Source organism: Bombina bombina, chromosome 11, assembly GCF_027579735.1.
Source record: "Bombina bombina isolate aBomBom1 chromosome 11, aBomBom1.pri, whole genome shotgun sequence".
NCBI classification, from domain to species: Eukaryota; Metazoa; Chordata; class Amphibia; order Anura; family Bombinatoridae; genus Bombina; species Bombina bombina.
This window is the reverse complement of record NC_069509.1, coordinates 31,688,022-31,976,379: the sequence shown is the minus strand read 5'-3', so window position 1 is coordinate 31,976,379 and position 288,358 is coordinate 31,688,022. Positions and strand designations below refer to the sequence as shown.

The window sequence follows — 288,358 nt, the reverse complement described above, 5'->3', positions numbered from 1 at the left end:
TTTTTTTGGTTTGGTGCGGCTAATCATGCAGGCCATATAGACCTCCCACCATTCGGTGTTGTAACAGGTATTAAACTAATAAGAACAGCACTACCAAAATAAAGCCAATTAACAGGCTTTCAAAAGCCAAGGTTTTATTGTACTATGTTAGGCTAAACATGATGGCCATGTAGACCACCCCCGAGAGGCCTGGAAGTAACAGGGATGAAAGTGCTAAGAATAGTACTAATTTAAACAACCGAGTTAGCCATGGGTCTTAGTCCAAGACCGCATGTCTTTTTTTCTCTTGTTAAGTGTATCCAGTCCACGGATCATCCATTACTTATGGAATATATTCTCCTTCCCAACAGGAAGTTGCAAGAGTCACCCACAGCAAAGCTGCTATATAGCTCCTCCCCTAACTGCCATATTCAGTCATTCTCTTGCAAGCCTCAACATAGATAGGAGGTCGTGAGAGTCTGTGGTGCTTTATACTTAGTTTATTCTTCAATCAAAAGTTTGTTATTTTCAAATGGCACCGGAGTGTGCTGTTTATCTCAGGCAGTATTTAGAAGAAGAATCTGCCTGCGTTTTTTCTATGATCTTAGCAGACGTAACTAAGATCCATTTGCTGTTCTCACACATTCTGAGGAGTAAGGTACTTCAGAGGGGGAATGGCGTGCAGGTTTTCCTGCAGATAAGGTATGTGCAGTAAAATATTTTTCTAGGAATGGAATTGACTAAGAAAATACTGCTGATACCGAAGTAATGTAAGTAAAGCCTTAAATGCAGCGATAGCGACTGGTATCAGGCTTATTAATAGAGATACATACTCTTATAAAAATGTGTTTTAAAACGTTTACTGGCATGTTTAATCGTTTTTTAACGAACATTGGTGATAACACTGTAATGTTGGTATAGCCTTAAATGCAGTAAAAGCGACTGGTATCAGGCTTATTAATAGAGATACATACTCTTGTAAAAATGTGTTTTAAAACGTTTGCTGGCATGTTTAATCATTTTTTAACATATGTTTGGTGATAAAACTTATTGGGGCCTAAGTTTTTTTCCACATGGCTGGCTTAAATTTTGAATAGAAACAGTTAACTGAAGCCTCCAACTGTTGTAATATGAGTGGGAGGCGCAGTTAAAATTACAAAATGAATCATCTAGATTCCCTCAGCAGTCCCATGAATACTACAGGACATTTCTAAAGGGCTAAAAAGACTTCAAAAATCGTTTATAGGGAAGGTAATCCACAGCTCTGCTGTGGCAGTTTTCTTGTGTCTGTTTTTAAAAACGTCTATGTCGTTTTTTTGATCTGTTTTTTGCATTAAGGGGTTAATCATCAATTTGCAAGTGGGTGCAATGCTCTGTTACCTTATTACATGTACTGTAAAAATTTCGTTTATTTTACTGCCTTTTTTCACTGTTTTTCAAATTTTGACAAAATTTGTTTCTCTTAAAGGCACAGTAACGTTTTATATATTTGCTTGTTAACTTGATTTAAAGTGTTTTCCAAGCTTACTAGTCTCTTTATTAGTCTGTTCTAACATGTCTGACATAGAGGAAGCTCTGTGTTCATTATGTTTTAAAGCCATGGTGGAACCCCATCTTAGAATGTGTACCAGATGTACTGATTTTATGTTAAACAATAAAGATCATTTTTTGTTTTTAAAAAAAAAACAAACAAAAAAAAAAAACATTATCACCAGAGGATTCTGTCGTGGGGGTAGTTATGCCGACTAACTCTCCCCACGTGTCAGATCTTTTGACTCCCCCTTTAGGGACTCACGCTCAAATGGCGCCAAGTACATCAAGGGCACCCATAGCGTTTATTTTACCAGGGGATTCTGTCGAGGGGAAAGTTATGCCGACTAACTCTCCCCACGTGTCAGAACCTTCGACTCCCGCTTCAGGGACTCAAGCTCAAATGGCGCCAAGTACATCAAGGGCGCCCATAGCGTTTATTTTACAAGACGTGACAAAGGTGGTGAATAATACTCTGGCAGCAGTATTAGTCAGACTACCTAAAATTAAAGGAAAGCAGATAGCTCTGGGGGTAGATACAGAGCATACAGACGCTTTAAGAACCATGAATGATACTATCTCACAATATGCTTAGTCTGTGGGTGAATGACTCAGGGTAGATGATTTAACCTGATTCTGATATTTCTACATTTAAAATTTATACTTCAGAACCTCCACTTGTTGCTCAGGGAGGCTTTGGCTGCTCTGAATGAATGTGTACAATCATAGGGCCAGAGAAATTGTGTAGACTGGTTAAATAATATGCAGTGCCGGTGTGTGCTGATGTTTTTCCAATACCTAAAGAAGTTTACTAAAATTTTTTTAAATAAGGAATGGGATAGACCAGGTGTGCTGTTCTCTTCCCCTCCTATTTTTTTAGAAGAATGTTTTCTAATAGTTACCACCACACGGGAATTCTGGCAGACAGTTCCTAAGGTGGAGAGAAGAGTTTCTACTCTAGCTAAGCATACCACTACCTCTGGCAAGGACAGTTGTGCTTTTTAGATCCAATGAATAAAAAATGTTTATTCAACAGGGTTTTATCCTGCAGCCCCTTGCATACATTGCTTCTGTCACTGCTGCTGCAGCGTTCTGGGTTGAGTCTCTTGATGAGGCTTTACAGTTAGCGACTCCATTGGATGAATATATTTGACAAGCTTATGCTAGCCAAATTCCTTTGTTTTCTGATGCCTTTGTTCATTTGACTAGACTAACGGCTAAGAATTCTGTTTTTTTACTATACTGGCGCGTAGAGCGCTATGGCTTATATCATGGTCAGCTGTCGTGACTTTAATAAATAAGCTATTTAACTTCCCTTCAAGGGGCAGACCCTATTCGGGCCTGGTTTGAAGGAGATTATTGCTTATATCACTGGAGGGTGGCATCCACTTCCTCTAAGGCAAAACAAAAGGGAATTTTTGCTCAGTCCAAGGCGGTCTGGAGACAATCGGACCTGAAACAAAGATAAGCAGGCCAAGGAGCCTGCTGCTGCCTCTAAGGCAGCATGAAGGAACGGACCCCTATCCGGTAACGGATCCTATAGGGGGCAGACTTTCATTCTTCGCCCATATGGGCAAGAGATGCCCAGGATCCCTAGGCATTGGAATTTATATCCCAGAGATATCTTCTGGATTTCAAAGATTCCCCCCCAATAAAAAAGGGAGTTTTCGCCTTTCACAATTATCTGCAAACCAGATAAAGAAGGAGGCATTCTTACATTGTGTACGAGATCCATCCAGTTCCAAGAGAGGAACAGGGACAGAGTTTTTACTCAAATCTGTTTGTGGTTCCCAAGGAGAGGGAACCTTCAGACCTATTTTGGATCTAAAGATCTTAAACAAATTCCTCAGAATTCCGTCATTTAAGATGGAAACTATTCGTACCATCTTAACTATGATCCAGGAGAGTCAATAGAGGACTACAATGGATTTGAAGGATGCTTATCCTCACATTGTGATGCATAAAGATCACCATCGTTTTTCAGGTTTGCCTTTCTAGACAGGCATTACCAGTTTGTAGATCTTTCCTTTGGGATATCTACAGCCCCAAGAATCTTTATGGAGGTTCTAGGGTCGCTTTGGCGGTCCTTAGGCCGCGGGGCATAGAAGTGGCCCTTTATTTAGACGACATCCTGATACAGGCGTCAAACATCCAAATTGCCAAGTCTCATACGGACGTAGTACTGGCATTTCTGAGATTACATGGGTGGAAAGTGAACAAGGAAAGAGTTCTCTATTCCCAATCTCAAGGGTTTCCCTCCTAGGGACTCTGATAGATTCTGTTGAAATGAAAATTTACCTGACGGAGTCCAGGTTGTCAAAGTTTCTAAATTTCTGCCGTGTTTTTCATTCCATCCGCGCCCTTTGGTGGCTCAGTACATGAATGAAATCGGCTTAATGGTAGCGGCAAGGGACATAGTACCGTTTGCACGTCTACATTTTAGACCGCTGCAACTATGCATGCTCAGTCAGAGGAGCGGGGATTCCACAGATTTGTCCCCCTGTTAAACCTGGACCAAGAGACCAGAGATTCTCTTCTCTGGTGACTATGTCGGGTCCATCTGTCCAAGGGTATGACCTCCCGCAGGTCAGATGGGACAATTGTTACAATAGATGCCAGCCTTTTAGGTTGGGATGCAGTCTGGATCTCCCTGAAGGCTCAGGGATAGGGGACCTAGGAGGAGACCCTCCTTCTAATAAATATTCTGGAATTGGGAGTGATATTCCATGCTCTTCAGACTTGGCCTCAGTTAGCAACTCTGAGGTACATCATTCTCAGTCGGACAATATACACGACTGTGGCTTTCATCAGCCATCAAGGGGGAACAGAAGTTCCCTAGCGAGGTTAGAAGTCTTACAATAATTCACTGGACAGAGACTCACTCTTGTCTATCAGCTATCCATATCCCAGGTGTTGAGAACTGGGAGGTGGATTTTCTAAGTCGTCAGACTTTTTCTTCCGGGGGAGTGGGATTTCCTCCGGAGGTCAAGACCAAGCAGGAGAAGGCTTTGGTGTTTTTGACAGTGCCTGCGTAGCCACGCAGGACCTGGTATGCAGATCTGGTGGACATGTCATCCTTTCCATCACGGTCTTTGCTTCTGAGACAGGTCCCCCTACCTCAGGGTCCTTTCAACCATCTAAATAGAATCAATCTGAGATGGACTGTCTGGAGACTGAACGCTTGATGGTATCAAAGCATGGCTTCTCCGAGTCAGTCATTGATACCTTAATACAGACATGTAAGCCTGTCTCTAGGAAAATGAACATAGATATGGTGTAAATATCTGATTTTTATGAATCCAAGGGTTACTCATGGAGTAAAGTCTGGATTCCCAGGATATTATCTTTTCTCCAAGATGTTTTTGAGAAAATGGTTGTCAGCTTTGCTCTGCCATGGAGCTTAAACCTGGTTCTTAAGGTTCTTCAGGAAGTTCCGTTTGAACCTTTTTTTGTTCCATAGATATCAATCTTTATCTTGGAAAGTTCTTTTTGGGTAGCTATTTCCTCGACTCGTAGAGTCTCCAAGTTATCTGTGTTACAATGTGATTCTCCTTATCTGGTCCTTCGTACGGATAAGGTAGTCCTGCGTACCAACCTGGGTTTTTTCCTAAGGCGGTATCCAACAAGAACATCACTCAAGAGATATTTGTTCCATGCTTGTATCCTAATCCTTCCTCAGAGAAGGAACGTCTATTACACAATATTGGACGTGGTTTGTGCTTTAAAATCTTACTTACAAGCTAATACAGTTTTCATCAAACGTTCACCTTGTTTGTTGTCTATTCTGGACAGAGGAGAGGTCAAAAGACTTCAGTAGCCTCTCTGTCCTTTTGGTTAAAAAGCATAATTCATTTAGCTTATGAGACTGCTGGTCAGCAGCCTCCTGAAGGGATTACAGCTCATTCTACTAGAGCTGTGGTTTTCACTTGGGCCTTTTTTAAATGTGGCTTCTGTTGAACAGATTTACAAGACGGAGTCTTGGTCTGCGCTTCATACTTTTTCAAATTTAACAAATTTGATACCTTGCTTCTTCGGAGGCTATTTTTGGGAGAAAGGTTTTTTTTACAGGCAGTGGTAACTTCCGTTTAAGTACCTGCCTTGTCCCTCCCATCATCCGTGTACTTTAGCTTTGGTATGGATATTCCATAAGTAATGGATGATCCGTGGACTGGATACACTTAACAAGAGAAAACATAATTTATGCTTACCTGATAAATTTATTTCTCTTGTAGTGTATCCAGTCCACGGCCCGCCCTGTCACTTTAAGGCAGGTAATTTTTTCACTTGAACTACAGTCACCACTGCACCCTATGGTTTCCTTTCTCTGCATGTTTTCGGTCGAATGACTGAATATGGCAGTTAGGGGAGGAGCTATATAGCAGCTTTGCTGTGGGTGACTCTTGCAACTTCCTGTTGGGAAGGAAAATATATTCCATAAGTAATGGATGATCCGTGGACTGGATACACTACAAGAGAAATAAATTTATCAGGTAAGCATAAATTATGTTTTTTGGTTTGGTGCGGCTAATCATGCAGGCCATATAGACCTCCCACCATTAGGGGTTGTAACAGGTTTTAAACTAATAAGAACAGTACTACTTAACACAACCTAGTTACCATGGGTCCCAGACCGCATGTTTTGTTGTTGTACTTTGTTAGGCTAATCATGATGGCCATGTAGACCACTCCCGAGAGGCCTTGAAGTAACAGGGATGAAAGTGCTAAGAATAGTACTACTTTACACAACCGAGTTAGCCATGGGTCTTAGTCCAAGACTGCATGTCTATTTTTTTGGTTTGGTGCGGCTAATCTATGCAAATTCAACAAACCACATGAAGTTGCTAAAATCCAAAAGGCTTTATTTCCACATTTTAAAAACAAAGCGGCCAGCACATCTAAAATTCAACTCTTTCCCCAGGCCTCTGGACTTGTGGGATCGACCACCATCATACAGAACTCCTCTGTGGTTTCTCTGGACTCTCCCTGGCGAGACGAGGATTCCTCTTCTACCTACTGGTCTACCGGACGACGTGTGGTTCCGGACTGCTGGTATTGCACATCTGTGCTTTACACTTTGTGAGTAGGATTCTTCTACCATTTCTGTATTTACATCTGAATTACCTTATGATCTGCACCATGTGGCGCCCTCTATTCAGATTTGTTTAGGTATTAAACTAATAAGAACAGTACTACCAAAATAAAGTCAATTAACAGGCTTTCAAGAGCCAAGGTTTTATTGTACTTTGTTAGGCTAATCATAATGGCCATGTAGACCACCCCAGAGAGGCCTGGAAGTAACAGGGATGAAAGTGCTAAGAATAGTACTACTTTAAACAACCGAGTTAGCCATGGGTCTCAGTCCAAGACCGCATGTCTTTTTTTTGGTTTGGTGCGGCTAATCATGCAGGCCATATAGACCTCCCACCATTAGGGGTTGTAACAGGTATTAAATTGCTAAGAACAGTACTACTTAACACAACCTAGTTACCATGGGTCCCAGACCGCATGTTTTGTTGTTGTACTTTGTTAGGCTAATCATGATGGCCATGTAGACCTCCCCCGAGAGGCCTGGAAGTAATAGGGATGAAAGTGCTAAGAATAGTACTACTTTAAACAACCGAGTTAGCCATGGGTCTTAGTCCAAGACCGCATGCCTTTTTTTTTTGTTTGGTGCGGCTAATCATGCAGGCCATATAGACCTCCCACCATTCGGTGTTGTAACAGGTATTAAACTAATAAGAACAGTACTACTTAACACAACCTAGTTACCATGGGTCCCAGACCGCATGTCTTGTTATTATATTTTGTAAGGGTAATCATGAAGGCCACATAGACCTCCCCCGATAGGGTGAGTAACAGGTATTAAAATGCTAAGAACAGTACTACTTAACACAAACTTACCATGGGTCCCAGAGCATATGTCTTATTATTATATTTTGTTAGGGTAATCATGCAGGCCATATAGACCTCCCCCGATAGGGTGAGTAACAGGTATTAAAATGCTAAGAACAGTACTACTTAACACAACCTAGTTACCATGGGTCCCAGACCGCATGTCTTGTTATTATATTTTGTAAGGGTAATCATGCAGGCCATATAGACCTCCCCCGATAGGGTGAGTAACAGGTATTAAAATGCTAAGAACAGTACTACTTAACGCAACCTAGTTATCATGGGTCCCAGAACGCATGTCTTGTTATTATATTTTGTAAGGGTAATCATGCAGGCCATATAGACCTCCCCCGATAGGGTGAGTAACAGGTATTAAAATGCTAAGAACAGTACTACTTAACACAACCTTACCATGGGTCCCAGAGCATATGTCTTATTATTATATTTTGTTCGGGTAATCATGAAGGCCATATAGACCTCCCCCGATAGGGTGAGTAACAGGTATTAAAATGCTAAGAACAGTACTACTTAACACAAACTTACCATGGGTCCCAGATCATATGTCTTATTATTATATTTTGTTAGGGTAATCATGCAGGCCATATAGACCTCCCCCGATAGGGTGATTAACAGGTATTAAAATGCTAAGAACAGTACTACTTAACACAACCTTACCATGGGTCCCAGACCCAGAGCATATGTCTTATTATTATATTTTGTAAGGGTAATCATGCAGGCAGTATAGACCTCCCCCGATAGGGGGAGTTACAGAGATTAAAGTGCTAAGAATAGTACTACTTATAACACAACCTAGTTACCATGGGTCCCAGACCGCATGTCTTATTATTATATTTTGTCAGGGTAATCAGGCAGGCCATATAGACCTCCCCCGATAGGGGGGGGGGGTAACAGGGATTAAAGTGCTAAGAAAAGTACTAATTAACACAAGCTAGTTACCATGGGTCCCACACCACGTGTCTTGTTGTTATACTTTGTCAGGGTAATCATGCAGGCCATATAGACCTCCCCCGATAGGGGGAGTTACAGGGATTAAAGTGCTAAGAATAGTACTACTTAACACAACCTAGTTACCATGGGTCCCAGACCGCATGTTTAATTATTATACTTTGTCAGGGTAATTATATATCTAACAAATCTATCTATTTCTCTTCTATCGATTCTATCTAACTATCAATCTATGTATATCTATCTATCCTATCTATCTATCTATCTATCTATCTATCTATCTTCTGTCCGGACTGTTTTGAGACAGCCACTTGTGTTTTGGACAAATTTGAAGTAGGAGGACAGACCAATCACAGAGATTAAACTGGGAAGAATAGTAATACTTAAGAAAACCTAGTTATACCAGAACCACCATGGGTCCCAGACCGCATGTTTGGTTGTTAAACTTTGTCAGGGTAATCATGCAGGCCATATAGACCTCCCCCGATAGGGGTAGTTACAGGGATGAAAGTGCTAAGAATAGTACTACTTAACACAACCTAGTTACCATGGGTCCCAGACCACATGTTTTGTTATTATAGTTTGTCAGGGTAATCATGCAGGCCATATAGACCTCCCCCGATAGGAGGAGTTACAGGGATGAAAGTGCTAAGAATAGTACTACTTTACACAACTTAGTTACCATGGGTCCCAGACCGCATGTTTAATTATTATACTTTGTCAGGGTAGTTATATATTTAACAAATCTATCTATTTCTCTTCTATCGATTCTATCTAACTATCAATCTATGTATATCTATCTATCCTATCTATCTATCTATCTTCTGTCCAGACTGTTTTGAGACAGCCACTTGTGTTTTGGACAAATTTGAAGTAGGAGGACAGACCAATCACAGGGATTAAACTGCGAAGAATAGTAATACTTAAGAAAACCTAGTTATACCAGTACCACCATGGGTCCCAGACCGCATGTTTTGTTGTTATACTTTGTCAGGGTAATCATGCAGGCCATATACACCTCCCTTGATAGGGGAAGTAACAGGGATTAAAGTGCAAAGAATAGTACAACTTAACACAACCTAGTTAACATTAACAGTGGTTCCCAGACCGCATGTCTTGTTATTAGATTTTGCCAGGATAATCAGCCAGGCCATATAGACCGCCCCCGATAGGGGGAGTAACAGGGATTAAAGTGCTAAGAATAGTAAAAATTAACACAACCTAGTTAACAGTGGTTCCCAGACCGCATGTCTTGTTGTTATATTTTGCAAGGATAATCAGGCACGCCGTATAGACCTCCCCCGATAGGGGGAGTAACAGGGATTAAAGTGCTAAGAATAGTACTACTTAACACAACCTAGTTACCATGGGTCCATGACCGCATGTTTTGTTATTATACTTTGTCAGGGTAATCATGCAGGCCATATAGACCTCCCTTGATAGGGGGAGTAACAGGGATTACAGTTCTAAGAATAGTACTACTTAACACAACCTAGTTACCATGGGTCCCAGACCAGATGTTTTGTTGTTATACTTTGTCAGGGTAATCATGCAGGCCATATACAACTCCACCGAAAGGGGGAGTAAGAGGGATTAAAGTGCTAAGAAAAGTTTTACTTAACACAACCTAGTTACCATGGGTCCCAGACCGCGTGTCTTGTTGTTATACTTTGTCATGGTAATCATGCAGGCCATATAGACCTCCACCAATAGGAGGAGTTACAGGGCTGAAAGTGCTAAGAATAGTACTACTTAACACAACCTAGTTACCATGGGTCCCAGACCGCATGTTTAATTATTATACTTTGTCAGGGTAATTATATATCTAACAAATCTATCTATTTATCTTCTATCGATTCTATCTAACTATCAATCTATGTATATCTATCTATCCTATCTATCTATCTTGTGTCCGGACTGTTTTGAGACAGCCACTTGTGTTTTTGACAAATTAGAAGTAGGAGGACATACCAATCATCTTCTTCCATCTCCCGGTTCCAAAAATGCAGGCCATATAGACCTCCCCTGATAGGGGGAGTAACAGGTTGTAGTAAACTGCTAAGAATAGTACTACTTAACACACCACGGGTCACAGACCGCATGTCTTATTGTTATACTCTGTCAGGGAAATTATATATCTTTCAAATCTATCTATTTATCTATCAAATCGATCTAACTATCAAAGGTATCTATCAAATGTATATTGCATCTATTGATCGATGTAATTCGTATCTATAGAATGTATATTACATATTTTGGTTGATGTAATTCGTATCTATCAAATGTATATTGCATCTTTGGATCGATAACATTCGTATCTATCAAATGGATATTGCATCTATTGATCGATGTAATTCGTATCTATCAAATGTATATTGCATCTATTGATCTATGTAATTTGTATCGATCATATGTATATTGCATCGATTGAGCTATGTAATCTATGTATCTATCTATCAAATCTATCTATCTCGTGGTTGTGCAAATGGACTGTTTGCGGTTGTTTGCGGTGCGTTACACTTGGAGTTTGCTCTGTCACTGTGAAGCGGCCGTAACCCTTACACTACCTGATAGATACGACATCATAACTGATGTTTTAAAGCACGTTATTGCAAACAATTTGGGAATGTTAGGTGATTTAGGCCCTTTATGGGTTAAAAGCAGACTCTGCATCAACTATGTAATTTTCCATGGGAGTTTTGACATGGATCCCCCTCCAGCATGCCACAGTCCAGGTGTTAGTCCCCTTGAAACAACTTTTCCATCACTATTGTGGCCAGAAAGAGTCCTTGTAGGTTTTAAAGTTCTTCTGCCTATTGAAGTCAATGGCGGTTCACGCGGTTCGGTTTAAGTTTGCGACATCACTACTTAACACACCACTTATATCTAGTGGCACAGTAGATTGCACGTGCAGTGCCCCAAATTTGAAGCAGGAGGACCGACCAAGCATCTTTTTCCATCTCCCGGTTCCTAAAATCCATGCCATATACACGTCCCCTGGCGCCGCAACTGCTTCTGGGAACCTTACCATGGGTCCCAGACCGCACGTCTTGTGATTCTCTGTCTGGGAAATTATCTATCTATCAAATCTATCTATCTATCTATCAAATCTATCTATCTATCGTATCTATCAAATGTATCTATTGCATCTATTGATCTATCTATCTATCTAATCTATGTATCTATCTATCTATCAAATCTATCTATCTCGTGGCCGGACTGTTATCTGACAGCCACTTGTGTTTCGGCCATGCCATATACATATCCATGTCATATACACGTCCCCTGATAGGGGACGTAACAGGGATTAAACTGATCAGAATAGTACTACTTAACACACCACTCCTATCTGGTGGCACAGTAGATTGCACACGCAGTGCCCCAAATTTGAAGTAGGAGGACCGACCAAGCATCTTTTTCCATCTCCCGGTTCCTAAAATCCATGCCATATACAAGTCCCCTGATAGGGGACATAACAGGGATTAAACTGATCATAATAGTACTACTTAACACACCACTCATATCTGGTGGCACAGTAGATTGCACGCGGTGCTCTGACAAAATGCAGAAGGACATTTGGCAGACAGACATTTGGCAGACGGACATTTGGCTGACAGACAGAAAGCTAAAGAATGTTCCGATTTCGGCCGAGGGCAGATACGTTCCAGAGTGCTCTGTTCTAATCAGAGCCTCGGGCGCCGCAACTGCCTCTGGTAACCTTACCATGGGACTCCCAGACCGCACGTCTTGTAATTCTCTGTCTGGGAAATTATCTATCTATCAAATCTATCTATTTATCTATCAAATCTATCTATCTATCGTATCTATCAAATGTATCTATTGCATCTATTGATCTATCTATCTATCTATCTAATCTATGTATCTATCTATCTATCTATCAAATCTATCTCGTGGCCGGACTGTTATCTGACAGCCACTTGTGTTTCGGCCATGCCATATACATATCCATGCCATATACACGTCCCCTGATAGGGGACGTAACAGGGATTAAACTGATCAGAATAGTACTACTTAACACACCCCTCCTATCTGGTGGCACAGTAGATTACACGCGCAGTGCCCCAAATTTGAAGTAGGAGGACCGACCAAGCATCTTTTTCCATCTCCCGGTTCCTAAAATCCATGCCATATACATGTCCCCTGATAGGGGACGTAACAGGGATTAAACTGATCATAATAGTACTACTTAACACACCACTCATATCTGGTGGCACAGTAGATTGCACGCAGTGCTCTGACAAAATGCAGAAGGACATTTGGCAGACGGACATTTGGCAGACGGACATTTGGCCGACAGACAGAAAGCTAAAGAATGTTCCGATTTCGGCCGAGGGCATATACGTTCCAGAGTGCTCTGTTCTAATCAGAGCCTCGGGCGCCGCAACTGCCTCTGGGAACCTTACCATGGGTCCCAGACCGCACGTCTTGCAATTCTCTGTCTGGGAAATTATCTATCTATCAAATCTATCTATCTATCTATCAAATCTATCTATCTATCTATCTATTGTATCTATTGCATCTATTGATCTATCTATCTAATCTATGTATCTATCTATCTATCTATCTATCTATCTATCTATCTATCTATCTATCTATCTATCTATCTATCTATCTATCTATCAAATCTATCTATCTCGTGGCCGGACTGTTATCTGACAGCCACTTGTGTTTCGGCCATGCCATAAACATATCCATGCAATATACACGTCCCCTGATAAGGGACATAACAGGGATTAAACTGATCAGAATAGTACTACTTAACACACCACTCATATCTGGTGGCACAGTAGATTGCACACGCAGTGCCCCAAATTTGAAGTAGGAGGACCGACCAAGCATCTTTTTCCATCTCCCGGTTCCTAAAATCCATGCCATATACACGTCCCCTGATAGGGGACGTAACAGGGATTACACTGATAGGAATAGTACTACTTAACACACCTTATAATAACGCAGAGAGAGGCAATGCAGAGAGAGGAGTCTGAAGAAGAGGAGTCAGAGGAGGAAGGTGGCTTTGAGGAGGTGGGAGACCAAACACAGCATTCGTCCCAGGGGGCTTGTTGTCACCTTTCGGGGACCCTTGGTGTTGTACGTGGCTGGGTGGAGGAAGAGACCTTCAATGACATCAGTGAGGACAAGGAACGGGACATGGCTAACTTGGTATCCAACCTTGTGCAAATGGGGAGTTTGCGGTTGTGCAAATGGACTGTTTGCGGTTGTTTGCGGTGCGTTAAAGGGACAGTCTAGGCCAAAATAAACTTTCATGATTCAGATAGAGCATGTAATTTTAAACAATTTTCAAATTTACTTTTATCACCAATTTTGCTTTGTTCTCTTGGTATTCTTAGTTGAAAGCTTAACCTAGGAGGTTCATATGCTAATTTCTTAGACCTTGAAGCCCACCTCTTTCAGATTGCATTTTAACAGTTTTTCACCACTAGAGGGTGTTAGTTCACGTATTTCAAATAGATAACTCTGTGCTCGTGCACGAGAAGTTATCTGGAAACAGGCACTGATTGGCTAGACTGCAAGTCTGTCAAAAGAACTGAAAAAAGGGCCAGTTTGCAGAGGCTTAGATACAAGGTAATCACAGAGGTTAAAAGTATATTATTATAAATGTGTTAGTTATGCAAAACTGGGAAATGGGTAATAAAGGGATTATCTATCTTTTAAAACAATAAAAATTCTGGTGTAGACTGTCCCTTTAAAGGGGGAGTTTGGTCTGTCACTGTGAAGCGGGTGTAACCCTTACACTACCTGATCGATACTACATCATACCTGATGTTTTAAAGCATGTTATTCCAAACAATTTAGCAATGTTAGGTGATTTATGCCCTTTATGGCTTAAAAACAGACTCTGCATCAACTATTTAATTTTCCATGGGAGTTTTGCCATGGATCCCCCTCTGGCATGCCACAGTCCAGGTGTTAGTCCCCTTGAAACAACTTTTCCAACACTATTGTGGCCAGAAAGAGTCCCTGTGGGTTTTAAAATTCCCCATGCCTATTGAAGTCTATGGCAGTTCGCCCGGTTCGCCCGTTCGCGAACAGTTGCGGAAGTTCGTGTCCGCCGTTCACGAACACAAATTTTTAGGTTCACGACATCACTAATCCTAACATGGGCTCAGGAATACTTTGGTAAACCTTTGTCAGTCAACACCATTTGCTGCTGCATCCTCAGATGCAAGTTAAGGCTTTGCTATGCAAAGCAGAAGCCATACATCAACACTGTCCAGAAGCACCGCCAACTTCTCTGGGCTTGGTCTCATCTGAGATGGACAGTAGCACAGTGGAATCATGTTTTGTGGTTTGACGACACAACATTTCAAATAGTTTTTGGAAAAAACAGCCATCGTGTTCTCTGGGCCAAAGAGGAAAAGGATCATCCAAGCTGCTATCAGTATCAGGTCTAAAAGCCAGCATCTGTCATGGTATGGGGGTGTGTCAGTTCCAATGGCATGTGTAATTTGCATATCTGTGAGGGCACAATTTATGCAGAAAGATATGTATATATTTTGGAGCAACATATGCTGCCATCCAGATGTCGTCTTTTCCAGGGACGTCCCTACATTTTCCAGCAGGACAACGTTAAACCACAGTCTGCCCGAATTACAAGCACATGGTTGCCTAAGCAGAGAGTACTGGTGCTAGCATGGCCTGCCTGCAGTCCTGACTTGTTTCCGATTGAGAACGTGTGTCGCATTATGAAGTGCAAAATAAGACAACAAAGGCCCTGTACAGTGGCACAGCTGAAGACATGAATAATGGAGGAAGGGGGGGGAAATTCCACTTGCTAAACTTAACCAGCTGGTATCCTCAGTGCTTAAACGCTTAATAAGTGTAATTAATAGAAAAGATGATGTTACACAGTGATAAAAAGTCGACTGCCCAAACTTTTCTGGAACGTGCTGCAGTCATCAGATTTGAAATGAGTGTATATTTTCAAAAATACATTAAATTCACAAAGTAAAACACCAATTAATGTGTTAATAATGTGTTTTCAATTTAGTACAGGGTGAATTCAAATGACTATATATATATTTTGCATTTTCCATACTGTCCCAACTTTTTCAAAATAGGGGTTGCATTTTGCCCAATTGCTGTGCCATAGTGTGGGGTCTCCCTCTTCCCTATATTTTTATTTAGTCAGGTCCATCCCTTCCTCTCCCTCATCAGCGCAGGGTCCCACCACATCTCTCCCAAAATATTTTTCATAGTGTAGGGCCCCTCCCAGTCCTGCCTACTGCCACCCCCCTCCCGAGCTTAGCCACCAACCGACCTCCTGCCCACCCAAACCTCCAGCCGGCTCCAGGAATAATTTTTACAGACGGTGACAAATACTCAGTGTGTCAAACACAGGTGATAAATCACATATCGCTCGTGTGCAAAAGTTTGCGCTCCATTTGTAATCTGGCCCTTTATGGGTTCCACTATAATTTTTAAATTATAAATCATTTTTTCATTATTATGGCTATTTCTGTGAAATGTTTGAAATTATTTGTTATGCTCTTTATATTTCTTTTAAAAATTGAAAAGCAAATGCATCATTGGATTTGAGAGCACATGGCTAGATCTTCCACGTGGTAACTTTGTAAGTGGGCGCCTTATGTTTAAATGTTTTATATATAAGAGCTATGTTTGGATATTTTACATGTATGCTTCTCTAATAAAAAAAGTTTAAAAACTATCTAGAAATACTTATTAAATTTAGCACTTAATCCTCCTTTGCCAAATGTTATCCTTATCGCCAAAATGATCACAGTTACCACTAATATATTTTTCTTTCACACTCAATCCTTCATGAGTTCCCAAAGGTAAAACAAAAAACTCATATCTTAAACTTGTACTTTTTCCTCAGGGTCACAGGATATCTGGGAAAGTACTCTGTGGCTGTAACAACGCCCTTCCTGTGTATATTTTGATATAATAAATGCTCACGTATAAAGTCTTCAGAGCCTGCAGACAGCTGGATTGACATAACATACTGTACATGTCTTTAAAGAGACAGATGAGCCAGACAACTAGCAAATCATCAGACACAGAAGGGAAACTGAGTAATATATTTTGATGAATCTTTTTTAGTTCATATTAAATGTAAATGAAAGCACAATGATTATGTGAGACGTGTCTCTTTTATATAATTATTTTTAGTATTAGTGCAATTCTGCTCAAAAAGTAATTTAATGATTCAGCCAATTATTTTGTGAATTTCTTTGGTATCAAACTCTGACAAACAAAAAGAATCTGTAAATAGTGTCAGTGGTAATTAATGAGTAAATGGAAGAAACACATAAAAACAGAAATTAAAATACAGTAGTACAAGGCTCAGTAAGTATTAATAATAATAATAATAATAATAATAATAATAATAATAAAAATAACAACAACAACAATTTGGTTTCTCCTGTACAAAGATATTTTAATGAGTTATATCGAGTGACGCAGTTGTTTTTAGAAGATTGCAATGCAAAAACTTTCCAGAGGTGGCGAAAGAGACTATTAACAAACACCTATATTATGAGTTTTGCACTAAACAGGGTGCGAAACTAACGCCAAAAAAAGTTGCGCTATTTCACTCTTCATAGCGCTGCCATTTTGAGTTACTGAGAAGCCTCTTTGTGCATGCGATATGGTGGCGTTAAGCTCCATACCGCACAAAATCCAAGGGCTGCTATGAAGTGCTTGTGCACACTTTACCCCATAGACATCAATGGGGAGAGAGTGTTAGAAAAAAAACTAACACCTGAAATGCGGGATGGAAAATCTCCGTAACACAACCCCATCGATGTCTATGGAAAAAAAAGTTACTTTAAACCTAACACTCTAACATAAACCCTAAGTCTAAACACTGCTAATCCGCCGCCCCCGACATCGCCGACACTAATAAAAGTTATTAACCCCTATTCCGCCGCCCCCGACATCACCAACACTAATAAAAGTTATTAACCCCTATTCCACTGTTCCCCGACATCGTCACCACTATAATAAAGTTATTAACCTCTAAACCTCCGGCCTCCCACATTGCCGCCACTATAATAAAGTTATTAACCCCTAAACTTCCAGCCTCCCACATCGCCGCCACTATAATAAAGTTATTGACCCCTAAACCTCTGGCCTCCCACATTGCTGCCACTAAATAAACCTATTACCCCTAAACCTCTGGCCTCCCACATCGCCACCACTAAATAAATATATTAACTTCTAAACCGCCGACCCCCCACATCGCAAAACACTAAATTAAACTATTAACCCCTAAACCTAACACCCCCCTAACTTTAAATTAAAATTACAATATAACTATATTTGAATAAATAAAAACGTACCTGTGAAATAAAAATAAACCTAACATTAAACTATAAATTAACCTAACATAACTATTCTAATAAAATAAAAAATACTACCAATTAAAACATCTAAATTACAAATCTAAAAAAACTACGAAAATTTTTAAAAAAATCTAAAATTACAAAAAATAATAAACACTAAATTATGAAAAATAGAAAACACTAAGCTTACAAAAAATAATAAACGAAATTATCAAAAATAAAAACAATTACACCTAATCTAATAGCCCTATAAAAATAAAAAAGCCCCCCCAAAATAAAAACACCCCCTAGCCTACATTAAACTACCTATAGCCCTTAAAAGGGCCTTTTGTAGGGCATTGCCCTAAGTTAAAAAATACAAAGTCCCCCCAACAGTAAAACCCACCACCCAACCAACCCCCCAAAATAAAAAAACTAACTCTAAAAAAAACCCTAAGATACCCATTGCCCCTAAAGGGACATTTGTATGGGCATTGCCCGTAAAAGGGCATTCAGCTCTTTTTCACTGCCCTTAAAAGGACATTCAGCTCTTTTACAAAAGCACAAAGCCCTAATTTAAAAAAAAACACCCCCCCCAAAAAAAAAAATTCTAACACTAACCCAAGAATATCTACTCACGGTTCCTGAAGTCCTGACATCCATCTTCATCCAGGCGGCGAGAAGTCTTCATCCAGGCGGCGGCACCTTCATCCATCTCAAAACGTCTTCTATCTTCATCCCGGCGGCACGCGGAGCGGAGTCATTCTGGAAGCCTATCCCATCCTGCGCGGAGCGTCCTCTTCATACGGTCACCGCTGTACACTGAAGTTGAATGCAAGGTAACTGTTTCAAAATGGTGTACCATGCATTCCTATTGGCTGATTTGATTCTTCAAATTCAAATCAGCCAATAGGATGATAGCTTCTAAAATCCTATTGGCTGTTCAAAACAGCCAATAGGATGAGAGCTTCTGAAATCCTTTTGGCTGTTTTAAACAGCCAATAGGATTTCAGATGCTCTCATCCTATTGGCTGATTTGAATTTGATTAATCAAATCAGCCAATAGGAATGCAAGGTACACCAATTTAAAACGGCTACCTTGCATTCAATTTCAGTGTACGGCAGCGACCGTATGAAGAGGATGCTCCGCGCAGGATGGGATCGGCTTCCAGGATGGCTCTGCGCCGCCGGGATGAAGATAGAAGATGTCCCCGAGATTGATGAAGGTGTCGCCGTCTGGATGAAGACTTCTTGCTGCCTGGATGAAGATGGATGTCCGGTCTTCAGGAACCGTGAGTAGATATTCTGGACTTAGTGTTAGATTTTTTTGGGTGTTTTTTTTTTAGATTAGGGCTTTGGGCTTTTGTAAAAGAGCTGAATGCCCTTTAAAGGGCAGTGAAAAATAGCTGAATGCTCTTTGAAGGGCAATGCCCATACAAATGCACCTTTAGGGGCAATGGGTAGCTTATGTTTTTTTAGGGTTAGGGTTTTTTATTTTGGGGGTTTGTGTGGTGGTGGGTTTTACTGTGGGGGGACTTTGTATTTTTTTTTACAGGTAAAAGAGCTGTTTATCTTTGGACAATTCCCTACAAAAGGCCCTTTTAAGGGCTATTGGTAGTTTAATGTAGGCTAGGGGGTGTTTATTTTGGGGGGCTTTTTATTTTTATAGGGCTATTGGATTAGATGTAATTGTTTTTATTTTTGATAATTTCGTTTATTATTTTTTTTAAGCTTAGTGTTTTTTATTTTTCGTAATTTAGTGTTTATTATTTTTTGTAATTTTAGATTTTTTATTTTTTTCGCAGTGATAGGTTTTTTAAAATGTGTAATTTAGATGTTTTAATTGGTAGTTTTTTTTAATTTTATTAGAATAGTTATGTTAGGTTAATTTATAGTTTAATGTTAGGTTTATTTTTATTTCACAGGTAAGTTTTTATTTATTTAAATATAGTTATATTGTAATTTTAATTTAAAGTTAGGGGGGGTGTTAGGTTTAGGGTATAATAGATTAATTTTGTTTTTGTGATGTGGGGGGCCGGAGGTTTAGGGGTTAAAAACGTTATTATAGTGGCGGTGATTTGGGGGGCCGGAGGTTTAGGGGTTGATAACTTTATTATAGTGGCAGTGATGTGGGAGACCAGAGGTTTAGGGGTTAATAACTTTATTATATTGGCAGCGATGTGGAAGGCTGGAGGTTTAGGGGTTAATAACTTTTTTATAGAGGCAGCGATGTCGGGGAGCGGCGGATTAGTGGTTAATATATTTAAATAGTTTTGTCGATGTGGGTGGGCGGCAGATTAGGGGTTATTAGGTTTATTTAATAGTTGCGATGTAGGTGGGCGGCAGATTAGGGGTTAATAGGTTTAATATAGTGTTTACAGTGCGGGAGGGTGGCGGTTTAAGGGTTAATAGTCAGTTTATGGGTGTTAGTGTACTTTGTAACATTTTAGTTATAAGTTTTGTGAAACATTTTTGTTTCGCAAAATCCATAACTACTGCTCTCAGATGGCGGTATGGATCGTGTCGGTATAGGCTGTAACGTAAGCTTTTTAGCCGGAACGCACAACCTGTAACACCGGCTCTATGAAAATCCCACACAAAAACGTAATTTTTTTGAGTGCGGAATGGACGTTGCGTTACAGGCTAAAATGTTTGCGGTTTAGCTATACCGTCACGACTCGTAAATCGTAATATGCGTTCCTGGCCATTACGCTGGAATTGCCATTTTTCCACATTAAAAGCGTACCGCAACAGCCGAAATTGAGGTGTTATTTTTTTAAATTGCTTTAATTATTATTATTGTTACTACCATTATTAATATATGCTTCTCCTATTGCTCCCTTTTAACTTTCCATATTATCCCTACCACTACCCCTTTCTATTACATTATGTAACTCATCCTTACTGCTCAATATAGCTCTGTAACACCTTCTACTGCCAGATCTGCCAAGCCATATTGTGTGCCTATGAGGGTGATAGAAGGGTTTATCACTGCAGGTCAAGGGTCCTATATTATGTGAGATGGGGCTTCGGGGCCAGGGTTCTTATCTTGAGTGTGTATGAGGCTGATAGAGAGGTGGCAGGGTTCAGTGTCTGATCAGATGTGGGCACAAAGCTGACAGAAGGGGCGCAAGGCTAGGAGTCATTATCTAGGTATGAAGTTTACAAAAGGAATGCAGAGCTATGTGTCTTATCATATGTGGGTACAATTGTATCAGAATGGCTGTAGGGTACATATTCTGATCTAATGTGGGCATAAAGTTTAAAGCTGTGCTGCAGAGACCAGGTGGGCAGGTGGCTTATAGAGGGGCTGCAGGACCAAAGCTCTTTAGTGTATATAACAGACTTTCGGCTAGATTATGAGTTGTGCGTTAAGGTAAAAAAGCAGCGTTAACAGGTACTAACGCTGCTTTTTTACACCCGCTGCTATTATGAGTCTTGCAGGTTTAGGGGCACCGCACACTTGTTTGGCCTTACTGCAAACCGACTTACGTAAAATTCGTAAACCCTTTTTTCTATGGGACTTCCATATCGCCGGTATTACGAGTTTGTCCTGGGAGGCCAAAAAGTGAGTGGTACACCCTATCCCGTCAAGATTCCTAACGCATTTTAAAGTCAGTAGTTATGAGTTTTACACTACAACGTCGTAGCATAAAACTCATAACTAAAGTGCTAAAAAGTACACTAACACCCATAAACTACCTATTAACCACTAAACCGAGGCCCTCCCGCATCGCAAACACTAAAATCAAATTATTAACCCCTAATCTGCCGCTCTGGACATCACAGCCGTCACTATAATAAACATATTAACTCCTAAACCTCTGCACTCCCGCCTCACAAACACTAGTTAAATATTATTAACCCCTAATCTGCCGCCCCTAACATCGCCGCCAGCTACATTATACTTATTAACCCCTAATCTTCCACTCCGGACATCGTCACAACCTACATTATATTTATTAACCCCTAATCTGCTGTCCCCAACTCCCGCCGCCACTATTCTAAATTTATTAACCCTTTAAACCTAAGTCTAACCCTAACACCCCCTAACCTAAATATCATGTAAATAAATTTAAATAAAATTACTATCATTAACTAAATTATTCCTATTTAAAACTAAATATCTATAAAAAGGAAATTTATGCTTACCTGATAAATTGATTTCTTCTACGATACGACAAGTCCACGGATTCATCCTTACTTGTGGGATATTATCCTCCTGCTAACAGGAAGTGGCAAAGAGCACCACAGCAGAGCTGTCTATATAGCTCCTCCCTTAACTCCACCCCCAAGTCATTCGACCGAAGGTATAGGAAGAGAAAGGAAAAGCTAAAAGGTGCAGAGGTGACTGAAGCTTTTAAAAAATTAAATAAATTCTGTCTTAAAATGACAGGGCGGGCCGTGGACTCATCGTATCATAGAAGAAATCAATTTATCAGGTAAGCATAAATTTCCTTTTCTTCTACAAGATACGACGAGTCCACGGATTCATCCTTACTTGTGGGATACAATACCAAAGCAACAGGACACAGATGAACGGGAGGGACAAGACAGATACCTAAACGGAAGGCACCACTGCTTGAAGAACCTTTCTCCCAAAAATAGTCTCAGAAGAAGCAAAAGTATCAAATTTGTAAAATTTGGAAAAGGTGTGAAGGGAGGACCAAGTCGCAGCCTTACAAATCTGTTCAACAGAAGCATCGTTTTTAAAAGCCCATGTGGAAGCCACAGCTCTAGTGGAATGAGCCGTAATTTTTTCAGGAGGCTGTTGTCCAGCAGTCTCGTATGCCAGGCGGATGATGCTTTTCAGCTAAAAAGAGAGAGAGATAGCCATAGCTTTTTGACCCCTACGCTTTCCAGAATAAACAACAAAAAGAGAAGATGTTTGACGGAAATCCTTGGTCGCTTGTAAGTAAAACTTCAAAGCACGAACCACGTCCAAGTTATGCAACAGCCATTCCTTCTTAGAAGAAGGATTAGGACACAGGGAAGGAACAACAATTTCCTGATTAATATTCTTATTTGAGACAACCTTAGGAAGGAATCCAGGTTTAGTACGCAAAACCACCTTATCAGAATGGAATATAAGAAAAGGTGAATCACATTGTAACGCAGAAAGCTCAGAAACTCTTCGAGCCGAAGAGATAGCAACTAAAAACAAAACTTTCCAAGATAACAGCTTAATATCTATGGAATGCATGGGTTCAAACGGAACCCCTTGAAGAACATTAAGAACTAAATTCAAACTCCATGGCGGAGCAATAGGTTTAAACACAGGCTTAATTCTGAATAAAGCATGACAAAAAGACTTAACGTCTGGGACATCCGCCAGACGCTTGTGTAGCAAAATTGACAAAGCAGAAATTTGTCCCTTTAAGGAACTAGCTGATAATCCCTTCTCCAATACTTCTTGGAGAAAGGACAAAATCCTAGGAATCCTAACCCTACTCCATGAGTAGCCCTTGGATTCACACCAATAAAGATATTTACGCCATATCTTATGGTAAATTTTTCTCGTGACAGGCTTGCGAGCCTGAATCAAAGTATTAATGACAGACTCAGAGAATCCCCGCTTAGATAAAATCAAGCGTTCAATCTCCAGGCAGTCAGCTACAGAGATTTTAGATTTGGATGTTGAAACGGACCTTGAATGAGAAGGTCCTGCCTCAATGGAAGTTTCCACGGAAGTAGAGACGACATGTCCACTAGGTCCGCATACCAAGTCCTGCGTGGCCACGCAGGCGCTATTAGAATTACTGAAGCTCTCTCCTGTTTGAATTACTGAAGCTCTCCTTGTCCTCTCTTGCAATCACACGAGGTAGGAGAGGAAAAGGTGGAAACACATAAGCCAGGTTGAACGACCAAGGTACTGCTAGAGCATCTATCAGTACAGCCTGGGGATCCCTTGACCTGAATCCGTAACGTGGAAGTTTGGCATTCTGTCGAAATGCCATCAGATCCAATTACGGTGTGCCCCATTGATGAATCAATGATGCAAACACCTCCGGATGGAGTTCCCACTCCCCTGGATGAAAAGTCTGACGACTTAGAAAATCTGCTTCCCAGTTCTCTACTCCTGGGATATAAATTGCTGATAGATGGCAAGAGTGAGTTTCCGCCCATCGGATTATATTTGAATCCTCTATCATCACTAGAGAACTCCTTGTTCCCCCCTGATGATTGATATATGCTACAGTCGTGATATTGTCCGACTTCAATCTTATGAATTTGGTCAGCGCCAACTGAGGCCACGCCTGAAGCGCGTTGAATATTGCTCTCAGTTCCAGAATATTGATTGGTAATTGAGACTCTATCGTAGTCCAAGTCCCCTGAGCCTTCAGGGAATTCCAGACTGCACCCCAGCCCAAGAGGCTGGCGTCCATTGTCACTATAACCCATGATGGCCTGCGGAAGCACATTCCCTGGGACAGATGATCCTGTGATAACCACCAAAGAAGAGAGTCTCTGGTCTCTTGATCCAGATTTATCTGAGGAGATAAATTCGCATAATCCTCATTCCCCTGTCTGAGCATGCACAGCTGCAGTGGTCTGAGATGAAAGCGAGCAAACGGAACGATGTCCATCGCTGCTACCATTAATCCAATGACCTCCATGCACTGAGCCACTGATGGCCGAGGAATGGACTGAGGAGCTTTGCAAGTATTTAGAATCTTTGATTTTCTGACCTCCGTCAGAAATACAGGGAGTGCAGAATTATTAGGCAAGTTGTATTTTTGAGGATTAATTTTATTATTGAACAACAACCATGTTCTCAATGAACCCAAAAAACTCATTAATATCAAAGCTGAATATTTTTGGAAGTAGTTTTTAGTTTGTTTTTAGTTTTAGCTATTTTAGGGGGATATCTGTGTGTGCAGGTGACTATTACTGTGCATAATTATTAGGCAACTTAACAAAAAACAAATATATACCCATTTCAATTATTTATTTTTACCAGTGAAACCAATATAACATCTCAACATTCACAAATATACATTTCTGACATTCAAAAACAAAACAAAAACAAATCAGTGACCAATATAGCCACCTTTCTTTGCAAGGACACTCAAAAGCCTGCCATCCATGGATTCTGTCAGTGTTTTGATCTGTTCACCATCAACATTGCGTGCAGCAGCAACCACAGCCTCCCAGACACTGTTCAGAGAGGTGTACTGTTTTCCCTCCTTGTAAATCTCACATTTGATGATGGACCACAGGTTCTCAATGGGGTTCAGATCAGGTGAACAAGGAGGCCATGTCATTAGATTTTCTTCTTTTATACCCTTTCTTGCCAGCCACGCTGTGGAGTACTTGGACGCGTGTGATGGAGCATTGTCCTGCATGAAAATCATGTTTTTCTTGAAGGATGCAGACTTCTTCCTGTACCACTGCTTGAAGAAGGTGTCTTCCAGAAACTGGCAGTAGGACTGGGAGTTGAGCTTGACTCCATCCTCAACCCGAAAAGGCCCCACAAGCTCATCTTTGATGATACCAGCCCAAACCAGTACTCCACCTCCACCTTGCTGGCGTCTGAGTCGGACTGGAGCTCTCTGCCCTTTACCAATCCAGCCACGGGCCCATCCATCTGGCCCATCAAGACTCACTCTCATTTCATCAGTCCATAAAACCTTAGAAAAATCAGTCTTGAGATATTTCTTGGCCCAGTCTTGACGTTTCAGCTTGTGTGTCTTGTTCAGTGGTGGTCGTCTTTCAGCCTTTCTTACCTTGGCCATGTCTCTGAGTATTGCACACCTTGTGCTTTTGGGCACTCCAGTGATGTTGCAGCTCTGAAATATGGCCAAACTGGTGGCAAGTGGCATCTTGGCAGCTGCACGCTTGACTTTTCTCAGTTCATGGGCAGTTATTTTGCGCCTTGGTTTTTCCACACGCTGTTGACTATTTTGAATGAAACGCTTGATTGTTCGATGATCACGCTTCAGAAGCTTTGCAATTTTAAGAGTGCTGCATCCCTCTGCAAGATATCTCACTATTTTTGACTTTTCTGAGCCTGTCAAGTCCTTCTTTTGACCCATTTTGCCAAAGGAAAGGAAGTTGCCTAATAATTATGCACACCTGATATAGGGTGTTGATGTCATTAGACCACACCCCTTCTCATTACAGAGATGCACATCACCTAATATGCTTAATTGGTAGTAGGCTTTCGAGCCTATACAGCTTGGAGTAAGACAACATGCATAAAGAGGATGATGTGGTCAAAATACTCATTTGCCTAATAATTCTGCACTCCCTGTATTTTCATGTCTACCGAGTCTATCAGAGTTCCCAAGAATGGAACCCTTGTTTGTGGAACAAGTGAACTCTTTTCTATATTCACTTTCCAACCGTGAGTTCTTAGAAAAGACAACACAATGTCCGTGTGAGATTTGGTCAGATGATAAGTTGACACCTGAATCAAGATATCGTCCAGATAGGGCGCCACTGCTATGCCCCACGGCATGAGAACCGCTAGAAGGGACCCTAGCACCTTTGTGAAGATTCTGGGAGCTGTGGCCAACCCGAAGGGAAGGGCCACAAACTGATAATGTTTGTCCAGAAAGGCAAACCTTAGAAACTGATGATGATCCTTGTGGATAGGAATATGAAGGTACGCATCCTTTAGGTCCACGGTGGTCATGTATTGACCCTCCTGGATCATTGGTAAGATTGTTGGTATAGTCTCCATCTTGAACGATGGGACTCTGAGAAATTTGTTTAGACAATTTAGATCTAAAATAGGTCTGAACGTTCCCTCTTTTTTGGGAACCACGAAAAGATTTGAATAAAACCCCTGTCCCTGTTCCAGTTTTATAACAGGACAAATTACTCCCATGGTATAGAGGTATTTTACACAATGTAAGCCTCTCTTTTTGTCTGGTCTACAGACAAACGTGAAAGATAAAATCTCCCTCTTGGGAGAAATTCTTTGAATTCCAACTGATACCCCTGGGTCACAATTTCCAATGCCCAGGGATCCTGAACATCCCTTGCCCAAGCCTGAGCAAAGAGAGAAAGTCTTCCCCCTACTAGATCCGGTCCCAGATCGGGGGCTGCCCCTTCATGCTGTCTTGGTAGCAGCAGCGGGCTTCTTGGCTTGTTTACCCTTATTCCAGGTCTGGTGAGGTCTCCAGACAGACTTGGATTGAGCAAAATTCCCTTCCTGTTTAGTGGCGGAAAGGGAAGCAGAGGGTACTCCTTTGAAATTTCGAAAGGAACGAAAATTATTTTGTTTACCTCTCATCTTAAGAGGTTTGTCTTGAGGTAGGGCATGGCCTTTACCTCCAGTAATGTCGGAAATGATTTCCTTCAATTCAGGGTCGAATAGGGTCTTACCCTTGAACGGAATAGTTAAAAGTTTAGATTTTGATGATACATCAGCAGACCACGATTTTAACCATAGCGCTCTGCGTGCCAAAATGGCAAAGCCTGCATTTTTCGCCACTAATTTAGCAATCTGAAAAGCAGCATCTGTGATAAAAGAATTATCTAGCTTGAGAGCTTTAATTCTGTCCAAAATGTCCTCTAAGGGCGTCTCTACTTTCAGAGACTCCTCAAGGGCGTCAAACCAGAAAGCCGCCACCGTAATTACTGGAACAATGCAGGCAGTAGGTTGTAACAAGAAACCCTGGTGAATAAATCATTTCTTTAGAAGACCCTCTAACTTTTTATCCATAGGGTCTTTGAAAGCACAACTGTCCTCAATAGGTATAGTTGTACGCTTAGCTAGAGTAGATATTGCTCCCTCCACCTTAGGGACCATTTGCCAAGAGTCCTTGATGGTGTCTGATATAGGAAACATTTTCTTAAAATTAGGAGGGGGAGAGAACGGTATGCCTGGTCTATCCCATTCCTTTTTAACAATTTCCGAAATTCTTTTGGGAACCGGAAAAACATCAGTGTAAGTAGGTACTTCTAGATATTTATCCATCTTACACAATTTTTCTGGAGGAATTGCAATAGGTTCACAATCATCCAGAGTCGCTAGGACCTCCCTGAGCAACAGGCGAAGGTGTTTAAGTTTAAATTTAAAGGACGCTAAGTCCGAATCTGTCTGAGGTAACACATTCCCTGATTCTAAAAGTTCTCCCTCAGACAATAATTCCCTGACCCCCAATTCAGAGCATTGTGAGGGTACATCGGAAATGGCTAATAAAGTATCAGAGGGTTCAGTATTTACATTAATACCTGGCCTACTGCGTTTACCTTGCAAACCTGGCAGTTTAGATAATACCTCAGTGAGGGTAGTTGACATAACTGCAGCCATATCTTGCAGAGTAAAAGAATTAGACGCACTAGATGTACTAGGTGTCACTTGTGTGGGTGTTAAAGGTTGCGACACTTGAGGAGAATTAGATGGCATATCCTGATTCTCTTCAGGCTGAGAATCATCCTTAGACATACTTTCATTTTCTAAAATATGTTCTTTACAGTGTAAGGCTCTATCAGTACAAGAGGTACACAATGTAAGTGGGGGTTCCACAATGGCTTCTAAACACATAGAGCAATGAGTTTCCTCAATGTCAGACATGTTAAACAAAGTAGTAATAACCACAACAGTTGGTAAACACTTTATTTATTGAAAAAAATAATTTTGTAAAAAACGGGTACTGCGCCTTTAAGAAATAAAAGCGCACTATTTTTCCCCAACACACTTAAGAACGTCTATAATTGTTCAAAAACTAGGTATATATATGCTGAATTGCCAAAAATGATTGCATCCCATATGCAAGAACAGAAATTTACCCTTTATAGGAACATTAAAGCAAAAAAATACAATTTGCTAAATAACAATCCCTGCACCTCACCACAGCTCGGCTGTGGTGCCTACCTGCCCTCAGAAAACTGCCAAACGAATCGACACCAATCCGTATAGTATAGAACACAGATAGGGCCCAACCGGAGCTAATGTCTGCTGTCTCCTTCAGAGTAAACTGCGCACCTGAGGTGCGAAAATAGGCCCCGCCCACAATGGACGTCGCACTAAAAAATCAAACTACCGCATGGGAAGCAGTTATTAACAGCCATGTGGTCCCTAATAAATAATATATAAGTCCATCTTTTCTCAGTTATCCCCTATGATAAATATTAAAAAATGCCCCAGTGTCTGTATTCTTTGCTGCGTTTCTACTTGAGCTGCATAAATGTCAGAAAAAACACCCAGGAGAACAGTAACACCCTTATTAACCCCTTAATGACCACAATGTACCCTGTATGTCACTGGTCGTTAAGGGTTTTTTCAGGACATAATAGCACAAGTCTAGCAAGAACACGTTATTAATGCCCTCCCTCCAGCAGGCTTTGTGGAATAAAGCAGTCTCAACACTGGTGGCAAGACCGCGCTTTAAAACAATCAAGTCCCAAAAAAAGGCCAGTGACATACAGGGTACGTCGCTGGTTCTTAAGGGGTTAATTACAGGACTACTGCTTACCCTGTTCCCACTATAAGGAACCAAATCAGCCAGTTCTGATATAATAAATCTCCTCAGAAGTAAAAGGCTGAAACATACCTCAAATGCTGCTTGTTGCATGAGACTGTCCTCCACACTGAAGAATTTCCCCATATTACCTTCCAGTGGAGGCTCCTCCATATGTGCACTGTCGCACGTGAACCCCCAGCCAGGGGCAAGGAGGGAAAAAAAAATGAGGAAAAAAAAAATGAGAAAAAAAAATTGAGAAAAAAAAGAGTTTCAATTTTTTTTGAATAAAATATATTTTATAAAAATTTTTTATTTTATTATATTATTTTATTGACAAAGACACATTATTTATTAATAAATAACAAGCCAGGCAAGTAGGCAACGTTAACTACTAACATAGGATGCAGCAGGAGGCAGGAGCTAGGACCGGGTGACACTCTCAGTGACTCAGACAGAGCACAACAGTATTTTGCTCTGAGCCTGAGACACTGACTGACAGCTCGCTGACGTCACAGTCCTGTCCACCGCACCACCACGCTCACGCTGTGTTGTGTTTCAGAGGGTTAGTTAACCACTCCTCTCCTCAGGCTGCTGTGCACTGTCTGCCAGACTGCCACCCCCATCCGATCGCACGTGCGATAAGAGAGAGCCCTATGCCTGCACAGTGATCTCTATGCACTCACTGTGCAGGCGTAGCTCCTCCCCAGCCTCCTGCCTATAGAGGCTCAATCGCACAGGCTGAACTGTGCAACTAAATTCAGCCTGTGCTCTGTCTCCTCCCCCAGCCTCTGTGATCGGCTCTGATAGGCTGCACGGTGCACGTGATGGCCCCCACGAGGCTCCTCCTGGCTCAACGGCGTGAAAATCTCATTGTGGAGATAGCCGTTGAGCTGAGAAGAGCCTTTTTTAAGAGAGCTCTGTGTACTGTTCAACTGTGTTGTGGAGTGGTCGTTAATTTTATTCTTACCAAAAATTCTAAACATTGCTGCTGCAGCAGTGCAATGTTATAGCTAAAGTTTATTACTACTGCTAGACTAGTACTGCAGATCTGAGAGATAGATAGGGGGCAGGAGCCAGGCGGGGAGGAAGATTGTCTTGTTGTTGTGGTGGCCTGTCTGTGTGGGCAGATAATTTTTTTGGCTGCAGGCCTGCAGCTTATAATATAAATATAATTATAATTAGTTGAACTTGACACTGAAGTGTTGAACTTGAGCAGACAGAGTTTTAGTCTAGAACAGTCAGGACTCAGTAGTACTACTAGTACTAGATATAGACGGTGTGTAAAAAAAATAATTCATTTTTATTTTCTAATTGTTAAATTAGTCAACAGATACAGTCTGAGATAGATTAGGAGTATTTAAGTAGGACTACTGGACTTATAGGGAGTTCTTTTAAAACAATTTGCATTTGCTTTAAGTGGAGTAATTTGGGAGTAATAAAACATTTTTTTTTTGTTTTTAAATTTGCTTTATTAATTTCTTATTCTTTCTGACTGAGAGAGGGCCTGGGCCAGCAATCCGTTGATGGCTGTCACGGCTGCTTACTATTTAAAAATTTAAGTATTTTAGCAGATTAATTAATTTGCAGATTGCATTTGCAATTAGAAGTTTTTCAAAAAAAGTTACGTTTTTAAAAAGAAAAAAGCAGTTAAGTTAATATACTAGTTGACCGTTGACGGCAGTGTCACGGCTGATTGCTTACTATTTAAACATTTAAGTATTTTAGCAGATTAATTAATTTGCAGATTGCAAATAGTTTTGCAAAAAAAGGTATTTTTTTTTTTTTTTAAAAAAGCAGATAACTTCTGTGCTGCTGCTGATACTAGTTGACCCTGACCGTTGACGGCTGTCACGGCTGCTTAATATATAAAAATGTAAGTATTTTAGCAGATTAATTTATTAGCAGATTGCAATTAGAGGTTTTGCAAAAAAGGTAATTTTTTATTTTATTTAAAAAAGCAGTTAACTGCTGTGCTGCTGCTGAGCTAATACTAAAATTAGGCAGTAAACCTGCATATTTACCATTTTATATTTTATCTCTAGTGAGCTATATTATTATAATTATTGTAAGATATTACCTATTACTTCTAGTTGTATATTTTCTAACAGCTGCAGAGCTACCTACCTACCTACAAGTTATATATTAGATAACAACCGCAAAACTATTTAACTATTACTTCTTGTTGTATATTTTCTAACAGCTGCAGAGCTACCTACCTACAAGTTATATATTAGATAACAACCGCAAAACTATTTAACTATTACTTCTTGTTGTATATTTTCTAACAGCTGCAGAGCTACCTACCTACAAGTTATATATTAGATAACAACCGCAAAACTATTAAACTATTACTTCTAGTTGTATATTTTCAAACAGCTGCAGAGCTACCTACCTACCTACAAGTTATATATTAGATAACAACCGCAAAACTATTAAAACTATTACTTCTTGTTGTATATTTTCTAACAGCTGCAGAGCTACTTACATACAAGTTATATATTAGATAACAACCGCGGCAAAACTATTAAACTATTACTTCTTGTTGTATATTTTCTAACAGCTTTAGAGCTACTTACATACAAGTTATATATTAGATAACAACCGCAAAACTATTTAACTATTACTTCTTGTTGTATATTTTCTAACAGCTGCAGAGCTACCTACCTACAAGTTATATATTAGATAACAACCGCAAAACTATTTAACTATTACTTCTTGTTGTATATTTTCTAACAGCTGCAGAGCTACCTACCTGCAAGTTATATATTAGATAACAACCGCAAAACTATTTAACTATTACTTCTTGTTGTATATTTTCTAACAGCTGCAGAGCTACCTACCTACAAGTTATATATTAGATAACAACTGCAAAACTATTTAACTATTACTTCTTGTTGTATATTTTCTAACAGCTGCAGAGCTACCTACCTACAAGTTATATATTTTATAAAAGCAAAGGACTGTTCTTTGTGTGTAAACTAACAGTTAAGATGGCACTTAGTAAAATTAGTGTGTCTGAGCTAAAGCAATTACATTTTTCAACGTTGCCCATTGAAAGAAAAATTGAAATTAAAATGCTCAGGCCAACACCTATGCTTAACCTTACCCAGGTGACAAAATGTAAAACTAGAGATTACAAAAGAGAATTCAAACCCGAGGTATATGATAAATATCCATGGATTTGTGGCTGTGAATTATCTAACAGGCTCTTTTGTTTTGATTGTCTCCTGTTTGCAAAACAAAGTGGGGATTCAAGCTGGGTGAGTTATGGTGTCGCCGATTTATCACATTTAAGTAAAAAAAACAATAAACATAATTGCTCCCAATCACATTTAAACTCCACATTAGAGTTTAATTTGCTAGGAAGGGTTGATATTCGGCAACAACTTGACAGTGCATATCGTTTGAATATTAAAAGACATAATGAGCAAGTAACGCAAAATCGTTATGTTCTTTCCAAAATAATTAATTGTATTTTATTTTGCGGCGCATTTGAGCTTGCACTTCGAGGACATGATGAACGCGATGATTCATTAAATCCAGGCATTTTCAGAGGTCTTATAAACTTCTCAGCAGAACTTGATGCATCTCTAAAAGAACATCTCGCTAGTGCCACTGTTTTTAAAGGAACATCAAAAGAAATTCAAAACGATTTATTAGACTGTATGCTTACTGTTTGCCAGAACCAAATAAAAAAGGAAATCTCAAATGCAAGTTTTGTAGCAGTGATAGCAGATGAAACTACTGATGTTTCATCTGCCTTCCAATTGGTTGTTGTTTTTAGAAACATTATAGGTAACGGACAACCAGTTGAGAGATTCTGGGAATTCACTAATCCAGCTGGACATGATGCAGAATCTATAGCTACGTGTATTCAAGCTACTTTTGAAAAAGTTCTAAACAACCCAGAGAAACTGATATCCCAGAGTTACGACGGTGCAAGCGTGATGAGTGGTCTGCATGCAGGTGTTCAGGCTATAATTAAACGTACCTACAAGAATGCACATTTTGTGCATTGCTACGCACATCAGCTCAATTTAATTGTCAGCCAAGCAAGCAGTCAGAATCAACAAGTTTGAGTATTTTTTTCAAACCTAAGTGACATTACTAACTTTTTTAGTAACTCGCCACAAAGGATAGCTATTCTAGATGAAACTGTTAGAAGAAGGATACCTCATGGTTCAGCCACCAGGTGGAATTTCAAGAGTCGAACCGTCAATACAGTTTTTGAAAACAGGGAACAGTTAATTGAATGCATGGAAAAAAAAAAAAGTCAACATCGAAAAAAGAAATAGCTATAAATCAAGCAGGGGCTATTCGGCGTATGTTACAAGACTCAGTATTTGTGTTTTGGCTTACAGTTTTTCACAATATTATGCCACATGTAGATGTGTTATACAACCAACTTCAGAAAACACTAACAGATGCGGCACTTATTCGAAAACATGTTAACACTTTCCAGCAGACAATGGAAAATGAAAGGAATAGAATGGACACAGTGACCATGACGATATCAGAAACAGAGGAAACATCTAGGAAAAGGAAGAGAGAAAATATTCACATTACTCAGACTGTGGCAGCTAAAGAGATATGTGATGTTATCACGAATCAAGTAAAAGATAGATTTTCTTTTATAACTCACTACACGGCTGTTTCTCTCCTCCAAGCGGAAAAATTTGCGGATTACGAGAAAAAAAATCCAAATCAGCTTCTTGACCAAACATCAGCTGTTTATCACACATTACAGAAAGATCGCCTGAAAACTGAACTAGGAGTAATTTACAGAAGACCAAATTTCAGAAATTTGAATGGGGCCATTAGTCTTCTACAGTTTGTAATAGAAAATAACTTGGACAGTACTTTCTCGGAGACCTACAAACTGTTGCAAATTATTTCAACTATTCCCGTGACAACTGCTGAGGCTGAGAGATGTTTCTTAACGAGTTAAGACATTTCTAAGGAGCACCATGACTGAGGAAAGACTGACCGCTCTAGCCATGCTCACAATTGAAAAACAATTGATAAATGACATTCCTAAATTCAACGAAAATGTTATTAATTTATTTGCCTCAAAAAAAGACAGGCGGATTGACTTAATTTACAAAACTTGTACTTGAGTTATCAACATTGTTTTAATGTTGACCTTTGAAGTAAATTATTAAGCACTAGTGTAATAGAAATAATCTTCTTTTGTAGAAAGTAAAATGTTGGTGTATTTATCTTAATGTTGCCACTGCCTTTGGCTGCATTGCCTAATATTGAACACTGGGGGCTGGGGCAACGGTAATTGAAATGTGGTTTTATTTCTCTATAAAGTGGAAGGTTCTTTAAATCCAGGAATATATATATTTTCATAAATGTACATTCAATATACTTATTATTATTTTGCAGCTTTAATTAATCATTTGGTTAATATATATGTTATTATATAATTTAACTGAGCATGTATATTTTAAGATTAGACATGGGTATACTGAAGAGTATGGATTCTTGTATATTAATTTAAATATTAGACCTGGTCATAATATTAAATAATATAAATATATATATATATATATATATATATATATATATATATATACTTCATAATGATAATATCTTAAGAGATTAACTTAATAGTGATTTTGCATACAGGATCTTGTTTTTATTGTCTCCTGTTTGAAAAACAAAGTGGTGATTCAAGTTGGGTGAGTTATGGTGTCGCCGATTTATCACATTTAACTCCAAAAATATAAATAATTGCTACCAATCACATTTATACTCCCCATTAGAGTTTAATTTGCTATGAAGGATTGATATTTGCCAACAACTTGTCAGTGCATATTGTTTGAATGTTAAAAAACACAATGATCAAGTAACCACAAATTGTTATGTTCTTTCCAAAATTATGAATTGTATTCTATTTTCTGGCGCATTTGAGCTTTCACTTCAAGGACATGATGAACGCGATGATTCATTAAATATTGGGAGACTTAAAAGGATTGTAATTTAATACTTAGTATGATACTAATAATCAGCTATACTATTAACTATTTGAATTCAATTGATTAATCATTTCATATTCTGATATTACATTGCATTTAATTAGAATTCTGTAGTGATTAATTTATTGTAACAATATTTATATTTCCTTATTATCCCACTTTAATATAAATATATTCCATATTTGAAGTCATTCCTTAATAAAGTATAGGAGTATATAAAACTATATGAAAATTAGGTACAAGTCATTTCATATGAAATTTTGTCTTCTATATGCTTGCATTGATTCTGAGCTAGAAAACCTTTCCAGACGTATATGTGGATTCAGACCTTAAAAAGTATTGTTAGTCCCATCATTTGTATATCATACAAGTGATAATTACTTACTTTCCTGAATATTCTAATCTGAGCATATCTGAACTAAAGTATAGAATTGTTTCTCTGTCACCCCAGAGAGGTAACATGGTTATCTTGTTTGTAGAGATCTAATCTCATTACGCGATGAAGTAAAGAATCTTTTGAAGCTTAAACTTTAACAAATGTTCCCTTTGTATATTTTTTAGATATCCTGCCTGGGAGCTGTATTGGAGCATAGTATTTATATATAATTGATGTTACATTTCATAAAAATATATTTCATATCTGAGTACATTACTTTAATACAGTTTGAGTGCATGAAATCATATACAGTTGTATGCAAAAGTTTAGGCACCCCTGACAATTTCCATGATTTTCAGTTATAAATAATTGGCTGTTTGGATCAGTAATTTCATTTTGATCTATCAAATAAATGAAGGACACAGTAAAAATTCAGTAGTGAAATGAGGTTTATTGGATTAACAGAAAATGTGCAATATGCATCAAAACAAAATTAGACAGGTGCATACATTTGGGCACCCTTGTTATTTTGTTGATTTGAATACCTGTAACTACCTAGCACTGATTAATTGGAAGACAACATTGGTTTGGTGAGCCCATTAAGCCTTAAACTTCATAGACAGGTGTATCCAATCATGAGAAAAGGTTTTATTTTAAGGTGGCCAATTGCAAGTTGTTCTCTATGACTCTCCTCTGAAGAGTGGCAACATGGGGGCCTCAAAACAACTCTCAAATGACCTAAAAACAAAGATTGTTCAACATCATGGTTTAGAGGAAGGCTACAAAAAGCTATTGCATAGATTTAAGATGTCAGTGTCCACTGTGAGGAACATAGTGAGCAATGCATGGTGAGGATATGGAAGACCACAGGCACAGTTCTTGTTAAGGCCAGAAATGGCAGGCCAAGTAAAATATCAGAGAGGCAAAGGCAAAGGATGGTGAGAAAGGTCAAAAACAGCCCACAGACCACCTCCAAAGACCTGTACTGGGAATCTTGTTGAGGGTCTCATGGATTCCACTCAATATCAGCAGATACTTGAGAATAATGTTGAGGAATCAGTCACAAACTTTAGTTGAAGTTACCCCAGGGGCTGGATATTTCAAGAAGACGATGACCATAAACACTGCTGGTTCAAATGGGTGGGGCCATTTGAGGGGCGTGACTTTCTCAAAGGGGTGTGGCTTTAAAAGGGGTGTGGCTTTTTAAGGGGCGTGGCTTTTTAAAGGGGCGTGTTTTTTCAAAGGGTTATGGTTTTCTCATAGGGGCGGGGTCTTGTGCACCACCATCCTAAAAATTCACCAGCCGCCACTGTTACCTTCAGATCTGTGGGAACCATAATTGATCTTAGTAACTGCTGCTAAGATCATCAATTTCAGGGGGAAATCTTCTTCCATGTCCCCCCTGAGTAAAATAGTACTCACCGGTACCATTTAAAATAAAAAACTTCTTGATTGAGGGAATTAAAACTATAATTTTATCCTCACTATCACTTTGCCCTTCCTATTACTAGCATAGGCAAAGAGAATGACTGGGGGGTGGGGTTAAGGGAGGATTTATATAGACAGCTCTGCTGTGGTGCTCTTTTAAAGGACAAAAAACACTAGGGAGCGCTCAAAACGAGCTAAAGAGTAAAACTAGAAACTCACATCTAACAACGAACTATTTCAATATAATATATAGTATATAAAAATATAAATATTTTAAATAAATATCTTGTATAGTTAATGAATATAAAAAATATATAAAGAATATTTGATGCCAAATAAAACGTTAGAAAGTGCCGGTTACAAACACATACTTACATACCAAAAAAATAAGTATTGGAAAACTGTGCAGAGCTGTGTATAGGTGTAGGAAAGCCGTTCCCAGGTGAGAAAGCAATCGTAGCCGATGACAATGTATTCCTGCGGATAAGGGATCCTCTTAGTGTATGTCAAAGGTAAATGACAAAAAAGTATATCCGTACTCACATAATAGTTATCGAGATCCCTTATCCGCAGGAATACATTGTCATCGGCTACGATTGCTTTCTCACCTGGGAACGGCTTTCCTACACCTATACACAGCTCTGCACAGACCTGCTTGTGGGCCCATATAGTGACAAGTTGAAGGATTCTATTGCCTTGGATTCCGACTGCTATACGAACTTTTGGCTGCAGATGGTTGTTTTATATAGGATCTAATAATTTTATTTACTGTGTTTGATTTTATGATTAATATGTATGACTTTTTATAAATAGGTCGACCTATACTGTATTATTGTTTAGATGTAATTAAAAGTTTTCCAATACTTATTTTTTTGGTATGTAAGTATGTGTTTGTAACCGGCACTTTCTAACGTTTTATTTGGCATCAAATATTCTTTATATATTTTTTATATTCATTAACTTTACAAGATATTTATTTAAAATATTTATATTTTTATATACTATATATTATATTGAAATAGTTCGTTGTTAGGTGTGAGTTTCTAGTTTTACTCTTTAGCTCGTTTTGAGCACTCCCTAGTGTTTTTTGTCCTTATGTTTACTTCATTGTAGGTCTGAGAGGGTGTCCTACTTCCTCTAGTTGGAGTTTGTAGTAATTTACTTTTGGCGCTGGTCACTACATAACCTTCTTTTCCATGTGGTGCTCTTTGCCACTTCCTGTTAGCAGGAGGATAATATCCCACAAGTAAGGATGAATCCGTGGACTCGTCATATCTTGTAGAAGAAATAAACCCTAAGATAGCTACAATATAACTAATAGTTACATTGTATCTAGCTTAGGGTTTATTTTTATTTTACAGGCAAGTTTGTATTTATTTGAACTAGGTAGAATAGTTATTAAATAGTTATTAACTATTTAATAACTACCTAGCTAAAATAAATACAAATTGACCTATAAAATAAAACCTAACCTAAGTTACACTAACACTGAACCTTACACTATAATTAAATAAATTACCTAAATTAAATACAATTAAATAAATTAAATAAAATTAGCTAAATCACAAAAAACACTAAGTTACAGAAAATAAAAACCAATTACAGATCTTTAAACTAATTACATCTAATCTAAGAGCCCAATCAAAATAAAAAAGCCCACCCAAAATAAATAAAAACCCTAGCCTAAACTAAACTACCAATAGCCCTTAAAAGGGCCTTTTGCAGGGCATTGCCCCAAAGAAATCAGCTCTTTTACCTGTAAAAAAAATACAAACAACCCCCTCAACAGCAAAACCCACCACCCACACAACCAAACCCCCAAGTAAAAGCCTAACTAAAAAAACCTAAGCTCCCCATTGTCCTGAAAAGGGCATTTGGATGAGCATTGCCCTTCCAAAAGCTAAAAATAAAAACACACAATACACCATTAAAAAATCCTAACACTAACCTCCGCAGGTTCACTTACCGGGAGAAGTCTTCATCCAAGCAGCAAGAGGTTCTCAACGAAGCCGGCAGAAGTGGTCCTCCAGACGGGCCGAAGTCTTCATCCAGACGGCATCTTCTATCTTCATCCTTCCGATGTGGAGCGGCTCCATCTTCAAGACATCTGGCGCGGAGCATCCTCTTCAAACGACGTCTTCTTTGGAATGAATATCTCTTTAAGTGACGTCATCCAAGATGGCGTCCCTTAGATTCCGATTGGCTGATAGGTGTAATAGTAACTTAGGTTAGGTTCATTCTAACACTACACTACAATTAAATTAAATCCCTAAACTAAATACAATTAAATGCAATAAAATAAAATAAACTAAAGTACAAAAAACAAACAAACACTAAATTACAGAAAATAAAAAAAGGTTAGTATCTATGATTCTCAATTCCAGGTTCATTCGTTGATTTAGTTATTTTTGTTTATAAATAAACTTAATCTGAGAAGAATCACTATTTTGTTTAAAAGCTAATATTTAATTGTAAAATATTTATATAAGATTACTTACCTCGGCCAAACTATTGCTGTGGCTAAGGTCACCCCATGCAAAGAACTGGCTTCTTCCCTGGAGCCTGAACGAGCCCACTTTCTGTTTAGAGATCTATAAGAGGGTGGGTGTTCTGCAGGAGGGAACCGTGTTGCAGGTGAAGAAGGGATTGTCAGACCCCTTTAACCTGCATAAAGTGGGGGAGTTTGTACTCAGCTCCCCCACAAGCTTTCTCATGCCCACCAGCCCTCTGACCCATGAGAGTGACTTTATGCTTGAGCCTTATCTTCATGTTTGACAATCTCTTTTTCACCTGCAAGACAGTCCTCTGTTTGCCTGCCACTGCATCAACAGCTGCAGTGACAGACCTCCAGTCAATCACTACAAAGCTAGTCAGTCTCATCTGCTTCCTAAACAGCCTGGAGACTCTGGAGTAATAGAACACCAGGGTCAAGACCAGTGCCTCCCTTTCTTCGTTAGTGAACCTGGGACCAACCAAACCAAATCAGATGCGAAGACCAGCAGAGATTGATAAATCTGAAATCAGACTAGATGGTGTTAAAAAAACAAGGCCGCGATCCGATATAAATCGTCGCCCGCAAAAGCCGGCGCCTGCAAATTTTGCGTGGGTTTGGTATCCTATATACGGCGTAACCTAGAAGTTACGCTCGTATATTTCTGCCTTCGGCCGCGCAGTTTGGTATCCAATATACAGTGTAAGGACTTACGTGGGGAAAATGGAGAAAACTTACTCCATTTTCACCTCGCCACAAATTGCAGCCATAGCAAGCCTTACGCTGAGTATTGGAGCCCCGTAACTCCCTAAACTACCTGCAAAATAAAACCTAACACCTAACGCGTGCGCAATGTCTATCTACCTGTCAACCGCAATCCCCCACCGCAATCCCTAATAAAGTGTTTAACCCCTAAACCGCCACTCCCGGACCTCGCCTCCAGCTACATTAAATGTCTAACCCCCTAATGTGATCCCCCTACACCGCCGCCACCTATATTAAAATTATTACCCCCTAATGTGAGCCCCCTACCCCGCCGCCACCTACATTAACTATATTACCCCCGAATATGATCCCCCTACACCGCCGCCAGCTATTTAAACTATATTAACCCCTAATGTGAGCCCCCTACCCCGCCGCCACCTATATTATATGTACTACCCCCTAATCTGACCCCCTTACTCTGCCGCCACCTATATTTAAATTATTAACCCCTAATCTAATCCCCCTACACCGCCGCCACCTATATTAAAATTATTAACCCCTAAAATACTAAAATTTCCCTACCCTAAACTAAATTACAAACAGCCCTGAAAAGGGCCTTTTGCGGGGCATTGCCCCAAAGTAATCAGCTCTATTACCAGCCCTTAAAAGGGCCTTTTGCGGGGCATTGCCCCAAAGTAATCAGCTCTTTTACCTGTAATCTGACCCCTCTACACCGCCGCCACCTATAGTAAATATATTAACCCCTAATCTAATCCCCCTACACCGCCGCCACCTATATTAAATATATTAACCCCTAATCTGACCCCCCTACACCGCCGCCACCTATATTAAAATGATTAACCACTAAACCTAAGTCTAACCCTAACACCCCCTAACTTAATTATTATTAAAATAAATCTAAATAATATTAATAATATTAACTAAATTATTCCTATTTAAATCTAAATACTTACCTATAAAATAAACCCTAAGATAGCTACAATATAATTAATAATTACATTGTAGCTATTTTAGGGTTTGTATTTATTTTACAGGTAACTTGGTATTTATTTTAACTAGGTACAATAGCTATTAAATAGTTAATAACTATTTTATAGCTACCTAGTTAAAATAATTACCAAATTACCTGTAAAATAAATCCTAACCTAAGTTACAAATACACCTAACACTATCAATAAATTAATTAAATAAACTACAAATATCTAAACTAAAATACAATTAAATACACTAAACTAAATTACAAAAAAAACCAAACACTAAATTACAAAAAATAAAAAAAAGATTACAAGAATTTTAAGCTAATTACACCTAATCTAAGCCCCCTAATAAAATAATAAAGCCCCCCAAAATAAAAAAATCCCTACCCTATTCTAAAGTACAAAGTAATCAGCTCTTTTACCAGCCCTTAAAAGGGCTTTTTGCGTGGCATTGCCCCAAAGTAATCAGCTCTTTTACCTGTAAAAAAAAATACAATACCCCCCCAACATTACAACCCACCACCCACATACCCCTTTCCTAACCCACCCAAACCCCCCTTAAAAAAACCTATCACTAACCCCCTGAAGATCTCCCTACCTTGAGTCGTCTTCACCCAGCCGAGCCGAAGTCTTCATCCAATCCGGGCGATGTGGTCCTCCATCCGGGCGATGTCTTCATCCAAGCGGCAAAGAAGAGGTCTTCCATCCGGGCGATGTCTTCATCCAAGCGGCAAAGAAGAGGTCTTCCATCCGGGCGATGTCTTCCTCCAAGCTGATTCTATCAGCCAATTGGAATTAAGGTAGGAAAAATCCGATTGGCTGATTGAATCAGCCAATCGGATTGAAGTTCAATCCGATTGGCTGATTGGATCAGCCAATCGGATTGAGCTCGCATTCTATTGGCTGATCGGAACAGCCAATAGAATGCGAGCTCAATCCGATTGGCTGATTCAATCAGCCAATAGGATTTTTCCTACCTTAATTCCGATTGGCTGATAGAATCCTATCAGCCAATCGGAATTCGAGGGACGCCATCTTGGATGACGTCATTTAAAGGAAACTTCATTCGTCGTTAGTCTTTCGGGCCAGCTGGATGTTCCACGTCGGAGGTCTGAAGATGGAGCCAGAAGAAAGAAGATAGAAGATGCCGCTTGGAGGAAGACATCGCCCGGATGGAAGACCTCTTCTTTGACGCTTGGATGAAGACATCGCCCGGATGGAAGACCTCTTCTTTGCCGCTGTGATGAAGACATCGCCCGGATTGGATGAAGACTTCGGCTCGGCTGGGTGAAGACGACTCAAGGTAGGGAGATCTTCAGGGGGTTAGTGATAGTTTTTTTTAAGGGGGTTTGGGTGGGTTAGAATAGGGGTATGTGGGTGGTGGGTTGTAATGTTGGGGGGGTATTGTATTTTTTTTTACAGGTAAAAGAGATGATTACTTTGGGGCAATGCCCTGCAAAAAGCCCTTTTAAGGGCTGGTAAAAGAGCTGATTACTTTGTACTTTAGAATAGGGTAGGGAATTTTTTTATTTTGGGCGGCTTTATTATTTTATTAGGGGGCTTAGATTAGGTGTAATTAGCTTAAAATTCTTGTAATCTTTTTTTTATTTTTTTGTAATTTAGTTTAGTGTATTTAATTGTATTTTAGTTTAGATATTTGTAGTTTATTTAATTAATTTATTGATAGTGTAGTGTTAGGTGTATTTGGAACTTAGGTTAGGATTTATTTTACAGGTAATTTGGTAATTATTTTAACTAGGTAGCTATTAAATAGTTATTAACTATTTAATAGCTATTCTACCTAGTTAAAATAAATACCAAGTTACCTGTAAAATAAATATAAACCCTAAAATAGCTACAATGTAATTATTAATTATATTGTAGCTATCTTAGGGTTTATTTTATAGGTAAGTATTTAGATTTAAATAGGAATAATTTAGTTAATATTATTAATATTATTTAGATTTATTTTAATAATAATTAAGTTAGGGGGTGTTAGGGTTACACTTAGGTTTAGTGGTTAATCATTTTAATATAGGTGGCGGCGGTGTAGGGGGGTCAGATTAGTGGTTAATATATTTAATATAGGTGGCGGCGGTGTAGGGGGATTAGATTAGGGGTTAATATATTTAATATAGGTGGCGGCGGTGTAGGGGGGTCAGATTAAAGGTAAAAGAGCTGATTACTTTGGGGCAATGCCCCGCAAAAGGCCCTTTTAAGGGCTGGTAATAGAGCTGATTACTTTGGGGCAATGCCCAGCAAAAGGCCCTTTTCAGGGCTATTTGTAATTTAGGGTAGGGAAATTTTAGTATTTTAGGGGTTAATAATTTTAATATAGGTGGCAGCGGTGTAGGGGGATTAGATTAGGGGTTAATAATTTTAATATAGGTGGCGGCGGTGTAAGGGGGTCAGATTAGGGGGTAGTACATATAATATAGGTGGCTGCGGTGTAGGGGGCTCACATTAGGGGTTAATATAGTTTAAATAGGTGGCGGCGGTGTAGGGGGATCATATTAGGGGGTAATATAGTTAATGTAGGTGGCGGCGGGGTAGGGGGCTCACATTAGGAGGTAAAACATTTAATGTAGCTGGCGGTGGTGTAGGGGGGTCAGATTAGGGGGTAAGACATATGTAGCTGGCGGCGGGGTCCGGAAGCGGCGGTTTAGGGGTTAATATATTTATTATTAGGAGAGAGAGGGGGGATTGCGGATAGAGGGGTATACGCGTCGGGTTATTTTTGGGAGGTGTATTAGACAGTTACGGGATATTTAAAACTTTAGTAAGGTTTTGTAGGCGCCGGCAGTTGCTAATGTGCCGTAAGTCACTGGCGACTCCAGAAATTTGTACTTACGCTTATTTCTGGACATCGCTAGTTTATCCGACTTACGGCACTTTAGCATCTGACGGCGCAGTATATTGGATAGCTCGAGTTGCGAGGTGAAATTACAGGCGGCGCGGGTTCCCTCGCTTGCGACAAAAACTACGCCGTATATCGGATCGCGGCCCAAGTGTTCAAAATTTGTTTTGTACATCTGCAACACACAAAAAATACATATGATTGACTGCTGATCAAGGATGATTCCAAGTTTGTGCGTTCGTGCTTTAATGCTCAAAAAAATTGTAATTTCAGCGTTAAAACAGCAGCGCAGCCATTACAAGTCTTGTCGGTATAGCTGTACCGCAAGCCTTTTAGCCTGTAATGCAACGTCAGTCCCGCACTCGTAAAAATTACGTTTTTTCATGGGACTCCCATAGCACAGCCATTACGAGTTTTGCGGTGTGGCTAAAAAGCTTGCGTTACACCCTATAACGACAAGATTCGTACCGCCATCTAAAAGCAGTAGTTATGAGTTTTATGCTTCAAAACTGTAACATAAAACTCATAACTAAAGTGTTACAAAGTACACTAAAACACCCATAAACTACCTATTAACCCCTAAACCAAGGCCCTCCCGCATCACAAACGCTAAAATAAACGTAATAACCCCTAATCTGCCACTCCCAACATCGCCGCCACTTATAAAATGTATTGTCCCCTATTCCGCCGCTCCCCCGACATCGTCACCACTATAATAAAGTTATAAACCCCTACACCGCAAGCCACTATAATAAACCTATTAACCCCTAAGCCGAAAGCCTCCCACAACGAAATATACTAAATTAAACTATGAACCCCTAAACCGAAAGCCCCCCACAGCGCAATAAACTGATTTAAACTAGTAACTCCTAAACCTAACGCTCCCTAACTTTATATTAAAATTACAATTTCCCTAGCTTAAATTAAATAAAAACTTACCTGTCAAATTAAAAAAAACTGAGTTTTAACTAACAATTAAACTAAAATAACTATTAAACTAACTACCAATTAAAGAAACTAAACTACACATTAAAAAAATCTCAACACTACTGTAAAAATTGCAAACTATCTAATTACAAAAAATAACAAACACTAAATTACGAAAAATAACAAATGAAATTATCAAAAATAAAAAATCCAACTTTCCTTTGAAAAAGCTGTACGCTTGCGGTAAAACGTATGTCAGGAACATTAACTGAACACCACTATACGCTGTTTACAAGTAAGGTTGCCAGGACAGGTATTAAGCGAATACTACTTAGCCGGTGTGGCACGCTATTTCTCTCCACCCTACCAAAGGATAAGTTATCTCTCCCACTTAAAGCTCTGATAGTGGTTCAATACCCGAGTGACTGTATACGTATATACAGTATTTGTGGCTTTTAATGATTTTATGTATTTTAATAAATATTTTTTTTACCTGAAGTAGCTGTTTGCGGTTGGTATATACTGGTCACCTGGCAGTATAAAACCAGGTGTGCGCCTGTACCTAGAGCCTGGTAGGCTCAGCAAAGTGTGAGTAACCCCTTGGTGGGACTACAAATGTGAAGATAATATTTATTTTTAACCAAATTGTATTGCACTATATTTTTCTTATTTTGTTTTTGTGGCAAGAAACCACTTGAATCACTTCAATCACTGGAATTGAGGAGGACTCCCACAGATCACCCATATCCTTACACACTATATATTACTGTTACTTTTATATTTGTGCATTATTTAGTTTATCACTAATCTAATAGCCCTATCAAAATAAAAAAAGCCCACCCAAAATAAAAAAAAAACCTAGCCTACAATAAACTACAATAGCCCTTAAAAGGGCCTTTTGTAGGGCATTGCTCTAAGTTAAACAGCTCTTTTACCTGAAAAAACCCCCACAAAGACCCCCCAACAGTAAAACCCACCAGCCAGCCAATCCCCCAAAATAAAAAAACCTAACTCTAACAGAAACCTAATCTAGCCATTGCCCTGAAAAGGGCATTTAGCTCTTTTGCATTTGCCCTTCAAGCGGGACTTCAAAAACTGTAAGTGGAATGTTTTAGGTTCAGCACCATGGATAGCGCTTGCTTATTGGAGGCTTACATTTACCCACCAATAAGCAAGCATAACCCAGGTTCTCAACTAAAAATGGGCCAGTTCCTATTCATCACATTCCTGCTTTTTAAATAAAGATAGCAAGAGAATGAAGAAAAATTGATAATAGGAGTTTAGAAAGTTGCTTAAAATTGCTGCTCTATCTGAATCATGAAAGAAAAATGTGGGTTTATTGTCCCTTTAAGGGCCCTTGGTAGTTTATTATAGATTAGCGGCTAGATTACGAGTTTTGCGTTAGGCTGAAAAATCAGCGTTAACAGGTCCTAACGCTGCTTCTTTACGCTCGCTGCTATTACGAATCTTGCAGGTTTAGGTTTTTTGGCCTTACCGCAAAACGACTTACGTAAACTTCGTAAAGTCTTTTTTCTATGGGGCTTCTATAGCGCTGGTATTATGAGTCTGACCTGGGTGGCCAAAAAGTGAGCAGTACACCCTACCCCGTCAAGAGTCCTAACGCATTTAAAAGTTAGTAGTTAAGAGTTTTATGGTACAATGCCGTAGCATAAAACTCATAACTAAAGTGCTAAAAAGTACACTAACACCCATAAACTACCTATTAACCCCTAAACCGAGGCCCTCCCGCATCGCAAACACTATAATAAAAATTGTAACCCCTAATCTGCCGCTCCGGCCATCGCCGCCACTATAATAAACTTATTAACCCCTAAACCGCCACACTCCCGCCTCGTAAACACTAGTTAAATATTATTAATCCCTAATCTGCAACCCCTAACATCGCCGTCACCTACATTATACTTATTAACCCCTAATCTGCCGCTCTGGACATCGCCGCCACCTACATTATACTTATTAACCCCTAATCTGCTGCCCCCAACATCACCGACACCTACATTATTTTTATTAACCCCTAATCTGCCGTCCCCAACGTCGCTGCCACTATTCTAAATTTATTAACCCCTAAACCTAAGTTTAACCCTAACCCTAACACCCCCTAACTTAAATATAATTTAAATAAATCTAAATAAAATTCCTATCATTAACTAAATTATTCCTATTTAAAAACTAAATACTTACCTATAAAATAAACCCTAAGCTAGCTACAATATAACTAATAGTTACATTGTATCTAGCTTAGGGTTTATTTTTATTTTACAGGCAAGTTTGTATTTATTTTAACTAGGTAGAATAGTTACTAAATAGTTATTAACTATTTAATAACTACCTAGCTAAAATAAATACAAATTTTCCTGTAAAATAAAACCTAACCTAAGTTACACTAACACCTAACACTACACTACATTTAAATAAATTAACTAAATTAAAAACAATTAAATAAATTAAATACAATTAGCTAAAGTACAAAAAAAACACTAAATTACAGAAAATAATAAACAAATTACAAGATATTTAAACTAATTACACCTAATCTAATAGCCCTGTTAAAATAAAAAAAAGCCCCCCCCCCCCGAAATAAAAAAACCCTAGCCTAAACTAAACTACCAATAGCCCTTAAAAGGGCCTTTTCCGGGGCATTACCCCAAAGAAATCAGCTCTTTTACCTGTAAAAAAACCCCATAATTTATGCTTACCTGATAAATTTATTTCTCTTGTAGTGTATCCAGTCCACGGATCATCCATTACTTATGGAATATATTCTCCTTCCCAACAGGAAGCTGCAAGAGTCCACCCACAGCAAAGCTGCTATATAGCTCCTCCCCTAACTGCCATATTCAGTCATTCGACCGAAAACATGCAGAGAAAGGAAAAACCATAGGGTGCAGTGGTGACTGTAGTTCAAATGAAAAAATTACCTGCCTTAAAGTGACAGGGCGGGCCGTGGACTGGATACACTACAAGAGAAATAAATTTATCAGGTAAGCATAAATTATGTTTTCTCTTGTTAAGTGTATCCAGTCCACGGATCATCCATTACTTATGGAATACCAATACCAAAGCTAAAGTACACGGATGATGGGAGGGACAAGGCAGGTACTTAAACGGAAGTTACCACTGCCTGTAAAAAAACCCTTTCTCCCAAAAATAGCCTCCGAAGAAGCAAGGTATCAAATTTGTTAAATTTGAAAAGTATGAAGCGCAGACCAAGACTCCGTCTTGTAAATCTGTTCAACAGAAGCCACATTTAAAAAAGGCCCCAAGTGAAAACCACAGCTCTAGTAGAATGAGCTGTAATCCCTTCAGGAGGCTGCTGTCCAGCAGTCTCATAAGCTAAATGAATTATGCTTTTTAACCAAAAAGACAGAGAGGCTGCTGAAGTCTTTTGACCTCTCCTCTGTCCAGAATAGACAACAAAACAAGGTGAACGTTTGATGAAAACTGTAGTAGCTTGTAAGTAAAACTTTAAAGCACAAACCACGTCCAATATTGTGTAATAGACGTTCCTTCTTTGAGGAAGGATTAGGATACAAGCATGGAACAACTATCTCTTGAGTGATGTACTTGTTAGATACCACCTTAGGAAAAAACCCAGGTTGGTACGCAGGACTACCTTATCCGTACGAAGGACCAGATAAGGAGAATCACATTGTAACACAGATAACTTGGAGACTCTAAGAGTCGAGGAATAAGCTACCCAAAAGGAACTTTCCAAGATAAAGATTGATATCTATGGAACAAAAAAGGTTCAAACGGAACTTCTTGAAAAACCTTAAGAATCAGGTTTAAGCTCCATGGCGGAGCAACAGTTTTAAACACAGGCTTGGATCTAACCAAAGCCTGACCAAATGCCTGAACGTCTAGAATACCTGCCAGACGCTTGTGCAAAAAAATAGACAGAGTAAAAATCTGTCCCCTTTTAAGGAATTAGCTGACAACCCTTTTCTCAAAAACATCTTGGAGAAAAGATAATATCCTGGGAATCCAGACTTTACTCCATGAGTAACCCTTGGATTCATAACAATCAGATATTTACACCATATCTATGTTCAATTTTCCTAGAGACAGGCTTTCATGTATTAAGGTATCAATGACTGACTCGGAGAAGCCATGCTTTGATAACATCAAGCGTTCAGTCTCCAGGCAGTCCATCTCAGATTGATTCTATTAAGATGGTTGAAAGGACCCTGAGGTAGAGGGACCTGTCTCTGAAGCAGAGACCGTGATGGAAAGGATGACATGTCCACCAGATCTGCATACCAGGTCCTGCGTGGCTACGCAGGCGCTGTCAAAAACACCAAAGCCCTCTCCTGCTTGGTCTTGACCTCCGGAGGAAATCCCACTCCCCCGGAAGAAAAGTCTGACGACTTAGAAAATCCACCTCCCAGTTCTCAACACCTGGGATACGGATAGCTGATAGACAAGAGTGAGTCTCTGTCCAGTGAATTATTGTAAGACTTCTAACATCGCTAGGGAACTTCTGTTCCCCCTTGATGGCTGATGTAAGCCACAGTCGTGTATATTGTCCGACTGAGTATGATGTACCTCAGAGTTGCTAACTGAGGCTAAGTCTGAAGAGCATGGAATATCACTCCCAGTTCCAGAATATTTATTAGAAGGAGGGTCTCCTCCTAAGTCCACTATCCCTGAGCCTTCAGGGAGTTCCAGACTGCATCCCAACCTAAAAGGCTGGCATCTATTGTAACAATTGTCCCATCTGACCTGCGGAAGGTCATACCCTTGGACAGATGGACCCGACATAGTCACCAGAGAAGAGAATCTCTGGTCTCTTGGTCCAGGTTTAACAGGGGAACAAATCTGTGTAATCCCCGTTCCTCTGACTGAGCATGCATAGTTGCAGCGGTCTGAAATGTAGACGTGCAAACGGTACTATGTCCCTTGCCGCTACCATTAAGCCGATTTCATTCATGTACTGAGCCACCGAAGGGCGCGGATGGGATGAAAAAAAAAAAAAAAAAACACGGCAGAAATTTAGAAACTTTGACAACCTGGACTCCGTCAGGTAAATTTTCATTTCTACAGAATCTATCAGAGTCCCTAGGAGGGAAACCCTTGAGATTGGGAATAGAGAACTCTTTCCTTGTTCACTTTCCACCCATGTAATCTCAGAAATGCCAGTACTACGTCCGTATGAGACTTGGCAATTTGGATGTTTGACGCCTGTATCAGGATGTCGTCTAAATAAGGGGCCACTTCTATGCCCCGCGGTCTAAGGACCGCCAAAGCGACCCCAGAACCTCCATAAAGATTCTTGGGGCTGTAGATATCCCAAAGGAAAGAGCTACAAACTGGTAATGCCTGACTAGAAAGGCAAACCTGAAAAACGATGGTGATCTTTATGCATCACAATGTGAGGATAAGCATCCTTCAAATCCATTGTAGTCCTCTATTGACTCTCCTGGATCATAGTTAAGATGGTACGAATAGTTTCCATCTTAAATGACGGAATTCTGAGGAATTTGTTTAAGATCTTTAGATCCAAAATAGGTCTGAAGGTTCCCTCTCCTTGGGAACCACAAACAGATTTGAGTAAAAACTCTGTCCCTGTTCCTCTCTTGGAACTGGATGGATCTCGTACACAATGTAAGAATGCCTCCTTCTTTATCTGGTTTGCAGATAATTGTGAAAGGCGAAATCTCCCCTTTTTTGGGGGGGGAATCTTTGAAATCCAGAAGATATCTCTGGGATATAAATTCCAATGCCTAGGGATCCTGGGCATCTCTTGCCCACCGCCTGGGCAAAGAATGAAAGTCTGCCCCCTATAGGATCCGTTACCGGATAGGGGTCCGTTCCTTCATGCTGCCTTAGAGGCAGCAGCAGGCTCCTTGGCCTGCTTATCTTTGTTCCAGGTCCGATTGTCTCCAGACCGCCTTGGACTGAGCAAAAATTCCCTCTTGTTTTGCCTTAGAGGAAGAGGATGCCACACCTGCCCTGAAGTTTTTAAAAGGTACGAAAATTAGACTTTTTTTTTTTTTTGCCCTTGATTTAGACCTATCCTGAGGAAGGGCATGACCTTTTCCTCCAGTGATATAAGCAATAATCTCCTTCAAACCAGGGCCCGAATAGGGTCTGCCCCTTGAAGGGAAGTTAAGTAGCTTATTTATTAAAGTCACGACAGCTGACCATGATATAAGCCATAGCGCTCTGCGCGCCAGTATAGTAAAAAACAGAATTCTTAGCCGTTAGTCTAGTCAAATGAACAAGGCATCAGAAAACAAAGGAATTGGCTAGCATAAGCTTGTCAAATATATTCATCCAATGGAGTCGCTTAACTGTAAAGCCTCATCAAGAGACTCAACCCAGAACGCCGCAGCAGCAGTGACAGAAGCAATGTATGCAAGGGGCTGCAGGATAAAACCCTGTTGAATAAACATTTTTTATCCATTGGAACTAAAAAGCACAACTGTCCTCGTCAGAGGTAGTGGTACGCTTAGCTAGAGTAGAAACTCTTCTCTCCACCTTAGGAACTGTCTACCAGAAGTCCCGTGTGGTGGTAACTATTAGAAAACATTCTTCTAAAAAATAGGAGGTGAAGAGAACGGCACACCTGGTCTATCCCATTCCTTATTAAAAATTTTTTTTTTTTTTTTTTTAGTAAACCTCTTTAGGTATTGGAAAAACATCAGTACACACCGGCACTGCATATTATTTATCCAGTCTACACAATTTCTCTGGCCCTGCGATTGTACACATTCATTCAGAGCAGCCAAAGCCTCCCTGAGCAACAAGTGGAGGTTCTCAAGCATAAATTTTAAATGTAGAAATATCAGAATCAGGTTAAATCATCTTCTCTGAGTCACCCACAGACTAAGCATATTGTGAGGTAGTATCATACATGGTTCTTAAAGCGTCTGTATACTCTGTATCTACCCCCAGAGCTAACTGCTTTCCTTTAATTTCAGGTAGTCTGACTAATACTGCTGCCAGAATATTATTCACCACCTTTGCCATGTCTTGTAAAATAAACGCTATGGGCGCCCTTGATGTACTTGGCACCATTTGAGCGTGAGTCCCTGAAGCGGGAGTCGAAGGGTCTGACACGTGGGGAGAGTTAGTCGGCATAACTTTCCCCTCGACAGAATCCCCTGGTAAAGAAACGCTATGGGTGCCCTTGATGTACTTGGCGCCATTTGAGCGTGAGTCCCTAAAGCGGGAGTCAAAAGGTCTGACACGTGGGGAGAGTTAGTCGGCATAACTACCCCCACGACAGAATCCTCTGGTGATAATGTTTTTAAAGACAAAAAAAATGATCTTTATTGTTTAACATGAAATCAGTACATCTGGTACACATTCTAAGATGGGGTTCCACCATGGCTTTAAAACATAATGAACACAGAGCTTCCTTTATGTCAGACATGTTAGAACAGACTAATAATGAGACTAGTAAGCTTGGAAAACACTTTAAATCAAGTTAACAAGCAAATATATAAAACGTTACTGTGCCTTTAAGAGAAACAAATTTTGCCAAAATTTGAAATAACAGTGAAAAAAGGCAGTTAAACTAACAAAATTTTTACAGTGTATGTAACAAGTTAGCAGAGCATTGCACCCACTTGCAAATGGATGATTAACCCCTTAATACAAAAAACAGATTAACAAAACGAAAAATATGTTTTAAACAGTCATAACAGCTCCTACTTTTGAAGCCCTTTTGAGCCCTTCAGAGATGTCCTATAGCATGCAGGGGACTGCTGAGGGAAGCTGAATATCACTGTTTGTAATTTTAACTGCACCAACTGTAACTTTTATACTATAACAGTGGAAAGCTGTTTCTATGCAAAATTTAAGCCAGCCATGTGGAAAAAACTTAGGCCCCAATAAGTTTTATCACCAAACATATGTTAAAAAACGATTAAACATGCCAGTAAACGTTTTAAAACACATTTTTATAAGAGTATGTATCTCTATTAATAAGCCTTATACCAGACGCTATCGCTGCATTTAAGGCTTTACTTACATTACTTCGGTATCAGCAGTATTTTCTTAGTCAATTCCATTCCTAGAAAAATATTTTACTGCACATACCTTATCTGCAGGAAAACCTGCACGCCATTCCCCCTCTGAAGTACCTCACTCCTCAGAATGTGTGAAAACAGCAAATGGATCTTAGTTACGTCTGCTAAGATCATAGAAAAACGCAGGCAGATTCTTCTTCCAAATACTGCCTGAGATAAACAGCACACTCCAGTGCCATTTAAAAATAACAAACTTTTGATTGAAGAATAAACTAAGTAGAAAGCACCACAGACTCTCACACCCTCCTATCTATGTTGAGGCTTGCAAGAGAATGACTGAATATGGCAGTTAGGGGAGGAGCTATATAGCAGCTTTGCTGTGGGTGGACTCTTGCAGCTTCCTGTTGGGAAGGAGAATATATTCCATAAGTAATGGATGATCCGTGGACTGGATACACTTAACAAGAGAAATACAAACACCCCCCCCAACAGTAAAACCCACCACCCACACAACGAACCCCCCAAATTAAATACTAACTAAAAAAACCTAAGCTCCCCATTGCCCTGAAAAGGGCATTTGGATGGGCATTGCCCTTAAAAAGGCAGTTAGCTCTTTTGCGGCCCAAAGCCCTAACCTAAAAATAAAACCCACCCAATACACCCTTAAAAAACCTAACACTAACCCCCTGAAGATCAACTTACTGTTCTGAAGACCAGACATCCATCCTCAAGGAAGCGGCAGAAGTCTTCATCCAACCCGGCCGAAGTCCTCAACAAAGCCGGGAGAAGTCTTCATCCAAGCTGGGCGAAGTGGTCCTCCAGACGGGCAGAAGTCTTCATCCAGACGGCATCTTCTATCTTCATCCATCCGTAGCGGAGCGGCTCCATCTTCAAGACATCCAATGCAGAGCATCCTCTTCATCCGGAGTCTCCTTACTGAATGACGGTTCCTTTAAGTGACTTCATCCAAGATGGAGTCCCTTAGATTCCGATTGGCTGATAGAATTCTATCAGCCAATTGGAATTAAGGTAGAAAAAATCCTATTGGCTGATGCAATCAGCCAATAGGATTGAGCTTGCATTCTATTGGCTGATTGGAACATCCAATAGAATGTGAGCTCAATCCTATTGGCTGATTGCATCAGCCAATAGGATTTTTTCTACCTTAATTCCGATTGGCTGATAGATCATTTCGTTTGTTATCTTTTGTAATATTAGTGTTTTTTATTTTTTGTAATGGTAGGTTTTAGTGTAAGACAGCTAAGGTTTTATTTCACAGGTAAGTTTGTATTTATTTTAACTAGGTAGTTAGTAAATAGTTAATAACTATTTACTAACTAGTCTACCTAGTTAAAATAAATACAAACTTACCTGTGAAATAAAAATAAAACCTAAGATAGCTACAATATAATTATTATATTGTAGCTAGCTTAGGTTTTATTTCACAGGTAAGTATGTATTATGTTTTAAATAGCTATTATTTAGTTAATAATTGTAACTTTAGTTTAGCTTTATTTTAATTATGTTAAAGTTAGGGAGTGTTAGGGTTAGGTTTAGGGTAAGGATTGTGGTTAGGTTTAGGGTTAGGGGTTAATAGTTTAATTTAGGTTGTTGTGATGTGGGGGACTGGTGGTTTAGGGGTTAATAGGTTTATTTAGTGGTAGTGATGTGGAAGGCCAGAGGTTTAGGGGTTAATAACTTTATTTAGTGGCAGCAATGTCGGGAGCGGCCGAATAGGGGTTAATAACTTTAATATAGTGGCAGCGATGTTGGAGTGCAGCAGAATAGGGGTTAATAACTTTAATATAGAGGCAGTGATATCGGGAGCGGCAGATTAGGGGTTAATAACTTTATTTAGTGGCGGTGATGTCGGGGAGCGGCGTCATAGGGGTTAATAGATTTAATATAGTGTGGGCAATGTTGAGGTGCAGGGAAATAGGGGTTAATAACTTTAGTACAGTGGTGGCAATATCGGAAGCGGCAGATTAGGGGTTAATAGTTTTATTTAGGTGGCGGCGATATCGGGAGCGGCAGTTTAGGTGTTAATAACATTATATAGGTGGCGGCGATGTCGGGGGCAGCAGATTAGGGGTGTTTAGACGTGGGGTTTATGTTAGTGTGTTAGGTTTAAACTTAACTTTTATTTTCCCCATAGACATCAATGGGGCTGCGTTACGGAGCTTTTCATTCTGCGATCGCAGGTGTTAGGTTTTTTCTAACCCGCTCTCTCCCCATTGATGTCTATGGGGAAAGCGTGCACAAGCACGTCAATACAGTGCTTGTTTTTTGTGCAGTATGGAGCTCAACGCAACCATATCGCACGCACAAGTCGGCTGTTTCAAAACTTGTAATGGCAGCGCTATAGAGGGTTAAATAATGCAACTTTTGTTGCAATCGTTAAAAACCCTATAGCATGAATAACTCGTAATCTTCATAACACTCTGCATACATTTTTTTTATTTTTTTTATTTTATTTTTCTGTTCGGATTGGGCGGCTTACCGCCGAGGTCACGTGACCATTTTCAACCAGCCCGGCCGCACATCATGGCTTGAACAAGAACTTCCTTGAGTCAAGAGTTGAAGCCGGGAGTCACGCACGTGCGCACGTGATCTCCCAGACCAGGAGGCAACGGAGGTGAGTGAGACTGAGTCACGATGTAGAGCGGCGCCGGAGACAGTGATGAGCTGAGGTCTGAGGACAGTGGTGAAATGAGCAACAACTCAGGTAGGGATCCATGATCCAATTAACTCAGTCCGCTACTATTGATGCGATTAGTTTCTGTTAGGGTTAGGCACTGGCAGGCTAGACCACTCAATCAGGGCAGGCCAGGGCTTAATGAATATAGAGAGGCTGCACGGTGGAATGTGAGAATGCGGTCCTAGGTGGGATTGTCTGGAGATGCCTGGCTGTATTGTTGTTACTCAAAGCTCCAACTCTCCCCTCTACAGCAATATCACCACGGTCCATATTTATGTTAGCAACCTGAGGTAACATAAATATGGACCATGCTAGCAAATTATATTTTTATTATATATTCTCACTGCAATAGTTTCCAAAATGATATGCTCACTAAAACTTGTAAACTGAATATAAATCTGATTATAGCTTCAACTGTAATTTTAGTTGCATTTAATTTTAGTAAAATAGTTATGTTAGGTTAGTTGTTAGTTTAAACTTAGTTTTTTTTTATTTCACAGGTAAGTTTATATTTATTTTAAGATAGGGATATTGTAATTTTAATTTAAAGTTAGAGGGTTATTAGGTTTAGGGGTTAATAGTTTAATTTAGTTTTTTGCGATGTGGGGACTGGCGGTTTAGGGGTTAATAGGTTTATTTAGTGGTGGTAAAGTGGGAGGCCAGAGGTTTAGGGGTTAACAACTTTATTTATTGGCGGCAATGTCGGGGAGCTGCAGAATAGGGGTTAATATCTTTATTATAGTGTCGGCAATGTTGGGGTGCGGGGAATAGGGGTTAATAACTTTATTATAGTGGTGACGATGTCAGGGAGCGGCAGAATAGGGGTTAATAACTTTTATTAGTGGCGGCAATGTCGGGAGTGGCAGATTAGGGGTTAATAAATTTAATTTAATGTTTGTGATGCAGGAGGGTGGCAGAATAGGGGTTAATAGGTAGTTTATGGGTGTTAGTGTACTTTGTAACATTTTAGTTATGAGTTTTGTGAAACATTTTTGTGGCGCAAGATTCATAACTACTGGTCTCAGATGGCGGAACGGAACCGTAACGCTATGGAAATCTCATGCAAAAACAAAATTTACGCTTACCTGATACATTTCTTTCTTTCTAGACACGGTGAGTCCACGGAATCATCAATTACTGCTGGGAATATCACTCCTGGCCAGCAGGAGGAGGCAAAGAGCACCACAGCAAAGCTGTTAAATATCACTTCCCTTCCCATTCGACCGTAGGAAAAGGAGAGAAAGTAAATAACAAAAGGTGTAGAGGTGCCTGAGTTTTAGACAAAGAAACTGTCTGAAAAAAAGGGTGGGCCATGGACTCACCATGTCTAGAAATAAATACATTTATCAGGTAAGCATACATTTTGTTTTCTTTCTTAAGACACGGTGAGTCCACGGAATCATCAATTACTGTTGGGAATCAATACCCAAGCTAGAGGACACAGATGATGAGGGAGGGACAAGACAGGTAATCTAAACAGAAGGCACCACCGCTTGAAGCACCTTGCTCCCAAAAAAATCCTCAGCCGAGGCAAATGTGTCAAATTTATAAAATTTTGAAAAAGTTTGCAAGGAAGACCAAGTCGCAGCCTTACAGATCTGGTCTACAGAGGCCTCATTCTTGAAGGCCCAAAAAGAAGAAACAACCCTAGTGGAGTAAGCTGTGATTCTCTCAGGGGCTGCTGTCCAACAGTCTCATATACCAAACGAAAAATAACTCTCAACCAAAGAGAAAGAGAAGTGGCAAAAGCTTTCTGGCCCTTGTGTTTCCCAGAAAAACACACAAACAATGCTGAAGATTGGCAAAAATCCTTATTGAGGTAATGAGTAACAACAACAAAATAGAAAATATGTCCAGATACAGATCAGACTTGATAAGAACATCTATACAATTCTCATATGGAAAATAGACTTGATCTAAAACATTAAGGTACCAGTATTTCAGATATAATTACCATATCTAAACTGCAGCAATACGAAATATATGTGAATGAGAGCTTTTACTATACAATATAGCAAGTTCAATAGTAAGAGAATAGTTTCTGGCAAGGGTTATAACAGTATGTCTGAGATGTGGATCATAAAATGAATGATATATAGGGTTAAGAGTAAAAATAAAACTAGTGTGTGGCAGATATGGGTAACTGGAACATATAATAATGAAACCTCGTTTTATAACCTTTGACTTAGAAAGGATAAGAATGGTCCCCGAATTGCTGTGGAAACCATAGAATAATTTATCTATTCAAAACAAATTGGGGTAAAATAGGGGGTTAGTATCATGGTTTTTTTGGGGGGAAGGGAAATTCAGCGGGCGAGAGCCGCTCTAGATGAGAGAACAGGGAGGGGGGAAGAGTCAGTTAGCGTGTCAGTCTGGGAGAGCTTTTGGGTCTCTAGGTATATTGGATATAGAACAAGGAAAGGTAAATCCTGACGAAATTATGTGTAAGGGAGAAAAACTAATATATACTGTATGTTACTTGGTGTAGACACTCGATCAAGGGTATAACAAATATAGAATAGTGTGGAAAATATATTACTTAATGCAAATGTTTAAGCATGATACACAATCATAGTAATGGTAGTGAAGCGGTGAAAGAAACTTTGGCTGCCACTCCAAATAAGTATCAGGTATGCAGACTAAACATTATAAACATCAACTCTTCCATGTGCATAGATTTGGGCTTCTCATGGCTGGATCTGTACTGTAGGCTGGCTATAAGTAAATAGGGCTCCCTGATATCCCAAGATATACTTGAGTTACTACCCGCGACACAATCAGACAATGATATATAAAATTAGCTAGCGTAGTGTGAGTAGTTGCGCCATATATTTTAAAAATATGTTTGTCCCTAGGTAGCTATAGGAGGCAGAGGTAGGATAAAAGAAGATATATTCACTTGGGACTGGGGTAGGTGATATTTTAAGCCCTGACATGCTAATTATAGTTAATTATTAATGTATCACTAGGGAGCCAAGGGAGCTAGGCAAAAATGGCTATGTGCAAAGAGGGAGGTGGATAAGTGCAACTAAGCCTTTAGGTTCAAGTAGAAGGGTGTGCTAAAGGAAGGGGAATATGTCTAGATAGGTATCAGTATCAGACCAATGCTAGGTGTAATAAGGATGACGTGAACATGTGTGTTAAGTTCATGAAATAGAGCTTATTCGCAAATACTCAAAGTGTTAAACTGACATTTAGTTACATAGAATTACTGTAGATACAAAATCTGTTATACTGCTCTGGTAAATACATATTAAGCTACATGGTAATGAAGAATAGGCATGGAAACATAGCAAGGATAGATAAGAAAACTATGCCTCTCATGAGGAGACTCCGGAAATGGAGTTTAAGGAGAAAGTAGGGGGGCATATATACAGCCGATAGTAATATGTAAACTAGTATCCAGGGCACATTGGAGCGTTTAGTACAAAGATAATGGAACTACAGCCTCAATAGTATACCCATTCAGTTTACCCTGAACTATAATAGTCAATACACGCACATATATAAGGGTACAATATATGGGATACTAGTGGTTGCAGATATCCACTTTATAGACAGGCTTTTTAGGAATGTACAGTTAATACCGGACTAGTAACATTGAAACCTTAAATTGAGCTTCAATTTGACCATAGTAACTATTTTCTTTTGGGCCCTCCTTACATCGTCTAATTATTGTTGTTGAATATGAGGCGCTAATCTCGGGTTGAGAGTATATAAGAAAAAATAACTTGTACCAATGGGAGGGTCTACCTGCAGGCGGCTTAAGTGAACCTATGCTTAGTGTGATATCATGTCAACCTCATGGTGTATGCAGAGAAGGGATGGACATGGTTTGTGACTAATGTTGTCTAAACCTAATATTGCTATGTGAACTAGTAAATTAATGCAAGTAGGAATTATATATTCCTTAAATACCTCTGCTATATAGAGTAACTAGAGATCTTATTCATACACAACAGAGAAAATTAAGTAATAATATGGTCAGACAGGTTCAGGACCATCAACCGAGATCAGTTCCTAATAATTACACAAAGCTGTACTTCCATGTCGAGATACTGGTCTACCTCTCTTCATCAGCAAATATCTATGCCTAGGTAGAGTCCTGGTAGGTGGTATTGTTGTGCACTCTGGGTAAAACAAATGTTTATGTTTCTGTGAGGGGAGCAGTTGTCCTTATAATATAAACCATGGGCTTCAAGGGGAATAATGTTGTGGATCTCAAAGTTATATGTCTAGCATATCCGCATGGTTGATCAGATGGTTAACCTATATCTAGTCTGTGTGACGCTGACGGTAAAAGCGAAGCCCCCTCTGCTCCTAGAACCAGTCTGTGGTCCGTGACTGCAAATTGGTAGAGGAACGTCTTTGATCATTTGCCTTTTCAGCAGGGCGTCTAGTTGTTGTCTAACAGGGCTCTTTGCTGGCTTCCAAGGAAATAGTAATTGCCTCCAGGGAGTCAGCCGTTATGGCGTGCAAGGTATTGTATGTCTCCGGTGCGCCTCATCTCCATGGTTCCCGGGCCCTTCCATACACCGGCCTCCGATTCTAGGGGTAGAGGATACCAATCCAGGATGCTGTGTACTTCCATCTAGACAGCCGATCAGGGATCTCAAGACTCTGCTTGAGCCAGGGAGGCTGGCCGCATCGCTCCCGGCGTCAGCAGAGGGCTTAGTAGTGAAGAGTTTGGCTGCCGTGGGTCGGTGTAGTTGCAGGTTGTGTTCAGCTACGTCAAATGATGTGGCGCCGTGAGACCCTTGTTGCTTCTTATACCAGGTCTCATTCCTGGATAGTACACTGGTATCGTTTGAGGAGGAGGTGGGTATGTCACCTGTAAGAGGTAAAATCTCATTCAGAGGAGAAATGCCACTTTTCCGTACTTTGCAGAGTAAGGTAAGATCTGCAAACTGATAGTCCATTTTGGTCTCCAGGTCCTGTAGGAAAGATCTTATCATTATATGTAGTTCCTCCATAGCAAAGTAATGTCCCAGGCGTGATGTGCTCTGTAGGAGTTGTCACTTTAAATATGTGCCCAATTCATTTGGGATCTGTGTACACTTGGTTACAGCTCAATTGTCAGGCGCTGGGGAGATAGAGTGTTCAGAGGCCCCGGTCGGCGATGCGATCCTCAGTTTAATAGCTCACCATGATCCATTATGCAGAGAGAGGGATACAAGCTTTCTCTTCGTTGTCTCTGCTCATAAGTAGTGTTAGGTAAAGTCTTAGAAATATGGGCGCCATTTCCCGCCATTAGGCCTCTTCATGCTGGAGCTCTATTCCACTGAGACAGGTCTAAAGACGTGTCTAAACGTGCCTTCTTTATGGATGTTAGGGAGAATACTTGTCCGAAAGGCTATAGAAGAATAATATTCCCTTGTGAGCAGATAATTCTCAATATAATTAATTAAATTAAGATTATAAGAAAGAGCCACAGGAAAACACGTCTAAGTGCTTTAGTAGCTAGCTCCGCCCCACCGCAAATAAAATTTAAGAGCCCGCACAACATCAAGGTTGTGTAACAAACGTTCCTTATGAGAAGAAGGATTAGGACAAAGAGAAGGAACAACAATTTCCTGATTAATATTTCTGTCCGAAACAACTTTAGGAAGAAAACCAAACTTGGGAAGAAAGAAAAGCCTTATCTGCATGAAATATGAGATAAGGAGATTCACACTGCAAAGCTGAGAGCTCAGAAACCCTCAGAGCAGAAGAGATAGCAGTAAGAAACAAAACCTTCCAAGATAACAACTTAATATCTATCGAATGCATTGGCTCAAACGGAGCCTGTTGCAAAACTTTAACCCCTTAAGGACAAGGCCATTTTTCAGTTTCTTTCCCTAAAGGACAAGGGCTATTTTTACATTTCTGCAGTGTTTGTGTTTAGCTGTAATTTTCCACTTACTCATTTACTGTAATGGCTTTGGCATTGCTTTTTGGGTAAGTAGACGGGCCGCTAAATGCCGCTGTGCACCACACTTGTATTATGCCCAGCAGTGACAGGGTTAATTAGGTACCTTGTAAGGAGCTTGAAGAGTTCATTTTAGCTTTAGTGTTGAGATCAGCCTCCCACCTGACACATCTCAACCCCTGATTCCTCCCAAACAAGTTTCTTCCCTCCCCCACACCACAATTGTCTCCACCATCTTAAGTACTGGCAGAAAGTCTGCCAGTACTAAAAAAAAAGATTTTAAAAAATAAATAAATAAATAAATATTCTGCTGTGTAGGATCCCCCCTTAGCCCCCAACCTCCCTGATCCCAACAAAGAGCTCTCTAACCCTCCTCCCACTAACTATTTGCCACCATTTTGGGTACTGGCAGCTGTCTGCCAGTACCCACTTTGCAATCAAATGTGGCTTTTTTTTTTTTTTAAATATACCCCACTTTTTCTGTAGTGTAGCTGCCCCCCTCCATACTCCCTCCCCGATCCCTTTTTAAAAGTTATTTCCCCCCCTCCTCTGCAACCCACCACCCTCTCCCACCACTTCCAATTTGGCCACTGCTGGTCTGGATCGCAGGCGCGCACGCCCCACCCCCTGTCAGGAATCCCTGAATATCCCTTGACATGTATATATATCTTTTAGTAGACAACCTAAAGTATTGATCTAGGCCCATTTTGGTATATTTCATGCCACCATTTCACCGCCAAACACTATCAAATAAAAAAAAAAAACGTTAACTTTTTCACAAACTTTTTCACAAACTTTAGGTTTCTGACTGAAATTATTTACAAACAGCTTTTGCAATTATGACACAAATGGTTGTAAATGCTTCTCTGGGATCCCCTTTGTTCAGAAATAGCAGGCATATATGGCTTTGGCATTGCTTTTGGTAATTAGAAGGCTGCTAAATTCCGCTGCGCAACACACTAGTATGAGGCCCAGCAGTGAAGGGGTTAATTATGTAGCCTGTAGGGTTAATTTTAGTGTAGTAGACAACCCAAAGTATTGATCTAGGCCCATTTTGATATATTTCATGCCACCATTTTACCGCCAAATTTGATCAAATAAAAAAAAAAGTTCACTTTTTCACTAACTTTGGGCTTCTTGCTGAAATTATTTACAAACAGCTTGTGCATTTATGGCACAAATGGTTGTAAATGCTTCTCTGGAATCCCCTTTGTTCAAAAATAGCAGACATATATGACTTTGGCATTGCTTTTTGGTAAGTAGAAGGCCGCTAAATGCCGCTGAACACCACACTTGCATTATGCCCAGCAGTGACGGGGTTAATTAGGTACCTTGTTAGGAGCTTGAAGGGTTAATTTTAGCTTTAGTGTAGAGATCAGCCTCCCACCTGACACATCCCACACCCTGATCCCTCCCAAACAGCTCTCTTCCCTCCCCCACCCCACAATTGTCCCCGTCATCTTAAGAACTGGCAGAAAGTCTGCCAGTACTAAAATAAAAGGCTTTTTTTAATTTTTAAAATAAATAAATATTCTGCTGTGTAGGATCCCCCCCCTTAGCCCCCAACCTACCTGATCCCCCCAAAGAGCTCTCTAACCCTCCATCCCACTAACTATTTGCCACCATTTTGGGTACTGCAGCTGTCTGGCCAGTACCCACTATTGCAATCAAAAGTGGCTTTTTTTATTTTAAATATACCCCACTTTTTCTGTAGTGTAGCTGCCCCCCCTCCATACCCCCACCCCTTCCCCAATCCCTTTTTAAAAGTTATTCCCCCCCCTCCTCTGCAACCCACCACCCTCTCCCACCACTTCCAATTTGGCCACTGCCATTCCGTATTGCAGGCGCGCGCAACCCCACCCCCTGCGAGCGCTCCTGCGCGCACCGATATCGTCCACAAATGCTGGCTGGAAGTATGCCAGCAATGGGCCGCCCACCCGCTCCCTGCAGCTGCTCCCACCCCACCAACGATTGGCACCATCACTGGCCGATGCAGAGAGGGGCACAGAGTGTCCTCTGTGCATACCGTGTGCCAAAAAAGGTATTGCAGTGTATATCGAGGCATCCACAGCATTACCTTTAAAGTGGCTGGAAGTGATCAGATCACTTCCAGCCACTTTAAAACCCTAACGTTGTACAGGGTACGTCGCTGGTCTTTAAAGACCAGTTTGTGTCTGACGTACCCTGTACGCCGTGTGATCGTTAAGGGTTTAAGAACAAGGTTAAGGGCTCCAAGGAGGAACAGGTTTTAACACAGGGCCTGCATCTGACCAATGCCTGACAAAAGGATTACACATCTGGCACGTCCGCCAGACGCTTGTGTAGTAAAATAGATAGGGCAGAGATCTGGCCCTTCAGCCAAACCCTTCTCCAGGCCTTCCTGGAGAAAAGTCAAAATTCTTGGAATTCTGACCCTACTCCAAGAACATCCCTTAGATTCACACCAATAAAGATATTTACGCCATATCTTATGGCAAATCCTTCTAGTGACAGGCTTATGAGCCTGAATCATGATCTCAATGACCGACTCGGAAAAACCACGCTTAGCTAAAATCAAGCGTTCAATCTCCAAGCAGTCAGATTCAGAGAAACAAGAATTTGGAGGAAGAAAAGGGCCCCTGAAGTAGAAGGTCCTTCCTCAGAGGAAGTCTCCACGGGGGTTAGAGACGACATTTCTACTAGATCTGTATACCAGATCCTGGCAAGGCCATGCAGGAGCTATTAGAATCACCGACGCTCTTTCCTGCTTGATCGCGAGCAATGACTCGTGTAAGGAGAGCAAAAGGAGGAAACAGATATGCAACCTGAGTTCCAATGAACTGCCAGAGCATCTCTCAACCTTGAAACGTACTTTGGAAGCTTGGCGTTCTGATGAGACGCCATCAGATATAATTCCGGTAACTCCCATTTGGTTGTTAACCTGGAGAACACTTCTGGATTGAGTTCCCACTCCCCGGGATGGAAAGCCTGTCTGCTCAGGAAATCTGCTTCCCAATTGTACACTCCTGGGATATGGATGGCAGATAGACAGCAATTGTGAGCCTCCGCCCACTGAATGATTCGAGCCACCTCCCTCATGGCTAAGGAACTCCCAGGCCACTGATGGTTGAACAGCCGACTGAAGAGATAAGGAAGAGGATAGAATTTTGGCTCTTCTTCATTGATAGGGAATCGATAATGGTCCCTAAGAAGACCACTCTTGTAGCCCGGAACAAAAGAGTTCTTTTCTAAATTCACCTTCCATCCGATCAGATTCTGATAGTTGAAAAGATGGCGTCTGAATCAGAATGTCATCCAGATAAGGCCCACAGCAATCCCCGGGAGCCGAATTACAGCCAACAGAGCTCCCAGTGATCTTTGAGAAAATCCTTGGTAGCTGTGGCGAGCCAAATTGGATGCACTACAAATTAAAAGTGTTTGTCCAGATAGGCAAATCTCAGAAACCTGTGATGGTCCCTGTGAATGGGAACATGCAGATATGCATCCTTCAGGTCTATGGTCATCATGAACTGACCTTCCTGAACCAGAGGAAGAATGGAACGTATAGTCTCCATCTTGAGGATGACAATATGAGAAATTTGTTGAGAGACTTAGATCTAGAATGGGCCTAAAAGTTTCCTTTTCTTGGGCACCACAAACAGGTTGGAGTAAAACCCGAGACCCTGTTCCTGAATTTGGATTGGCACTATCACTCCAATAGAGAAATATCTGAATACATTTAAAGAACCAAGGAAGTTAAAATGTGATATAAATCACTGGGGGGGCGCTATATATAATACCCAAAATTGTAATACAATAGTGATAATACATAAAAAAAATCCAATCAATCAGGACTCTTAATTAACTATGTTCATGCATAGATACAAATCAAAGTCATTCAATCAAGTGAACAAGTCCATTTCATCTATCAGATGAAGAGATGTGATGTAGTAGGTAAAAGGCTTCAATGTGAATGAGGTGTGATGCAAGCAGGCACTCTTCCTTTCTCCTTTACAGGTGAGTCGTTCTAAAGATAATCCAAAGCAGAGAGGCACCAACATGTGTGTATCAATAGGTTATGAAGAGATTACACACAGTAATGGATAAACACAGGGTACTCACATGTAAGTCGAGCACACCAATGTTGCTCGTGGACACTGGCTGGTTATCGCAGGCTAACCAGCTAGCTGTTCTGGGCTTCTGGAACTGGGGAATTCAACGGTCCATTGGTTTGGTAGTGTGAAGCTCACAGTAGGGAGAGTGCAGACAGTGGTATCAAATAAAACAGTGTTTATTAAACACAATACAAAAAGATACCATAAAAACAATTCTACTGGATGAGCAATAAAAACAATTCTATTTTGCAACGCGTTTCTCGGCTCTAAGGCCGTTTCATCAAGCATAACTAAAATATCAATTTACCCGGCTTTTATAGCCGCACACTACCAAACATTTATTAGCACCTCTCCTACTGGGAGGAAATAAGGCAACCAATCCCTGTCGTCCAAATGGTGGGTGTGTGGAAATCACTCGTAAATGTACACAAACTTTATTTAATGCAGTAATTATATACACAGAGTGCAATAATGCACTTAAAAATTTACTATTATGTAGATCCCTAAAAGCGTCATTGGAGAAAAAAAAAAAAAAAGGATATCTAGTGAAAGGATGCGTTGTATTGTGATACTGGACTCGAGTGTATGGGAGTGATAATGTGACTTCACTGAAAGCTGTGAGATTATGTTTGTGAGATATTGTAATCTGCTTTGGACGACTTAATCTTTATAGCGGTCATGTTCTGTCTCTTTAAGGAACAATTAGTTCTGTTTGCTCCTCCCTTTAAATAGAGGTTGGACTTCCTGCACAAATTAGCTTGAATTTTTTCTGTGTTACATTCAGATCGTTTCTAGTCAACCTCTGTCTCAAGAATTTATTTTCTGCCTGAGTATTTTGTCTCCAGAATTTAAACTTCGGTAATCTTGTTTTTGTTACCATCAGAGTATCACAACCTTTGACTCCTTTAGCGTGTGTTCTGGAATCCTTGCCAGCTGAATCAGTGTATTGGAACTGATCATCACTACAGCCTCGTTTTGGATCCACTATCTCTCTCTCAGACTTTAAGCTTTTGTTTTTAACAAACACACGCTGCTGCAGCTTCCAGCTTCATGGTACAGATATCTGCAAATCCTCCTTGTCATATCTTGATGAAGCTTCCTTACAACTAACTAACGGCTAGATTTAGAGTTTTGTCGGTAAACGACCCGCGTAGCTAACGCTGCCTTTTTTCTGGCCGCACCATAAAAATAACTCTGGTATTGAGAGTCCAAAAAAAGGCTGCGTATAGGCTCCAAAAAAGGAGCGTAGAGCATTTTTTAACGCAACTTCAACTCTCGATACCAGAGTTGCTTACGGACGCGGCCAGCCTCAAAAAAGCTGCTTGTGCACGATTCCCCCCATAGGAAACAATGGGGCTGTTTGAGCTGAAAAAAAAAAACCTAACACCTGCAAAAAAGCCGCGTTCAGCTCCTAACGCAGCCCCATTGTTTGCTATGGGGAAACACCTCCTAAGTCTGCACCTAACACCCTAACATGTACCCCGAGTCTAAACACCCCCTAACCTTACACTTATTAACCCCTAATCTGCGCCCCCGCTATCGCTGACCCCTGCATATTATTATTAACCCCTAATCTTGCCGCTCCGGACACCGCCGCTACTTACATTATCCTTATGTAACACCTAATCTGCTGCCCCTAACAACCGCCGACCCCTATATTATATTTATTAACCCCTAATCTGCCCCCCACAACGTCGCCGCTACCTACCTACACTTATTAACCCCTAATCTGCCGAGCGGACCTGAGCGATACTATAATAAAGTTATTAACCCCTAATCCGTATCACTAACCCTATAATAAATAGTATTAACCCCTAATCTGCCCTCCCTAACATCGCCGACACCTAACTTCAAACATTAACCCCTAATCTGCCGACCGGAAGCTCACCGCTACTATAATAAATGTATTAACCCCTAAAGCTAAGTCTAATCCTAACACTAACAACCACCCCCTAAGTTAAATATAATTTAAATCTAACTAAATTAATTAACTCTTATTAAATAAATTATACCTATTTAAAAGCTAAATACTTACCTGTAAAATAAATCCTAATATAGCTACAATATAAATTATAATTACATTGTAGCTATTTTAGGATTAATATTTATTTTTACAGGCAACTTTGTAATTATTTTAACCAGGTACATATAGCTATTAAATAGTTACCTAGTTAAAATAATTACAAAATTACCTGTAAAATAAATCCTAACCTAAGTACAATTAAACCTAACACTATACTATCATTAAATTAATTAAATAAAATATCTACAATTACTCCTACAATTAAACCTAACACTACACCTATCAATACATTAATTAAATTCAATATCTACAAATAAATACAATGAAATAAACTAACTAAAGTACAAAAAATAAAAAAGAACTAAGTTACAAAAAATAAAAAAATATTTACAAACATAAGAAAAAATATTACAACAATTTTAAACTAATTACACCTACTCTAAGCCCCTAATAATATAACAAAGACCCCCAAAATAAAAAATGCCCTACCCTATTCTAAATTAAAAAAGTTAAAAGCTCTTTTACCTTACCAGCCCTGAACAGGGCCCTTTGCGGGGCATGCCCCAAGAAGTTCAGCTCTTTTGCCTGTAAAAAGAAACATACAATACCCCCCCCAACATTACAACCCCACCACCCACCTACCCACTAATCTAACCAAAACCCCCCTTAAATAAACCTAACACTAAGCCCCTGAAGAACTTCCTACCTTGTCTTCACCATCCAGGTCACCGATCCGTCCTGAAGAGCTCTTCCGATGTCCTGATCCAAGCCCAAGCGGGGGGCTGAAGAGGTCCATGATCCGGTCGAAGTCTTCATCCAAGCGGGGGCAGAAGAGGTCTTCCATCCGATTGAAGTCTTCATCCAGGCGGCATCTTCTATGGTCTTCCATCCGGAGCGAAGCGGCAGCATCCTGAAGACCTCCGACGCGGAACATCCATCCGGCCCGACGACTGAACGACGAATGACGGTTCCTTTAAATGACGTCATCCAGATGGCGGTCCCTCGAATTCCGATTGGCTGATAGGATTCTATCAGCCAATCGAATTAAGGTAGGAATATTCGATTGGCTGATGGAATCAGCCAACAGAAATCAAGTTCAATCCGATTGGCTGATTCGATCAGCCAATCAGATTGAGCTCGCATTCTATTGGCTGATCGGAACAGCCAATAGAATGCGAGCTCAATCTGATTGGCTGATTGGATCAGCCAATCGGATTGAACTTGATTCTGATTGGCTGATTCCATCAGCCAATCAGAATATTCCTACCTTAATTCCGATTGGCTGATAGAATCCTATCAGCCAATCGGAATTCGAGGGACGCCATCTTGGATGACTTCATTTAAAGGAACCGTCATTCGTCGTTCAGTCGTCGGGCCGGATGGATGTTCCGCGTCGGAGGTCTTCAGGATGCTGCCGCTTCGCTCCGGATGGAAGACCATAGAAGATGCCGCCTGGATGAAGACTTCAATCGGATGGAAGACCTCTTCTGCCCCGCTTGGATGAAGACTTCGACCGGATCATGGACCTCTTCAGCCCCCCGCTTGGGCTTGGATCAGGACATCGGAGGAGCTCTTCAGGACGGATCGGTGAACCTGGATGGTGAAGACAAGGTAGGAAGATCTTCAGGGGCTTAGTGTTAGGTTTATTTAAGGGGGGTTTGGGTTAGATTAGGGGTATGTGGGTGGTGGGTTGTAATGTTGGGGGGGGGTATTGTATGTTTGTTTTTACAGGCAAAAGAGCTGAACTTCTTGGGGCATGCCCCGCAAGGGCCCTGTTCAGGGCTGGTAAGGTAAAAGAGCTTTTAACTTTTTTAATTTAGAATAGGGTAGGGCATTTTTTATTTTGGGGGTCTTTGTTATTTTATTAGGGGGCTTAGAGTAGGTGTAATTAGTTTAAAATTGTTGTAATATTTTTCTTATGTTGTAAATATTTTTTTATTTTTTGTAACTTAGTTCTTTTTTATTTTTTGTACTTTAGTTAGTTTATTTCATTGTAGTTATTTGTAGATATTGTATTTAATTAATGTATTGATAGTGTAGTGTTAGGTTTAATTGTAGGTAATTGTAGGTATTTAATTTAATGATAGTATAGTGTTAGGTTTAATTGTAACTTAGGTTAGGATTTATTTTACAGGTAATTTTGTAATTATTTTAAACTAGGTAACTATTTAATAGCTATTGTACCTGGTTAAAATAATTACAAAGTTGCCTGTAAAATAAATATTAATCCTAAAATAGCTACAATGTAATTATAATTTATATTGTAGCTATATTAGGATTTATTTTACAGGTAAGTATTTAGCTTTAAATAGGAATAATTTATTTAATAAGAGTTAATTAATTTCGTTAGATTTAAATTATATTTAATTTAGGGGGGTGTTAGTGTTAGGGTTAGACTTAGCTTTAGGGGTTAATACATTATTAGAATAGCGGTGAGCTCCGGTCGGCAGATTAGGGGTTAATAATTGAAGTTAGGTGTCGCGATGTTAGGGAGGGCAGATTAGGGGTTAATACTATTTATTATAGGGTTAGTGAGGCGGATTAGGGGTTATTATAGTAGCGCTCAGGTCCGGTCGGCAGATTAGGGGTTAATCAGTGTAGGCAGGTGGAGGCGACGTTGTGGGGGGGCAGATTAGGGGTTAATAAATATAATATAGGGGTCGTCGGTGTTAGGGGCAGCAGATTAGGGGTACATAGCTATAATGTAGATGGCGGCGCTTTGCGGTCGGCAGATTAGGGGTTAATTATTGTAGGTATCTGGCGGCGACGTTGTGGGGGGCAGGTTAGGGGTTAATAAATATAATATAGGGGTCGGCGGTGTTAGGGGCAGCAGATTAGGGGTACATAAGTATAACGTAGGTGGCGGTCGGCAGATTAGGGGTTAAAAAAATTGATTCGAGTGGCGGCGATGTGGGGGGACCTCGGTTTAGGGGTACATAGGTAGTTTATGGGTGTTAGTGTACTTTAGAGTACAGTAGTTAAGAGCTTTATGAACCGGCGTTAGCCCAAAAAGCTCTTAACTCCTGTTTTTTTTCTGCGGCTGGAGTTTTGTCGTTAGATTTCTAACGCTCACTTCAGACACGACTCTAAATACCGGAGTTAGAAAGATCCCATTGAAAAGATAGGAAACGCAATTTACGTAAGGGGATCTGCGGTATGGAAAAGTCGCGGCTGGAAAGTGAGCGTTAGACCCTTTTTTCAGTGACTCCAAATACCAGAGGGCGGTAAAAACCAGCGTTAGGAGCCTCTAACGCTGGTTTTGACGGCTACCGCCCAACTCAAAATCTAGGCCATACTAAGCAATGTCTCTGATGTACTCTGTTTGCTTAAGTTAACTAAGATATATAATCCTACCTCCTTAACTTTTTATATACAATCTCTTTCTACCAGTCACTGAAAAAGCTGAATCTTCAATTTGTTTGCTGCGATATTTTTTTCCTTTTATTTTTTATACCGGTATAAGTTGAATAATTTATATATATTTATCTATATAGATACATGTATTCTCTTTTGATGCAGGATTACTCACTCTGCATACAAAGAAGAGTATTCAGGGAATAGTTAATATGCAGAATAATTGCAAACTGTTGTTCAGGTGTTAATTTAGGATTCATTAATGCTAAACATCAACTGCTACATTACTTTTATTTCAAATTTTTATTTTTTCCCTTTCATTTTAAAACTGGTTATTCTCTACATATAGATCCTCTCATTGAATACTTGACAATAGACGAATGTGTCTCAAAAATAATAATAATAAAAAGTGAAAATACAGTGATTGCGTGTGGACACTAACGGCTAGATTTGGAGTTTGGCGGTAGATGGGTTGTTAACGCTACGCGTGGTTTATGTCTAACGCACGGCATTGTTTGACTCCGGTATTTAGAGTTCAAAAAAGACCATCTAACGATGCTCCTAACGCGTGTATGTCACACGCGGAATCCTACCCGCGTTAGACAGTCTCCCATAGAGATCAATGGAAAACCAAAAAAATAGCTCTTTTCACCTAACACTCGATCTCGCGAGAAATACGCACGGCTCGGTCATATGACGCATACCACATCATGCACAACAAGAACACGCCGCAAATGTCACAACAACAATCAATCAACAAAGCACACAAGCATTACACATTCACAAACGGGGGGATTTTAAATTAAATTTCATACGGGTTATACGCATATACTTTAAGATGCGGAAATTCGCAAAATAACAACAAGGAATAAAATATATATACATACACTAGCAAAATAATCGCATTCAATATCACTATATATTAGGACAAACATACATATACAACACTTCACTAATAACACACCATCGCATTCAATATCACTATATATTAGGACAAACATACATATACAACACTTCACTAATAACACACCATCGCAAATTCACATTTAAAAAGAATACCATTGGACAATGTTAGAGAAAACGACCACTATGACATCATCGCATTCTACACATTCCACAAATAAGAACTCAAAATGAGCATGCGCACATTCACACACCTAATACACATTGCACAAATACGATTTGATAATAATGCACACCTGAACACAATGTACAACGCAAATAGGTACATCATTAAACATTTACACAGGGTATATAAGCAACACACAAGCATGGCTTCTTTGACTGTGTTGCTGGTGGGTCTTTGGAGATTGGAGGTTTAAGATTAGAGAGTTGGTGCATTATTGTGAGTGAGTTAGTGTTAGTGTGAGAGAGTCAGTTGGTAGTGTTATCGTGAGTGAGTGGGAGTTAGTGGGAGTGGGACAGAGTCAGTTAGTGGGAGTTAGTGCGAGTTAGTGGCAGTGTGATAGAGTCAGTTAGTGGGATTTAGTGCGAGTTAGTGGTAGTGTGAGTTATTGAGAATTAGTAGTAGAGTGAGTTAGTGAGAATTAGTAGTAGTGTGAGTTAGTGAGAATTAGTAGTAGTGTGAGTTAGCGAGCGAGTGATTTTTCTGTACACTTAACACATTGACACGCAAACACATTCAATACATACATACACTTAGCAATAACACTACATACACTCCATACCCCATACCCTCTCATACTACACTCCATACCCCATTCCCTGTACTCCCATTCCCTGTAATCCCATTTACTCTTATCCCATACCCCATACCATACCCATACCCTAGTTACATTTAGTTGACATATCCTCCTTTTAGTCTTCTTCTTCTTTTGGTTTATTTAAATACTCCTTACCCTCTTTGGTTTTTTACATCCCTCTCACACTTTAAGCACTTTTTTTGTCTTTTTAGTTCTTTATTTTGAACCCCTTTCATTTCATCACACTCACTTTTTGTTTGATTATTTGGGGTTTAGATTAGGGAACAGATGGAGGCCAGGCAGGGGAGAGGTAGAGGGGGGAGGAGAGGGAGGGGGAGAGGAACAGGGCAGGAAGGGGGGCAGGAAGGGGGGGCAGGAAGCGGGGGTGGAAGCGGGGGGTGGTCCCAGCCACTTGGTTCAAGATGAACAAGTGGCTGGGCCCAGTGGCGGACAGAGTAGGGCTTCACAGTCCGGGAAACAGAGGGCATCGTCACAGGGGAAGGCCAAGGCGACTAGGGAGGCGAGGTTTTCGATGGAGGAGAAGGAGACCCTCGTAGAAGCCTATATGGCCAGGTATAGGAGGCTGCAGCACCAGAAGACCACCCCGACTGAGAAGAGGAAGCTCTGGCAGGAGATAAGGAATGCAGTCAATGCAGTGGGTGGCCGGAACAGAGATATGGACTCTATAAAACATTGATACCGGGACTGCAAGATGGATCTCAAGAAAAAGTTAAGCCTGGAAGCACGACATGCCGCAGGAACCGGTGGCAGCCCTGCACTGGAAATCGAGTACTGCCGATGGGAGGAAATGTTGTGTCCCAGCATCTCCGAGGTGGATATATTCGGTATCGGAGGAATTGATACCGGGAACCTGCAATTCTCATCTGACGGTAAGCTCATTTAAGAATAAACTAACATACAAATGTATTTCAAGGGACACTATACGCAAACATTTACTTTCATGATTGAGGTAGCGAATACAATTTGACAAAACATTCAAATGTACTTATATTACCTAATTTGATTCATTCTTGAGATATACTTTAATGAAGAAATAGCTATGCACACGGTGAAACAATCACAGGAGGCAGCTATATTCAGCTAACAATCAGCATCTTCAAAGCATATCTAGATATGCTTTTCAGTAAAGAATATCCAGAGAATGAAGCTAATTAGATAAGAAAAGGACATTAGAAAGTTGATTATAAATGTATGCTTCTAAATCATGAAAGATAAAACATTGGGTATAATGTCCCTTTAAGGATAAGATTAATGCTATAACGTTATTTACACGCATTCACAATTACTTTGCGGTTACATAAGTATCTAGGCTATAGGTTAGGTGTGCATTTAAACAGACTGAAAACAAACGCTAAAACATTCAGATTTAACAGAGATATCACAAACACGGTTTAGAAAATGCGGAAATCGTATTGATTGTTAGATTTCAAAGTGGATTAACCCCTTAACGACACATGTCGTACAGGGTACGTCGCACACAACCTGGTCTTTAAAGACCAGCGACGTACCCTGTACGACATCAGGGTTTAAAGCGGCTGGAAGCGATCCTGATCGCTTCCAGCTGCTTTCAAGGTATTGCTGTGATGCCTCAACATTGAGGCATCACTGCAATACCTTTTTTCCAAAACCGATGCAGAGAGAGCCACTCTGTGGCCCTCTCTGCACCGGTAGCGATGGGCCCGATCGTTGGTGGGTGGGAGCAGCTTCAGGGAGGCGGGTGGGCGGCCCATCGCTACCCGGCATCCGGTTCCTGAATGTGCAATGTGCACGCCGGGTGCCGGGAGCGTGCGGGGGCCTCCAGGGAGCGCGCGTGCGCGCGCATATGTGCGCGCGATCGCGTAACAGCCACTGCCACCAATGAATTTATGAATGGGAGAGAGGGAGAGGGAGGGGGGGAAATAATTTTCAAAAGGATCTGGGAGGGGGAGAGGGAGGAGGTTATTAGGGGGGGCAGCTACACTACAGAAAACATTTAATTACATGCAAAAAAATAAAAATAAACATTTTTTGGAGGCAGATTGGGTACTGGCAGACAGCTGCCAGTACCCAAGATGGCAGCAAATAGGATGTGGGCAAGTGTTATAGAGCTGTTTGGGGGGGATCAGAGAGGTTAGGGGCTAAGGGGGGGGTCCATCACAGCTAAACATATATATATTTTTTTTTTAAAAATTCATAAAAAAAAAAAAAAAAGCCTTTTATTTTAGTACTGGCAGAGTTTCTGCCAGTACTTAAGATGGCGGGGACAATTGTGGGGTGGGGGGAGGGAAGAGAGATGTTTGGGAGGGATCAGGGGGTGGGATCTCTCAGGTGGGAGGCTGATCTCTACACTAAAGCTAAAATTAACCCTGCAAGCTCCCTACAAGCTATCTAATTAACCCCTGCACTGCTGGGCATAATACACGTGTGATGCGCAGCAGCATTTAGCAGCCTTCTAATTACCAAAAAGCAACACAAAAGCCATATATGTCTGCTATTTCTGAACAAAGGGGATCCCAGAGAAGCATTTACAACCATTTATGCCATAATTGCACAAGTTGTTTGTAAATAATTTCAGTGAGAAACCTAAAATTGTAAAAAATTTTACATTTTTTTTTTATTTGATCGCATTTGGCGGTGACATGGTGGCATGAAATATACCAAGATGGGCCTAGATCAATACGTGGGGTTGTCTACTACACTACACTAAAGCTACAATTAACCCTAGAAGCTCCCTACATGCTCCCTAATTAACCCCTTCACTGCTGGGCATAATACATGTGTGGTGCGCAGAGGCATTTAGCGGCCTTCTAATTACCAAAAAGCAATGCCAAAGCCATATATGTCTGCTATTTATAAACAAAGGGGATCCCAGAGAAGCGTTTACAACCATTTATGCCATAATTGCACAAGTTGTTTGCAAATAATTTCAGTGAGAAACCTAAAGTTTGTGAAAAAAAATTATGAAAAAGTGAATTTTTTCTTTATTTGATCTCATTTGGCGGTGAAATGGTGGCATGAAATATACCAAAATGGGCCTAGATCATTACTTTGGGATGTCTTCTAAAAAAATATATATACATGTCAAGGGATATTCAGGGATTCCTGAAAAATATCAGTGTCCCAATGTAACTAGCGCTAATTTTGAAAAAAAGTGGTTTGGAAATAGCAAAGTGCTACTTGTACTTATTGCCCTATAACTTGCGAAAAACGCAAAGAACCTGTAAATATTGGGTATTTCTAAACTCAGGACAAAATTTAGAAACTATTTAGCATGGGTGTTTTTTGGTGGTTGTAGATGTGTAACAGATTTTGGGGGTCAAAGTTAGAAAAAGTGTGTTTTTTTTCCATTTTTTCCTCATATTTTATAATTTTTTTTATAGTAAATTATAAGATATGATGAAAATAATGGTATCTTTAGAAAGTCCACTCTGTATATAATCGACTTCTATGGGACCGGGTCCATGGAGGCAGATTGTTTGCAGAGTGTGGGTTATAAGTGTGTGAAAACCACATCATCACATACCTATCCTTGTTCATGATATTGATTGGTTTCTGTGATGTGATGTCCAAACTGTTTCCCGAATCGCAAACAAAATTACCATTACAATTATCCATGATGGCATATTACTGTTTGAATGCCAATAACACAGCTTAAAGGGACAGTCAGAAAATTATTGATTACAAAGAAAACACTGTATTACGCATTATCAAGTTGGAAACAAAAAAACATGGAGAAATACGTGTGATTTATGTGCTTACCCTTGTATCTATGACTATGAAAAATGAACACTTATTTGTTGTTCTGACATAACAACATTTTAGATATAAATCATCAATACATGTTAAATAATATGCTGTATGAGCACAAGGTTTAACATATACAAATGCTATCCAAATGACCTCTAGTGGTCAAATTGTATAATGATTACATGCACTCTTCAAGCTCGAAGAAATGAGCACATAAAATAAAAAAATAAAATAAACACAGACAAATGATAAATTGGTGAGAAAACTTTGATATCATTGATATTACAAAATTGACTTTTAGAATAATGCAAAACATTATTTGTTTTCTAAACTGTCCCTTTAACAAAATTACATATCCTAACATATATTTGAAGATTGTTGGTATATCTACATGTACTTGTTCAAACAATAAAGATTGAAAACAGATTTATATTGACATGATAAATAAAGTCTATTTTCTTAAAGAGACATTATTGTGTTCATTTATTTTCAGAAAGACATTTGTTTTAACAATGAATATGGTTTAAAGTCCTTTTAGGAGTGGGGGGGTGAAAATATGCTAACAATAATAGATTTGGAGATTAACCAATGTGGAACTCATACATGATAAAAAAATTAACATTTGCATTAAAGGGACAGTATACTATATTTTTTTCAGAACTGTATGTAATAGACACTACTACAAACAACAAGATTAACATATACTGATATCAATATTAAAAAGCTTCAAACACTTTCAAAGAAAATCGGGTTAGCTCTATTGAAAATATAGATGAACCCCCATTACAACCGTAAAACAACACAATACACCATCATACACAAAACAGGAGAAAGCTGGAGATGGTACTCACATGAAACTTAGAGGCTTGGCGAGGAGTCTGATAATTAATTACATTTTATTTGAACAGAAGCAAAATGAAACGTGTATTTGTTAAACAATGGACTATCTAACTAGAGACCAAATTAAAAGATTTCATTTATAATGTGAGTGTCTAATGAACCTTTAATAAAATAATAGCGCAGATTTATTAATTAGATATCTTTTACATTAAACACAAAAGTCATTTTTAGGAAAAAGGAACATATTGTTGACAAACATATTAAACAACATGGACTATAGAGATTTGCACTTGCATCGAAATATCATATGCATGCAAACATTTTGCTTTGGTTCGTTTATTCAACCAGACATCCAGCAAAAGAGAATTTGGTGGTCTTTATCAGCTACGGGTCAACAATGTAACATGATGCAAATAATACATATTCGCAAGGTTATTAAAATTGGCTGCAGTCACAAACGTGTTTAACGTGCACAAACAAATATTGCGGGACTACGTAATACAATCAGACGTTTTTTTACCTTTGCATGTGACGTCTTAACATGGCGCTTCCTTGATCACGTAAGAACCCCATCCAATAAAAGGCACATTCTTGATCACGTATGAACGCCCAAAAAAAAGGCGCATCCTTGATCGCGTCAAAACGCCATCCAATAAAAGCCACATTCTTGATCACGTAAGAACGTCAGTCAATACAAGGAATCATTGGACAGCCTGGCAGGTGACGTCTTAATCAACATGGCGCATCCGAGATCGCTGAAAAACCGCAGCCAATACAAGGACTCAGTTGACAGCTTGGCATATCACTAAGAAACGTATTTATATTTTAGGAACTAGTATGTGTCTAGATTGCTATCTAGGAATGTCACGAAATCATGAAGTATCTTTTCGGACTTGACTGTCCCTTGAACTATAGCTATGGTGTATATCTTTAACATTTAAAAGATACACATGAGAAATACATATGCCATTGATGTTTTAAGATATGTTTTGATTGTTTGGGAATAACAATAATTATACATGGATTGATTAAACGTGTCATTTATTCAAGTTTAAATATGGTCAGCCTACCTATAGCCATATATGGGAGGAGAAGTATTTTGTTAACATATTTGTTAACAAATATTCCTCATCTAAAATATGCGCATTACACACAGAGATTGATTTGGTTACACTTTTACAATAAGATAGAATTGAAAATGAAATACATGTGCTGTCAACATTACAATAAGATTGTTTATTAATAAGATTATATGTCCTTGTTCATGTAAAAAGGACAAAAACGCTTTAGAAATGGAAATACATTCATTAACAATTGTGCTCACCATCACTTAAAGGGACATGTTTTTTGTTTTTAAAAAGAGGATACACATAGATAATAGCCCCATTGGAGACATATGACAAGGTAACACAGTGCATCACAGTCCATGAAGAGAGTTGCCAAGGGCCAGCATAGCCCCATTTGAGCCATATGACAAGGTAACAGAGTGCATCACAGTCCATGAAGAGAGTTGCCAAGGGCCAGCATAGCCCCATTGGAGACATATGACAAGGTAACACAGTGCATCACAGTCCATGAAGAGAGTTGCCAAGGGCCAGCATAGCCCCATTGGAGACATATGACAAGGTAACACAGTGCATCACAGTCCATGAAGAGAGTTGCCAAGGGCCAGCAATAGCCCCATTGGAGACATATGACAAGGTAACACAGTGCATCACAGTCCATGAAGAGAGTTGCCAAGGGCCAGCATAGCCCCATTGGAGACATATGACAAGGTAACACAGTGCATCACAGTCCATGAAGAGAGTTGCCAAGGGCCAGCATAGCCCCATTTGAGCCATATGACAAGGTAACAGAGTGCATCACAGTCCATGAAGAGAGTTGCCAAGGGCCAGCATAGCCCCATTGGAGACATATGACAAGGTAAAAGAGTGCAACAGGCACAACAATAAACTTGGAAAAAGGCCAAATGGCAACAATAAAACAAAACATCAACATGTGGTCAGAGGATTCTTATCTGCGACCTTGGAGCATCTCCAGATCCTCCACTTACTGGTCATCCTCTTCATTGTCCTGTGCATGTCCAGCTCCAGATTCAGGCCTTGACCTTAATCGCATTATTTCACGCAGAGTCAAGTCCTGAATCCGGAGCTGGGCCTGCATGGCGTCGTTTATCCCTCTCAGGCCAGCTGCGTTCCTCAGCACGGCCTGCTCCACTCCTGCTAGACCTTCTAGCATGAGCCATGCTGAGTCACAGCCTAAAATAAAGAATAAATTCAATATTAAGGATAATTACACAACAGACGAAAAATAAGCAAAGATACATTGTCATCATAAAGACAAATCATTCTTTACATCAATTAGTTTTAATTGATTCTTTACACATGAAATATGTTATTCAGACAGACTGAAATCATTAAAGGGACAGTTTACTCAAACATGTTGTCCCCTTTAATTGGTTTCCGATGATCCACTTATACAGCTTGAGTGTATAAAATCTTGTTAAAGGATTTACATTGTACTTACATTAGCAATTTAACTATTTTAATTATACTGTGGTAGGCACACCTATCCTGAAACATTTTGGCGTTGAGGACAAGCTGTGTAAACATAGCAACCTGAAGAAATTACATTCCCACTGGGTTAGACAAGAAATAATGTATCAACATTTGTACATAAATTGTTGGATCCAAGTAGTGGTGATTGGTATATGTAGTGATATCAAATTAAAGGGACACTGAACATAAATATTTAATTGACTGATTCAGATAGAGCATGACATTACAAATATTTAAAAATTACACATATTCTTTAAATGTTTGTTAGAATTCTCTAGCTAGATTTTGAATGCAAGAATGTCGGTTTGTAGGGCAGGCCATATTTGTTTATCAACTTTGTTTGTCCCTGCTGGTTGATGGATACATTCATCCAACAATAAAGAAATGATGTCCACAATTATTTTCTATTTAAAAATTATTCTAGGCATTTCTTTGTTTCAATAAAGATAGCAAGAGAATGAAGAATTATTCATAAGAGTATTAAATTATAAATTTGATTAACATTGCATGCTCTATTTGAATCACAATATAAAATATTTACCTTCAGTGTACCTTTAAGTATCTTATAATGTTGATTTTGAATGATACTTACAGCTGTGCCTGGGAAGGACAATCCGACACCCAGGACAATGAAGGTTGAGACAGGGGGGAGGGATGGGATTGTCTTGGGGAGGGATGGGATTGGCTTGGGGAGGGATGAGCTGCTGCTCCGGGGTAGGCCGTACAGCTGGGGAGTGGGGGAGTTTGGGTCTGGGCAGCTGTACGGCCCATAATACGGGGGAGAGCGGCGAAGGGGGGTGTAGGGGCGTTTTTTGGGAGGGACAGGATATGACGAATGGGAAGGGCCGGCAGGGGTCTGGGCATGGTCAGGAGTCTGGGCAGGGGCAGGGGTCTGGGCATGGGCAGGGGACTGGGCAGGGGCGGAAACCAGATGACCAGAAGTGGCGGATCCATCTGGAAAGAAAAATAACATATATTAACATCTCATACATCATGAAATCAAATCAACGCATTTCAAATTGATTATGTTTTCAATATACTTCGAAGTGTGTTTGAATTTGTAAACAATTATGAAATGAGGATATGGTATGCATATAGGCACTCAGATGAATATCAATTACTGTCTGTACAATTATAACATTATTATTGTGTTTTGGCCTGGAATATGCATGTGACATAATGATGGCATGAATTATACATTTTTAAAAAAATATATATTTTCATGCTGCCTGATATAGAAAGGGGGCAGTAGTGTATTTGAACAGACAAATAATATTCCTTTTTAAAGTGCAAAAGCTGTAGACTTTGAACGTCTTCAATAAAATGATTTCAAATAAAGCAACATGTTGGAAACATGATAGATATATTTCACATACCATCAGACTCCAAGGCAGCCTCTTCCTCCTCTGACACACATGTTAAATCAATCTCTGTAAAACATAACATGTTGTGTACACGTTAAGATCAGATATTATAACATATGTTACTCTTGTTCAAAGACACACATCAATGTTGCATTAAAGATATACACACCCAAAGTTATGATTTACATCATTTTGATGGAGCATACAAATTACATTAGATTTGTTATTCTCAATGATTCAGATTTTCAATGTATTGTTTGTATTAATTTCTAAATCAGAAAAGCATAGTACATAGAACATTTAAGATTTCTCATGTGTGTATCACTTGATGACTGTTGTCAAAAATGAACATGGAAACAAACATATGCTATACATCTTCTGAATAACAAAGGTGTAGACTAATAAAGTTGTAATTATTAATCTTTCAATATTCAAAGAAAATTAATATATAATCAGAAGAGAAAATTATATGTTTGTTTCAAATGTTATGCTTCATCAGAATCATGCTCATAATATTGATTACCAATACACCTTCAATGACATATAAATGAGTCAATGGACTTACCAGGGGACGGCAAAGGTGGCTCTGCGTCACTGCTGGATTCCTGTGGGCTCCCCACACCAACTCTCTCTATGAATGATATAGATATATATTAGTAAACACATTGGGGATATCACTAAATCACATCTGTATCTAATTTTATGATTAATCAACTTGAAAATTTGAAGAAAAGAGCAGTCATTAAACAAAAAAATGCTTGATTGAATCAAGGGGATTCTGTTTAAAATGATGTATTGAACATATGTTTAATTTAAGACTATATTAGACATCAAAATCATCTCATACGATGCTATTGCATATCTAAATATACCCATTGATCAATGTTCTTCAAAGAATACACACAAACCACATTTTGAAGAACAGCTGTTGACAAATATAAACAAAGACATGTGGCACATCGAGCCATTTGTGCAATGTACAGTAATCTTGTTTAGGACACAACACATATTGATCACAATACAAAACAAAATTGATTAGTACAAATATGTAATCATGGTGCTGTTAGAGTATGCTGATATAAAGTAACTCCAACAGTGAATATGTGAATTATATATCAATATTGTTTAATCCAAAGAATGTAAAGATGAATGAATCTATTGTTTAGTAAAGGGACACTGACATGATTTATTTCAATCATTGATTTCACTGTTCAAACTGTTCCAAATGATTTAACATTGACTCCTATTATAATTCAAATGTTGCTACATATTAATCTTAAAGGCAGATAAGCAATATTGGATTCAAGAAATATTGTTTGTTGAAGGTATCCACCAATCATCAATCAAAACCCAGGTTGGTCAACCAAAATTGAGATGCAGATAAACGTACATTCTTGATTTTAAAATACATTTAGCAATAGAATATTTCACATATGATTATAGTATTATATTTAAATGTTTATTAATATTGCATACTCTATCTGAATGACAACATTAATAATTTTAGATCAGTATCCCTTTAATCTAAAATTATATTGATTTGACAATGTTGGTGTTAATGAATTCTCTACTCCATATGTTGATGTAATGAATGGGATTGAGCATGCAATTCAAATCTAATATGTTATTTAAGGATATCCGAAGAATTATTTAATTTTCATCTATTAAAGGGACATTACATATAAATCTTGAACAATGTGGATTTAGTATGTAATGTTCTGTCCATGTTTCTAAGACAAATGTCAATTAAAATGAGACATACCATACTGTGACGAGCCCTGCCTTAAGGATCCAGCAGCAACATCCATATCTGTAATATATTAAATGAGGATTGCAGATCATTAATACAAATCATGCCATGTTTAAAATCTTTACATTATTAGCAAATCAATTTAAAACTATGAATCCTTTGGTAGTCCCATGAGTTAATTGTTTCCTCAATTAAATACATGATGAATATATCCTGTACTCTTATTTTCAATCAGTTGTGTTGTTTACTGTAGCTTTAATTAATTTTTGGTGTTATTTCATTCTCATCAATTGATGGGCATATGTTATAATTTATTTGGATTCTTCTTTTTTTATTATGTATAATATTGAAAATAAGAATACTGTATTCTTCACATATATAATAATTCACATTTCATTTTGACCAACATGTGTAAAGCAATGCCACTTACAGCAAAGCCATGTTAACGTGGATGCGAAATTCCATTTTCGCGATCATTGCGCAATGATTCCAAGCGGAATAACGCATCCGTCATTTGACCAACATGTGTAAAGCAATGCCACTTACAGCAAAGCCATGTTAACGTGGATGCGAAATTCCATTTTCGCGATCATTGCGCAATGATTCCAAGCGGAATAACGCATCCGTCATTTGACCAACATGTATAAAGCAATGCCACTTACAGCAAAGCCATGTTAACGTGGATGCGAAATTCCATTTTCGCGATCATTGCGCAATGATTCCAAGCGGAATAACGCATCCGTCATTTGACCAACATGTGTAAAGCAATGCCACTTACAGCAAAGCCATGTTAACGTGGATGCGAAATTCCATTTCCGCTCTGTGACGCATATTCTGTAGAGCGCAAGAAACATCATTCCTATTTCATGTGTCACTAATCTAAAATCAGATATCTAAACATCATATGTAGTGTATGTTGTGAGATCTGGATAGGTTTAGGATCTGACTATATACACATTTTTTGATTAAAAAAATAAAAATAAAGATATTATATGAAGTTGGATAATTACCTGGTTCAGATTCTCCATCTCCTCCCAGGCCACCGGACGGAGAAGCAGCTGCCCTGGCCCCCGCGTCAGGACTTTCAGATCCCGCAGCTGGGAGGGAAGAAGAGGAGGCCGAGGATGGCGAGGATCTAAATCTTTTGGGGACCCGGAGATTGAGGAGCTCGCATAAAGTCACCTCATAAGGGAGTAGGTAGAGTTTCCGCGGGGCCTCTCTTTTGCCACCTCTTTTACGGGCTTGTACCCACTCCCTTATGAGGTTGACTTTTTTTGATAAGCGCAACCTCATATCTCCGAATCTCCTCATGATCTGATCCTGGGTCCTCTGGATGTCACACACCAATCTAACGGCATTGGTGATAGACTCCCAGAGGGCCTTCTTAACAGGCGCATCTGTCAACCTCCTCTTGTTCCCAAACAGCTGGGGATAAAAGTCCTTGACGGCGTGGACCAGTGCAGCGCTCTCCTCCTTGGTGAACCTGGGAACTGACATGCCTGCTGGGTTTGATAATATATAAATATATATATACTGCCTGCAGGCATTAGAGAACTGACAAAGATGGCAACGTGTAATGGACTTTTATATGGTGAAGTAAACATGAGATGCACCATGGGACAAGTTATCTGTACATCTGATTGGATAAAAGTTTGAAATATTGTTAGAATGTCTGTGAGACCATCCTGACTCAAGTTGTGTTTGTGTGATGAACTTGGATTGGCCGTTCCTTAATGTTTCATATCTTAGTAACTTCCTTACACATACCTCATGGTGGTGCTGTTACTTCATATTTCATGTAGACTTATTAGTAACTCATGGGCCTGTCATGCGGATATGTGTGACGCAGATTAAATATCCGTGATCCGTTAAATATTAATGATTAAATTCTCTTTAAAATCTAATACTGTCACATTATTAAATGTTGTAGACATTTCTCGGTTTAATAACGGTCTGTTTCTTTAATACAAATACACATTTAATATTGTATGTCTTTATTGTTCATAAAATCAATTTGTTGACTTATTGTGAAGTATTGATATTGCTCTATTAAATGTATTTATAATGCACATTGATTGTGTGCTATTGCGTGACATTAGACTAATGTTTAAAGATGCTAATCTGGTGTTTCAAGATGCGTTTCCCACGCAATATTTCTTAATGTTCAAATTCAGGTTATAAGGTCAGTAACTTGGATAATCTGTTTATAAATGTTAAACTACAGGTTTGTTTGTTATTAGCAAATAAACCTCGAGCTTGTATTTGTCTGAAGTGCTCATATATGTTATTGTGCAATGGCGTCTTTATTTTTAAATAGACATTACAAACAAACAATTGTATCAAATGATCTGTAGAGATAGAAGATTGTTTAGACTTTAAAATGTAAATCAATTTATCTTAGTATTTAGATATCCTCAACAGAAGAAAATTAAATGCACATGGTTGAGCCAATCACATAAGGCATCTCTGTGCATCCACCAATCTTCATCTACTGAGCCTATCTCGATATGCTTTTCAAGCAAAGTATTGCAGGATAGGCAGAGAAGTAAATACACTATTTAAATCTCTTAAAGGGACACTGTCCATACAAATTTAGCGTTGGTGATTCAGATTGAGCATGAAATGTTAATCAACTTTATAATTTAATCCGATTCTCAAATGTTAAGAAATATCTTGTTATCTTTCTTTGCAAATCAATAATGATATTTTAGATGACGGACAATTGTTTCCAAAAACCTGGGTTGTCCTTGATGATTGTTGGATCAATTAATCCAACCAAAAAAAACAAGTTCTGTCCAGAGTACTGAAGCAAATAAATTATCTATTTAATGCCTTATTTTTAAAGTAATGATAGCAACATCACAAGGAGCATTCATAATCTGAGACAAATTTTAAAGTTGCTTAAAATAGAATACTCATTCAGAATGTATAAATCATTAATTTTTTAACTGTCTCCCTTTAAGTATATTTTGAGTTCATGTCCCTTTAAATAAACATTTCACAATAATGCTTAAAATATCATAAACCTAGGCACCTTCCTTTTGCTAAAGGAGTATAACATATGAGTAAAGCAAATTTAGATTAACTTCTGGATTGTTTTACACACTGACTGAAATATATATTGTAAAGGAGGTATTTTGGAGCCTTCAGCTTCGAGGGACATTAATCTATCTGCTATGTATGCATTTTGTATAAGATTCTAATATTTGACCAACTTAATATGTTTTGTTATTCAATCATTAGATTGTAATTATATATATTCTTGGATTAAATACATATCTACATAGGCTATTTTGATGCTGATTGTTGGTTGCACATAGATGCCTTATGTAATTGACTAAGATATGTGCATTGATGTATTTTTTTAAAAGTATATTTAAAGACTGAATGTAATTCTATATTACTTTCTAAATATGTTTAAATGCTTTTATGAATTTTTTAAAAAATCTATACACAATATACTTTGTGAATGTCCCTTTAAGGACCAAAACATTTGGAATGTTGATTTAACATTGTCAAAATAAACTAAAGGGGAATTAACATTAGATATAGATATTTGATGTCTAACCCAATATTAATAACTATAGTTAAATGACTCCACTAGAAAATTACATCGATTAACCTGGCATCCAATAACTAGCTTGTGAAAAATATCAAGTTAAATGACCTACCATTTATAAAAGTAAAATTTCCAATTATTTCGAAAATAATGTTTTGAGATACCTAAGGAAGATACAAGATCTTATCTAATTAATTTTACATTCAACAACACTGTCACTTTAATGTAATTGAACCACTTCCCCTTCTTAAAAGTGAAAACAAATAATTTATGACTAATTTTGACTACATATCCGAAATTAATATAACATCTAAGATTTTCCAAAGAAAAGCATCGATGGATCTCACTCCCCAATTAATGTTAAAAAAGATAGTTTAATGTAATATTCTCGAAATCAGTTGATTTTATAAAATTACTGCATTATTTGATCTTATGCATGTGCTTGTCAAATAGCCAACTACCAGTCATGGGAGTCAAACTTTTTTTTATTGACAGATTATATGCATATTTATTATAATCTGTTCAAAAGAATGTATTTAATAATAAAATGTTTCTTAACATTTAAAATAAAACATTTTATGAAACCAAAAAATATTCCTGGAAGTCATCAGATGACAATCTGAAATAAATAAAAAAAAATGGAACAAAGTTAATACACACGTTGTCAAATATTCATGAAATACATTTACAATCATCTTGTGTCTATGCTCTAACTTTGTTCTAAATTTTTTTAAGATATTTATTAAATAGTTTTTTAAATAAAAGGAAAACATACACCATTATATTGTGGAATAAAAAATAAATTTAAATATCCAAATTTCTAATTATACATAATAATGTATATCACATTTTAAGAATATATGTATGCTGAACATAAATGTAATATTTCATGTCCATTCAAATACCTCTATATCAACTATAATATGTATTCCTTTTTCTTATTGTGATGCCTAAATATCTAACTAACAACTAAATATGACTAATGTATGTAAGCTACTAATATTCAACAGTCTTCACTAGCATGCATTGGTACACCAACCTGGATAATGCATGGTCTTTGAAAGTCAATTCAGGGCTAAACAGTTGATCTTCAATAGGTGTCTTATTCATCACTTCATAAAATAGAGGACAGGGAAATACCATCTAGAAATTAGAAAATCATCTAAGTGTCTGATTGTGATGCCTAAATATCTAACTAACAACTAAATATGACTAATGTATGTAAGCTACTAATATTCAACAGTCTTCACTAGCATGCATTGGTACACCAACCTGGATAATGCATGGTCTTTGAAAGTCAATTCAGGGCTAAACAGTTGATCTTCAATAGGTGTCTTATTCATCACTTCATAAAATAGAGGACAGGGAAATACCATCTAGAAATTTGAAAATCATCTAAGTGTCTGATTGTGATGCCTAAATATCTAACTAACAACTAAATATGACTAATGTATGTAAGCTACTAATATTCAACAGTCTTCACTAGCATGCATTGGTACACCAACCTGGATAATGCATGGTCTTTGAAAGTCAATTCAGGGCTAAACAGTTGATCTTCAATAGGTGTCTTATTCATCACTTCATAAAATAGAGGACAGGGAAATACCATCTAGAAATTAGAAAATCATCTAAGTGTCTGATTGTGATGCCTAAATATCTAACTAACAACTAAATATGACTAATGTATGTAAGCTACTAATATTCAACAGTCTTCACTAGCATGCATTGGTACACCAACCTGGATAATGCATGGTCTTTGAAAGTCAATTCCGGGCTAAACAGTTGATCTTCAATAGGTGTCTTATTCATCACTTCATAAAATAGAGGACAGGGAAATACCATCTAAAAATTAGAAAATCATCTAAGTGTCTCCAATAGGATGCCTCCACAGCCTTATTCTATCAAATAGTTGTCACTTACCATGTGAACATGTCTTTGTATGGTTTTCAAGGTCAGCAGATTTGAAAGATAATGCCAGACATGATCCCATTGGTATACTTCAATCTTGGCTTTTTCCCCACTGTCAGTCTGGGCAATCTTCACTGTCAGGCTTCGAATTCTTCCCTTTCAGTCTTTAGATTAAGTCAGCTCCCTAATGGCAGAAAAAGTTTAATTAAAATTACTACAAGTGTGTGAATCATTTCTGTACCCCTCTCCCACCCCCCATTTCAGAATAAATTTCTGTCACTAGCTTACTAAGCGTGTGTAGCATCTTGTGTTATTTTCTATCAAGTGTGAAGATGAGTCATATTGAGCAGAACAAACCTCTAATGTGTGACATTGAACCATAGTCATGCTAGAGGATCCCTTTCTGAGTATTTACATTTTAAGTAATGTGTAAACTAAATACTAGTTTATAAAATGTATGCCATATGATGTATTTGTGTACAATTCATGCCAGCAACAGTCCATACATTTATACTTACCATCTGATGTCCTCTTTAAAAACCAGGTGGCAAAGACTCGCTACAGGACCCAATGCCCAGAGCATCACCTATATTAATAAATGAAAGACATTTTTAGCATTTGATGAACAATCCTAACATGTTTGCACAATTCTCTACTTGTCATTTCCCTAGAGTTCTCATCTATAGAAAATACTCCAGTCTAACTTCTATTCTTTACCGTCTAAAGTGGCGGTTGATGATGTCTGCTCTGACATTGAGCCCCTCGTCCCGGAATGGCCCCTCTAGAACAGGATGATCCTCCTCATCTCTGAGGAGGTTTCTGTCCACCGGGACGGCCTGCAGCATCCCAGCCCGCTGTGCAATATTATGCAGGACACTACAGGCTACAACGATCTTAGCCACCTTCTTTGGGTTGTACTGGAGGGCTCCTCCCGACCGGTCCAGGCACCTGAACCGCATCTTCAGGAGCCCGAACATACGTTCAACCACCGCCCTGGTTCTCTTATGAGCCCTATTGTAGCGCTCCTCAGACACATCAGTCGGGCTACGCAAGGGGGTAATGAGCCAAGGCCGGCTCATGTACCCAGAATCACCTATAAATTATGAACAGAACATAATTCAAACAGAATCCTCAAAATAGTATTTGGAGTCAAATAAAAAGTTTTGTACACGATAATCCAGTAACAAATTGGTTCTAAAAAAAATGAACAAATCTAGTTCTATATTATTCTCTATCTTCCCATTTCAGCTAAGACATGCTACATATGCTTATTTCTCCTAAACCAGACCTTGTGTAAAATGCTAACTAAATGGTTCCATTGCATTCTCTATCTGAGCATTTAAGGTAAGACATGCTACATATCTGCATTGAACTAAAAGTAGACATTAGCGGAAAGAGACAATGACATGGTTAAATTGCATTAGCTAATATCTTCCCATTTCAGCTAAGACATGCTACATATGCGTATTTCTCCTAAACCAGACCTTGTGTAAAATGCTAACTAAATGGTTCCATTGCATTCTCTATCTGAGCATTTAAGGTAAGACATGCTACATATCTGCATTGAACTAAAAGTAGACATTAGCGGAAAGAGACAATGACATGGTTAAATTGCATTAGCTAATATCTTCCCATTTCAGCTAAGACATGCTACATATGCGTATTTATCCTAAACCAGACCTTGTGTAAAATGCTAACTAAATGGTTCCATTGCATTCTCTATCTGAGCATTTAAGGTAAGACATGCTACATATCTGCATTGAACTAAAAGTAGACATTAGTGGAAAGAGACAATGACATGGTTAAATTGCATTAGCTAATATCTTCCCATTTCAGCTAAGACATGCTACATATGCGTATTTCTCCTAAACCAGACCTTGTGTAAAATGCTAACTAAATGGTTCCATTGCATTCTCTATCTGAGCATTTAAGGTAAGACATGCTACATATCTGCATTGAACTAAAAGTAGACATTAGCGGAAAGAGACAATGACATGGTTAAATTGCATCCTATAGCTGAACATGACGCTAACATTTTAAAACTACAGTGGCAATTGTCAAACTAATTAACCATGTTGTGCACAAATACTCACCAACGAGATAACCAGGGGGCATTTGTCTTTCCTCAAACTGTCTCCACAGGGACGACTGAAAGAGGATGCGGGCATCATGACAAGCTCCTGCAAAATTCGCACACACATGCATAATCCTCATCTGTGCGTCACAAACATACTGCACGTTGAGGCTATGAAAATGTTTGCGATTTCTGAAGGGCAAGTCATCAATTGGAGCACGCAGCGCAATGTGGGTACAATCTATGGCTCCCAAGACATTGGGCAATTGAGCAATATCAAAGAATTCCCGCTTCAGGCGCCTCCAATCACCATCATTTTGTGGGAATCCTATGTATTGCTTACTGATACGTACCATGGCGTCCAGAAAGTTATCAAACACCCCAGAGAATGTACCTTGAGCCAGGCCATGCATGTACAGTTCTCCGGATTGAAAACTCCCGGAGGCCAGGACGTATAGACAGCTTAGCATCTTACTCATGGGGGGAACAGCAGTCCTTATTTGTATACGTGGCTCCAAATGAGGTTTAAGAAGATCGTAAAGGCCAATGAGCTGTTCGCGATTGAGCCGATACTTATCATAAACCTCAAAGTCGCTCATGTTTTCCAAGGTGGGTCTCACCCTGTAGACACGAGGACCTCGAACCAGATGACCCCTTTGTCTCAGTCTGAGCCGCCGAGGCTGCCTGATTCGACCAACAGCTAGTTCGCCAATAGCAGCACCAGCAGCGTCTACCATGTCCTCGTCATCATCCATCTTTGAAAACAGCGTAACAAGGTAAACACTTGATCTGATGTGGATCACAAGTGATGCTTTGGCCATGTTGTTTGGGGGATTTATAGTACAATTAGTCCAATGGTAGTGAGTTTGTAATGATTGCTAATTGTATTCACTTGTTTGTATGTGAGCGGCGCGAATGCTTTCACAGTGGGCGTTTTTTTTGTTGTTTGCTGAAATGTTGTTTTCCCCCAATGAATCTCAATGTGAAAGTGTCAAATATCACACATACAGTGCATGTTCATATGCGTAATCGATATTTCTTAAACGCGATCTTATAGTAACAAGCACACGTCCAGGCTAACATGAATGAAAGTGCATAGTTGTGTATAATGTGCATCGAATGTGATCGATCAATGTTGCTGCAATATTGTTTGTAAACGATAAAGTAACATCTGTCATCTGTAGTATTATATATATAAGTGATTGCCGAGCTGTCAATATTGTATGCGTCCCTTTAAAATCGCAATAATTATTCAGAACTTCCCGTCTGCCATCTGTAGTATTGTATATATAAGTGATTGCCGAGCTGTCAATATTGTATGCGTCCCTTTAAAATCGCAATAATTATTCAGAACTTCCCGTCTGCCATCTGTAGTATTATATATATAAGTGATTGCCGAGCTGTCAATATTGTATGCGTCCCTTTAACATCTGCATAATAATTCAGAACCTCCCGTCTGCCATCTGTAGTGTTATATATATAAGTGATTGCCGAGCTGTCAATATTGTATGCGTCCCTTTAAAATCGCTATAATTATTCAGAACTTCCCGTCTGCCATCTGTAGTATTATATATATAAGTGATTGCCGAGCTGTCAATATTGTATGCGTCCCTTTAAAATCGCAATAATTATTCAGAACTTCCCGTCTGCCATCTGTAGTATTATATATATAAGTGATTTCCGAACTGTCAATATTGTATGCGTCCCATTCAAATGACACTAATACTGAAGCACTTCCGGCTGTCATCTGTAGTATTGTATATATAAGTGATTGCCGAGATGTCAATATTGTATGCGTCCCTTTAAAATCGCAATAATTATTCCGAACTTCCCGTCTGCCATCTGTAGTATTGTATATATAAGTGATTGCCGAGCTGTCAATATTGTATGCGTCCCTTTAAAATCGCAATAATTATTCCGAACTTCCCGTCTGCCATCTGTAGTATTATATATATAAGTGATTTCCGAACTGTCAATATTGTATGCGTCCCATTCAAATGGCACTAATACTGAAGCACTTCCGGCTGTCATCTGTAGTATTGTATATATAAGTGATTGCCGAGCTGTCAATATTGTATGCGTCCCATTCAAATCTGCATAATAATTCTGAACTTCCGGCTGTCATCTGTAGTATTGTATATATAAGTGATTTGCGATCTGACAATATATCTTAATTGTCCCATTGAAATCTCCCTAATAATGCTGTTCCAAACAGTTCTTTACGTATATGTTGTATTGTAGTATTGAGTGTTAAAGTTCCTAAAGGGGCGGTACAGTGGTGAATCTGTGATGTGTATGGTTGAATCTTCTAATGACGTCATGATATTATTAACCTGCCTATGTAGTTCTGAAATCCTCATTGTGTTGTTGTATTGTGCTACATTGTTATTGTGTGCTGAATAAAATCTAAATGTGTGCTTTGTGGTTGCGTGATGGGTGATGCGTGTTATGTACATGTACGTATATATTGTGATTGTGTCCCACATATGCTGACTTGTATATAGCGGTGTGGCATTGTTGTTCCTTCCCATAAAGTGACATCTGTAATCTTGTGTAATGATGTTGTTCTTGTACGTAATTCCTAATGGTTTATTGTGAGTGAATTATGATGTTAAAAGTACATTAAAATCCATATGTTGTGTTTTGTGATTCCTCTAGAGAATGTAATGTGTTTTTCCCCCATCATTTGAATGCACATGTATGAGTGAATGTTAAAAGTAATGTATGTGCATCCATGACTGATCATGTGTTAAGCCTATGTAGATATGCAGTTGCTGCAAGCATATGAGTTGAATAACTGAAATGCAATAATAAAGGTAAATGAGAGGTGTTTCCCATTGTGTACTGTTTGTGAATCCAGAATAGTTTAATTAATGTTTGTGTCCGTTTAAATGTAATATTTTTTTTACAAAATTTTGTTACTAGTTTATTGATTTGTAGTTGATGTAATCTAAAAGTGTGAAACAATTTAATGGTGTTGTGAATATTGAATAATTAAAATCCATAAATCCACCATAGGGAAATAGTCATTTCTTGATCTATTTATCCTAGCTGTGTCTAACGCATGAAATCATGTATTTTCTAGCGCTGGTATTTGGAGTTTTTCTGTCTACGCTATTTGCGTGCGTTAGGGAAATGTGGGTTTCGCGTGCACGAGCACGTCTTCCCAATAGAAGTCAATGGAGGCTCTAAAAATTGGTCTTTTTTTTTTTCTAAGACTGGTTTTCCTCGTAAAGTGAGTGACGTCATGAGCTTGTGTGAAAAAGTAACTAAATCGTGTTGTTTTTGTAATAAAAAAATATTTTTTGAATGTCATGTGGTGTATATTGTTTGTATGCATCGATGAGTGTATGTTTGTAATAATGTTATTAGTTAGATGTAGGTATATGAGGGTCTTTTCACGTGTGTCAATGTAAGTCAATGGGAAAATGGATTTGTGTTGTTTTTTTTTCTAACACCCCAGATCTCGCAACTTTGATCCTTTGTATTTGGATGAAAAATTATAAAATGATAATAATAAAAATAGTGTTGTGTTTGTATGAGTGTAAGTGTAGTTTGTGTAATATTTGTTTTGTGATTCGTGGCTGTTTATTTTGTCGGTATATGTTTACTACTGGTTCTGAGGTGTCGGTAGAAATTTGAGCGTTAGGTGTTTTTTGAGTGTCGGTAAATGAACTCTAAATACCGGAGTCCGTAAGAAACCCGCGTTAGGAGCCTCTAACGCTGGTTTTCACGGCTAACACCAAACTCCAAATCTAGGCCTAACTAAGTCGCTACACTGCTATAAAGATTTTATGAATCAATAGACGTTGCTAAGTGACCGGTGTATACTAGCGTGATCTCGCTACTATATGTCAGATTAGTGAGTGTAAAGGGGATATCACTAACATTGACATAACTGTGAATAGGAAAATGTGTCAATGTACCGAATTTGCTAAGTGTGTCCCAGCTATCTACATTCTATATATCTCACTCAATATATGTGTAGGAAAATAATGGAGGTCAAATTTATGAGGTGTATCCTATCACCCATATGGGTATCTAAAAAATATACATATATATATAGAACCTACTGTTAACTAGCGTGACACTTTACAAAAGTAGGCAAATTGATAGTGCAAAAAATAAATAAGTGGGGACCGTATATACTAAGTGTGTGTAATGTGGATGATGGATGTATATGTACAAAAACTAATACATCAATAAACGCATCAATATATGATGAGTGAGTCCAATAATATGCCAAAACACTTCTTTAAATTACATAGGTGTTGATGACATAATAATCAACAAAGTGTCTATTTAAACCAATATGAATGTAAGCAAAAGACCTTTGATCATATTGAAGGTAATAGACTAATTCAACCCCATGTTACATCACTACAAATGGACTCGACATGATATGTTGAGGTGCAGTGAAATAAAACTATTAAAGAATGGTAGGGGTATCACAAGAATTTACCAATGTGTAACACTACCCACATAGGAGGACTAACAGGTACTAATAACATATTTAACACAGAAAATTAAAAATAAAAACAAGCGTATGAAGAGAATAATATATATATAAGGTTCAATGAAGATCCGGTTAAAATGCAGCAGTATTTATGACCTCATTGAGCCCTGATGGAAATAATGAAACAAATTTTGTCTTAAGAAAGAAAACGTCATTTTTTTGAGTGCGGGATTGACGTTGCGTTACAGACTAAAATGCTTGCGGTATAGCCATAACAAGACTCATTATGGCTGTGTTATGGTTTTTACGCTGAAATGGCCCTTTTTTCAGCATTAAAACCGTAAAGCAAAACTTGTAAACTAGATAATAATCAGCACGTTTGTATCTGCAATTACTAACTTGTCTCAGGTACAGAAACATTATTTCCTGAAATTGTTACAATTTAAACTTGATACAATTACTAGAAAACAAATATCTCTATTAAAGGCAGAATACAAGGACAAATGTAATGATTTATTAAAAAATCAATTAGAATTAAAGAAACTAGAGTAAAACTACCAATAGCTCCTTAGGGGTGTAACATTTCCTGTGTGAGCTGGGCAGTTTTATGAGGCTGAATTTTCAATGGCTCAAGAAAAGCAAATAAGTGCAGAACAGAGACAATTTACCAGACTCCCAGGAATAGCAGCTGTTCTCCTGCTGGATGGGTTCCCATTAGAGCTGATTGATGGAGACGCCACCAACATCCCCCTGCAGTGGATAACTGATGTACTGACCGAGCTGGACAACAAGACAGGAGGATAATAACTGTTCTGGGGTGCAGAGCACAGGGAAATCTACTCTTCTGAACACCATGTTTGGGTTGCAGTTCTCTGTGTCTACTGGACGTTGCACACAAGGAGCCTTCATGACATAGAAACATAGAATTTGACGGTAGATAAGACCCAAAAAGGCCCATCAAGTCTAGCCATATTACATGTTGCATGTCCCAGGCATTTTTGAATTCCTTTACAGTCTTTGTGTTTACCACCTCAAATGGAAGTTTTTTCCATGAATCCACAACCCTTTCTGTAAAAAAATGCTTCCTCAAATTTCTCCTGAATCTGCTACCCTCTAACTTTAGATTGTGACCCCTTGTTTTGGTATTTATTTTTTTCTGAAAAATGCTTTCAGCTTCTATTTTATTAAGTTCCTTCATATATTTGAAGGCTTCTATCATGCCACCTCTTTCCCTTCTATCCTCTAAACTATACATATTTAGATCATAGAGTTTTTCGTTGTACGCTTTATTTTTTAGACCATGTAACATTTTAGTAGCCCTCCTTTGGACAGCTTCTAGTTTCTTTATATCTTTTTGAAGATATGGTCTCCAGAATTGTACACAGTATTCCAGATTTGGCCTAACTAATGATCTGTAAAGTGGCATGAGAACCTTGCTTTTTCTGCTACTAATACCTCTTCCAATGCAACCAAGTATTCGACTAGCCTTACTGGCTGCACTGCTGCAATTTGTACCAAAGTTTAAATCATCTAAAATACTGAAATAATAATTCCCATGTCCCTTTCTTCTTTAGTTACAGTCAGTAATGTACCATTGAGACTATAATTGGCCTTTGGGTTATTGGATCCTATATGCATAATTTTGCTCTTGGTAATATTAAATTTCAGATTCTATTTATTTGACCAGTCCTCTAGTTTTTTAATATCACTGTTCATCTGATCAACCCCTCCTAGAACTACCCTGTTACAAATTTTTAGATCATCAGCAAACAAGCAAACATTCTTCTTAAACCCACTTCCAATATCATTTAGGAACATGTTAAACAAAGCAGGCCCAAGAACTGACCCTTGGGGAACACCACTAGTAACAGACGCCTCATTTTAATGTACTCCATTAATTGAAACCCTCTGTTGTCTATCTTTAAGCTAGCATTCTAACCACTTAACAATCTTAGCATCTATTCCAAGGCAATACATTTTGTGAATAAGTTTGTTGTGTGGGACAGTGTCTCAATATACAACATCTATGGCTCCTCCCTGGTCTATAAATTTTAGTTACATGGTCAAAGAAATCAATTAGATTAGTCTGACATGATCTTCCAGCAGTGAAACCATGCTGTCCTTTGTCTTCTAAGCTGTTTGTCTGAAGGAAAGATGACACTTATTAAAGTGAGAACTTCAAAGATGAGCTGGGATGTAACTTTATTCTGGTGATCAACAATGAAGGTTTTAAAGCTCCAGAACTGGCTTCTCTGGAAGACAGTTATGAACATGACAATAAGTTGGAAACACTTGTTATTTGGTTAAGTGACATCACTATGATTAACATGGCCATGGAGAATACAGCAGAAATGAAAAACATTTTGCAGATTGTGGTTCATGGGTTTCTTAGGATGAAAGAAATAGGAAAGAAACCCCACTGTCAGTTTGTGCATCAGAACGTCAGCGATGTATCTGCTCATGATAACATTATGAGGGACAGGAAGAAACTTCTGGAACAGTTAAACGAAATGACAAAAATAGCAGAAAACATGGAGAAAAACAGTGGTATCCCAAAATTTAGTGATGTTATGGATTATGACTTTGAGAAAAACAACTGGTATATTCCAGGACACTGGCAGGGTGTCCCACCAATGGCTCCTGTAAACTCTGGTTATGGTGAAAATGTTTATAAACTTAAAAAATATTTATTTGAATTAATTAAAAACCAGCAGTGTGCTCATCACCCTCAGAACATACAATCATTTATTGAGTGGACACAAAGCTTGTGGAAAGCTGTTAAATATGAGAAATGTATCTTCATCTTCAGAAACAGCCTGGTCGGTGATATTAAAAAACCCAAGGAGTAGGATACGACAGGAGTGCCACTAAGGCTGGAGCTCCTATACTGGACAGGAAAGGGCTGAGTAGTAGATAATAGGGAAGGGGGGCTAGCTGGGGGAAGCAGAGGGTCAGGAGAAGAAAGGGGGAGGGTATCGTAAGAGACAATGGGAAGGTGTGTCAGGTAAATTGGGGTGGGGACTGAGGCTCAGGTATTATAAGGTGGAATAACAGGAAGTGAAGCACACTAAATTTTTTCTTGTTTTACAGGAGGACGTTTTTTGCAGATTTGAGACGATGTCGACTAGAAATCGTAGAATCCCCAAGAAATTCTTGAACGGTGACGACACCATCTTGAGTACAAGGGCTGTCCAGGCCCAAAGGAAGCTGAAGAAGCTGGAGAAGGAGAAGAAGAAGGCGGAGAGACCAGGGACAAGAGAGGAGAAAGGAGCAGTACCTTTAGCTAGGCAGGTGGATCAGGTGATGCCGGCTTTGGGAGACAAGGTCGAAAAGGTACGTGCAGGGGAGAGTAAAATGGAGGTGGATGCAGTGCCAGCCAAGGTAAGCCATCAGTGCGGCTCCGACAGCGTTTACCAACACAGAGGACAGTTGCGGAATCCCCGCTTTATTTAGGGTTGAGGCAGGCCCTTCTTCCCACACTATCCCCCCGGTCAGGTCCCAGCTAGTAGCAGGCCCCACCCCCCCCGTTCCCAAGGGCGCTGGCGGTAGAGGTGGGCATATTTCCATGGCGGCCAGATACGTTAGCGAGGAGGGGCCGCACGGGTAATTCCGCGTTAGTTAGGCGGCCATCTTTAAGTCCAAGGCAATGCAAGCATGAGGGGGGCGGGGCACCACGCTAGATCCCGGCAGCCATCTTTAAGTCCCTGTAGCATGGGCGAGAGGGCGCCGTCATATTGGAAATCCCGGGCAGGGGACAGTGAGCCTCAGTTCACCCAGCGAGGGCACATATTATTGCACAGCGAGCAGGACAATACACAAGCAGTCCATAGAGCAGACAAGGGCATTTACATAGTGGGCCAAGGGGTGGAGTATGGCAATGATGGGGGAACCCGGAGCAAAGGGGGCAGGTGGGAGGGTCCCGGCGGACCCAGCACATCAAGCAGTAGAGGAAGGGAGGAAAGAGTTGCAAGCGGAGAGTGGAGGGAAGCAGAAGAGCATCAAGAATACAGGAATGATAGAGAAGTGAGATTCAGGGGCAAGTCGGGGAGCGAAGGGGAGGGAGAGAGGAGGTGGGTAGATATATATGGCAGGGAGCATGATGACCAGAGGCCGCAAAAAAGATACAGAACAGAGGAGCAGAGGAAGGGGCAACCCCAGAACAAGAAGGGACATAGATGGGAATACTTATTTCATGGTGAAAGAGGATCAGAGAAGGGAATATAGGAGGAGCGCAGACATGGGGGCAGAAAAAGAGAGACAGAGGGAGGGGGAGTGGGGAGCAGAAGAGGAATCGGGGAAAAACAGGATGTAAAAAGATAACAATGTTAACATGAATGCATTGCAGAAGGAAATGACGTACGGCACAGCAAGGGGCGCAACGAGTGGAAAGGAAAGGGACCGAGATTCCCCGGGAGCAAAAAGTGGAGGAGAGCGGAAGGCTACGGGAAGTGCGGGAGGCACAAAGGACAAGGAGGGAAAACAGAAAGCTCAACTGAAACAAGGTAAGAAAATAATGTATTGCAGAGATGAGGGTTCAGACAGTTCATCTGAGTGGGACTCGGATGACGACAAAATTCAAGGGGAAGGTAATAGGAGAATTTTGAAATTAGTAAACAAAATATATCCAAAGCAGGGTAAAAGAGTGGAGAACGAAACCACAACAGATGGGGGTGATAGCGAAGGGGAATTTAATGCAGATGACGAGGTGACAGGGACAAAACTAATGCCATTGACAACGCATTTGAAAGCAAAAATTGTACTGAGAGCACAGAAGGGAAAATACATGGATGTGTTCAATATTATGAGGGAATCTGTGGCGCTAAAATATAGGAGTGAGGAAGGGAAAGGGAAAAAATTAAAGCAGTCATTTCCAGAGTGGGTAAAAGGGATGGTAATATATGCAGAATGCTTTCTATCTGAAAATCCGGGGAAGGTCAAGGGAGTGCTAAGATATACATTTAATAGAAGAGTGTTACACAACGTATGGGGGATTTGGGTAGAAGGACTACGACGGCGAGTTTAGAAGGGGTAACTTGCAATTGGGGGACAAAGGTAGAAAGGAGTTTGGAATAAAAATATTAGACATGTGGACGCGGTTGATAAAGCCAGCAGACAGCGCAGCACTGAGGCCAGTAGCACTAACACCAAGGAGAGTAGGGAAGGGAGAAGGGAAGGAATGCTGGGCATACAATGAAAAGAGATGCGACAGAGGTAAAGGGTGTAAATTCAGACACATATGCAGATATTGCGGGGGTTTCCATGCGGGGGTAGATTGTAGAAGAAATAATGGGGGGGGGCTAACAAGCAGTTTTTTTGTGGCCCAGGGAGAAATGGTAACGGAGGGACAATGGGGAATGGCCAGAACGCCGTTGAGGGTAGATAGGTTAATAAAGGAGCTAGTAAATTACACCATGGAGGATGATAGGGCATTACTGACAAAATGTCTAACAGAGGGATTTGTGGTACCAGTAAAAACGGAGGTTTGTGGGGCTGATAAATTTAGGAATCTAAAATCTGCAACAGAGTACCCAGCGGTACTGCAGGAAAAATTGAAAAAAGAGATAAAATTGGGTAGGATGGCAGGACCGTTTAAAGAGATACCTATACAGGACTTAGTCATATCACCCTTGGGCGAAGTACCTAAAAAAGAGAAGGGAAAATTTTGCATGATACACCACTTGTTGTATCCAAAAGGGAAGTCAGTAAGTGATGTGATTGATAGGGCGGACACCTCAGTGCAATACCAATCGTTCGATTCAGCAGTAAACATGATAAAGGAAGTGGGGAGGGGTGCATTAATGGCGAAAGTCAACATAGAATCCGCGTTTAGATTGTTACCTTTAAATCCGGAGAGTTTCAGATTAATGGGGTATAGATTTAATGGTCAATTCTACATAGATAAATGTTTGCCAATGGGCTGCTCGGTATCATGCTCCATATTCGAGAAGTTTAGTACATTTCTTCATTGGTTACTGGCAATAAGAACAGGCTCAGATAGAATTATACATTACTTGGATGATTTTATGGTAGTGGGCACAGCCAGGGATAGCTCATGCACAGAATTGAAGAAGGCTTTACTCAATATGTTAGAAGAGCTAGGAGTCCCGGTAGCAGCGGAAAAATCGGAAGGGCCAGAGATTGTCATTCTTAGGCATAATTATTGATACAGTGAAGGAACAATGCGAACTGCCTGGGGAAAAATAGAGAAAGTGCGACAGCTGCTAAAGGGAATGCTGGGGCGAAAAAAGGTTACACTCAGGGTGAAGCAGAAGTTGCTGGGAGTGCTTAATTTCGCTTGCAGGGTTATCCCAGTAGGAAGGATCTTTAAGAGGAGACTGGAGTTGGGAACAGCGGGGGTGAAAAAGCCCAAACATATGATTAGACTGACAGGGGCGATGAGGGATGACATGAGGGCATGAAAAAAGGTTAGGTGGGCATAGTCTTAGCGGGGTATCTTTTTTCGCAAAATTTAGGTGCGAAGAGGACATGACAAAATCATTCATAGTCAGAAAGGTGTTAAGAGCATGGCAAGTGGGCAAGGTAAAAAGGACAGATGACAGGGAACCAATTACGGAGGAGAGGTTGGAAAAAAATGGTAGGAGTATTAGGGGAAGTGTGCAGAGAGAAGAATGAAGCATGCCTGTTCAAAGCAGCCTTCGTTATGGCATTTTGGGGAGCATTTAGGATAGGAGAATTAGTCGCGGCAAGCAAGGCAGATGACAAAAATGGGGTAGGAGAATCAGATGTAAAAATATATGAGGATAATATAATGGTGCTGATAAGGAAATCAAAAACAGACAGAGAAGGAAAGGGGGCGTGGGTGTCGATGAAAGAAACAGGAAGCATGGCATGCCCAGTGGCAAGGGTAAAAGAGATGTTAAGGACAAAGAGCGCAAAGAGTAGGCTGTTTTTGAGGCACGCAGACAGGTCCAATTTAACAAGATTCCATTTTAAAAAAGTGATGGAAATGATCATAAAAAAGCTGGGGTGGGAACACCAACGGTTTGCGCCCCATTCATTCCTGATAGGGGCAGCGACTAGCACGGCGGAGAAAGGCTGTTCCGAAGATAAGATAAAAAAAATTGGGAGGTGGAAATCCCAGGCTTTTAGATCTTACATTAGACTAAAAGGAGAATAAATGGGAAGGGAACGTGATTAATGGTTCTGAATTATTGGCAACGAAGTTTGTGTTTTTTAAGGTTCATGAAATATTTATGTTTTATCTTACAGATGTAACATTGCGAGTATGGGTAGTAGGGCATTCGTACATGCATTGGGCACGCATAAGGGCAGTAGCAGCAGGCTTAGGGTCGCATCTAGGTTTCTCGCACAGGGAGGCGAATATCAGGTGGCTAGGAAAGAGGGGTATGAGATAGGAGGAGCTAGTCGCGACAATACAACAGGCAAGAAGAGGGTGGGGTTGCCCTGATACATTGATAATACATCTGGGGGGCAATGACATAGGCGCATTTCCTTTAAGGGAACTGGAGGACAAGATAAAGGAAGTTATTAGTTGGCTAAAGGTAGCATGGCCGCATGTACGAGTCATATGGTCCAACGTAATATCCAGGATACACTGACGCAACACAGATACGCAGAGGGCGGGATATAGATCGCGCAGAAGAGTTAACCAAGTTGAGGCAAATATAGTAAGGGAAACAGGGGGTAGGGTGCTGGAGCACCCACTGATCGCAGCTAAGAGAGAGGAGCTGTTTTGGGCAGATGGTGTACACCTGAACGAGGTCGGGAATGATCAGTTTCTGGAGGACATAAGAGCTATGGTGGAGGAACTGATTAAGGTAAGGAAAGGTCACATGGTTAGGTTGGCGGAAAGAGAGCATTTGTTGGCAGTGAAAATGGGCCTAGGACATGGGAGGGGCATCGAGGACGCGGGAGGATCCCACTGCATACTCGGCTTGGGGCTGATCTGGTGGTCTAGCTGCTGGGCAGGTTATGCAGCGGGTTCTCTTGTAATTCTTCGGGCCTCACCAAGGGGTTTTTTGTGGTCCTCCCCCTGATACGTGGACCCATGTTCGTTGAAATGCTTGGGCATTATGTTGATTTGTGGTGTTGAAATTGTTGGAATTGATTTATGGCTCTCTTATCTGATTTTAGCTGCAACAGCAAAATCTAGACAAATTAAAGTGACCTTTCCATTTTTATTGGTAATATTGGTGTTGTGTATTTATTTCAGGTAAATAAGGGAAAGTGTTGGGAAAGTGGTACATATATGGTACTGGTGTATAGGTTATGGAAGGTAAAATGGATCATCTAAGCCTTAAACCAACTGTCTATGAAGTATACACAATGGGATTGGGAATTCATCAGAAAAGTACACAACTTACTGATAAGGACAGATAAACTTAAAGTACAATCATGCAAAAGTTTTAAAGAAGAACTTTATATAGTGCTAGATGAAGAAGGAAAAAAAATGTCAGACTTGGTAGAAAAGTACTTTGAGAATGGATCTGAGAACGTTCATCTTATAGAAAAATATCGAGAAGATTTCTTCAGAAGTGTGACAGTTCTAAGGAAAGAGCTTGAAAGAAACACACTAGACAAACTAAGTGAAACTCTCCGTATACAGAAAGCAAAGAATGAGATTCAGAGTATACAGGATAAAGCACAGGAAGTGATTGAGAAGAAAGTCACTGACCTTCTGGTAGAATACAGAGCAAAGAAGTGTGAGTTAAATGAGTTAGAAATAGAAAAAGAGTTTGAGATCATGAGGCCCATTTATCAAGCTCCGTATGCTGCTGGTGCAATGCTGAATATGGAGAGCGTATCGCATTCAGTGAGCTCTCCGCATTCAGTGAGGTCTTGTGGACCTGATCCGCACTGTCGTATCAGGTCCGCAAGACCTTTGATACATAGGCCTCCATGTGGCAGAAGGCGCTATCAGATGTACAAATCCCGGCTTTAGAGCAACGCAATATCACTGATGTAATTCTACATCAACTGAGAAATGACATGAGCAAAAAAGGAGCTACTATAAATGAAAGATTACTAAGTACACATTTTTTACATGAATTTAAGATGGATAAAAAGTATATTGAGACAAAGGCATCTATTTATCAAGCCGTCAACCGCAAATATGCTGCAATTCCGAAGCGTATTTGTGACGAGCCTGATTCCCCTTAGTTATCAAACCCTACAAAACGGCAGAAGTAGAATTTAGTGACGTAACATACGATCCTCCAGTTTCAGTCTGACACAGATCGATGCTTACGTCACTACAGATGTTCCGAATGCAAATTCGCCACTATCTGACTACTTTTGCTACTTATCAAATAACTAGCAGGTACGCTCGCCACTATTCCGGCCCAGCGTACCTGGTTTTCAATCCCCCGCCCTAGAGGCGGCGGATGCCATAGGAATCAATGGGAGTCTGAAAGCGGCGAAAGCTTATGTTCGCTGCTGCCCGATATCCCATTGATTCCTATAGGAGAACAAAGTTATGTTTACACCTAATACCCTAACATGTACCCTGAGTCTAAACACCCCTAATCTTACACTTAATAACCCCTAATCTGCTCCCCTACACCGCCGCCACCTACATAATACTTATTAATCCCTAAACCGCCACTCCCAGAGCCCACCGCCACCTACATTATGTTATTAACCCCTAATCTGCCACCCCCAACGTCGCCGCCACTATTCTAAATGTATTAACCCCTAAATCTAAGTCTAACCCTAACCCTAACACCCCCTAACTTAAAAATTAATATGATTAACTAAATTATTCCTATTTAAAACTAAATACTTACCTGTAAAATAAACCCTTAAATAGCTACAATATAACTAATAGTTACATTGTATCTAGCTTAGGGTTTATTTTTATTTTACAGGCAAGTTTGTATTTATTTTAACTACGTAGAATAGTTATTAAATAGTTATTAACTATTTAATAACTACCTAGATAAAATAAATACAAAAGTACCTGTAAAATAAAACCTAACCTAAGTTACAATTACACCTAACACTACACTATAATTAAATAAATTAAATAAATTAAATACAATTAATTACAATTAAATAAAATTATCTAAAGTACAAAAAAACAAAACACTAAATTACAGAAAATAATAAAATAATTACAAGATTTTTAAACTAATTACACCTAATCTAATCCCCCTAACAAAATAAAAAAGCCCCCCCAAAATAAAAAAGCCCTACCCTACCCTAAATTACAAATAGCCCTTAAAAGGGCCTTTTGCCCCAAAGTAATCAGCTCTTTTACCTGTAAAAAAAATTACAAATACCCCCCCACATTAAAACCCACCACCCACACACCCAACCATACTCTAAAACCCACCCAATACCCCCTTAAAAAAACTAACACTAACCCCTTGAAGATAACCTTACCGAGAGACATCTTCACCCAACCGGGCCAAAGTCCTAAACGAAGCCGGGAGAAGCCTTCATCCAAGCCCGGCAAAGTGGTCCTCCAGACGGCACGGAGCTCGTCCATCTTCAAGACATCCGACGAGGAGCATCCTCTTCATCCGGAGTCTTCTTACTAAATGATGGTACCATTAAGTGACGTCATCCAAGATTGACTGATGCAATCAGCCAATAGGATTGAACTTCAATCCTATTGGCTGATTGGAACAGCCAATAGGATTGAGCTCGCATTCTATTGGCTGTTCCAATCAGTCAATAGGATTGAAGATCAATCCTATTGGCTGATTGCATCGGAATCTAAGGGATGCCATCTTGGATGACGTCACTTAAAGGTACCGTCATTTAGTAAGAAGACTCCGGATGAAGAGGATGCCCCACGTTGGATGTCTTGAAGATGGAGCCGCAGATGGATGAAGATAGAAGATGCCGTCTGATGAAAACTTCTGCCCGTCTGGAGGACCACATTGCCCGGCTTGGATGAAGACTTCTCCCGGCTTCGTTGAGGACTTCGGCACGGCTTGGATGAAGAATTCTCCTGGTAAGTCGATCTTCAGGGGGTAAGTGTTAGGAGTTTTTAAGGGTGTATTGGGTGGGTTTTATTTTTAGGTTAGGGTTTGGGCTGCAAAAGAGCTAACTGCCCTTTTAAGGGCAATGCCCATCCAAATGCCCTTTTCAGGGCAATGGGGAGCTTAGTTTTTTTTTAGTTAGTATTTTTTTGGGGGTTGGTTGTGTGGGTGGTGGGTTTTACTGTTGGGGTGGTTGTTTGTATTTTATTTACAGGTAAAAGAGCTGATTACTTTGGGGCAATGCCCCGCAAAAGGCCCTTTTAAGGGCTATTGGTAGTTTAGTTTAGGCTAGGTTTTTCTTTTATTTTTTGGGGGGGGGGGTTATTTTGATAGGGCTCTTAGATTAGGTGTAATTAGTTTAAATTTCTGTAATTTGTTTATTATTTTCTGTAATTTAGTGGGGTTTTTTTTCTTACTTTAGATAATTTAATTTAATTTAGGTAATTGTTTTTAATGTAGTTAATTTATTTAATTATAGTGTAGTGTTAGGTGTAATTGTAACTTAGGTTAGTTTTTATTTTACAGGTAAATTTGTCTTTATTTTAACTAGGTAGTTATTAAATAGTGAATAACTATTTAGTAACTATTCTACCTAGTTAAAATAAATACAAAGTTGCCTGTAAAATAAAAATAAACCCTAAGCTAGCTACAATGTAACTATTAGTTATGTTGTAGCTATTTTAGTGTTTATTTTATAGGTAAGTATTTAGTTTTAAATAGGAATAATGTAGTTAATGATAGGAATATTTATTTATATTTATTTATTTAAATTATATTTAAGTTAGGGGGTGTTAGGGTTAGACTTAGGTTTAGGGGTTAATACATTTAATATAGTGGCGGCGACTTTGGGGACGGCAGATTAGGGGTTAATAACATACTGTAGGTGGCGGCGGTGTAGGGGACGGCAAATTAGGGGTTAATAAGTGTTATGTAGGTGGCGGCGGTGTAGGGGGGGCAGATTAGGGGTTAATAAGTATAATGTTGGTGGCGGTGGGCTCCGGGAGCGGCAGGATAGGGGTTAATATGTTTATTAGAGTGGCGGTGGGCTCCAGGAGCGGCGGTTTAGGGGTTAATAACTTTATTTATTTGCGGCGGGGTCCGGGAGTGGTGGTTTAGGGGTTAATAACTTTATTTCATTGCCGCAGGGTCCAGGAGCAGTGCAGTATAGTGTAGGTGTTTAGTGACAGGGTACCAATAAAGCTGTGAAAAAGCCGAAGAGCAGCAAGATCAATGACTGTTAGTTAACAACAGTCCACTGATCATCGCTCCGTACTTGGTGTGCGGCTTTTTGACAGCTTTTTTGGTAACTTTAGAGAACGTATTCAGGTCCGCGGCAGCAATGTTAGGCGATCTTAGGTGAGCGTATTGGTGCTGTCGAATGCAAGTAAGTTGACAGCTTGATAAATAGATGCCATAGTCATTATCATGGAATCGCAGCACAGTGTACATTAGTTGTGAATATTCTGATAAAATACAAGATCTTGCTGATTCATTAATAGATACCTGCACTAAGTATATTGACGAGAAGGTAAACACAAATGAAGATTACAGTGACACCTACAGTCAAGAATTGTTACACATAATAAAGGAGAGGCTTGAAAAAGATGTTAAATCATTGCACATTTGCTCTTTGTTTGAACTGGACATCAAGAGGCCTATTTATCAAAGGTCTTGCGGACCTGATCTGACAGTGTGGATCAGGTCCGCAAGACCTCGCTGAATGCGGAGAGCAATATGCTCCCCAATCGGCTACCAGCAGGGGTGTGTCAATCAACCCAATTGTACTCGATTGGGTTGGATTGTGGCGATTCCTGTCCGCCTGCTCAGAGCAGACGGACAGGGTTATGGAGCAGCGGTTTTTAGACCGCTGCTTCATAACTGCTGTTTCTGGCGAGCCTGCAGGCTCGCCAGAAACATGGGGCATCAAGCACCATACGGAGCATGATAGATAGGCCCCTAAGCATTTTATCTTTGGAAGAACAGCTCCAAAGTTCCAATAAATGCACAATAACTATATCCAACACAATGATCCAATGATCTCTTTAGCAGAGTTAAAGCCTCTGTATTTTTCAGTCTTTAAAGATATATTTCGGGAAAAAGATGACTGCCAGGAAAGAGACAGAAAATTCTGTGAGATGTGTTTGAAGCCGGCAATAACAGAATACATTTATAGACATCTTGGTGGGAAAATGCTGGATGATTCTATATATGATCAAGGCCGTACGTTTAGCAGCCGAACCTTCTTCCAGTGTACTCTGCTTGAGCAGCTTTTAAATAAAGATTGTCACGCCGCGCCGCTCTAGCCGTTGCTAGGGTCGCAGCGTCTCCATGCATCTCCTTCCCTGCTCATTGCCAGGGGTTGTGTTGGGTCCGGATGCGTGCAGCGCTGACATCATCGCCGCATGCTCCTGATGCCGGTCGGACATCTGTGGCGCGAATCCTGTGCCTATGTATGTTCTTCTACAACAATCTGTCACTGCCCAAGTATAGGTGTTACTTTGTGTGCTCTTGGGTGTGACAGATCATTGTATCAATTTGCCTATTTTGTGTATGATCCCTACCTGTCTGTTTACTCTGCCTGCTAAACCCCTTAATTACTGGATTGATATACTGCTGCTGAACCCTGCCTCTCTGACTACTCTACCTGCTATTCCCCTTAATTACTGGATTGATATACTGGTGCTGAACCCTTCCTGTCTGACTACTCTGCCTGCTAAACCCCTTAATAACTGGATTGATATACTGTTGCTGAACCCTGTCTGCCTGACCATTCTAGTGGTGTGCCCTTGGACTGTTTTACTGTTGCCAAACCCTGCCTGCCTTGACCATTCTAGTGGTGTGCCCATGGACTGCTTTGCTGTTGCCAAACCCTGCCTGCCTGACCATTCTAGTGGTGTGCCCTTGTACTGCTTTACTGTTGCCGAACCCTGACTGCCTTGACCATTCTAGTGGTTTGTCCTTGGACAGCTTTGCTGTTGCCAAACCCTGCCTGCCTGACCATTCTAGTGGTTTGTCCTTGGACTGCTCTGCCGTTGCCGCTGGGTACTGTTCTGCCTGTGGTGAGTACCGCCTTCCTCATTTTACTAACTTTCTCTGCTCTGGGATATTCCCTATCATTCCGGCTCGATGCCGGGATAACAAGACTACTGGCCGAGTTCGGTCTGATAGAGGAGTATCCCACGAGCATTACAAAGATGACTTTAATCAGTATGTAGAATACATTAATAGATATGAGAAGTATACAAGGAACTGTATAGTAAAATACATCATACACAAATATAAAAACTACAGATCCCTAGAACCTTTACTAAAAGATATTATGTCATCTTTACAAAAAGAAATTGAAATAACTTTTACAAGTGCTGAAGCTCATAACATTTCCAATGTGTCAGAATTTTTGGGTGAACTGCTTGTGCAAAGCCGCCCCCCTGCAGATTCTCGGCCAATCGGCCGCTAGCAAGGAGTGTCAATCAACCCGACCGCTGCTTCTTAACTCTTGTTTCTGGCGAGTTCCTGTTTGTGTATGTGTAAGCAAGAGTGTGTTTGTTCCTGTTTATGTATGTGTGAGCAAGAGTGTCCCCATCTTCAGACTTTAAAAACTCAACATAATTCATACCTTAAACTTTATAGCCCCAGCACTTCCAGTTTGTGGCAAGGGTGTTTGGTGCTGAGGCTACAAAAGTGTCCCTTTGTTCACATTTGTGTATGTGTTTGTCTAAGAGTGAAAGTTTGTTCCTGTGTCTGTGTGTGTGTGTGTAAAAGTTTGAGTTTGTTCCTGTGTGTATGTGTAAGCAAGAGTGTGTTTGTTCCTGTTTGTGTATGTGTGAGCAATTGTGTGTTTGTTCCTGTATGTGTATGTGTAAGCAAGAGTGTGTTTGTTCCTGTATGTATGTGTAATCAAGAGTGTGTTTGTTCCTGTTTGTGTATGTGTGAGCAAGAGTGTGCTTGTTCCTGTTTGTGTATGTGTGAGCAAGAGTATGTTTGTTCCTGTATGTATGTGTAAGCAAGAGTGTGTTTGTTCCTGTTTGTGTATGTGTAAGCAAGAGTGTGTTTGTTCCTGTTTGTGTATGTGTAAGCAAGAGTGTGTTTGTTCCTGTTTGTGTATGTGTAAGCAAGAGTGTGTTTGTTCCTGTTTGTGTATGTGTAAGCAAGAGTGTGTTTGTTCCTGTTTGTGTATGTGTGAGCAAGAGTGTGTTTGTTCCTGTTTGTGTATGTGTAAGCAAGAGTGTGTTTGTTCCTGTTTGTGTATGTGTAAGCAAGAGTGTGTTTGTTCCTGTTGTGTATGTGTAAGCAAGAGTGTGTTTGTTCCTGTTTGTGTATGTGTAAACAAGAGTGTGTTTGTTCCTGTTTGTGTATGTGTAAGCAAGAGTGTGTTTGTTCCTGTTTGTGTATGTGTAAGCAAGAGTGTGTTTGTTCCTGTTTGTGTATGTGTAAGCAAGAGTGTGTTTGTTCCTGTTGTGTATGTGTAAGCAAGAGTGTGTTTGTTCCTGTTTGTGTATGTGTAAGCAAGAGTGTGTTTTTTCCTGTTTGTGTATGTGTAAGCAAGAGTGTGTTTGTTCCTGTTTATGTATGTGTGAGCAACAGTGTCCCCATCTTCAGACTTTAAAAACTCAACATAATTCATACCTTAAACTTTATAGCCCCAGCACTTCCAGTTTGTGGCAAGGGTGTTTGGTGCTGAGGCTAAAAAATTGTCCCTTTGTTCACATTTGTGTATGTGTTTGTCTAAGAGTGACAGTTTGTTCCTGTGTCTGTGTGTGTAAAAGTTTGAGTTAGTTCCTGTGTGTATGTGTAAGCAAGAGTGTGTTTGTTCCTGTTTGTGTATGTGTGAGCAATTGTGTGTTTGTTCCTGTTTGTGTATGTGTGAGCAAGAGTATGTTTGTTCCTGTATGTATGTGTAAGCAAGAGTGTGTTTGTTCCTGTATGTATGTGTAAGCAGGAGTGTGTGTTCCTGTTTGTGTATGTGTGAGCAAGTGTGTGTTTGTTCCTGTATGTATGTGTAAGCAAGAGTGTGTTTGTTCCTGTTTGTGTATGTGTGAGCAAGAGTGTGCTTGTTCCTGTTTGTGTATGTGTGAGCAAGAGTATGTTTGTTCCTGTATGTATGTGTAAGCAAGAGTGTGTGTTCCTGTTTGTGTATGTGTATGCAAGAGTGTGTGTTCCTGTTTGTGTATGTGTGAGCAAGTGTGTGTTTGTTCCTGTTTGTGTAAGCAAGAGTGTGTTTGTTCCTGTTTGTGTATGTGTAAGCAAGAGTGTGTTTGTTCCTGTTTGTGTATGTGTGAGCAATTGTGTGTTTGTTCCTGTTTGTGTATGAATGAGCAAGAGTGTGGTTGTTCCTGTTTGTGTATGTGTGAGCAAGAGTATGTTTGTTCCTGTATGTATGTGTAAGCAAGAGTGTGTTTGTTTCTGTATGTATGTGTAACCAAGAGTGTGTGTTCCAGTTTGTGTATGTGTGAGCAAGTGTGTGTGTGTTCCTGTTTGTGTATGTGTAAGCAAGAGTGTGTTTGTTCCTGTTTGTGTATGTGTAAGCAAGAGTGTGTTTGTTCCTGTTTGTGTATGTGTGAGCAAGAGTGTTTGTTCCTGTATGTGTGAGCAAGAGTGTGTTTGTTCCTGTATGTATGTGTAAGCAAGAGTGTGTTTGTTCCTGTATGTATGTGTAAGCAAGTGTGTGTGTTCTTGTTTGTGCATGTGTGAGCAAGAGTGTTTGTTCCTGTTTGTGTATGTGTGAGCAAGTGTGTGTTTGTTCCTGTTTGTGTATGTGTAAGCAAGAGTGTGTTTGTTCCTGTTTATGTATGTGTAAGCAAGAGTGTGTTTGTTCCTGTTTGTGTATGTGTAAGCAAGAGTGTGTTTGTTCCTGTTTGTGCATGTGTGAGCAACAGTGTGTTTGTTCCTGTTGTGTATGTATGAGCAAGTGTGTGTTTGTTCCTGTTTGTGTATGTGTAAGCAAGAGTGTGTTTGTTCCTGTTTGTGTATGTGTAAGCAAGAGTATGTTTGTTCCTGTTTGTGTATGTGTAAGCAAGAGTGTGTTTGTTCCTGTTTGTGCATGTGTGAGCAAGAGTGTGTTTGTTCCTGTTTGTGTATGTGTGAGCAAGAGTATGTTTGTTCCTGTATGTATGTGTAAGCAAATGTGTGTTTGTTTCTGTATGTATGTGTAAGCAAGAGTGTGTGTTCCAGTTTGTGTATGTGTGAGCAAGTCTGTGTTTGTTCCTGTTTGTGTATGTGTAAGCAAGAGTGTGTTTGTTCCTGTTTGTGTATGTGTAAGCAAGAGTGTGTTTGTTCCTGTTTGTGTATGTGTGAGCAAGAGTGTTTGTTCCTGTATGTGTGAGCAAGAGTGTGTTTGTTCCTGTTTGTGTATGTGTGAGCAAGAGTGTGTTTGTCCCTTTGTTCACATTTGTGTATGTGTTTGTCTAAGAGTGACAGTTTGTTCCTGTGTCTGTGTGTGTAAAAGTTTGAGTTTGTTCCTGTGTGTATGTGTAAGCAAGAGTGTGTTTGTTCTTGTTTGTGTATGTGTGAGCAATTGTGTGTTTGTTCCTGTATGTATGTGTAATCAAGAGTGTGTTTGTTCCTGTTTGTGTATGTGTGAGCAAGAGTGTGCTTGTTCCTGTTTGTGTATGTGTGAGCAAGAGTATGTTTGTTCCTGTATGTATGTGTAAGCAAGAGTGTGTGTTCCTGTTTGTGTATGTGTATGCAAGAGTGTGTTTGTTCCTGTTTGTGTATGTGTGAGCAAGAGTGTGTTTGTTCCTGTTTGTGTATGTGTAAGCAAGAGTGTGTTTGTTCCTGTTGTGTATGTGTAAGCAAGAGTGTGTTTGTTCCTGTTTGTGTATGTGTAAGCAAGAGTGTGTTTGTTCCTGTTTGTGTATGTGTAAGCAAGAGTGTGTTTGTTCCTGTTTGTGTATGTGTAAGCAAGAGTGTGTTTGTTCCTGTTGTGTATGTGTAAGCAAGAGTGTGTTTGTTCCTGTTTGTGTATGTGTAAGCAAGAGTGTGTTTGTTCCTGTTTGTGTATGTGTAAGCAAGAGTGTGTTTGTTCCTGTTTGTGTATGTGTAAGCAAGAGTGTGTTTGTTCCTGTTTGTGTATGTGTGAGCAAGAGTGTGTTTGTTCCTGTTTGTGTATGTGTAAGCAAGAGTGTGCTTGTTCCTGTTTGTGTATGTGTGAGCAAGTGTATGTTTGTTCCTGTATGTATGTGTAACCAAGAATGTGTGTTCCTGTTTGTGTATGTGTATGCAAGAGTGTGTGTTCCTGTTTGTGTATGTGTGAGCAAGTGTGTGTTTGTTCCTGTTTGTGTAAGCAAGAGTGTGTTTGTTCCTGTTTGTGTATGTGTAAGCAAGAGTGTGTTTGTTCCTGTTTGTGTATGTGTGAGCAATTGTGTGTTTGTTCCTGTTTGTGTATGTATGAGCAAGAGTGTGGTTGTTCCTGTTTGTGTATGTGTGAGCAAGAGTATGTTTGTTCCTGTATGTATGTGTAAGCAAGAGTGTGTTTGTTTCTGTATGTATGTGTAACCAAGAGTGTGTGTTCCAGTTTGTGTATGTGTGAGCAAGTGTGTGTGTGTTCCTGTTTGTGTATGTGTAAGCAAGAGTGTGTTTGTTCCTGTTTGTGTATGTGTAAGCAAGAGTGTGTTTGTTCCTGTTTGTGTATGTGTGAGCAAGAGTGTTTGTTCCTGTATGTGTGAACAAGAGTGTGTTTGTTCCTGTATGTATGTGTAAGCAAGAGTGTGTTTGTTCCTGTATGTATGTGTAAGCAAGTGTGTGTGTTCTTGTTTGTGTATGTGTGAGCAAGAGTGTTTGTTCCTGTTTGTGTATGTGTGAGCAAGTGTGTGTTTGTTCCTGTTTGTGTATGTGTAAGCAAGAGTGTGTTTGTTCCTGTTTATGTATGTGTAAGCAAGAGTGTGTTTGTTCCTGTTTGTGTATGTGTAAGTAAGAGTGTGTTTGTTCCTGTTTGTGCATGTGTGAGCAACAGTGTGTTTGTTCCTGTTGTGTATGTATGAGCAAGTGTGTGTTTGTTCCTGTTTGTGTATGTGTAAGCAAGAGTGTGTTTGTTCCTGTTTGTGTATGTGTAAGCAAGAGTATGTTTGTTCCTGTTTGTGTATGTGTAAGCAAGAGTGTGTTTGTTCCTGTTTGTGCATGTGTGAGCAAGACTGTGGTTGTTCCTGTTTGTGTATGTGTGAGCAAGAGTATGTTTGTTCCTGTATGTATGTGTAAGCAAATGTGTGTTTGTTTCTGTATGTATGTGTAAGCAAGAGTGTGTGTTCCAGTTTGTGTATGTGTGAGCAAGTCTGTGTTTGTTCCTGTTTGTGTATGTGTAAGCAAGAGTGTGTTTGTTCCTGTTTGTGTATGTGTGAGCAAGAGTGTTTGTTCCTGTATGTGTGAGCAAGAGTGTGTTTGTTCCTGTTTGTGTATGTGTGAGCAAGAGTGTGTTTGTCCCTTTGTTCACATTTGTGTATGTGTTTGTCTAAGAGTGACAGTTTGTTCCTGTGTCTGTGTGTGTAAAAGTTTGAGTTTGTTCCTGTGTGTATGTGTAAGCAAGAGTGTGTTTGTTCCTGTTTGTGTATATGTGAGCAAAAGTGTGTTTGTTCCTGTTTATGTATGTGTAAGCAAGAGTGTGTTTGTTCCTGTTTGTGTATGTGTGAGCAAGAGTGTGTTTGTTCCTGTTTGTGTATGTGTGAGCAAGTGTATTTGTTCCTGTTTGTGTATGTGTGAGCAAGAGTGTATTTGTTCCTGATTATGTATGTGTAAGCAAGAGTGTGCTTGTCCCCATCTTCAGACTTTAAAAACTCAACATAATTCATACCTTAAACTTTATAGCCCCAGCACTTCCAGTTTGTGGCAAGGGTGTTTGGTGCTGAGGCTACAAAATTGTCCCTTTGTTCACATTTGTGTAGGTGTTTGTCTAAGAGTGACAGTTTGTTCCTGTGTCTGTGTGTGTAAAAGTTTGAGTTTGTTCCTGTGTGTATGTGTAAGCAAGAGTGTGTTTGTTCCTGTTTGTGTATGTGTGAGCAATTGTGTGTTTGTTCCTGTTTGTGTATGTGTGAGCAAGAGTATGTTTGTTCCTGTATGTATGTGTAAGCAAGAGTATGTTTGTTCCTGTATGTATGTGTAAGCAGGAGTGTGTGTTCCTGTTTGTGTATGTGTGAGCAAGTGTGTGTTTGTTCCTGTATGTATGTGTAAGCAAGAGTGTGTGTTCCTGTTTGTGTATGTGTATGCAAGAGTGTGTGTTCCTGTTTGTGTATGTGTGAGCAAGTGTGTGTTTGTTCCTGTTTGTGTATGTGTAAGCAAGAGTGTGTTTGTTCCTGTTTGTGTATGTGTGAGCAAGAGTATGTTTGTTCCTGTATGCATGTGTAAGCAAGAGTGTGTGTTCCTGTTTGTGTATGTGTAAGCAAGAGTGTGTTTGTTCCTGTTTGTGTATGTGTAAGCAAGTGTGTTTGTTCCTGTTTGTGTATGTGTGAGCAAGAGTGTGCTTGTTCCTGTTTGTGTATGTGTGAGCAAGAGTATGTTTGTTCCTGTATGCATGTGTAAGCAAGAGTGTGTGTTCCTGTTTGTGTATGTGTATGCAAGAGTGTGTGTTCCTGTTTGTGTATGTGTGAGCAAGTGTGTGTTTGTTCCTGTTTGTGTATGTGTGAGCAAGAGTGTGTTTGTTCCTGTTTGTGTATGTGTAAGCAAGTGTGTTTGTTCCTGTTTGTGTATGTGTGAGCAAGAGTGTGTTTGTTCCTGTTTGTGTATGTATGAGCAAGAGTGTGGTTGTTCCTGTTTGTGTATGTGTGAGCAAGAGTATGTTTGTTCCTGTATGTATGTGTAAGCAAGAGTGTGTTTGTTTCTGTATGTATGTGTAACCAAGAGTGTGTGTTCCAGTTTGTGTATGTGTGAGCAAGTGTGTGTGTGTTCCTGTTTGTGTATGTGTAAGCAAGAGTGTGTTTGTTCCTGTTTGTGTATGTGTGAGCAAGAGTTTGTTCCTGTATGTGTGAGCAAGAGTGTGTTTGTTCCTGTATGTATGTGTAAGCAAGAGTGTGTTTGTTCCTGTATGTATGTGTAAGCAAGTGTGTGTGTTCCTGTTTGTGCATGTGTGAGCAAGAGTGTTTGTTCCTGTTTGTGTATGTGTGAGCAAGTGTGTGTTTGTTCCTGTTTGTGTATGTGTAAGCAAGAGTGTGTTTGTTCCTGTTTATGTATGTGTAAGCAAGAGTGTGTTTGTTCCTGTTTGTGTATGTGTAAGCAAGAGAGACAGTGGAGGGCAGCATAGCCCAGAACGAACATAATAATTAAGGCCCTTAGGAGTGTGCTGCTGTGAAGTTGCAACAATGTTGCATTAGTGAGGGTGGGGTTTAGCTTACCTTTAAGTAGTCAGCTCCCAAGGCCCAAACCCTCTTTTCCAGCTCATCTTCACAGCGTCCGGATCATCTGTCAGGTTCCTGTGGAAGAAGATGTCGGAATTAGATGAGCTGATGATCGATGATTTTGATTCAGCAGAAGATGTGGTGCAGCCTTCCCCTCCTCGCCCGGTGAGTCGTGCCCCGGGGCCTAGCTTGTACCCTGAGGTTATGGTTGTCTCCCCCTCTCCCACCCCACCTTTAATACCCCCTGCAGTGTTAGAAGTGGGTCCCCAGGTAGCGGAGGGGGTTGCGGTAGGCGAGCAGGGCTCTGTTCCCAGTGCGAGTGGCGTCGGGGGTGAGGCCTTACCTGAACCGGTCACTCTTACCGGTGAGGCGGTCTCCATGGCGGTTGGGCTGCTCCAATCTTTGGCAGCGGTGCTTTCCGGCGGGGGGTCGGCATCCCAGGGCGGTCCTCCAGCTTCGGTTCGTGCGTCGGCGGCCACGCGGGTGTCCATGTCCGCGTCAGGGCCCGTCTCTTCCGGTTTGGCCGTTTCCGGTGACGTCACTTCCGGTGACGTCACGTCCGGGAACGCCATTCCGGAATCCAGAGGCAAGCGGGCAGCATCGTCGTCTCCGCCGGGGTACACAGGTAAGAGAGGGGTACCCCGGGGGGGGGGCGACGCCCGCGGGGGGTGCGCAGCGAGGCTCAATTACTCAGCGCCCGCGTGGGGTCACTGATTTGGCGGCCATTGAAAGGGGTAGAAGGTTGCATGAGGGATCTCATGAGCAGGCCGCAAGCCTGACCGGGGGTATGATGGCACTTGATGGTGCTCCGATCAGGGCAAATAGTGTGTCTGAAGGGCAAGTAGTTTCTGAGGGGCAAGTAGCAAGGGCACATTCGCCCGGAAGGGCCCAGATTGGGGAAACAGGTGTTAATGAGCAGGCCGCAGGCCTGACGGGGAATATGCCTACTGCGCAACAAGTCGCAGGGCCTCAGGCCGCAATCACGCAGGCCGGGGGCAAGCGTCGGCCCGCGAATACATCGCGGCCTAGCAGACGCCGTAGTACTGCGTCACGCAGCAAACGTAGCGCCCGACAGGGTGCGCGGGCGGCGCCCGCGGGTGTGGCCCTCAGCGGGGCTCCCCCAGGCGTTGTTACTAGGGCCTCTGCAAAGAGAGGCCCGGTTATCACGCCCAGTCTATGTCAGGGCGCGCAGGCTGTGACTGAACAGAATAGACAAGTGCAGTTTGCTAATGCAGTGATGAATGTGCGTATGGCTGATATGGTTGATGATGGTACTGTGGAGTATGGCAGTGATCACAGGAGCCCCAGTCCCTTAGGGTCCCGTGGTAATGTGGTTGGTGGGCATTCGTCCCCTTCCCTGGGTACTCCTCTTTCGCATTTTTCTCCACAGATCATTATGGAACCCAGAACAGCATTACTGCCACTCCAGGCCACCCCCAGTGCCGTTGAGAGGGAGCCACAGTCTCAGGAGCAGCCATCCACTTCTTCTAGTCCTGTCCCGGTGGAACGCCTCTTGGGAGCTGGTAAGCACACTATTACTTTTGAACGTAGTGTTTTAAGCTCATCCTCGGATGACTCAGGTTCTGAAAGTGATAGATCCCTGGGGTTGGAAGCGAAAGGGCAAAAAAGAATGTATAGGATGGTGAAGTGGTTAGTGGAAGAAAGGAAGGCTATGGGTCTCTCCCTCCCCCCTGGTTCATCCCGCATGGAACCCACTGTTCCTATGCTGACACCTCCTGCGTCAACAGACTTAGTTAGCCCAGTTATGGGAAACAGGCGCAGGGCAGCTGTACATGGGGACACTGACACATGGCCTGCGTTTAGTCTACATGAACATCTCAAATCTAAGATGGTTCGGCGCATTCAGGGTGGGAGGTATGTGCACATGTTTGAGCTTTCTGCGGAGGCTTATCGCCAAAAAGAAATGGCGGATGATGGCACGGGCCCGAAAAAATTTAAACGTCCTGATTCCTATGAGGAATGGCGCAAGTGCTTTCGGGTTTATGCGTCCTGTTATATCTCTAAATTGCCCGATCAAGCTTTGAACATCCTGAAATATCAGGATTCCATTGAAACAGTGTACGAGAAGTACAGGGAGGGAGCTTGGCGGGACTACGACGCTGCCTTCCGTAGGAAGATGGTTGGGAACCCTCTCCTTACTTTCGGTGACGTTGATTCACGCTTGTGGGCGCAATTGGGTCCTGAAAAACAGGCGGCGCCTGTTATGGCGGTCGGAGCATCGGGGGGCGTTAAGGCCTCGCAGCGCTCTCGACGGCGGCCCACAGGGGTGTGCTGGCGCTTCCAGGACAAATCGTGTACCAGGGGAGCGGCATGCACATTTCGGCACGCGTGCAAAACTTGCGGTGGCGGCCACTCGGGGTCTGAGTGTACTAGAACCCAGGACGCGGGTCATTCCCAGGAGAGACCAGCAGCTGGCTCCAAACCTTTCCCTGTTGGAAAGGGCGGCCACGCCTCTGAAGGTGGCCGTAATTGAGAAATGGCTGCTGCTATACCCATTTAAGGAGGCCGCCTTGCTGCTTAATGGCGGACTGCGGTCGGGATTTGTTATCCCAGTCGGATCGCACGTGGAGGGTTCCTCGTCACGGAGGAATCTTAAATCCGCATATCAGTTTCCTGAGGTTTTACGGGATAAACTGAATAAAGAAATTGGGCTGGGTCGTATGGCAGGTCCATTTGAGGAGATTCCCCTCCCAGGGCTGGTTGTTTCACCTTTGGGGGTAGTCCCAAAAAAGGAGCCGGGTAAATTCCGGCTCATCCAACACCTGTCCTTCCCGAAGGGTCGTTCGGTGAATGACGCCATACCCCCTGAGCTTAGCTCAGTTTTTTACCAATCATTTGATGAAGCGTTGGGGCTAGTTCGCCGGGCGGGGGCTGGTGCCCTGATGGCAAAGCTGGATGTAGAATCGGCTTTTCGGCTCCTGCCTATTCACCCCTCCTCTTTTAGGCTCATGGGGTGTTATTTTGAGGGGCAGTACTACGTGGACAAATGCTTGCCCATGGGGTGCTCAATTTCGTGTGCTTACTTCGAGGCTTTCAGCTGCTTCTTGCACTGGGCCATCGCGGAGGTGGCCGGATTCGACGGCCTGGCACACTACTTGGATGATTTTCTGCTGGTTGGGCGGACAGGATCCTCCGAGTGTGCTTTCTTGATGAAAGTCACCAGGGTTCTGATGGATAGAATGGGAGTTCCTCTGGCGGAGGACAAGTCCCAGGGTCCTTGCACGTGCCTTATTTTCTTGGGCATCGAAGTTGATTCGGTGGCAGGGCAGTGTCGTCTGCCACAAGAAAAAAATCAGCGCATGTTGGAGTCAGTACGCGCTATGAGAACAGAGCTGTATAGCTCCGTAAAAGACCTTCAAATCCTATTGGGTTTGCTGAACTTTGCTGGCAGGATTATTCCTATGGGTAGAATATTCCTCCGCAGACTCGAGAGGCAGCTGTGCGGGAAGAGGTCGCAGACCCGGAGGTTCCGGGTGTCTGCTGAGATGGTGGAAGATCTTAAGGTCTGGGAAGAATTTCTTCTCCACTTTAACGGGATCTGCCTGTGGCGGGAGGTGGTTCCTTCTAACGCAGCAATCCAGTTGTTCACTGATGCGGCTGGGTCCCACGGGTACGGGGCTTTCTTGGCCGGGCAATGGAGCGCCGGCCCATGGCCCGCCGCGTGGATAGATAGAGGCTTGGTCAGAAACCTATGCCTTCTTGAACTGTTTCCCATACTGGTCGCTCTTGACATTTGGGGCGATCAGCTTCGCGACCGTGAGGTTGTTTTCTGGACGGATAACATGAGCGTTGTTTATGCTGTCAACAGGCTCTCATCTAGTTCCCCACCGGTTGTGCGGTATTTGAGACTGTTGGTGCTGAGGTGTCTGCACCTGAATATTGTGTTCCGTGCTAAGCATGTCCCGGGCATTCAGAATAGGATTGCAGATGCGCTCTCCCGTTTTCAATGGGAAGCATTTTACACACTGGTGCCCGATGCAGACGCTAACGGATTGTCCTGTCCCACTTACTTATGGCAGGTGGCGCTGGATGGGGCCCCCTGATTGCGATGGTTCGTGCTTCCCTCGCTCCGTCTACCTGGGCTACCTATGTGAAATACTGGACGGAGTGGATCGCTTTTTGTGACTTCAGGTGCCGTCCCTCCTGTGACGGGGACCAGTGGGGCTTACTAGAATGGATTACCGAACTTAAAGGTAATGGTGTTTCGAAGACTGCGGTGGGATCACGCCTGGCGGCAGTGTCCTTTTTCTGCAAGTTGTATGGGCTTGCTGACTCTTCGAAGACCTTCCTGGTTAGGCAGGTGCTTCGGGCTGGGGGCGTATGGCTCCCAGGGTCAGGGATTTCAGGGAACCAGTTACCATCGAGCGTCTGGTAACGTTGTGCCGAGTCTTGCCGGCGGTTTGTTCATCCGCCTACGAGGCTACCCTGTTCTCAGCTGCCTTTGGGCTGGCTTTTCACGGGGCTCTTAGGGTAGGTGAAATTGTCCCGCCCTCTAAGAAGAAGACGGGCGGCCTTTTGCTGCCCCATGTTAGAGACGATGGGTCGTCTATTTTGGTCTTTCTCCCCAGATCCAAAACAGACCAGGAAGGGAGAGGTACCTGGTTAGCTTTGCCGGCCCATGATGATTCTGTTTGCTGCCCGGTCAGACTGATTAAGGCCTATATGGACGTGCGTCCTGAGGGTTTCTCACAATTTCTAGTTCACGAGGATGGTTCCCCGTTGACTAGGTTCCAGTTTAGAAAGGTATTGACCTGGGCAGCATCAAGGGCGGGTCTTGACCCAAGGGTCATTGCTCCCCATTCCTTCAGGGTGGGCGCGGCCACCACTGCCGCTAGTTTAGGATGGTCGGCTGACCATATTAGGGCTCTGGGGAGATGGAGGTCGCAAAGGTATCTTTTATATGTTAGGCCTTTGACTGTTTAGAAGTGACTATGTTATGCAGATGCAATGGTTAACCTCTGTTTCTTTTCTTAGGACCAAGGAGCGGTCCACTGAGAGTATGGATTACGGGGCATTCGTACATCCACTGGGCGGAGCTTCGGGCGATTGCGAGACCAGATGGGCGTCAGCTGGGGTTCCCCCCTTCCCGAGTCACTGTTAGGTGGTTAGGGCGCAGGGGGCTTATGTGGCAGGCTCTGCCTGAGTTGCTGCAGGGGGCCTTGCGCAGGTGGGAGAAACCCCATGTACTTATCATCCACGCAGGTGGAAATGATATGGGGCTCCTACCGTGCAAGCAGCTCAGTGCGGTTATTCAGTCGGATCTGCGCACGATTCAGGCATGGATTCCCCAAGTCAGGATAGGATGGTCTAACATCATTCCCAGGGTAGAATGGCGTCATATGCAGTCTCATCGCGCAGCTTTCCAGGTCCGCAAGAAAATTAACAGAGAAGTTAGGATTTTCCTAGGGCAGTCAGGAGGGTTTGTTGTGGAACATGGGAACATATCAACGGCTGAGAGGTGCCTCTACAGGAGGGACGGGGTGCACCTCTCTGAGAGGGGCATTGACCTGTTCCTCTGTAATTTGAGGCGTGCTATACTTAATCATCTATAGGTGTGGCGGCAAGAGGTGAGCCTGTTGGGCTATCTCTTGTGGCGGTTGGTCCGCGCCCCGGTTTGCCATCAGAGGTAGAGTGACGGCTGCCCAGGGGAGGGTGATCTCTGCAGGCGCGCGCCTGGGGTCCCTCCCATTCTAAGATGCCGAGAACTCCCTAAGCTTCTGCGGCAGCTGAGCTCCGCTTGTGTGGGCATTCACGGGCGCGGTCCATTCTTCCTAGCAGGGGGTTCCTACTCCTAGCCAGATTGCCGCCACATGTTTTAGCTGGCCCCGTTGAGTCCAGTCGGTTCTCACGTTCTACAATAAATGCGACCCTCGGGTCTTTTCCCATATATCTGTGTCTGCGTGGTTATTTAAGTATTACAGTTTTATGTAAAGTTATTAAGAGTTTATATTTGTACATAGTTACGTGTTGAGTCAGTTTTATGGCTCCAGTTTTTAAAGTTTATCCAGCAAGCCAGGAGGATAGGGCATTTAATTAATTAAGACAGTGGAGGGCAGCATAGCCCAGAACGAACATAATAATTAAGGCCCTTAGGAGTGTGCTGCTGTGAAGTTGCAACAATGTTGCATTAGTGAGGGTGGGGTTTAGCTTACCTTTAAGTAGTCAGCTCCCAAGGCCCAAACCCTCTTTTCCAGCTCGTCTTCACAGCGTCCCTCCCTCCCTCCCTGCATTGATTCATACGGCAATCTTTAGGCTGCTACATCACCAGGGTGTTTCAGCTAGGTGTCCGAGGCTGGATGAGAGCTACGCGGCTTGTTTCCTTAAGTCCAAGGACGGTAGTTTTTGACTCCCCAGGTAGTGGCATGGATACGCGTCTAGTCACACCTGGTCCTACTGGTTCGGAGATCTTTACTTTACACCCTGGTTAGGCGGTTGGTCCGCGCCCCGGTTTGCCATCAGAGGTAGAGTGACGGCTGCCCAGGGGAGGGTGATCTCTGCAGGCGCGCGCCTGGGGTCCCTCCCATTCTAAGATGCCGAGAACTCCCTAAGCTTCTGCGGCAGCTGAGCTCCGCTTGTGTGGGCATTCACGGGCGCGGTCCATTCTTCCTAGCAGGGGGTTCCTACTCCTAGCCAGATTGCCGCCACATGTTTTAGCTGGCCCCGTTGAGTCCAGCCGGTTCTCACGTTCTACAATAAATGCGACCCTCGGGTCTTTTCCCATATATCTGTGTCTGCGTGGTTATTTAAGTATTACAGTTTTATGTAAAGTTATTAAGAGTTTATATTTGTACATAGTTATGTGTTGAGTCAGTTTTATGGCTCCAGTTATTAAAGTTTATCCAGCAAGCCAGGAGGATAGGGCATTTAATTAATTATGTGTTTGTTCCTGTTTGTGCATGTGTGAGCAACAGTGTGTTTGTTCCTGTTGTGTATGTATGAGCAATTGTGTGTTTGTTCCTGTTTGTGTATGTGTAAGCAAGAGTGTGTTTGTTCCTGTTTGTGTATGTGTAAGCAAGAGTATGTTTGTTCCTGTTTGTGTATGTGTAAGCAAGAGTGTGTTTGTTCCTGTTTGTGCATGTGTGAGCAAGAGTGTGGTTGTTCCTGTTTGTGTATGTGTGAGCAAGAGTATGTTTGTTCCTGTATGTATGTGTAAGCAAATGTGTGTTTGTTTCTGTATGTATGTGTAAGCAAGAGTGTGTGTTCCAGTTTGTGTATGTGTGAGCAAGTCTGTGTTTGTTCCTGTTTGTGTATGTGTAAGCAAGAGTGTGTTTGTTCCTGTTTGTGTATGTGTAAGCAAGAGTGTGTTTGTTCCTTTTTGTTTATGTGTGAGCAAGAGTGTTTGTTCCTGTATGTGTGAGCAAGAGTGTGTTTGTTCCTGTTTGTGTATGTGTAAGCAAGAGTGTGTTTGTTCCTGTTTGTGTATGTGTGAGCAAGAGTGTGTTTGTTCCTGTTTGTGTATGTGTAAGCAAGAGTGTGTTTGTTCCTGTTTGTGTATGTATAAGCAAGAGTGTGTTTGTTCCTGTTTGTGTATGTGTGAGCAAGAGTGTGTTTGTTCCTGTTTGTGTATGTGTGAGCAAGTGTATTTGTTCCTGTTTGTGTATGTGTGAGCAAGAGTGTATTTGTTCCTGATTATGTATGTGTAAGCAAGAGTGTGTTTGTTCCTGTATGTATGTGTAAGCAAGAGTGTGTTTTGTTCCTGTTTGTGTATGTGTGAGCAAATGTTTGTTTGTTCCTGTTTATGTACTGTGTGTGTGAGCAAGAGTGTGTTTGTTCCTGTTTATGTATGTGTAAGCAAGAGTGTGTTTGTTCCTGTTTGTGTATGTGTGAGCAAGAGTGTGTTTGTTCCTGTTTGTGTTTGTGTGAGCAAGAGTGTGTTTGTTCCTGTATGTATGTGTAAGCAAGAGTGTGTGTTCCTGTTTGTGTATGTGTAAGCAAGAGTGTGTTTGTTCCTGTTTGTGTATGTGTGAGCAAGAGTGTGTTTGTTCCTGTTTGTGTATGTGTAAGCAAGAGTGTGTTTGTTCCTGTTTGTGTATGTATAAGCAAGAGTGTGTTTGTTCCTGTTTGTGTTTGTGTGAGCAAGAGTGTGTTTGTTCCTGTATGTATGTGTAAGCAAGAGTGTGTGTTCCTGTTTGTGTATGTGTGAGCAAGAGTGTGTTTGTTCCTGTTTGTGTATGTGTAAGCAAGAGTGTGTTTGTTCCTGTTTGTGTATTTGTAAGCAAGAGTGTGTTTGTTCCTGTTTGTGTATGTGTAAGGAAGAGTGTGTTTGTTCCTGTTTGTGTATGTGTGAGCAAGAGTGTGGTTGTTCCTGTGTGTGTATGTGTGAGCAAGAGTATGTTTGTTCCTGTATGTATGTGTAAGCAAGAGTGTGTTTGTTTCTGTATGTATGTGTAACCAAGAGTGTGTGTTCCTGTTTGTGTATGTGTGAGCAAGTGTGTGTTTGTTCCTGTTTGTTTGTATGTGTGTGAGCAATAGTGTGTTTGTTCCAGTTTGTGTATGTGTGAGCAAGAGTGTGTTTGTTCCTGTTTGTGTATGTGTGAGCAAGAGTATGTTTGTTCCTGTATGTATGTGTAAGCAAGAGTGTGTTTGTTCATGTATGTATGTGTAAGCAAGTGTGTGTGTTCCTGTTTGTGCATGTGTGAGCAAGAGTGTTTGTTCCTGTTTGTGTTTGTGTGAGCAAGTGTGTGTTTGTTCCTGTTGGTGTATATGTAAGCAAGAGTGTGTTTGTTCCTGTTTGTGTATGTGTAAGCAAGAGTGTGTTTGTTCCTGTTTGTGTATGTGTAAGCAAGAGTGTGTTTGTTCCTGTTGTGTATGTGTAAGCAATAGTGTGTTTGTTCCTGTTTGTGTATGTGTAAGCAAGAGTGTGTTTTTTCCTGTTTGTGTATGTGTAAGCAAGAGTGTGTTTGTTCCTGCTTATGTATGTGTGAGCAACAGTGTCCCCATCTTCAGACTTTAAAAACTCAACATAATTCATACCTTAAACTTTATAGCCCCAGCACTTCCAGTTTGTGGCAAGGGTGTTTGGTGCTGAGGCTAAAAAATTGTCCCTTTGTTCACATTTGTGTATGTGTTTGTCTAAGAGTGACAGTTTGTTCCTGTGTCTGTGTGTGTAAAAGTTTGAGTTTGTTCCTGTGTGTATGTGTAAGCAAGAGTGTGTTTGTTCCTGTTTGTGTATGTGTGAGCAATTGTGTGTTTGTTCCTGTTTGTGTATGTGTGAGCAAGAGTATGTTTGTTCCTGTATGTATGTGTAAGCAAGAGTGTGTTTGTTCCTGTATGTATGTGTAAGCAGGAGTGTGTGTTCCTGTTTGTGTATGTGTGAGCAAGTGTGTGTTTGTTCCTGTATGTATGTGTAAGCAAGAGTGTGTTTGTTCCTGTTTGTGTATGTGTGAGCAAGAGTGTGCTTGTTCCTGTTTGTGTATGTGTGAGCAAGAGTATGTTTGTTCCTGTATGTATGTGTAAGCAAGAGTGTGTGTTCCTGTTTGTGTATGTGTATGCAAGAGTGTGTGTTCCTGTTTGTGTATGTGTGAGCAAGTGTGTGTTTGTTCCTGTTTGTGTAAGCAAGAGTGTGTTTGTTCCTGTTTGTGTATGTGTAAGCAAGAGTGTGTTTGTTCCTGTTTGTGTATGTGTGAGCAATTGTGTGTTTGTTCCTGTTTGTGTATGTATGAGCAAGAGTGTGGTTGTTCCTGTTTGTGTATGTGTGAGCAAGAGTATGTTTGTTCCTGTATGTATGTGTAAGCAAGAGTGTGTTTGTTTCTGTATGTATGTGTAACCAAGAGTGTGTGTTCCAGTTTGTGTATGTGTGAGCAAGTGTGTGTGTGTTCCTGTTTGTGTATGTGTAAGCAAGAGTGTGTTTGTTCCTGTTTGTGTATGTGTAAGCAAGAGTGTGTTTGTTCCTGTTTGTGTATGTGTGAGCAAGAGTGTTTGTTCCTGTATGTGTGAGCAAGAGTGTGTTTGTTCCTGTATGTATGTGTAAGCAAGAGTGTGTTTGTTCCTGTATGTATGTGTAAGCAAGTGTGTGTGTTCTTGTTTGTGCATGTGTGAGCAAGAGTGTTTGTTCCTGTTTGTGTATGTGTGAGCAAGTGTGTGTTTCTCCCTGTTTGTGTATGTGTAAGCAAGAGTGTGTTTGTTCCTGTTTATGTATGTGTAAGCAAGAGTGTGTTTGTTCCTGTTTGTGTATGTGTAAGCAAGAGTGTGTTTGTTCCTGTTTGTGCATGTGTGAGCAACAGTGTGTTTGTTCCTGTTGTGTATGTATGAGCAAGTGTGTGTTTGTTCCTGTTTGTGTATGTGTAAGCAAGAGTGTGTTTGTTCCTGTTTGTGTATGTGTAAGCAAGAGTATGTTTGTTCCTGTTTGTGTATGTGTAAGCAAGAGTGTGTTTGTTCCTGTTTGTGCATGTGTGAGCAAGAGTGTGGTTGTTCCTGTTTGTGTATGTGTGAGCAAGAGTATGTTTGTTCCTGTATGTATGTGTAAGCAAATGTGTGTTTGTTTCTGTATGTATGTGTAAGCAAGAGTGTGTGTTCCAGTTTGTGTATGTGTGAGCAAGTCTGTGTTTGTTTCTGTTTGTGTATGTGTAAGCAAGTGTGTGTTTGTTCCTGTTTGTGTATGTGTAAGCAAGAGTGTGTTTGTTCCTGGTTGTGTATGTGTGAGCAAGAGTGTTTGTTCCTGTATGTGTGAGCAAGAGTGTGTTTGTTCCTGTTTGTGTATGTGTGAGCAAGAGTGTGTTTGTCCCTTTGTTCACATTTGTGTATGTGTTTGTCTAAGAGTGACAGTTTGTTCCTGTGTCTGTGTGTGTAAAAGTTTGAGTTTGTTCCTGTGTGTATGTGTAAGCAAGAGTGTGTTTGTTCCTGTTTGTGTATATGTGAGCAAAAGTGTGTTTGTTCCTGTTTATGTATGTGTAAGCAAGAGTGTGTTTGTTCCTGTTTGTGTATGTGTGAGCAAGAGTGTGCTTGTTCCTGTTTGTGTATGTGTGAGCAAGTGTATTTGTTCCTGTTTGTGTATGTGTGAGTAAGAGTGTATTTGTTCCTGATTATGTATGTGTAAGCAAGAGTGTGCTTGTCCCCATCTTCAGACTTTAAAAACTCAACATAATTCATACCTTAAACTTTATAGCCCCAGCACTTCCAGTTTGTGGCAAGGGTGTTTGGTGCTGAGGCTACAAAATTGTCCCTTTGTTCACATTTGTGTAGGTGTTTGTCTAAGAGTGACAGTTTGTTCCTGTGTCTGTGTGTGTAAAAGTTTGAGTTTGTTCCTGTGTGTATGTGTAAGCAAGAGTGTGTTTGTTCCTGTTTGTGTATGTGTGAGCAATTGTGTGTTTGTTCCTGTTTGTGTATGTGTGAGCAAGAGTATGTTTGTTCCTGTATGTATGTGTAAGCAAGAGTATGTTTGTTCCTGTATGTATGTGTAAGCAGGAGTGTGTGTTCCTGTTTGTGTATGTGTGAGCAAGTGTGTGTTTGTTCCTGTATGTATGTGTAAGCAAGAGTGTGTGTTGCTGTTTGTGTATGTGTATGCAAGAGTGTGTGTTCCTGTTTGTGTATGTGTGAGCAAGTGTGTGTTTGTTCCTGTTTGTGTATGTGTAAGCAAGAGTGTGTTTGTTCCTGTTTGTGTATGTGTGAGCAAGAGTATGTTTGTTCCTGTATGCATGTGTAAGCAAGAGTGTGTGTTCCTGTTTGTGTATGTGTATGCAAGAGTGTGTGTTCCTGTTTGCGTATGTGTGAGCAAGTGTGTGTTTGTTCCTGTTTGTGTATGTGTAAGCAAGTGTGTTTGTTCCTGTTTGTGTATGTGTGAGCAAGAGTGTGCTTGTTCCTGTTTGTGTATGTGTGAGCAAGAGTATGTTTGTTCCTGTATGCATGTGTAAGCAAGAGTGTGTGTTCCTGTTTGTGTATGTGTATGCAAGAGTGTGTGTTCCTGTTTGTGTATGTGTGAGCACGTGTGTGTTTGTTCCTGTTTGTGTATGTGTAAGCAAGAGTGTGTTTGTTCCTGTTTGTGTATGTGTAAGCAAGTGTGTTTGTTCCTGTTTGTGTATGTGTGAGCAAGAGTGTGTTTGTTCCTGTTTGTGTATGTATGTATGAGCAAGAGTGTGGTTGTTCCTGTTTGTGTATGTGTGAGCAAGAGTATGTTTGTTCCTGTATGTATGTGTAAGCAAGAGTGTGTTTGTTTCTGTATGTATGTGTAACCAAGAGTGTGTGTTCCAGTTTGTGTATGTGTGAGCAAGTGTGTGTGTGTTCCTGTTTGTGTATGTGTAAGCAAGAGTGTGTTTGTTCCTGTTTGTGTATGTGTAAGCAAGAGTGTGTTTGTTCCTGTTTGTGTATGTGTGAGCAAGAGTTTGTTCCTGTATGTGTGAGCAAGAGTGTGTTTGTTCCTGTATGTATGTGTAAGCAAGAGTGTGTTTGTTCCTGTATGTATGTGTAAGCAAGTGTGTGTGTTCCTGTTTGTGCATGTGTGAGCAAGAGTGTTTGTTCCTGTTTGTGTATGTGTGAGCAAGTGTGTGTTTGTTCCTGTTTGTGTATGTGTAAGCAAGAGTGTGTTTGTTCCTGTTTATGTATGTGTAAGCAAGAGTGTGTTTGTTCCTGTTTGTGTATGTGTAAGCAAGAGTGTGTTTGTTCCTGTTTGTGCATGTGTGAGCAACAGTGTGTTTGTTCCTGTTGTGTATGTATGAGCAATTGTGTGTTTGTTCCTGTTTGTGTATGTGTAAGCAAGAGTGTGTTTGTTCCTGTTTGTGTATGTGTAAGCAAGAGTATGTTTGTTCCTGTTTGTGTATGTGTAAGCAAGAGTGTGTTTGTTCCTGTTTGTGCATGTGTGAGCAAGAGTGTGGTTGTTCCTGTTTGTGTATGTGTGAGCAAGAGTATGTTTGTTCCTGTATGTATGTGTAAGCAAATGTGTGTTTGTTTCTGTATGTATGTGTAAGCAAGAGTGTGTGTTCCAGTTTGTGTATGTGTGAGCAAGTCTGTGTTTGTTCCTGTTTGTGTATGTGTAAGCAAGAGTGTGTTTGTTCCTGTTTGTGTATGTGTAAGCAAGAGTGTGTTTGTTCCTTTTTGTTTATGTGTGAGCAAAAGTGTTTGTTCCTGTATGTGTGAGCAAGAGTGTGTTTGTTCCTGTTTGTGTATGTGTGAGCAAGAGTGTGTTTGTTCCTGTTTGTGTATGTGTGAGCAAGAGTGTGTTTGTTCCTGTTTGTGTATGTGTAAGCAAGAGTGTGTTTGTTCCTGTTTGTGTATGTATAAGCAAGAGTGTGTTTGTTCCTGTTTGTGTATGTGTGAGCAAGAGTGTGTTTGTTCCTGTTTGTGTATGTGTGAGCAAGTGTATTTGTTCCTGTTTGTGTATGTGTGAGCAAGAGTGTATTTGTTCCTGATTATGTATGTGTAAGCAAGAGTGTGTTTGTTCCTGTATGTATGTGTAAGCAAGAGTGTGTTTTGTTCCTGTTTGTGTATGTGTGAGCAAAAGTTTGTTTGTTCCTGTTTATGTACTGTGTGTGTGAGCAAGAGTGTGTTTGTTCCTGTTTATGTATGTGTAAGCAAGAGTGTGTTTGTTCCTGTTTGTGTATGTGTGAGCAAGAGTGTGTTTGTTCCTGTTTGTGTTTGTGTGAGCAAGAGTGTGTTTGTTCCTGTATGTATGTGTAAGCAAGAGTGTGTGTTCCTGTTTGTGTATGTGTAAGCAAGAGTGTGTTTGTTCCTGTTTGTGTATGTGTGAGCAAGAGTGTGTTTGTTCCTGTTTGTGTATGTGTGAGCAAGAGTGTGTTTGTTCCTGTTTGTGTATGTATAAGCAAGAGTGTGTTTGTTCCTGTTTGTGTTTGTGTGAGCAAGAGTGTGTTTGTTCCTGTATGTATGTGTAAGCAAGAGTGTGTGTTCCTGTTTGTGTATGTGTGAGCAAGAGTGTGTTTGTTCCTGTTTGTGTATGTGTAAGCAAGAGTGTGTTTGTTCCTGTTTGTGTATTTGTAAGCAAGAGTGTGTTTGTTCCTGTTTGTGTATTTGTAAGCAAGAGTGTGTTTGTTCCTGTTTGTGTATGTGTAAGCAAGAGTGTGTTTGTTCCTGTTTGTGTATGTGTGAGCAAGAGTGTGGTTGTTCCTGTGTGTGTATGTGTAAGCAAGAGTATGTTTGTTCCTGTATGTATGTGTATGCAAGAGTGTGTTTGTTTCTGTATGTATGTGTAACCAAGAGTGTGTGTTCCTGTTTGTGTATGTGTGAGCAAGTGTGTGTTTGTTCCTGTTTGTTTGTGTGTGTGTGAGCAATAGTGGGTTTGTTCCTGTTTGTGTATGTGTGAGCAAGAGTGTGTTTGTTCCTGTTTGTGTATGTGTGAGCAAGAGTATGTTTGTTCCTGTATGTATGTGTAAGCAAGAGTGTGTTTGTTCATGTATGTATGTGTAAGCAAGTGTGTGTGTTCCTGTTTGTGCATGTGTGAGCAAGAGTGTTTGTTCCTGTTTGTGTTTGTGTGAGCAAGTGTGTGTTTGTTCCTGTTGGTGTATGTGTAAGCAAGAGTGTGTTTGTTCCTATTTGTGTATGTGTAAGCAAGAGTGTGTTTGTTCCTGTTTGTGTATGTGTAAGCAAGAGTGTGTTTGTTCCTGTTTGTGCATGTGTGAGCAAGAGTGTGTTTGTTCCTGTTTGTGTATGTTTGAGCAAGTGTTTGTTTGTTCCTGTTTGTGTATGTGTAAGCAAGAGTGTGTTTGTTTTTTGTTTGTGTATGTGTAAGCAAGAGTGTGTTTGTTCCTGTTTGTGTATGTGTAAGCAAGAGTGTGTTTGTTCCTGTTTGTGCATGTGTGAGCAAGAGTGTGGTTGTTCCTGTTTGTGTATGTGTGAGCAAGAGTATGTTTGTTCCTGTATATATGTGTAATCAAGAGTGTGTTTGTTTTTGTATGTATGTGTAAGCAAGAGTGTGTGTTCCTGTTTGTGTATGTGTGAGCAAGTCTGTGTTTGTTCCTGTTTGTGTATGTGTAAGCAAGAGTGCGTTTGTTCCTGTTTGTGTATGTGTAAGCAAGAGTGTGTTTGTTCCTGTTTGTGTATGTGTGAGCAAGAGTGTTTGTTCCTGTTTGTGTATGTGTGAGCAAGAGTGTGTTTGTTCCTGTTTGTGTATGTGTGAGCAAGAGTGTGTTTGTTCCTGTTTGTGTATGTGTAAGCAAGAGTGTGTTTGTTCCTGTTTGTGTATGTGTAAGCAAGAGTGTTTTTGTTCCTGTTTGTGTATATGTAAGCAAGAGTGTGTTTGTTCCTGTTTGTGTATATGTGAGCAAGAGTGTGTTGTTCCTGTTTAGGTATGTGTAAGCAAGAGTGTGTTTGTTCCTGTTTGTGTATGTGTGAGCAAGAGTGTGTTTGTTCCTGTTTGTGTATGTGTGAGCAAGTGTATTTGTTCCTGTTTGTGTATGTGTGAGCAAGAGTGTATTTGTTCCTGATTGTGTATGTGTAAGCAAGAGTGTGTTTGTTCCTGTATGTATGTGTAAGCAAGAGTGTGTTTGTTCCTGTTTGTGTATGTGTGAGCAAAAGTGTGTTTGTTCCTGTTTATGTACTGTATGTGTGAGCAAGAGTGTGTTTGTTCCTGTTTATGTATGTGTAAGCAAGAGGGGGGGAATGAAAGGTAGCAGAGTCTCCTGTAATGGAGTTAAGGGATGAGCATGACAGGCTAATGAAAATCCCAGTGCAGTGTAGTAGCAACAATGTTGCAAAGTAAGGGGAGGTCTTAGGCTTACCACTTATAAGGGAAGTTCTGGAACAATCTGGCCTCTTCTACCTGGGATTTTCAAGGAGAAAGTTCTGTGTCATCCTTCCTAGTGAAGATGTCTCGTTCCAGGAGAAGTGCTGCTGTGCCCATTCACTTCAGAGAGACGTCTGGGAGATCCTTGTGAAATGCACCTGGAATAGAGGAAGAAGTTGAGGATGTGGTGCCACCAACTCCGGTTAAAGAGAGGCCTGTATCCTCTGCTATCCCACCCAGCCATGCTGTAATTACAACTTCCCCACCCCTGGGGGCTGTATCTGCCAGGCCTGGTACTGCTATGGTTACAGGCCAGGCAGATGCAGGAGCTGAAGGGGTACCTTCGCGCTTAGAGAGGGCATTGGAGGCTGGCCTGGGGGACCTTACGGCCTCTGGCATGTCCCAAGAGGCGGTGGCGGCTGTTGTGGGCCTGTTTAAGGCTCTCACTGCCGCTGTTCTGCCTCCGGTTGTACCCCCTGCATTGTCAGGGCCTAATGCCACCCCCCCTCCGCCCAGGCCTCCTGGGCCTAATCCGGGTGCATCATTGGTGGCGCAGTCCGCGGCGATGTTGGGGCCCAGTACCACCCACCCTCCGAACAGGCCTCCAGGTCCTGACCCCAGCGCTTCATTGGTGGCTCAGTCGGAGCCTGTGTAAGGATGCAGTACCTTTAAGTCTCTCTCCACCCCTTTCTCTCCTAAGCTACTTAACCTCACTTCCTTTGAGCAGACATTGCTTGAGTATTTTGTTAATAGTCTAGCTGTATCTTACTCTGGATTTAACAACCTCAAATCAGGCTACCTTTTCATAAGAATTTTGGAACATTTATTCAGTTTCCTTTTTGTTTCAAGCAGTGATTAAATAGCTGTTTTCCTCAATTCATTCCTGAGTGATTTCCTGTGCCTATCAGCCTCATTTTGGCTTCTGACCTCCTGTCAGCTTGCTAGGAATCCTGCTTACAAGGAACTTTGTGAATCTACACACATCTCTGAAGCAGCTGGGATATTTGTATAACAAACCTCCATTTAGCAGACTGCAATCCTCTTCATTTCAGCTCTCTGTTGTGCATCTATTTGCAAGCCTGAAATCGCAAGTATAACTTTTGTATAAGGAATTACCTGACATTGTTTGTTTGCTTGCTTGAACTTTTACTACTATATTTCTGTGCTTTGCTTGAAAAAAACCCTCTTGTTCTGACATTCAGATACATTTGTATACATGTTCCTGAACTCTAAAATATTATTCAAAGTATCTATTGCTAGGCATATATTTATATTACTTGCTTGTCTCTGCACAATTTGTTTTCATGTTAAATGAGAACCCTTGCAACACTTAATTAAATCTGCTGATTTTGTTCATTGCTAAGGTTAATAACATTTTTCCTTAGAAGCAAATCTCAGCTACAAAACTACAATTTATAAACACAAGATTTTAACACACATACTGTTAAAACCTTACATAATACTCAAGCCATAAAAAAGAAAAATTATATATTAAAATGGATCCTAAAGAAATCAGTTCTCAATTTGAAACACTTAATCACAAAATTGATTACTTAGCTAGGGGTTTAACTGAGCTCCAGGCAGAAAATGCAGCACTAAAGAGTGTTCTTAAAGACATAGTAACACCAAAATCAAGTGACCCTCCAGAACCTCACATACATCCCCCACCCTTGTTCTCTGGCAAGAGGGCTGAATTTAGGGATTTTAAAAATGCCTGTCTGCTTTTTTTTTACAATGAAATCTCGCACATATCATTCTGAGAAATTGAAAGTTTATACCACAATATCTTATTTAACTGGTAAACCCAGGGCCTGGGCCAACCGGTTCTTTGAATGAAATAGCCCAATACTTGATTCTTTAGATCAATTTTTTACTGCCATGGCAGCACTGTATGAGGACACAAATAAACAAATAAATGCTGAGACTAAATTGCGCTCCCTAAAACAGGGGAAACGCCCAATTGAGGAGTTTATTACAGACTTTCAAATGTGGGCTGCTGATTCATTATGGAATAACATAAGTTTAAAAAACCAATTTAGACTTGGTCTAAGTGAATCATTAAAGGATGAGCTCTCTAGAGTTGGAATGCCAGATACCCTTGATGTCCTGATAAAGCTATCGACTACACTGGACCGCAGGTTGAGGGAACGTCGTGCTGAAAAATATTCCACAGATGTGTTTCCTAAAAGACCAGTAAGTCATGTAACTGAAAGATATGCTAACCAGAGTACCCCCATGGAAATTGGCACACTTAAGGGACCTCTGACACAAGAGGAGAAATTAAGGAGGAAATTATCTAACTTATGTCTATATTGTGCCAATAAAGAGCACACAGTCGCCACTTGTCCTATATTGAATCAACACAAGAAGGGTAAGGAAAAAATTATAAATACAATTACTCCCAATGAAATTGAATATAAACTGACTTTGTCCCTATCTTTACAGTGGGATCACCTACAGGTCAAGTCTAATGCTATTATAGACTCAGGAGCTTTTGGTTGTTTCATTGAGGCTGTGTTTGTTAAAAATAATAAAATTCCTTCCATTGCAAAACAAAACCCAATTTTTGTAAAGGTTATTGATGGTACTTTAATTCACAATGGGCCAATAACACACCACACTATACCTCTACTCATATCAACACCTAAAGGTCATACTGAATATATAAGTTTTGACATAATACCCAAATCTATACACACAGTTATACTAGGATACCCCTGGCTTACCAAACACAATCCCACAATTGACTGGTCTAAGAATGATATCCAATTTTTATCCCCATTCTGTAGCACTACCTGTTATCCACATCAGGTTATAGGTAATGTAAACATTGACATCCCATCTGACTACCAAGATCTAAGAGACGTATTTGATATTAAAGAAGCAGAGACTTTACCTCTGCATAGGATATATGACTGTCCCATTGACATTAAACCAGGCTCAGAAATCCCTTATGGTAAAATATATCCTCTATCTCAAAAAGAATTACAACATCTTAGAGAGTATTTAGATGAAAACCTAAAGAAAGGATTTATAGTACCTTCTACCTCACCTGCTGCTGCAGGGATTTTTTTTTGTCAGGAATAAGGATCAATCCATAAGAGCAATAATAGATTACAGAGCCCTTAACGCAGTAACAACAATTAAGAACCGTTACCCTCTACCACTCATCCCCAAACTTCTTGAACGTCTGAATGGCGCTAATATCTATACCAAATTGGATTTAAAAGGCGCATACAATTTGATCAGAATCAAGGAAGGGGATGAGTGGAAAACAGCCTTTAGGACCAGATATGGTCTGTTCGAGTATAAGGTAATGCCATTTGGGCTCTGCAACGCCCCCGGTACATTTCAGCATTTTATAAATGATATTTTTAGGGATCTTACAGATATTTGTGTAGTCATATATCTTGATGACATTTTGATATACTCAAAGAACAAACAAGAACATATAAAACATGTTAGATGGGTACTAACACGTTTACGTGATCATAGATTATTTGCTAAGTTAGAAAAATTACAATTTCACGTTCATAAAATTAAAATTTTTAGGATATATCATCACCCCTGACAAAATACAAATGGACCCAGACAAACTAACAGCAATCACAAATTGGCCAAGACCCTCAACTGTTAAGTCTCTTCAAAGAATTTTGGGTTTCACTAACTTCTACAGAAAATGTATCTTTAATTTCTCAGCTATTATCAAGCCATTGACTAATTTGACAAGAAAGAACATGAGATTTATATGGACACCTGAAGCAGAACAAGCCTTCGAATTTCTGAAAAAGAAATTTGTAACTGCACCAATTTTAAATCTCCCAGATCATTCTTGCCAATTTATTGTAGAAGTAGATGCATCAGATTCAGGAATAGGTGCAGTATTGTCTCAAAGAAAAGATGAAAAATCTAGACCACATCCTGTAGCTTTCTATTCAAGAACCCTGTTACCTGCTGAAGTCAACTACTCAATTGGTGACAAAGAATTGTTGGCCGTCAAATCAGCTCTAGAAACTTGGAGGCACATATTAGAAGGAACCTACAAACCATTTGTAATTTATACTGATCATAAAAATCTTCAGTATTTAAGAAATAACAAAACGCTTTCCTCCAGACAAGTCAGATGGGCACTATTTCTTGACAGGTTTGACTTCATAATCACCTACAGACCAGGATCCCAAAACGTTAAGGCAGACGCATTATCACGAATTAATGACAATACACAAAGAATAGAAAATACTATAAACCTCATACCGCCAAACAAAATAATAGGAACTTTAGGCTCACTTGAACAAGAGATTTTAAAAGAATTACAAACTGAAATTCCACTTGATAATGAACATTTGGTAAAGAATATCTCAGGATTATACTATTACCATGATAAACTCTACATTCCACAATCACTTCGCCATGCCATTTTACACCAGTTCCATGATGCACCTATCTCTGAACATTTGGGGGTCACAAAGACCAAATAATTAATTAAAAGACATTTCTGGTGGCCTAAAATAGACCATACAATCCAGGAATATGTCACCACCTGTGATATATGCGCAAGAAATAAGATTGAAACTAGAAAACCAGTCGGTTATCTAAACCCACTGCCCATACCCGAACAACCATGGACAACAGTATCAATGGATTTTATTGTTGTATTACCAGATTCAGAAGCACACAACACTATTTTAGTGGTAGTGGATCATCTGACAAAATTGGCACATTTCATCCCTCTAAAATCCCTACCAAACGCTACAGAAACAGCTGATTCATTTATAAATCAAATAGTACGACTACATGGTATACCCAGTTCAATCATAACAGATCGGGGAACTCAATTTACCTCCCATTTTTGGAGAGCCCTCTGTCACAAACTTAAGATTAACTTTAAATTCTCAACTTCATACCACCCTCAGACAAATGGTTTTACAGAGAGAGTGAACCAGATACTAGAGCAGTATCTTAGATGCTACATCTCCCACCTGCAAGATGATTGGTTAAAATATTTACCTATGGCAGAGTTCTCTTATAATAACTCTATATCTAGTTCAACTAATACAACTCCTTTCTTTGCCACTTATGGTTACCACCCACAAATTATATCTATATCTCAAGCAAACACCAATTCACCTGCAGCAAAAAAATATTCAGACAATCTCAAGGAGGGTTTAATTCTTCTAAAGAAACATTTACAGGATGCCAAAAGAAACCAGAAATATTACTATGACTTAAGGCATAGACCCAGTCCTGATTATAAAATTGGAGATAAGGTTTGGCTCTCAACTAAATATCTGAAACTAGCTATACCATCTAAAAAACTTGGAAATCAATTTATTGGTCCGTTTTCCATCAAACGGATTGTGAACACATCAACTGTTGTATTGGATCTCCCTGTTAAGTATAAAGTCCATCCGACTTTTCATGTATCCCTTTTGAAGCCATACCACTCAAACACTAATCCACATCGTGCTAAGATACCTCCACCTCCGGTTCATTTCGAGGATCATGATGAGTTTGAAGTGGAAGCAATTCTTGATTCTCGTATCAACAGAAGAAGAATCGAATACTTAATTAGATGGGAAGGTTATGGACCAGAAGAGGACTCGTGGATCCCCGGAGATCAGATTAACGCCCCTGATTTATTCACAGCTTTCCATGAAAGGTACCCTCACAAACCTCGGGTCGAATCCTCGGAGAGGATTCCTTAAGGAGGGGGATCTGTAAGAATGCTGTACCTTTAAGTCTCTCTCCACCCCTTTCTCTCCTAAGCTACTTAACCTCACTTCCTTTGAGCAGACATTGCTTGAGTTTTTTGTTAATAGTCTAGCTGTATCTTACTCTGGATTTAACAACCTCAAATCAGGCTACCTTTTCATAAGAATTTTGGAACATTTATTCAGTTTCCTTTTTGTTTCAAACAGTGATTTATTTGCTGTTTTCCTCAATTCATTCCTGAGTGATTTCCTGTGCCTATCAGCCTCATTTTGGCTTCTGACCTCCTGTCAGCTTGCTAGGAATCCTGCTTACAAGGAACTTTGTGAATCTACACACATCTCTGAAGCAGCTGGGATATTTGGATAACAAACCTCCATTTAACAGACTGCAATCCTCTTCATTTCAGCTCCCTGTTGTGCATCTATTTGCAAGCCTGAAATCGCAAGTATAACTTTTGTATAAGGAATTACCTGACTTTGCTTGCTTGAACTTTTACTACTATATTTCTGTGCTTTGCTTGAAACAAACCTCTTGTTCTCACATTCAGAAACATTTGTATACATGTTCCTGAACTCTAAAATATTATTCAAAGTATCTATTGCTAGGCATATATTTATATTACTTGCTTGTCTCTGCACAATTTGTTTTCATGTTAAATGAGAACCCTTGCAACACTTAATTAAATCTGCTGATTTTGTTCATTGCTAAGGTTAATAACATTTTTCCTTAGAAGCAAATCTCAGCTACAAAACTACAATTTATAAACACAAGATTTTAACACACATACTGTTAAAACCTTACAGCCTGCTACCTCCAGCGCAGGCTCCGGTTGTGGCCTAGCGTCGGCCAATCCCACTTCCGGTTTGACGTCTGCTGCGTGTGACGTCACTTCCGGTGTCATTGCGAGCAGACGGCCGGAACAGGGAGCGGCAAGAGGTGCTCCGGGGGCAAGAAAGAGGCCTAGCCGGGTACTCGCCACAGGTGAGTGGGGAGTATCCAGGCAGGCCTGCTCCACTGCGCATCGCTCTGCAGCCTTAGAGACTGGAAGTAGAGCACCATTAGTACAGAGGGGGCGTGGCTTGCAACGAGGGAGGCTTAGAGGGACTAAGTTTGGTAGGCATGAGTATGTGGGGGTACGCAGCGCCCAAAGGGGGTGTCAGAGAGCACACAAGGGGATTCATGATAATGCTGCATTTGTTCACCAACCAGAAGAGAGTGTGGCAGCGGTTGATGTGAATGAGGGGATGGTGCAGCAAGTAAGTGCAGGGGTGCTGCGCGGCTCTAGGGGTAATGCTGAGGCTGCTCAGGGAACAAGCGCTGAGGTAGTGCACGGCTCTAGGGTCATGACCACCCAGACAAGGTCAGTGAATGAATGGGGTGGGGCTCATGTTGTGGAGTGTGCGAGTGGGGTTTCCATTAGGGCCGGTGCTAGCACATCTACCCCCTTTTCGGGGCGGCAGCCAAGGGGGGCATGTGGCAGGCCTGGATACTCCCCTCTCGTTAATTTCTTCCTTGCAGGATTCAATGGCTTCAGCGCCAGTGGCGGAGACCTCCAGCGCAGCAGGAGCAGCGACAGCGGTGCAGGCAGCAGGAAGAGGATCAGCGGGAGCAGCATCCGAATCCACAGAACCTTCCACCTCTGCAGCTGGTGAGAGAAATTTTTTGCAAATGTCACACACCATTGACACTGACTATAGCACTGATTCAGACTCAGATGGGGGAAGGAAGCTAGGGCTTAATAGCAAGGGGCAGCGTCGCATGTTTAGGATGCTGAAGCTACTAGTTGCTGAGCGAAATCAGGCTAGGGGTCTAGGCAGTGCAGATCATTCTCTGCTGCCAGCAGCGCAGAGCTTCTCTGTGGCCTCCACGAGCAGCGCTGCGGGAGTGGCTAGTGGCGTACAGGTGCAGGAACAAGCGGTCAGCGTGAGGAAGGTGGCTCTGCAAGGGGATTCATACCCCTGTAAGATCCACTGCCTACATGCACATCTCAAGCCCAAGACGGTTCAGAAAATTCGTGATCACAGATATGTGAACATGCTTGAGCTGTCGCTGGAAGCACAGTGCGACAAAGAGCGCAGCGAGGATGGTACTGGACCAAAGAAGATCCAGCGTCCTGATACTTTTGAAGAATGGAGGCGGTGCTTCCGTGTCTTCTCCTCATGTTACATAGAACAGCGGCCGGAGTACGCGGAAATTATAGAATGCATTTATAACAGGTATGGGGAAGGCATGTGGAGAGCCTACGATAGCGAATTCAGGAGGAAAATGGTCAGGAACCCCGTACTTAATTTCGAGGTCAAGGACTTGGACTTATGGTCGCTACTTGTACCCGAGAAAGGGGGGGTCACTGATGCGAGCGGGTCCCCCTAGGCCACAGGGGCTGGTCAAGCGGCGGGGCAGGGAGTGTTGACGGTACAATGAGAAGCAGTGTGATAAAGGGGCATCCTGCTCCTTTCACCATGCCTGCATGTTCTGCGGCGGACAACATCCTGGTTCTGACTGTCCAAAGCGGAAAGAGAGTGGAGCTTACCGCGGGACAAATAAAGGGGGGTTGGGAAAAAAGAGCTCCAACACCCTTGAGGCTGGACGCAATTAGGCCTTGGTTGGCGGCCTACCCAAATAGGGAGGCGGCTAGCCGACTTCTGGAGGGGATTAATGAGGGCTTTCGGATACCAACCATGGGTGCAGTGGTTGGGTCGGCCTCACACAAAAATTTAAAATCGGCCTATGAGATGCCGGGTGGAAGTACGGGCTAAATTGGGCAAGGAAATCGGTCTTAGGAGATTCGTGGGTCCGTTTGATAGGCCTCCCATTCCCGCGCTGGTTATTTCACCACTGGGTGTGGTCCCTAAGAAGGACCCGGGGAAATTTCGCCTGATACAGCATTTGTCATATCCGAAAAGGCGGGTCCGTCAACGACGCGATCGACCTGATGATAAGCTCGGTGTCATATCAATCCTTTGATCAGGCATTGGAGTTGGTTATAGCAGCGGGGCCGGGCGCGCTGCTGGCTAAGATGGACATTGAGTCTGCCTTTTGATTACTCCCCATACACCCCACGTCATTCAGATTGATGGGTTGTAAGTTCGAAGGCAGTTATTTTGTCGACAAATGCCTGCCCATGGATTGTTCGCTATCCTGCGCTTACTTCGAGGAATTTAGCACGTTCTTGCATTGGGCGATCGTGACAGAGGCAGGCGGGGGAGTGGTCGCCCACTACCTCGATGATTTCCTGCTGGTGGGCAGCACGGAAACTCGGGAATGCGAACGACTCATGACAGTAATGAGGGGATTAATGGTGCGATTCGGCGGACCGCTGGCTGAGGATAAGACGCAGGGCCCATGTACGAGACTCACGTACTTGGGGATCGAGATAGACACTGCTGCAAGGCTATGTCGTCTTCCCACCGATAAAGTGGATGCCATGCTCACAGCGGTATGCAATGCGATGGCTGCCAGGAGCATGCCCATGAAGGAACTGCAATCAGTTTTGGGGCTTCTCAATTTTGCATGCAAAATCATACCCATGGGTCGCGTGTTCAATAGGAGGATGGAAGCTATGCTTTCCCCCCCCAAAAGTGTGAGGAGGGTCGCTGTTTCGGAAGATATGCGGGAAGACCTTAAGGTATGGGAGCATTTCCTGCGGGAGTTTAATGGAACGCTGCTATGGCGGGCCCCCCGGGCCTTCAGTCAGACAGTCCATCTGCTGACGGACGCAGCTGGGGCATTCAGCTATGGAGCTTACCTTGATGGGCAATGGAGGGGCCTGACCAGGAACCTAACACTCCTGGATCTCTTTCCCATAGTCGTGGCTATGGAGCTCTGGGGACCGGTCCTAAAGGACCGGTTTATTGTGTTTTGGACAGACAATGCTAGTGTTGTGTTCGCCATAAATAGATTGTCGGCTTCATCACCAATAGTTTTTAGATACTTGCGCCAGCTGGTGCTTAGGTGCTTGCAATACAATGTTCAGTTTGCTGCGAGACACATCCCAGGGGGTCAATAACACCTTGGCGGACGCACTATCAAGGTTCCAATGGGAGCAGTTCCGCAGACTGGCTCCCAACGCGTCTGCAGCTGGCTTACCGTGTCCCCCCTCTATTTGGCAGTTGGCGGGGCATGGAAGTCAGTAGGGCATCTGGTGCAGGCGTCCCTGGCACCGAACACTTGGAGGGCTTATTCACAACACTGGGGTGAGTGGGTAGGTTATTGTCTTGAGCAGGGCACCGCAGTTGGGGGAGCCCCTAAGGAGCTGTTCTTGGAGTGGCTCGCCGGTTGGAATAGGCAGGGGATTTCTAAAGGTGCTATAGCTAACAAGATAGCAGCTATCTCCTTTTTCTGTAATCTGTTAGAGTTGCCTAACATTACGAAGGGGTTTATGGTACGGCAAGTGATTAAGGGTTGGGGCAGGTTAGAAGGCAGGGCGAGAGATGCCCGGGAGCCAGTGACGTTGTGCAGGTTAACCAAACTGCTCAATGCCATCATGGATGTTTGCATTGAACCCGGAGAAAAGGAGCTGTTTCAGTGCGCCTTTTCTTTGGCATTTTTTGCTGCCCTTAGGCCGAGGGAGTTGGTCACTGCCTCAAAGGAAGTGGTTAAGTCGGGAATGCAGTTGGCCCATGTCAAATGGGCTGGGGATAATCCTGTTATTGTTTATCCCACATTCAAAAACGAACCAGGAAGGGAGAGGGGCATGGTTGACCCTGACCCCTTCAGCCTCAGGTGCCTGCCCAGTATTGTTGACAAGGACCTATGTTGCGCAGCGCACACAGGGTCCTTCTCAGTTCCTGGTGCATTTGGATGGGTCCAACCTGTCCCGGTATCAATTTGCGGCGGTGCTAAAAAAGGTGGTGCTTGCGGCAGGTTTGGGGGATTGCAGAATAACTCCCCACTCTTTTCGGATAGGGGCTGCCACCAACACACAGCAGCGCTAGGTTGGAGGGGGGAGCACATACAGAGATTGGGTAGATGGAGGTCCCAATGTTATAAGTTGTACATGCGCCCGCCAGCGGAGGCGTAGTGGGTATGGGGGCCTACGCAGATAGCTACCGCGTTTTGCAGTTTTTCTGGTTGTGTTTTCCTTTGTTCGGTCCCTTAATCGTTGTAATCCATTTTAGGTGTGGCTACGGGTCCTACTCGAATCTGGATCATAGGGCACTCATACGTGCACTGGGTGGCCCTGAGGGCTCTCTCTCATCCAGAAGGGCAGCAACTGGGTCTACCGACATCAAAGGCATCAGTGCGGTGGTTGGGCCGTAGAGGCTTACAGTGGGATGGTTTGCCTGCCCTCCTCCAGGATGCTAGACATAGATGGGGGCAGCCCCATATTATCCTCCTCCACATGGGGGGTAACGACCTAGGATGCGCACCGGCGTTGGACCTCATCAATGCTATGAGGTCTGATGTCAGGTGGATCTGTACAACGTTCCCGGGGGTTAGGTTGGCTTGGTCCAACATAATTCCCCGGCTGCGTTGGAGATTTTTCCCCACACCTAGAGTAGCTTACAGGGTGAGAAAAAAAGTGAACAGTGAGATGGGTAGAGCAGTGTTGGCTGTAGGCGGTTTTGTGGTCCGCCATGAGCAGATCTGAGCAGATAAAAAAGGGCTGTATCGCCCAGACGGGGTACACCTGTCTGAAGAAGGGCTGGTGATCTTCTTGGCGGACCTCAAAAGGGCCTTGGTTAGTCATATTTAGCTGGTGGCGGCAAGAGTCCGGTTTGGAAGTGCCTGTCTCTTGTGGCGGGAGGTCGTAGCCATTAACAATTGAGGGCGGAGTCTGCAGAGGTGACAGTCGGGCTAATGGGCCGGGGTGATGTCCTCAGGTTGTGACCTGGGGGGCCCCTCCCCGCGGGTCTGCTGGCTGAAGATCCTTTAGGACGTCCACGCCTACTAGACGGAATGGGGTGGGGCCACGTTTTGCGGCCCCCCTTGGTATACGCAATTCCACAACACCTGGCTGCGACCTCCAGTCATATGGAACTTATAGTGATTATTTTACTAGGCCTCGAATGCCGCCACAGGTTAAATATTTAGTGACTTCCGTTGAGGTCAAGTTATTCAATTTGTTAATAAACATGACCATGATATGGTCTTAAATCCCAGCTCTCTGTGTCGTGTCTTTATTTGTTATATTAAGTAAGTTAAATAAGTGTTTGCAGGGGGTTGGAACTACCAAATACAGCATCAGCCCTTAGGGGAATGAAAGGTAGCAGAGTCTCCTGTAATGGAGTTAAGGGATGAGCATGACAGGCTAGTGAAAATCCCAGTGCAGTGTAGTAGCAACAATGTTGCAAAGTAAGGGGAGGTCTTAGGCTTACCACTTATAAGGGAAGTTCTGGAACAATCTGGCCTCTTGTACCTGGGATTTTCAAGGAGAAAGTTTCCCTCCCAACCCTCTTTGTTCTTGATGGTTGATAAAGTCAACATGTCGATGGCGTCATTCAGGCAGATGGCTTCCTAGTAGGTTGCTGGTCTTTAGATGCGAAAGGCAGGGATAGGGTTAGTTGGCCTAGTCGTTGTAAGACCTTAGCTGTAATTTTAGGTGCTTCCTGGAAGGAGCATTGCTGCAAGGCTTTGCTACACCAGTGCCTTAGAGGTAGAAGCGCATCATAAGATACATACATCTCCTAGCGGCGGGAGGTCGTAGCCATTAACAATTGAGGGCGGAGTCTGCAGAGGTGACAGTCGGGCTAATGGGCGGGGGTGATATCCTCAGGTTGTGACCTGGGGGGCCCCGCCCCGCGGGTCTGCTGGCTAAAGATCCTTTAGGACGTCTGCGCCTACTAGACGGAATGGGGTGGGGCCACGTTTTATGGCCCCCCTTGGTATACGCAATTCCACAACACCTGGCTGCGACCTCCGGTCATATGGAGCTTATAGTGATTATTTTACTAGGCCTTGAATGCCGCCACAGGTTAAATATTTAGTGACTTCCGTTGAAGTCCAATTATTCAATTTGTTAATAAACATGACCATGATATGGTCTTAAATCTCAGCTCTCTGTGTCGTGTCTTTATTTGTTATATTAAGTAAGTTAAATAAGTGTTTGCAGGGGGTTGGAACTAGCAAATACAGCATCAGCCCTTATGTGTTTGTTCCTGTTTGTGTATGTGTGAGCAAGAGTGTGTTTGTTCCTGTTTGTGTATGTGTGAGCAAGAGTCTGTAAGTTTGCATGCTTTAGAAAGAGTGCAAGTTTGTTTGTGTGTGTGTGTGTGTGAGCATTTGTGTGTCAGTGTGAGTTTGTATTTCAGAAAAAGTGTGATGTAAGTGTATATGTATGCATGTGTGTGTAAATAAAATGTTTTCTCATCATATTGCAGGCAGCACCAAAAAATATATTTTTGGTCTGGCTTTTAGATTTTTGAATCAAATTTATTATGCCCTGCCTTATATCTAAGTACTCACTTCAGTCACTCTTAAAACCAATGAGCTACCATGTTTAAAAATATGTTTAGCTCATGTGTACAGCAAGCGACTGTGTCTGCTTCACTGATATTATTATGTTTAGGGCATTTTATTTTTTTGCCCCCCCCCCCCCCATGAAAAATATCCACACACACACCCTCAACCTTCACAGATATGTTGTGTGATACTTTAACTCAGGAGGGCTACTCAGTGAACTCTCCACTACACACCCCTCTTTAGTTTTCATTTTTAAAGAAACGAAACTAAAAGAACAAATATGCAACTGATACATTTCATACCAGCTCAGGAAACAAAACTAAAATAATACATTTGCATCTAAAACATTTAATACCTGCCCACTTCAGGAAGCAGACTCTGCTGTATGATGTGGAATGTATTTTAGTCAGGCTGATGTTTCATTTGGTGTGTGGGAAAACTGAGGTAACATTTATTTAATATTATCTATATCATCTATCTATCTATCTATCTATCTATCTATCTATCTATCTATCTATCTATCTATTAATGACTAGCTAGGAGTTGAGAAACCAACAATATCTTATCACATTGCTGTGATTAATATGATTACTATTAATATAGCATTAACTTAATGTTTATTGATATACATTTTAATGTGAATTATGTAGCAGTGTTTTATGTGAATGAAACCCATGTTTTTATGTTTTACAGAGAAAAAGTATGCTGTTCGCAACCCTATATACAAAAGGGGACATTTAGTACCAGATTTTGACCAGATCATATAAGCTCATCTGCCTAAATTAAGGCAAACCCCTAAGGTAAGTTCAATTCTAATATATTTAAATATGTAATGTATTTAAAATGACTTATACTGGGGATAGTAGTAGATTCATTATTATTACAAGTTTTACATAAATTTTACAGTATGTCTTCCTATATGCTATTAGTATATATATATATATATATATATATATATATATATATATATATATATATAATCCAATTAGCACGTGTTCCAGCACTCCAGCTTCAACTAATAATGAAGCACCTGGGTGCAATCCTCAATGGATTGTAGATAAGAGCTAGGAAAGGGAGGGCACTCTCAGGATTTATATACATCAAAGTTAGTTTATTGTTTATAACTACAACGTTAGAAAGTCATAAAGATAGGTTGACGTTTCGGCTTACATAGAAGCCTTCATCAAGACAGATGAACAACTGTTAAACGAAGAAGAAAAAATAACAGATTTAAAAACACAAAACACAGCATCAATACGTAATCCCACCACCAAATTGTTTGCAGGCAGAAAAATAAACCCACAAATAATGAAAATAAACATAGAAAAAATAAAAATAAAAATAAGGCAAATCCATACACATAGCGCTAGGAGATACAACAATACAGTCCCTCCAATACTCTCAATCTGCTCTGGATATAGCAAACAAAGCGTATGTAGCCCAATTGTAGGGGAAACACCATACGGCTGCACAGTTTATGTGTTATGCAAAGACCGGTATACGCTGGCCTGCCATATACATAAAAGTCCCTTTTGAAGGGTCTTTTTTTTTACCGGTCACTTTGCATAACACATAAACTGTGCATGCCGTATGGTGTTTCACCTACAATTGGGCTACATACGCTTTGTTTGCTTGCTAATATTATAATATATACCCCACCAGTGTATATCCAGAGCAGATTGAGAGTATTGGAGGGACTGTATTGTTGTATCTCCTAGCGCTATGTGTATGGGTTTGCCTTATTTTTATTTTTATTTTTTTCTATGTTTATTTTCATTATTTGTGGGTTTATTTTTCTGCCTGCAAACAATTTGGGGGTGGGATTACGTATTGATGCTGTGTTTTGGGTTTTTAAATCTGTTATTTTTTCTTCTTTGTTTAACAGTTGTTCATCTGTCTTGATGAAGGCTTCTATGTAAGCCGAAACGTCGACCTATCTTTATGACTTTCTAACGTTGTTGTTATAAACAATAAACTAACTTTGATGTATATAAATCCTGAGAGTGCCCTCCCTTTCCTAGCTCATATATATATATATATATATATATATATTGGTAAAAAGGAATAATAAAAGAGCCATTGGGGCATGTTTATCAAGCTCCGTATGGAGCTTGATGCCCCGTGTTTCCGGTGAGCCTTTAGGCTCGCCGGAAAGAGAAGTTATGAAGCAGCGGTCTAAAGACCGCTGCTCCATAACCCGTCTGCCTGCTCTGAGGTGGCGGACAGAAATCAACCTGATCGAATACGATCAGGTTGATTGACAACCCCTGCTAGCGACTGATTAGTCGTGAATCTGCAGGGGGCGGCATTGCACCAGCAGTTCACAAGAACTGCTGGTGCAATGATAAATGCTGAGAGCGTATGCCGCCAGCATTTATTGATGTGCATTGGACATGATCCGCAATATCGGATCATGTCCGCTCGCACATTAATAAATAGGCCCCATTGACTCATACTTATTAGGGCATGTTACCTCATTAGAAAGAGGGAATCTCCTTGTTCAACTAATGTGTCACATAATCCTCTAATAATCAAGTATCACGTAGAGCACTGGGAATTTAAATATGGACTAGCTGACATTTTTATGACAACTGGCACCTGTGTGGATTAGGGGTGCTAAAGTAATGAGTGGGGTTGTATAGCACAGTAGTATTGTCTAGAACCCCAACTATATTAATTTTACATAAAGAGAGAATGGAATGTACCGTAATGAGGGACAACATGACAAAATAAAAGCTTGAGGATATAGAAAATAATTGGGGAGAGAGTTTGACAGAAACAGAAAGAAAATGATGAATAAAACAAATGGTTGAGGTGGAGTTAGATGATCTGCTGGAGATGTCACTGAAGCTCTGTCCCTGTATTGGAGATACCATTGTTATTTTGCATGATTTGGGGGATCCAATAGATGCTGGTAGAAGTGTATTGGAAGTGTTAGATTATTTGACACTGCTGATTTCTTTCTCCTGTTGATACAGAGGGAATTTGGGCAAACAAAAGGTTGCCTTTCTCTTCAGAACAGAAATCTGCCATCTTGTGTGACATGCTGCAGGGGTTTGCTGTCCAACTTGTAATCATTGTTTCAAATACCAGTAAGATCTGTCTTCTGCTAGTTACTGCAGAGCTTCTACTGCATGTGCCTAGTTGTTTGCTTGGAGTCTCAGAGATGTCTGTTGGCGGATACCGCTGTCTGTTATGAAACTATTTTTCTTGTTCCATTATGAAACAGCCTTGGGATGTCTTGATTAGTGTTATCCTCCCTTCATATGACATTCTGGAAGTCTGCTCTATTGCCTGTGGGTTGGTAATTGCCTCTACAGCTATATATCAAGCTATTGCTGAATGTAATGGGCTTCGAACTTGGAAGGGCTGCACTATGGACTGTTGGTGTGTGTTGTTGGTGAGAGCTATAAGGGCAGCTAAGTATTTTTGTCTTTATGCTTGATTCCCTGCACAGTGGAGTTGATCTGCTCTGAGGTTTCTGAGCTATCTGCAGAGGGGTGAAGTTGGAGGAATCTAGGGATGTTTGTCATATGTCTGTTGGAACTTTTATCTAGATATAATTTACCTACAAACACTTTTTTCTCAACATCTGTCTCATATCTCTTCTGTGCTTTATGACTTTTGCGAGGGAATATTTAGCTGCTCCTCTGACACTGTGATTGAGAACTCTTTACCTCTTTGGGTTCTCTCTCTCTCTACTCCTTTTCTTTATTCTTGAACTAGGTATGTTCCTGTAGAAAGAGGGATTCAGGACTTGGAGGAACCCTATTATTAATTGCAGACCCACACCTCATTAAAGTCGTCTGATCTGTGTGCCAGCAAGTAACTTCACTATGTCTTAAGATTTGTTGCCATTTCCCCTTCAGCAAGGATAATTTATGTTAATCTTTGTGATTTGAAATAAATTTGTCAGGTACAGGGGAATGGGTCCATGTGGCCTCATGCTTAAAGAAGTTGGGCATCACTGATTAAGACCATCTTGACCTATACATACATCAATATTGTGTTTAAAATCCAGGACCATATTATGTATAAACAGGTCCACATGCTTTTTAACTTGTCATGAGAGAAGGCTCAGACTAGGAAAGAAAAATGTGAAAGGCAGGAAAGAGAGAAATCAAGAACAAATTAAGGAAATACAAAACAACAGTGATGAGATGCAACTGTAGAAGTTTTCTAATCAAATAAAACTAAACATTTTACAGTTATTGTAATTTACTTTAATTTTTGGATATACACAGAAGGGCCTTCCATAATTTTGTTATTTATTTGCAGGCTATAATTTAAGAATGGATTCTAATGAAAGCACTTTACAAGCTATAACAAGTCTACAAACAGCGGGAGAAGCATCTCAAACAGATGAAGACTCACAGACCCCAATCTCCCTAGAGGAAACAGATGGATACGCAGATAGCACTGTTACTGATCAGCAAATAGATAGAGACACACAGGTCACTGTCACTGATCAGCAAATGGATAGAGACACACAGGAAGCTGGTACTGATCAGCAAATAGATAGAGACACACAGGTCACTGTCACTGATCAGAAAATTGATAGAGACACACAGGGAGCTGTTACTGATCAGCAAATAGATAGAGACACACAGGTCACTGTCACTGATCAGCAAATAGATAGAGACACACAGGAAGCTGGTACTGATCAGCAAATGGATAGAGACACACAGGGAGCTGTTACTAATCAGCAAATAGATAGAGACACACAGGGAGCTGTTACTGATCAGCAAATAGATAGAGACACACAGGGAGCTGGTACTGTTCAGCAAATATATAGAGACACACAGGGAGCTGGTACTGTTCAGCAAATATATAGAGACACACAGGTCACTGTTACTGATCAGCAAATAGATGCAGACACACAGGGAGCTGGTACTGATCAGCAAATAGATGCAGACACACAGGGAGCTGGTACTGATCAGCAAATAGATGCAGACACACAGGGAGCTGGTACTGATCAGCAAATAGATGCAGACACACAGGGAGCTGGTACTGATCAGCAAATAGATGCAGACACACAGGGAGCTGGTACTGATCAGCAAATAGATGCAGACACACAGGGAGCTGGTACTGATCAGCAAATAGATAGAGACACACAGGGAGCTGGTACTGATCAGCAAATAGATAGAGACACACAGGGAGCTGGTACTGATCAGCAAATAGATGCAGACACACAGGGAGCTGGTACTGATCAGCAAATAGATGCAGACACACAGGGAGCTGGTACTGATCAGCAAATAGATGCAGACACACAGGGAGCTGGTACTGATCAGCAAATAGACAGAGAGGCCTACACAATTCTTACCCAGATGAGAAGTGAATTAATACAGATTTTTCAGGAGGATGTGGACAGTTTGTTTGATGAACTGGATGCTTTGTTCAGTCTCAGTTTAGAGGATTTTATGCTCCTGAATCAAGTTGTTGTTAGCCCAGAAGAGAGGACTGAAATGCTGTTAAACCTGATACTTCAGAAGGGGGAACCTGCCTGCCAGACATTCCTTCAGCATCTAGAGAACATGATCCTTCAGTTTCCATTATTGTCTTCCCTGTCACACAGTGAGTATGGTGCACGTTCAGTATTATTATATTAAATAAACTCATGCAAATATTTTTAAAATTGTTTTAAATTCTATATAACTTACCAGAGATATAGAGGCCTATTTAAGAAATGTCTTGCGGACCTGATCTGACAGTGCGGATCACGTCCGCAAGACATCGCTGAATGCGGAGAGCAAGTAAGACAAGGGTGCAAGGTGCCAGGGTGCTGGGATATACTGCTGCTCCTTTTAAAGTTTTAAAAAATTTAAATTATGAAGGCAAATTATATTCAAAGAACATTCTATCATGCATATGTAAATGTGATATGTACAAAACAAAAGAGAGCATTTTATTATATCACTACTCGATAAGCATGCCCAGAGGGCAGTCTAATTATTTTTTAAGCTACAGATGTAGAAACAACGCATTTTGTAACTCTGTTTTTGTATAAATATTTAAGCTACAGGTGTAGCAATACTTTATTTTTTATAGACTACTGTTTTAAATATATCAAAAATATTTTATATATAATAAACTACAGATATAGCAACACCCTATTTGGACAAACTACTATCCTAAATAAATCCAACATTTCTGCTCTTCAAACTATGTTGTATATTTCTTTATATACAACATTTTTAGTAAAACAGGCATCACTTTCAGTTATTAATTTCCCTTGTTCTTGTCCGTCTATGACCTTAACTTTGACATCTGCAAAGCTTTTTACCCAAGAAAAAGCCACATATAACTGTCCATGGCTGAAAACTGGCTCTGGCAAATAGATGCCAACTCTTTCTAAAGTTTCGAGTTTATGTCAAAAAAGAAAAGAAACTTATTTGACAGAAAAAGGTTTGCACTTGTTAGCACTTCTGTCTCCCTAAAGTGAAAACATTACTTATTTCAAAAGGTGACAACTTAGTCCAAATTAAAACATAACTTTTATTGAAAGCATTTCTGTTAAAAAACACACTGTATAATTAAAAACACAAAGAGGTTTAGAATAGTGTTTAATTGTATATATGTACAAGTATTAAATAATTCATTCAGTGGTATGGACACTTGTTGAATTCAAAGTGTTAACCTCTGGTTACTCAACCCCTAAATTAGAGGATACTGAAAGCGGAGAGAATATCGTTAATTGGGTACTGTTTGCTATTTGTAAGTGATGTGATATATAAGGATAGAACGATATCACTAGGTGTCAATACTCATGGATTTCATGAATCTCTGACTAAGTAATATATATACATCTATAAATTAGCACTAAAACCTTGTTAGGGTGATATTGATAAGTATCTCCTTATAAAGGGACTCAAAGATATCTTTGATTCTAAGACAGATAGATTTCATTGCACTGATGTGTATTCGTCTAAGATTCAGTCTTATGACTTTTATTAGACTTGCATTAATGTGGTGTCATTTACCATACCGAAATCTAAATGTGAATCTATTTAATTAATACCTTGTAAACAAAGTATTGTGTGTTCACCTATATAGGGTAAAATAAACTGATTGTATATTAGTAGTATATCACACGACATTCATCGCTGTCATGGATACTGGTTAATTATGATACAGCCAATCGCCTATTCAGCAAGGTAATGGCCTTCAAATAAGTCTGTATATATATGAAATTTGCACCTAAGTCTTAGTCATAGTATGGTCTCCTTAGGTGGTGACTGAAATATTAATGTCAAAAGTAAATGACTGATACAAGTCCCACTCGTTCTTAAGATAGTTATACAATATTGAATTCACCTATTTATGCATAAGTTAATATTTCTAATCCTCACAACGAAATAATAGTTATGAGAATAGCGGCCAACTTATTTATTGATAAATGCTAGATCCATATATATCTTTTTTTTTTTTTTTTTTTTTTTAAATAAATTTTTATTGAGGTTAGGAATGTGTGATAACAAGCATATTGAAGTACAAAAAATCGTATACATAAAAACAAGGAAGTAACATAATTGTATAGCCACAGTGCACAATCAAATCTGTTGCTTCACAGGTATGCAGATGGTACTAAAGAAAAACCTCACATTTTCTGTTTAATTATATAGAGAATGAATGCACCTCCATAGTTTAAAGGGGCCACTCATGGGCCCATGCAGATTAAAAGACTCAAGAAGATGCTCTAATGTTCAACATGGTCACTCTTGGACCTGACTAAGTAAAAATAATAAAACCAAAGAACAAGGCATACATGAAACTCTGTGTTGTTACAGAATATATAGAGATAACATGGCATAGAAACAATAGAAGGAAAGAATATACAGTGCAATATTGTCTAACATACTACACAGATATAGGGCTGTATACTGTACTAGAGGCATGAGACTATTAGAAATTTAATGTAGGAATTATTGGAGTATTCAATGAATTTAATAAGTAGAGTTTCCTCCTCTGTAGTGGTAGATTTTAACCATGGTCAGGCTCTATAATACAGCAGTCTCAATACAATACAGGGATGAGAACAAATTCAAGTGTAAATTGGACCTTAAACAACCTTTCTGTAGGAGCGAGTTACAAGCTTTGCGTTTCTCCATGCACCCCGGTGCCTTTATAAAGAGTTCCCACAAAATCTCTAATCAGTACCTTTAGAATGAGAGAGGCATAAGGTGCTGTCCAACTGAGGGTGAACTGGTCTAACACCTAAACAGGAGGATATTTTGAGGGGCAGTTACGATAAATTTAGCAACCTCACATCCATATCCGACAGTTCATAGATATAGAGCAGGGTGTCACGCCCGGGATAGCGGGTGTCCAGGTATCTACCTTACTCTGCCCATAGAACAGTGCAACAGCGGCCCTTTGCATCAGAAAACAGCCATGTGGGGGATAGTGAAAGCAGGTAACTGCCTCTGTTCCAGCTCCTGCACATCAAGCGCTTCCAGACCTCCAGGATCCCATCTGAAGTATGGTGATGCTGCCAGACCACGGAAGGATTGGGAGAGGGGGCAGAAGTTTCTGGGAGCTGCTGTAATCGCCGGTCCGGTAGTGGGGCTCCTCATGTAGCCGGTTTCTGTCCCTATAGCCTCGGGAGTGTTGCCGCTGGCACCACTTTCCGTGGTGTAGAGATAAGGATCAGCGGAGTCAGCGGCCCACATAGTCGCTAGTTGAGAGCTGACAGAGTCCTTGGTCATATTTGGTATCCCCTTGTATACAGAGGTGGCGGACAGTTGCGGGCGAGCCCAGTTATTTGCGGCAAGATCCTTGTCGGGCAACGCCTTTTCACGGCCAGGCAAGATAAATGTGTGGAGCCCTTTTTTCCTCTGTGGGCTAGCAGTTGCAATCCTTGAAAGTGCAGGAGTTCCAGCAGCGGCGTTCGGGAGGTCACCCACACTGTCCCGTCTGGTATCTAGACAGATAGTTTGTGCGGCAGTGATACGCGGTGATCCCCATTCTGATTCCAGCCGTGAGCAGAACTGTAAGTAGTGGAAGCTTAGGAGGCGCTCCACTTCCTCCAAGATAATCTGGTTTGTGGCTGCCATAGTGTAAAGGCGACCAGTACGTCAGAAGGCTCCTTTGCAAGGAGGTATTGAGCAGCCGACAATGTGGGCTGCGCGACAGTGATTGCCCTTAGGAAAGTCACTGGGGGGGTTCTGAGAAGGCCTCAGCCTTTGAAAAGCTCCGGTAACCTTAGCTCCACACAATCCTAGAGGTGAGGGTATCAAATGAGAGCTGAACCTATGATAATCCTAAATCTAGCAGTTTGAATCCCCAAAGATGACTTTTTCTGGCGATATTTAGTTATCACAGCAGGAAGGTGTGAGCAGCCGACAGTTTTGCGTCCAAAGATGGCCGCCGCCCGGAAGTCCCCCTCGATCCATATATATCTTAAAAGGATCAACCCTATTGTCAAGGGGAAATAGGAGTGGGTAATGCTCTAATTACTTATTTCGGCATCTTGCGACTAATATGTATAACATCCATTCTTTGAAGTGTTGCAATATTCACTATGCAAATTGGTAACTATCTTACAATATAAGAGCAGACATTGTAATTAATTTAATGAACTGCTGATGCAGCAACTTGCGACTACTATAAATATGTATGCATAACGCTCTCCCCTCATTCAGCTATATACAGTAACATCTGTCCAAATATTGAAGTATTTAATCAAATTGTATGTAACAATATCAATAAATTAGGGGGATATTTTAAACCTCAAAATTTATCTCAACAAGAAAGAAAAGCTTTGAAGGAAATGGAGTCCTGGGATGATGTCATCATTAGGAATGCAGACAAAGGAGGCAACATAGTGATTTGGCCCAAGGAGATCTATCTGAATGAAGCAATCTCACAACTGAAAAACAAATATAATGTCTTGCTATAAAGAATTATGGGGTAATCCCACTACAGTATTCCATCAACAATACAATAGATTACTCAAACAGGCAAGACATAATGGTCTCATCACAAATAAAGAAAATACATTTCTTAAAGTGTGTAACCCTAAAACTGCAACATTTTATTTAATTCCCAAAGTCCAAAATAATAGTGAAAAACCCCCAGGCCAACCTATTGTCTCTGGGAATGACAATTTAACAGAAAGAGCGAGTCAATACATAGACCTGAGATTGAGACCATTCCTAACTCAACTGTCCTCCTATGTCAGGGACACCATGGAAGTCCTACAGTTAAAGTTTGTCCTTAAGATTTGTTAAAGGTCATTACGAATGCTAATTTAACTGGAAATTGTCTTCTTTGTAATACAAAAGGAAGTTCTGTATTACTAAGTCTATTCGTGGAGGGAAAACATTTTTTCCTTCAGCTGTACCTGTTAATACTTTCGCAATAATTAAATTTTCACCCAAAGCTTTCACAACCAATCTGGTGCCATTACAAAGACCTCTTTTGCTGTTAAGATTAAGCAAAAGCATAAAAATACTACCTATTTTAAGATTGAGTTTATGAACTGGCATTCCAGAAGGAGCCAATTCATTTAAAAACTCAACTGGTTAATTATCCCTATCTTCCTGTGATTCATCATCAATGGAATCAGTACTTAAGTAAGTAGAGGTTTCACCTTCTAACAAACTAAGAACTTCTTCATTGATTTTAGCAACATCACTATTTTTTGGACATAAAATGGTCATTTTTGAAAACTTAAAAGCATCAGAATCTTTTAACTCTTCACCAAAAATCTCCTTTACAATGGAGTCTTTGCAGATCATTTCGGATGGAATTTCAAAGATGTCTTCATGAAAACCATGCTTGTTTGTCAGTAGTCCATCTCCAAGCTTTAAAAGCCAAGAGCTAAACTCTGGATCAACAGATCGTACATTATTAGTCAGCTTCAAAAGTTTAAACTTATGCCAGAGTGGATTACATTTTATTCTGGCTTCAACTATAGCTGATCTACTTTTGTGTGCAACAACAGGAAGAGTTTGTCTGAAATCACGTCCGAGCAGAATAGTTTTGCCTCCAAAAGGTTTGTTGTTATTCATCAACTCTTGAAGGAGTGTGTCAACACATCTGAGTGCATCACTGGAAGACATGGTTGATTCATCCCAAATAATAATCTTTGCAGTACAGATAATTTGTGTATCATTAGAAGTTTGCCTCATGGAACAGGTTCAAGTATCCAACAAAGGAACTGGCAACTTAAACTGCAAATGGTATGTTCGCCCACCTTCAAGCAAATTTGCCACAATACCTGTTGAAGCAACTGGTAATGCTACCTCACTATTTCCTCTAAATGTCCTCAATAAAGTCTTGTATAGGTAGGTTTTACCACTACCACCAGGACCATCAAGGAAATAACACCATTGTGGTAAAGTTTCATTTTCTGATGCAGCAATGATTTCTTCAAAACTTTCTCTTTGTAGGTCATTAAAAGATGCCTTCATTTGAACTCAGTATAACTTTCAAAAGAAGCATCGTAGAGATCTCTGAGATTTTCAGGTAAATTGTTTGGAGGATTTGGTAAACCAAAATCTGAACAATTAAAATATCCTGAATATCTCTAAGTGCATAATTTAAACAATTTTGACACTCTGATGTGTGACCTGGGTGTTTTGAAAAGTCAAAAAGTTTTTCTTTGTACTTTTCAAAAAGCTCTTTAGCATTTGGTAGAGATTCTAAAGCACAAATATGAGCAAAAAGCTCTCTAAAGCAGTGAAGGCATAATTTTACTTGCAGCTTCTTGAAGAGTTAAATCCCATGATTGATCATCTTCAAAAAGACAACGTTTTTGAGCTGCTTCTTTAAAGGTGTGAAATTGAACACCATCAAATGTTCGGATATCTTTAAAAGAAGTTACTCCTTTAACATGAAGTAAAAGCAAGCATAACAAAAATCTCTCAACATCTGAAATTAAACTTACAGAGTACATGCAGCCAATAGTGTTATTTGCTCAATCTTGTACTATTTTTTTCCATGTTGTTGTCTTTTTATGGAAAACAAAATGCTGAGGAATATCAGTGTAAAGAAATGCATGAGCTGACAAATCTTCTTTGTTTAATTTAAACCAAGCAGTCAAAGTTGTGTCTCTATAATGTGTTCTTTCTACTGCAGTTTCAATATTGTCTTCAATAAAATATACTGACTGTTCTCCAGGAAGGTGAACTTGTAATCGCACAATGGTATGCGATTGATGGTGCATATGAAAGCCAAAAAGCCGCCATGCTGCTTCTGGAGCACTAAAATATCTGGAATCCATAAATGAACTTATCTCATCTTGAAGAAGTGTTTCATGTTCTTTAATTGCAATATTTGCACAGTCATGCCCTTTATAAATATATTTAAATATGTACTTTACACTTTTTATAGAAGCACAGCTTTCAATATTAATATGGCAGTTGTATTTTAATGTCAAGTATGGGTTTTATGGTATAACCCAAGAGTTATCAATTTTTTTACCATTTTTTTCAATTGAAAGACTTTTTTAGCTTCTCTTGTAACGTGGATAACCATCTACATTGTATAAAGTTTCTTCTTGGAAAGATTTTGGAAATTGCTTAGAGCAAACCCCATCAACCATACATGGAGATCTTAAATTATGCTCCCCACAGGGCCCATGTATCATGTGTTTGGTAACAATTGCATGTAACCGTGGATTGACTTCAATGTCAGGCATTTCTGCACATATAAAGCTATCAATTACTTGTGCATTTGTAGGCTTATCTTGTGCACATAATATAAGCAAAACATGTGCATGAGGTAATCCACGTTTTTGAAATTCAATTACATGAGCTTTGGCAGCTGGTTTACCAAAAACATGTTTCTTTGTGATATCATCAAGAAGTTCTTGAAGTTTTAAATGAAAAACTCTTGCCACTAAATCAGGTCAAAATTCAACTGCTTGACCTTCTTTCAGATTATCAACAATTTCAGACCATTTTGGGTTACATGTCATAGTTATGAAAAAATCAGGCTTCCCATACTTTCTTACAATAGCCATGGCATCTTGGTAATTCTGTACCATGTTTCTGGGACTTCCCTGGAATGTAGATGGAAGTATAACTGCTTTGCCTGGAAGTTAGCCCTGCTCTGCAGCTACACTTTAAAGATGGTCCATGAGACCTGTATACTTTTCAACCCTTAATTTTGACTGATTTTGTCTTGCATAGTTTAAATGATTAACCAGACCAAAAACAGACTCCGGATAGGTAAAAGAACCGTTTCTTTATTCTCCATATAAAAAGTCAAACATCAGGCATAAAAACAAGGGCACAGAACAAGGGTAGACTCAGTCTGACATGTTTCGGCCTTGGCTGGCCTAGTTTAAATGATTACCTTCTGTTTTAACATATGCATCTACAAAGTACTGCTGAGTCAATTTGCCATCACTCAGAAATGGGTTAAACACGTGACGAATGGAAAGTATATATCCAAAAAATTGCATTTGTGTGACCCTTTCTCTTGGCTTTGTTAAGGATTGAGTTCTTATATTTCTAACAATAGTAGGGTTGTGATTAAAGGGATATTCCAGCCACAATTGGAAACCACATGGGTGCATTTCGGTATTGCACAGAAGCATTTTTGTAATATACATGCATTAGCAAAAAGGCTTCTAATAAAAGCTATAGCTGTTTCAAAAGTGTATTTAAGTATGCACCGTGCACCAGCATTTTAAACACAGAACTTGCTCGGAGAGCCTAAGGTGCTTGTACCATCTGGTAAAGACTCAATTTGTTAATTGCTGACATGATACAAGCCCCAGTGATGATCTGAGCAGCTGCAGTATTTAAAATGTAGGTGCACTGAGAATTTCTAGCTATGCTTCACATGCACGTGCAGAGAAAAAAGTTTACACTAAAACAATGATAACTTTTAGTAGAAGCATTTTTGCTAACACATGTATATTGCAAATATGTTTCTATTCAAATATGTAATTAATCTATGTACATTTAAATTTTGACTGGAATGTCCCTTTAAGTTTCATTTTAGGTGACCAACTTTGATCCCCAAAAGGGAAAAGAAGTGGATACAACATTGGCTCCAAATTTGGATCTAAAATACTTATCCTTTCTGGGGTTTTTTCATTGTTTGTACTTCGGCAATGAATAATAAGATCTCGCTCAAGAGGAGGTTCACCATCTGCATTTTGGAAAATAATAGCTACCTCATTATACCGAGGAGCATTATATCTACGTTGATCGTTTTTGCGTTCTCGTACTATTGCCATGGTCACAGTTGCAGGTGTGACACCATTTTGAGATGCATCTTCTAAACATTTCTGTTCTACTTCATACAACATTTTACATGCTTCTGCAAAAGCATTGTTTAAAGCCATAAAAGAACTCAACTCAGTCATTAATTCAGGGTTGCAATTTGTATTTTCATCAATCATAAAGCGCTGTTGTGCAGCCTCATCTGGATCAAGAATATACAGTTGTGCAAACTTTCTATTATCCTCATTGGAAGGATGTAGTGATCCAGTTCTGTGATATATTTGTCCATTAATTCTAAAACAGTAAGGGCCATAACCGGGAGGAGGAGCAATATTCGCCCCCATTGAAGCAAATGCTAAAGAATTATTAAAAGATCAAATAGTTTTGTAAAATGTATTTGAATGTTTATGACTTTCTGTCATTAAACTTTCTATTAAAACTTTAATAGGTTTAATATTTACTTTTCCTTTGCTGCAGCATTGACTAAATCATTTGTCTAATGGCTGCTCTTTTGCAAAATGTAATGCATCACAGTTGCTGCATACAACATTTAGCTCTCCACAGTTATGATGATCAAATGAATCATCATATCTTGCAAGTGCTACAATATGTTGAGTATGTTTTGCCAAATTTCCACTATGTTTCCTTTTATTTTCCCTTTCTGTATTGCTTATGCTAAGCTGATTTTGTGTTTCTGATTGTTCATTTTCTGAACGTGCCTTTCTATAAGCATAAGTATTTTTTTGTTGTTCTTTATGTCTCTGATTTTCTGTCATATTTGCTCTCTCTTTTCTTTTCTGAACTGCTTTTGCTTCCCTTAAATGGGCCCTTTCTTCATCAGTTTTTTATTTTTATTTATTCTATCTCTCTCATTTCGTCTCTTTCTTGCATCAGATTGTTCTTCTACAGATAACTTTCTTTAAAATTATTTTAAATTTTTTGATATATATATATATTGAAAATACAGCAGTAGCAAAACCCAGACTTATTTAATATATATATATATATATATATATATATATATATATATATATATATATATATATAAAAAACACCCTTATATGATTTCTTTTTAATTTTTATTAAGCTACAAAAGTAGCAATACTGTATTTGAACAATCTGTTTTAATATATATTTAAATTATGCTACTGCTAGAGTAAAACCCTATTTCAGGGATCTACTATTCTATATTTATAATTAATATACAGGCGTATAAACACCCTATATGGTTACACTTATTTAAAAGTTATATACAGTATATATTGAACCTACAGGTGTAAAGACGTCCTTATTTGAATATACTGCTGTCCTAAATATATTGAAAATATGTTATTTCTAATAAAGCTACAGGATATATAATAAAGCTACGAAAGTAGCAAAAATGTATTATGAAAACTGTATTTTTAAATATTTCTACAGGTGTAGTGACGGCCTTTTTTATGTTCAACTGTCATATATATATACATATACAGTATATATCAGTTTAGCCAAACCTTTTTTGCCAAACTTATTGAAAATGTGTATGTGTATATATATATATATGTATATATGTATGTATGTATATATATATATGTATGTGTGTGTATATATATATATATATATATATTATAACCAACAGGTATAGGGATAACCTTATCTGGATGGACTTTTGTCCTAAATATATGTATAATATATTATTTTATTATTTTTAATAAGGCTACAGATGTAGCAACAACATTTATTTATGTTATAATGTTACAGATATAGCAACACTTTATTTAGTAACGCTGCTTTTATCTATATTTATAAATTAATCTACAGGTGTATTATATATATATATACAGTATATATATATATATCCTACAGGTGTAACAACACCTTTATTTGCTGTCCTAAATATATTAAACATTTGTTATTTATAATAAAGCTGCAGGATATATAATAAAACTACCAAAGTAGCAAAAATGTATTATGAAAACTGCTTTAATCTATATAAAAATATTTCTACAGGTGTAGTGACAGCCTTTTTTTTGTTCAACTGTCCTATATATATTATATATATATATATATATATATATATATATATATATACATATCAGTTTAGCCAAACCCTTTTTGCCAAACATTAAAAAATGGGTATGTAATATATATATACAGGTGGTCCTCGTTTTACAACGGTTCAATTTACACCGTTTCAGAATAACAACCTTTTTTTCCAGTCATGTGACTGCTATTGAGAAGCAGTGCATTTATTAAAATAGCCAGTAGATGGAGCTGTCCGCTTGTGTTGCAGCACAGCCAAGCAAGCTGAAATTAATCAGTTTAACCAGACCTGAGCTATCGAGCAGATTTCAAAAGAACAAGATCTTCCTGTCTATATATCAGTCCAGATTGTAATGCATAGAAAGAACTGTTTGCAGACAAATGCAAGTGAAGTCTGTGTTGTGTGATTATTTTATTAAGTTTATAATGCTGTTTAGCAACTTAGTTTAATTATATATTCTGTGTTGTGTGATTATTTTATTAGGTTTATAATGCTGTTTAGCAACTTAGTTTAATTATATATTCTGTGTTGTGTGATTATTTTATTAGGTTTATAATGCTGTTTAGCAACTTAGTTTAATTATATATTCTGTGTTGTGTGATTATTTTATTAGGTTTATAATGCTGTTTAGCATTTAAAGTCTTCATTTCAAAGCTTTAAAAATAATGTATTAGGTGTTACTTATGACAATTTTGAGAGGGGCCTGGAACCTATCTCCCTCACTTCCCATTGACTTACATTATAAACTGGGTTTCAATTTACAATGGTTTCAATTTACAACCATTCCTTCTGGAACCTAACCCCTGGCGTAAACTGAGGGCTACCTGTGTGTGTGTGTATGTGTGTATATATATATATATATATATATATATATATATATATATATATATATATATATATATATATATATATATATATATATATATATATATATATATATATATATATATATATATATATATATATATATATATATATAACCAACAGGTATAGTGATAACCTTATCTGGATGGACTTTTGTCCTAAATATATGCAAAATATATTATAGATAATAAGGCTACAGATGTAGCAATAATATTTATTTATGATATAATGTTACAGATATAGCAACACTTTTCGGCTAGATTACGAGTTTTGCGTTAGAAGCTATGCGGTGCTGACGAGCAGTTTATGCTCATCACTCACTTACAGACAGCACTGGTATTACGAGTTTTCAGAAACCCATCGTTAAAAGACAAGTGAGCACTGAGCAAAATTTTGCTCAAAATCTCACTCCAATACCAGCGCTGCTTAAGTCAGCAGTAAGCTGGTGTAACATGCTCATGCACGATTTCCTCATAGGAATCAACGGGGAGAGCCAGCTGAAAAAAATCTAACACCTGCAAAAAGCAGCGTTTAGCTCCTAACGCAGCCCCATTGATTCCTATTGGGAAATAAAATTTATGTCTACACCTAACACCCTTACATGAACCCCGAGTCTAAACACCCCTAATCTTACACTTATTGATTCCTAATCTGCCGCCCCCGACATCGCCGACACCTACATTATATTTATTAACCCCTAATCTGCCGCCCCCAACGTCGCCGCCACTATTCTAAATTTATTAACCCCTAAACCTAAGTCTAACCCTAACCCCCCCTAACTTAAATAAAATTTAAATAAATCTAAATAAAATTCATATCATTAACTAAATAATTCCTATTTAAAACTAAATACCTATAAAATAAACCCTAATCTATCTACAATATAACTTATAGTTACATTGTATCTAGCTTAGGGTTTATTTTTATTTTACAGGCAAGTTTGTATTTATTTTAACTAGGTAGAATAGTTACTAAATAATTATTAACTATTTAATAAACTACCTAGCTAAAATAAAGACAAATTTACCTGTAAAATCAAACATAACCTAAGTTTCACTAACACCTAACACTACACTATAATTAAATTAATTCCCTAAATTAAATACAATTAAATAAAATTAGCTAAAGTACAAAAACCCCCCCCCACTAAATTACAGAAAATAATAAACAAATTACAAGATTTTTAAACTAATTACACCTAATCTAATCCCCCTAACAAAATAAAAAAGCCCTACCCTACACTAAATTACAAATAGCCCTTAAAAGGGCCTTTTGCAGGGCATTGCCCCAAAGTAATCAGCTCTTTTACCTGTAATAAAAATTACAAATCTCCCCCTCCAACATTAAAACTCACCACCCACACAACCAACCCTACTCTAAAACCCACCCAATACCCCCTTAAAAAGACGTAACACTAACCTCTTGAAGATCACCTTACCGGGAAAAGTCTTCATCCAACCGGGCCGAAGTCCTCAACAAAGCCGGGAGAAGTCTTCATCTAAGCCGGGCGAAGTGGTCCTCCAGACGGGCAGAAGTCTTCATTCAGACAGCATCTTCTATCTTCATCCATCCGGCGTGGAGCGGGTCCATCTTCAAGACATCCGACGCGGAGCATCCTCTTCATCCGATGGCTAAGACTGAATGAAGGTTCCTTTAAGTGAAGTCATCCAAGATGGCGTCCCTTCAATTCCGATTGGCTGATAGAATTCTATCAGCCAATCGGAATTAAGGTAGAAAAAATCCTATTGGCTAAAAGAATCCGATTGGCTAATAGAATTCTATAAGCCAATCGGAATTGAAGGGATGCCATCTTGGATGACGTCACTTAAAGGTACCTTCATTCAGTAAGAAGACTCCGGATGAAGAGGATGCTCCGCGTCGGATGTGTTGAAGATGGACCCGCTCTGCGTCGGATGGATGAAGATAAAAGATGCTGTCTGGATGAAGACTTCTGCCCGTCTGGAGGACCGCTTCGTCCAGCTTAGATGTCGACTTCTCCCGGCTTCGTTGAGGACTTCGGCCCGGTTGGATGAAGACTTCTCCCGGTAAGGTGATCTTCAAGGGGTTAGTGTTAGGTTTTTTTAAGGGGGTATTGGGTGGGTTTTAGAGTAGGGTTGGTTGTGTAGGTGGTGGGTTTTAATGTTGGGGGGGATTTGTAATTTTTTTTACAGGTAAGTATTTAGTTTTAAATAGGAATAATTTAGTTAATTATAGTAATTTTTATTTAGATTTCTTTTAATTATATTTAAGTTAGGGTGTGTTAGGGTTAGACTTAGATTTAGGAGTTAATAACTTTAATATAGTGGTGGCGACGTTGGGGGCGGCAGATTAGGGGTTAATAAATGTAGGTAGGTGGTGGCGATGTTAGGGACGGCAGATTAGAGGTTAATAAAATTTAACTAGTGTTTGCGAAGCGGGAGTGCGGCGGTTTAGGGGTTAATATATTTAGTATAGTGGCGGCGATGTCCAGTTTGTCAGATTAGGAGTTAAAAATTTTATTTTAGTGTTTGCGATGCGGGAGGGCCTCGGTTTAGGGGTTAATAGGTAGTTTATGGGTGTTAGTGTACTTTTTAGCACTTTAGTTAAGAGTTTTATGCTACGGCGTTGTACCATAAAACTCTTAACTACTGACTTTAAAATGCGGTACCAGTCTTGACAGGAGAGGGTCTACCGCTCACTTTTTGTCAGACACGTAATACCGGCGCTATGCAAGTCCCATTGAAAAAATAGGATACACAATTTACGTAAGTGGATTTGCGGTATTTCCAAGTCTGGCCAAAAAAGTGAGCGGTGAGCCTGTACCTGCAAGACTCGTAATACCAGCGGGCATTAAAAAGCAGCGTTAGGACCGGCCAACGCTGCTTTTTAAGCCTAACGCAAAACTTGTAATCTAGGTGAATATTTAGCAACGCTGCTTTTATCTATATATATATATATATATATATATATATATATATATATATATATATATATATATATATATATATATATATATATATATATATATATATATATATATATATATATATATATATATATAATGTTAATCTACAGGTGTATTATATATATTATATATATATAACCTACAGGTGTAACGAAACCCTTATTTGAAAGGACTGTTGTCCTAAATATATTGAAAATATGTAATTTTTAATAAAGCTACCAAAAAAAAATCTAAAATTACAAAAACTAAAAAAATCCTAAAATTACAAAATATTTAAATAATCTAAGTTTACAAAAAATAAAAAAAGCTACGATTACAAAAAATAAAAAACAAATTATCAAACTTTAAAAAATTAAACCTAATCCCTAATCTTAAAACCGCTGCGTCATAACTGCTGTTTCCCCATAGACATCAATAGGGTTGCGTTATGGCGATTCGCCATTCCACGCTTCAGGTGTTAGTTTTTTTCCTAACACTTTCTCCCTATTGATGTCTATGGGGGAAAGCGTGCACTTGGCTTTTGTGCGGTATGGAGCTTTTCGCACCATATCGCACAGCACAAGGAGGTTTTTCAGTAACTCGTAATGGCAGCACTATGGAGAGTGAAATAACGCATTTTTTGGCGTTATTTTCGCACCCTGTTTAGAGCAAAACTCGTAATCTAGGTGAATGTTATCTACACTATATGGCACACATGAACTAACGCCCTCTAGTTGTGAAAAAAATTAAAAATGCTTTCAGATAAGAGGCGGCCTGCAAGATCTAAGAAATTAGCATATGAGCCTCTTAGGTTTCGTTTTCAACTAAGCATACCAAGAGAACCAAGCAAAATTGATTATAAAAATAAATTGGAAACGCTCAAAGTGCAATACATAAAAAAATATGCTTTATTAGGGCAACAACAAACTTATGAACTGAGCCTATATCAGGGATCCATGAATATCAAAAATACCGGTATAATTGGTACAACTAACAGACATCTGCTAATCGTGAAATGTGCACAGAGTATCTAGCAGATAGTTATTAAGTCAAAGGGAATTCACTGAAAGTTGCAGTTCATAGTGGCGATACAAGGCATGATTAGTCCCACCTCTCAATGATACGATATCTTCCGTAAGTTAACAAGTTGCAAAGAATGTAAACTGACAGTCCTCCTAGAGACCAAGCTCAACGGACCACCAGACACATCACCGGGACTCACCAGCTCTGACTTGGTATTCAGGAAGCAGACCGTTTCTTATCCCGAGTACCAGGATCAGCATTATTCGGTACATACTAGCTCCGTGTGCCCGCCTCCAATGCGTGACGTAACTGGTGGGGGTCTCGCTGCTCAAACCCAAGACTGGTGTTGAATGTTTGAGACAATTATCAAACAAAACTCAATCTGAAAGATTGAAAACAGACCTTACCTTTGTATATAAGATGAATTGGATAACATCCTTCTTTTGGCCTTACAAGAATGTCTAATTAATAAGAAAGAGCTTGAATTTATGTCGGTAAAATATCCAGTGATACCCACGTTCTACACCACCCCTAAAATTCATAAAAACAAAACACCACCACCGGGGAGACCGATAGTGTCAGGGATGGGGGGTCTCACAGAAGGAGTGACCAAATACATTGACTGGTGTCTAAGACCCTATCTAACATCCTTATCATTATATGTTAAGGATACAACAGACGTTCTGAAAAAGTTGGATGGTGTTGTTTTATTGCCAGGAACAATCCTTGTGTCAATTGTGGTTGAGGGACTATACTCGTCGATCCCCCATGACAAAGGATTGCTGGCAATAAAACAATATCTTACCCAAAGGGGGAGCAAATTTGATAAACATACTGATTTGGTAATAGAGCTATTAAGATTTGTGCTTAATAGAAATTACTTTAAATGTGATGCTAAGTATTACAGACAACTTTTGGGTACAGCCATGGGGGCTTGCCGTGCCCCTACTTACGGTTGTCTGTATTTAGGCAAATTGGAGACTGAAACTATTCTAGATGTGGAAGATGAATTTGGAGATTCTATAGCACTTTGGATTCGTTTTATAGAGGACGTGCTGATGTTGTGGGAAGAGACTCCTGATAGTCTCTCCAAATTCATGCACATCTGAATTCAAATAATTGGAACTTAAGGTTCACATATGAATGAAGCTATGACTCCTTGGCATTCCTTGAATTAAAAATGATTCGACAAGGTGAGCATTTGTGTACTGAAACTTATTTGAAAAGACACTTCAGCCAATACTTTATTGGAGCCTAACAGTCATCACCCCAAACACCAAATAAACACCATTCCAATAGACCAGTTTTTACGCCAAAAGAGGAACTGCTCGCCTGAAACTAGCTTTAAGACATTTTCAGATGATCTGAAAACAAGATTTAAAATGAGAGGATATTCAAATAAAGTCATAAACTATGGATACAAAAGGGCAAGAGAGGCACCCAGGGAATTGTTAGTATATCAGCAAAAAGAGAATAAGGTGAACTCAGAAGTCAGGTTCATTACCACTTTTAATAACAAGTGGGATGAGGGGAGGTCACTACTTGCTAGACATTGGAATATTCTCACTGCTGATCATGAGCTTCAGAAAATTGTGGGGACATACCCACTAATGACAGCTAGGCATGTCCCTTCTCTAAAGGATAAACTGGTCCAGAGCCACTATAAAGGTACAGGTGGTTGACTAGGGAAGCAATAGAAAAAGAGTGGATGCTATGCATGGGGTAGATGCAAATTGTGCAAACATATTTTTAGAGGTAGATTTGCAGTAGACTCATCAGCTAAACAACATAGAGTGAAAGGACACATTACCTGTGGAAGTGAGGGGGTGGTCTATATGGCTTCCAGTCTTGAGTTTGATCAGCGTTACCCCGCCAGGGACGTCACGCATTGGAGGCGGGCACCAGTGTTAATTTTGACAGCAAATTTCAATTTAGTCTTAGTTTTAGTCTTTTGACTAAAATGCCATTTTAGTTTTAGTCGTATTTTAGTCATCTGAATTGTTTTAGTTTTAGTCTAGTTTTAGTCGACTGAATCTCCAGTAGATTTTAGTCGACTAAATCTCCAGTAGATTTTAGTCAACTAAAATCTAAGGGGTTTAGTTCAAGTGTAATGCATTATTTAAGCATTTCTCTATCATTTGCAAACTGATGACATACTCCAGGAGTAAACATAACACCTGTTAATATTTATGGTATTAAGGTTTAAACATGCAATACAGACACAGATTTAGCCGTTGTGATCTGTAACATCTTTATTAAACTTAAAATTAAATAAAACCAAGTTTCATAAACAAACAGAAGTGCAACTTTAAAATATAAAAAAACAAAACTGTAAACTGTATTGGCTGTATTGAACATATTACCCAATATAAAAACTTTAACAGTTATCCGTTAATAATTAAAACAAGTATCAAGTAACAACACAACAAAAGGTTTCTGCAGCTAGCACAGGCACAGCATAACTTAAACCCATATTCGTGGGTTATGCTTATTTCTATAGGAAGAATCAATTGATTGTTCACAGATTCGAAAAAGTTTTGGCAATGATATTTGCACTGCTCTAGAACTTCCAAACTCATGATATACTCCTGGAGTAAAGGTTTATTAACCTGTTTTTATTTATGGTATTAAGGTTTAAACATGCAATACAGATTAACAGATTTAACTGTTGTGGATATCTTAAAATTTAATAAAATTAAGTTTCGTAAATTTTACAAAAGAGCAGTAATTAGATATGGATTGATTATAACAACTTGCATAAAATGTTTTTGTCAGCAAATTTTGATTTAGTTTTAGTCATAGTCTTTTGACTAAAATGTCATTTTGATTTAGTTTTAGTCATAGTCTTTTGACTAAAATGTCATTTTAGTTTTAGTCGTATTTTAGTCATCAGAATTTCTTTAGTTTTATAGTCATTTTAGTCTAGTTTTAGTCGACGAAATTAACACTGGCGGGCACACTGAGCTAGTGTGTACAGAGTAACTCTGATCCTGGTACTCGGGATAAGAAACGGTCTGCTTCCTGAATACCAAGTCAGAGCTGGTGAGTCCCGGTGATGTGTCTGGTGGTCCGGTGAGCTTGGTCTCTAGGAGAACTGTTAGTTTACATTCTTTGCAACTTGTTAACTTACGGAAGATATCGTATCATTGAGAGGTGGGATTAATCATGCCCTGTATCGTCACTATGAACTGAAACTTCAGTGGATTCACTTTTGGCTTAATAACTATCTGCTAGATACTCTGTGCACATTTCACGATTAGCAGATGTCTGTTAGTTGTACCAATTATACCAGTATTTTTGATATTCATGGATCCCTGATATAGGCTCAGTTGATAAGTCTGTTGTTGCCCTAATAAAGCATATTTTTTGATGTACTGCACTTTGAGCGTTATATTTACATTGTTTTGTTCTCTAAGGGGAGGTGACCATGCATTGTATTTGATAGGCTTAATAGGGGGTTGCAGGATTTGGTTTACTCCTTTTTCTCTTTGATAAAATTAATTATATAAACTTCCTGCATCAGGAGTACCACAAGTAACTATTTATGTGGAGTCCTGTCCCTAGCCCTCTATATCCCCATCAGCTGGTAACTTGATCTATTTAATACTGGGTTTAATCACATTTTCTATATATGGTGCTTAGGGTGGGAGACATATTTTATGGTTACCTCCCTGGACAGATACAAACAGTTTTAGTGTTTTTGAAAATGGCAACCATAATTGAGAAGGAGTGGGAATATGATATTGCTGAAACATTTGCTTTAGAAACTTTTAGCAATACTGTGATTGAGACAGGGAAAATATTTTCCAAGACTTTAAAACACACAAGCTAAACCTTATCAAGCAGCTTAAACTCAAATGGGAAATCAGTAGTTTGAAGAGATATTTAGATAATAAAATGGTGAGGAAAAAACTGGTATTAATCTAAATGATCCAATGATTGTAGATTTTAAACTTGAATGGGAGAAATGCTTATCTGAATGCTCTGAGCGTTATATTTACTTTATTTTGTTCTCTAAGGGGAGGTGACCGTGCATTGTATTTGATAGGCTTAATAGGGGGTTGCAGGTTTGGGTTTACTCCTTTTTCTCTTTGATAAATATATATATATATATATATATATATATATCTATTAATATGTGTACATATGCATCTACAGACATATATACACATATAAACACATTAATATAATATATATATATATATGTGCATTAGAGCCTTTTGCCATAAAGTAGATGAAAACATGTAAAAGCATATTTATGCAATATTCATTATTTATAAAGGTTTTAATTATTATCGGCTAGATTACAACTTTTGCGGTATGAGTGAAAAAGCAGCGTTAAGGCTCTTTTTCACTACCGCTGGTATTAAGAGTCTTGCAGGTTTAGCTGCACCGCACACTTTTTTGGCCGGAACGCAACGTAACTACGGCAGCTTTCAAAAAGTCCTTTTTCAATGGGACTTCCATAGCGCCAGTATCACGAGTCTGTCTGGGAGGCCAAAAAGTGAGCGGTACAGCCAATACAGTCAAGATCCATACCGTAAACTGAAAGTCAGTAGTTATGGGTTTTATGCTACAAAGCCGTAACATAAAACTCATAACTAAAGTGCTAAAAAGTACACTAACACCCATATCCTACCTATTAACCCCTAAACCGAGGCCCTCCCACATCATAAAAACTAAAATAAAATTATTAACCCCTAATCTTCCACTCCGGACATTGCCGCCACTATAATAAACATATTAACCCCTAAACCGCAGCACTCCCGCATCGCAAACACTAGTTAAATATAATTAACCCCTAATCTGCTGTCCCTAACATCGCAGCCACCTACCTACATTTATTAACCCCTAATCTTCCGCCCCCAACGTCGTCGCCACTATACTAAAGTTATTAACCCCTAACCCTAAGTCTAACCCTAACACCCCTAACTTTAATGTAATTAAAATAAATCTAAATAAAACCTACTATTAATAACTAAATAATTCATATTTACAACTAAATACTTACCTATAAAATAAACCCTAAGCTAGCTACAATATAACTAATAGTTACATTGTAGCTAGCTTAGGTTTTATTTTTATTTCACAGGCAAGTTTGTATTTATTTTAACTAGGTAGAATAGTTATTAAATAGTTATTAACTATTTACTAACTACCTAGCTAAAATAAATACAAATTTACCTGTAAAATAAAACCTAACCTGAGTTACACTAACACCTAACCTTACACTACAATTAAATCAATTTCCAAAATTAAATACAATTAACTAAATTACAAAAAAAACCCCCACTAAATTACACAAAATAAAAAAGAAATTATCAGATATTTAAACTAATTACACCTAATCTAATAGCCCTATGAAAATTAAAAAAAGCCCCCCCAAATAAAAAAAACCCTAGCCTAAACTAAACTACCAATAGCCCTTAAAAGGGCCTTTTGCGGGGCATTGCCCCAAAGAAATCAGCTCTTTTACCTGTAGAAAAAATACAAACAACTCCCCAACAGTAAAACCCACCACCCACACAACCAACCCCCCAAATAAAATCCTAACTAAAAAAACCTAAGCTCCCCATTGCCCTGAAAAGGGCATTTGGATAGGCATTGCCCTTAAAAGGGCATTTAGTTGTTTTTACGCCCAAACTCTAATCTAAAAATAAAACCCACCCAATAAACCCTTAAAAAAGCCTAACCCTAACCCCCGAAGATCCACTTACAGTTTTTGAAGACTGTATATGTATAGTATATAACAAACAAGTTACAACATGAATTACATCCTGACTTGAACATCGGGGTAGACTACCCAAGTCCACAGTGACCATGGGATTATTCTGCCCATACTTCTGGTCACTGTTCTAATTGATGCTTGATGTAACTCTACATGAACTGTCCTCTGATACAGAAGAAGATGATTGAGAGTCCGCTGGAGGCAAAGACATATCCCCGCTGTGATCTTGCTGAAGGGAAGGCACCCCTTTTAAAACAGAAGATCCCACCGGAGGTGGTACTGAGGCATCCAGTTCCAAACTCTCAGGTACAGGCTGAAGATATTTTCAGTTACGGCGTGTAACCGTCCCTCCATCAGTAAGGACTACATAAGACCTTGGTTCTGGAGAGCGTCCAATTACCGTAGCAGGCATCTTCCATTTCTTCTCATCATCCAGTTTAATTCTGACACTTTGCCCCGCATTCAGCTCCTGCAAGGGCCTCACAGAATGTCTCCTGTCGTAGAAGAATCGATAGCCCCTTTTGCCTCTTCATCCTTCGTCCTGAGGAATAGAGCCAGTCGGCTGGAAGACACCCATGGAGGGTAAGGTGGTGCGAATCTGGTTTCCTAGCATCAGCTGTGCTGGGAGAACCCTGTGGCTTGAATGGGCATCACCCTATAGAACAAGAGGGATAGGTACGGCTCAGATTGCTTTAAAATGAATTTTGTTGTTTGAACTGCCCTTTCAGCCATTCCGTTGGACTGCGGGTAATGTGGACTTGACGTGGAATGTATAAAATCATATTCCCTGCTGAAAGCACTGAACTCTGTAGAAGCGAACTGCATTCCGTTATCACTCACCAGCTCCATTGGAATGCCCCACCGGGCGAACAAGCTCTTAAGACGAATGATAACGGCTTGACTTGTGATTTAATTCAAAGGTGCAATTTCCAAATACCTGGAATAGTAGTCGATCACAACTAGGAACTTTTTTCCGTGCAGTTCGCACAGATCAGCAGCTATTTTCTGCCACTGGCCTGCAGGCAGCGGAGTAGAAATCAAGGACTCCCTTCTCTGAGTAGGCCGGTGTTCCCGGCAAAAGGCATATTTAGACACATGACTTGCAATGTCGGAGCTGATCCCAGGCCACCATACAGCCGTAGCTGCCCTTTCTCTGCACTTTGTAATGCCTAAGTGGCCATCATGAATCCTGTTTAACATCTCCTGCCTCATACTGACAGGAATAACAATGCGGTCCTGGAACAGCTCCAGCTCCGTAAGCTGCGACCTCTCTGACAGTTAGAACTTAGACATCCAGGCTTCCCGACTCTCGGGACAACCTTCTTTTATGTACTTTATAACTTCTTGAAGGTCTGTATCTAAATATGTCTCTTTCTTTATTTCTTCTAGTTTCCTTGAAGAAATGGACTTTGAGGCCAGAACTGAATCTACATACACTTTCACATCCGATTCGGTTGAAGACTCTTCGGCAGCAGCCAGCGGGAGCCTGGATAGTGCATCTGCCACAACCAGTTGTTTCCCCGGCACATGCACTGCCTGAACATTGAACCTGAGCAGCCTCATTAGAAGTCTCTGGCATCTCAAGGGTGTTTTGTCGATATCGTAGGAGTTGATTAGAGGGACTAGCGGTTTATGGTCAGTCTCCAGACTAAATTTCTCTAAACCCACTAGGTAATGCTGAAAGCGCTCACAGGCCCAAACTGCAGCCAGGAACTTTTTCTCAATTTGAGCGTATTTTGACTCAGCAGCCATCAGTGTGCGGGAAGAATAGGCGATGGGCTGTAGTTTATTTTCATTTAACTGCAGGAGGGCGGCCCCTAACCCATAACTGCTCGCATCAGAACTAACCACAGTCTTTTTGGAAGGGTCGTAGAACCCCAGAACTGGGGTAGACCCCAGCAGGGACTTGGCCTGCATAAAAGATTCTTCCTGTGAAGGTCCCCAGACCCAGGCAGCATCTTTCTTTAGCAACTCTGTGATAGGGTGTAGTACTGTGGATAAATACCGAAGGAACCTGCCCACATAATTTACAAGGCCCAATATTTGTCTCAGCTCATGTACATCGGAAGGACTTTTCATTTGTTCAATAGCATAAATTTTCTCGGGGTCTGGTTTGATACCATCCCCATTGATGATATGCCCAAAGTAACATAATTCAGCTTTTCTAAAATGGCATTTTTCTTTATTTAGCTTCAGCCCAGACTCTCTGCAACACACAGCTTAATCGCTGATCGTGTTCCTCCAAAGTAGACCCATACACTAAGATGTCGTCCATGATGACTGGCATGCCAGCGTGTCTCTTAGGAGAGAACTCATTTCCCTTTGAAAGATTTCAGGAGCAGAGGATATCCCGAAGGGGAGTCTGCAGAAGCAAAACCGACCTACCGGTGTAATAAAGTTAGTCAGTTTGCGGCACTTTGGATCTAGAGGAATCTGCCAGAAGCCACTAGAAGCGTCCAATGTAGAGAAGAACTTCGCCCCAGTCAATTTCAGAGCTATGTCTTCCAATGTCGGCAGCACAAATCTCTCTCTCTTCACTGCCTCGTTCAACCTTTTCAAGTCTACACAGATACACACCTTCCCGTTTTTCTTTGCAACAGGTACAATGGGGGTACACCAGTCAGTTGCTTCTACAACCTCTTCAATAAACCCCATATTCTTCATGCGCATAAGTGGGGCATGAGGCATGAGCGGGAATGGAATTCTACGGGAGTAGAAATGCTGTATGGGACTGCGTCACCTTTATTGATATACGGACTGGCTTGCAATTCAGTAGGCCCAATTCACCAAACATATCTTCTGAAATCTCATTCACTCTGGCTACTAGGCCCAAACCACAGGCTGCTTTTCTGCTCAATAAATTGTTAACGCACTGACCTTGAATCACATGCACCCACATGGTGAATTTCCTTTGCTTGTACTCGCAGCTGGCAAGAAATTTCCCCGAACAATCAATGCGGCCACCAGGACTATGGACTTTTGTAGTAACCTTTGCCAGCTGGGGCTTTTGAGGCAGTTCCATGAATGCTGCAAGGGACATTACAGTGATATCTGCTCCTGTGTCATCTCTAAAGGCAACTTTGGCTCCCATTACAGTAAAAGTAACCTTCCAATCTTCCTCTGAACCTGGCCGTTCAACAACAGACCCCACAAAGGACACTTCCTGACCCTCCTGGTCCCTATCCACCTGCATCTCCTTAATGTATTCAGTTTTACACACCACTTCAAAATGGCCCATCCTGTTACATTTTCTGCATCTTTTGTCTTTGGTAGGGCATATGACACTCTGATCATGGGCACGGTTGCACCGTGTGCATCGGGCATGCTGCGCCCATCCACTTCTAGGTCTATCTGTTATCGTAGGTCTACCGCTCACACTGTGCCTTTCACTAGCAGCTCTCCTGAACTGCTGCACTTCATCCACAATACTCTCAGATCTCAGATCAGCACTTTGCTTTTTCACCAGTTCACTCTGGCAGGCCATCCTAATAGCCCCATCTAATGTTAAATCAGGCTCTAACTGTAGCTTCAGTGAGACTTCAGCTTCTGCAATTCCAATAACTATTCTGTCTCTGATTTGCTCTTCTTTAGCAACACCAAACTCACAGAATTCAGCTAGTTCATACAGGCTGCACACAAATGACTCCACAGATTCTCCCACACGCTGATCACGTTTGTGAAAACAAGCTCTCTCATGAATCACATTTCTTTTGGGCACAAAGTGGGCACTGAGTTTATCCATAACTATTTCAAAGTTAAATTCTTCCCCTTCTTGGAAAGTAAAAGCATTGAACACTGGCTCCACATCTTTCCCCATATAGTATAAAAGAGAATTAACTTGTACTTCACCACTCTCCTTGTTCAGCTTGGAAGCAATCCTGAAGTGCTGAAACCGCTGACGCCATGTGGGCCAAGCTGCAGGCTGAGAGAAGTCAAAAGGCTCAGGTGGGGTAAACTTTGACATCGTCATCGATCAGGAACAGAAGCGCAGGCAAGAACTTCTGACACCATGTCATGAGATGCAGGACATATGCAGGACACAGCAAGGATGGTACAACTCTATTTTATTACAGAGCATGGAATTATACATCTGGTATGGTTGATCTCACTAACTAACTGCGACACAGACAGCCGGACCTAAGCCCCGCCCCAGTCTAGTGACATCACTTCCTGCTCTCATCACATAAGTGTATTGTGATTTTTGAGCAAACTTCACCTGCATACAGCTTACAAAACAATTCAATGAAACCAGCTTATGTAAACTGCTTACACTAGCTTACAAGACTTGTGAGAGATCTTCAGACATACCTCAGAACTCCCCTGTTCAGCCCAGAGAACTGCTCTGTCCCTCCCACTTTCTGAAGCTCAGTTTTAATTTACAGCAGAGAAAATACAAAGCACTTACAACATGATTACAAGTTGTGCGGTATGGTGCGGTACGGCTATACTGCTGAAAAATGGCCATTGCGCAGGTCTCCCATATTACAAGTCACGGCGGTACAGCTATAACGCAAGCATTTTAGCCTGTAACGCAACTCTCCATGATTTTAGAGTGCAGGATTTCCATTGCGCCATATTACAGGTTGTGCTGTACAGCTAAAATGCTTGCGTTATGGCTATTACTGACACAATCCATTCCACGATCTGAGACCAGTTGTTATGGATTTTTCAAAACAAAAATGTTTCACAAAACTCATAACTAAAATGTTACAAAGTACTCTAACACCCATAAACTACCTATTAACCCTTAAACCGCCATCCCCTGCATCGCAAACACTATATTAAACTTATTAACCCCTAAACCGCCATCCCCTGCATCACCAACACTATATTAAACTTATCAACCCCTAAACCGCCGCCCCCCCACATCGCCAACACTATATAAACCTATCAACCCCTAAACCACCGACCCCCTACATCGCTAATAAACTAAACCTATTAACCCCTAAACCGCCGCCCCCCCACATCGCTACTAATAAACTAAACCTATTAACCCTTAAACCACCGCCCCCCACATCGCAAATCACTAAATGAAACTATTAACCCTTAAACCTAACACCCCCTAACTTTAAATTTAATTTACAATATAACTATCTTAAAATAAATAAAAACTTGCCTGTAAAATTAAAAAAATCCAAGATTAAAATATAACTAAACCTAACATAATTATTTTAATTAAATAAAATAAACTACAAATAAAAAAAACTAAATTACTAAATTAAAAAAGCCTAACACTATGAAAAAAAAACAACTAAATTACAAATTTAAAAAACCTATTACTACAAAAACATAAATAAAATCTAACATTATATAAAAAAAAATGCTAAAATTACGGAAAATAAAAATAATCTAAGATTACAAAAAATAATAAACGAAATTATCCAAAATAATAAAATTTACACTAAATCTAATAGCCCTATAAAAACAAAAAAGCCCCCAAAATAAAAACATCCCCTAACCTAACAATAGACTACCAATAGCCCTTAAAAGGGCCTTTTGTAGGGCATTGCCCTTAGTTAAACAGCTCTGTTAACTTAAAAAATTACCAAGTCCCCCCAAAAAGTAAAACCCACCACCCACCAAACCCCCAAAATAAAAAAACCTTTCTAAAAAAACATAAGCTATCCATTGCCCCTAAAGAGGTATTTGTATGGGCATTGCCCTTAAAAGGTAATTCAGCTCTTTTTACTGCCAATTAAAGCCCTAATCTAAAAAAATAACCCACCTAAAAAAATAAAAAAAAACCTTAACACTAACCCCAGGAAATCTACTCACAGTTCCTGAAGTCCGGACTTCCATCTTCATCCAGGCAGTGAGAAGCCTTCATCTAGGCAGCAACATCTTCATCCATCATGGGGACATCTTTTATCTTCATCCCGGTGGCGCGGAGCTGTGGAGGCGCAGAGCGGAGCATCTTTGCCGGCGGCGTGGACATCCAGCATGGAGGATCATCTTCATACGATTACCGCCATACACTGAAGCTTGAATGCAAGGTACCGGTTTAAAAATGGGGTACCTTGCATTCCTATTGGCTGAAATTTTCAAATCATCCAATAGGATGAGAGCTATTGAAATCCTATTGGCTGATTTGAACAACCAATAGGATTTCAGTAGCTCTCATCCTATTGGCTGATTTAAAAATGTCAGCCAATAGGAATGCAAGGTACCCCATTTTTAAACGGGTACCTTGCATTCAAGCTTCAGTGTACAGCGGTGAAGAGAAGTATAGCCAAAATATAATTTATACTTATCTGATAAATTATTTTCTTTCCTGGCATGGAGAGTCCACAAATCCATTCAATTACTAGTGGGAATTCAACTCCTGAGTCCTGACCACCAGGTAGAGGTAAAGAACACCTCAGCAAATCTTCAAGTATCCTCCCATTACCCACAATCCCCAGTCATTCAGCCAAGGAATTATGCAAAGAGAAGACGCAAAGGGTATAGAGGTGCCTGAGGTTTAGAAAATGACAAAAAAGCTGTCTTAAAATAAGGGCGGGTCATGGACTCTCCATGCCAGGAAAGAAAATAATTTATCAGGTAAGTATAAATTATATTTTCTTTTTAATGGTATGGAGAGTCCACGAATCCATTCAATTACTAGTGGAATCCAATACCAAAGCTAGAGTCCACAGAATGGAAGGGAGGGATATACAAGATAGGCGAGCCTAAACAGAAGGCACCACCGCTTGAAGAACTTTCCTCCGAAAGGAAGTCCCATATGAGGCAAAAACATAAAATTTGGAAAATTTGGAAAAAGTATGCAATGATTACTAAGTGGCCGCCTTGAAAATCTGTTCCATAGAAGCATCATTTTTAAAGGCCCAAGAGGAAGCAAAAAGCCTAGTGGAGTGAGACATAATTTTCTCTGGAGGCTGCTGTCCAGCTGTCTCATAAGCCAGTCGAATAACACTTCTCAACCAGAAGGAGAGAGTAGAAGAAGTAGCCTTCTGACCCCTCCTTTTACCAGAAAAGACAACAAAAAGATCAGAAGATTGACAAAAATCTTTTGTAGCCTGCAAATAAAACTTCAAAGAACGCACAACATCCAGATTGTGCAACAACCGCTCCTTCTTTGAGTAAGGATTACAACAAAATGAAGGAACAACAATATCTTGGTTAATATTGCATTCCGAAACCACCTTAGGCAGGAATCCTAATTTAATAAGGAGGACCGCCTTATCTGCATGAAGAATCAGATAAGTTGAATCACACTGTAGAGCCAAAAGCTCAGAAACTCTACGGGCAGAGGAAATTGCCAGCAGAATCAAAACCTTCCAGGACTAATATCAACAGAATGCATAGGCTCAAATGAAGACTGCTGCAGAACTTTGAGAACCAGATTAAAACTCCAAGGAGGAGCAATTGACCTAAACACAGGCCTGATTCTAACCAAAGCCTGGACAAAAGATTGAACATCAGGCAAAATTGCCAGACGCTTCTGCAGAAGAATCTACAGAGCCGAATTCTGACTCTTTAGGGTACTGACTGATAATCCCTTCTCCAGGCCCTCCTGAAGAAAGGACAGAATAAGAGGAATTCTCACCTGGCTCCAAGAAAAAACCCTAGAACTGCACCAATGAAGGTATTTACACCACACCTTATCATAAATCTTGCGAGTAACAGGCTTACGAGCATGAATCATAGTCTCAATAATCTTCACAGAAAAACCTTGTCTGGACAAGACTAAGGCCCCAATTTATCAAAGGTCTTGCGGACCTGATTCGACACTGTGGATCAGGTCCACAAGACCTCGCTAAATGCGGAGAGCAATACGCTCTCCGCATTTAACATTGCACCAGCAGCTCACAAGAGCTGCTGGTGCAACGCCACCCCCTGCTGACTTGCGGCCAATCGGCCGCCAGCAGGGAGGTGTCAATCAACCCGATCATATTTGATCGGGTTGATTTCCGGCGATTCCTGTCCGCCTGCTCAGAGCAGGCGGACAGGGTTATGGAGCAGTGATCTTTAGACCGCTGCTTCATAAGTTGTGTTTCTGGCGAGTCTGAAGAGGAAGGGACCCTGAAGTAGAAGATCATTCCTTAGAGGCAATTTCCACGGGGGAAATGACTACATCTTCACTAGGTCCACAAACCAAGTTCTGCGAGGCCATGCTGGAGCTATTAGAATTACCAAAGCCTGCCCCTGTTTGATACAAGCTATCACTCGAGGATGGAGGGCAACCGGAGGAAACAGATAAATTAGACCGAAATCCAATGGCACTACCAGAGCTGCTTGAGGATCTCTTGATCTTGCTCCGTATTTTGGAAGCTTGGCGTTTAAACGAGATGCCATCAGATCCAGCTCCGGAACTCCCCATTTGAGGGTTAACATCGAGAAAACTTCCGGATGGAGAGCGCATTCCCCTGGATGAAACGTCTGCCTGCTTAGAGTGGACTCTGCCCACTGAAAAATGCGAGTCACCTCCTTCATAGCTAATAAGCTCCGGGTTCCCCCTTGGTTGTTGATATACACCACCAAAGTGATGTTGTCCAATTGAAATCTGATAAACCAGACTAAACTCAGTTGAGGCCAAGCTCTAAGTGCATTGAGAATTGCTCTCAATTTTAGGATTTTTATAGGTAGAGCAGACTCCAAAGTCAATGAGCTCTTAGGGACCCCCAAACTGCTCCCCAGTCTAACAGGCTGGCATCCGTGGTCACAATCTCTCAAGAAGGTCTCAGAAAACAAGTGCCCTGAGACAAAAGGTCTTGGGAGATCCACCAAGACAGAAAAATCCTTGTCTCAGAGTCTAAAACTATCCTCTGAGAGAGATCCGAGTGGTCTCTGTTTTATTGACTGAGCATGCATAACTGTAAAGGTCTCAGATGGAAGTGAGCAAACGAAATAATGTCTATGCCACCATGAGACCAATTACTTCCATGCACACTCCACTGAAGGACAAACAGAGGACTGAAGAGAACAACAGGTTTCCAGAAGCTTGACTTTTCTGACCTCCGGTATTTTCCCCAGAAAACATACCCTGGTACTTGGTACCAAGGAACCTTTTCCTAGATTCACCTTCCACCCGTGAGAACAGGGAATCTGTATGTGAAATTGCTAACTGAAAATATGGTGCCTGAACAAAGATATCCAGATAAGGAGCCGCCGCAAACCCTAGAGACCGGCCACATCCAGAAGAGCCCCTAGAACCTTCATAAAGATTCAAGGAGTAGTGGTGAGGCCGGAAGGAAGGGCTACAAATTAGAAATGTTGATCCAAAAAAGCAAACCTCAGGAACTTAAAATGTTCCCTGTGGATAGGCACATAAAGATATGCATCCTTTAGGTCTATGGTGGTCATAAACTGACCCTCCTGAACCAGAGGGAGAATAGAACGAATAGTCTCCATTTTGAAGGACGGAACCTTGAGAAACTTGTTGAGAGATTTGAGGTCTAGAATGGGTGGAAAAGTTCCCTCCTTTTTGGGAACCACAAAAAGATTTGAATAAAATCCCTGACCCTGTTCTGCTAAAGGAACTGGGATAATTACTCCCAGAGACTACAGATCCCTTATGCAATTTACAGATAATCTTGATAATAGAAATCTGTCCCTGGGGGGACAAGATTTGAATCCTATCCTGTATCCCTGGGAAACTACATTCACTGCCCAAGGATCTGGAACATCACAAATCCAAGCCTGCTGAAAGAAGGAAAGCCTGCCCCCTACCTGATCCAGAAATGGATCGGGGGTGGCCCCTTAATGCTGACTTAGCGTCAGTGGAAGGCTTTCTGGACTGCCTACCCTAATTCCAGGGCTGGCTAGCTCTCCAAGAAGTCTTGGCTTGCTCAGATTTAGAAGAGGAAGATTTCTGTCCCTTGAAGTTACAAAAGGAACTAAAATTAGAAGTCTGACGACCCTTGGGTCTATTCTTCTTATCCTGTGGTAAAAAAAAAACTCCTTATCCACCAGTAACCGTGGAAATTATCTCTGCTAGACCAGGACCAAATAAAGTCTTACCCTTGAAAGGAAGGGACAGAAGCTTGGATTTGGAAGTCACATCCGCAGACCAAGACTTTAACCAAAGGGCTCTGCGGGCTAGTTTTGCAAAACTAGAAATCTTGGCTCCCAGCCTGATAACCTGCTTACTGGCATCAGAGATAAGTATTAGCCAACTTTAGAGCCTTGATCCTATCTTGGATCTCCTCTATAGTAGTCTCCTCTGAAATTAGATCAGACAATGAGTCACATCAATAAGAGGCTGCACCAGCAACTGTTGCAATACCAACAACTGGTTGCCACTGCAAACCCTGATGAAGAAACAACTTTCTTAATTAACCCTCCAGTTTCTTATCCATAGGGTCTCTAAAAGAGGAACTATCCTCAAGAGGAATAGTAGTTCTCTTGGCTAAGGTAGATATAGCGCCCTCTGCTCTAGGAACAGTGCGCCACTGATCTTGCACTAAATCAGCCACAGGAAACATCTTTTTAAACACAGGGGATGGGTTAAAAGGAACACTGGCTTCTCCCATTCTTGAGATATAATGTCAGACATGCGATCTGGAACAGGAAAAAACCTCCACAGATTTAGGTTTGACAACAAAAACTCTATTCAGTTTATTAACCTTCTTAGGAGCCTCTGCAATTGTTTCACATTCATCAAACATAGCTAACACCTCCTTCAAAAGTAATCGGAGATGCTCCAGTTTAAATCTAAAATTAACCTCCTCAGAATCTACTGTACTAGAAACTGCAGAATCCGATTTAGAGATCAGTCTTGGAAGATACAGAACCCATAGAGATGTTCTTAGATTCCCTCTTCCTTTTACCAGAACTAAGTAAAGCACTTAGGGCTGCAGAAACTGCAGAAGTCAACTGTGCAGCAAAATCTTTAGGCAAACAAAAACTCCCAGAAACTGACTGAGAGGAACTGGAGGGCACTGCATGTGAATCTGTCAAAGACTGGGACATATTAAGAGGAAGGCTGAGACAACCCCTGAACAGTATTATCCTGAGGAAATTAAGGCTCATATAAGGAATCCTTATCCTTAGATAATAAAACCTAATTAAGGCAAGGGGAACAAAATTGCAAAGGAGGAATAACCTGGGCATCTGCACAATAAAGACATTTATCAAATGATAGAGAAAGCTTGGGATCGGCATCCATAGTAAAAATAAAATAGCCCTTAATTTTCCTTATACTCTCAATTCTATATAGAAAATTAAAATAAAGAAACCTTAGGCATAGATATTAAATAATTATTAAAACCGGCATCTCTACACCCCAGCCACGCTGGAGAGACTCACCCAACCAGTAACCAGGAATCCAATCCACACTAGCAGATAAAACAGCCGGCTACACCCAAACTGTTCAGCACTCAGGAAGTAACTGGGCGGTCGCAAATTCAAAAGTAAGGTGCAGTCCAACAACTTTCTTAAAGAGATATTACCCAAACAAAATAAAAGGTAACTTTATGCAAGCAAATCCCCATAGCCAAAATAAAAAAAAACCTTCACATGACAGAGCAGTGCCCTGAACTGCTGCCCAATGAATCCCCAAACTTTAAAAGGGATATTCAGTCCCATAAGGGTCCACCTTGTTCTCAAACCATCATTTTTTATAAAACAAACAAACAAGGAACTCCTAAGTGCTGTATCCTTCTTACCTAGAAGGTAAAAGCACTTACCTGTGGATCCGCTGTAGGGCAACCAACCCTGGTTTTCTATATAGGGGTAGCAAAAATGTTGCAAGGTAAGCAAAGACCACCTCGCTGTCTTCCAACTGCTAAAAGCCACCATTACTCTTACTAAAGAGGATTACATGGACACAGCATAACCCCAATCCTTGCTTGCAGTACCCATTAAAGGTTTAACAACTTGATTTCTTCAGACACCTTCTTCGCACATCACCTACAATATTACACAGGCAAAGAATGACTGGATATTGTGGGTAATGGGAGGATACATGAAGCTTTTCTGGGGTGTTCTTTGCCTCCACCTGGTGGCCAGGAGTTGAATTCCCACTATTAATTGAATGGATTTGTGGACTCTGCCATTGGAAAGAAATCTACCTATCTAGAATCTTGTGAGAGATCATGCTATTCTGGAGGGTTCCGTCCTTTTTCTTTTAGCATTTATTGAGTTCATCCTGTGTGAAGTCTCCACTACATGTCTCTCCAAGCAGGAGAAACTTTTATCATCAGACCTAAATGAGAATGACTTAAATGTTTTGTAGATAACAAATTTAGCAACAAGATGCAATATCAGTCAGCAGTCTCAAATGCCAGTAAGGTACTGTCAAGTATAAAAAATGGGTTCTCCAGAAGATCTCCAGAGATTTTGAGGACTATACTAATAACAAATTCTATCAAATGAAGCCACAACAGAACAGAAGGAACGACAAAGGAGACAGAGAAGAGGGGGTGACACTGATATGAAAGAGCAGTCAAGCCAACAAAGTGTACTGGCTCAGAAACAAGTAACCTTTTCGGACACTGATCCAGAAGGAGATATCCAAGATTTTGTGGACTTTATGACCAGTGGCCCCTCATCAGATGAGGCTGGGCCCAATTATGACTCTGATGAAGGGCCTTTGGCAGGCTCTCAGCCCTTAGCAACAGCCCATCCCACACCTGCCACCTCTAATGTGGGAATACTTAAACAAAATGTTAAATATACACATAGAAATAGATATGCAAAAACCATGAAGAATGAGATCAATCCCAAACAGGGTACACTCACAGATAAGTCACAGGTTTTTCACAAGGTATGGGCAGGACAGGGAGGAGGGGGCAGGGGAGGGAAGAACAAATCACAAACAGTACAAGGGGAACAACAGCCTATGAATCAGAGAGAATGATATATACTCAGGAGAGGCAAGCAGAACAGATGCAAAGTTTGAAGGTTACCAATCTATCTTCAGTTACACTTAGTGAACATGAATTGGATGTTTTGAGACTAGGGCCTCTAGTTATCAAGCCGTCAACCGCAAATACGCTGGAATTCCACAGCGTATTTGTGGCGAGCCTGATTCGCCTTAGTTATCAAACCCTACAGAGCGGCAAAAGTAGAATATAGTGACGTAACATACGATCCGCAGGACTCAGTCCGACACAGATCTATGCTTACGTCATTACAGATGTTCCGAACGCAAGTTCGGCACAATCTGACTACTTTTGCTAGTTATCAAATAACTAGCAGGTACACTCGCCACTATTCCGGCCCAGCGTACCTGGTTTTCAATCCGCCACCCTGGAGGCGGCGGATACCATAGGAATCAATGGGAGTCTGACAGCAGCGAAAGCTCATGTTCGCTGCTGCCCGATATCCCATTGATTCCTATGGTAAATGTCTACACCTAACACCCTAACATGTACCCCAAGTCTAAACACCCCTAATCTGCCCCCCCTACACCGCCACCACCTACATTATACTTATTAACCCCTAAACCACCACTCCTGGAGCCCACCTCCACTCTAATAAACGTATTAACCCCTAAACCACCGCTCCCGGAGCCCACCACCACTCTAATAAACGTATTAACCCCTAAACTGCCGCTCCCAGACCCCGCCGTAACTAAATAAATAGTTTAACCCCTAAACCTAATTCTAACCCTAACCCTAACACCGCCTAACTTAAGTATAATTTAAATAAATATAACTAAAATTCCTATCATTAACTAAATTATTCATATTTGAAACTAAATACTTACCTATAAAATAAACCCTAAGCTAGCTACAATATAACTAATAGTTACATTGTAGCTATCTTAGGGTTTATTTTTATTTTACAGGAAAGTTTGTATTTATTTTAACTAGGTACAATAGTTATTAAATAGTTATTAACTATTTAATAACTTCCTAGTTAAAATAAATAAAAATATACCTGTAAAATAAAACCTAACCTAAGTTACAATTACACCTAACACTACACTATAATTAAATAAATTCCCTAAACTAAATACAATAAAATACAATTAAGAAAAATTATCTAAAGTACAACCCCCCCCACTAAATTACAGAAAATATTAAAATAATTAGTTTTTTAAACTAATTATACCTAATCTAATCCCCCTAATAAAATAAAAAAGCCCCCCAAAATAATAAAAAGCCCTACCCTATACTAAATTACAAATAGCCCTTAAAAGGGCCTTTTGCGGGGCATTGCCCCAAAGTAATCAGCTCTTTTACCTGTAAAAAAATAAATACAACCCCCCCAACATTAAAACCCACCACCCACACACCCAACCCTACTCTAAAACCCACCCAATCCCCCTTAATAAAACCTAACACTAACCCCTTGAAGATCACCCTACCTTGAGACATCTTCACCTAACCGGGCCGAAGTCCTCAACAAAGCTGGGCAAAGTGGTCCTCCAGACGGGCAGAAGTCTTCATCCAAGCTGGGCAGAAGAGGTCCTCCAGATGGGCAGAAGTCTTCATCCAGACGGCATCTTCTATCTTCATCCATCCGGCGCGGAGCGGCTCCATCTTCAAGACATCCGACGCAGAGCATCCTCTTCAAACGACGTCCAACTGAAGAATGAAGGTTCCTTTAAGTGACGTCATCCAAGATGGCGTCCCTTCAATTCCGATTGGCTGATAGAATTCTATCAGCAAATCGGAATTAAGGTAGGAAAAATCCTATTGGCTGATGCAATCAGCCAATAGGATTGAAGTTCAATAGGATTGAGCTCGCATTCTATTGGCTGATTGAAACAGCCAATAGAATGCAAGCTCAATCCTATTGGCTGATTGGATCAGCCAATAGGATTGAACTTCAAGCCAATAGGATTTTTCCTACCTTAATTCCGATTGGCTGTTAGAATTCTATCAGCCAATCGGATTTGAAGGGACGCCATCTTGGATGACGTCACTTAAAGGAACCTTCATTCTTCAGTTGGACGTCGTTTGAAGAGGATACTCCGCGTCAGATGTCTTGAAGAGGGAGCCGCTCCGCTCCGGATGGATGAAGATAGAAGATGCAGTCTGGATGAAGACTTCTGCCCGTCTAGAGGACCTCTTCTGCCCGGGTTGGATGAAGACTTCTGCCCGCCTGGAGGACCACTTCGCCCCGCTTCGTTGAGGACTTTGGCCCGGTTGGGTGAAGACGTCTCAAGGTAGGGTGATCTTCAAGGGGTTAGTGTTAGGTTTTTTAAGGGGGGATTGGGTGGGTTTTAGAGTAGGGTTGGGTGTGTGGGTGGTGGGTTTTATTGTTGGGGGGGTTGTATTTATTTTTTTACAGGTAAAAGAGCAATGCCCCGCAAAAGGCCCTTTTAAGGGCTATTTGTAATTTAGTATAGGGTAGGGCTTTTTATTATTTTGGGGGGCTTTTTATTTTATTAGGGGGATTAGATTAGGTGTAATTAGTTTAAAAAACTTGTAATTATTTTATTATTTTCTGTAATTTAGTGGGTTTTTTTTTTGTATTTTTCTTAATTGTATTTAGTTTAGGGAATTTATTTAATTATAGTGTAGTGTTAGGTGTAATTGTAACTTGGGTTAGGTTTTATTTTACAGGTATATTTGTATTTATTTTAACTAGGAAGTTATTAAATAGTTAATAACTATTTTAATAACTATTGTACCTAGTTAAAATAAATACAAACTTGCCTGTGAAATAAAAATAAACCCTTAGATATCTACAATGTAACTATTAGTTATATTGTAGCTAGCTTAGGGTTTATTTTATAGGTAAGTATTTAGTTTTAAATAGGAATAATTTAGTTAATGATAGTAATATTTATTTATATTTATTTAAATTATATTTAAGTTAGGGGGTGTTAGGGTTAGGGTTAGACTTAGGTTTAGGGGTTAATAAATTTAATATAGTGGCGGTGACGTTGGGGGCGGCAGATTAGGGGTTAACAAATGTAGGTAGGTGGTGGCGGTGTAGGGGGCGGCAGATTAGGGGTTAATAAATATAATGTAGGTGGTGGTGGGATCCGGGAGCGGCGGTTTAGGGGTTAATAATTGTATTTAGTTGCAGCGGGGTCTGGGAGCGGTGGTTTAGGGGTTAATACATTTATTAGAGTTGCGGCGGGGTCCGGGAGCGGCGGTTTAGGGGTTAACTTTATTTAGTTGCGGGGGGCTCCGGGTGCGGCGGTATAGGGGGTAAAACAGTATAGTATAGTGTGGGTGCTTAGTGACAGGGTAGCAATAAAGCTGTAAAAAAGCCGAATAGCAGCAAGATCGATGACTGTTAGTTAACAACAGTCCGCTGCTCATCGCACCGTACTTGGTACGCGGCTTTTTGACAGCTTTTTTGATAATTTTGGAGAGCTTATTCAGGTTCGTGGCAGCGATGTTATGCGAACTTAGGCGAGCGTATTGGGGCCGTTGAATGCAGGTAAGTTGACGGCTTGATAACTAGAGGCCTAGGACTGAACTACGTTCCCTCCACTGATTTTAATATGTTTGAAATGCTAATAGATGTGAATAAGTTTATTCGCAATCTAACTCTAAATAATACTTTCACTCTGACAATACAGAGCAACACATTAGTCAAACGCAGAGTCAAGTGGAGAGAACAGTGGCTCATGATCATTTTCATGTTGGTAATGCAATAGATTTTCTGTCACTCTATCAATTAGAGCGAGATAGTAATGAACTAGTTAACATCAAAAGTGCAAAATCAATATTTTACCCTATCCAAAATAGGGGTTATATATTAGAACAATTCCACAAGAGAGTGGAAGAGGATTTAGTGAAACTGAAATCAGAGGTTAAGACACATAGGAATAATCTCACTAATAAACAAAAAAATGGCATCAAAACTTTAAGAGAGAGAGAAGACTTATGGCCAGATTACGAGTTTTGCGGTAACAGGGTTGCGGGGCTAACGTGCAGTTTATTGTCATCGCTCACTTACCTGCAGCGCTGGTATTACGTTTTTTTTTAAACCCGGCTTTAAAAGGCAAGAAGTGAGCTCCATAATTCACTGCTTAAGTCAGTGGTGAGCTGGTTGTACGTGCTCATGCACGATTTCCCCATAGGAATCAATACGGAGAGCCGGCTGAGAAAAAGTCTAACACCTGCAAAAAAGCAGCGGTTAGCTCAGTAACGCAGCCCCATTGATTCCTATGGGGAAATTAAAGTTATGTTTACACCTAACACCCTAACATGAACCCCGAGTCTAAACACCCCTAATCTTACACTTATGAACCCCTAATCTGCCGCCCCCGACATCGCCGCCACCTACATTATACTTATGAACCCCTAATCTGCTCCCCCCAACGTTGCCGCTACTATTCTAAATTTATTAAGCCCTAAACCTAAGTCTAACCCTAACCCTAACACCCCCTAACTTAAATATAATTTAAATAAATCTAAATAAATATTACTATCATTAACTAAATAATTCCTATTTAAAACTAAATACCTGTAAAATAAATCCTAAGTCAGCTACAATATAACTAATAGTTATATTGTATCTAGCTTAGATTTTATTTTTATTTTACAGGCAAGTTTGTATTTATTTTAACTAGATAAAATAGTTATTAAATAGTTATTAACTATTTAATAACTACCTAGCTAAAATAAATACAAATTGACCTGTAAAATAAAACCTAACCTAAGTTACACTAACAACTAACACTACACTACAATTAAATAAATTACCTGAATTAAATACAATTAAATAAATTAAATTAGCTAAATCACAAAAAAACAAACACTAAATTACAGAAAATAAAAAACAAATTACAAGATCTTTAAACTAATTACACCTAATCTAATAGCCCTCTCAAAATAAACCCCCCCCCACCAAAAATAAAAAAAGCCCTAGCCTAAACTAAACTATCAATAGCCCTTAAAAGAATCTTTTGTGGGGCATTGCCCCAAAGAAATCAGCTCTTTTACCTGTAAAAAAAAATACAAACAACCCCCCCAACAGTAAAACCCACCACCCACACAACCAACCCCCCAAATAAAACCCTAACTAAAAAAACCTAAGCTCCCCATTGCCCTGCAAAGGGCATTTGGATGGGCATTGCCCTTAAAAGGGCATTTAGCTCTATTGCAGGCCCAAAGCCCTAACCTAAAAAATAAACCCACCCAATACACCCTTAAAAAATCCTAACACTAACCCCTGAAGATTCACTTACCATATGGGCAGAAGTTTTCATCCAGACGGCATCTTCTATCTTCATCCTTCCGGTGCGGAGCGGGTCCATCTTCAAGACATCCGACGTGGAGCATCCGCTTCTTCTGATGGACTAACGACGAATGAAGGTACCTTTAAATGACGTCATTCAAGATGGCGTCCCTTAGATTCCAATTGGCTAATAGAATTCTATCAGCCAATTGGAATTAGGGTAGATCAGCCAATAGGATGGAACTTCAATCCTATTGGCTGATTGCATCAGCCAATAGGATTTTTTCTACCTTAATTCCGATTGGCTGATAGAATTCTATCAGCCAATCGGAATCTAAGGTACGCCATCTTGGATGACGTCACTTAAAGAGATATTCATTCCGAAGAAGACGTCGTTTGAAGAGGATGCTCTGCGCCGGATGTCTTGAAGATGGAGCCGCTCCGCGTCGGAAGGATGAAGATAGAAGCTGCCGTCTGGATGAAGACTTCTGCCCATCTGGAGGACCACTTCTGCCCGTATGGAGAACCACTTCTGCCGCCTTCGTTGAGGACATCTTGCCACTTGGATGAAGACTTCTCCCGGTAAGTGAATCTTCGGGGGTTAGTGTTAGGATTTTTTTAAGGGTGTATTGGGTGGGTTTATTTTTTAGGTTAGGGCTTTGGGCCTGCAATAGAGCTAAATGTCCTTTTAAGGGCAATGCCCATCCAAATGCCCTTTTCAGGGCAATGGGGAGCTTAGGTTTTTTTAGTTAGGGTTTTATTTGGGGGGGTTGGTTGTGTGGGTGGTGGGTTTTACTGTTGGGGGGGTTGTTTGTATTTTTTTTTACAGGTAAAAGAGCTGATTTCTTTGGGGCAATGCCCCGCAAAAGGCCCTTTTAAGTGCTATTGATAGTTTAGTTTAGGCTAGGGGGGGGGTATTTTGGGGGGACTTTTTTTTTGATAGGGCTAATAGATTAGGTGTAATTAGTATAAAGATCTTGTAATTTGTTTTTATTTTCTGTAATTTAGTTTTGTTTTTTTGTGATTTAGCTAATTTAATTTATTTAATTGTATTTAATTTAGGTAATTTATTTAATTGTAGTGTAGTGTTAGGTGTTAGTGTAACTTAGGTTTTATTTTACAGGTCAATTTGTATTTATTTTAGCTAGGTAGTTATTAAATAGTTAATAACTATTTAATAACTATTCTACCTAGTTAAAATAAATACAAACTTGCCTGTAAAATAAAAATAACACCTAAGATAGCTACAATGTAACTATTAATTATATTGTAGCTAGCTTAGGGTATATTTTACAGGTAAGTATTTAGTTTTAAAAAGGAATAATTTAGTTAATAGTAATTTTATTTAGATTTATTTAAATTATATTTAAGTTAGGGGGTGTTAGGGTTTGGGTTAGACTTAGGTTTAAAGGGTTAATGAATTTAGAATAGTGGCGGCGACATTGGGGGCGGCAGATTAGGGGTTAATAATATGTAACTAGTGTTTTGAGGTGAGAGTGCGGCGGTTTAGGGGTTAATATGTTTATTATAGTGTCTGCGATATCCGGAGCGGCAGATTAGGGGTTAATAATTTTATTTTAGTGTTTGTGATGCGGGAGGGCCTCGGTTTAGGGGTTAATATGTAGTTTATGGGTGTTTAGTGTACTTTTTAGCACTTTAGTTATGAGTTTTATGCTACGGCTTTGTAGTATAAAACTCATAACTACTGACTTTAAAATGCGGTAGGAATCTTGGAGGTAGAGGGTGTACCGCTCACTTTTTGGCCTCCCAGGACCAACTTCAATAGGTATGAATATCGAGGGGGATCTAATAAACTACTGGCAATAGCAAGTCCCCTCATAGACAGTTCTTCCTTTAGCGTGAATGGAAAATGTAATAAATGATTAAGGTTATTTATATAATATAATCTAACTATACTGTCCTACCTAGGGAATTTGCATTTATGTAATTGAGTTCTTTATTGCATAGAAATTAAATAGTGAGTATATTGATTTAATGAACACCTTCTTAAACAAGAACATTAAGTGTAGTGATGGTCCTTAAAAAGTCCACTCTAATGTGATAACATTATCTGCACCCAGATAGGGTTAAATAAGAAAAGAAAAATAGAATATAGGTAATTACTAGGGATGGGCGAATGTGTAAATTTTCGAATTTCGAATGTTAGAACGAATGTTATTACCAAAATTCGAATTATAAATCTGAATGTTGATAAGAACGAATATTCTTAAAAATTCTATAATTGAATGCTATTTGCAGTTTTCGAATGTCACTTTCGAATTCGAATGTTTATAATTATATTGAATGTCCACATTCGAAATTTCGAATTTAACATTCTATTTAACAAATACTATTCAGAAGTTCAATAGTTCATGTGGTAGGGAGGGAATTTAGTAAATTGATACATAATAGATACAAATATATAATTTCAAATGTTTCTATATAGAATATTGCATAATTCGAATATTACATTTAAAGAAAGCATTAGAAATACTATTACAAACATATAAATTTGAATTTTTCGAATTCGAATATTGCATAATTTGAATATTACATTTAAAGAAAGCATTAGAAATACTATTACAAATATAAATTAAAATTTTTTGAAAATAATATTTTCGAATGTAATCATAAAATTTGAAACGGAACATTCGAAAATCGAATGTTAAAATGTTATGTATACATTTGAAATTCAATTCGAATGAACGAATGTGTTAAAATTAATTTCGTTTTTCGGGGGGCGGAGCTAGCCATCAAGGGAGCAAAACGTGTGCTCGAGAAGCTCCTGGCTTTATATATTATATTGCAGCTATTAATCTTACAAATTTTAAGCCAAACACTTCAGGATTTAGGCTCTGGAGAGGAAAACGGTAACCAAGGAGCTAATAGACGGACGGAGACACATAAATATTGTGAAGGTTTTGCTCCCCTGTTGGAAGACAACCACGAGGCCTTATATACTACTGCAAGGAACGTCAAACGATACCTTAGTTCTTGGGTAGAAGCTGCCTGATAACTTTGCACTTTTGCAACTTGACACAGTAACAAAAAGTTAGATAGCGAACTTCCAGGGGTAGTGCTCAGGAGATTCACTGATTCTAAGACGGCTCAACCACTACCCAAAATGGCGACGATCCTACAACTCCTGCAACAACTAGAGGCTAAAATGGACTACCACTTCCTTCTATTACATGAAGAACTCAACACTAAACAGCGCCTTATAGAAGAGGAACTAGGACGTGGCTCCTGGGATTCACAGTGTATGGAGCATGCGGCAGCCATTTCATCCTCCTCCCCGCTGCGGAGCCCTGGAGCTGAACGCGATGCTGTCTACTCATCAGGGGAAGATCACCAACATACCCTAGCAGGAGACATACAGTTCCTGCAGCGCTCTGACACGATGAGGAGACCGGACCCCCTCTACAGAATTGCGGGGTGTTCTGTGGTATCGGAGGAGGCTGTTGACCTCGCAGATCCCATTACCTCCGGAGATGTCTTTGAGCCCTTCCCAACTGCTAGATCCAAGACCTCAGAGAGGGGTCCTCAGCAATCAGATGTTTACCCGCTTTCAAAGAGGTGTCATGGGAATCGCTGCAACATAAGAAGCTGGACGCTTACTTGTTGGGACAATCTTCAAGCAGACAACCTCAGCGGCCCGTTTACATCTGTGCAGAGCAGGCCCTACTGCCTATTGATGCCGACACTACATCGGCTGTACTCTCTGCAGGATAGACCCCGGTTTGACGTTACCGGTGTTGGCTAAGTTGAACTCCTTCCCGGGCTTCCGTTTGCCTGACAAGTCTGTGTCCAGTACAATTAGTATAGCTAAATCTTATATAATGTTTTATTTACTACTTGTTCTCTGTGCTGGCACGACTTTGAACTCTGATTGTCTTGGATTTATGCCTATGCCATGTTAGGGAATTACTAGTATCCTGTATGAAGGCTGGCAGCCTGAAGAACTGGGACATAATAACTCATTCTATAACTTGGGGTTGTCTAGCCTTAGATTAGTTTCTCATGTTAAAACTATGTTAGGTAACCACACTACACCTTCACTGCCTGACTGCATAGGCTGTTTTAGTTAGATTCTGTCTTATATTTATCCACACAATTTGGCAATAGGCTGAAACTTTTCTACTATAATCCAGCTTAAGTCTTTGTACTAGACAGATAGAAATGTAACCAGGCACTAATTATTACTATTAGATAAGAATCATCTCTCCAGTGATGACACTGCATGAGTCCCCACATGGAGGTGTCTTATATGTCAATTTTACTGACTCCAATTTCTGCCTATAAATAAGTAATTTTGTAATGTTACTAGAGTTTACTGCAATTTATAATGACTCATTTAGTATAAGACTTGAATCAGTTTAACAGTTATTTTCTAGCTTACTATTGGATCCAACTTAATTTCTTAATTTCTTGATTGCTAGCAGCCTTACCAGTGTTAATGACTACTTAACTTACTCAACTGCTCTTATGCATATATGGGTACATATAGCTTAACGTTTTTTTTAGCCTTGCACCATTCATAATGTCTGTCATTGTATTTTATCCTTCACAAGCTTTTGAAATACTAGCTTACTCTACTTCAGTTATTTTTGCTCATATAATACTGCAATTACTTTTATCACTGTTTATGCTAGTACGCAGTATATTCCTTACTAGGTTATATATGTACTTCTAGAAATAGTGCTGTTTAATGCCTAATGTCTGTTGAACTCCATATTTATGGTATGATTATATATACAGTAACTTTGAAATGACAGGAGATAATGGTTATAACCGCTTTAGAAGGTTTAATAGTTTATACATATTCTACTCAGCTCCCTAGTATATAGCCGACAGGCGAGCAAGATAGAATACAAAGGAGCCCTTTAGAAGTAACTGAGGTCACGCCGTTATGTGAGTATTTATAGGATTCCTCTTGGAGATATAACAGCCCGCTTAGTACTCTTAGTAGTAAGCTTTACAGCAGATTATAGCATATACAAGTGGTAACCCTTTAATTAAGCTAGTCTACTTATTTTAGTCTTTTCCCCACCCAGCTTCACTAAGATTTCTCCTCTCATCCCAAGAAAACTTTATTACTTTAGTAGATGACCCCTCCATTCCACATTCCATCTAAGAATATATAATTTCACCTTCTGTTATTATAGACGCTGTGTTAACTGGGAGAGCACGGCTCAGCATAACAGTTGATTTAATGAGCTTGGTCTGAGACATGTATATAGTACCTAACAGCATACATGGTGATAGAGATATCTATCTATGTGGGTGCCCTGTTTATATTTATCTATGTTTTTCACATATTTAGTAACTTCCCCCTGTTTATATCCTTCTTAGGAAGCTACTCTTATTCTTGCACCTATCCTAGTTTAGATTTACTCACGGTGTAAGTAGAGGACAAACTTATTTCGTAGCATATTTTAAAGCTCTGAGTTCTCAGTATATTTACATATTTGATATACTAACTGGCTCCGCCCTCCCACCCCTCCTACTCTCTTTTGAGCGGCTCTCGCCCGCTGCATCCCCCTCTCCCATAAAACTATAGAGCTACCTCCTCCCTAGCCCCAACCTTTCCTGAATAGTTATCTGAATCTTCTTCTTATATAGCTGAGGGAGGACCTTTCTAGTCTATACTACATTTATGATACTCTATGACAAAACTGAAGTCTTTCTATGAGACAGCCCACATTTCATAGTTACGCTTGAGATATTTGAATACATTACATTACTAATTATACTATGTCTACATTGTTCTGTATATGTTTTGGGGCATACCCTATATTTTGTATTTATTTATGACTTCAATAAAAATTATTTAAAAAAAAAAAAAAAAAATCATTTCGTTTTTCGAATGTTTGCGAAACATTCGCCCATCCCTAGTAATTACAAATAAACAACAGCGGAAAGAATTGCTATAGTAAGCACATTAAGGACCTTGCAAGAAATGTAATAATATAAGTGGGTAGGTCAGGAGAGCTGACTGCTTATAAATATACCTTTGCTAGGAATAATGTTCCATTCTAATGTAACGGATTAAATATGATACCATAGAATGGCATGCTTTGATGATAATAATAATAAAAAAGTAATGACATGACTAGCTAAGTCTAATTGACAGATTCTACACTGTGTCAGTAAACAGTGTTCTGTACTTGTAAGTGCATTATTAACATTAACCCTTTGAGTGCTAAGCACTTTCCCACCTGGGGCTCCTAACGCTGCTTTTGGCTGCCCGCTGGTATTTAGAGTCGGCCAGGAAAAGGTGTACCGCTCACTTTCAAACCGCAACTTTTCCATACCGCAGATCCCCTTATGCCAATTGCGTATCCTATCTTTCTAATGGGATCTGCCTAACGCTGGTATTTAGAGTCTTGGAAGAAGTGAGCGTTACACCTCTACCGACAAGACTCCTAACGCCCATGAAAAGGCTGTAGTTAAGAGCTTTATGGGCTAATGCTGGTATATAAAGCTCTTAACTACAGTGCTCTAAAGTACACTAACACCCATAAACTACCTATGTACCCCTAAACCGAGGCCCCCCCCACATCGCCGCCACTATAATAAACTTTTTTAACCCCTAATCTGCCGACCGCACATCGCCACCACCTACATTATCCCTATGAACCCCTAATCTGCTGCCCCTAACATCGCCGACACCTACATAATATTTATTAACCCCTAATCTGCCCCCCCCCCAACGTCGCCGCCACCTAACTTCAAGTAATTAACCCCTAATCTGCCGACCGGACCTCGCCGCTACTCTAATAAAGTTATTAACCCCTAAAGCTAAGTCTAACCCTAACCCTAACACCCCCCTAAGTTAAATATAATTTAAATTTAAGGAAATAAATTAACTCTTATTAAATAAATTAATCCTATTTAAAGCTAAATACTTACCTGTAAAATAAACCCTAATATAGCTACAATATAACTCATAGTTACATTGTAGCTATTTTAGGATTTATATTTATTTTACAGGCAACTTTGTATTTATTTTAACTAGGTACAATAGCTATTAAATAGTTATTAACTGTTTAATAGCTACCTAGTTAAAATAATTACAAAATTACCTGTAAAATAAATCCTAACCTAAGTTACAAATACACCTAACACTACACTATCAATACATTAATTAAATTAATTACCTACAATTACATACAATTAAATAAACTAAACTAAATTACAAAAACAAACAAACACTAAATTACAAAAAATAAAAAAGATTACAAGAATATTAGGCTAATTACACCTACTCTAAGCCCCCTAATAAAATAAAAAAGCCCCCCAAAATAATAAAGGTCCCTACCCTATTCTAAATTAAAAAGTAATCAGCTCTTTTACCAGCCCTTAAAAGGGCTTTTTGCTGGGCATTATCCCAAAGTAATCAGCTCTTTTACCTGTAAAAAAAACATACAATACCTCCCCCCAACATTACAACCCACCACCCACATACCCCTATTCTAACCCACCCAAACCCCCCTTAAAAAAACCTAACACTAACCCCCTGAAGATCACCCTACCTTTAGCCGTGTTCACCCAGCCGAGCACCATCCGATCCGTCCAGAAGTCTTCATCCGATGGGGCAGAAGAAGACATCCGGACCGGCAGACATCTTCATCCAGGCGGCGTCTTCTATCTTCATCCATCCGGAGCGGAGCCATCTTCTTCCCAGCCGACGCGGATCCATCCTCTTCAACCGACGCCTACTCGCCGAATGAAGGTTCCTTTAAATGACGTCATCCAAGATGGCATCCCTCAAATTCCGATTGGCTGATAGGATTCTATCAGCCAATCGGAATTAAGGTAGGAAAAATCTGATTGGCTGATTCAATCAGCCAATCAGATTCAAGTTCAATCCGATTGGCTGATCCAATCAGCCAATCAGATTGAGCTCGCATTCTATTGGCTGTTCCGATCAGCCAATAGAATGCGAGCTCAATCTGATTGGTTGATTGGATCAGCAAATCGGATTGAACTTGAATCTGATTGGCTGATTGGATCAGCCAATCAGATTTTTCCTACCTTAATTCCGATTGGCTGATAGAATCCTATCAGCCAATCGGAATTGAATGGACGCCATCTTGGATGACGTCCCTTAAAGGAACCTTCATTCGTCGTTAGTCCGTCGGTAGAAGAGGATGGCTCTGTGTCGGCTCCTTTGAAGATGGCTCCGCTCCGCTCCGGATGGATGAAGATTGAAGACGCCGCCTGAATAAACACTTCTACCGGATGAAGGACCTCTTCTCGCCCCGCTTGGATGAAGACTTCTACCGGATGATGGACCTCCTCTGCGCACCTTGGATGAAGAATTCAGCTCGGCTGAGTGAAGACGACTCAAGGTAGGATGATCTTCAGGGGGTTAGCAATAAGTTTTTTTAAGGGGGGTTTGGGTGGGTTAGAGTAGGGGTATGTGGGTGGTGGGTTGTAATGTTAGGGGGGGGTTTGTATTTTATTTTCAGGCAAAAGAGCTGATTACTTTGGGGCAAGGCTCCGCAAAAGCCCTTTTAAGGGCTGGTAAAAGAGCTGATTACTTTTGTATTTTAGAATAGGGTAGGGAATTTTTTTTGGGGGGCATTTTTATTTTATTAGGGGGCTTAGATTAGGTGTAATTAGTTTAAAATGCTTGTAATTCTTTATTATTTTTTGTAATTTAGTGGGGGTTTTTTGTATTATAGAATAGTTTATTTTATTGTATTTTATTTTAGGTAATTGTAGGTAATTTATTTAATTAATTTAATGATAGTGTAGTGTTAGGTTTAATTGTAACTTAGGTTAGGATTTATTTTACAGGTAATTTTGTATTTATTTTAACTAGGTAGCTATTAAATAGTTAATAACTATTTAATAGCTATTGTACCTAGTTAAAATAAATACAAAGTTGCCTGTAAAATAAATATAAATCCTAAAATAGCTACAATGTAATTATTAATTATATTGTAGCTATATTAGGGTTTATTTGATAGGTAAGTATTTAGTTTAGAATAGGAATAATTTAGTTAATTTTAGCAATATTATTTAGTTTAATATAAATTATATTTATGTTAGGGGGTATTAGGGTTAGGGTTAGAGTTAGGTTTAGGGGTTAATAACTTTATTATAGTAGCGGCGACGGTGCGGGCTGGAGATTAGGGGTTAATAATTGTAGGTAGGTGGCGGCGATGTTAGGGAGGGCAGATTAGGGGTTAATACTATTTATTCTAGTGTTTGCGAGGTGGGAGTGCGGCGGTTTAGGGGTTAATACATTTATTATAGTGGCGGCGAGGTCCGGTCGGCAGATTAGGGGTTAATAAGTGTAGGTAAGGTAGCGGCGACGTTGGGGGGGGCAGATTAGGGGTTAATAAATATAATATAGGGGTCTGCGGTGTTGTGGGCAGCAGATTAGGGGTACATAGGTATAATGTAGGTTGCGGCGGTGTCCGGAGCGGCAGATTAGGGGTTAATAATAAAATGCAGGGGTCAGCGATAGCGGGGGCGGCAGATTAGGGGTTAATAAGTGTAAGGTTAGGGGTGTTTAGACTCGGGGTACATGTTAGGGTGTTAGGTGCAGACTTAGAGAGTGTTTCCCCATAGGAAACAATGGGGCTGCGTTGGGAGCTTAACGCTGCTTTTTTGCAGGTGTTAGGTTTTTTTTCAGCCCAAACTGCCCCATTGTTTCCTATGGGGGAATCGTGCATGAGCATGTTTTGCCAGCTTACCGCTACCGTAAGCAACGCTGGTATTGAGGGTTAAAGTGGCGGTAAATTCGTCTTAACGCTCCCTTTTTGGAGCCTAACGCAGCCCTTCAGACAACTCTAAATACCAGCATTGTTTGGAAGCAGCGGTAGGAAAAAAAGGAGCGTTAGCTACGCGGGTCTTAACCGACAAAACTCTAAATCTAGCCGATTGTTAAGTATAAAGTTGCGCAGTGACGTCATCACGTTATTGCGCGTGATGTCACCACGCAAAACGGGAAGCCCCGGTGATGCCTGTCACTCTACAGGCACGATCGCCGGGGTAGGAGCGGGTGGGAGCCCCCAGATCTCCCTCAAGGTGGGAGAGTGCTAGTGACGGATCTGAGCCGTCATTAGCAACAGAGTGGGAAACTCTGTGATGGCTCAGAGCCGTCATTAGTACTCAAAGGGTTAATAAGCCCTTTATATATATATATATATATATATATATATATATATATATATATATATATATATATATATATATATATATATATATATATATATTTGTATGAATTATGATGTTAAAGAGGCTATAAGAATTTTGGGGTCCTAGCACTTAACAGACAATTAGTTATAATATGATAATATCAACTTTATGTGTAGGGTTAACTATACCTTTAACTCTAGGGACAGGTAAATGGGCACGTGCTGAGACAACCAATCAGATTGTAAGGAGGTGTATAAAGCCTCTCAGGTGTTAGAGACAATTAGTGTCTATGAATAAGGCCACTTGGGGCCTAAACGCGTCAGACTAGTCTGTCTAAAGTTTGTGCCGATTTTTATTTTCACTTTGTGAGCCATGTTTTATTAATCATCATTTTTGGAATAAAGAAAGTTTTAGTCATACCGGCTTTTGGACTGTATACGTATTTAAAAGCATCAGAGAATGCTGTCCGGATTTAATGAACCAAGCTTTCACTGGAAGACCTGAGGGGGCTCCGGGTCTGTCCCTACAGTTAGCTACCAGGACCAGTGACACCCCGCACGGAGTTCGTACACCTATAGCGGAGAAACAGAGGCCACCGATTGCTCCATTGGCGCAGAGAGAGTCACGTGAATAGATGGCGTCTGACGCCAACAGGAGGTACGGAGAGAGAGAGAGAGCTGGAGGGTACCTGGGTGGAGATAATTTCCTCAAAACCCTTGTTAACAGGTTGCTCTAAGGCAGAAAGTATACACTGGGAAGAGAGGTGAGATGAATCCCACGTCTATATTACAGGTGCTGAACGGAGGACCGCACCGAGGGTGTCGCTGTGAACGGCAAGGTAAATCTGAACATTTTTGCTTTTATAATTGATTGTTCTTTGCCTCCACCTGGTGGCCAGGAGTTGAATTCCCACTATTAATTGAATGGATTTGTGGACTCTCCATGCCATTGGAAAGAAATCTACCTTTCTAGAATCTTGTGAGAGATCATGCAATTCTGGAGGGTTCCGTCCTTTTTCTTTTAGCATTCATTGAGTTCAGCCTGTGTGAAGTCTCCACTACAATGTCTCTCCAAGCAGGAGAATCTTTTATCATCAGACCTAAATGAGAAGGACTTAAATATTTTGTAGATAACAAATGTAGCAACAAGATGCAATATCAGTCAGCAGTCTCAAATGCCAGTAAGGTACTGTCAAGTATAAACAATGGGTGTAATTCCATGTGATGAATACTGAATTTAGCCTTATTAGCAATGAAAAGACAATCTTGGGCACACATTTTTAAAAAGGATATTATATAGCCGGAAAAATATGGAGGAGGGCGATAGAATTGATAAGGAGAAAAGAATATTTTCATTGTGATGAAAGGCTGGAAAATGTGCAATTATTTACATTGGAAAAGAGGGATCTCAGAGGGGATATGATTACATTATACCAAAATATGTGATGGAATTAAAAATGTAGCCACATGTGCAAACAAAAAACAGAAGTGAATATAATATAAATATGATTATACCAAACCAATAATAGTGATTATATCAAACCATTAATAATGTGTTATACAAACCAAGGATTGGAAACAGAAATGTTAAAGTCCTTAATGAGGACTCATGAGTGCTGACCTGAGAGAAAGCACAATTAAAAGCATGTTTAGATGGTACCTAACACCCTTAAAAACCTCACATATGTCCCCCACTAATAATAGTTTATGCTACAGAGGATGCGGAGTTGTAGGCTCCTATTGCCATATGTGGTGGGATTGTGATCAGGTTAAACCTATCTGGGAAAACGTATCCTCCCTACTTAGCGACATACTAGATGAACAGATACAGGTATTTATATCCCAAACCCTCTTGCACGAACCAATACGCAAATATAACAAACATATTAATGCCTTTATAAGAATAGTGTGCACTGTCACCAGAACTTGCATAGCAAAATATTGGAAACAAACGCACCTACATGGGCAGAGATTAAAAATAAGATATCTTTAACATATAAAATGTATGAATCCGCAGCTAGGATCTTAGACACAAAATTACTATTTGACAAAATGTGGTTCTATTGGATCTTAAAGGGGATATCAGGTAGTTATGTCAACACTAACAGACGGAGTCTTTTTCACCAACTCAACAGGGACATCATGGAACTTTTGGTATCTCATTTATTTGTTTTTACATTTGTTTAATTTTTTTTTTCTTTTGTGTTTTTTTACCTTCTTTCTTTTTTTATTATTACCATGTATCTAGTTAATTTAGTTGTTTCATGATCAACTTATAATCGTAATCTGATAATAAGTACGTTGAAGATTATTCAAGTGACAGGCACAATTATCTTCTAAATCTCCTCACTGGACACAAGAAATTCCTTCTGGATACTGGAATCTATAATTTGGACAGTGAGTGGAAAATCAACCTCACTTGGCGATTAGGTCTCACCTTACTTGACCTTATTAACAAGATGTATAAAATTGAAGGGAGATGTAAAGTATGTGCATTTTACTTATTGATTGTAAAGTTTTGATTGAACAAAATCTTGAAATAAAAAAGATTTTAACATAAAGTTCTTAATGAGGAGTCCAATTCAATCTTTATTGGGAATTCCAATCAGGATCAACCACGAAGAGAACAAGTAACAGAAACATCCATAGCATGATTCTGCTTTCAATATAATTCAGCAAACGTTTCTACTCACGTCATGCATCACATTATGGATGTATCTGTTTCTTGTTCTCTTTGTTTCATAGGAAGACAATGAGGCCCCGATATTCAAAATATCGACAGACCTCTAATGCTTGTTCATGATTTTCCTATTGTACAATATTAAAAACACAAAAGCGTGTTCAAGATTTCCATATTTGCATTATATGCAATGTATAGTAAAACGCCTTTTGGAGATGCTGCCTTTAAACAGTAATGTCGGCACTTTTGAATATTTCACCGGCTTTCTCAACATCGCGATGGACGCCTTTTAAATATCTCGTATGTATATGTATTTGTGTGTATTTATGTGTTTATATGTATATATATTAGCGCTGCGGAATCTGTTGGCGCTCTACAAATAACCGATAATAATAATAATATATATGTTGGAAAAATGGCTCCGATAGATTTGCTCGACACAGGGTCACCACAAACCTTCAATTTGTAAAAAGAGCAATATCTGTGAAGCGCAATAAAACGAGGTATGCCTGCAAATTTTTTTGGCCAGCCATTAATGTTAACTACAATACTTTTCTGCACTTTACAAAGCTGTTGTATTTTAGTTTTTAACTGGTATTTTTCTCTGTAGAAAAAAGCTATCACCTAGATTAGGAGTTTTGCGCTAAACAGGGTGCATAAATAAAAATTAGCTTTATCACCCTTTACATAGCGATGCCATTACAAGTTACTGAAAAACCTCCTTGTGCTGAGCGTTATGGTGCGATAAGCTCCATACCGCACAAAAGCTAAGGGCTGACTTTACGTGCTCGTGCACGCTTTACTCCATAGACATCAATGGAGAGAAAGTGTTAGAAAAAAACTAACACATGCGATCGAAGAATGGAGATCGCCGTAACGCAATCTGCATTGATGTCTATGGCGAAAATAAAAGTTAAGTTTAAACCTAACACACTAACATAAACCCCTAGTCTAAACACCCCCAATCCGCCGCCCCCGAAATCCCCGAAACTTATTAAAGCTATTAACTCCTAAACCACTGCCCTCTGACATCGCTGACACTAAATAAACATATTAACCCCTAAACCCCTGGCCCCCCACATCGCAAAACACTAAATTAAACTATTAACCCCTAATCCTAACACCCCACTAACTTTAAATTGAAAGTTACAATATAACTATCTTACAATAAATAAAAACTTACCTGTGAAAAAAAAAAATACTAATCTTAAACTATAAATTAACCTAATATAACTATTCTAATAAAATAAAATAAACTATAAATTAAAAATCTGAAATTACATGATTAACCCCTTAATGACAAGTGACGTACCAGGTACGTCCTGCAAAAACTTGCAGTTAGTGACAATGGACGTACCTGGTACGTCACTTGTCTAAGAGAGTGCTGGAAGCGATCGCAATCGCTTCCAGCAGCTCTCAGGGTATTGCAGTGATGCCTCGATATTGAGGCATCCTGCAATACCCTTAGAAAGCATCCGATGCAGAGAGAGCCACTCTGTGGCCCTCTCTGCACCGGTAGCGATGCGGCCGGTTCGTTGGTGGGTGGGAGCGCAACAGGGAGGCGGGTGGGCGGCCCATCGCTACCCGGCATCCGGCTCCTGTTAGTGCAATGTGCACGCCGGGTGCCGGGAGCGTGCGGGTGCGCGCGTGCGCGCGCACGCCCGCGATCACCTAAACACACTGACACCAATGAGTGGGAAGAGGGGGGGAAATATATATATATGAGGATCTGGGAGGGGGAGGGGGTTGGGGTATTGTGGGGGGCTGCTACACTACAGAAAAAAATAAATTAGTAATAAAAAATAATAATTAAAAACACTTTTTTGGGGGGCAAATTGGGTACTGGCAGACAGCTGCCAGTACCCAAGATGGCGGCAATTAGGTAGGGGAGAGGGTTAGATTGCTGGGGGGGGGGATCATGGAGGTTGGGGCTAAGGCAGGAGTCCATCACAGCTAAAACATTTTATTTTTTTTTATTAAAAAAAATAAAAACTCCTTTTATTTAGTACTGGCAGACTTTCTGCCAGTACTTAAGATGGCGGGGACAATTGTGGGGTGGGGGAGGGAAGAGAACTGTTTGGGAGGGATCAGGGGGTGGGATGTGTCAGGTGGGAGGCTGATCTCTACCCTAAAGCTAAAATTAACCCTGCAAGCTCCCTACAAGCTACCTAATTTAACCCCTTAACTGCTGGGCATAATTTACGTGTGGTGCGCAGCAGCATTTAGCGGCCTTCTACTTACCAAAAAGCAACCACAAAGCCATATAAGTCTGCTATTTCTGAACAAAGGGGATCCCAAAGAAGCATTTACAACCATTTGTGCCTTAATTGCAGAAGCTGTTTGTAAATAATTTCAGTGGGAAACCTAAAGTTTGTGACAAAATTTGTGAAAAAGTGAACTTTTTTTTTTATTTGATGACATTTGGCGGTGAAATGGTGGCATGAAATATACCAAAATGGGCCTAGATCAATACTTTGGGTTGTCTTCTAAAAAAAAATATATACATGTCAAGGGATATTCAGGTATTCCTGACAGATATCAGGGTTCCAATGTAACTAGAGCTCATTTTGAAAAAAAGTTGTTTGGAAATAGCAAAGTGCTACTTGTATTTATGGCCCTATAACTTGCAAAAAAAGTAAAGAACATGTAAACATTGGGTATTTCTAAACTCAGGACAAAATTTAGAAACTATTTAGCATAGGTGTTTTTTGGTGATTGTAGATGTGTAACAGATTTTGGGGGTCAAAGTTAGAAAAAGTGTGTTTTTTTCAATTTTTTCCTCATATTTTATATTTTTTTTTATAGGAAATTATAAGATATGATGAAAATAATGGTATCCTTAGAAAGTCCATTTAATGGCGAGAAAAACGGTATATAATATGTATGGGTACAGTAAATGAGTAAGAGGAAAATTACAGCTAAACACAAACACTGCAGAAATGTAAAAATAGCCATTGTCATTAAGGGTAAGAAAATTGAAAAATGGTCCGGTCATTAAGGGGTTAAAAATACCTAACGCTACGAAAAAATAAAAAACCTAAATTACAAATTTAAATTAACCTAATACTATGAAACAATTTTTTAAAAAAAATAAACGCTAAAATTACGAAAAATAAAAAAACTCTGATTACAAAGAATAAAAAACAAAATTATCCAAAATAATAACAATTACACCTAATCCAATACCCATATGAAAATAAAAAGCCCCCCCAAATAAAAACACCCCCTAACCTAACACTAAACTACCAATAGCCCTTAAAAGGGCCTTTTGTAGGGCATTGCCCTAAGTTTAACAGCTCTTTTACCTACAAAAAAATTACTAATTCCCCCCTAAAACTAAACCCCCCACCCAACCAAACCCCATTCAGCTCTTTTACTGCGCTTAAAAGGGCATTCAGCTCTTACTGCCCATCCCTAATCTTAATAAAAAACCCACCCAGAAAAAAAACAAAAAAAATAACACTAACCCCTGAAAATCTACTCACAGTTCCTGAAGTCCAGTAATCCATCTTCATCCAGGCGGCGAGAAGTCTTCATCCAGGCGGTGATGTATTCATCCATCACAGGGGCATCGTCTTTCTTCATCCCGGTGGCGCGGAGCTGTCCAGGACCGGTGATAACATCCAGTGTGGAGCGTCCTCTTCATAGGATCACCGCCGTACACTGAAGCTTGAATGCAAGGCACCCGTTTAAAAATGGGGTACCTTGCATTCCTATTGGCTGACATTTTCAAATTGGTTAATGGGATGAGGATGGATGTTAGAGTTTAAGGTTAATAGTTTAATTTAGTGTTTTGCAATGTGGGAGGCCGGCGGTTTAGAGGTTAATATGTTTAGTTTATTAGTTACGATGCGGGGGGCTGGCGGTTTAGGGGTTAATAGATTTATTTAGTGTTGGCGATGTGGGTGGGTGGCAGATTAGGGGTTAATAGGTATAATGTAGTATTTGCGATGCCAGAGGATATCGGTTTAGGGGTTAATAGGTAGTTTATGGGTGTTAGCGTACTTTGTAACATTTTAGATATGAGTTTTGTGAAACATTTTTGTTTCGCAAAATCTATAACAACTGGTCTCAGTTTGCGGAATGGCTCAAACTGTGGCCCTCTCTGCACCGGACATCGATGGCCAGTATCGTTGGTGGGTGGGAGCAGAAGCGGGAGGCGGGTGGGCGGCCATTGATGGGCTGTGTGATGTGGAGGGGGCCGGGATCGACGGGGGCACGCACGGGGGGGCGTGCACGGGGAGGGAGCGGGTGGGAACAGCTACACTACGGCAAAAATGTAAAAGTGGGAGAAAGGGGTGAGGGAATAGTTTTTAAAGAATAACTAAGGGATCTGGGAGAGGGTGGGGGGTTGATCTTTGGGGGGGGGAGCTATACTATGGACAAAAAAAATGATTTTATTGTAAACTGGGTACTGGCAGACAATAGAGAGCTGTTTGGGGGGGGGGATCAGGGAGGTTGGGGGCTAAGGGGGGATTCTACACAGCAGCATATGCAAATATGTTGAAAAAAAAAAAGATAGCTTTTATTTTAGTACTGGCAGACTTTCTGCCAGTACTTAAGATGGCGGGGACAATTGTGGGGTGGGGGAGGGAAGAGAGCTGTTTGGGAGGGATCAGGGGGTCTGATGTGTCAGGTGGGAGGCTGATCTCTACACTAAAGCTAAAATTAACCCTGCAAGCTCCCTACAAGCTACCTAATTAACCCCTTCACTGCTAGACATAATACACGTTTGATGCACAGCAGCATTTAGCGGTCTTCTAATTACCAAAAAGCAACACCAAAGCCATATATGTCTGCTATTTCTGAAGAAAGGGGATCCAGGAGAAGCATTTACAACCATTTGTGCCATAATTGCACACGTTGTTTGTAAATAATTTCAGTGAGAAACCTGAAGTTTGTGAAAAAGTTTGTGAAAAAGGGAACAATTTTTTTTATTTGATCGCATTTGGCGGGTAAAATGGTGGCATAAAATATACCAAAATGGGCCTAGATCAATACTTTGGGTTGTCTACTACACTACACAAAAGTTAAAATTAACCCTACAAGCTTCCTAATTAACCCCTTCACTGCTGGGCATAATACACGTGTGGTGCGTAGCGGCTTTTAGCGGCCTTCTAATTACCAAAAAACAATGCCAAAGCCATATATGTCTGCTATTTCTGAAGAAAGGGGATCCCAGAGAAGCATTTAAAACCATTTGTCCCATAATTGCACAAGCTGTTTGTAAATAATTTCAGTGAGAAACCTAAAATTGTGAAAAATGTAACGTTTTTTTTAATTTGATCACATTTGGCGGTGAAATGGTGGCATGAAATATACCAAGATGGGCCTAGATCAATACTTGGGGTTGTCTACTACACTACACTAAAGCCAAAATTAACCCTAGAAGCTCCCTACATGCTCCCTAATTAACCCCTTCACTGCTGGGCATAATACACATATGGTGCGCAGTGGCATTTAGAGGCCTTCTAATTACCAAAAAACAACGCCAAAGCCATATATGTCTGCTATTTCTGAACAAAGGGGATCCCAGATAAGCATTTACAACCATTTATGCCATAATTGCACAAGTTGTTTGTAAATAATTTCAGTGAGAAACCTAAAGTTTGTGAAAAAATTTGTAAAAAAGTGAACGATTTTTTTTATTTGATCGCATTTGGCGGTGAAATGGTGGCATGAAATATACCAAAATGGGCCTAGATCAATACTTTGGGATGTCTTTTAAAACAAAATATATACATGTCAAGGGATATTCAGGGATTCCTGAACGATATCAGTGTTCCAATGTAACTAGCGCTAATTTTGAAAAAAAGTGGTTTGGAAATAGCAAAGTGCTACTTGTATTTATTGCCCTATAACTTGCAAAAAAAGCAAAGAAGATGTAAACATTGGGTATTTCTAAACTCATGAAAAAATTTAGAAACTATTTAGCATGGGTGTTTTTTGGTGGTTGCAGATGTGTAACATATTTTGGGGGTCAAAGTTAGAAAAAGTGTGTTTTTTTCCATTTGTTCCTCATATTTTATAATTTATTTTATAGTAAATTATAAGATGTGATGAAAATAATCATATCTTTAGAAAGTCCATTTAATGGTGAGAAAAACGCTATATAATATGTGTGGGTACAGTAAATGAGTAAGAGGAAAATTACAGCTTAACACAAACACCGCAAAAATGTAAAAATAGCCTTGGTTCCAAACGGACAGAAAATGGAAAAGTGCTGTGGTCATTAAGGGGTTAAAATGACAAGCAACAGGCGATTTCTCATAAGCAGTTCTAACGTTGGACTTATGCTCCGTGATCCTATCCCGGACCCTCCTGGTCACGCTCTGTATCTGCCGCACCCCTCTGTGAGTCCCTTCACTGGCTCCCCATTCACAGCAGAATTAAATTCAAAATTCTCACTCTGACCTACAAAGTCCTTACCAATGCAGCGCCCCATACCTGTCCTCACTCATAAACAAATATACTCCAGCCCGTCCCCTAAGATCCAACAATGATCTACTCCTTGCCTCTTCTACCATCACCTCCTCTCATGCTAGACTACAGGACTTCTCTCGTGCGGCACCAACCCTCTGGAACGCACTTCCTCGAGCTGTCAGACTTTCCCCCAACCTCTCCTCCTTTAAACGCTCCCTAAAGACCTTCTTGTTCAGGGAAGCCTATCCCCAAATCAGTAACTAATGAATTCCACTTGCCTAATAGTTGCCCTCATCTAACTTCCCACTAACATCATTCCCACCTTTGCAGTCCCCACCTCCTGTTTCTCACCCTCCTACCCATTTAGATTGTAAGTTCCCACGGGAACAGGGCTCCCAATTCCTCCTGTATTTGTTTGTTAAATTTTGTCTGGTGTCTCATATTGTACTGTCCTTTTATCTTTGTTACCTATGAACAGCGCTGCGGAATCTGTTGGCGTTTTATAAATAAAGAATAATAATAATAATAATAATTTCTCTTATGTAAAATCTAGCACACAGACATTTTAAAACATAAACTGCATAATCTGTGTTGTATGTAAAAAAATCCATTCATCATAATTTTCTTGCCTGTGCGGAGATGACAGAAGCTACAGCCTTTATATAGATTATGGCAATTGCAACATCCCAGAAAGGGAAAACAGACGTTTCTATTAGAACCTTTATATGTTTGTCTACTTTTTTTATTTAACCCTAAATCAGATCTAACCAATTGGGCCCTGATATTCCTTGTTCTTTTAAACGCTGTCATTGGTGGGTTTTGAAACTCCACTATCTCAAGGTTACTAGTTTTCAGGATATTCCAGTGTTTCTGAATAATGTGTGCAATCTCTCTACTCTGTCTATCGTATTGAGTTACAAATACTACCCTGTCTTTATTTGCTTTTTTCTTTACATTACTTTGTGTTTGATCACTTCCAGGTATTTGTAGTATTGATTCCTTTTCTCTTTCAATCAGTTTATCCGGGTATCCTCTCTCTCTAAACAGTTTAGAAATTTCCTCCAATCTATTACTGACTAGATTCTTATCAGTTACAATTCTCTTAAAGGATTACTTTCTGTTATAATTTTTAAGCTAAACAACTAACATATTAAAGTTAATAAACATTAATTAAAACCTACTGACCTATATTTTCTCCAAAACGAAGTTTCATAACGTTCTAAAAGTTATATCTTTTATTCGCCGATGATGTCACGTTATCCTGCCCACTATTTTCAGCACTGCATGTTCAAAAGCGCCATTTTGAAACCTAGGTATTGTAAACGGATTGGTACACAGCAAAGGATACCCACGGAGTGGGTTTGGAAAACAATTAAATTTGCAGACAAGATTTTGATATACGGTAGAGATATGTTAATGAAATGCTATTGATTAAAAGCGTATTTGGGGTAGTTAGTTAGTAACAGGCATATAAAATATTTACTTACAGTGGCCCTTTAACGCTGAGTAATTGACTCCTGGGTAACAAGTTTTTTAATGTGATAAGATGTGCACTACTATAGTGTAATAAATTGTTACGGTCAATTGTCTTTCTATATAGATCTGTCTGTAGATTCCCATTTTCTTTATATACAGTAGTGTCTAAAAAATTGATTGTATCCTCACTGTATTCAATTGTAAATTTAATCTGTTTTGTCGCATTATTGAGAGAGGAAACAAAGTCTAATCAGGTCCCAATGTCGCCCAACCATATGCCAAAAATATCATCAATATAGCGCCACCATGTGGCGCCATATTGAATAAACAGCGGATTTTCTTAAACATAATCGCCTAGATTTAGAGTTCTGCGTTAGCCGTCAAAAGCAGCGTTAAGGGGTCCTAACGCTGCTTTTTACCGCCCGCTGGTATTTAGAGTCAGCCAGGAAAGGGTCTAACGCTCACTTTCCAGCCGCAACTTTTCCATACCGCAGATCCCCTTACGCCAATTGCGTATCCTATCTTTTCAATGGGATCTTCCTAACGCCGGGAATTTAAAGTCTTGGCTGAAGTGAGCGGTAGACCCTCTACCGACAAGACTCCAGCCGCAGAAAAAAGTCAGTAGTTAAGAGCTTTCTGGGCTAACGCCGGTTTATAAAGCTCTTAACTACTGTGCTATAAAGTACACTAACGCCCATAAACCACCTATGTACCCCTAAAGGGAGGCCCCCCACATCGCCGCCACTCTAATAAAAATGTTTTAACCCCTAATCTGCCGACCGCACACCGCCGCCACCTACATTATCCCTATGTACCCCTAATCTGCTGCCCCTAACATCGCCGACACCTACATAATATTTATTAACCCCTAAACTGCCCCCCCAACGTCGCTGCTACCTTACATACACTTATTAACCCCTAATCTGCTGACCGGACCTCGCCGCCACTCTAATAAATGTATTAACCCCTAAACCGCCGCACTCCTGCCTCGCAAACCCTATAATAAATAGTATTAACCCCTAATCTGCCCTCCCTAACATCGGCGACACCTAACTTCAAGTATTAACCCCTAATCTGCCGACCGGACCTCGCCGCTACGCTAATAAATGTATTAACCCCTAAAGCTAAGTCTAACCCTAACCCTAACACCCCCCTAAGTTAAATATAATTTTTATCTAACGAAATAAATTAAATCTTATTAACTAAAGTATTCCTATTTAAAACTAAATACTTACCTGTAAAATAAACCCTAATATAGCTACAATATAATGAATAATTATATTGTAGCTATTTTAGGATTTATATTTATTTTACAGGCAACTTTGTATTTATTTTAACTAGGTACAATAGCTATTAAATAGTTATTAACTATTTAATAGCACCTAGTTAAAATAATGACAAAATTACCTGTAAAATAAATCCTAACCTAAGTTACAATTAAACTTAACACTACACTATCAATAAATAAATTAACTAAACTACCTACAATTACCTACAATTAAATCGACTAAACTAAATTACAAAAAACCCCCACTAAATTACAACAAAAAAATTTACAAGAATTTTAAGCTAATTACACCTACTCTAAGCCCCCTATTAAAATAACAAAGCCCCCCAAAATAAAAAAATTCCCTACCCTAATCTAAATTAAAATAGTTAACAGCTCTATTACCTTACCAGCCCTTAAAAGGGCTTTTTGCAGGGCATGCCCCAAAGAAATCAGCTCTTTTGCCTGTAAAAAAACCCATACAATACCCCCCCCAACATTACAACCCACCACCCACATACCCCTAATCTAACCCACCCAAACCCCCCTTAAAAAACCTAAAACTAAGCCCCTGAAGATCTTCCTACCTTGTCTTCACCCAGCCGGGTACCATCCGATCCGTCCAGAAGAGGGTCCGAAGTCTTCATCCTATCCGGCCAGAAGAGGTCCTCCAGAGGGTCCGAAGTATTCATCCAGGCGGCATCTTCTATCTTCTTCCATCCGGAGCCGAGCGGGTCCATCTTGAAGCAGCCGGCGCAGATCCATCCTCTTCTTCCGACGTCCTAACACCGAATGAAGGTTCCTTTAAATGATGTCATCCAAGATGGCGTCCCTCGAATTTCGATTGGCTGTTAGGATTCTATCAGCCAATCGGAATTAAGGTAGGAAAAATCTGATTGGCTGATTAAATCAGCCAATCAGATTCAAGTTCAATCGGATTGGCTGATCCAATCAGCCAATCAGATTGAGCTCGCATTCTATTGGCTGTTGTAATTTAGTGTTTTTTTTTTTTTGTAATTTAGTTTAGTTGATTTAATTGTAGGTAATTGTAGGTAGTTTAGTTAATTTATTTATTGATAGTGTAGTGTTAGGTTTAATTGTAACTTAGGTTAGGATTTATTTTACAGGTAATTTTGTAATTATTTTAACTAGGTAGCTATTAAATAGTTAATAACTATTTAATAGCTATTGTATCTAGTTAAAATAAATACAAAGTTGCCTGTAAAATAAATATAAATCCTAAAATAGCTACAATATAATTATTCGTTATATTGTAGCTATATTAGGGTTTATTTTACAGGTAAGTATTTAGTTTTAAATAGGAATACTTTAGTTAATAAGATTAAATTTATTTCGCTAGATAAAAATTATATTTAACTTAGGGGGGTGTTAGGGTTAGGGTTAGACTTAGCTTTAGGGGTTAATACATTTATTAGAGTAGCGGCGAGGTCCGGTTGGCAGATTAGGGGTTAATACTTGAAGTTAGGTGTCGCCGATGTTAGGGAGGGCAGATTAGGGGTTAATACTATTTATTATAGGGTTTGCGAGGCAGGAGTGCGGCGGTTTAGGGGTTAATACATTTATTAGAGTGGCGGCGAGGTCCGGTTGGCAGATTAGGGGTTAATAAATTAGGTAAGGTAGCTGCGACGTTGGGGCGGCAGATTAGGGGTTAATAAATATAATATTGGGGTCGGCAATGTTGTGGGCAGCAGATTAGGGGTACATAGGTATAATGTAGGTTGCGGCGGTGTCCGGAGCAGCAGATTAGGGGTTAATAATAAAATGCAGGGGTCAGCGATAGCGGGGGTGGCAGATTAGGGGTTACTAAGTGTAAGGTTAGGGGTGTTTAGACTCGGGGTACATTTTAGGGTGTTAGGTGCAGACTTAGAAACTGTTTCCCCATAGGAAACAATGGGGCTGCGTTAGGAGCTTAACGCTGCTTTTTTGCAGGTGTTAGGTTTTTTTTGAGCCCAAACTGCTCCATTGTTTCCTATGGGGGAATCGTACACGAGCACGTTTTTCCAGCTAGCCGCTACCGTAAGCAATGCTGGTATTGAGAGTTGAAGTGGCGGTAAATATGCCTCTACGCTCCCTTTTTGGAGCCTAACGCAGCCCTTCAGAGAACTCTAAATACCAGCGTTATTTAAAAGGTGCGGGGGGAAAAAACCACGCGTAGCTAAAGCACCCCTTTGGCCGCAAAACTCTAAATCTAGGCGAATGTTCTTTAAAAATATTCATGAATATATTGGTATAGGTTTGAACGACATTGGAACCCATTGCAGCTCCCTGCAATTGTAAAAAATATTGATCTTGAAAAAGAAAGAAATTACAGTGTAAAACAATCTCAAGGAGTCTTAAAATGAAATCAATGTCTTGTTGACCATATGTCTCAGACTGGGTCAATGTATATTCCACCGCTCCTGTCCCACTGGAATGAGGTATGGATGTGAAAAGGCTTGAAACATCCAAACTAAAAATAATATATTTTCCAGAAGGTAGGTCCAATGATTGCAATTTTCCCAGGAAATCATTAGTATCCTATAATATAAAAGGCCAAGTGTGTTTGTCTGAAGCTGTCATGCGCAGACTGCGCAAGGACAAACACACCTGGCATTAGAGTCTACCTGATCTGCTGTCCGCGACGTGACAACGGTGGGTGGGGCCGGAAGTGAGTGGCCGTGGCCGAGCGCGGCATGGGCAGGAACAAGTGTGGCGTAGGCGGGACCTGGTGTGGCAGGGGGACGTGCGTGGTCGTGCGCATGCGAGAGAGACAGATCAAAAGAGATGGGAAAGAGCAAAAGAGAGGGAGAGAGAGCAAAAGAGAGGGGAAAGAGCAAAAGAGAGGGGAGAGAGAGCAAAAGAGAGGGGAGAGAGAGCAAAATAGAGGGAAAAGAGCAAAAGAGAGGGAAGAGAGAGCAAAAGAGAGGGGGAGAGAGAAAAATACAGGGGTAAAGAGAGAGAGAGCAAAAGAGAGGGGGGAGAGAGAGAGCAAAAGAGAGGGGGAGAAAGAAAAAGAGAGGGGGGAGAGAGAGCAAAAGAGAGGGGGGAGAGAGCGCAAAAGAGAAGGGGAAGAGAGAGAAAAAAAAGAGAGGGGGGAGAGAGCACAAATGAAAGGGGGGAGAGAGAACAAAAGAGAGGGGGAGAGAGAGAGAGGGGGAGAGAGAGAGTGGGGGGAGAGAGAGAAAAAGAAAGGGGGAGAGAGAGAGTGGGGGGAGAGAGAGAAAAAGAAAGGGGGAGAGAGAGAGAGCAAACGAGGGGGAGAGAGAGCACAAGAGAGGGGGGAGAGAGAGGGGGTAGAGAAAGAGAGAGAGAGGGGGGAGAGAGAGAGCAAAAGAGGGGGAGAGAGAGAGCGCAAAAGAGAGGAGGGAGAGAGAGCAAAAGAGAGGGGGGAGAGAGGGAAAAAGAAAAGGGGGAGAGAGAGCAAAAGAGAGGGGGGAGAGAGAGAGGGGGAGAGAGAGCAAAAGAGAGGGGGAGAGCAAAAGAGAGGGGGAGAGAGAGCAAAAGAGGGGGAGAGAGAGCAAGAGAGAGAGAGGGAGAGAGAGAGAGAGAGAGAGAAGGGGAAGAGAGCAAAAGAGAGGGGGGGTAGAGAGGGGGAGAGAGAGCAAAAGAGAGAGGGGAGAGAGAGCAAAAGAGAAGGGAGAGAGAGAGCAAAAGAGAGGGGAGAGAGAGCAAAAGAGAGGGGGGAGAGAGAGCAAAAGAGAGGGGTTAGAGAGAGAGCGCAAAAGAGAGGGGGGATAGAGAAAGCGCAAGAGAGAGGGAGGAGAGAGAGCTCAAAAGAGAGGGGGTGAGAACGAGCACAAAAGAGAGGGGGGAGAGAGAGTGCAAAAAAGAGGGGGAAGAGAGAGAGCGCAAAAGAGAGGGGGGAGAGAGAGAGCGCAAAAGAGAGGGGAAAGAGCAAAAGAGAGGGGGAGAGAGAGCGCAAAATAGAGGGGGATAGACAAAGCGCAAAAGAGAGGGGGTCAGCGAGAGTGCTAAAGAGAGGGGGGAGAAAGAGCACAAAAGAGAGGGGGGAGAGAGAGTGCAAAAGAGAGGGGGGAGAGAAAGCGCACAAAGAGAGGGGGGATAGAGAGAGCAAAAGAGAGGGGGGAGAGAAAGAGAGCAAAAGAGAGGGGGGAGAGAGGGAGCAAAAGAGAGGGGAGGGAGCAAAAGAGAGGGGAAAGAGCAAAAGAGAGGGGAGAGAGAGCAAAAGAGAGGGGAGAGAGAGCAAAAGAGAGGGGGAGAGAGAGCGCAAAAGAGAGGGGGGAGAGAGAGAGCAAAAGAGAGGGGGAGAGAGCGCAAAACAGAGGGGGATAGACAAAGCGCAAAAGAGAGGGGGTGAGAGAGAGTGCTAAAGAGAGGGGGGAGAAAGAGCACAAAAGAGAGGGGGGAGAGAGAGTGCAAAAGAGAGGGGGGAGAGAAAGCGCAAAAAGAGAGGGGGGAGAGAGAGCGCAAAAGAGAGGGGGGAGAGAGGGAGCAAAAGAGAGGGGAGGGAGCAAAAGAGAGGGGAAAGAGCAAAAGAGAGGGGAGAGAGAGCAAAAGAGAGGGGGAGGGAGAGAGCAAAAGAGAGGGGAGAGAGAGAGCGCAAAAGAGAGGGGTTAGAGAAAGAGCGCAAAAGAGAGGGGTTAGAGAGAGAGTGCAAAAGAGAGGGGGGATGAAGAAAGCGCAAAAGAGAGGGAGGAGAGAGAGTGCAAAAGAGAGGGGGGAGAGAAAGCGCAAAAAGAGAGGGGGATAGAGAGAGCAAAAGAGAGGGGGAGAGAGGGAGCAAAAGAGAGGGGGAGAGAGGGAGCAAAAGAGAGGGGGATAGAGAGAGCAAAAGAGAGGGGGAGAGAGAGAGCAAAAGAGAGGGGGAGAGAGGGAGCAAAAGAGAGGGGGAGAGAGAGAGCAGAAGAGAGGGGGAGAGAGAGAGCAAAAGAGAGGGGGGAGAGAGAGAGCAAAAGAGAGGGGGGAGAGAGAGAGCAAAAGAGAGGGGGAGAGAGAGAGCCCAAAAGAGAGGGGGATAGACAAAGCGCAAAAGAGAGGGGGTGAGAGAGAGTGCAAAACAGAGGGGGGAGGAAGAGCACAAAAGAGAGGAGGGAGAGAGAGTACAAAAGAGAGGGGGAGAGAAAGCGCAAAAAGAGAGGGGGGATAGAGAGAGCACAAAAGAGAAGAGGGAGAGAGAGAGCAAAAGAGAGGGGGAGAGAAAGCAAAAGAGAGGGGGGGAGAGAGGGAGCAAAAGAGAGGGGAAACAGGGAAAAGAGAGGGGAGAGAGAGCAAAAGAGAGGGGGGAGAGAGAGTAAAAGAGATGTGGAGCGAGAGAGAGAGCAAAAGAGAGGGGGGGGGATGCAAAAGAGAGGGGGAGAGAGAAAGCAAAAGAGAGGGGGGAGAGAGAGCAAAAGAGAGGGGGGGAGAGAGAGCAAGGAGTGGGACCGCTGTACTGCAAAAATGTCCCGTGTGAATGGGCTTTAGGGCTAGTCTTTAATAAAAGAATTTGATTCCTCTACAACTGGTCTTAGGATCTTATCCAGGTAAATTGCAATATTGGAAAAAATTGACCCTATCACTGAGACAATTGGTCTCACAGGGGGTTCTCTGACATTTTTGTGCACCTTATACAGAGTATAAAAGATAGGAATTCTGGAATTGGTTACTGTTAAAAACTGTGCTGTCTCATTAGTGATTAACCCCCTCTTTAGGGATTGTGAGATACACAGTTCAATTTCACGTTGTATCTTGGGCAATGGATTACTACTTAAGGGTAAATATACCTCTCGAAAGAGAGAGAACCAGACGTGGACTCCATGCACACTTGCCCTTAGAGAGATACAACTGCACCTCACTGACGAGGCCCATAGGAGGCCGAAACTATCGTCTGGGGTTGTTGCTTCCCTTGGTCAGAGAAGAATTGCCTGGTATTTCGGCGCTGGACTGTCATTGGGCAGGGTCAGACTGATATGCTACAGGATATTTTTTCTCTGTGAAGGGGCATAGTGTGCCAAAAGAACGTGCACCCTGAGGAATTCAATAAAAATGAACAGGCATGGAAGTTATTCCAGTTTCTGTTCTATCTCATGGAGTGCTGTTCTCTCTCTCTTTTGATTTTTATGTAAATATGCCTCTCTATTGGCTAATTGTAGCCCAATTTCTTTCACATAGTAATTCTTGTCCAAAATAACAACAGATCCACCCTTGTCAGCTTCGTTTAGTAAAATTTCATTGTTTTGTATAGAGATTCTACAGCCAATTTGTTACATGTAGTGAAGTTATTATTGCCAGGACTTTTATAATGCTGTTTATTTTTACATAAATTCTCAATATCATGACATACCAATTTGGAGAAAACATCAATACTAGGGTCATAATGTAAAGGTACAAAATCACTTTTCTTTCTCAAACCCAATTATTTGATAGATAAATGATCAATCCCAGACCAAATGTTCCCCATTTCTTTTTCCTTACACATGATATTAGGTGTAACATTCATCTTATTTGCAAAAAATGATCTTAATTTCGGTGTCCTAAAAAATGTAAACAGTTCCTGTTGTAAGGTAAAGAAATTGCAATTGCTGTCAGGGCAAAAAGATAGTCCTTTGGTTAACACTACATTTTCATCATGTGCCATATTATATTTAGAGATGTTTACCACTTTATGGACCGCAGTCTAAAGTTAGGGAGGTTAACAGAACTGAGGCAACACTCAGGTTTCTGAACACAAAATTAACTCTTTATTGAACAGCAGCACACATATTTATACACCCTGGCAGTCCAGAGTCAAAGAGCTTCAGGATACAGAGGGAATTGGTTGAACAGTAAAATAAACACATGAACAATACATCACAACTGTAAACAATTGTCTATTCACAGGTAAAAACAGATTAACATATCAACTTAATTAACTGGGGGGAAAGGTTTACTCAGACAATCTGATTTTGGGCAGTCTCTTTAACATAATCACAGAGGAACACACTAATCAGGTTACCAAAACAGACTCCTGAGACACATTCAGATCTGAAGTATAAATAAAACATCTCTTATTAGAAAATATTAAAACAGCTCTTATTAAATATTAAGTCCATTATGCCACCTTGGTTTATAGAGTCACAATTGCTCTCACAAGATATGTATATAAAGGATAAAAATATTGTGTGGGGTTGGTGTATAATTACCAATGGTCATATTACCTGTGAATGATTACCTATGCTAATAACATGATGTCATAGGGGTGGAGATGTAAATATGGGCATAAAAGTAAGCTGTATAGACACTTCTGTATGCATGATTAAGGACTGGATAGGTCCGAAACATTGCATTTTTGCTTATGTACTAAATAAATAACTATTATTGAATTGTGCGGCTGCCTCCTGGACTTTGTATATACTTTATGGGCCTGGAGTGTGGACTCTGCAGCAAGCACATTCTCTTGACACTGGTGCTGAATTACTTTGCCTCCATGTCATTAAGAACAGATAATGGTTTTAATGAGCAAAATCAGCTATTTCAAATACAAAAATTAACAAGAAAGAACAATTCCCCATGACATTAAAGGGTCAGTCAACACAAAAATTGTTATTGTTTAAAAAGGATTGATAATGCCTTTATTACCCACTCCCCAGCTTTGCACAACCAACATGGTTATATTCATGTACTTTATAACATTTAAACCTCTAAATTTCTGTCTGTTTCTAAGTCCCTAAAGATAGCCCTATGATCACATGCTTTTGTATTTGCTTTTCACATCAGGGGAAGCTAGTTCATGTGAGCCATATAGATAACATTGTGCTGACGACCGTGGATTCTATCAACACAACACTAGTTGGCCTAAATGCAAGTCAGTAGATAAAGTCATGTGATCAGGGGTCATCAGAAGATGCTTAGAAACAAGGTAATCACAGAGGTAAAAAGGTGTATTAATATAACCATGTTTTCTGTGCAAAACTAGGGAATGGGTAATAAAGGGAATTATCTATCTTTTAAAACAATAAAACATTTTGAGTTGACTGTCCATTTAATACTCTGCAGTAAGTATAACAAGTCATTTGGAACACCTTGACTATTGCAACTCCATCCTCTCTGGTATTTCTAGCTGATTTGTATTTCCTTTACAATTCATAATGAATGCCTCTGCCAGGATGATCTTCCTTACATGTTGTTCCGCATCTGCCAATCCCTTCACTGGCTTCCTATAGCCTTCAGAATAAAAAACAAAATCCTGACCCTAACATTCATATCTCGGAATATTCCTGGTAGCACAAAAGCAAGCACATTCAATATATACATACAGTGCCTTGATATCTCAGCTTTTAAAGCCACATCCAGCCCGGATAAGTATGCAGAGAGGAAAGAGGCAAAGCAAATAGATGTGTTTCTTTAGTAGTACATGCATGCGGGTGAACCTATTAAAGTTCAGCACTCAAGGATATATGTCTGCTGTATAACCCAGTATAATACAGTACCAGTTGGGCATAAGTAAGCACCTCTGTGTAAGCAATCCACTGTGAGTTGATAGCTATAAAGCACTCTGGCACTTAAGGACAGGACCCGCCAGAAATACAAGTGCTCTGGCTCACAAACACTTTCCTCAAGATCTTGTATGCCCCATACTCAAACTGTAATTAGGAACAGTCTCATCCGTAGTCATATCATCTGCTCACAAGACAATCCAGGACCTCAATCCAGGTAAGAGAAATCTTTGTCAGGAATACCGCATCTGCATCATACTGTCACAAGGACCACACATCCAGTTCTGCTACTCGAGTCTCACACGATTAGCGTCTGACGCCACACTCAGGCGACGCACATTTTGGGCTATCATTCACCCTTCCTCTTGGCCTGTTTGACATTAATTGCCATGCTCCTATTTTCAACAGTCCAAGACGCCTCTCTAGAGCCATCAGGTGTTTATTATATAGCTTAACTTATATACACAGGATAAAAATGCTTTATTTTCATAAGTCAGGAAGTGCTTCTAAATGGTACATTTCCATGTAACAATTGTGCTCAATGCCACTTAATCCAACATGTTAGCACTGTGACCCATCCTAGATCGGGAAAACGGTTACCCATAAGAGGTCACTTTACATGTAACTCCCAATATGTAGTATGCATAATTAAGTGTCTATGTGGTAGCGTATGCAGGAGAAACCACCAAATGTGTTAGAGAAAGGATTACACAACATAAATCGGCTATAGGCAAACTGGATCCACAAGCACCTGTTGCCCATAACTTTACAGTGATGTGACACAATAAAAGTCAGCTTAAATTCCAAGTTGTAGATAGTGTAGGTCCACTAAGGAGAGGGGGAAATAGACCAAAAATATCCTTTTTGAAAAGGAAGCAGAGTTGATAAAATAATTGGACACCATGGTTCCCCATGGATTAAATAGGGAAATCACTTGGGGCACCTTTTTATAGGGTGTCTCTTTAAAGTATGGCTAAGAAAAGAGCTGCATAGAAAGTTTCCCTTCTGAGAAGGTGTGACGGACCGCCTGGTACCCCGACTTGGTACCTCCGTCAGAACACTTCCCTTGTCCTTGACATCCCTTTATCTAGACCAATAGCTCTTGGTATCCCCCTTTGACCGCAGTCTAAAGTTAGGGAGGTTAACAGAACTAAGGCAACACTCAGGTTTCTGAACACAAAATTAACTCTTTATTGAACAGCAGCACACATAATTATGCACCCTGGCAGTCCAGAGTCACAGAGCTTCAGGATACAGAGGGAATTGGTTAAACAGTAAAATAAACACATGAACAATACATCACAACTATAAATAATTGTCTATTCACAGGTAAAAACAGATTAACATATCAACTTAATTAACTGGGGGGAAAGTTTACTCAGACAATCTGATCTTGGGCAGTCTCTTTAACATAATCACAGCGGAACACACTAATCAGGTTACCAAAACAGACTCCTGAGACACATTCAGATCTGAAGTGTAAATAAAACATCTCTTATTAGAAAATATTAAAACAGCTCTTATTAAATATTAAGTCCATTATGCCACCTTGGTTTATACAGGCCCATTTATCAAGCTCCGTATGGAACTTGAAGGGCCGTGTTTCTGGCGAGTCTTCAGACTCGCCAGAAACACAAGTTATGAAGCAGCGGTCTAAAGACCGCTGCTTCATAACCCTGTCCGCCTGCTCAGAGCAGGCGGACAGGAACCGCCGGAAATCAACCCGATCGAATACGATCGGGTTGATTGACAGCTCCCTGCTGGCGGCCGATTGGCCGCGAGTCAGCAGGGGGCGGCGTTGCACCAGCAGCTCTTGTGAGCTGCTGGTGCAATGTTAAATGTGGAGAGCGTATTGCTCTCCGCATTTAGCGAGGTCTTGCGGACCTGATCCGCAGTGTCGGATCAGGTCCGCAAGCCCTTTGATAAATGGGCCCCATAGAGTCACAATTGCTCCCACAATGGGCACTTACACCCTGTACCCATTCTGCATCTATGGATACAGGGTGATGTGGACATAAGACAGAGTTATGAAAGAACATGGGGTGTACGGCATATCAAATTCCAAATTTCAATGCAGTCTCTGGGTATCCTTAAGCCTATGTACCCCCTGCCCAAAGAGTGTTCCATAACAGGCCCTCAGATCTTGGTGACTCACGTCACAGAAGGGTTTCAGTAAGAGCCCTTTTGAACTAAAACTATTTTTCTATTCTTTCTATTTTTTAGAAAAAAATAGAAAGAATAGATAATTTTTTCAATTTCTTGAATCGGTATCCTCCAATTGAGTATGATGCAGATACTATTACATAATATATTCTCTCCGTTGAATATAATGTGAATATAGGTATATTTGAGTAGGACACTTATGAAAATAAAGCCTTTTTCTCCTCTGTTTATAAGTTAAGGTGATGGCGCTAGAGAGGCGTCTTGGACTGATGTCAATAGGAACACAGCAATTCATGTCAAACAGGCCAAGTGGAAGGGCGGATGACAGCCAAAATGCAAGTCGCCTGAGTATGAAGTCAGAAGCCGGTATAATGCAGATGCGGTATTCCTGACAAAGATTAATCTTACCCTAGATTGAGGTCCTGGATTGCCTTGTGAGCAGATGATATGACTACGGGTGAGACCGTTACTAATTACAGTTTGAGTGTGGGGCATACAAGATCTCGAGTACAAGTGGCCCTCGGTTTACGCCGGTTCAATTTGCGCCGTTTTAGAATAACAACCTTTTTTTCCAGTCATGTGACTGTTATTGAAAAGCATTGAAAAGCAGTGCACTAATTAAAATAGCCAGTAGGTGGAGCTGTCCGCTTGTGTTGCAGCAAAAGTTATGTAAGTTTAGCAGACTGAAATTAATCTGTGTACACAGAACAGACATTAGCTATCAAGCAGCATTCAAAGGAACAAGATCTAGCAGGCACTTCCCTATTATCTTCCTGTCCAGCTGCTTGAGGTGAGGGTGCCTAACTGCTTTATCAGTCAAGATTGAAATGCATAGAATAGGTGTAGACCCAATATTATCTAACATGCTAACAATGCAGAGAACTGTTTGCTGAAAAATGCAAGTAAAAAAATGTTTTGGTTCATTAAACTTAGTTTGATGATACAGTCTGTTGTGTGATTATTTTATTAGGTTTATAATGCTGTTTAGCATTTAAAGTCTTAATTTCAAAGCTTTAAAAATAATGTATTAGGTGTTACTTATGTCAATTTTGAGAGGGGCCTTGAACCTAACTCCCTCATTTCCCAATGAATTACATTATAAACTGGGTTTCAATTTACAACGGTTTCGATTTACAACCATTCCTTCTGGAACCTAACCCCGGCGTAAACTGAGGGCTACCTGTACAGTGTTTGTGAGCTTGAGCACTTGTATTTCTGGCGGGTTCTGTCCTTAAATGCCAGAGTGCTTTATATCTATCAACTCACACTAACACGGAGGTGCTTACTTATGCCCCACTGGTACTGTGTTATACTGACATATCCAGCGGACATATGTCCTTGAGTGCCGGACTTTAATAGGTTCACCCGCATGCATGTACTACTAAAGAAACACATCTATTTGCTTTGCCTCTTTCCTCTCTGCATACTAATCCAGGCTGGATGTGACTTGAAAAGCTGAGATATCAAGGCACTGTATGCATACACTGAATGTGCTTACTTTTTTGCTACCAGGAACTGTTAACACACGCCTAGATTTAGAGTTCTGCGTTAGGGTTAAAAAGCAGCGTTAAGGGGTCCTAACGCTGCTTTTTAACGCCCGCTGGTATTTAGAGTCAGGCAGGAAAGGGTCTACCGCTCACTTTCTTTCCGCGACTCGAGGCTACCGCAGATCCCCTTACGTCAATTGCGTATCCTATCTTTTCTATGGGATTTGCCTAACGCTGGTATTACGAGTCTTGGAAGAAGTGAGCGGTAGAGCCTCTACCGACAAGGCTCCAACCGCAAAAAAAAGTCAGTAGTTAAGAGTTTTATGGGCTAACGCGGGAACATAAAGCTCTTAACTACTGTGCAATAAAGTACACTAACACCCATAAACTACCTATGAACCCCTAAACCGAGGCCCCCCCACATCGCAAACCCTATAATAAATTTTTATAATCCCTAATCTGCCGCTCCGGGCACCGCCGCAACCTACATTATACCTATGAACCCCTAATCTGCTGCCCCTAACATCTCCGACACCTATATTATATTTATTACCCCCTAATCTGCCCCCCCCAACATCGCCGCCACCTACCTACACTTATTAACCCCTAATCTGCCGACCGGACATCGCCGCCACTATAATAAATGTATTAACCCGTAAACCGCCGCACTCCCGCCTCGCAAACACTATAATTAATTGTATTAACCCCTAATCTGCTCTCCCTAACATTGCCGCCACCTACCTACAATTATTAACCCCTAATCTGCCGCACCCAATGTCGACGTTACTATAATAAAGTTATTAACCCCTAAACCTAAGTCTAACCCTAACCCTAACACCCCCCTAATTTAAATATAATTTAAATTAAACTAACAAAATTTACTATCATTAAATAAATTAATCTTACCTATAAAATAAACCCTACTGATCGGAACAGCCAATAGAATGCGAGGTCAATCCGATTGGCTGATTGGATCAGCCAATCGGATTGAACTTCCATCTGATTGGCTGATTGCATCAGCCAATCAGATTTTTCCTACCTTAATTCCGATTGGCTGATAGAATCCTATCAGCCAATCAGAATTCGAGGGACGCCATCTTGGATGACATCATTTAAAGGAACCTTCATTCGGCCTTAGGACATCGTACGAACAGGATGGCTCCGCGTCGGATGGATTCAAGATGGGTCCGCTCCGCTCCGGTTGATTGAAGATTGAAGATGCCGCTTGGATGAAGACATCTGCCGCTTGGAGGACCTCTTCTGCCCCGATCGGATGAAGACTTCTGCCGCTCCTGATGTCCACTTCTGGCCCATCGGTGCCCGGCTGGGTGAACACGGCTCCATGTAGGGTGATCTTCAGGGGGGGTAGTGTTAGGTTTTTTTAAGGGGGGATCGGATGGGTTTTAGTGTAGGGGTATGTGGGTTGTAATGTTGGGGGGGGGTATTGTATTCTTATTTACAGGTAAAATAGCTGATTACTTTGGGGCAATGTCCGGCAAAAAGCCCTTTTAGGGCTGGTAAAAGAGCTTATTACTTTTTAATTTAGGATAGGGTGCATCTTTATGTGTATATTGGGTAAATAGATAATTTAATTATTTTATATGTTTCTTGAATGTCCGAGTGTATTTTGATAGACATTTTCTTTGATACATTTACTCCTTTTGAAGTGTGGGGATTTTAACAGTATATGTATTGATTATATGTCCCTTACACTGGAGGGGACGTTTTCTATCCCGTGCACTCTATTCATAATTTTTGTTTTCTGTATTTTAAATACAATTGGGTGCTGTCCTTTAGTAATATTTTTTGATTTTATATATATATATATATATATATATAATAGCGGTTAACGACTTTGCAGGGGCAATGTGTGCAATTTAATAACTCTCTGAATTATATTATTGGCAAAGGATAATACATATAAAACCTGAATCATTTTAGTTTTGATTTGTCTATTAATTAAACTGAGACCAGAACAATAAACAAACATACGCCTAGATTAAGAGTTTTGCGTTAGAGTTAAAAAGCAGCGTCGAGAGGTCCCAACGCTGCTTTTTAACGCCCGCTGGTATTACGAGTCTGGCAGGTACAGGTGTACCGCTCACTTTTTTTCAGCGACTCGAGCATACCGCAAATCCCCTTACGTCAATTGCGTATCCTATCTTTTCAATGGGATTTTCCTAATGCCGGTATTACGAGTCTTTGAAAAAGTGAGCGGTACAGCCTCTCCTGTCAAGACTCCTACCGCATTTAAAAGTCAGTAGTTAAGAGTTTTATGGGCTAACGCCGTAACATAAAACTCTTAACTAAAGTGCTAAAAAGTACACTAACACCCATAAACTACCTATTAACCCCTAAACCGAGGCCCCCCCCCCACATCGCAAACACTTAACTAAAGTTTTTAACCCCTAATCTGCCGACCGGACATCACCGCCACTTAAATAAATATATTAACATTGTATCCATCTTAGGGTTTATTTTTATATTACAGGCAACTTTGTATTTATTTTAACTAGGTACTATAGTTATTAAATAGTTATTAACTATTTAATAGCTACCTAGCTAAAATAAATACAAATTTACCTGTAAAATAAACCCTAACCTAAATTACAATTACACCTAACACTACACTTTAATTAAATTAATTCCCTAAACTAACTACAATTAATTACAATTAAATTAAATAAACTAAAGTACGAAAACAAACACTAAATTACAGAAAATAATAAAATAATTACAAGTTTGTAAAACTAATTACATCTAATCTAATCCCCCTAATAAAATAAAAAATCCCCCCAAAATAATAAAAATCCCTACCCTACACTAAATTACAAATAGCCCTTAAAAGGGCCTTTTTGCGGGGCATTGCCCCAAAGTAATCAGCTCTTTTACCTGTAAAAAAAAAATACAATACCCCCCAACATTACAACCCACCACCCACACACCCAACCCTACTCTAAAACCCACTCAATCCCCCCTTAATAAAACCTAAGACTAACCCCTTGAAGATCACCCTACCTTGAGACGTCTTCACCCAACCGGGCAGAAGTGATCCTCCAGACGGCGAGAAGTCTTCATCCGATCCGGGCAGAAGAGGACCTCCAGATGGCCAGAAGTCTTCATCCAGACAGCATCTTCTATCTTCATCCATCCGGAGTGGAGCGGGTCCATCTTCAAGACATCCTCTTCCATCCGACGACTAACACTAAATGACGGTACCTTTAAGTGACGTCATCCAAGATGGCGTCCCTTCAATTCCGATTGGCTGATAGAATTCTATCAGCCAATCGGAATTAAGGTAGAAAAAATCCTATTGGCTGATCCAATCAGCCAATAGGATTGAGCTTGCATTATATTCCCTGTTTCAATCAGCCAATAAAATGCAAGCTCAATCCTATTGGATCAGCCAATAGGATTGAAGTTCAATCCTATTGGCTGATTGGATCAGCCAATAGGATTTTTCTACCTTAATTCCGATTGGCTGATAGAATTCTATCAGCCAATCGGAATTGAAGGGACGCCATCTTGGATGACGTCACTTAAAGGTACCGTCATTTAGTGTTAGTCGTCAGATGGAAGAGGATGCTCCGCGTCGGATGTCTTGAAGATGGAACCGCTCCGCTCCGGATGGATGAAGATAGAAGATGCCGTCTGGATGAAGACTTCTGGCCGTCTGGAGGTCCTCTTCTGCCCGGATCGGATGAAGACTTCTGGCCGTCTGGAGGATCACTTCTGCCCAGTTGGGTGAAGATGTCTCAAGGTAGGGTGATCTTCAAGGGGTTAGTGTTAGGTTTTATTAAGGGGGCATTGGGTGGGTTTTAGAGTAGGGTTGGGTGTGTATGTGGTGGGTTGTAATGTTGGGGGGGTATTGTATTTTTTTTTACAGGTAAAAGAGCTGATTACTTTGGGGCAATGCCCCGCAAAAGGCCCTTTTAAGGGCTATTTGTAATTTAGTGTAGGGTAGGGATTTTTATTATTTTGGGAGGCTTTTTTTATTTTGTTAGGGGGATTAGAGTAGGTGTAATTAGTTTAAATTTTTTTTAATTATTTTATTATTTTCTGTAATTTAGTGTTTATTTCTTTTCGTACTTTAGTTTATTTAATTTAATTGTAATTAATTGTAGTTAGTTTAGGTAATTAATTAAATTATAGTGTAGTGTTAGGTGTAATTGTAACTTAGGTTAGGGTTTATTTTACAGGTAAATTTGTATTTATTTTAGCTAGGAAGTTATTAAATAGTTAATAACTATTTAATAACTATTGTACCTAGTTAAAATAAATACAAAGTTGCCTGTAAAATAAAAAATAAACCCTGAGATACAATGTAATTTTTAGTTATATTGTAGCTAGCTTAGGGTTTATTTTATAGGTATGTATTTAGTTTTAAATAGGAATAATTTATTTAATTGTAGTAATTTTATTTAGATTTATTTAAATTATATTTAAGTTAGGGGGGTGTTAGGGTTAGACTTAGGTTTAGGGGTTAATAACTTTATTATAGTGGCGGCGACATTGGGGGCGGCAGATTAGGGGTTAATAAGTGTAGTTAGGTGATGGCGACATTGGGGGCAGCAGATTAGGGGTTAATAAATATAATGTAGGGTTCGGCGATGTTGGGGGCAGCAGATTAGCGGTTCATAAGTATAATGTAGGTGGCGGCGGTGTCCGGAGCGGAAGATTAGGGGTTAATAATATAATGTAGGTGTCGGCGATGTCGGGGATGGCAGATTAGGGGTTAATAAGTGTAAGATTAGGGGTGTTTAGACTCGGGGTTCATGTTAGGGTGTTAGTTGTAGACATAAAAAGTATTTCCCCATAGGAATCAATGGGGCTGCGTTAGGAGCTGAATGCTGCTTTTTTGCAGGTCCCATTGATTCCTATGGGGAAATCGTGCACGATCATGTTTAGCCAGCTCACCGCTAACGTAAGCATCGCTGGTATTGAGGTGAGATGTGGAGCTAAATTTTGCCCTTCCCTCACTTTTTTTGCGGATAATGCCGGGTTTAAAAAAACCTGTAATACCAGCGTTGTTTGTAGGTGAGCGATAGTTAGCGATAGTTTATTAAAAGAATTATTAGAAATTATAAGTAATATTTGAATAAAGCAAATCAATAAACATATGTCATTACAATGATTTAATTATTATCAGGTTAGAACTAATGAAAACAATCACTAAATTATTTTCGGCTAGATTACGAGTTTTGTCGGTAAAGCTGTGCGATGCTAACGAGCAGTTTTCAGTCACCGCTCACCTTCAGACAACGCTGGTATTACATTTATTTTTAAACCCGGCGTTAGCCGCAGAAAAGTGAGCGGAGAGCAAAATTTAGCTCCACATCTCACTGTAATACTGCTTACGGTAGCGGTGAGCTGGCTAAACGTGCTCATGCACGATTTCCCCATAGGAATCAATGGGGCAGAGCCGGCTGAAAAAAAACCTAACACCTGCAAAAAAGCAGCGTTCAGCTCCTAACGCAGTCCAATTTATTCCTATGGAGAAATAAATTGTATCTCTACACCTAACACCCTAACATGAACCCCTAGTCTAAACACCCCTAATCTTACACTTATTAACCCCTAATCTGCCGCCCCCGACATCGTCACCACCTGCATTATATTATTAACCCCTAATCTGCCGCTCCGGACACTGCCGCCACCTACATTATACTAATGAACTCCTAATCTGCTGCCCCCAACATCGCCGCCACCTACATTATATTTATTAACCCCTAATATTCCACCCCCAATGTCGCTGCAACTTACCTACATTTATTAACCCCTAATCTGCTGCCCACAACTTCGCCACCACTATAATAAAGTTATTAACCCCTAAACCTAAGTCTAACCCTAACACCCCCTAACTTAAATCTAATTTAAATAAATCTAAATAAAATTACTATAATTAACTAAATTATTCTTATTTAAAACTAAATAATTACCTATAAAATAAACCCTAAGCTAGCTACAATATAACTAATAGTTACATTGGCCTGTATTTATCAAAGGCTGGCGGACCTGATCCGACAGTGTGGATCAGGTCCGCCAGACCTCGCTGACCTTGTATTCAGCATTGCACCAGCAGCTCACAAGAGCAACGCCGCCCCTGCAGACTCGCGGCCAATTGGCCGCCAGCAGGGGGTGTCAATCAACCCGATCGTACTCGATCAGGTTGAATTGCGGCGATGTCTGTCTTTAGACCGCTGCTTCATATAACTGGTGTTTCTGGCGAGTCTGCAGGCTTGCCAGAAACACGGGGCCTCAAGCTCTATCCGGAGCTTGATAGATAGGCCCCATTGTATCTAGCTTAGGGTTTATTTTTATTTTACAGGCAACTTTGTATTTATTTTAACTAGGTACAGTAGTTATTAAAGGGACACTGTACCCATATTTTTTCTTTCGTGATTCAGATAGAGCATGGAATTTTAAGCAACTTTCTAATTTACTCCTATTATCAAATTTTCTTAATTCTCTTGGTATCTTTATTTGAAATGCAAAAAAATAAGTTTAGATGCCGGCCCATTTTTGGTGAACAACCTGGGTTGTTCTTGCTAATTGGTGGAAAAATTCATCCACCAATAAAAAAGTGCTGTCCAGAGTTCTGAACCCAAAAAAAAGCTTCGATGTCTTCTTTTTCAAATAAAGATAGCAACAGAACACAGAAAATTTGATAATAGGAGTAAATTAGAAAGTTGCTTAAAATTGCATGTGCTATCTGAATCAAAAAATAATTTTTTTGGGTTCAGTGTCCCTTTAAATAGTTATTAACTATTTAATAGCTACCTAGTTAAAATAAAGACAAAAGTACCTGTAAAATAAAACCTAACCTAAGTTACAATTACACCTAACACTACCTAAAAGTACAATACCCCCCCAACATTAAAACCCACCACCCACACACCCAACCCTACTCTAAACCCTAAGCTAGCCAATAGGATTGAGCTCGCATTCTATTGGCTGATCCAATCAGCCAATAAAATGCCAGCTCAATCCTATTTGCTGATTGGATCAGCCAATAGGATTGAACTTCAATCCTATTGGCTGATTGCATCAGCCAATAGGATTTTTTCTACCTTAATTCCGATTGGCTGATATAATTCTATCAGCCAATCGGAATTGAAGGGACGCCATCTTGGATGACGTCATTTAAAGGAACCTTCATTCTTCAGTTGGACGTCGTTTGAAGAGGATGCTCCACGTCGGATGTCTTGAAGATGGAGCCGCTCCGCGCCGGATGGATGAAGATAGAAGATGCCGCCTGGATGAAGACTTCTGCCCGTCTGGAGGAACACTTTGCCCGGCTTCGTAGAGGACCCAGTTGGGTGAAGACTTCTCAAGGTAGGGTGATCTTCAAGGGGTTAGTGTTAGGTTTTATTAAGGGGGTATTGGGTGGGTTTTAGAGTAGGGTTGGGTGTGTGGGTGGTGGGTTTTAATGTTGGGGGGGTATTGTACTTTTTTTACAGGTAAAAGAGCTGATTACATTGTGGCAATGCCCCGCAAAAAGCCCTTTTAAGGGCTATTTGTAATTTAGTATAGGGTAGGGCTTTTTTATTTTGGGGGGCTTTTTTTATTTTATTAGGGGGATTAGATTATGTGTAATTAGTTTTAAAAACTTGTAATTATTTTATTATTTTCTGTAATTTAGTGTTTTTTTGTACTTTAGTTTATTTTATTTAATGTAATTAATTTAATTTAATTTAGGTAATTAATTTAATTATAGTGTAGTGTTAGGTGTAATTGTAACTTAGGTTAGGTTTTATTTTACAGGTAAATTTGTCTTTATTTTAACTAGGTAGCTATTAAATAGTTAATAACTATTTAATAACTATTGTACCTAGTTAAAATAAATACAAAGTTGCCTGTAAAATAAAAATAAACCCTGAGATAGCTACAATGTAATTATTAGTTATATTGTAGCTATCTTAGGGTTTATTTTATAGGTAAGTATTTAGTTTTAAATATGAATAATTTAGTTAATGATAGTAATTTTATTTAGTTGTATTTAAATTATATTTAAGTTAGGGGGGTGTTAGGGTTAGACTTAGATTTAGGGGTTAATACATTTTATATAGTGGTGGCGACGTTGGGGGCGGCAGATTAGTGGTTAATAAATGTAGGTAGGTGTCGGCGATGTTAGGGACTGCAGATTAGTGGTTAATAAAATTTAACTAGTGTTTGCGAGGTGGGAGTGTGGCGGTTTAGGGGTTAATATATTTATTAAAGTGGCGGCGATGTCCGGTTCGGCAGATTAGGGGTTAAAATTTAACTGTTTGCGATGTGGGGGGGGCCTCGGTTTAGGGGTTAATACATAGTTTATGGGTGTTAGTGTACTTTTTAGCACTTTAGTTAAGAGTTTTATACTACGTCGTTAGCCCATAAAACTCTTAACTACTGACTTTCAAATGCGGTACGAGTCTTGACAGGAGAGGGTGTAACGCTCACTTTTAGGAAGACTCGTAATACCGGCGTTAGGAAAATCCCATTGAAAATATAGGATATGCAATTGACATAAGTGGATTTGCTGTATTTTCAAGTAGCGAAAAAAAAGTGAGCGGTACACCTGTACCTGCAAGACTCATAATACCAGCGGGCATTAAAAAGCAGCGTTAGGACCTCTCAACGCTGCTTTTTAACCCTAACGCAAGACTCGTAATCTAGGCGTTTATTTGCAGTAGCTTGTGTGTATAATAGAAAAACAGAAACGTTTGTTATTTAAATTCTCAGCATAGCTGGCAAGAATCAGGTAAGCTAATAATCATGTCAAACCATAAGAAAATTATATCATTACCAGATTCCTGATTGACCCAGTGTTATTGTCGATAGATAAGACCAGGTTAACAGGAATTACCTAACAAAAACATTTGTGACTATAAAGGGCAACCAAAATTAATTAACTCACCTGATTAAAGGGATACTAAACCCAACATTTTTCTTTCATGATTCAGATAGAACAGCCATTTTAAGCAACTTTCTAATTTACTCCTATTATCAATTTTCTTCATTCTCTTGGTATCTTTATTTAAAAAGCAGGAATTAAAATTGCATGCTCTATCTGAATCATGAAAGAAAAAAACTGGGTTTAGTACCCCTTTAAATAAGAAAACTTTGAATATATATATTTATATATATATATATATATATATATATATATATATATATATATATATATATATATATATATATATATATATATATATAGGTATATAAAGAGCATAAATCATTTTAACAAAACTGTTTCATGTGGGTTTATTTCATACTTATCAATATTGTTGGATCCTTCACTGGGACCCAGTGTATAAAAGAACCTCTTAGGTTACCCCTGGACCATCTCTTGCTATTATCCTGACTTGTCTGTCTGGTCAGCTTAGCCTCCCATCTCCTCTGGACAGGGTGTGGTCATCATGCAAGCTCAGTGTGGCCCCTTGTGCCGTCTGCTTGTGTCCCCTTGTGCCCCCTTTTATGGGTGAGTGTGTATTTTATAGAAATCTTTTACCTCCACCCCAACTGATAAGGTTAGGTTCACATAAATGATTGGCTAACACAAATTACAGATTAATTAACATTTTTGTTAATGAGCAAAGATTTAGCTGTCAGAATATGTTTCCCTCGGAAGGTGGCACTTGTCACTAAGCTATAAAAGACAAATATGTATTTTGTAAATATGTTCTTAAAAACAAGTCAGTATCTCTTTTCTTCATAAATGGAAAGAGTCCACAGCTGCATTCATTACTTTTGGGAATTAAGAACCTGGCCACCAGAAGGAGGCAAAGCCACCCCAGCCAAAGGCTTAAATACTCCTCCCACTCCCCTCATCCCCCAGTAATTCTTTGCCTTTCGTCCCAGGTGGTTGGCAGAGAAGTGTCAGAAGTTTTCGATAGTCTCTTATGGAGGGTAGTACTCTTCAGCATGGGACTGGAGTTTTAAGTAGTCCTATCTGCCTCTCAGTGAGAGCATGGATGAAAGTTAGAGTCCTGAGATGCAGGGAGAGTCTTTCTGGGAAACCATCCCGACTCATATTAACAACTCCATCAGCAATCAGGGTTGATGAGTTTCACTGCCTGCTTTCTTCTCTCAAGTCCATGGCAGAGGTGATGCTACTATCTGTCACACTTGAAGGGCCATATTGCTGTTACACGGCGTAGATTCCAGGAAGATCGTTTCATTTTACTTTCTCATCAATGTAATGTATTACATATGTTTTCCTGAGAGGCTAACACCTTGCGGGACTAACTTTAATAAGGGTCTCAGTGAGGCTCCTTTTGTATCTTGGAATCAAGGGTTAATATCTACTAAGAAGGGTTATTGAACAGGTTTTTTTTTAATCATGTTTGTTATTTGATTCGACCTGCTTATATGTAGTGTTACTTTGGCTTGAAGCCTTGTGGAACATAACGACCTTGGAAGTGACGCGGCCTTTACGGTTGGGCGTGCTTTTTTTGGACTGTACGGCCCACCTTGTGACCGGGCGTGGTCCTGTTTTTACCTCTCCAGTTCCACATTCCTGACTGTGTGGTGACGGAAAGATTCTGGCCCGCTGGTGTCTGCTGCTAGGAGGTTGTGAGTGCCCCAGCCATTGGGGGTGTAAGGTGCCGTGTAGATTTATTTGTCTAATTTAGTCCAAACTTTTTGTATTCATTCCCAGTTATGGAAGACTCTGATGTTGAGATTCAAGTGGTCTCTGATTCAGATTATACTTATGGTGTTGAATACGAACCGGCCCAGATGATGCATGACAGTCAGTTATGTTCCAAAGGCTGTTCTAGTGGGCTCGGAACCGGGGAATAAAGGGGTCGCTGAGCCATCCGCCTCTGGGGGTTCTGTCCCTCGAGTGGCGAGTTCCCTACCACTTACTGTTGCTACACGTGCAGGTGACCCAGATTATGCTTATCCTTCCCTGGAGGGTGGTTTGTTCTCTCCGGAGGTTGCGGCACGTTTCCGTATTCATATTCTTATGGCGTTGGCACATCTGCAGCTTCCAGATGTCTGCTTAAGATTATGTTTGTGTTCCATCATCCCGGGTTCCCTAGGCATGGGGTGGCCCATTCAGTTATCCGAGGGAGCGTGTGCTGTGCTTTTCGGTACAGACTGGTGCACCTTCGTGTTCTGCTATGACACATTCTGGCGTTGTTGGAGGATCCCATCCTTAATGGATATAGGGGCTCTGGGTCTTTCTCTCCGAATAGCTCTCAGAATTAATTATAAGGGGATGAAGTAATCTTTTTATAATCTGATATGAGTATCCTTTTCTATCTGAGCTTGGACGGGCAGGGTTCTGTGCGGTTATGCCTGTTTTCATTGGGCGTTAACCTATGGGTTGCCTTTTCTTTCTTTTTAATCCAGTTAGGATGTCTTTTATTTGATTTAACAAGCTCATGTTTTGTTTTATATTCCTTCGGGAATTTCACTTCTGGAATCGATACTCGCGATTTCGTGATTGCAGTTATTCTGGGGAGGCATTTAGTCCTCTGTTTGTCATTTATTCTCCCTCCCTGGGGGTGTTTATTCGACCTTGCAAGTAAGGGCTGAAGTTCAGCTCCTTAAGGCTTGAGGCCTAATTTGGTCACATGGCGCCTGTCTGCCTGGCTGGTCCAGTTTTGGCGCAGAGTGCTTGCATTACTGTTTGTTTTGTTTATTATCTTGTTTTTACAAGTTTCATCTAAGTATTCTGAGAAGACCTGCGGGTCTGTGGGGCATGGGGGCTGGTTCAGTCCTCATCTGCCTCCGAGCTGGTTGTCTGGGACTCAGTGGAGTTTCAGTCCGGCACACTCCATAGGTTCCGATTCTTCGGGATTTGAGTGTTTTTTTCCTTCCCCTGCGTGGGTTGAGGATCGGAGGTTTTGGGCCTCTTTTCCGCCGTTTTGGGCGGTCTTGCCTTCCCAGGGCTATTGGATTTGTTCCTTTTTTGGGGACTCTTCCTTAGGGTCGAGATCTCTGGTCTTGGTATTTTTTTTCCTTAGTGGTTGAGGCCGCCATATGGGAGGGCCTTGCAGACTCCTATTCTAGGGGTTTGCGTTCCTTATTTGGAATCATGGCTAATTTTCTTTTCCTAGCTATGTCTAGGGGTTGTTTCAGGACTTGGGATGCTATGCAATCTCTTTTCCTGGATGTTGTCCTCTGGGTTTGTCCTCTGAGGAGATTATGGTGCTTAGCCTTTTTGACTCGCTCTTTGGGTGACTTGGTTCCCGATGTTCCCCCGCGGTTATGGAAGTGTGGGTATGTACGCCTGTTGGGCTTAGATTCTTATCGGTTCTAGCATGCATATTGCTCTTTGGAGCTGGACTTCTGTACGGGGTGTTCTCTTCCCCTTGGGTTGGGATTTTTATGTGAGTCTTTGACCCGTTCTCCGGTTTAGTCTTTCCTCCCGGGGTAGTCTGTTTTTTTCTTCAGACGGGGTATGGTGTTCCCTGGGGTATTGTTTGTCTAAACAATTCTGGGGCTCAGGCTTTCGTTTAGGAAATTTTTATATTTCTATGTTTGGTCCGGAAGCTCTTATTCTGCAGGGAACGTGGACTATTTCTTATGGTCTTGCTAGTTGTGCTACTAGCAGCTGGGCCAGGAGCTCTGTGTGTTTAGGCTCCTTATGGCCTGCTTTGTTCTTGATGGCATGTGCTTTCCTTTGGGGAGTTCTTTTTTCATGTTCACCAGGGGTGCTTGGATGATTTTTGTTCTGCTCTACTCACGGCTTTGGCCTTGTGAGCATGGGTGCTGTCCTTTTCTCTGTGCCCTTCCCTTGAGGAGGGTTGTTTTGCTTTCTCAGAGGTGAGGTTTCCTCTCTCTGGAAGATGTTTGCCCTGTCCTGTGTGCAGGTGGGTGGAACAAGTGGTTTGTCCTGTTAAGAGAGTGATTCACTTTCTGGGATTGTTCTGTTCTGTCTGTGATTTACAGTTTCCATATATAAAGAATATTCCAGCCTCCAATTTCTTTAAAAGACCTTTATTTCATATAGGGTCCTGAGTAGAAAATTACAACATTTCAAGCCTCAACAGGCTCTTAATCATGTATAATTGGATACACACAGGTACATGTCTTTATATACCCTCACCTGTTATTCAACATCCCGTGTTAAACTGATTACACAACAGTGCCATCTTGTGGATACAAAATTCAATGTAGCACAAAGTTATCACAGGAAGTGCATAAACATTTAACAAAACATTTAATTAAAAATATATACATCTATGTATAAAAATTAAAAAGAGGTACATAACACAACTTTTTAGATAAGATGTTTGGATCAACTCATGTTTTTTTCATATTATTCAAAATATATATAGTGATGTCGCGAACCTAAAAATTTCGGTTCGCGAACGGCGGACTCGAACTTCCGGTATTGTTCGCGAACCGCCATTGACTTCAATAGGCAGGCGAACTTTAAAACCTACAAGGACTCTTTCTGGCCACAATAGTGATGGAAAAGTTGTTTCAAGGGGACTAACACCGGGACTGTGGCATGCTGGAGGGGGATCCCTGGCAAAACTCCCATGGAAAATTACATAGTTTATGCAGAGTCTGCTTTTAACCCATAAAGGGCCTAAATCACCTAACATTCCCAAATTGTTTGCAATAACGTGCTTTAAAACATCTGTTATGATGTCGTATCTATCAGGTAGTGTAAGGGTTACGGCCGCTTCACAGTGACAGAGCAAACTCCAAGTGTAACGCACCGCAATCAACCGCAAACAGTCCATTTGCACAACCACGAGATAGATAGATTTGATAGATAGATACATAGATTACATAGCTCAATCGATGCAATATACATATGATCGATACAAGTTACATAGATCAATAGATGCAATATACATTTGATAGATACGAATTACATTGATCAATAAATGCAATATACATTTGATAGATACGAATGTTATCGAATCAAAGATGCAATATACATTTTATAGATACGAATTACATCAACCAAAATATGTAATATACATTTTATAGATACGAATTACATCGATCAATAGATGCAATCTACATTTGATAGATACGTTTTATAATTCGATCGATTTGATAGATAAATAAATAGATTTGAAATATATATAATTTCCCTGACAGAGTATAACAATAAGACATGCGGTCTGTGACCCGTGGTGTGTTAAGTAGTACTATTCTTAGCAGTTTACTACAACCTGTTACTCCCCCTATCGGGGGAGGTCTATATGACCTTCATTTTTGGAACCGGGAGATGGAAGAAGATGATTGGTCTGTCCTCCTACTTTAAATTTGTCAAAAACACAAGTGTCTGTCTCAAAACAGTCCAGACAGAAGATAGATAGATAGATAGATAGATAGGATAGATAGATATACATAGATTGATAGTTAGATAGAATCTATAGAAGAGAAATAGATAGATTTGTTAGATATATAATTACCCTGACAAAGTATAATATTTAAACATGCGGTCTTGGACCCATGGTAACTAGGTTGTGTTAAGTAGTACTATTCTTAGCACTTTCAGCCCTGTAACTCCCCCTATTTGTGGAGGTCTATATGGCGTGTATGATTACCCTGACAAAGTATAACAACAAGACACGCGGTCTGGGACCCATGGTAATTCGGTTGTGTTAAGTAAAACTTTTCTTATCACTTTAATCCCTCTTACCCCCCCTTTCGGTGGAGTTCTATATGGCCTGCATGATTAGCTTGACAAAGTATAACAAGAAAACATCTGGTCTGGGACCCATGGTAACTAGGTTGTGTTAAGTAGTACTATTAGAACTGTAATCCCTGTTACTCCCCCTATCAAGGGAGGTCTATATGGCCTGCATGATTACCCTGACAAAATATAACAACAAGACACACGGTGTTGGACTCATGGTAACTAGCTTGTGTTAATTAGTACTTTTCTTAGCACTTTAATCCCTGTTACCCCCCCTATCGGGGGAGGTCTATATGGCCTGCCTGATTACCCTGACAAAATATAATAATAAGACATGCGGTCTGGGACCCATGTTAACCCGGTTGTGTTTTAAGTAGTACTATTCTTAGCACTTTAATCTCTGTAACTCCCCCTATCTGGGGAGGTGTATACGGCCTGCATGATTACCCATACAAAATATAATAATAAGACATCTGCTCTGGGTCTGGGACCCATGGTAACTAGGTTGTGTTAAGTAGTACTGTTCTTAGCATTTTAATACCTGTAACTCACCCTGTTGGGGGAGGTCTATATGGCCTGCATGATTACCCTAACAAAATATAATAACAACACATGCGTTCTGGGACCCATGGTGACTATGTTGTGTTAAGTAGTAATGTCCTTAGCATTTTAATACCTGTTACTCACCCTATCGGTGGAGGTCTATATGGCCTGCATGATTACCCTTACAAAATATAATAACAAGACATGCGGTCTGGGACCCATGGTAACTAGGTTGTGTTAAGTAGTACTCTTCTTAGCATTTTAATACCTGTTACTCACCCTATCGGGGGAGGTCTATATGGCCTGCATGATTAACCGAACAAAATATAATAATAAGACATATGCTCTGGGACCCATGGTAACTTTGTGTTAAGTAGTACTGTTCTTAGCATTTCAATACCTGTTACTCACCCTATTGGGGGAGGTCTATATGGCCTGCATGATTACCCTTACAAAATATAATAATAAAACATATGCTCTGGGACCCATGGTAACTAGGTTGTGTTAAGTAGTACTGTTCTTAGCAGTTTAATACCTGTTACAACACCGAATGGTGGCAGGTCTATATGGCCTTCATGATTAGCCGCACCCAAACCCAAAAAAAAGCCAAGCGGTCTTGGACTAACACCCATGGCTAACTCGGTTGTTTCAAGTAGTACTATTCTTAGCAATTTCATCCCTGTTACTTCCAGGCCTCTCGGGGGTGGTCTACATGGCCATCATGATTAGCCTAACAAAATCCTACAATCCAACCTTGGCTCAGTCTTGATAGGCTGTTAATTGGCTGTATTTTGGTAGTACTGTTCTTATTAGTTTAATACCTGAAACAACACCGAATGTTGGCAGGTCTATATGGCCTTCATGATTAGCCGCACCCAAACCCAAAAAAAAGCCAAGCGGTCTTGGACTAACACCCATGGCTAACTCAGTTGTTTCAAGTAGTACTATTCTTAGCACTTTCATCTCATCCCTGTTACTTCCAGGCCTCTCGGGGGTGGTCTACATGGCCATCATGATTAGCCTAACAAAATACTACAATCCAACCTTGGCTCAGTCTTGATAGGCCCTTAATTGGCTGTATTTTGGTAGTACTGTGGCACGAGCAAACTGATGATTCAGAATAACAATCAAACAATTTTTAATTTTAAATATTAACAATACTGTGACAACAAATATGATTGGTGTAACTAGTTGGCAAGTCGGCCTGGCACACAGGCTGGCAGGCAGGAGGAAAATGCAATTCAAGGGCAATAGTAGACTGCAGATTCACAGTCAAAACAGTGATGATTTACAATTTTTTCAATACCGTTACAAGAAATATGATTGGTGGCACTAATTGGCTAGTTGGGCCTGGCACACAGGCTGGCAGGCAGGAGGAAAGTGCAATTCAATGGCACGAGCAAACTGATGATTCAGAATAACAATCAAACAATTTTTAATTTTAAATATTAACAATACTGTGACAACAAATATGATTGGTGTAACTAGTTGGCAAGTCGGCCTGGCACACAGGCTGGCAGGCAGGAGGGAACTGCAATTCAATGGCACTACTAGACTACAGAGTCACAGTCAAAAAAGTGATGATTTACAATTTTTTAAATACTGTTATAACAACTATGATTGGTGGCACTAATTGGCTAGTTGGGCCTGGCACACAGGCTGGCAGGCAGGAGGGAACTGCAATTCAATGGCACTAGGAGAATGAAGATTTGCAGTCAAAAAAATTATGATTTTAAATTTTTTCTATACTGTTACAAGAAATATGATTGGTGGCACTAATTGGCTAGTTGGGCCTGGCACACAGGCTGGCAGGCAGGAGGAAAGTGCAATTCAATGGCACGAGCAAACTGATGATTCACAAGTGAACAATTTGTAATTTTAAAGATTAACAATACTGTTACAACAACTATGATTGGTGTAACTAGTTGGCAAGTCGGCCTGGCACACAGGCTGGCAGGCAGGAGGGAACTGCAATTCAATGGCACTACTAGACTGCAGATTCACAGTCAAAAAAGTGATGATTTACAATTTTTTCTATACTGTTATAACAACTATGATTGGTGGCACTAATTGTCTAGTTGGGCCTTGCACACAGGCTGGCAGGCAGGAGGGAACTGCAATTCAATGGCACTACTAGACTGCAGATTCACAGTCAAAAAAGTGATGATTTACAATTTTTTCAATACTGTTAAAACAACTATGATTGGTGGCACTAATTGGCTAGTTGGGCCTGGCACACAGGCTGGCAGGCAGGAGGAAAGTGCAATTCAATGGCACAAGCAAACTGATGATTCACAATCAAACAATGTTTAATTTTAAATATTAACAATACTGTTACAACAACTATGATTGGTGGCACTAATTGGCTAGTTGGGCCTGGCACACAGGCTGGCAGGCAGGAGGAAACTGCAATTCAATGGCACTAAGAGACTGAAGATTTGCAGTCAAAAAACTTATGATTTTAAATGTTTTCGATACTGTTACAAGAAATATGATTGGTGGCACTAATTGGCTAGTTGGGCCTGGCACACAGGCTGGCAGGCAGGAGGAAAGTGCAATTCAATGGCACGAGCAAACTGATGATTCACAATCAAACAATTTGTAATTTTAAAGATTAACAATACTGTTAGAACAACTATGATTGGTGTAACTAGTTGGCAAGTCGGCCTGGCACACAGGCTGGCAGGCAGGAGGGAACTGCAATTCAATGGCACTACTAGACTGCAGATTCACAGTAAAAAAAGTGATGATTTACAATGTTTTCAATACTGTTAAAACAACTATGGTTGGTGGCACTAATTGGCTAGTTGGGCCTGGCACACAGGCTGGCAGATATGAGTCGTGGCTGGTAGGTAGGGCAGCAATTTAACACAGTATGCTGTGTAAGTGAGAAAAACACAGGCCTGATAGAAAATTAAGTTAGATTACACTAGCAAAATAATTTAAAAGTTTATATTTTAATATTAAAATAATGTTAAGCAGTGCACATATGAGTGGTGGCACTGGCTGGCTGCTACGTAGGGCAGCAATTAACAACAGTATGTTCTGTAAGTCAGATAGACAGTTAGACACAGGCCTGACAGAAAATAAAATTAGATTACACTAGCATAATGATTTAAAGATTTTTTTGGGAAATTTAAAGAAAAAGGTTAAGCACATATGAGTCGTGGCTGATAGCCTTGGAAGGGCAGCAATTAAAAACAGGAGGCTCTGTAAGTCTGATACACACACGCCTGATAGAAAATACAATTAGATTACACTAGAAAAATGATTTAAAGTTTTTTTTTGGGGGGGGATTTAAAAAAAGGTTAAACACATATGAGTCGTGGCTCATAGACTAGGGAGGGCAGCAATTAAACACAGTATGCTCTGTAAGTCAGCAAAACACACAGGCCTGATAGAAAATGATATTAGATTACACTAACAAAAAAATGTAAAAGTTTTTTTTTTTATTTAAAACAAGGTGAAGCAGATATGAGTGGTGGCTGCCTGGCACAGAGCAATTAAACAAAAGACTGAAAAAAACTGAAGTATATGCTGTGTGAGCCTGACAGACACAGGCCTGATAGAAAATGAAATTAGATTACACTAGAAAAATGATTTAAACGTTTTTTTTTTAAATTTAAAATTATGTTATAAGCGGATATGACCACTGGTGGCTGGCACAGAGCAATGAACCTGAGTATATGCTGTGTGACACAGGCCTGATAGAAAATGAAAATAAATTACACTAGCAAAATAATTTCAAATTTTTGTTGGTTAAATTTAAACTAATGTTGTTAGGCAGATATCAGTGGTGGCAGTAATCACAGCATATGCTGTGAGCCTTACACACAGGCTGAAAGCCAGGCAAATGCTAATAAAAATACAAAAAAAAACAAAACAAAAAAACGCTCGAGTTATAGCCCTAAAAAGGGCTTTTTGGGGTGCTGTCCTTGCAGCAGAGATGAGATGAGTCCTTCAGGACTGTAGTGGACACTAAATACACTAGCCTAGCTATCTATTTCCCTATAATGTCAGCAGCAGCAACACAAAACGTCCTTTCACTAAGAAAGCAAGGTTGTTATGAGTCTAAAATGGCTGCTGCCCACTAGCTGGGAGGGTCTGTGAGGGAGTGTCTGATGCTGATTGGCTCTAATGTGTCAGAAGGCTGTGACATACAGGGTCAAAGTTTCCTCAATGATGACACATAGGGGGCGGATCGAACATCGCATGTGTTCGCCCGCAGCGGCGAACGCAAACAAGCTAAGTTCGCCGTGAACAGTTCGCGGGCGAACAGTTTGGGACATCACTAAATATATATACATAATTCTTTACTCAATAATTCTTCAGAAAAAAAGACTCCAATCAAAATCTTTGTTCATGCCCTTTGGTCTCATTGATTCCAATTTATACACCCAAAACATTTCCCTCATCTTCAACAAATGTTCTCTATCTCCACCCCTTCTAGGCCTATCTACCTGTTCTAAAATTTGAAACATAAGTTGGCTGATATTGTGACCCATAGAGAGAAAGTGAGAGGATACTGGTGCTTCTTTGTTTTTACATCTAATATTAGATTTGTGCTCAGTTATCCTCTCCCTTACCTCTCTACAGGTCTCGCCAATATAAATTTGGCCACATGGACATTTAATAAGGTAGACACAGTATGTGGCTCTACAGGTTAGATATTTGTTAATTTTAAATTTCTTCCCAGTGGTGGGATGATAAAAACTATCTCCTTTGATCATGGAACTGCAGTTGCTGCAATTCAGGCATGGGTAGCAACCTAGTTTCTTAGGCCCAATGGTTCTCTGGCTTTCTTGTTTATGGCTACCAATGTCTGAATGCACCAACATATCTCTAATGCTCCTATTCTTCTTATAAGCCACCATTGGGTTCTCTCTAAATTCAATCATTTCTGGGTGGCAATCTCTTATTATGTGCCAATTTTTCTTTAGAATACCAGTGACTTTGTTGCTCAACCTATTAAATTGTGTAACAAAAATCATACGATTAGTTTTTGGTTGCTTGTTTATCTTATCTGTTTCCTTCAAAATCGTATCTAATTGTTTAGCGATGAGCATAGGAGGATAATTTCTATCTATAAACTTATTAGCCATCTGCTGCAGTCTATATTTGCATTGGTCCTGATCTGACACTATTCTTTTAACTCAAGTAAATTGACTTTTGGGGATTGCTTGGAAAATATTTTCTGGATGACAACTCCCATATTTCAACAAATTATTCCTGTCTGTACTCTTAACATAGAGGTCTGTATGTAAAAACCCTCCCTTATTGTACACAAATGTATCCAAATATTCAACTCCCACTTCATTCATGTTCAATGTAAATTTGAGTCCCATAACCGAATCATTGAGATCTTGTACAAATGACAAGAGGCTACCAACGTCGCCCCCCCCCACACGCCAAACACATCATCAATATATCTCCACCAGGAGGCGCCATATCGTTGGAATAATGGATGGGAATATACAAAATATTCCTCAAAATTATTCATGAAAATGTTGGCGTATGTGGGGGCGACATTGGAGCCCATTGCCATCCCCTGTCTTTGTAAATAGTATACATCACCAAATAAAAAATAATTTTGATATAGTATAATAGTAAGTATTTCAACAAGAAAGCCAATTTCCATCTCAGTATAATCACCATTTGATCTCAAGACATTCAAAACTGCTGTGACCCCACTAGTGTGTTTGATAGAGGTGTATAGGCTAGAAACATCCAAAGTATATAAAATACATTTACCTCCAACAAATCCAAGATCCTTAAGTTTAGCTAAAAAGTCACTGGTATCTCTAATATATGAATTTGCTTGTTTCACAAATGGCTGCAGTACCCTGTCTAAAAAGACAGAAATAGAGGAAAAAATGGAGCCCATACCTGCCACAATTGGCCTACCGGGGGGCTTTTTTGGGGCTTTATGAATTTTGGGTAATACATATATCACTGGTCTAATTGGGTTAGTAACATATAAATCCTCTCCAAATGTTTTTGTTATTATTCCCCTTTTTAACTGCACGATCCAAAATGCTCTTAATTTCTTTATTGATCTCAATAGTTGGATCTCTGCTTAATTCTTGATAAACCTGATTATCAGCCAATTGATTGTAAATTTCTGCCATATAATCTGTTTTGTCCAATAGGACAATGGCTCCGCCCTTATCCGCTTCTTTAATTATTAACTCTTTGTTGTTCCTAAGCTTCTCAATAGCAAGTTTATCTTGTCTGTTTTTCTGTATCAATTTCTTTTTCCTTTCTCTTTTAAAAACAGACAAGATAAACTTGCTATTGAGAAGCTTAGGAACAACAAAGAGTTAATAATTAAAGAAGCGGATAAGGGCGGAGCCATTTTCCTATTGGACAAAACAGATTATATGGCAGAAATTTACAATCAATTGGCTGATAATCAAGTTTATCAAGAATTAAGCAGAGATCCAACTATTGAGATCAATAAAGAAATTAAGAGCATTTTGGATCGTGCAGTTAAAAGGGGAATAATAACAAAAACATTTGGAGAGGATTTATATCTTACTAACCCAATTAGACCAGTGATATATGTATTACCCAAAATTCATAAAGCCCCAAAAAAGCCCCCCGGTAGGCCAATTGTGGCAGGTATGGGCTCCATTTTTTCCTCTATTTCTGTCTTTTTAGACAGGGTACTGCAGCCATTTGTGAAACAAGCAAATTCATATATTAGAGATACCAGTGACTTTTTAGCTAAACTTAAGGATCTTGGATTTGTTGGAGGTAAATGTATTTTATATACTTTGGATGTTTCTAGCCTATACACCTCTATCAAACACACTAGTGGGGTCACAGCAGTTTTGAATGTCTTGAGATCAAATGGTGATTATACTGAGATGGAAATTGGCTTTCTTGTTGAATTACTTACTATTATACTATATCAAAATTATTTTTTATTTGGTGATGTATACTATTTACAAAGACAGGGGATGGCAATGGGCTCCAACGTCGCCCCCACATACACCAACATTTTCATGAATAATTTTGAGGAATATTTTGTATATTCCCATCCATTATTCCAAGGATATGGTGCCTCCTGGTGAAGATATATTGATGATGTGTTTGGCGTGTGGGGGGGGGGGGTCGACGTTGGTAGCCTCTTGTCATTTGTACAAGATCTCAATGATTCAGTTATGGGACTCAAATTTACATTGAACATGAATGAAGTGGGAGTTGAATATTTGGATACATTTGTGTACAATAAGGGAGGGTTTTTACATACAGACCTCTATGTTAAGAGTACAGACAGGAATAATTTGTTGAAATATGGGAGTTGTCATCCAGAAAATATTTTCCAAGCAATCCCCAAAAGTCAATTTACTTGAGTTAAAAGAATAGTGTCAGATCAGGACCAATGCAAATATAGACTGCAGCAGATGGCTAATAAGTTTATAGATAGAAATTATCCTCCTATGCTCATCTCTAAACAATTAGATATGATTTTGAAGGAAACAGATAAGATAAACAAGCAACCAAAAACTAATCGTATGATTTTTGTTACACAATTTAATAGGTTGAGCAACAAAGTCACTGGTATTCTAAAGAAAAATTGGCACATAATAAGAGATTGCCACCCAGAAATGATTGAATTTAGAGAGAACCCAATGGTGGCTTATAAGAAGAATAGGAGCATTAGAGATATGTTGGTGCATTCAGACATTGGTAGCCATAAACAAGAAAGCCAGAGAACCATTGGGCCTAAGAAACTAGGTTGCTACCCATGCCTGAATTGCAGAAACTGCAGTTCCATGATCAAAGGAGATAGTTTTTATCATCCCACCACTGGGAAGAAATTTAAAATTAACAAATATCTAACCTGTAGAGCCACATACTGTGTCTACCTTATTAAATGTCCATGTGGCCAAATTTATATTGGCGAGACCTGTAGAGAGGTAAGGGAGAGGATAACTGAGCACAAATCTAATATTAGATGTAAAAACAAAGAAGCACCAGTATCCTCTCACTTCCTCTCTATGGGTCACAATATCAGCCAACTTAGGTTTCAAATTTTAGAAGAGGTAGATAAGCCTAGAAGGGGTGGAGATAGAGAACATTTGTTCAAGATGAGGGAAATGTTTTGGGTGTATAAATTGGAATCAATGAGACCAAAGGGCATGAAAAAAGATTTTGATTGGTGTTAGGTGTCCCCCCCCCCCCAGGGGGGTAAGTGTCAGTGCAGGCCAAAGCCTGGGGCCTAGTGTACCACCTGAGGCATATGTAGATTATCTGATAAGGGCCCCTTAGAATGACTCAGACCACGCAGCATTATGATCGAAAGCCAATTCTGTTTATTGCACAGTGCAAGCCTTTCTTATAGTGACATACAGGGTTAAGGGGATGACACGTTAGGACCGCGTCATCTTACACAGTTATACAGAGCAATTTACAAGGAAAAACTGGAACATGAGTTTCTCATAACAATAATTACAGAGTCATAACAAACTACCATCTGCGGAGACAACAAGGATTCTGAAGCCTCTTGTTTACCTTATCTTAGTCTATCTTATTTCTGGGCGTCGGGCCAGGGTACATTGGCAAGGCCGAACAGCTAAGGAAATTATCATAACATGCATATAATTCTCACTGCATAATACCCCAGTATAATAAAGTCTATTCATTACAAAATGGCTGCGAGGAACAAGATGGCTGCGAAGAACAAGATGGCTGCCATCAGGTTCATATTACCCCTAACATACCATCCTTTTATTCTAACAGAATAACATAAAAATAGACAGGCATAGAAAATTAGTAAAGCCTTATATTATGGTAACAGAACTTCTGTGAGAATACTAAAGAGAAAAATATTTGCATGTCGTGATATACTTTTATAGGCTAATTGTCACTGCATATAGGTACAGTCTCTCCAATACCTTCCATCTATCTTCCAGCCTTCCCAAAACTACCGGTCTACCGGCACAGAGACCCAACCAGCCCCCCATCTACCCCCAAACAACGCTGCATCTTCTATCTCTCCACCTGCATTGCTAGCACCCCCCCCAAATATGTCCAACAGTTCCTTTTCCACAGTAAAACATGACATAGCAACAGCACAACTGTCTCTAGGTGGCCTCTGAATACTTTAAGAACAGTCTTTGTCCATTTGAGAGCGCTGCACCTTGACACTTTGCTATAATACAGTTCTCCAACAGTTCATTTGCAGTAGGGGTGCTTATCCACGGTTCTTCCGCAGGGAGATACTGGAAATCTGATGGGTTGTTCATGGGGTAGACAAGGCAACCAGTGGATACCCATGGCAAGCAAACACTCGAGTCACAGGGAGTCTAGGAAGCAAACAGAAACAGTACAGGATGAGTACACACCGAAATACAATCACAATTATGTCCAAATAAAATGTCACTTTCATCCTATGTCATTTAAAATCAAACAAAACATTGTTGATATATAATACAAACTAAATACATTGACATTTCTCAGAGAATAATTTACAACTTCCCTATACACTTTTAAATGATACTTCATGAATACTACGCAAGTGAAAACCTGTCAGACTTCATCAAGGGCCTGAATGGTTATACCAAAACTTATGCTAAGGCCTGCCCTGTAGTAAGAATGGAAAAAAAGAAAAACAGTCAATGAAAATAAATGAATTTCTTTACAATATCACTTTGAACTTCTAAAAAATAATAAAAGAACCTTGTGTTGCTTTATTCTGGATGGCTGCTATCTATAATGTTTATAATTCTCCAACCATGATCCTAATATTCAACAATCTCATCTGATATAAACACTATTAGTTTACTAATTATTTTATGCTACCAAAATTCTCTCACACTCCTATATGAGGAAAGCATACAAACAGAACATCATTTAAAACTACAAGCTCTTTTAAAGGTAAACACATCTTTATGGTAAGAATTACTCTCTTTGACAAACATCAGGAATGACCAAATTCACTTTGCAGATACCATACTAATTAATAAAAGGGAAAAATACCTTTGCTTTCATAAACTATAATTATGCTATTCCCTGAACAAACATTTCTCTGTATATCTACTATAAACTTCTAGCTTAGACATGTCCTCCTTATGTTCTAAAGGGTGAAGGGTCTAAAATATTATTCTATGTTGCAGCATTTTCCTTAAACCTATTTTCTATACTCAGAAGGCCATTCAATAGAGTACAATACTGCGAAGTTCACAGTTACACTTATCTAAAAATTACTATGTTAAGCACATAAACTACAATGTGCACTAATACCAATGAAGCATATGATTTCTTATACCCAATATGATCAATAAAAATAAAACAAATACAAGAGAATACAAAACAAGCAATATAAGGAATGGAGTTAAAACAATACTCCCCTAATTTAATTGGTTGACCCTGTAACAGCATAACAGGTCCTCCATATCGAGCGGTAAGGCACAGTCCAGAGAAGGATAGTCTTTATGTCCTGAAGACACACATCAGAGGAAACAGTCATGGATTACCCAGAGTCCAGTTCTGGGGCTGGTACCAGCATGCAAAGAAAAGAATGGATCCAAAGATAGTTAACAACTTTTACTGCAGTATGGTGGTTAAAACAAGCTTGACAAAAGGTCTTTCATCTTTATCTTTTCTTTCTTTAAAGGTTTACTTGCTTTCAATCTTTAATCTTTTGAAGAGTGCACTTATGGAATTTTGCCTGTACAGATTTTACCTAAATATGGAAACTCAAAAATAATTCAGTTAGTGTCTTTTCAATCTCTGAAGACAGCTTCATGATCTCATCCTGCAAATACAAATATAGTGTTAAGAACCAAATAGAAAAATAAAACATTTTAGGCCTCTGAAATATGAGAGCAAGATAAAACACAGAAAGGCAATAAAAAGATCTAATCCACCAGGGAGGGAAAAAAAAGGAGTGGGGTGTGGGTGTACAGGCTACGACCGGGGTGGCCAGCAAGGTAGATGCTTTTCCGTGGCCAGATTCCCAATGAAGGAAAGTTCTAGACAATCCTAGGGACGTAGTGCACCCTGCATAGGGGTAAGACAAGGAAATTTTAGGGCACAGCCGGTGGTTAGACAATAACATTGTACGAGGAGATTCAAAACGTTTTAGGTTCACCTCCTAAAAGCAATCACCCCCATTACATAACGATATTCATCAATACTCATCAATACTTCCCCCATGTTTGCGTGAAACATCTCATGTGACACGCAAACACAAGATAACAAGAAACTAAACGATAAATCATGCACTCCACTCATGCAGAGACAATTCTCAATAGCAAGCAAAATGAAATACACTTCACAATTCAATATGCTGTCCATACAGCACGCTTCCACAAAAGAGAAAAACATAACAAACAATGAAAACCAATCGTTCTTGTCTTACACAAAACGAAACATTAGCTGCTGACACAAATTTCAAACAACCACAATTAACGTAGAATGCAACACATATTCTGACATTCGCTGAAATGCAACACACTCAGAACACAACAAACAATTAAAAACATCCACTATGTACAAAACTTTAATATCACACAAAGAAAGCAATCACAGCAGATGCCCAAGAAACTTAAGTTGCAGATTGCACAAATAAAATTGCGCTTATTTGGGAAAGATCAGATAACCACAGTAGCCACTGTTAAAGGGACATTCTAGGATAAATGAAAATTCATTATTCAGATAGGACTTTTAATTTTAACCAACCTTCCTAGATTAAACCAAACATAGGTAGGCTTATATGCTAATTTTTTTAAACCTTTGAGGACTGCCTCTTATCACAGGCTGTATAAATCTCACTACAACACCAAGAGACAAAATACACGTAAGCCATATAAATAAAGCCAAAACTGTGATCAGATAAATTAGCTAGTTATATAAATGCAGTAGAATCAGATAAACTGTGCATCATTTGTTTTAGGGGTGTTTATTTCTAGACACCTTATAGACCACGGCTTAACTGTTAAGCAGCAATCAAAGTCATTGCAATAATAGTGGTAGACTAGTTAATAACCAAATAACTATATATTTTAAAGTGTCACTGAAATCACTTCATTAAATAATATCTCATTTATTTATTGAAAGCAGTGGGGGTTATTTTAAATAACAAAGAGTTATATCTGTGAGATACAGTTTGACAGCCACAGAAATAAAATTATCATTTTTAAGCTATATTCTATGACAGAATATAATATAAATACTTGTTTCTTTGTAGTGAGCAATTTATATTTATCATTTTTTTTTATAACATAGAACACCAGTACTGCCTCTTTAAATGTACAGTACAAATCGTTTTCTCTGTAACAAAGCCAAACACAAGAGAGAAACTTCTTTTCTTTTTTTTTTAAAGAAAACCAAAACATGCACAGTGTTATCAGTCTTTCTCAAGGATAGTGAGGCAAGCTCAAAGTTTCATTTTTACTTAAAGGAGAAAACACTGTTTACTGCTTAAAAATATAAAATTCACACTAAAACTTGATAAATGCTAATTAGTTTAACCACAACAAAATTATTGGATTTAATATTGTGTATAATTGATATTCACCATTCTGCAGTTGTCCAGCCAAATATAACAACCGTATATAACACAAAAATAAGCTTTCTACAAAAGAATACTAATACAATTTCCCCTTTAAATTATTCCCAATGATCCTTATAATACAAAATGTATACTGACGTTCATTAAATAGCCTAAACAAGCATAAGCAGCATAAGAACGCACTCACAGTGGGATGCAGGCTAATTAAAGGGACATTTTAACCAAACTAAAAATAATCTTTAATTGAAACTGCTAACACAGTGAAATATACTAGTGTTAGGCTTACAGTAAACCTCATCGTCTTTTATGTAAATATTCCCTTAAATTCTCAGATGTTATACCAGTTTTCCTGTATCCCTTTAAATATTTTCTCTCCTGTTTTTTTTCGTTTTTTTTTCCTTTTCTGTCCGCTAGTCTCAAGGATCCCTACACCAAAATTGTAGACAACTTATCATTTCAGTTTGCATTACAGAGAGAATTAAGTTATACTGCAAAAAGAAATATCTGCGATCTAAACGGCATATTTAAAATAAATATATACAAAGAAAGGTCTCTAAAAATATATTTAGCAAACTACTAATACAGGGTTATTGCACTGGTTCTTTAAATAATAAAATGACAATTTTCTATTGCTCCGTCTACGCACTGAGCTCTGATTTTCCAGACAAATATAAGATAATATGCCGCTTGTATAACAAGTCATGGACAATACATTAATAGCAACACCTTGTTACAGTGAACTGTCCCTTTAAGGACTAACCATTCATCACGCAAATTACATATGTATATCCTAACCATAATTTAGGCTGCTTGTATGATTTACCACACCAATTTCACCTCTGTACTGTAGCATGACCTGCAGATTAATTTACTTGCAACAAAAACGGACGCCCTTTTAGAAAAACTTTCAATTACAGCCTATAAATATATTTCATTGTGTGCACCCACGCCGTGCACAGACCTTACAAATACAACATACGTTAACCCATTAATCATGCCAGAAACAATTTCATATTTACCAGAGCGTGACAAAAAATCACACACCATCGCACTTTCAAAGCCGTTACTTCACTTGCAAAAACAATATCATATCTTTACATGCCGAACAACAATTATCACTTAAAACTAAAACTGCATATGAATACCACATACTTAAAACATGCTGGTGACTTTAAAATACAGGTATATAAAATAACATTACAAAATATCTTCTTAAAACGTCTGATTTCCCAACAGAGAAACATAAGGAAACATTCTTACGATACAGACACACAAGTTCATTCCATCTTGCATACCAGAGATTCACTCCCTTTTTTTTTCTTTTCGCATAAAAACATCTATTGCATCGCGTACGACATACATATATATATATATATATATATATATATATATATATATATATATATAAAAACACTAGATTAACTTTTCACCATGTCCACAATGCATTTTTTTTTTTTTTTTTTTTTTCTTTCCGATTCCACGCAAAATGGCCATTTTTTGCCTGGAATGGGATAATCATTTTCAAATAATACATTCTGTTTTTGGTTTAAAGCAAATCTGTTACACTCATACCACAGTGAGAACCTACAGACCATCACACATTATGCATCTCAATATACAAAATTTCATTTTTGTTACTGCAAGCAAACAAAAAAAATCTTACAAACGAAGCTGCTGTAACAGGTTTCTTTTCTCTTTTTTTTTTTTATTCTGATCTATGTACGCGCTCAGTGGTGGCCCCCCTTCTTTGCCTGCTACATTCTTAAACACAGAGATTCCTCTATTTATCACACAGCAGTACTTACTGACAGTGTTTTAAAAATATTTCTGTCTTTTGCAGAAACTATTAACTCTTCTTTTCTTTTACCTTATACATGTAATTTTCTCTGTGCATTCTTATCAATAAGCAGTTCCCCTTTCTCAATACAATAATAGCCACAATAATAACATGCATAGCCACTTAATATTTTCTACGCACAGCATCAAAAACACAAACAAATCAAAGCAAGCATCAGATATCAACATGAGCTTCAGGTGGGTAGCAAAACTCTATTATGGGAATGAATATGGGAAACTTCAACACACGTGAGACTCACTCACTGCCAAGTTCGCCCGGAGTAGCTTATCTTAAAAGCTCCCCGTCAACTGGCATACATATATTTCTTGCGCGCTTATCACCGACAGGACTCACAATACCTGTCGTGTCCCAGCACAGGACTGATTACCTGTCTGGAGGGGTATCACAACTGCCGGCAGGACTATAACCTCCGCAAACCTGTGCTTCAACCACAGGAACCCCTTTAACCCTTTATCATATATTATCAACACCTATTACCAGACTAAATTTAGGTTCAAATTCACAGAAGGAAAGCATGGTAAAAGCACTCATACTTACGCACTGCGAATCCCACAAACTGACGCCAAAACTGTTAGGTGTCCCCCCCCCCCCAGGGGGGTAAGTGTCAGTGCAGGCCAAAGCCTGGGGCCTAGTGTACCATCTGAGGCATATGTAGATTATCTGATAAGGGCCCCTTAGAATGACTCAGACCACGCAGCATTATGATCGAAAGCCAATTCTGTTTATTGCACAGTGCAAGCCTTTCTTATAGTGACATACAGGGTTAAGGGGATGACACGTTAGGACCGCGTCATCTTACACAGTTATACAGAGCAATTTACAAGGAAAAACTGGAACATGAGTTTCTCATAACAATAATTACAGAGTCATAACAAACTACCATCTGCGGAGACAACAAGGATTCTGAAGCCTCTTGTTTACCTTATCTTAGTCTATCTTATTTCTGGGCGTCGGGCCAGGGTACATTGGCAAGGCCGAACAGCTAAGGAAATTATCATAACATGCATATAATTCTCACTGCATAATACCCCAGTATAATAAAGTCTATTCATTACAAAATGGCTGCGAGGAACAAGATGGCTGCGAAGAACAAGATGGCTGCCATCAGGTTCATATTACCCCTAACAATTGGAGTCTTTTTTTCTGAAGAATTATTGAGTAAAGAATTATGTATATATTTTGAATAATATGAAAAAAACATGAGTTGATCCAAACTTCTTATCTAAAAAGTTGTGTTATGTACCTCTTTTTAATTTTTATACATAGATGTATATGTTTTTAATTAAATGTTTTGTTAAATGTTTATGCACTTCCTGTGATAACTTTGTGCTACATTGAATTTTGTATCCACAAGATGGCACTGTTGTGTAATCAGTTTAACACAGGATGTTGAATAACAGGTGAGGGTATATAAAGACATGTACCTGTGTGTATCCAATTATACATGATTAAGAGCCTGTTGAGGCTTGAAACGTTGTAATTTTCTACTCAGGACCCTATATGAAATAAAGGTCTTTTAAAGAAATTGGAGGCTGGAATATTCTTTATATTTGGATTGACTGGGACCTGGCAAGTCCTTTATTCCGTGCCCCACTACAAGCAAAGAAGGTGTGCTGTTTTTCTAACCTTTTTGGTGATCAAGATTTACAGTTTCCACGTCGGACTGCATGGTTCTGCTTATCTTTATAGGTTCTCCTTTAGAGTGCCCATTGTAGGTGCTATGGAGTGTCTGCCATAGAGTGTCAGGTTAGATTCATAGAATTTCTGTCTTTTTCTGCCTATCTCTATTGGGGATCTTCCTTGGGAGTATCTGTTTGTAGGTACTTTGGAAGGATTCCGAGCTCTGTTGGGGTGTCTGAGGCCATCCTTTTCCATCCTTTTCTATGGGGGCAGGTGGGTGGGGCCCTTTCTGTTCCCCTGTCTCTCAGAGCTGTTGCTTTGGCTGGTCCAGTGTGGACTAGGATCTGAGATGAATGGTGTCTCCTCGGTTCGTGGAGGTCTGGTGAGCCTTTCTTGAGTTTCTGGGCTCCTTGTTGCTCAGATACGTTTGTTGGCCTTGTGGCTTTGGATATCCTGAGTGTACTCGCTATTTGGTGGATGTTACTCTATCTTCGGCTGCTTTTACTTGTATGCAAGTGTTTCCTTTTTTCAGTCATCCTAATTTGACTGCTGCGTTTGGTGCTTAGAGGCTGCTTCTCTGGGGATAATGCAAGTGTTGGAGAGAATATTTCGTTATTCTGAGTTCCTGGCGACTTGGGACTATGGTTTCAGTCGTTTGCTCGAGGCGATTGCTCTGATTTTTCTGAGACGTTTGCTTCTCTATTTCTTTTTCCCAGTTTCAACCGTTTCGGGAACCCTTGGGGTCCCTGTAAGCGTGGTTCGCTTTTTGAGGCTTTCCACTGGTGTTTGGATTTTCTTGCACCCTATTTAGGGTCTTCTGGAAATCCTTGTTTGTTCCTCCATGTCCTCTCTTTTTTGGGAGTTTCCGTTGTCTCCCTTTATATGTAGGGGTGTGTGGTTGAGGTTCGTCCTTTGGGCGATGGTATCTTCTGGAGGAGTGTTGGCTCAGTGGCGTCCACTTTGCAGGTTCTAGTACAGCTTGTGGACTATCTGTGGGTCAGTGTCTTTGGGGCCGTGTTTTCTTTTTCACATATTTTCTGGCTTTGGACGAAGCAGGATTTTTTATGGGGTTGTGGTTTCAGGCTTGGTGCCCTCAGAATGGGCCGCCTTTTGTACCCTCCTGTTTTGGCATTCAGTGTCCTCTATAGCTTGGGTATTGTTTTCCCAAAAGTAATGAATGCAGCTGTGGACTCTTTTCCATTTATGAAAAACATAAATTATGCTTACCTGATAATTTTCTTTTCTTCAGATGGAAAGAGTCCACAGCTCCCCGCCCGTGTTTTTATGAGGGGCGGCTGTAATTTTTTGTTCTTCTGGCACCTTTTCACCCTGATATTTCTTCTACTGTTCCTTGTTCCTCATCAAAATGACGGGGGATGAGGGGAGTGGGAGGGGTATTTAAGCCTTTGGCTGGGGTGTCTTTGCCTCCTCCTGGTGGCCAGGTTCTTACTTCCCAAAAGTAATGAATGCAGCTGTGGACTCTTTCCATCTGAAGAAAATAAAATTATCAGGTAAGTATAATTTATGTTATTTGACCATTAACCAAGGTTGAACCCCACTAATGTTTATAGAATAAGAGACTTACTGGAACCCTGTATGAATGACATGGGAATATTTGTGAATATGTATACCAATAATATAATTATAGGAATCATGCAGCTATGTTGGGAACCTTGAATATCATAATAACTAAAAATGAATTATTTTTTGTTAAAGTACAAAAACTGCACCATAAGCAATTGTTAACTGACAAGCAACACTAGTTAATAGCTACATATTAATACTGATTAATAATATATATGTGTATGTGTACATGAATATGTAAGTAAATACACATGATCAATTTTACTCCTATATTATATAGCATAGACACATGTGATTAATATGCAATATCAAAGTGGTGAATTTTCCCTGACAATTATCCTGACAGTGCTAATTATCAGTAAATTACACTGTGCTAATTATCAGTAAATTCCATAGTGCTAATTATCAGTGAATTCCACAGTGCTAATTATCAATAAATGCCATGCTGCTAATTATCAGTAAATTCCACAGTGCTAATAACCAGTAAATTCCACGGTGCTAATGATCAGTAAATTCCATGGTGCTAATTATCAGTAAATTCCACGGTGCTAATTATCAGTAAATTACATGGTGCTTATTATCAATAAATATCACAGTGCTAATTATCAGTAAATCCCATGGTGCTAATTATCAATAAATTCCACAGTGCTAATTATCAGTCAATTCCACAGTGCTAATTATCATTTATTTACATGGTGCTAATTATCAATAAATTCCACGGTGCTTATTATCAATAAATTCCACAGTGCTAATTATCAATAAATTCCACGGTGCAAATTATCAGTAAATTCCACGGTGCTAATTATCAGTAAATTCCACGGTGCTAATTATCAGTAAATTACATGGTGCTTATTATCAATAAATATCACAGTGCTAATTATCAGTAAATTCCATGGTGCTAATTATCAATAAATTCCACAGTGCTAATTATCAGTCAATTCCACAGTGCTAATTATCATTTATTTACATGGTGCTAATTATCAATAAATTCCATGGTGCAAATTATCAGTAAATTCCACAGTGCTAATTATCAGTAAATTCCATGGTGCTAATTGTCAGTAAATTCCATGGTGCTTATTATCAGTAAATTCCACGGTGCTAATTATCAGTAAATTCCATGGTGCTAATTATCAATAAATTCCAGGGTGCTATTATCAATAAATTTCACAGTGTTAATTATCAATAAATTCCATGGTGCTAATTATCAGTAAATTCAACAGTGCTAATTATCAGTAAATTCCATGGTGCTAATTGTCAGTAAATTCCATGGTGCTTATTATCAGTAAATTCCACGGTGCTAATTATCAGTAAATTCCACGGTGCTAATTATCAATAAATTTCACTGTGCTAATTATCAATAAATTGCACTGTGCTAATTATAAAAAAATTCCATGGTGCTAATTATCAGTAAATTCCACGGTGCTAATTATCAATAAATTCCACAGTGCTAATTATCAGTAAATTCCACTGTGCTAATTATCAATAAATTCCATGGTGCTAATTATCAATAAATTCCATGGTACTAATTATCAATAAATTCCACGGTGCTAATTATCAATAAATACCACAGTGCTAATTATCAATAAATGTAAAATAAAAAAACAGTACACAGCTTTTACTTTCTTGCAGAGTAGGCGATCCGTATTGAAAACTGTGACAGATACCGTTCCGCTCTCTGTGTTGTCAAGTATTGAAATGAGACCCCTGGTTGAGTCCTGGATACTAAATAGCTGCTGGAGGCAGCTATGCATGCACTATTCTCCATGCACTAGCATGATACATCGTGCATAACGCTCTGCTGATTTGATCCCAGCATATTAGGACACAGTGAAGAGTACGGCGGCCATTTCAAAACGGCCAATGCTGGCAAAGATACAGGATTTTTTATACAGAAAAAAAAAATAGGGCTTTGTAGATTATATTGCAGTGTAATCAGTGGGCAAGGATTAGAATGACGTAAGTATGTTTTGGGTGTTTCTTTAATCAGTCAACAGCACAGTGTAATCAGTGGGCAAGGATTAGAATAAAGTATGTTTTGGCTATCCCTTTACTGAGTCTTTTCTTTGTGCTAGTTTTGGTTTTATTTAAAAAGATTGCATTCTTACTTTTTAAACACCAGCTTTTTAGTTTGCAGAATATATATATTTTTAAGTAATTTGTTCATCATGTATTTGCCATATTGATTGACTTGTGAATAAAAAGTTATATAATAATAGTAATTGAAAACAATAAATATTTATTAATTTATGATGATGTTAATGTGGCTTCATTTATTTCTACAGAAAACAAAATGATGTTGAATGAACTGATGACACAGTTCAAGATGAAAGACTATAAAACATCCAAGCTGACCCTGAAGGATATATTGGACATTGGTCAGGAGAACGTAAAGGACGGTGACCCTCAGACTGTGGAGGAGATCCCCTGGTATTGCTTAAGGAAACTCATGGCTCTGAACAGCAATGCAAGAAATACACAAGTTAAACAGGATTTTACAACAAGATTTGATAATACAAAGCAGAATATGTGTGATGATTTCAATTCTGTTTTTTTTGAAGAGGACACTTCAGGTTCCTTCCACCCCCTGGATGTTCTGTGCGTTCTTCTGCATTGCTCGGATGCATTTTTACAACAGGAGATTATAAATAAAATGTCCATGTGTCAGTTTGCTGTCCCTCTGCTGCTCCCTGCTGGTGATGGCAAACACTGCACACTCATGCTGTGGGCAATGAGAGAGATAGTAAAGAGATGGAGACCACACTCATTAGCTGAGTCTAAAGGCTTTAGGGAAGACAGCTTGGTGCACATACCTATGCCAACCTTCTCTTTCGTAAAACTGGGGGAAAGCAAATTATCCAAGTCTAAAACACTTAATTCAATTCTGAGTCAAGCTGGGCAATACCACGATTTCTTCATACATAATAACATGGAATGTGGAAACATCCGACAGAAAGTCTCAGATGGGACGGTAGAAATAACCTGGTATTTTCCTGCTGGCAGAGGGAATTCAGATAATTTCCCAGAACCCATTGCAGTTACCAATCTAAGAGGCGACCTCAGGTCTAACTGGACACAGTTCTCCTTATTAACTCAGGTGTCTTCAGCTGTGTTTATATTTGTTGAGGACCTCAGTAAAGAAGAATTTCAGCTGTTATCACAGTGCAGCAATTCTGACACACAGTTTTATTTTATTATCAGTCCCAGTAATGGTAAATGTGTGAATAAGGAGACATTGGAAGTACTGAAAGAATTATTTCCTTTGCTGAAAATTGATGCAAGAAATGTAATGAGAAAGGACAAAATAGGTAATAAAGCACAACTGACAAACGCTATACATTTAATTATCACAAGTGTATTGAAAACCTCCTCTAAAAGAGTAAAACTAGAGGACATGTCAGACACAGCCCACAATCTTGGTATCCTGGTTGACCAGAGCAACAATGAATGTCACAATGCAGAGGTGTGTGCCAGAGAAATAGCTGAGGAGATCACAGATGTGACACAATATAAGATGCAAACAATGAAACTTCAAGGAGATCTGTGGAAACAATTGTCTCAGACAGAGAAAGAGATGTGTAGAATGAGAAAACAAGGGGATAAAAATGTAGAGGATTATAGATCTGAGTTAATACAGAGACATTTAGAGCTACATAAGAAACAACATGAACATGACCTATCAGACAGTATGGTGAAGTTTGTATCTGCAATTACCAACCTGTCTCAGGTAGAGAAATATTATTTCCTGAAATTGGTGAAATTTAAACTTGACACAATTGCTAGAAAAAAAATGACTCTCTTAAAGGCAGAATACAAAGACAAATGTAATGATATATTAAATAATCAGTTAGAATTAACGAAACTAGATGAGGAAATTACTAATAGCTCCTTAGGGGTGGAACATTTCCTGCGTGAGCTGGGGCAGTTTTATGAGGCTGAATTTTCAATGGTGCAAGAAAAGCAAATAAGTGCAGAACAGAGACAATTTACTAAACTCCCAGGAATAGCAGCTGATCTTCTGATGGATGGGTTCCCATTAGAGCTGATTGATGGAGATGCCTCCAACATCCCCTTGCAGTGGGTAACTGATGTACTGACCGAGCTGGACAACAAGACAGGAGGAGGGTGCCGGCTGAGGGTAATAACTGTGCTGGGGGTGCAGAGCACAGGGAAATCTACCCTTCTGAACACCATGTTTGGGTTGCAGTTCCCTGTGTCTACTGGACGTTGCACACGAGGAGCCTTCATGACACTTATTAAAGTGAAGGAGAACTGCAAAGAGGAGCTGGGATGTGACTTTATTCTGGTGATTGACACTGAAGGTTTGAAAGCTCCAGAACTGGCTTCTCTGGAGGATAGTTATGAACATGACAATGAGTTGGCAACGCTTGTTATTGGGTTGAGTGACATCACTATAATTAACATGGCCATGGAGAATACAGCAGAAATGAAAGACATTTTGCAGATTGTGGTCCATGCGTTTCTTAGGATGAAAGAAATAGGGAAGAAACCCAACTGTCAGTTTGTACATCAAAACGTCAGTGACGTATCTGCTCATGAAAACAACATGAGGGACAGAAAGAAACTTCTGGAACAGTTAAACAAAATGACAAAAGTAGCAGCAAACATGGAGAAGAATAGTAGTATCTCAAAATTTAGTGATGTTATGGATTATGACTTTGAGAAAAACAACTGGTATATTCCAGGACTCTGGCAGGGTGTCCCACCAATGGCGCCGGTAAACTCTGGTTATGGTGAAAATGTTTATGAACTTAAAAAATATTTATTCAAATTAATTAAAAAACATCAGTGTGCCACTCAGAACATACAATCATTTATTGAATGGACAAAAAGCTTATGGAAAGCGGTTAAATATGAGAAATTTATCTTCAACTTCAGAAATAGCCTGGTCGCTGATGCTTATAACCAACTGTCTATAAAATACACACAATGGGAATGGGAATTCAGCAAAAAAGTACATCACTGGCTGATAAGAACAGAGACTATAATCCGAAATCAATCAGCAGATAAACTTAAAGTACAATCATGCAAAAGTTTTAAAGAAGAACTTTATATAGTGCTAGATGAAGAAGGAAAAAAAATGTCAGACTTGGTAGAAAAGTACTTTGAGAATGGATCTGAGAATGTTCATCTTATAGAAAAATATCGGGAAGATTTCTTCAGAAGTGTGACAGTTCTAAGGAAAGAGCTTGAAAGAAACACACTAGACAAACTAAGTGAAACTCTCCGTATACAGAAAGCAAAGAATGAGATTCAGAGTATACAGGATAAAGCACAGCAAGTGATTGAGAAGAAAGTCACTGACCTTCTGGTAGAATACAGAGCAAAGAAGTGTGAGTTAAATGAGTTAGAAATAGAAAAAGAGTTTGAGATCATGTGGCAAAAGGCGCTATCAGATCTACAAATCCCGGCTTTAGAGCAACGCAATATCACTGATGTAATTCTACATCAACTGAGAAATGACATGAGCAACAAAGGAGCTGCTATAAATGAAAGATTACTAAGTACACATTTTTTACATGAATTTAAGATGGATAATAAGTATATTGACACAAAATGGTCCAAATGGAATCGCAACAGACTTTACATTAGTCGTGAATATTCTGATAAAATACAAGATCTTGCTGATTCATTAATAGATACCTGCATTAAGTATGTTGACGAAAAGGTGAACACAAATGAAGATTACAGTGACACCTACAGTCAAGAATTGTTACACATAATAAACAAGAGGCTTGAAAAAGATGTTAAATCATTGCACATGTCTTCTTTGTTTGAACTGGACATCAAGGTTTTCATCTTTGGAAAAGCAGCTCCAAAATTTGAAAAAATGCACAATGACTACATCCAACACAATGATCCAATGATCTCTTTAGCAGAGTTAAAGCCTCTGTATTTTTCAGTTTTTAAAGATATATTTCAGGAAAAAGATGATTGCCAGGAAAGAGCCAGAAAGTTCTGTGAGATGTGTTTGAAGCCGGCAATAAAGGAATACATTTATAGACATCTTGGTGGGAAAATGGTGGATGATTCTATATGTAATCAAGGCCGTACGTTTAGCAGCCGGACCTTCTTCCAGTGTACTCTGCTTGAGCAGCTTCTAAATGAAGATGACTTTGATCAGTATGTAGTATATATTAATAGATATGAGAAGTATACAAGGAACTGGATAGTAAAATACATCATACACAAATATAAAAACTACACATCCATAGAACCTTTACTAAAAGATATTATGTCATCTTTAAAAAAAGAAATTGAAATAGCTTTTACAAGTGCTGAAGCTCAAAAAACTTCCAATGTGTTCGAATTTTTAAAATATTTCTGTGAGATGTTAAAGGATAAACTGGTCATTTCACAAAATCAAATAAATGTGACTCTTTTCAACATGATAGCAGATGTTCAACAGTTTTCTAAAGACATTAAAGATTTTCTCACTGAGACGGAACAACAAATTATTTCAGAAACTAAATCTTTAGATATTGAGTCTCTTATTTTTAAACTAAAACTTAAGCCTCAGGATGAATTGTTTAAGAGAGTAGTTGGATGTGGTAAGCAGTGTCCATTCTGCAAAGTTCCCTGTGAGGCTGGAGCTGGTGATCATACTGAGCATTTTGCATCTGTACATAGACCTCAGGGATTAGGAAGCTATATTTGGGAACAGTCAGAAAAACTGGTTAGTTCTATATGCTCTACTGAAATTGTCTCAGATGATTTATTTACAAACACAGACACACATTGGAAATATCACCCTTACAAAGAATATAAACAGATCTACCCAGACTGGGCCATCCAACCTGACCCCAGCATCAAGTCCTCTGACTACTGGAAATTCATCTTTGCACAGTTCAATAAGCAATTTGCTACAGAGTATAAAGCAAAACCAGCTGATCTGCCAGAGGACTGGAAACGTATAAACAAAGAAGATGCTCTGAAGAGCCTTAAGGAAACTTTCAAAGTACAATGAACATAACCCAGTTAAATACTGCAGTTCTCTGCCTTCTACAACTATAATTTTCTCAGATATTGCTGAGATATTTCTTATTGTCTTCCCTACAGATATTGCAGATTTTACATAAAAGCATCAGGCAGGTCTGTTAAAGAAAAAAGTAAAAATACAGGGCGCCACATAGTGCAGCAACTAACAAACATCAAAAATAATAAACTTAAAGGGACATTGAACCCAATTTTTTATTTCATGATTTAGATAGAGCATGACATTTTAAGCAACTTTCTAATTTACTCCTATTATCAATTTTTCTTTGTTCTCTTGCTATCTTTATTTGAAAAAGAAGGCATCTAAGCTATTTTGGTTCAGAACCTTGGACAGCACTTGTTTATTGGTGGGTGAATGTATCCACCAATCAGCAAGAACAACCCAGGTTGATCACCAAAAATAGGCCAGCATCTAAACTTACATTCTTGCTTTTTAAATAAAGATACCAAGAGAATGAAGAAAATATGATAATAAGAGTAAATTAGAAAGTTGCTTAAAATGTCATGCTCTATCTGAATCACGAAAGAAAAAATTTGGGCTCAGTGTCCCTTTAAGTGAAGATGACACAAAAATGAAGCATCTTAAGTTGCTGTCACTGGCTAACTGAGGCATCTTAGTCCTAAAGCTAACTGGTTTCCTGGATCCTCATTTGGAATACAGCAAATGGATAGTCATTATGAGCCTGATGAAACGACCAGCAAAAGTCGAGAAACTTGATACTTGTTTTTAACCTCTTAAGGACATATGACGGAATTTTTCCGTCATAAAACAATTGAGCAAACTAAAAGCTGTGTCCTTAAAGGGTTAAATATCATTTTTTATTTTTTTTAAATTTGAGCTTTATTTATCTAGAGGCAGAGAGACTCCAGTTGGTCTATTTTCTAAGTGTGGCCTTTACTTGAAAACATTATTCTTGTTGTGATATTTACTGCATTGTGTGGTTACTGGTCATAGGGTGTTTTCTTTAACAGTGTATCTGTAAAGATTTACCCAGGACTTTGAAGAGGAATATCTATAGTTTTTATTTTTTCTCTCCCCTTTACTGCTTATAACCATTTTCTATCATTGTAGATCTGTCAAAGAAGGACACTCACTTTATTTTACTCTTTTTTTACATAATATACTTTATTGGGGCATCATATCACATGCAAATTCATCCAATGCATTAAACCCATAGATTTAGCTGCATATAGAATGTTCTGATCACCCCTGAAACCACACAGATTTGTTTTATCCATATTCAACTTAGTTAAATCTAGTGTAGAATAAAATAAATGTTTTCATACCTATGTAGTTTGTTATTAATAAAAGATTACGTTAAAATAATACAGATTCCATGTACCATTGTTTCATCTGATTATAGGCAAGGGCTCTTTTTTCAGAATTTCACATTAATTTGCTAAACAGATATGGCTGCAAGAAGGTCGCATATGGCCACATGCAGTGGCATTTGGTTAATTTGATTGCCACATATATCAGTGTGAAAGTGCCACACATAAGGAACTGTGCAAATCCAGATCTTTCTGTGTTGCACTTCTGCAGATATTTCTGGCTCTGAAAATAACCGAATGCCACTGCCTGTAGCCATATTTATCATTTGATTGGTAAATGAATGGCGAATTCTGAAAAAACACTCATGCCTATCTGAGTATAAACTGACAATCCTGTCTCGTTTGAATTTTTCAATTGATTACAAAATGTCCTACAAGCGGAAAAAGTTTAACGTTGCACAATATCAATCCAAAATCTCTGACCTAGAAAATATTTTGGATAAAAGTGTCCCAGTGAAATTATTACAATTAAAATGTATTTGCGTCTTTAAAAAAAATTAAAATAAAGCATTTACATTTTTTATCAAGTTTTCTATAATTCTGATATTTATGTTAGTAGGTTCTCTCACTGCACAACAACCAGTTCCAATGAAGGAGATAAAGGTACAGACCACTCCTCATACTGCCCATGAATTGTATAACATACACAAGTGCTGACAAACTGAAGTAAAAAATGAGAACCTTGGAGTGAAGTGAAGTCTAGGAACCAAACTCAGTGTTTGTCCTGTGTATGTATGTGTAAATATACACATGCATGTAAGTGATGACATCCCTAGACATCTGCCTCATTTGTTCTGCCCAGTGTTTTGTTGTTCAAAATGTGTTATATGTACCTCCAGGTGTACTCAGCCTATAGACAAAGGGTGATTCAGAGATGACCACAGGGGTCAAGTCCTTCAAAAAAAAAAGTGTGGGAACTCTCCAAGACTTCCACCCCCTCACAATTAATATTGTTTTTTTTGTTTCATATCATTTTTATTGTGGTTGAACAATAGAAAATGACAAGAAGAATGGAAAAATACAACAATAAAACATTACAATGAAGTAACAACAGTTTGTGGTTTCCATTGCGCCTGCAACCAAATTTTTAGGTGGGGAAATGTAAGGGGAAAGCGAAAATTGCATCACATATTTTCACATGAATATACCTGTTGTAGGACAGAACACAGTATCCATCCTATATTTACAAATGACAGCACTAACACAGCCAATTGTCAGAAATAAAACAAAAGCCTGACTTAGCGAATACATACGTGATCTTTGTTCCCAAATAAGAATGATGTCTAATATATAATCTTGTTTCCTATTATAACAGTAATGTCGTTTTTCTAAAGAAAGAGTGTGGTTCATTTTGGATATCCACTGAATAATTGTTGGTGGTTGTTGCTTCCAGAGTCTGGGAACTAGACGTTTGGCACAAGATAACATTAGCTGTAATAGCTTTGTGCGATATACGCACCCTACATAAGGGATATGGTTAAGGAGTGCAATAGAAGGTGTGAGGGAGAGTTCACAGTTTATTGTATTATTAATACATTGTTCTATTTTGCGACCAAAAAGACTTCAGCTTTGGGCATCACCACCAAATATGTAAATGTGTACCTACCTCGCCACAACGCCTCCAACAACTTGAGTTTGCCCCAGGGAAGATTTCATGTATTCTATGAGGAGTGATGTACCGATGTGACAAGATTTTATAATTAAGTTCTGCTAGTACTGATGACACAGATGCAGAATGAGTCATTTTGAATCCTCGTTTCCAAGTCTCATCTGAAAGTTGATTCTGTAGCTCTAATTCCCATCTAGGAATATATGTTGGTTTCCTACATGGGAAGGAACCTCTAAGTATCTTATATGACATGGAGAGGTGCGCTTTCTTTAAGCTAGCGTTCAGACATATACTTTCAAATGGTCTAAGTGGACGAATAATATTCTTCTTATGTGGGCTGTCGATTATTGCATGTCGGATTTGAAAATAGGGAAACCAGCTGTGGAATGGAGAACCTAATTCATCTCGTAGTGTGAGCCTTTCTTTAACCTGGGCTTGATCAGTGAGTAGGAATAGTTGTAAGTTTTTATATAGTATGTTCTTTGAATCATATTTGAAAGAGTTTTGGTTAAAAAAGAGGTGATGGCCTAGTAGTGGTGTTAAGGGTGAAACCGTTGTGGAGTTTGGTTAAGGTGTCCCATACTTCTAATGTAGCCCTGATGAATTTATTATCTTTAAGTTGTTTTGATCTATTCGCATTAGGGATCCAACAGACATCTCTCATCTGCAAAAGATTTGCTATATTAGCTTCTATTTGAATCCAAATTTTTGACGGAGAATTATGATTCCATGCGATTATTCGAGTGAGGTGTGTTGCTTTATGATATATGTAGCGGAGAGGCAGTAGGATCCGCAATATTTTTTAGTTAGGCAGAGACATCCTCATCTTAAAAATGTCATCTAAATAATTCAGTCCAAGTTGAAGTCTAAATCAGCTATTTATTTTGCTTCTAGCCACTGCTTAAAACTGGTGCAACAACAACAACTGCTAACAACAACTGTCTTAGACAATACAGTTACTCAAAACTGAAGTTAACCCCTCCAGTACTGTTGGATTTGCACCCTGTACCTACAATGGGCACAGGGTGACTTAACATAATTCCTGAATCCATAATCCGTAGGGAGGTTGACAGAGGGGTCTGTCACAATAATGTATCAAGTTAGGCATATTCAGTCCTCCGTCTTCTTTACTTAAGTAAAGGGTATTACGTGCTATTCTTGGTTTTTTATACGTCCAAATTAAAGATTCTAACATTCTCTGTTGAGTTGACAGATATTGACGTGATAAGGGGATTGGTTATGTCTGAAAAGTATATAAATATTTGGGGATGATCATCATTTTAATTGCGTTGATACGTCCTATCCAAGATAGGTGGCCCTGCTTGTGCCAATTTGCTAGCATGCTATATACATCAGACTGAAGTTTCACATAGTTATCTAGATATAGATCTTGGGGATTTTTGGGAATAGTTAATCCCAGATACCTGATAGATCTATATTAATGGGAATAAGCCCGGTTTTCCCATATTTATAGAAAAGTTAGATACTGTTTTGTAGTCTTCAAGTGTCTGTACTAATGCTGGTAGGGAGGATGAAGGTGATTGTAAAGTGAAAACAATATCATCTACAAACAGAAGACATTTTTGAGATATTTTCCCAAATGATACATCTTTGATTGCGTGATTATCTCTGACCTGGGTTGCTAAGATTTCAACCGTTAGGGCGAATAGCAAAGGAGATAACGGACATCCTTGGCGAGTACCATTAGCTATATTGAAGGATTGGCAAATGGTATCATTGATTTTGATTTTAGCTTGGGGGTTGTTATATAATGCCGGAATTCTCGTTATAAACTTACAAGAAATTCCGAATTTTAACAGGGTCAACTACATGAACTGCCAGTCAACCCTGTCAAATGCCTTTTCGGCGTCAGTAGAAAGAAGAACCAGGGGGCTATTGTGGTTAAAGGCTGTTTAAAGAGTATGCAACAGCGTCACTCAAATCATTATGGTGTTATCTTTGGCCTCACGGCCTCTTACGAATCCCACTTGGTCGGGGTGTACTAACTTTGGCAGGAGCGTATTAAGGCGATTGGCAAGGAGCTTTGCATACATTTTTATGTCCACATTTATTATGGAAATTGGTCTGTAATTAGTGACTTGGGGGCATATGTATCAAGCTCCGTATGGAGCTTGATGCCCCGTGTTTCTGATGAGTCATCAGACTCACCAGAAACAGCAGTTATGAAGCAGCGGTCACAAAGACCGCTGCTCCATAACCTGTCCACCTGCTCTGAGCAGGCGGACAGACATCGCAACAATGCAACCCGATCGAGTATGATCGGGTTGATTGACACCCCCTGCTGGCGGCCTATTGGCCGCGAGTCTGCAGGGGGCGGCGTTGCACCAGCAGCTCTTGTGAGCTGCTGGTGCAATGATGAATACGGCGAGCGTATTTCTCGCCGTATTCAGCGAAGTCTGGCGGACCTGATCCGCACTGGCGGATCAGGTCCGCCAGACTTTCATAACTAGAGGCCTTGGTCTGTAGGTTTATCAGGATTAGGAACAACTGTAATTATAGCTTCTAAAAGTGGTTGAAAAAAGGTATCACCTTGATCAATAGATTGAAATAAAGCATGCAAATGTGGGCTAATGTAAATTGGTAAAATTTAACAGTAAGTCCGTCGGGCCTGGGGATTTCCCTGCTGGAAGATAATTAATTGTGTCTAATACCTCTTGCAGTGTTATTGGTGCATCTAGTATGTGAAAGTTGTCCTCTTGGACCCTTGGAACATTAATGGAGGAAAGATAAGAGTCTACCAAAATATGACTCTCGTCTGCATGTGGATGAGGTAGGTTATATAGTGAGGAGTAATAAGTGACAAAGCTTTTGGCTATCTCTTCATTTTTAGTGTACAACGTCCCATTTTGATATGTGATAGATTGAATGTATGTTACGTCTTTTTTTTAAGAGACCTAGCATGCATTCATCCCACTTTATTATTTTCAGCATAAAATTTTGATGTTGAAGTGAGAGCCCTCATTTGGGTGTTTTCTATGAGGAACTTGTTTAGATTATCTCTTGCAGAGGTTAGGTCTTCTAATTTTTGGGAGGACTGTAGGTCTTGTTTATGGATTTGTTCTACAGACGATAAAGTGTTAGTTAAAGTTGTAAATGAAGATCTTTGCTTATTTGTTTTAGCAGTAATTTGAATTATAACTCCTCTAATAAAGCATTTGTATGCTTCCTAGTTATTTATGAAATTGGTATCTACCGGGTCATTAAATGCAAAAAACTCTTCTGTGCTTTAAATAAGTTGTTCTAGGATGGTAGTATCTGTAAGAATCTGTTCATTAAGTCTCCAATTTAACCTGTGTTTGGGTTTAGTGGACCATATAAAAATTGTTGTTACCAAGCTATGGTCTGACCATGCAGTGTGGGAGATTCTTGAGTCTATTAAATTAGTTAAAAATGCTTGATCGCACATAATGTTATCTTATCTAGTATAGGAGTGTTGTGAATGAGAGAAAAAGGTGTAGTCTTTTCGGGAGGTGTGTACAGTTCTCCAGGTATCAAATAGAGTTAATGATTTGAGTGACACATTTTTATTTTTTATATGTGTGTAGCGGAGATAGCATTTACCCGTGGATGTGTCTAGAACTGGGTCCTGCGGATAATTAAAGTCTCCTCCCATTATTATTGGACCTTTAGAGATATCAAGTAATTTATTGGTAACTGAACGAAAAAAGGAGGGAAGCGGTTTCACTGGGGTGTAAATATTTGCAATTGTAATGGGTTTGCCGTAATATAGGCCTACAAGAATCAATATTCTCCCTTCCCTATCACTAAATTTCTGCAGTAGGTTGAATGAGGAATTACGCTTAAACAAGATGCAAACTCCATTGTTTCTAGTTGGCCCCAAACTGAAATAATGCTGGTCAAAGTATTTGTTCCATAATTTGGGTCCGTTTGTTTTCTTAAAGTGGATTTCTTGGATAAGGACTATATCCAATTGTTTTTTATGGAAATCGTGAAATGCAATGGATCGCTTTTCAGCTGACAAAAACCCTTTGACATTCTGAGTGGCTATGTGTATTGGTCCATCATATCTGGGATTTGTCATTGCAAAAGAGGACAAGTGAAGGGTCTATGAGCAGTTTTCTATTATATGATGCAATTAGGGTAAAGGTGTATAAAGGGGATATAGCACAGTTATGTGCCTGGTAAATAAAATTATTAACTGTTGCAGCAGTAAATCTATTGTAGTTGTCAAAAACAGGGTAGTGGTGTGGGGAACTTTGTAACAGGTCAGTCTTACCTGTTCTTGTATTGCATGTTTGACCTGATGTGAAAGTCGGATGTGTTGACTCTAATCTTATATAACTGTTTCTCGATATCTACTAATAAATAGGGAACATAACAATAACACTCTGAAAATAAGTATATATGTGTACATTTAAAAAAGAAAAAAAACTTTACCTGAGGCCTTACACAAATATAGATGCAGACAATCAAGTAACACATGTGCCGTCAACTTATCAGAGGGTACATTTACCTAAACTAGATTAACAGTACTGTAACATAGAAACATATACAACAAAAATACACTAAATCATCCTACAGATCCCTAAAGTGTATATATAACCAGGGAACAATTATTTGTTCAAGATTGATCTTCCAACCCTCAGGGCTGTAAGCTCTATAAGCTAGAAAGGAGTAAGAAAACACAATTTTTCGCAAATAGTCATGTCCTGACTAAACTGCATTTCAATATAGTAACTTGGCCTAGGGTATCCAGCATATACAGAAATTTTCGGACATAATTAGGAATATAATTCGTCAAACTAGGTTATCTTTTGTTAAGTAAAAACATATACAGTGAAAACAAACAAACCCAAATTGTCCTTTAAATATATAAGGTATAAATGACTAATGGTAATCATTCACTCAGCATTATCTATCTAACACACTGGATGTAATAATAATAATGGTGATGAAGACAAGTCACTGCCAGTGAATAGAAGTTATACAAAGAATCAGTCCGATATATGTATATTATTTACAAAGTGTATCAACGTTAGCACTGGCTGAGAGCTTGCAATAGCTGAATCTTATTAACTCCCTGTTAAAGCCCAATGCGTACAGTCTAGTATTTACATACACAAACAAAAGAGGAGTATAAAATCAATCAATTGGAGCATTCAACTCCAGTCATTATGTCGATATGTAGTAAAGGTTACCAAATGAAGTGCTGCCGGTATAAAAGTGTCCCGTTTGTGCCCACTATAGCTCTCCTTACGCGTTATTATTATTACATATATGAGCGGACACTGGAATATATGGTCCCTATATATTACTGACAACAACTGCTGAAAGCAAAGTCTTTCATTCATAAGTGCATATACCATCCTGCTGTGTAATTGAACAGTACAACAAGGAATATAGGAGGCATTTACTCTAAGCTTCAATCTTACCTCATCACGGATTGAGGGTATTTGATGTAAGTGCAATACTTATTGAGTGTAATAAACATTTACATTTTTTACCATACAATATTACGCTATTCGATTCCTTCATCTTTTACATACGCTTCTACACTGGGGCTATCCACCCCACTCTCCATACTCCGCAGGTGGACAAGATTTTCACCGCCAGATTCTCACCACGGAATTAAAGATTAAAGAGTCCAACAATTCCATTTGGATACAAGCATACTACATAGACTGTATTGGGAGGAATTCTGATCCAAGCAAAGACAGACCTATTCTGGAACAGATTGACTGAGGAGTTTTCTACCATCACTTCACTTTAAAGCCTCAAACTTTCATCATAAGATTGGGGTTAGTTCTGGTAAGGAGAAATTTCAATTATCATAAGGTTTCTATAATAGGATTTTTTCCAGAAACGGACTATTATATTTGTCTGACAACAGAAGTTCAAAGTATTTCTGACTTTGTTATAGAAACATTACTTATCTGTGCGCCATCTGTTTTTTTATTGATTTTCTCTTTCATTTTTACATTTCTAATAGTGACACAGGTACAATACATCAATACTCAGGCAGCACGACTACAATCAAATTATAGAATTATTACATACTGTATTATTTTTGACAAATATGTTATGGTGATTGTTAGACCTGGCAGCTTTTTGGTGTGTCTCCCCTGTCTTTTTGCCTTCTGACCTCCTGGTTTTGGACTCTGTTTTTGCTGGTTTATTGTCTCTGCGCACTTTACCACTGCTAATCAGTGCTAAAGTGCAAGTGCCCCCTAGGTAAATTGTACTGTTGATTGGTTTATCCATGATTAGCATATTTGATTTACTGGTAAGTCCCTAGTAAAGTGCACTAGAGGTGCCCAGGGCCTGTAAATCAAATGCTACTAGTGGGCCTGCAGCACTGGTTGTGCCACCCACATAAGTAGCCCTGTAATCATGTCTCAGACCTGCCACCGCAGTGTTTGTGTGTGCAGTTTTCAACTGCCAATTCGACTTAGCAAGTGTGCCCACTTGCCAGGCCTAAACCTTCCCTTTTCTTACATGTAAGACACCCCTAGGTAGCCCCATGGGCAGGGTGAAGTGTATGGTTAAGGTAGGATATATAGTAATATGGTTTATATGTCCTAACAGTGAAATACTGCCAAATTCGGTTTTCACTGTTGCAAGACCTATCTCTCTCATAGGTTAACATGGGGGCTACCTTTATAAATGATTAAAGCATAGATTCCCTTTGAGAGCAGATGGACAGGTGGAGTTTTGGGTCCCTGAGCTCACAATTTAAAAATACATCTTTTAGTAAAGTTGGTTTTGAGATTGTGTGTTCGAAAATGCCACTTTTAGAAAGTGAGCATTTTCTTGCTTAAACCATTCTGTGACTCTGCCTTGTTTGTGGATTCCCTGTCTGGGTCAGTTTGACAGTTGGGCTGTTTGTACCTCTCACTAGACAGTGACACAAAGGGAGCTGGGGTATAGCCCGTATTTCCTGATGAGCCATCTCTGCTAGGAGGGAGGGGAGGAGTGGTCATTCACACCTGAAAGGACTGTGCCTGCCCTCACACAATGCAAACTCCAACCCCCAGGATTTCACAAGCAAGTGAGAATCTTCTTTGAAGTAAACCTACTTCAAAGGCCAAAATGAGTACAAGAAGAGCACTCAAAACTACAGACTTTAGAATCTTTCTGGAATCTTTCTAGGATCTTGCTGGACTCACGAGGAACCTCTGCAATGAGAAGAGCTGAAGAGCTGGAGGAGGAGTACTGTCCCTTTGCTGTGTTGCTTTGCTGGACTGGCTTGCAGTTGCTGCTTCTGCCTGAAAAGAGTGCAAAGGGAAAACTTTGCTGTGTGTCCTGCTTGAGAAAGTTCTCCAAGGGCTGGGAGTAGAGCTTACAGGGATCAGTTTAGGCAAAGTAAGAAAACTGAGTCCCAGACCTGGTTAGAATGTGTAGATTCGTTTTGCAGAGCACTGGATGGTTGGGTGAAGAGCAGCAATGTGACAGATTTTCAGGGGCTGTACAACTTAATTGCGTGGGAGCACTTGTCTAGTCTATGTTTCTTCAGAGCTGCGCCAGCACTTAACTGATAGTAGGCTGACTGACCCCAGGAAGCTTGCTATGGAGGCGGACCACTGGGTGAGTACCAGAGTCCACAAAAAGGTATATGGGGGAAATTCTGCCAAAGGTGGGCAGGGTTCCCAGCAGCAGAGTGGGGGGGACAAGGGTAAACCAAAGGAGTCTTCCAAAGGGCCCCAATCTAGTAACCCGGGTAGGAGATCCCACCCCCCAGGAGATAAGAAACCATGGGCCTTTGCAGGAAAGCCTGCAGATGCAGGGCACCATAAGTTATTTGCTTGGGACCAGGAGGGTCTCATGAAGGGAGATCCCAAGTGTCCCAAGTGGACACCACCACCCAGCAGTGGGCAGACAAAGGGGTTGGCCAGTGTAGTGCTTGGGGAGGAGGTGGTCCCAGGGGGGGGGATCCCACAGAGATGACCCTTGTCTCACTAGGGGATGGTGAGATGGTCCAGTGAAACCTAATGCCTGATAACACTAAAAAATACAGACAGTGGGTGACCATCAATGGGCAGAGGGTAGAGGCTCTCAGAGATACTGGAGCCAGTGTGACCACGGTCCAGTGTCACCTGGTGTCTGAAGAGCACATAGTCCCTGGTGTATTCCACCAAGTTGTTGCAATGGAGAGCTTGGAGCGCCGATGTAAGGTGGCGCAGGTTCCCTTTGAGTGGGGAGGTGTCTCAGGTTCCTTGAGGGTAGCTGTGAGTCCCATCATGCCAGTTGACTGTCTGCTGGGCAACGACCTGGAGACTTCCGCCTGGAAGGAGGTGGAGCTCAGGTCGCACTTGGGGATGTTAGGGTTGCCAGAGTGGGCATGCGTGACCACTCGGTCCATGGCAGCCAATCAGGGTGATCAGACAGACCTGGAGCCTGAAACAGTGGCCCAGGTGACTGCCACGAGAAAGGGCAAGGGGTGTGGGAAACCCGCCCCAGAGGTTCCCACGGTCCTGACCTTGAGGGGGAAGCCCCGGCACCTACCGGGGAGCAAGTGGCTGAACTGGGAGACCTACCTGAGCTGACCCATTGGCAGCAAGAGGGGGGTCCCACCAGGGAGAAGTTTTGTGCAGAGCAGAAGGTGTGCCCTACTCTCCTGGGTCTTAGGCAGCAGGCCGAAGACCAGGCAGCTGGCGCTGAGCCCAAAGGTCACCTGATTTACTGGGAGAATGATCTCCTGTACAGCGAGCCTAAGGTTGCTGAACCTGGGGCAGCCCGTGTGCTGGTGGTACCCCAGCGCTTCAGAGCCTTCCTACTGGGTTTGGCTCATGATGTGCCTCTGGCAGGACATTTGGGGCAAGGCAAGACCTTTGACCGGCTTGTCACCCACTTTCATTGGCCCCAGATGAGAAAACATTCTGATGCATTCTGCAGATCCTGTCAGACTTGCCAAGCAAGTGGCAAAAGTGGAGGGAAGGGTAAGGCCCCCCTCCAACCCTTTCCTGTCGTGAGCACCCCTTTTGAGCTGGTGGGCATTGACATAGTAGGGCCTCTGGACCCCAAGACAGCCCTAGGCAACAGGTTCATCCTGGTCTTGGTGGACCATGCCACCCGGTACCGGGAAGCTATCCCGCTGAGGACAGTGACCACGCCCGTTGTGGCCAGGGCACTGATGGGGATCTTTACCCGAGTGGGTTTCCCCAAGGAGGTGGTATCTGACCGGGGTACCAATTTTATGTCCATGTATATAAAAGCAATGTGGAAGGAATGTGGAGTGAACTACAAATTCACCACTCCTTACCACCCCCAAAATAACGGGTTGGTTGAGAGATTCAACCGAACCCTGAAAGGCATGATTGGGGGTCTCTCAGACTCCATGAGGCGTAAGTGGGACGTCCTCTTACCCTGCCTTCTCTTTGCCTACCGGGAAGTACCACAGAAGGGGGTGGGCTTTAGCCCCTTTGAACTGTTGTATGGGCACCCGGTCAGAGGACCTCTCAGTCTGGTGAAGGAGGGCTGGGAGCAAGCTCCTAGGAAGCCACCCCAGGATGTATTTAGTTACATGCTGGTCTTTCGTAACCAGACCGCCCGCTTCCAGAAGCTCGCGCAAGAGAACCTTGAGGCGAGCCAGGAGGACATGAAACGCTGGTATGACCAGAATACCACTCTGGTTGAGTTTCAGCCTGGCCAAAAAGTGTGGGTCATGGCCCCCGTAGAGCCTTGTGCTCTGCAGGATAGGTGGTCAGGGCCATTTGAGGTGAAGAAGCGCAAGAGTGACCTTCCCTACTTGGTGGACTTGCAGACTCCTAGGAACCCCTTGAGGGTCCTACATGTAAACCGCCTCAAACCCCACTTCGAGAGGTCCAAGTTAACCATGCTTCTGGCTACAGATGATGGGATGGAAGAGGAAAGTAAACCTCTCCCTGACCTCCTGTCTGCCAAGGAGCAGGATGGGTCAGTAGAAGGTGTGGTCCTCTCCCCTTCTCTGACTCTAGAACAACAGAGTGAGTGTCGCCAGTTACTGGAACACTTTGCAACTCTGTTCTCACTCGCTCCAGGGGTCACCCATCTATGCATGCATGATGTGGACACTGGAGAGGTCAACGTTCTCAACACCAGAGGTTCACTTCCAGTTCCGTGTCATGCCCATCAGGTTGAAGAACGCCCCTGCCACCTTCCAGAGGTTGGTCAATCAGGTCCTGGCTGGGCTTGAAAACTTCAGTGCCGCTTACCTTGACAACATTGCTGTTTTCAGCTTCAGTTGGGAGGACCACCTGCACCACCTCTGGGAAGTGTTGAAGGCACTGCAAGTTGCAGGTCTTACTATCAAGGCCAGTAAGTGCCAGATAGGGCAAGGGTCAGTGGTGTACTTAGGACACCAGGTAGGGAGTGGCCGGGTGGCATCCCTACAACCCAAAGTTGATGCCATTCGCTTGGGCACCCCCCAAGACCCAGACAGAGGTGAGAGCCTTCTTAGGCCTCACCGGGTACTACAGGAGATTTGGCAAGGGATATGGCACCATTGTTGCCCCTTTGACAGAGCTGACTTCTAAGAAGCAGCCCAGACAGGTGATCTGGACTGAGGCGTGCCAGACCGCGTTTGACACTCTAAAGGAAGCCATGTGCACGGCCCCCATGCTTCTGGCCCCTGACTTCTCCAAGGAGTTTGTGGTACAGACAGATGCTTCTGAGCATAGTGTGGGAGCAGTACTTTTGCAGCTAAACGAAGAGGGCCTAGACCAGCCGGTAGTCTTCCTTAGCAGGAGACTACTCCCCAGGGAACAAAGGTGGAGTGCAATTGAAAGGGAAGCTTTTGCTGTGTTCTGAGGGCACTGAAGAAGCTAATACCCTACTTGTTTGGATCTCACTTCCGGGTTCAGACCGACCACAGGCCCCTCAGATGATTAATGCAGATGAGGGGTGAGAACCCAAAACTGTTGAGGTGGTCCATTTCCATACAGGGGATGGACTTTACAGTGGAACACCGCCCTGGTACAGAACACGCCAACGCTGATGGTCTGTCCAGGTTCTTCCGCCATAGTGAGGAGAACTCCCCAAGGGTTGGGTAGTTCCCCCTACTCTCAGCTGGAGGGGACATGTGTTAGACCTGGCAGCTTTTTGGTGTGTCTCCCCTGTCTTTTTGCCTTCTGACCTCCTGGTTTTGGACTCTGTTTTTGCTGGTTTATTGTCTCTGCGCACTTTACCACTGCTAATCAATGCTAAAGTGCAAGTGCCCCCTAGGTAAATTGTACTGTTGATTGGTTTATCCATGATTAGCATATTTGATTTACTGATAAGTCCCTAGTAAAATGCACTAGAGGTGCCCAGGGCCTGTAAATCAAATGCTATTAGTGGGCCTGCAGCACTAGTTGTGCCACCCACATAAGTAGCCCTGTAATCATGTCTAAGACCTGCCACCGCAGTGTCTGTGTGTGCAGTTTTCAACTGCCAATTCGACTTGGCAAGTGTACCCACTTGCCAGGCCTAAACCTTCCCTTTTCTTACATGTAAGACACCCCTAGGTAGCCCCATGGGCAGGGAGAAGTGTATGGTTAAGTTAGGACATATAGTAATATGGTTTATATGTCCTAACAGTGAAATACTGCCAAATTCGGTTTTCACTGTTGCAAGACCTATCTCTCTCATAGGTTAACATGGGGGCTACCTTTATAAATGATTAAAGTGTAGATTCCTTTTGAGAGCAGATGGACAGGTGGAGTTTGGGGTCCCTGAGCTCACAATTTAAAAATACATCTTTTAGTAAAGTTGGTTTTGAGATTGTGTGTTCGAAAATGCCACTTTTAGAAAGTGAGCATTTTCTTGCTTAAACCATTCTGTGACTCTGCCTTGTTTGTGGATTCCCTGTCTGGGTCAGTTTGATAGTTGGGCTGTTTGCACCTCTCACTAGACAGTGACACAAAGGGAGCTGGGGTGTAGCCCGTATTTCCTGATGAGCCATCTCTGCTAGGAGGGAGGGGAGGAGTGGTCATTCACACCTGAAAGGACTGTGCCTGCCCTCACACAATGCAGACTCCAACCCCCTGGTTTGTGCCTGAGGCCTTGCCTGGGCAAGGCAGGATTTCACAAGCAAGTGAGAATCTTCTTTAAAGTAAACCACTTCAAAGGACAAAATGGGTATAAGAAGAGCACTCAAAACTACAGACTTTAGAATCTTTCTGGAATCTTTCTAGGATCTTGCTGGACTCACGAGGAACCTCTGCAAGGAGAAGAGCTGAAGAGCTGGAGGAGGAGTACTGTCCCTTTGCTGTGTTGCTTTGCTGGACTGGCCTGTAGTTGCTGCTTCTGCCTGAAAAGAGTGCAAAGGGTAAACTTTGCTGTGTGTCCTGCTTGAGAAAGTTCTCCAAGGGCTTGGAGTAGAGCTTGCCTCCTGTTGGAAGTCTCAGGGACACCAAAGACTTCAGTTACCTCGACCTGCAGCACTGGGAACTGTGTGTTTTGTGCTGTTCAAGAGGAGAAATCACTGCGACGCCGCCACTGATGCCGCTGGCCTGCACCATGACTTGTCGACGCCGCACGGACATGAACTACATCAAATGTTTTTTTTTCAGCATCTATTGTTATTAATATCCTCTAATTATTCTTTATTTATTTGATCTTTATTATATATATAAAATTATTAACCCCTAAACCTAAGTCTAACACTAACCCTAACACCCCCCTAACTTAAATATTAATTCCATAAATCTAAATAATATTTCTCTTATTAACTAAATTAATCCTATTTAAAAATACATACTTACCTTTAAAATAAACCCTAATATAGCTACAATATAAATAATAATTATATTGTAGCTATCTTAGGATTTATTTTTATTTTACAGGCAACTTTCAATTTATTTTAACTAGGTACAATAGCTATTAAATAGTTATTAACTATTTAATAGCTACCTAGCTAAAATAAAGAGAAATTTACCTGTAAAATAAAAAATAACCTAAGTTACAATTACACCTAACACTACACTATACTTTAATAAATTATTCCTATTTAAAACTAAATACTTACCTGTAAAATAAACCCTAAGATAGCTACAATATAATTAATAATTACATTGTAGCTATTTTAGGATTTATATTTATTTTACAGGTAACTTTGTATTTATTTTAGCTAGTTAGAATAGTTATTAAATAGTTATTAACTATTTAATAACTACCTAGCTAAAAGAAATACAAAATTACCTGTAAAATAAATCCTAACCTGAGTTACAATATCATTAAATTAATTAAATAAATTACCTACAAATAACTACAATTAAATTAAATTAAATAAACTAACTAAAGTACAAAAAAAAAAAAAGCTAAGTTACAAAAAATAATAAAAATAAGTTACAAACATTTTAAAAATATTACAACAATTTTAAGCTACTTACACCTAATCTAAGCCCCCTAATAAAATAACAAAGCCCCCAAAATAAAAAAAATTCCCTACCCTATTCTACATTAAAAAGTTACCAGCTCTATTACCTTACCAGCCCTTAAAAGGGCCTTTTGCGGGGCATGCCCCAAAGAATTCAACTCTTTTGCCTGTAAAATAAAAATACAACCCCCCCAACATTAAAACCCACCACCCACATACCCCTAATCTAACCCAAACCACCCTTAAATAAACCTAACACTACCCCACTGAAGATCATCCTACCTTGAGCCGTCTTCAGCCAGCCGACCACCGATGGAACCGAAGAGGAGATCCGGAGCGGCAGAAGTCATCATCCAAAAGGGCGCTGAAGAAGTCTTCCATCTGATGAAGTCAACATCCAGGCGGCGCTGAAGAGGTCTTCCATCCGATAGAAGTCTTCATCCAGGCGGCGTCTTCAATCTTCATCCATCCGGAGCGGAGCGGAGCCATCTTTAGACGACCCGACGCGGAGCCATCCTCTTCTTCCCGACGACTAACGACGAATGAAGGTTCCTTTAAGGGATGTCATCCAAGATGGCGTCCCTTCAATTCCGATTGGCTGATAGGATTCTATCAGCCAATCGGAATTAAGGAAGAAAAATCTGATTGGCTGATTGAATCAGCCAATCAGATTCAAGTTCAATCCGATTGGCTGATTGGTTCAGCCAATCGGATTGAACTTGAATCTGATTGGCTGATATAATCAGCCAATCAGATTTTTCTACCTTAATTCTGATTGGCTGATAGAATCCTATCAGCCAATCGGAATTCGAGTGACGCCATCTTGGATGACGTCACTTAAAGGTACCGTCATTCGTCAGTTGTCGGGAAGAAGAGGATGGCTCCGCGTAGGCTCGTCTGAAGATGGCTCCGCTCCGGATGGATGAAGATTGAAGACGCCGCCTATATGAAGACTTCAAGCTCTCACCATATGAACTGTGGTAGGCCACCTCTTTTGTATAGTGCCAACACCTTACACCTGCCTGACTTTGCAGTGGGTGATGTACAACTAACTGACTATCTTTTGCAACTGAAAAAGCAATTACATTCTCTCCACAGACATGCCTCTCTCTCTCAGCCTTTGCCATTGGACGTGACTGCACACCCCTTCCAATCAGGTGACTCCATTTTGGTCAAGACCTATCAAAAGGAGCCACTGCAGTCTCTCTGGAAAGGTCCCTTCCTGGTTTTGCTGACTACTCCAACTATCAAAGTTGTTGAGGTTGACTTTTGGATCCACTACTCGAGGTGTAAAAGATACATCCCAGACAAAGAAGCAGCCTACAACGGACCAAAAAAAGAGGTAGCTGGAGCAACCAAGGCCTCTGAAGAAGGGGTAACCAAGATCTCTGACGACAAGTGGTTAATTGAGATCCTTCCTGGTTTGAAACTCAGACTAACCAGAAATAGTGAAATCTCACTAACTGAATGAGTGAAACTGAAAGATGTGTCTTCCTTACTCTTATTTCCATTGTCTTACTCCTCTGTTGATATCTTGAGTAACATTCCTCAATATGTCTCCTTTGTTTTGTGTCACACTTTTGACCATGCTCTCTTACTGCATTTCTCAATATGTGTCTCCTGGTCAGTGTGTTCTTTCTAACCCTTTACTAAATACTCTTGTTCTGGTAACCTTGTATTTGTGGCTGTGTATCTTCCACTACTAGATGTCCCCAACAAGTGATTATACTCAAAGTCCGCAATAAAGGCCCTAAGGGTTTTGTGATCCAGTCTATTTGCATAGCCCCCACTACTGAATGTGGTTTGAAAATTATGGAGTGGGTAGCTAAGAAACGAAAGTCACCCCTCCTTGCTTGGCGTTCCCCTGTAACTACCTTTGCCACAAACCTTACTTACCCCCATGATTGTTTCCCCTGTAATGATAATTTACCTAATGCCCAAATGTCCTCAGAGAACTGTCCTTTAGGTGAATGGTGACTAAACTAACATGTTGTCCTACTCCAAACTATAGCCAATCACACTGAGGGCAATTGCTATATTTGTGCTCACATTCCCGCTCATCATAATGGGGGTATTCCTCTCATGGGTATTAATGTTGATTTGTTTAACTTTGATTTGTCTACTTTTATTCCTCCAGGTACACCATTGTTCAACCTATCAGGCAATTTTATCTCCTTGGGAGGCACCTCATATGGTACTATCTGCAGGGAAATTGGCCAAGGTACAGCGCGGTTTGGTGCCTCCCTATGTGAGTATGTAATTTCCAGTAATGGCACTAATTTCTGGCTGGAAAATTCCTCTGGAATGATCCTAACTGTAAATCATAATCTCCCTGCACTTTTTTGTTTCCTCCAGGGCCCCAATTGTACTTTTGTTTCCCGATCCCTTGTACAATCTTTCCTCAGCAGACCACCCCCTGGGTTGTATTTGATATGTGGCCAGACAGCGGTGTCAGTCCTCCCTGGTAACTATACAGCCATCTGCTTTCTGGGTGTGGTAACCCCAGCCATCCATGTTGTTCCCATGCTGCCCTTGGGCCCAATTCACAATAAACGTGAATCTGGAAGCTCTCTGCTCCACCTTGTCCAACAGTATGCTGGAGATTCAACTGGTCGAGCTATCCTCCCGGCCGTTGGTGTCTACCTGAAACATCAGGACATTATCATGTTGTTTGTTATTCTACAGACTTTCATGAATGAGAGTGCAGGAGTTGTTTAGAATGTGGCCCGAGAGTTGAAGCAGCTTAGACAACTTACATTGCAGAATAGAAAGGCTCTTGATTACCTCCTCTTGTGAGCAAAGAATGTTGTACCTATGTTACTAATCAGTCACTTAATTTGAGTCACCATCTCACAGTTATTAGGTCCCTTTTCCAGGATGTCCAAAATGTGATTGATGACAAATTTGGCCTTGGAGGTATTTTTGACCATCTCTTTGATTGACTACCTAATTTGGGATGGTTACACTCCCTTTTTCTGTATGGCATTGTTATTATAGTATGCCTTATCCTGATGTGTTGCTGTATACAATGTGCACCTGGTTTAATCTCTACATGCAAGAGTGTCTCATTCTTCCCCCAAATACTAGTTTCCCTCTATCCATTTTGAATCTCCCCACCATGTTGAGAACTGTATTGACCCTCATTCCTTCTGAGTTCACCTACTTCTCTCCTGCTCTATGTTTCTTCTGACCTCTTGATCTTACAATGTTATTGCCTAACCACCAGCTGTGCCCTAAATGTCCCTGTCTTATTCCTATGCAGGATGCACTACGTCCCTAGGATCATCTAGAACTTTCCTACATTGGGAAACTGGCTACAGACAAACCATGGACCATCATCTACCTTGATGGCCACCCCGCTCATAGCCTGTATGCCCATACCCCACTCCTTTTTCCCTCCTTGGTGGTTTCGATCTCTTCATTGTCTTTCTGTGTTGTTTTATTTTGCTTTCATATTGCATTACCTTATACTTACACTCTCTATATTTCCTTCACAGGTGCAGAATTCCTTCTCCTCCCAAACATGCCATGATACTGCCTGACAACCCACTAATCACCATCAACTCTGCAAGAATGATGGCGATTGTTAATTGTTGTTAATGAATCTTGGAGGGGATTTTTCTGCACTATGTCATGTCGCACACACACATATATATATATAGGAATGTTTAGGTAGTTGCCTACTCCACCCAACGGCGCTTAGCGTCCGGGAATAGCAGAATCGTCTACTACCTAACAACTTCACTCCTACCTTGTTTTTGCTTACCCTCTTGTAGTCCTGTGAACCATCTTGCAAGGGAGGGAGCAACCATGTACTAATAGTATTGTGATTGTCAAACCATGAGTCGCATTGACTTTTTGTGATCTCGGCACTTTAACGTTTGCGATCAAAGGGGGGAATGTTATGAGCTGCTTATTCTATTTTCTTTATTTTATATGTTTATCCAAACTTTTCCTTTTCTTTACTGAACTCGTCTCTGAAACTGCAGATATATTACTTCTGTATTTTCCAGCAATTCACTTATAACCTAATATGCTACGTATCTGCATTTTTCTAACAACTTGCTTCTAACCTAATAAGTTACACAAACATATAACTTTGTTTTGGCTTTTTCTCATAAATTGTTTTCTAAATGTCTTAAAATCAAGGCCTCTTTGTCTAGTATTATTTTTTCAACCCAATTAGCCTCTGGCCAAATTCCAAGAAAGCATATCTTACTAATTCTAATATAGAGAACCTGTTTGTTTTAGCAACCACTAATCACGTGAGATTTATTATCAGCCAATTAGCTCTCTGCTTTGTAAGGAACTCTAAGAGTATAAAAATGCATGTATATGTTAATGTGTTAGTCTTGCGTTGCTGTGTTTTTTTGCTGGGACACTGTTGCAACAGTGTAATAAAGATTACTTCTCCTGAGGTGAGCCCTTGTTTGATAAATATCTGGTCTGGACCTCTTATTACTTCACCTGAGACGAACTCACTCACAACAATAAGAACCACACTCAAACTATGTGCCCTCAATGACAATATGAGGCATTTCACAAGCAGATATAATCAATAGTGATGTCGCGAATAGTTCGCCGGCGAACATAGCTTGTTCGCGTTCACCGCGGCGGGCGAACATATGCGATGTTCGATCCGCCCCCTATTCGTCATCATTGAGTAAACTTTGACCCTGTATCTCACAGTCTGCAGACACATTTCAGCAGCAGACACTCCCTCCCAGACCTTCCCAGCTCCTGGACAGCAGCCATTTTAGATTCATTCTGATCCTGCATTCTTAGTGAGAGGAGGGATAGTGTAGCTGCTGCTGATTTTATAGGGAAATTGATAGCTAGGCTAGTGTATTCAGTGTCCACTACAGTCCTGAAGGACTCATCTGATCTCTGCTGTAAGGACAGCACCCCAAAAAACCCTTTTTAGGGCTAGAACATCTTTTTTTTTTTTTGCCTGTGTAATTTTGACTGTGAAACATCAGTCTGCTAGTGTAATCTAATTGCAGTTGCCTGCCTGCAGTGCCACCACTCATATCTGTTGTAACAGTAGTGTAAATTTTGTAAAAAAAAAACTTTTTGACTGTGAAACATCAGTCTGCTAGTGTAATCTATAAGCAGTTGCCTGCCTGCCAGCGTGTGTGCCAGGCCCACTTGCCAACTAGTGCTACCACTCATATCTGTTGTAACAGTAGTGTAAATTTAAAAAAAAAAAACTTTTTTGACTGTGAAACATCAGTCTGCTAGTGTAATCTAATTGCAGTTGCCTGCTTGCCAGCGTGTGTGCCAGGCCCACTTGCTAAGTGCCACCACTAATATCTGTTGTAACAGTAGTGTAAATTTGGGGAAAAAAAACTTTTTTGACTGTGAAACATCAGTCTGCTAGTGTAATCTAATTGCAGTTGCCTGCCTGCCAGTGTGTGTGCCAGGCTCACTTGCCAACTAGTGCCACCACTCATATCTGTTGTAACAGTAGTGTAAATTTAAAAAAAAAACCTTTTTTGACTGTGAAACATCAGTCTGCTAGTGTAATCTAATTGCAGTTGCCTGCCTGCCAGCGTGTGTGCCAGGCCCACTTGCCAACTAGTGCCACCACTCATATCTGTTGTAACAGTAGTGTAAATTTAAAAAAAAAAACTTTTTTGACTGTGAAACATCAGTCTGCTAGTGTAATCTTATAGCAGTTGCCTGCCTGCCAGTGTGTGTGCCAGGCCCACTTGCCAACTAGTGCCACCACTCATATCTGTTGTAACAGTAGTGTAATTTAAAAAAAAAAAACTTTTTTGACTGTGAAACATCAGTCTGCTAGTGTAATCTAATAGCAGTTGCCTGCCTGCCTGCCAGCGTGTGTGCCAGGCCCACTTGCCAACTAGTGCCACCACTCATATCTGTTGTAACAGTAGTGTAAATTTAAAAAAAAAAAACTTTTTTGACTGTGAAACATCAGTCTGCTAGTGTAATCTAATAGCAGTTGCCTGCCTGCCAGCATGTGTGCCAGGCCCATTTGCCAACTAGTGCCACCACTCATATCTGTTGTAACAGTAGTGTAATTTTTTAAAAAAAAAACTTTTTTGACTGTGAAACATCAGTCTGCTAGTGTAATCTAATAGCAGTTGCCTGCCTGCCTGCCAGCATGTGTGCCAGGCCCATTTGCCAACTAGTGCCACCACTCATATCTGTTGTAACAGTAGTGTAAATTTAAAAAAAAAAAACTTTCTTGACTGTGAAACATCAGTCTGCTAGTGTAATCTAATTGCAGTTGCCTGCCTGCCAGCGTGTGTGCCAGGCCCACTTGCCAACTAGTGCCACCACTCATATCTGTTGTAACAGTAGTGTAAATTAAAAAAAAACCTAACTTTTTTGACTGTGAAACATCAGTCTGCTAGTGTAATCGAATTGCAGTTGCCTGCCTGCCAGCGTGTTTGCCAGTCCCACTTGCCAACTAGTGCCACCACTCATATCTGTTGTAACAGTAGTGTAAATTTAAAAAAAAAAAACTTTTTTGACTGTGAAACATCAGTCTGCTAGTGTAATCTAATTGCAGTTGCCTGCCTGCCAGCGTATGTGCCAGGCCCACTTGCCAACTAGTGCCACCACTCATATCTGTTGTAACAGTAGTGTAAATTTTAAAAAAAAAACTTTTTTGACTGTGAAACATCAGTCTGCTAGTGTAATCTAATAGCAGTTGCCTGCCTGCCAGTGTGTGTGCCAGTCCCACTTGCTAAGTGCCATCACTCATATCTGTTGTAACAGTAGTGTAAATTTAAAAAAAAAAAACTTTTTTGACTGTGAAACATCAGTCTGCTAGTGTAATCTAATAGCAGTTGCCTGCCTGCCAGCGTGTGTGCCAGGCCCATTTGCCAACTAGTGCCACCACTCATATCTGTTGTAACAGTAGTGCAAATTTTTTTAAAAAAAACTTTTTTGACTGTGAAACATCAGTCTGCTAGTGTAATCTAATTGCAGTTGCCTGCCTGCCAGCGTGTGTGCCAGGCCCACTTGCCAACTAGTGCCACCACTCATATCTGTTGTAACAGTAGTGTAAATTAAAAAAAACCTAACTTTTTTGACTGTGAAACATCAGTCTGCTAGTGTAATCGAATTGCAGTTGCCTGCCTGCCAGTGTGTGTGCCAGTCCCACTTGCCAACTAGTGCCACCACTCATATCTGTTGTAACAGTAGTGTAAATTTAAAAAAAAAAAACTTTTTTGACTGTGAAACATCAGTCTGCTAGTGTAATCTAATTGCAGTTGCCTGCCTGCCAGCGTATGTGCCAGGCCCACTTGCCAACTAGTGCCACCACTCATATCTGTTGTAACAGTAGTGTAAATTTAAAAAAAAAAAAACTTTTTTGACTGTGAAACATCTGTCTGCTAGTGTAATCTAATAGTAGTTGCCTGCCTGCCAGCGTGTGTGCCAGGCCCACTTGCCAACTAGTGCCACCACTCATATCTGTTGTAACAGTAGTGTAAATTTTTTAAAAAAAAACTTTTTTGACTGTGAAACATCAGTCTGCTAGTGTAATCTAATTGCAGTTGCCTGCCTGCCAGCGTGTGTGCCAGGCCCACTTGCCAACTAGTGCCACCACTCATATCTGTTGTAACAGTAGTGTAAATTTAAAAAAAAAAAAAATTTTTGACTGTGAAACATCAGTCTGCTAGTGTAATCGAATTGCAGTTGCCTGCCTGCCAGCGTGTGTGCCAGGCCCACTTGCCAACTAGTGCCACCACTCATACCTGTTGTAACAGTAGTGTAAATTTTTAAAAAAAAAACTTTTTTGACTGTGAAACATCAGTCTGCTAGTGTAATCTAATTGCAGTTGCCTGCCTGCCAGCGTGTGTGCCAGGCCCACTTGCCAAGTGCCACCACTCATACCTGTTGTAACAGTAGTGTAAATTTTTTAAAAAAAAACTTTTTTGACTGTGAAACATCAGTCTGCTAGTGTAATCTAATAGCAGTTGCCTGCCTGCCAGCGTGTGTGCCAGGCCCACTTGCCAACTAGTACCACCACTCATATCTGTTGTAACAGTAGTGTCAATTTAAAAAAAAAAAAATTTTTGACTGTGAAACATCAGTCTGCTAGCGTAATCTAATTGCAGTTGCCTGCCTGCCAGCGTGTGTGCCCGGCCCACTTGCCAACTAGTGCCACCACTCATATCTGTTGTAACAGTAGTGTAAATTTAAAAAAAAAAATGTTTTTGACTGTGAAACATCAGTCTGCTAGTGTAATCGAATTGCAGTTGCCTGCCTGCCAGCGTGTGTGCCAGTCCCACTTGCCAACTAGTGCCACCACTCATATCTGTTGTAACAGTAGTGTACATTTTTTAAAAAAAAACTTTTTTGACTGTGAAACATCAGTCTGCTAGTGTTATCTAATTGCAGTTGCCTGCCTGCCAGTGTGTGTGCCAGGCCCACTTGCCAACTAGTGCCACGACTCATATCTGTTGTAACAGTAGTGTAAATTTAAAAAAAATAAACTTTTTTGACTGTGAAACATCAGTCTGCTAGTGTAATCTAATTCTAGTTGCATGCC

At 40.1% G+C, this 288,358-nt stretch overlaps 1 protein-coding gene and 1 pseudogene across 1 annotated transcript; both read left to right on the top strand.

Moving 5' to 3' along the window:
* The first annotated feature begins 60,039 nt into the window (after nt 1-60,039).
* On the top strand, nt 60,040-136,364 carry LOC128641626 (interferon-induced very large GTPase 1-like; annotated as a pseudogene).
* Nucleotides 136,365-145,369: 9,005 nt separating this feature from the next.
* Nucleotides 145,370-264,012, top strand: LOC128642456 (interferon-induced very large GTPase 1-like). The gene is made up of 4 exons (XM_053695226.1): nt 145,370-145,443; nt 145,693-145,799; nt 149,278-150,573; nt 258,844-264,012. The coding sequence occupies exons 3-4, from the start codon at nt 149,292-149,294 to the stop codon at nt 263,544-263,546; spliced, it is 5,985 nt and encodes a 1,994-aa protein (XP_053551201.1). The 5' UTR covers nt 145,370-145,443; nt 145,693-145,799; nt 149,278-149,291; the 3' UTR covers nt 263,547-264,012.
* Nucleotides 264,013-288,358: the final 24,346 nt, after the last annotated feature.

Coding starts and splice junctions, on each gene's coding strand:
- LOC128642456 (XM_053695226.1), top strand. CDS start 149,292: ATGGATTCTAATGAAAGCACTTTACAAGCTATAACAAGTCTACAAACA. Junction 150,574..258,843: donor ATTGTCTTCCCTGTCACACA/GTGAGTATGGTG, acceptor TTATTTCTACAG/AAAACAAAATGATGTTGAAT.